This window comes from Hylobates moloch, unplaced genomic scaffold (genome assembly GCF_009828535.3).
Source record: "Hylobates moloch isolate HMO894 unplaced genomic scaffold, HMol_V3 SCAFFOLD_3, whole genome shotgun sequence".
Classification (NCBI taxonomy): Eukaryota; Metazoa; Chordata; class Mammalia; order Primates; family Hylobatidae; genus Hylobates; species Hylobates moloch.
This window is the reverse complement of record NW_026652278.1, coordinates 37,572,549-37,860,906: the sequence shown is the minus strand read 5'-3', so window position 1 is coordinate 37,860,906 and position 288,358 is coordinate 37,572,549. Positions and strand designations below refer to the sequence as shown.

Below are 288,358 nucleotides of genomic sequence, written 5' to 3'. Positions count from 1 at the left end.
TGCTGGAAATCAGGAGAATATCTACCAGTAGAGAGTTGTTGAATAAATTAAGATACATCTACACCGTAGACTCTTATGTGGCCATTAGAGTGGCCCCAGCGGACTTGGAGGGATTTCTATAAAGGATTGTTAAGAAAAGCAAGATGAAGAATCTGTTTAAAATTTCATTTCTAAAACAAACCCTTTATATGTGTGTGTTTGTATATGATTATAGGAGCATGGGAAAAATGGGAGGCTTCATATTAAGTTGTTAGTATGAACTCCTATTAGGACTGAAAGTGGAAGAAAAAAATCAAGCCAAAAAAACAAAATGTATTAAAAAGACTAATATGCTCACAGTTATATTATTAGATATATATGTATAAGAATATTGAAAAATGCAACTTTTAAGAAGCTGGCATTGGGTTTATGTCAGTTGGAACTGAAGCACACGGCCTGTTTGCAGCAGGAAATTGCCTGGTGGAGGATATTTTTCCTCATCTCTGAGTCACAGTGAGCCCCCAATGGGATCTCTGCTACCTCCTGTTTCTTTGCCTACCAAAACTCTGTTTCTTTGCCTAGGCAAATTACACTTTTGTTTCTACATTCACTTCTAGTTAAGTAATTTTACAGAAGGCAAATTATAATCCCCAATCTAACCATGTTTGCCACGGGGAAAACTTTATGCCCCCCTCAAATAATCCCAGTAAACTATGACTCAGCACAGTGTCTAGCAGACAGACCTCAGTGTGTTTGCTGAATGAACAAATGATGTGCTCCTTTAATATCCAACATGATTTCCCACAAAAAACTGGCACCTTTTTGGGTAGGAAAGAGGAAAAGCACTAGAGTTGGGGTTTGAATTGCCTCATCCAGCAAGCTCTGCTCAATTATTTTTTCCCCTTTAAATTATGCTCTATTAAAAGAGTAAAAAAGGCAGTTATAGGGTGGTATGAAGTATAATAAACATTATATATGTATCATAGAATAAGAAAAATGCTAGAAGCCTCTATACTATATTTAATAGCAGTTGTCACTAAGTAGTATAATTTAAAGGTCATTTTAATAGAATTTTTTTGTTTTACTGATTTGAACTTTTAACTTTTTTATAGCTGTTATGTTTGATGATGATAATGATTTTTTAAAAATTTCAGTTGTGTCTAAAATAGTACCTAGCCCATAGTAGACCTGCAATAAATATTTGTTGAATAAAGATGGATTTTTTTAAAGGAAAGCAGTACATATTCATTGTAGAAAATAGGCAAAAAATAAGCACAAGGGGAAAAAACCAATTTTGCTACTCAGCGATAACTCAATAGCGTTGTATAGAATTTTCCAGTTTTTTATATTTATTAAACATTCAAATGTAGTACATAGTATTTTTAAATGGGATTTTTGCAACCTCTTTCTCTCTCTTTTCTTATTCTCTTTCCCCATTTTTCTTTCTCCCTGACTCTTCTATTACAATTAATGGAGAAAAGTAACTGCCAGGTGGCTTAGAAATGTGTGTCAGCAGCAAAGTGGCTCCTCTTCCAGGAAGGAAACAGCTCCTGGGCCTGCAATATCACTTTGTGTGTTAATTTACTCAGCAGAGCTTTCCAGGCACCTGCACAAGGGATGTGGCCTTTAGGAGAGCAAGTTGGCATCCCTCTGTGTGGCACACAGCCTAAAACTGCAATTTTCTCTTGTAGGCATTTTCAGCTTTTTACTTTGTGATGAAGTTTTTAAACTTGACATCAGAGAAAGTCTCTCAGGAAAAGGTGACTGAGATGATGAAAAAGTTCTGCTCTCAGCCTTGGGAGGAGGTAAGTGACTAGGCACAGCAGCTCTAACAGCATGAGTGCCCTCTGTCCTCGCTGATGCAGAGGATGTGAGTCTGCTCTGAAACTCCTGCTGGTTTGAACAAGATCCAGCAAATGTGTTAGAGAAGACCAGATGGTGGACTCAGGAATGAATTTATCAGCATTCCTTGATAACTTGACATCCAGTGGCTTAAATAAGATCTTATTTTTTTTCTCACCTAATACAAAGTCTGGCAGTAGGCAGCTGCTGGCATGGGGTCAGCAGCTCTGCTCTATCTCAGCCATTGCTTCTTCAGCTCTGCTGTTGTGCTTGTTTCTTCATGGACACAAGATGGTGGACGTGGCTTCAGGCATCACAGCCATGTTCAGAAAGGTCAGAAAAGGGATATAACCAGATACATCTGTTCCTTTTTACAGGAAAGCAAAAGCTATCCCAGACTCAGCAGTCTTCCCCTTATATCTCAATGGCCAGATTGACTGGGAAAACCAGGTGCAGAATTTTGTGACCGGCTTAGAGCTTAGACCTATCATGAGCCACTGCCTCGAGCTGGGCACATTGTGGCCCACTCCCCTCCTTCAGTCCCCAAATCAGAGTTCTGTTAGCAAGAAAGCAGGCAATTTGCAGAGTCTGCCACAGATACGATTGTGGTAAAATCCTCTCCATTTCCCACGTCCAAGATATCTCCTACTTATTCATAAACATGAAGCACAATTTTTTTCTTATCAGAGGCACTGAGCCATTCAACATCCAGTACCACAAGCTGAAAATCCAGGGATGAGAGGTATGGAATCCACTCTGATTATAAAAGACATAGCTCAGAACGGCAGCTGTATTTAAGTTGACTGTTGCAAAAGTGAATGGTGTTTTCATTCTTAAGAAATACTATTAATTAAAAATAGATGCTTATCCCTGACTGCACTGACAAGGGGGAAGAAAGGCTGAGCAAGAGCCTGGAAGCTTGCCATTCTCTCCAGGTATTTTGTCTAGAACATGAAAGAAATGTGGTCAGGGCCTTCATCAAAAGTTGCTCAAATATGTCTCAGCACTTTACAAAATGCTTAGCGGTAGTTTTTTGCATCTGGCAGTGATCTGTGGAGGAAGATAAGCATGTTAGAGTGGAGGCAATTTGAGACCAGGCCTACTGAGGAAGGCTGCTGAGGAAGCAGATTTAGGCTGCTGAGGAAGCAGATTTAGGCTGCTCTTTGAAAAAAAATTACTTCTGGTTTAGATTAAAATTTCTCATCCTGGCTAACATGGTGAAACCCCATCTCTACTAAAAATACAAAAAAATTAGCCGGGCGTGGTGGCGGGCACCTGTAGTCCCAGCTGCTCGGGAGGCTGAGGCAGGAGAATGGCGTGAACCCGGGAGGCGGAGCTTGCAGTGAGCCGAGATTGTGCCACTGTACTCCAGCCTGGGCGACAGAGCAAGACTCCATCTCAAAAATTAAAATTAAAAAAAAAAAAAAGTTCTGTCAGGTTTCCTCTCTTATCCACATCTCATTTTTTACTTCATAAGATTATGTTAGGCTGGGAATGCTTATATTTAGACCTGTAATTCTGCTCAGGTAAGTCATGTGGGGAATTGTTCAGAGGACCTGGAAGTAAGCTAAGAAGGGCCTGCATTTGGGAGAATTCCTGAAGCATTTGGGGAAGGGGTTGCAGGGTTAGACCCCTGTCTTCACCCAGAGCCTAGAGCATTCAGGTGGATGTTATGACCCAGGGTTCACTTTCCCAAGCTGCATCGTCCACCCAGGTAGAAAGCATAGTTTTGTCAAGTACATTGTTAGAAGGTGACTTTCTTCTTTCCCTCCTAACTTCATCATGGACTGCTACTCCAATATGGCTTGTGTTTGGGAATGTTCCTCCTAAAAACCTTTGGTAGAGAGATAATTAACAATGTTTAAGCATGTACTATGTGTTGACGGTGTACATTTGCTTTCTGTGCTTTATGCGTATCCTTCCCCATGCTGCCTTCCCCTGCTTTGGCAAGGGAAATAAAATGCAAACCACGCCTGCTGATGCTCAGTCAGGTGCCTGAAGTCATTGGGTCTCTGAAGTGGAGAGACTAGGAGAGTGAGTGGAAGGGAGACTCCATGGTTGTCTTCTGGAAGCTTCATTAGAGGGCTAGTAGAATCTTTCAGCAGCCAGAACACAGCCAATTTTCTACTCTGAAAATCTGGTCATCCAAGATCTGGTCAGCCCAAGTGAACAATGTGATCAGATTCTGTGTGTACTGATGACCAGTTATATTTCAGTGCACTCTGGATCCTCGCATTCATCCTCATGAATATTTAGCCCTTCTAGGGAAAGGCATCCTATTCTTGAAGATCGTTAATGCCCCTTTATGTGGAGGGCAGAAAGAGGATATTCATGAAGGGAAGAGAACCTCGTCATGTTCCACTGCCCTGGGAATAGAAAGGAGAGAAGAGAGAGGGGAAGGTGGGAGAGAGAGGAGAGAGGAGAGTAGACTTCCCCTCCCAATTTGGAGAACACATAGCGATCCACCCACAGGCATGAGCATGATCAATTCTGGATTGATGCAGAAGGTGATGCCTTTTTGGCTTCTATATTTTTGGCTACTATCATAACCTTCAGGAGGCCAGACTGCATAGCCAATGTACAGCTTTCCAGAAGGAGGAGGGGAATAGGAGTATCAAAGAATTCAGGGAAATTAGGCCAAAATGGCATCTCCCAGCCCCCTACAAGGGATAGGCCAGCCTTCAAGGACCTACAGGGGCTCAGCACTTTCAAGTTGGACCTAAGTAGATTCTTGGGATTTTGTGTCCCATAGGCATCCTTCAATTGACAGGCCCAAGACTACTTCGATAGGGGAGGAGGTCTTTTCACAAAGGGAAAGCAGAATGCAGTGACTGAAAGGAAGGGGTAGGAACCTGGACAGGCAATGCCAACTGATGTCCACACCACGGTCTCAAGAGGATGTCACATGCAGAGGAATCAATCAAAGGATAATTTCCAGAACTGTGCTGAAAAGACAAGCTCCAAGCTGGGTCATTCTAAGAATTTCATCAGAGCAAGACAAGGCAGTCTAGTTATGGACTTACCCTTCCAGAAACTGGGGACAGGCAGGAACCAAGTGAGAAACAGACCCCAGCCAGCGGTTAGGATTTGCATATGGGTTAGGACCCACAGAAGGGAGAGAAATCTGGGAAAAGAGGGGTGTGGTTTAGGCATCCAGGAGATACTACATATAAAACATCTGGCATAGTTCCGGATGGTGCATGATGCATGCATAACAAATGTTCTCTCTCTGCCAAGGGTGTCCAGGAGGGAATGCCTATCTGAAGGGCTGAGGAATGGGGCAGCAAACAGAAGTCCAGGCTAGAGAGGTCCTGGCCTGTTGTCCTCACATTGGGGGCAGGAGAGTTTCAGAGCAGGCTGTGGGTATCTGGGTGTATATTCACAACAGCTAGGCTAGGTAAGGGCAAGGGATGGCAAGCAGCTCTTAATATTTTTAGTAGGGAGTAGGATGAGTAAACATAGGAAGGACTCAAGGAAACAACCACTTTGCATGACTCAGATGCAAAAAAAGACATTAAGACAGAAGATAGAAGGTGAGATGTTGGCAGTGCTAGCAGTCTTCAGCAAAATGCTACCTAAACTGTGTCCAGACCTGTGTTTCTCAAACTTTACTGTGCAATGAATCACCTGGGAATCATAGTGGAATGCAGACTCTGAATTGGTAGTTTTAGGGTGAGGACTAACCAGCTCCCACGTGATGCTGATGCTGCCAGTCCAGGGACTAAAGTGAGTGGTAAGGCTTTTTATGGCTGTGGGCCAAAGGCTCTGGTCAAGAGCATATAGAAAACTCAGATTAAACAAAGTCTAGGGGATGAACAGAGGTACTGAAATTTAGTGTTTCACAACCTACTATACCACAGGAACTACTTTTTTCCTGGAGGACCTATTATTATCTCATAGAAGCCTGTGCAGGAAAAGCTTCCTTAAGAGACCCTAAACTATAAAACCCTGCTCCCACTGAAGGAGTGCAGCACTACCCGCAAAGCCCTCTGGAAGAGGCCAACCTTCAGGTGCACCGGAGTTGGGGCTTTCCCCTCTCTTCATCAGGGCTAGCAGAGAAAAAGAGGGCCATAGAGAGGTGCCTATTGTACGAGTGTGATCTCTCCCTCGCTTCACTTCTAGATAAAAACATCTTACGCTGGAGTAAAGGAGAAGTACCTGAGTGAATACTGCTTTTCTGGTACCTACATTCTCTCCCTCCTTCTGCAAGGCTATCATTTCACAGCTGATTCCTGGGAGCACATCCATTTCATTGGCAAGGTAATTTGGGGACCTATTGGGCTGGGGGGAGGTTGGGGTTTGGTGGTAGTGACTGAAGCAGTTTGGGGCTTCAGAAAGAGGGGGGAGTCAGCCTAGTGTAGCTTTGGCTTGATGTCCTGTTCTGCCATTCTGCTTCAAACCCTGGCATTCTGTGTCAAGCCCTCCTGGGTCTGTTGGCCCACTGTGAGCATCCTCTCTAAGGACAGCTACTTGCATTTTCAGTTGCAACTTTCCACATAACAGTGACTTAATTCCTTACAAAACAAAACACAAAATGAGATATATTAAAGTAACAGCATTTCAGCAGCTACAGTGACTCTGTGTGCTGACTTCAGTAGCCCCCTGAAAGGCCCCTTCCGTAAGCTGGGAAAGTATGATCATGGTTTCATCATCCTTGTTGGTTATTACTTCAAGATTGACCAATCTGAAAGCTCTGTGTGAAGAAGGGGACTGAGTGGCTGTGAATGATGAGACCATTGTTTAGAAGCCAGGCTTAGCGTGAGTCCGGAAGAAGCAAACTCAATGCTGTGCTTTACCGTAGCGCCACCTGCAGGTATCCAGGAATAGAGAACCCAGCTGAGCGACTCATGCTGGACCAAAAATACCCGGAGCAGTGTGTCTCTACCTTTTTAAGCCCATGCTCACTAGTGGGGAAAACATTTTACCCCCTGTATTAAATATGGTGATTTCAAGCAAAACAAAGCATTGAGACAGAGGGCTGTGGCAGGACTGAGGATAACAGTGTCCTTACACTCTTGTCAGTGCTGATCTTGCTAATTCAAACTTAAATCTTTTCCTCGTTATAATATACCAGACTTCCTTTAATTCCAGCAGTTTTTTTGTTTGAAAGATTATACCTATGTCAAATTTAGGACTGACACACGAGGTAGTCATGATGTATGTGTGTGTGTATATACATTTCTTTTAAGAGACATGGTCTCACCCTGTCACCCAGGCTGGGGTGCAGTGGTATGATCACAGCTCACTGAAGCCTCAGACTCCTGGGATTAAGTGATCCTCCCCACCCAGGCTCCTAAATAGCTGAGACTACAGACATGTTCCACCATGCCCAACTAATTTTATTTTTTGGAGAGACAGGGTCTCACTATGTTGCCCAGGCTAGTCTCAAACTCCTGGCCTCAAGTGATCCTCCCTCCTCGGCCTCCCAAAGTGCTGAGATTACAGGCATTAGCCACTGTGCCTAGCCAGTGATTTATATTGCTTGAACTCTTCCAATGCATGATCCAATAATTCTAAGCCCTAGGTGATAATTCCTCTAACTCCTCCAACCACAAACAACAGACTTTCCCCACTGTTTGCAGATCCAGGGCAGCGACGCCGGCTGGACTTTGGGCTACATGCTGAACCTGACCAACATGATCCCAGCTGAGCAACCATTGTCCACACCTCTCTCCCACTCCACCTATGTCTTCCTCATGGTTCTATTCTCCCTGGTCCTTGTCACAGTGGCCATCATAGGCTTGCTTATCTTTCACAAGCCTTCGTATTTCTGGAAAGATATGGTATAGCAAGAGCAGCTGAAATATGCTGCCTGGAGTGAGGAAAAAAATCGTCCAGGGAGCATTTTCCTCCATCACAGTGTTCAAGGCCATCCTTCCCTGTTTGCCAGGGCCAGTCTTGACCAGTGTGAAGCTTCCTTGGCTTTTATTGAAGCCTTTCTTTTGGAGGTATTCAACATCCTCTGCCTCAAGGACTTCCGGCAGATACTGTCTCTTTCATGAGTTTTTCCCAGCTACCCCTTTCTCCTTTGTACTTTGTGCTTGTATAGGTTTTAAAGACCTGACACCTTTCATAATCTTTGCTTTATAAAAGAACAATATTGACTTTGTCTAGAAGAACTGAGAGTCTTGAGTCCTGTGATAGGAGGCTGAGCTGGCTGAAAGAAGAATCTCAGGAACTGGTTCAGTTGTACTCTTTAAGAACCCCTTTCTCTCTCCTGTTTGCCATCCATTAAGAAAGCCATACGATGCCTTTGGAGAAGGCAGACACACATTCCATTCCCAGCCTGCTCTGTGGGTAGGAGAATTTTCTACAGTAGGCAAATATGTGCTAAAGCCAAAGAGTTTTATAAGGAAATATATGTGCTCATGCAGTCAATACAGTTCTCAATCCCACCCAAAGCAGGGATGTCAATAAATCACATATTCCTAGGTGATACCCAAATGCTACAGAGTGGAACACTCAGACCTGAGATTTGCAAAAAGCAGATGTACATATATGCATTCAAACATCAGGGCTTACTATGTGGTAGGTGATATATACATGTCACAAAGAAAAATACAGTTACAACTCAGGGTCACAAAAAATGCATCTTCCAATGCATATTTTATTATAGTAAAACATACATAAATATAATTCACCATTTTAACATTTAATTCATATTAAATATGTACAAATCAGTGACATTTAGTACATTCACAGTGTTGTGCCATCATCACCACTATTTAGTTACAGAACATTTGCATCATCAAGAAATTGTCTAGAGACAAGACTATCCTGGGTAGGCAGAAACCATAGATCTTTGTGTTTACAGCTGTGGAAACCAACTGTACCATAAAGATAGTTCACTGAGTTTTAAAGCCAAGCCACATCTTATTTTTCCAAGGTTTAATTTAGTGAGAGGGCAGCATTAGTGTGGAGTGGCATGCTTTTGCCCTGTCATGGAATTTACACATCAGAATGTGCAGGATCCAAGTCTGAAAAGTGTTGCCACCGTCACACAACATGGGCTTTGCTTATTCCATGAAGCAGCAGGTATGGACTTTACCATGGAAACATGAAGAGACCCTGTACCCCATTCCTTAAGGATTGCTGCAAGAGTTACCTGTTGAGCAGATTGACTGGTGATGTTTCATTCTGACCTTGTCCCAAGCTCTCCATCTCTAGATCTGGGGACTGACTGTTGAGCTGATGGGGAAAGAAAAGCTCTCACACAAACCAGAAGCCAAATGTCCCCATATCTCTTGAATGATCAAGTCACTTTTGACAACATCCAGGTGAATATAAAAACTTAATAAAGCTGTGGAAAGGAACTCTTAATCTTCTTTTCTGCTACTTAGAGTTAAATTCACTAGATCTTGATTAGGAATCAAAATTCGAATTGGGACATGTTCAAATTCTTTCTAGTGGTAGTTGCCTATACTGTCATCGCTGCTGTTGGTTGAGCATTTGTGGTGTACCACGCTGTGTGCTCATTCATCTTCTCATTTAATCCTCACAACAATCCGAAGAAGGTAGGTATTACCATTCCCACTTCATAGAAACAGAAACTGAGGTTCAGAGAGGTTAAGTCATTTGCCCAAATGGCCGAGCCAAAGCCTGCCATGCACCTAACCATTATTTTCTTTCCCGAACATACCCAGCTGTCTCCTCATAACTTCCAAGCATGCACTTAAAACTCCACATGAATACAAGGTTCATGGGACATGGTATTCATAGAAAGGGAGGCAGAAAGCTGGTCTGTTCCTGATAGGCTTGTAATTTAATATCATTCTGTTCATGTGCTTTGGATGGAAGCACATGTGGCATATGATGCTAATCAGTGGTTCCCATATCCCTAGCTTCCTAATTTTAATGTTTGCTCACTGCATAGTAGATTGACATCAAATAGTGGCTGATGATGATGAAAATAAAGGTCAAATAAGTTGAGCCAATAACAGCCCCTTTTTTCCTCCTGTCTGCGTATACAAAGCACTGTCATGCACACAATCTATTCTGACCCTCACAACAACCCATAAGGGTGTAAGTAGTATTTCCATTTTACAAATGAGGGTCACACAAACTACTACATGGCAGAGCGGATACTCCAACTCATGTCTTCTGGTTGAAGCCTATTACTTTTTCTTTTCTAAACACTTTCCCTCAGCAACTTGGAATTAGACTTCACAAGTCTCCTTCAGAGAACACAAATCTTTTCTTATTCCATTCCTGTTTGGTTGCCTACGTCCAATCTCCCCCTCCCCAGAGATGCCAAAAAAAAATCCTTTAAGGTATTTGGGAGCCAAACTCCACTTGTTAAAATCTCAAATTATGGAGGCAATCAGCAGACACAACATAACCCCAATTCTTTTGGAGGGAAGGTTGGTTTAGAGGCAGATCCAGCAATCTGCTTTGGGCCACCCTAGGTGGGGTAGGTGAAATAAGATGGGTCACTGTTAACTAATTTTAATATTGGGTTGGCTATTGGTTATAACTGACTACCATTCTCTCCTGGATTTTCACCCAGGACTCAAAACTTGGTTCTGCTAACCCTGTTCCTTTATGAGGAACCTTTTAAAGATTCCTTTATAAGGTGGGAGTTTTTTTTCTATGAACCTATAGGAGAGAAAAAAGATCAGCAGAAGTCGTTGCTTTTTTTTTTTTTTTGAGACAGAGTCTCACTCCGTTGCCCAAGCTGGAGTGCAGTGGCGCTATCTCAGCTCACTGCAATCGCCGCCTCCTGGGTTCAAGCAATTCTCCTGCCTCAGCCTCCCGAGTAGCTGGGATTGCAGGTGCCCACCACCACGCCCGGCTAATTTTTGTATTTTTAGTAGAGACAGGGTTTCACCATGTTGGCCAGGCTGGTCTCAAACTCCCAATCTCAGGTGATCCACCTGCCTCAGGCTCCCAAAGTGCTGGGATTACAGGAGTGAGCCACCATGCCTGGCCATAAGTGGTTACTTCTGTAGACAAAAGAATAATGCTACTTAATCAGGCTTTCTGTGTGACAGAAAGAGAAAGAAAATATAAAAGTTTCAATTCATCCAATTCTTAATAAGAAATATATAAATAAAAGTTTTTAAGAGTACACTTCATTTTAATGTTGTATCAGTCAAGGTCCCTGCAAGAGATGGATGGTATGGTACACTCAAACTGGGTAACACAGGAGAGTTTTAAGAAAGCAACTAAATCCAAAATACTATCAAGGAATCAATATAAAAATTGTTAATATTTTTCTCATACTAAGTTTTCAAAATATTTTGTGTATATTACATTTACAGCACATCTTAATTAGGACTAGCCGTGTGTTCACCTCACGTGTGGCTTGTAGCTACCATATTGGACAGCACATGTCCAAAAAAATACACGTAAAGTTAAAGTTTAAAACACACAGGAACTAAGCCCTCATTGTCTTTCCCTTGGGAGGTAGTTTAAAGAGCTATAGATGCTGTAACATTCTTGCTATTATTTATTATACATGACATTATTCCTAAAAAAGCTTTTGAGATCCTAGGTTGTATTCCTCAGGTTTTGTTGCCTTCCCATGAAGATGTGAAGGCAGGGATGCCTGTTATTCAGTCCAAGATGCATGACAAGAGACCTTGGGAAAGTTTCATCTGGATTTAAAGATAATTCTTGATGCTTCCATTCCATACTCAAAATGTAAATTTGAATATTAAAATAAAGATGATTTTTTTTTTTGAGCTAGTCTTGCTCTGTTGCCCAGGCTGGAATGCAGTGGCATGATCATGGCTCACTGTAGCCTCGACCTCCCAGGCTCAAGCAAGGCTACAGGTGTGCACCTAAGTAGCTACGACTACAGGTGTGCACCACCATGTCTAGCTATTTTTTTTTTCTGTAGAGACAGGGTTTTCCTGTGTTGTCCAGGCTGGTCTCGAACTCCTGGCCTCAAGCAATCCTCCTGTCTTGGCCTCCCAAAGTGTTGAGATTATGGGTGTAAGCCACTGCACCTGGCCAAGATGAATATTTTAATAGCTCACAGAACAAAGTTTGCCACATAATGACAAAATTACTATTAAAATATATTCCCTTTATTGTCAGTTTAAAAGATGAACTGAGTTTCACCCAAACTGGTCTGGCCGCTCTCATTCAAATGCCAATAGTTGCTCTGATTCAAATTCCAACTGTTAGAACATGACAGTTGCTCATAACTAGCTTTGCTTACTAACCATGTTTCTTTCCATTTGTATTAGGTTCTTTACTTTTTATAACAGCCTCAAAGTTTCATGAATTGCTGCAATAAACATTGATTTTCATGTTTGTGAGTCTGCAAGCCAGCTGGGCAGCTCTACTTCAGGTAGTAAAAGGGTGGATCAGACCTATTCCATATACCTCTTGTTCTCCTTGTCCAGTGGTTTCTAGGGATATGTTCTCATGATGAACCCTGCAAAGGCTCGTGAAGGTGAGAGGAAACTAGGATGCCTCTTAAGGCCTTGGTCAGGATGGGGTCTCCTGTCACTTCCATCACAGGCTATTGTAAGTCATAAGAGGAAGCTCAATAAAATATAAACAAGTTAGAAAAACAGTGGGAGGAATGGCAAAGTCATATGGCCAAGGCCATGAGTGATTAATTTTAACACAGGAAAAAAGTGAAGCATTAAATGCAGTTATTTAATGTACAATGTCTTATTAACTGAAATATAAAATGTATTTACTGTAAAATATAATATGCTTATCTCACCAAAGAAATATTATCTTTTTTAAAAGTCATTACTTCTAAGATGTCATCAGTCTGCAACTTATTTCCATAGTCTTAATCAGGATGCTCTGGCAGCTCCCACATTAGCCTCGCATTCTAAACTGTTAGATTTCCTAGAAAACCATACATCTATTTATTTTTCTTATTTTATACGTTTAGGGCAATGTATAGCTAATTACCCAACTTTTTATTTGCATACAAATCTAATACAACTGAACATAATCAGTTTTATCACAGGTATAATGATTTTTCAATAGTGAGGAGAGAGGTGCCTCCATGAGCCTTCTCTTTAGAAAAGTGGCATTCCAGACTCTTCATTTGAGGTGAAGATTGCTATGTCTTTTGCATTGCTCTATTTTAGATAAATTAAGTTATAATTTGACACTATAATCAACGGACACCATGATTAGTGATGATGATCACCCTCATCAGCACTAGAGTTGACTTTTTGTTTTCATAACCCCTTTGCATGTATGTTGAATAGCAAAGTTCATCAGAGAACATGTATTAGTCAATGGTAAGTAAGATACCCTCATCTAAGAAATAACATCACCTCTTCTAATGCAGTTCTAAGAAGAGAGGGAAGAAAAAGTCTTGGGAGCTAGTCAGGGAATAATGTGTATTTGCAATTACCTAAACTGAACTCTACCATTACTCCTAACCCAGTTCCTCCTCCTGTGTTTTACATGATTAATGCCACCCCTGCCTCAACTAACCAAGATCAGCTTCTTCACTGGGACCTCCCCATTCTGCCTCTGCAATATTTTTCTTTTTTATTTCTCCTTCTAATATTACTGTTATTGCTCCAGTAAAGATCTGTAATATATTTCACCTGGACTGATACCAGGAATGGTGGTGTTGCTTCCAATCTGTTGCTGCTAGATTAATCTTTGCAAAGCACAGGCTTAATTTCATTGCTCCTCAGCTAAAACCACTGGTGGCTTTCCATTGCCTACAAAATAAAGTCAACCTCCCCAGCAGACATTCAAGGCTTTCAATGATCCATGGCTGTCAGCTGTCTCCAGGTTCACATCCCACTCCACTCCTCTGATGTTTCCTACACTACACTACACTACACTACACTACACAACACTACACTACACTACACTACACTACACTACACTGTACTACACTATAGCCAGGTAGAATGACTGTTCACCCAACACCACTCAGGTTGTCTTCTCAACTTCGAATACTCTTGCACCTTCAAAGCTCAGTTCAAATGCCCCTTCATTTGTGAAGCCTTCTCCAAATCTCCAAGTCAGAATGTCTCTTCCTTGTGCTACCGCAACCCTTTACCTGAGCCTCCATTAGTTTACTGAGACCATTCTGTTCAGTGTCTGGGTGAAGCTTCTTGGTGCAAAATATGTTACCTATTTCTTTCTGAAAAGTTGGATTCAGGGATATTTTAGTAGGACCTAAGGTAATAGTTCTAGCCAACCTCCCTGTCCACTGCCAGGCCAACTACAAACCCTTCTGTTGCTGGTGAGCTGGTCCACACCACTAGTTCTGCTTCATTCTATACATCTCTTGATGTAACCATCTTCTTCCTCCAGGTTTTAAGAACCAGCCCAACTCCTGGTTCCCTGATGAAGCTTTTATTCCTCTAGCTACATCGAACTTTTCCTTTTTGGAACATGCCTTTAGTTTCTGTGTAGTTTGCCATGCAGCACTTCATTGTACACATTATTAAAACAGAATTTTAACGATTAAAATGAACCTTAAAAGATCATGCATCTCAAAATTTAATGTACATACAAATTACCCAGGGATTTTGTTGAAATAAAAATTATTTAATTTTAATTAATATAAATAATTCAGTAGGTCTGGGGTGAAGCTTGAGGTTCTACATTTCCAACAAGCTGCCAGGTAAAGCCAATACATCTGTCCAGGAATCACACTTTGAGTATCAAAGGTCTAGATGACATTATCATTCCAAAGAGTTTCTTTTACAGGCTCTCAGATCAGTATTCATTCACTACCTGACTGCTGTCATTCACAGGCAGTCTGTTCCACAGTGGGCCAGCTAACGTGGCATTTACAAAGCTCACTCCTCTTATACAACAATCCAAGTGTTTCTTTTGTCAGTTGTCTGTGCCCCAGGAGATCCCTCTCTGCCTTGCCTTGCCCTCTGCCTTTGGGGACCAGCACCTCATACTCAGTGAAGGCCTGGAGTGCTTAAGAGGGATTTCTTCCAGCTCTCTTGCCCTGGCCTTCAGTGTATTAGGTGTATTACCTCCATGCTCTCAGTAGAGGCCCATAGGAAAGAGTAGGTAGGTTACGCCAGCTCACACACATCCTTTAAAAATGGCTTAGAAGTTTAGCTGGTTTCTTATTATTCCTGTCTATGGATGTTTCCTTCTCCTGTCACTCTACTAGGGATGAAACAGCTAATCATGTTCAAGAGTTAAATTTAGATTGGTTTTTAAAAACTATGATTGTATTAGTTCGTTTCCATGCTGCTGATAAAGACATATCTGACACTGGGAACAAAAAGGGTTTAATTGGACTTACAGTTCCACATGGCTGGGGAGGCCTCAAAATCAGGTGGGAGGCAAAAGGTACTTCTTACATGGTGGCATCAAGAGAAAAATGAGGAAGAAGCAAAAGCAGAAACTCTTGATAAACCCATCAGATCTTGTGGGACTTATTATTACGAGAATAGCACAGAAAAGACCAGCCTCCATGATTCAATTACCTCCCCCTGGGTCCCTCCCACAACATGTGGGAATTCTGGGAGATAAAATTCAAGTTGAGATTTGGGTGGGGACACAGCCAAACCATATCATTCCGCCCTGGGCTCCTCCAAATTTCATAATCCTCACATTTCAAAACCAATCATTCCTTCCCAACAGTTCCCCAAAGTCTTAACTCATTTCAGCAGTAACCCAAAAGTCCACAGTCCAAAGTCTCATGTGAGACAAGGCAAGTCCCTTCCACTTACAAGCATGTAAAAGCAAGTTAGTTACCTCCTAGATACAATGGGGGGTACAGGTATTGGGTAAATACAGCTGTTCCAAATGAGAGAAATTGGCCAAAATAAAGGGGTTACAGAGTCCATGCAAGTCTGAAATCCAGTGGGGCAGTCAAATTTTAAAGCTCCAAAATGATCTCCTTTGACTCCATGTCTCACATTCAGGTCACGCTGATAAAAGAGGTAGGTTCCCATGGTCTTGGGCAGCTCCGCCCCTGTGACTCTGCAGGGTACAGCCTCCCTCCTGGCTGCTTTCTCAGGCTGATGTTGAGTGTCTGTGGCTTTTCCAGGCACAAGATGCAAGTTGGTCGTTGATCTACCATTCTGGGGTCTACCATTCTAGGACTGTGGCCTTCTTCTCACAGCTCCACTAGGCAGTGCCCCAGTAGGGACTCTGTGTGGGGACTCTGCCCCACATTTCCCTTCCACACTGCCCTAGGAGAGGTTCTCTATGAGGGCTCTGCCCCTGCAGCAAACTTTTGCCTGGACATCCAGGTGTTTCCATATATCTTCTGAAATCTAGGCAGAGGTTCCCAAATCTCAATTCTTGACATCTGTGCACCCGCAGGCTCAACATCACATGGAAGCTGCCAATGCTTGGGGCCTCTACCCTCTGAAGCCACAGCCCAAGCTCTATGTTGGCTCCTTTCAGCCATGGCTGGAGCAGCTGGGACACAGGGCACCAAGTCCCTAGGCTGCACACAGCACAGAGACCCTGGGTCCAGCCCACAAAACCACTTTTTCCTCCTGGGCCTCTGGGCCTGTGATGGGAGGGGCTGTCATGAAGGTCTCTGACATGACCTGGAGACATTTTCCCCATGGTCTTGGGGATTAACATTAGGCTCCTTGCTGCTTATGCAAATTTCTGCAGCCAGCTTGAATTTCTCCTTAAAAAAAAAAAATGGGTTTTTCTTTTCTACTGCATCATCAGGCTGCAAATTTTCCAAACTTTTATGCTCTTGTTTCCCTTTTAAAACAGAATGTTTTTAACAGCACCCAAGTCACCTTTTGAATGCTTTGCTGCTTAGAAATTTATTCCACCAGTTACCCTAAATCATCTCTCTCAAGCTCAAAGTTCCACAAATCTCTAGGGCAGGGGTGAAATGCCGCCAGTCTCCTTGCTAACACATAACAAGAGTCACCTTTACTTCAGTTCCCAACAAGGTCTTCATCTCCATCTGAGACCACCTCAGCCTGGACCTTATTGTTCATATCACTATCAGTATTTTTGTCAATGCCATTCAACAAGTTTCTAGGAGGTTCCAAACTTTCCCACATTTTCCTGTCTTCTTCTGAGCCCTCCAGTTTATTTCAACACCCAGTTCCAAAGTTGCTTCCACATTTTTGGGTATCTTTTCAGCAATGTCCAACACTACGGTACTATTAGTCCGTTTTCATGCTGCTGATAAAGACATACTTGAGACTGGGAACAAAAAGAGGTTTAATTGGACTTACAGTTCCACCTGGCTGAGGAGGCCTCAGAATCATGGCAGGAGGTGAAAGGCATTTCTTACATGGCAGCAGCAAGAGAAAAATGAAGCAGCAGCAAAAGCAGAAACCCCTGATAAACCCATCAGATCTCATGAGACTCATTCACTATCACAAGAATAGCATGGGAAAGATCAGCCCCCTTGATTCAATTACCCCCCCCGGGTCCTGTGGGAATTCTGGAAGGTACAATTCAAGTTGAGATTTGGGTGGGGATACAGCCAAACCATATCAGTGATTTTGTACTTTAACCAGCTGAATGGAAGTACAATCTCTTGCCATATGCCACAATAATTATTTGCAAAATGAGTAAACATATCATAAGGAAATTATTTTTTACAAGGTTTGAAACCTGAAATGCAATCTATTATCATACATAACTAAAAATAGAGCCTCAATAAACAGAGTTCAGTTTTGAAAATGCAACATTTGTACTCCACATTGTCAGTTTTCTTAGGTATATTTATAAATACTCCTATAAAAAATGTAAAGAAACACATAATGTAGATTGATAATTTTATAACAACAAGTTGATTTTGACATCCAACTTATTAATTATGAAATGACTTTTGGCCTAGTAACAATGAAAAAGGGGGCAAATACAGATAAATGATAATTCTTAGAATGAACTACAGCACCAATTCTAAGTTTTTCTTGAAGGTAAATCATAATGTTCCCTTTCTCTTCGGGTCTGTAATCTATAGGCATACCATAATTGTAATCAATAGCTTAAAAATATGTCTCTCTGTCCTATTCTGTATCTGTATCTCTTGGATTTTTACCTTTGCAATAGTCAACTGAACCATCTTCTTGGAGTACTCATGAAGATGGAAGTCCATGTGGAGAATACGGGATGAATCCGCTCTGTCTCCTGCAGTGAAGTCTATTTGAAGGATGTATTTGGCCGTCTTCTGGACAGGCCATTCTAATAACAGAAACAAGTTATTTTAAAACTTATTGGAATATTCAAATATTAACCAAAGTAGAAAAATATAATACACATCCATGTGCCCATCACAGAACTTCACTGATTATCATCATTTAGCCAGTCTTGAAGAAGCAAGTGCTAATTACAATCACAAATGAAACAAGATTCAGACTTCATGAAGAGCACTGTGCTATAATAAAAGAAGAAATGAGCACATACATTCTTTTACTGACAGTCAAATGGTGAAGGTGGGCCGAATCATTATGTGATGCAACATGGCAAAAGCATACAGACAGTGCATCCAGAGGAAGGCACCTTACTGAATGACTAGAATGGAAGTAGGAGACGTTTTGCAGGCCTCCTTCATCCTGCAGGGAGAACCAGAACCACAGCAGCTCTATTTGCCTATTCCTCTTTAAATTACAAAGTTAAAATTTGGCAGTAGTAGAAAATCAATTGGTTATCTTATAGTCTCCTAGAATATTTCATTGACATTGAGAAGGTGGAAAATGCAAACAAATTATATGCTTTAAAATGTAATTTTTGCTTTTCACATATGCTTAAAGCCTAAAACCTCTTAATAAACTTCTTCTGAAATATACATTTGTGGGACAATTCTAGTATATTTTAAATGTAACTGTTTCATAGTGTTTATAGAGAACTCTATTTTTTTTCCAACTGCAATCCCTTCTTACCCAAATTTATAACATGCTATATTGTATGGACCTGTCAGTAGTGGGTCAGTTAAAAGGAAGAGGGTAGGAGGAATCCTGTCTTGGCTGTCATTTGCCTTATTTTTTCTTAGGCCAAGGCTTTTTAGGCTAACTAAATTTTTCCTTTAGGTTTCTCCACTTGATTGGAATACCTTTAAGTCATTTTAATCCTGTCTATAGTAGATGAAGAAATTAGGGAAGTAAGAAAAACTTGGTAATTTGAAACAAAAACTTGAATCTGATTTTAATAGAGTAGTTTAGTTCAATATGGAATATCCTTTTATATTGAAATTCATTCTTTCATGTAGTATACTTGTAACCCCAACCCCATATCTGGTACTGAGTGACAAGAGGGAAGAAAAAGGAAGGCTTTTGAGAAAAGGCCTTTTCACACGCTCTCTTTGGAATACTATAATATTCCTAACCCAACCCACCATCAGTAATAGAGAGGTTTTCTTAAGAGAAGCAAGGAATTTTTATTGACCAGCATTGTCTTTTATCTTGTACAATGGAAGACAGTGGGTTGGAGTTAGGGTGTAGAATTATAATTATGGAATAGAGCTATATTATCAGAAGGGAAATGAAAATTTCTGGTTTAACTGATACCAACTTCTAGCTACTGGGAACCTAGGTACAGATAAACTGATCAGTTTTGCAACCCCAAGCCATGAAGGAGAAGTGACAGTCATTTCAAGAGGTCCTGGCCAACCTCTGTAGAGGTTGTATTTAAACCCTGAATATGTGTGAATTCATGAAACACTTGTTTTCTAACATGTTTACATATCAATGGGAGTGATTAGGGATAGGGTTGAGAAAGATTATCCCATAGCTAAGTCAGTATTTACCTCTGACTTCTGCCTCTGCAATTATCGGTACCAAGATTCCTGTTAAGTGAAGAAGGGGAGGAAGATAGATATTAGTAGAAAAGTTATGGGAGAAAAACTGAGTAGTCTCTGAAGAAATACCAAAATAACCCATACTAGGTTCAGGCAGGAGTTAACATCTAACCAGGTATATATGGAATAATGTCATAGATAACTGGAGAAAATATACTGTAAATCGGGGAAAGGCACATAATGACTTTCTCTATACACCTCTTTGTGTCCCTTCAACCTTTTCTCTCTTCTGTGGCCTTATTTTCTATACCAGTTTTTCTATTCCAGCACTTCTCTTTTCCTGACTTTTCTTTTGATTTCTATACCTTTTTATATCCTTCCTTCTCTTGTTCTTTTTTTTTTTTTTTTTTTTTTTTGAGACGGAGTCTTTCTCTGTCCCCCAGGCTGGAGTGCAGTGGCGCGATCTCGGCTCACTGCAAGCTCCGCCTCCCGGGTTCACGCCATTCTCCTGCCTCAGCCTCCCGAGTAGCTGGGACTACAGGCGCCCGCCAACACGCCCGGCTAATTTTTTGTATTTTTTAGTAGAGACGGGGTTTCACCATGTTAGCCAGGATGGTCTCGATCTCCTGACCTCGTGATCCGCCCGCCTCGGCCTCCCAAAGTGCTGGGATTACAGGCTTGAGCCACCGCGCCCGGCCCCTTCTCTTGTTCTTTCCCTTTAGGGTGTCATGCTTTACTTTTCTCCTTGCCTTGCACTTCAATTTCTGAGGACAGTGATCTGCCATTGCTCTCACCTAAGTGGTACAGATTTGAAAACTACTGAATGATAGAAAAAAGGACTACTGGGTTGTGTATGTTAAAAATATTTTTTGTAGCACATCTATAAGGAATATTTTTAAGGCCCTTGTCTAAAAATCATGGCCTTTACATTTATGTTTCTGATTTTTTTTTTTTTTTTTTTGAGATGGAGTCTCTCGCTCTGTTACCCAGGCCGGAGTGCAGTGGTGCAGTCTTGGCTCACTGCAACTTCTGCTTCCCGGGTTCAAGTGACTCTCCTGCCTCAGCCTCCCAAGTAGCTGGGATTATGGGCGCCTGCCACCACGCCTAGCTAATTTTTGTATTTTTAGTAGAGACAGAGTTTTGCCATGTTAGCCAGGCTGGTCTCAAACTTCTGACCTCAGGTGATCCGCCCACCTTGGCCTTCCAAAGTGCTGGGATTAGAGATGTGAGCCACTGCGCCTGGCCTGTTTCTGATATTCTTTATGTTCAAGAATTAAACTATTTAAATGTAAGTTATATTTACTTCAATCCTAAGAAATAACTTAATGGGGTATTTTCAATTCATAGCAATCAGAAATAACCTCGGTTGTAAATTGAATCTATAGCGCAGCAAATATTGAGTGATAATTTTATACCAGTTTTGAATGTTTATACAAATGCCCTAATTTGAAAGAAGTTTGAGTGTTTCATTGAAATAAGATACCATTCCTTAGTGTAGAGAACAAAATGACTGACTTGTTTAAATACCAATCAGGATTTATGTTAACAGGAAGTGGGTGGTCCTGAAAAGATCTTGGTCTTTGTAAGAATGTTTCTTGGGGCCGTGCAAAATATTTATTATATAAATAACATATTTGGGCTGTTTCTTGTTCTTAGTTACTATAAATAAAGCTGCTATGAACATTCATATTAGATTTATGAGTGAACAAAAGTTTTCATTTCTCTGGGATAAATGCCCAAGAGTGAGACTGTTGGGTCATATGCTAAGTCTGTTTCTATTTTTATAAGGAACTGCTAAACTGTTTTGTAACATAAAAAACACTCCAACTTGAAATAGAGATAAAAAAGAATAGCTATCAGTTAGAATGAAAAAAGATAACTTTTAAAGACCTAGGATAAGATACTATCATTGACTACAAATTAGAACTGTGCTTCCTAGCAACAAGAACATAAAGGAAAGTTTCATTAAAAAACAAAACAAAACCGAACCTAAACAAAAATAACCCTCCAAGCCCCATAATATCACCTGAAAACAAGCCAACCGATTTCTGGCACTAACTTTTTTTTTTTTTTTTGAGACGGAGTCTTGCTCTATTGCCCAGGCTGGAGTGCAGTGGCGCAATCTCAGCTCACTGCAAGCTCCGCCTCCCGGGTTCACACCATTCTCCTGCCTCAGCCTCCCGAGTAGCTGGGACTACAGGTGCCCACCACCACACCCGGCTAATTTTTTATATTTTCAGTAGAGATGGAGTTTCACCGTGTTAGCCAGGATGGTCTCAATCTCCTGACCTCGTGATCTGCCCGCCTCGGCCACCGAAAGTGTTGGGATTACAGGTGTGAGCCACCATGCCTGGCCTCTGGCACTAACTCCTAAGAGGGATTTTCCCAAGGATTTATAAGAAACAGGAATATAATAGTTATTTTCAATGTCGAAGATGAATGCTTCCTCAGAATGGGAGAGCACAGATTGTGTGAGGGAAAGGAACTGTGTCAAGGCAATATGAAGTGCTGTGGGAAGTTGAGCTCTGTACACCCTTCCTGTATGGTATGTCCTGTGAGGCTAATGCCTAACAGTGCCTGGCATTGCTCAAGTGCTCCTTCTCCTGGGAAACAGAAAATTCAGAATTGTGTCTGTTCTAATTTGTATTAAATCAGTTCACAGTAGATAATCTCAGTGTATTGAAAATGTTATATATTTCATTTTTTTCTCAAAAAATCAAACCAAAGACAAACACAAACTATTTCTTATATTTAAACTAGTACTGTGTATTCTGAAATTAGTTTTATAGAGAAAAATGCCACTAGAGTGCAAAAACTTTTCAAAGATAGAGAAGATTGCAAGATTTTTTTCTATTGTCTCTATCAGTTTATAAATATACACACACATTATATGTGAAAGTCATAGAAGAGATTCTAGTACCATTTGATAAACCTTAATTCAGTTTCTGATATATTGGTAGAATAAATACAAGTTATTACTAAGAATCATAGCATTTTAGATTTTGAAGAGCATAGAGATTATCTATTTCAACATTTCCCAGTTTGGAGAACATTACTGTCCCATATCATAATGCTTGTTCTGTGGGGAAAAAAAGTGAGTTCTGTGCTTAAATAAGTTGGGGAAATGCTGGGCTAAATACAATTTAATAAATTTCTTCAGGATTTCTAATGCTTTTAATGAGTGAATGTTCATGGTCATAGTGGGCTGCATTTCCCAAACTTATTTGACTTAAAAAATACTTTTTATTCCTGTAAAATTAACAATATCTCATGAAACACTATGTTTTTAGAATACAGCATAAGAATAGCTAGCTGATCTGGTCCAACTCCTGTATGTTATAAATTAAATATCTGTGGCCTAAAAAAGTTATCACTTACTCTAGGTCACATACAATTAACAAGTGGCAGAGCTAAGATTTGAACCCAAATTTCCTGATTCCCAATCCTATGGATTTCCCCCACTACTCTGCTATTATTTAAAAAATATGTTTCATAATTTTTATAAAATATTCATTTAAAATCATGTTACTAATACCCATGAAAGTCTTTATTTGGAGGCCATTCTCTGGATTCTTCCATAGAATTATTGGTTGGGGGATTTGTATCTTCATCTGAACCCCAGACACCCATTCCAAGATTACTAGAAGAAAAATATCAATAAACAACAGAAGCTTAAAATTCAGTCAGAAACAGTCATAGGCTTTTAGAAATGTAAGTTGAACACAAAATAAGAAAAAGGCAAATCTATACACCATTCATATCTTGGGAATCTATAGATATGTTGCCATTTGTCGTAGCGGAAACAAGAATAATACATCATCAAGCACAATTTTAGAGAGTATTTTCCATTGTTAGGATATACTCATTATCTCCTGTGGCCAAGACAGCATAAAAATTATTAGGGGTTTAAAGAATAGGCACTATGAGGAAAGTTTAAAGGAAGAGATAGAGAGAAAGTGGGAAATAGGTTATGGGTACTGAAGTACTGAATTAACTAATGAGCCCTTATAAGTATTTTGGCTTCACCAAAATATAATCAAAACAGTATACAAGATAATAATGGCATTTTAATATCTTTAATAGTGGAGATTTAGTACTAATTTTGCTTACTATTCCTCCCTTCATTAGTGACTTTTCAAGAACTCTTGCTTCAATAGATGGTTATAAATTCCCTTTTTTTCTTGTTGTAGATAATGTACAAGTATCTCATGACTTTAAACATGTTTTTACTTCATCATTTATAAGATGCATATAATCAATCTGAAATTCTACAGAAAAAATTATGCATATTATAATTTTGTTTAAAAGGAATTTTAGCTGGATAGGGATTCCTGTACAGTCCTTTAGTACATAAGTAATGACTATTTGAGGTATAAATCTCAGAGCTAATAGCTAACACTTATTGAGCTTCTACCATATTTGGCACTGTGCTAAGAGCTTTACTTGTATTAACTCATTTAATTCTTACAACAACCTGTGAGGTATTATCTCCATATTATAGTTCAGAAAACTGCAGCACAAAAATCATAAAGTGGAAGCAGTGAAATTTAAACATAGGCTTTCTGGCTCCGCAGCCCATGTTCTTAGTTAATCCCAAGTAGCTGGGATTACAGGCGCCTGCCACCATGCCCGGCTAATTTTTGCATTTTTAGTAGAGACAGGGTTTCATCATGTTGGCCAGGCTAGTCTAGAACTGCTGACCTCAGGTGATCCACCCACCTCGGCCTCCCAAAATGCTGGGATTACAGGCATGAACCACTGCACCCAGCCCTAGTCTGAAATATCTTGATACTCACCCTCTACATGTTTGTGTTTGTGTGCCCCTAAAATTCATATGTTGAAGTCCTAATCCTCAAATGTGATGGTATTTGAATGTGGAGCCTTTGAGGAGTAATTAGGTCATGAGGGTGGAGCTCTCATGAATGGCAATAGTGCTCTTATAAGAAGAGACATAAAAGAGATGATCTCTTTCTTGGATATGTGAGGATACAGCAAGAAGGTGTCTGTCTGCAAACTAGAAAGAGAGCCTTCACCAGGAACTGAATGAGTTGGCACCTTGATCTTGAACTTCCCAGCTGTCAGAACTGTAAGGAATAAATTTCTGTTGTTTAAACTACCCAGTGTATGGTATTTTTGTTACAGCAGTCTTAACTAAGACAGCCAAAAAGTTATATTGTCTCTTTCCAAGGAGGCAATTGATTTTAAGTACAAAGCAGTGGCCAGCCCTGTTGTATTTAGTACATGAGTCAACATAAGTTCAGGAAAATTTTACTTAAGTCTAATCTATTCCTAATTCAAATTATTTCTGGCCAGTTTGAATAAATCCTCCCAGATAACTCTAGTTTTCTTTCCAATACTGACCTCTAAATTACTTGAGCAGGACCTGCCTTTTTCTGAGGACTACATTTAGTCTGAAATATCTTTTTTTGTTGTTTTTTGTTTTTTTGAGACAGAGTTTCACTCTTGTTGCCCAGGCTGGAGTGCAAATGGCACGATCTCGGCTCACTGCAAGCTCTGCCTCCCAGCTGCAAGCGATTCTCCTGCCTCAGCCTCCCAAGTAGCTGGGATTACAGGCGCCTGCCACCATGCCCGGCTAATTTTTGTATTTTTAGTAGAGACAGGGTTTCATCATGTTGGCCAGGCTAGTCTAGAACTGCTGACCTCAGGTGATCCACCCACCTCGGCCTCCCAAAATGCTGGGATTACAGGCATGAACCACTGCACCCAGCCCTAGTCTGAAATATCTTGATACTCACCCTCTACAAGCCTTTCCTCTTTCTGAGCTGTAGCTTACCTAGACACCTGAATTTCCTTTTCAGCTATCATTCATTGGAACCCAGACCTGATAGGTGTTTCTTAAAATTTTCAGGCAGTTTATTTTCATGTTAGCTCTACAGCCTCACAGAAAATCAAAATCATGTAAGCAGTAGTATGTAACCAATATTTGGGTCCTAGAAGTACCCAAGCGTATTTTAAATGTTCATGGGACCTTGCAATCATCAAATCCAAATTTTTCATTTTATAGATAAGAAAAGTGGGCCAGGTGTTGTGGCTAATGCCTGTAATCCCAGCACTTTGGGAAGTCGAGGTGGGCGGATCACCTGAGGTCAGGAGGTTGAGACCAGCCTGGCCAACATGGTGAAACCCTGTCTCTACTAAAAATACAAAAAAAAAAAAAAAATTGCCAGGCATGGTGGTGTGTGCCTGCAGTCCCAGCTACTTGGGAGGCAGAGGCAGGAGAATCACTTGAATCCAGGAGGTGGAGGTTGCAGTGAGCCAAAATCGTGCCACTATCCTCCAGCCTGGGTGACAGGGCGAGACTCCGTCTCAAAACGAAAAAAAAAAATGACTCCCAGAAAAGACAGATCACTTAAAGCTAGACAGTGGGAAAACAACAAAAGTAGTCATTTGTGGGTCCCCAAGACCAGTGTCATCCTTTTAAACTAGACGAACAAACGCTTAAAGCTCATATTTTCAATTCAGTCCAACAAATATTTATGAAGAACCAAAGTAGTATTTGATCTAAAACGGCTAGTCAAAGCTGGTCCATATTTACTATATTGAAATATAATTTCTGAAAACTGGCTGCAGTAGGCAGAATAATGCCCCTCCTCCCAGAAAGATATCTACATCTTAATCCCTGGCAGCTCTGAATATGTTACCTTATATGGCAAATGGGAATTGGCAGATGTGACTAAGATGGGAAGATTGCCTGGATTATCCAGGTGGGCCCAATCTAATTACGTAGGCTCTTAAAACTGGAGAACCTTTCTGGCTGTGGAGATGTGACTATGGGTGAAAGGTACACAGAGATGCAAAGTTGTTGACTTTGAAGATGAAGGAAGGGAGCCAATATCCACAAAGTGTGGGTGGCATCTAGAAGCTGCAAAAGGCAAGGAAGCAAATCCCATGTAGGGCCTCCAGGAAAGAATGCAGGCCTGCTGACACCTGATTTTGGCCCACTGAGACCCTCATTGGACTTCTAACCTATGGAACTGTAAGGTATTGTGTGTTTTTTAAGCCACTAAATTTGCGATAATTTGTAATAGCAGCAATGAAAAACCAACCCATTGGCACTGATCACAAACTCAAATTTCCAATTTCCTCTCTGGTCCAAGTATCAACCCAAAAAGTAGGGATGTAAAATAGAACTCTGATTCATGAGGGCAGTGAATCTAGAAGGTTCTCAGACGTGGGTACATGAAATGATCACTTTTTAATTTTGATGTAATTGCTCTTGGGTGGGACCAGATATCAGGTTAAAAAAAAAAAACGTCATGATATATTCTAATGTAGAATCAAGTTCAAAACTCTATTCTAGGAACAAAAGAAAATAAGCGTCTGAATTGCCTGTTGAGGGAATAACTTTGTTCTCTAATAGGTACCCAGGACTTTTTCTTTTTTTGAGAGACAGAGTCTCAGTCTGTCATCCAGGCTGGAGTACAGTGGCACCACCGTGGCTCACTGTACCCTCAACCTCCCAGGCTCAAGTGATCTTCTTGCCCCAACCTCCCAAGTAGCTTGGACCACAGGTACACACTACCACACCCAGCTAAATTTTTTTTTTGTAGAGGTGGGATCTTCCTATGTTGCCCAAGCTGGTCTTGAACTCCTGGGCTCAAGTGATCCTCCTGGCTCAGCCAAAGTGCTGGGATCACAGGTGAGAGCCACTGTGCCTGGCCAGTAGCTAAGATTTCTTAGAAGACAAACACCATATCCTTACACCCAAACTGGTACAGCTAGAAGTTTTATAGACAGCAGTCAGCACAGGTTGCCAAGATGAGCAAAGCTGTGTTTCATTAAAGCATTACAAGGGTTATCCTTCAGATTTTAGCCAAGGGACTATATACACAACTGCAGTCACCTGTGCCCCAGCAGTTCAATGACTTTGAGAGCTGGTGAAGCTAAATATCTCCTCTCTACATAATACATCAACCTGGGTGATTAGTACCAAGTGAGAAACCTCGGAATCAACCCATTCCTCCCCCCAACTCACTCACCTACATTTCTTTGCCATTATTTTAATAAGTCTCTCTTTAAAAATCTTCAACGGTTTTCCTCACCATCTCTTCTGCCACTGCCTTAAATTAGGCCTTAATTAATTTTTCCTTTAATTTCTGTAATTGTTCCTACAATAATCTCTGTGCCCCCAACCTATTTCCATTTTTTGATACTGTGAAACATGTATTTGGTCATAGTCCATTTCCTGACATACAACTCCCAAAACCCTTGGAATCTCCAGAGTGGTAAGAGTACCTTTTGTATACTACTGAGGTGACTGGTGATTGGGGCCCCTGATAGCCTCAGCATGGGGACTGGTCCTCAGAAAACCCAAGGCAGGATTAAAGTGTTGGGACTTTCAGCTCTATCCCCCAACCTTTGGGGAGGGGAGAAAGGCTGTAGGTTAATCTCTTCACCAATGGCCAGTGATTTAATCCATCATGCCTACCTAATGAAGCTTCCATAAAAATACAAAAGGCTTGGGTTTGGACAACTTCTGGATAGCTGAACACGTGGAGGTTCCTAAAAGGTGGCTTGCCTGGAAAGGGAATGGAAGCCTGGCTCCCCTTCCCGCGTACTTTGCCCTGTGCATCTCTTGTCTGGTTGTTCCTCTGTATCCTTTGCAATGTCCTTTTTAATGAATGGATAAACATAAGTGTTTCCCTGCATACTGTGAGGCACTCTAGGAAATTAATAGAATGACTTAGGAGGGGTTGTGGGAAATCTGATTTATAGCCTGTTGTCAGAAGTACAGACTGCAACCTGGGGCTTGTGATTGGCATCTGAAGTGGGGGACAGTTTTGTGAGACTAAGTCCTCAACCTATGGGATCTGATGCTATCTCCAGGTAGACAGTGTCAACAGAATTGAATTAGAGGACACCCAGATGGTGTCCACAGCAGAACTGCTTCATGTATGTGGGAAAATCCCCACACATCTGGTGTCAGAAGTGTTGAGTAGCTGTGTGAGAGCAGGGAAAACACCTTTTTTCCTACATGTAACCTATCTATTCGAATCTATCTTACTCTCTGGTGCCAGAGTGATCTAAGATACATAACTTATTATGTGACTTCTACATAAAATGCCTCTGTGACTACATTTTGCCTTTAGGCTGCAATTCAAATCTTCATAAGACAAGTCAGCTCCTTGAAGCTCTCACCCTTGCTATCTGCCCCTAGGTGAACCTATAATCTAGGCATTCTCACTACTTGTGAATCCCCCATGTGCCATGCCTTCACACCTCTGTGATCCAGCTGACACTGTTTTCTTTGCCTAGCCAACTCTTCCTTTACGTTTCTGCTCAGACATCAGAATACTGACTCCACTTCTCCATTAACCTTCTCTGAGTACCCATACTTTCACTATCTGAAATTGCCTTATTTGTTGAATGCCTTTCTCCAGCATCATCCACACATTCGTTGTTTCATCCCATCATCAAATGTGTTTTAGGTGCCCAAAATATTCCAGATACCGTTTAAACACTTAGAGATACCAAATCAATCAAAGTCCCTGCCCTCAAGAGGGACAGACCAAAAGCAAGTACACACATTTCTGATAGTAATAAGTGCTTTGAAGGAAATCAAGATCATACAATCAACAGTGACTAGAAGAGAGGAACAGCACTAAATAAGACAGTCATGGAAGGCTGGCCCTCTGAGAAGGTGACATTTGAACTGAGCCATGCAAAGATAAAGCATTCTAGGCAGAGGAAACAGCAAGTGCAAAATCCCATCATATAAGGCCTTGCAAGTCCACACAGATTTACAAGCTTCATGGCCTGGTCTGGGTTAACCTGAAATAATCAAAAGGATCAAAATCTAGTCGAGTTTATTCAAGTAAAAAGCTGGGAATAGCCATCTGGGAGACACAGACTCCAGAGAAATAGAGTTAGTGTTCCAAAGTTCAGAGTTAAATTATTGCATATATAGGCAGAAAACAAAGAAGTTTAGTAGGTTTATAACATTTTCTAGAAGGCTAGTTTATGAGTTTCTTTTCTGTATGGCTTGTTTTCTTTACAGTTGGTTTTCATTTCCTTTCCGATTTAAAAGAGGTATTTAACACTCCATCTTAACACAGTGTGATAGCCATGAAACCTTTGGGTGAGAAACTAAAAGGAAGTTAATCTATAATAAAAATCAACAGTAACAGGGAAGGGGTCTTTCCTGGAGCCCTTTAGTAACTTGTAACATTTTGTAAAACAATGTAAGCAAGCAGGAAGGTTAATCTATAATCACAGAAACAAAGATTACAGCTTCCCAGGTTACAGCTGCTTGTAATGTGACTCAGGCCCCATAATCACATTTCTTTAAGGCTCAAAATAGTTTGGAGTTCCAACAGCTTAGATTTTGAATTACTTATTTTCACACCTGTCTTATTCATTGCCGAATCCTCAGAGCTAAGCAGGGTGCCAGGACACAGTAGGTATTCCATAAATACTTGTGGAATGGATAAAGTGTCTATTTGCTGGTTTACTTACCTATCTCCTTGAGGGCAAGGGCTCCTTCTGACCTCTGTAAGTCTAGTGTTGAGCTGTATGCCTGGCACATAGAGGTGCTTAACAGAATTGCTAAGCAGCATATAAAAGATGTTGCTTGAGTACCATACAGCATATAAAAGATGTTGCATGAATACCATTATCTTCATTAGAGAAGATAAAATTAAGTGGAAAGTATTATTTAGGAATATGCCACTGAGTTTAGGCTAAAAGGAACTAAGATTTTTGAATTGTTCCAGTGTTGTTTAGTTTAATAAAGTAGAAAACTGACATCTAGGCATGTTATAAAAGCAATCTTCTCAGGGAAAAATTATATATTAGTATCTATAAATAGCAATCACAACCTTAGATGGATATTAAAGTTGACATGAGCTCAGAAAATGACTTATATGAATTCTAGTAAAAGATCCCCAGAGTTAATTTTCTGGTATTGTTAATTTTCAGATGCCATCTATTGGGAAGAACATTTCTTTACGTAGGGACTAAAAACAAGCACAAGTAAAAGGTTGCAAAGGGAAGAAGACTATAAGGAGAGAACATTTAATCAAGCAGCTCTTACAAGAAATTAGTAACCAATAAATTTTCCTTCCAGAATACCTGAATAAATACTGAGAAGGAAATCCCTAGCTTTCAGGCAAAATTCAGTTTCTGGTTTGATTTTATTTAGCTTATGAAACACTGAAAGACCATAATGCAAACAAAACGGGTGTGGTGTCAAAGAAACAAATATACATAAAACATTCATTCTTTTTATGAGCTATATAAAATATCCCAAAGACCTGTGATTTGAAAAGAAAGTGTTCCTTAGAGAAGTGGGGATTTTGTACATAACTGAGGTATGAGAAACATTTAGGGGTCATCTGGCAGAAATGACAGTCAAAGTGACAAGAGAATGGGAATAAAAGCAAAGCAAAAGAAAGAGTTTTATAAAACCTCCACAGTGAGAAAAATAGGAGACAACCAAAGTGATTGAGAGCTATCAGAAAAGAGGCGAACTTGGATAATTACTGTGTTAAAAATAAAAAAATTTAAGTATAGGTTGAGGATCCCTCATCCACAATGCTTAGGACCAGAAGTGTTTCAGATTTCAGATTTTTGTGGATTTTGGCATATTTGCACTATGCCAGTTGAGCATCCATAATCCCAAAATCTGAAATCTGAAATGCTCTAATGAGCATTTCCTTTGAGTGTCAGGTTGGTGCTCAAAAAGTTCCATATTTTGGAGGATTTCAATTTTTCAGATTTTTGGATTCGGCATTCTCAATCTGTATGTGTAGATGCCAGATGCTGCAAAGAAAAGGCTGCAGGATTTGGCTAGGTTGTTGGTGATTTCTGAGAAGGCAATTTCATTAAGTGGTGAAAACAAACCACACATTTAAGAAGAGAATGGGACAGTAAAGAAATGGAGGTGGTGATAACAGACAAGGTGTTTTCAAATGTTTGACAACAGGCACAACAAGAAAGTGGAATAATAGTTCATACAAGAGAATAAAAACCAACGGAATACTTCTAGGTGTGTTTGAAATCAAGAGGAAAGCGGCAAGGGAGATTTAAGATGCCAGAGGGGAAAGTGATAGGGACAGTGAGATCCCAGAGCTAAAAAGGAATCATATTCTGTAGAAATGAAAGATTTTTTTCTTTAAAAAAAAAAAAGAAACATTTTTCTAAGAATAAGGCAAAGACTAATAAAAAGGGAAACGGGGTAGTGATCTGTTCTTATAGTGATAATTAAATTCTATTGCCAATAATCATAAGCTTTATTGTAAAGAATCAATCTAAGTAGGATAATGGCAGAAAGCCACTCACGAATACAAAATGCAAATTATAAATAGGGAAATGCAAATTAAAAGCACAATGAGATATCCTTTCAAACCCACTAAAATAATAAATAGAAATGATAGACAATAACGAATATTGGCAAGGATGTAGAGAAATGGCTAAACTTACTTTGGAAAATAGTTGTGCAATTTGTTTAAAAGTTAAATATAAATTTACCATATGACCCAGAAATTTCACTCCTAGATATCAATCCATGAGAAATGAAAACATATATCCATACAAAGACCTCCATACGAATGTTCTTAGCAACCTTATTAACAGTAGCCAAAAATGGGAAACAACTGAAATGTCCACTGTGAACCCTGAATATCTGAGATAGGTCTCAGTTAATTTAGAAAGTGTATTTTGCCAAAGTTGAGGACACGTGCCTGTGAGACAGCCTCAGGAGGTCCTGATGACATGTGGCCAAGATGGAGCACAGTTTGGTTTTATACATTTTAGGGAGACATGAGACATAAATCAACATATATAAGATGAACACTGGTTTTGTCTGGAAAGGTGGGACAACTCGAAGCTGGGAGGGGGCTTCCAGGTCATAGATAGATAAGAGACAAATGGCTGCATTCTTTTGAGTTTCTGATTAGCCTCTCCAAAGGAGGCAATTAGATATGCATTTATCTCAGTGAGCAGAGGGGTGACTTTGAATACAATGGGAGGCCGGTTTGCCCTAAGCAGTCCAGGCTTGACTTTTCCCTTTAGCTTAGTGATTTTGGGGCCCTAAGATTAATTTTCCTTTCACACCACCTACTGATGAATAGGTAAACAAAATGTGGTATATCTATACAATGTACTATTATTTAGCAAAACCAGGAATGAACTACTGATATATGCTGTATATCATGGACAAACCTCAAAAACATTATGCTAAACGAAAGAAGCCAAACACAAGAGACCAATATTGTATGATTCCATTTATATGAAATGTCCACATGAGACAAATCTCTAGAGACAGAAACTACATTAATTGTTGCCTGGGGTGGGGGAATAGGAATGAACAGTTCATGAACATGAAGGATCTTACTAGGGAGATAGAAGTGTTTTAAAACTGATGTACACTAATAGATGCATAAATAGGTAAATTTAATAAAAATAATTGAATTGTATCCTTGAAGTGGGTGAATTATTGAATTATATGGTATGTTAAATACCTAACCAACAAACAAATGGAAACACATCCCACGCACATGGATGGGTAGATTCAATATTGTGAAAATGACCATACTGCCAAAAGCAATCTGTAAATTCAATGCATTCCCATCAAAATACCACTGTCATTCTTCACGGAACTAGAAAAAACAATCCTAAAATGCATATGGAACCAAAAAAGAGCCCACATAGTCAAAGCAAGACTAAGCAAAAAGAACAAATCTGGAGATATCACATTACCCGACTTCATACTATACTATAAGGCCATAGTCACCAAAACAGCATGGCACTGGTATGAAAACAGGCACATAGACCAATGGAATAAAATAGAGAACCCAGAAATAAAGCCAAACATTTACAGCCAACTGATCTTCCACAAAACAAACAAAAACATAAAGTGGGGAAAGGATACCCTATTCAACAAATTGTGCTGGGATAACTGGCAAGCCACATGTAGAAGAATGAAACTGGATCCTCATCTCTTACCTTATACAAAAATCAATTCAAGATGGATCAAAGACTTAAATCTAAGACCTAAAACCATAAAAATTCTAGAAGATAACATTGGAAAAACCCTTTTAGACATCGGCTTAGGCGAAGACTTCATGACCAAGAACCCAAAAGCAAACGTAACAAAGATAAATAGATGGGACTTAATTAAACTAAAAAGCTTCTGCACAGCAAAATAGTAATAATAATAATAATAATAATCAGCAGAGTAAACAGACAACCCACAGAGTGGGAGAAAATCTTTGCAAACTATGCATCCAGTGAAGGACTAATATCCAGAATCTACAGGAACTCAAACAAATTAGCAAGAAAAAAACAAACAGTCCCATCAAAAAGTGGGCTAAGGACATGAATAGACAATTCTCAAAATAAGATATACAAATGGCCAAAAACATATGAAAAAATGCTCAACATCACGGATTATCAGGGAAATGCAAATCAAAACCACAATGCGATACTACCTTACTCCTGCAAGAATAGCCATAATCAAAAAAATAAAAAAAAAATAGATGTTGGTGTGGATGTGGTGAAAAGGGAACACTTTTACACTGCTGGTGGGAATGTAAATTAGTACAACCACTATGGAAAACAGTGTGGAGACTCCTTAAAGAACTAAAAGTAGAACTACATTTGATCCAGCCATCCCACTACTGGGTATCTACCCAGAGGAAAAGAAGTCATTATACAAAAAAGATACTTACACACACTTGTTTATAGCAGCACAATTCACAATTGCAAAATCTGCAAAAATATGGACCCAGTACAAATGCCCATCAATCAACGAGTGGATAAAGAAAATGTGGTGTGTATACACACACACACACACACACACACACACACACACACTATGGAATACTACTCAGCCATAACAAGGAATGAAATAATGGCACTTGTAGCAACCTGGATGGAATTGGAGACCATTATTCTAAGTGAAGTAACTCAGGAATGGAAAACCAAATATCGTATGTTCTCACTCATAAGTGGGAGCTAAGCTATGAGGACACAAAGGCATAAGAATGATACAATGAACTTCGGGGACTTGGGGGAAAGGCTGGGAGAGGGGATGAGGGATAAAAGACTATACATTGGGTACAGTGTATACTGCTTGGGTGATGGGTGCACCAATATCTCAGAAATCACCACTAAAGAACTTTTGCATGTAACCAAACATCACCTGTTCCCCAAAAACTATTGAAATAAAAAATATTAAAATGAATAAATGTTATGTATAATTTGGTTTTTCCAGTAAATGACTAACTTTAAGAGAAATTCACAAATTGATTTTAAATGATTTAAATTTTTGTAACAAATTAGAATCCCTTATGCTTCATAAAACAATTAGTAAAACTAAGTAGAATCAAGTAATCTTTTCTGCATTTTAGTGTACCTGATTCTTTCGAGTAAATATAGAAGGCCTGAAGACAATTTCATTTTAGAGTTTAAGAATTCTTCAGAATTTGTTTGATCCAAATCCCTCCATGTACTGGGGTCACTTGTGACAAGAAAAAAGAAAACCTTGACCATGGTCACATGGTAAGTCGGTAGCAGAACTAGACAAAAACTCAGCTCTCCAGATTTCTAATCTAATACTTTTTTCATTATCCCATTCAACCTCCCACATTTTCAGAACAGAAACAGAAAAATTAGAAGGAGAAAAGTAACCCAAACTCAGGACTGTGTCTTTTTTGGATTCCTATAAATACTCTTGAGCTTTGTTTCAGGAGGCAGTTACTTGGAAACAGTTTGATCCTTTCAGGTCTCGCTGTTAAGACTTATTAGATAAGATCAGAGTAGTGTTTAGTCTAGGGCTCATTATTTCCCACTATTGAGACAAGGCCCTTCTGAATGCTACCCAGTATCCTGTGAATTATGAGGTTTTCCATAACCTCATAACGGCTGGTGGGAAAAATCACTATTGCCAGCCCTATGTGAGCTCCAACTACTGTTCCCTCTAACCTTCTAGAGTAGCTCTTTCTCCAGCCTCAGGTACTTTCCTGAAATGCTGGGAAACCTTCTGCATTCCAGGAAAGTACCTGAGGCTGGGGAAAGAGTACTCTAGAATACGCTCCCTTGGCAGTGCTCTCTTGTCCAGTGCTAGCTGCCTTGGTTTCCCAGGCATCTCAGTTCTGTCCCCTTAACTTGGCAGTGACTGGCTCCGTCATGATTCCCACTTTCTGCACCATGACCTGGAAACTCTCTCAAGGCAGCAAGCTGGGACATTTCTCAGAGATCACTGTCCTTCATTGCCTGATATCCAACTTCTTGGAAATTGTTGTTTCATATATTTTCTTCACTTTTTTTTGTTGTTGTTTCAGGTGGGAGGGTGAATCTGGTCCCTGTTACTTCCTCTTATCTGAAAGCAGAAGTCCCAGTGGTGTCATTTTTTTTTTTTTTTCCTACTCTGAAATCTTGGGTCTAACAACTCTCTCCTACTTTATGAATTGGCTAATAACAATTCCTTTTCTTTTAATAGCCTTTTCCTTTATCTGTTCTCATAATGAGAAGCACAATTAATACTTATAAACCTTTGGTAAGAGATACTTGGCAAAAATAAACAATTTAAGTATGATGACTACTGACAAAGACTCTCCTTGAGCAAAATTTAGTCAGGTTCCTTTGAGCCCATTTTCCACCAGGCCCGGTACTTGGGCCTTGTCCTCAAGAGCAAGAATCCTGTTAAGTCAGTTTTGTAAGAATCCCCATCCTCATACCTGACCTCCCTCAATATCTGATCAAATTCCTCATCCCCCATTGCCCCCCAGGTGTTGTCTGATCATCCTGGCCTGCCTTCAGCAAGAATCCTGTTAGGTCTGTTTAACCAGAATTCCCTCTTACCTTGATGTTTCCTCCTAGGAATTTTCCATCCACTGACCCCACTCTGTTCCTTGGTATAAATCCCCCCTTATTCTTGTTGTTTTCAGAACTGAGCACAGTTCTATAATCAAGTCCCTTTCTTTATTGCAATAGTTCCTGAGTAAAACCTATTTTTTACTGCTTTCTTTACTGTCTGCTCTGGTTTTAATACTACTATGTCCAATTTACATAAAAATCCTTTATCACATATTCCACACTTTGAAACTCTAGCACTATCAACACCTAAGCTGAAAATGGTCTCTTATCCCTTAAAATTAAGGTTGTGAAAGTATTAAACTAAACAATAAAAAAAAAATCCACCTTGTTGCCATTGGCCCGAATTCTATATACTCCAAATACAAACAACTGTAGTGATTATGTCCCATTTAAGATTCTCTGCATTCCCTTTCCGCATATTGAGAATTTATTCCTATAAAGGCAGTAAGCAGGGTCAATGAAAACTTTAATCATTGCACTTTGGAGCCAAAGGGGACCTCAGAAAATCAATTTCTAATTGCTGTCTTTGTGGAGGTCAAAAACTGAAGTCTTGAAATAATTTAACTGTCTTACTACTATATTACAGGAGACATGAGACTCAGTCATTATCCATCTTGAATTTTTAGTGATTTAAAATGTAGTATTATAGGCCGGGTGCGGTGGCTCACTCCTGCAATCCCAGCACTTTGGGAGGCCGAGGCAGGTGGATCACGAGGTCAGAATATCGAGACCACCCTGGCTAACACGGTGAAACCTTGTCTCTACTAAAAACACACACAAAAAATTAGCCGGGCGTGGTGGCGGGCACCTGTAGTTCCAGCTACTCAGGAGGCTGAGGCAGGAGAATGGCATGAACCCGGGAGGCGGAGCTTGCAGTGAGCCGAGATCGCACCATTACACTCCAGCCTGGGCGACAGTGCGAGACTCTGATTCAAAAAAAGAAAAAAGTAGTATTACAATTGAACTCAACACTTGAAAAATGGTAGAACCATCCACATGTATAGTAAAACTACTATTTCCTTTGACTTAAATCTGGAACTTTAAAATATCAGACTTTAAAAGTGCATTAACTTTTTAATCAGCTGCAACATACTGCATCTAGTAAAATTCCCTGCTTTTTCATATGAACTGCTAAGACAGATGCTTTCATATCTTGTCACTGCAATTTTTAGTTTTTTCATAAGGTCTAAGAATTATTTTCCTCTAGAGCGGGGTTTTAAAATTCTGCTCTCCAAAGTGTCCTTCTGCCCCTTAGCCTGTGGGTGGAAAGTGAAGGAAGGAGATGATGATGTCAAGTGGACTGAGTCTGGATCCTCAATCCCCTGCTTCAACCAACACAACTCCCCACTTACCATATCTGCTTTATATAACGGGCTTTGGAGCAAGATTTAATTGAAAGATTTCTCTTTTAAAGTTCAAAAACTACTGTTGTAATACCCATCTCACATTTTTATTTCTTCTGTTTTCATCATATTGCTGTCTTTCCCTCCTTTTGTTTCTCTGTCCCTTTTTCACTTTTCCTATTTGCAACTACATTTCCTTCTAGTTATTTTACTTTTTTAAAAGGATAAAGTTCAGTGTTATTTTCCTCTTTGTACAACCAATGGTTTTTAGAAAAAGAATACTGTATGAGTATATGAAGGACTAAAAACATTGCTAAGAGATTATTCATGGGCAATTCTGAAATTAACATTAAAACAACCAAGAGAATACCTTAATTCACTTTCCAAGTGCAGTATTGAAAAAAAATTTCTTGCCAGGTGTCGTGCCTCATGCCTGTAATCCCAGCACTTTGGGAGGCCGAGGTGGGCAGATCATCTGAGGTCAGGAGTTTGAGACCAGCCTGGTGAACATGGCAAAAACCCATCTCTACTAAAAATACAAAAATTAGCCAGGCATGGTGGTGGGCGCCTGTAATCCCAGCTACTCAGAAGGCTGAGGCAGGAGAATCACTTGAACTCAGGAGGCGGAGGTTGCAGTGGGCTGAGATCGCGCCACTGCACTCCAGCCTGAGTGACAAAGCAGGATTCTGTCTTAAAAAAACAAAACAACAACAAAACAAAAAACAAACTTTCTATTTTAAGACCTACCCATGATAACAATATACATTTGCAACTTTACCTTAACTTCATAATATCTTGTGGTGTATGTTAAATCAATAATTAATCCAAGCTCATTTAGTGCTTTTATTGTGCTAATCAAGTCTTTTGGTATAAACTTCTGGGTTGGAGTAAGTCTCTGTCTATGATGAAAAATGAAAAATGAGGTTACAAAATACAGATAAAATGTTAACATTAAACATAGAACAAGGAAGAGAAAAAACATAAGACAATAAAAAGAATTGGTGAAAATTTCATAGCATAAGAACATTGACAAGCTTTTAACTAACTAGAGCTGTACAAATTGCCTAAACATATTCACATCCTTTGCCTCACTGATTTCATGTCTTGGAAATTATCTTAAGGCAAATATCAGAAATACTGGGGAAAAGTAGTTTGGGCATAATGTTCACTGCAACATTATGTATAATAGAAACACATTGGAATATCATGTTACTGTTAAAAATCACATTTCTCAAAATTATTATTTTGAGACAGAGTCTTGCTCTGTCACCCAGGCTGGAGTGCAGTGGCACGATCTTGGCTCACTGCAAGCTCCGCCTCCTGGGTTCACGCCATTCTCCTGCCTCAGCCTCCCGAGTAGCTGGGACTACAGGTGCCCACCACCACACCTGGCTAGTTGATTATTTTTTTAAAATGAGGTCTCTCACTCTGTCACCTAGGATGGGGTGTAATGGTGCAATCATAGCTCACTGTATCCTTGAACTCTCGGGCTCAAGGGATCCTCCTTCCTCAGCCTCCCAAGTAGCTAGGACTACAGGTAGGCACTACCCTACCCAGGTATTAATTTTTGTGTGTGTGTGGAGACAGGGTCTTGCTATGTTGTTGCCAGGCTGGTCTTGAACTTCTGGCCTCAAGTGATCCTCCTACCTTGGCCTCCCAAAGTCCTTGGATTACAGGCATGAGCCACCATGCCTGGCCACAAAGACTATTTAATAAGGAAAAATCCTCAGAATGTTACATAAAGATCACATCGCAAAACTTTTACATATAGTGTTATTCTGATTTATTTTTGAAGGGGTAGGAAGAAGGAAAATCGTGTCTTAAAGAAAATATATCACTATTTTAAAAGTTGAATTTCAATTGTTTTTCTTCTATACTCATATATTTTCCATTTTTTTTCTATTTCCAACAGAAACTTTCTGTAAATGCTACTGTCATTACAGGATAAACTTCAAATCTACTGTGATTCTTTAAGGCCATATACACACAGACTTATCCATATATTGAGTCTTACCTTTCACCACAGATCCCACCTGGAAACACTCTCCAGTCAAGCAGCTCTCCTTAGAGTCCAACAAATATATTAAGTTCGTTCCTCTTTCTGTGTCTTGTACCTTTCCTTAGGCTCCTTGACCATCTAAATCAGGGTTTCTCAACTGGGCACTAATATTTGGGGTAAAAAATTGTGGGGCTGTCCTGTGCATTGTGGGACATTTAGCAGCATCCCTGGCCTCTGCATACTGAATGCCAGTAGAATCCCCTCCTCAAACCACTCCAAGTTATGACAATCAAACATGTCTCCAGATGTTGTCAAATGTCTCCTGGTGGACAAAATCACCCTGGCATGACTAACTCACTGAAACTAATGCTTTAAGTAATTAATGTAATATAGTCCAAGTACATAAGTCTGAGTGGTCCAGCTTGATCCATAGGGAGTGATGAACGGACTGCACAGTCTTTAAATGACCTTCTGCAATAATACTTCTTTCAGCCAAACTTCTGAGAAAAAGTTAGGAAGGACAATTCTAGATTCTACTCTCTCATAAGAATCTGATGTGCTGGTGTTTTATATTGCTTAAGAATGGATCCATACAAATTAGTTCTAACTCCTACTCTCACTTCAAGCCCTAATTCAAGTCCTATAGGAAACCTCCAGCCAACATAACCCATAGCCATCTCTCCCTTTTCTAAACCTACATGAAGTGGTTATTTGTTTGAATGATGAATTTTTTTCAATGTTTCTTGGCTATAGGTTCCAATAGAACTAGATTGCATGTACATATCTTTATAATTGAAATAATCTAGGTCAGAACATACATCATTTACTAAAATTTCCAAGCAGTATAATATACTCTGGTATCTTCAGAATATTATGAATTTTTAAAGCTCCTAAGGAATTGAAAATTAACTTGTCAGCTAATGTGGTAACTTATCTAACTATTCAAGTGAATAATGAGACAGAGGCATAAAATCTTAACTGCATTTTTCTTCATTTATTGAAAGCAATTTCAAACATAGGACTTCATTCTACTGCTCATCCCACTCTATAATCTGGCGATCAAAGCATTATTAACGCTGTAGTAATAACTTCCTATTACAGTGAACTGAAATGCCAGATATTCAACTCAATTTAGCATACATTTTACTTATTTCAAAAAGAATTTAAAGCCACTTAAAATACAAATAAAATTTAAGTAGTAAATAAAGAACATGTAAACATTAAAAAAATACAGATCATAAAGACCAGTCCGGATGTTAACTGAATTTCACATTCACCTCTCAGCGTCCAAGAAACAAAAGCAAAAAAATAAAAAATAAAAAAATTTAAAAAGGGAAATCATTTATATATCATACAATATTTAAATATCCAAAAGAAAGCATTTTTTACTACTGAATCCTAAAAGATACCATTCATATGACTGGGCATGACATTTAACATGACTGGCATGACTCACTGAAACTAATGCTTTAAGTAATTAATGTAATATAGTCCAAGTACGTAAGTCTGAGTGGTCCGGCTTGATCCATAGGGAGTGGTGAACAGACTGCAGAGTCTTTAAATGACCTTCTGCAATAATACTTCTTTCAGCCAAACTTTTGAGAAAAAGGAAGGACAATTCTAGATTCTACTCTCTCACAAGAATCTGATGTGCTGGTGTTTTATATTGCTTAAGAATTAATCCATACAAATTAGAGGCCCACAGATTCAAAGAGCAAACCCACAGTATCTAGCACTTGGTAAGCAGTCACTATTTTTTCTTAAAGCCAATTAGACAATAAGGCTGGCCATCTTACTGAGCAAGATAAGAAACTAGAACTCTTACCTAGATAGAAGAGTTCCATCTAGAATAGACTTGATAATAGAGAACTTTCATATATCACCAATTCTAACTGCCCCTTGAGGCCACTCCTAATTTGCAAAGTAAAAGTATGTTATCAGTGTACTGAAGATAATTATGCAGGAGTATGCACACAGTTCATTTAAAAGCTGTAAATGGTTAGATTCACATTGAAAGGAATCCAGGATAGTCTTATTTTGCACTTTTAAAAACATGTATTATATCTGCTATCTGTAGTGTTATTAAAATGCAGGTTTTCATCATTCTCAGCAAAGTAACACAAAAAGAGAAAACCAAACACGGCATGTTCTCACTCGTAAGTGAGAGTTGAACAATGAGAACACATGGACACAGGGAGGGGAACATCACACACCGGGGCCTGTGGGGGGGTGGGGGCTGGGGGAGGTGTAGCATTAGGAGAAATACCTAATGTAAATGACGAGTTGATGGGTGTAGCAAACTAATATGGCACATGTATACCTATGTAACAAACCTGCACATTGTGCACATGTATCCCAGAACTTAAAAACTATAATTTAAACAAAAGAGAAAAAAAATGCACGTTTTATAGAAACATCAGTTAGTTGAAGTATATATTAAGTTTATGTGACTTACAACTAGTTACTGTCTACTAAAACAAAGGTCAACGTAAGCTGTGCACAACAAAACATTAAATTTGACAGACCTTCCCACAAAATAGGTATACTATTGCTCTATAAATCTATAGATCAAGAAAACTGATCTGTAGATTGATTTACAGGTCACTAGTATGGCTACATCTGAATCTCACTTGCTTTTCATTAAGATAAAGTGAATTGAGAAGCAAGCAAAATAGTGTTTTACTGGGCAACATTGGTAAGTATCAGGGTCTAAAAATTAATCTGAGGAACATAAAAATTCCTCAGATTATTTTGCAACTATTCATAATATGAAAAGTCAGATTTATGCAGAGAATCAAGATCCAATTACAGAGCAACTTAATATAAAAGCTCTATAAGCCACACACTTTAAAAAATGTATCAAAAGCAGGTACTACCAAGAGTATACAGTTGCCAAAATTGGGGAGGTAAATACTTTGTTCAACTCCAAACCATTAACTGCTGACAGTATAAATTTCTTTAAGCCACATTGTTCTTGCCAGGAAAGAACCTGGGTTTAAGGAAAACTCAGCTGCTTGCTACTGATTTAAGCTGGAAGAATGAGCCAAACTAACATTCACTTCTGCAGCAGCCAGCAACCCTGTTCACACCTTTGTCTTAAGTTAGGTAAGGGGGCATCAACTACCCTTTAGGACACCTACAATCCTATGGTAAAATGTCAGCAATAAGCTGTGCCTTTTCTCTTTTGGGGTCTCAGAGTGGTCTTACTCTCAACCACTAAATGTAAAAGAATCCCTTTGAAAACCACCCCCCAACTTTTGAAAATGAATGCTGAACTGAATAGTATTTTTTTGGAGTGAGGTTTTGCTAAAGAATGAGCAATAATAAATTTAAGCTTCAATTACTTTTTGTCCTATTGCTATATAATTTTGAGTCAGTTCATTTTTTAAGTAACAAATATGAAAATCACAAAATTTTTATTGAAAGCTGTTTATGGCAGCATATACTAAAACCTAGATGCAAAGACGGTTCCTTTCTCATTTTGGAATCAGTATTTATTCTTTCCCACCACCCCCCATCCCCGCCCATCTTTCTCTCTCTTCTTGTGTGTTTGTTTTGCAGGAGAAAGCAGAGGGGGAAGTAGAGACCTTTCTTTTTTTAAGTTAATACAGTGAAACTCCACTTAAAATGGACTTCCTGGATTCCCTTCCAGAGATTGGTTCAAAAACTCTGTGATGGAGTTCAGGAATCTGCATTTTAAATAAACACTCCTAATAACTCTGATGCTGGTAGTCCAAGAACAACACTGAAAAGCAAGGTGCATGGATAAGTAGAGTAGTGTTTTGCCAGGTGGAACAGTCTATTCTAGGCAGAGAACAGAAGTAAAGGCATGATGGCATCAGTGTGCATCATGTGCCTGAGGAACAGGTGCTTAAGGTCCTTAACTTCGCTGGTCCTCAGTTTCTGCATCTGATAAAAGAAGAGCTGACCTACATTGTCTTTGAGGTCCTTCCCAAAGTTAATATTTGATCATCACCCAAAGTATACAGGAGTCATGGTTCACCATTCACAGATGATACTGTGCTAATTGCTACTCATTCATTCAACAAACAAATGAAGAAATTCAGTGTCAGCCCTCAGTTTTTAGTCTGGTGGAGAGAGAGACAGATAAGTAATTACTATACAGTGCCATACAGAAGGAATTAGTGTTGGCATCACAAAGAAAGTAATGCTTGAGCAGAAACTTTATGGGGAAAAGTTGACAGGATTCCAGCACGGAATGGCTCATGCAAAGAAAACTACATGCCATGCCCAGGATACAGTTAATGGTTTGGAATGGTTTTAGCACAGTGTGCATGCTGGAGAATGGCAGAAAAACAAAGTTTTGAAAGAAAGGAGCTAGTTCATATATGTCAGGCAGAGAGCTCAGAGTTTACTATATGGAGGAAGTGAAATCAGGGGATCAGGTCTGCACTTTAGGAACATAGTTCTGCTGATAATATAATGAAAGAAACAAGAAGGAGGTAACTGGGAGACAAGTCAGTCAGTGAATGTCAAGAGATGCTGGCTGCTAAAGCACAGCCATGAGGACAAAGACAGGCTCCAAAGAACAGCTATTCAGGCAGCAGAATTAACCTGCTGAATGTGTGTGGAATGACTTTAAAAAATGGAATTTCAGGATTGTTCTTAGTTTTCACTGGGATGACTGAACAGATACTGGCCTCATTCACGAAACAGGAAACACAGGGAATAAGTCTGGGGAGGGAAGGTTGGTTTTGAACTCTATACACTTCACGTACTTTGGGTACTGGGGTAAGGGTGTCACCGTCAGGAGCTCAGGTAAGAAGTCCAGGCTAAGGAGAGACTTGGGAGTCATTTCCCTAAACTGGTGGTTGAAGCTATGAGATTACTCATAGGGAACAATACAAACTGAAAAGAGAAAAAGATAAAGGACAAAACCCTAAAGAGCAACAACTGTGGGGAGCGGGACAGAGGAAAAGGTTTGTTTGTTTTTATGACAAACTTCAACATGTTTAGATGCCAAGGAGAAGAAAATGACTACAAAATCATAGAAAAGGTATTAGAGCAAGCTTGGCCAACCTGCAGCCCACAGGCTCCATGTGGCCCAGGACTGCTTTAAATGTGGCCCAACACAAATTTGTAAACTTTCTTAAAACATTTTGAGAGTTCTTTGCAATCTTTTGTTTTTTGAGCTCATCAGCTATCGTTAGTGTATTTTATGTGTGGCCCAAGACATTTCTTCTTCTTCCAATATGGCCCAGGGATGCCAAAAAATTGGATACCCCACATTAGAGCAAGATCCCAGAGGAACTGGTACTGCAAATTTAAAATGACCTAAGAGGTGGGAGAAGAATGGTAGAAACTGATGTTTGTGAAAACAATTAAACAAGGAAAGTTCAAGACTGGGAAATGGTCTACAGAGCTAAGTGCAGAAAAGAAGCCTAAAAAGCTATTTTGGGTTTGGCGATTACAAAGTCCTTGGTGGCATGATTAGGTGGTAGAAGCCAGAACTCTGTGGGTAGAAGAGTTAACAAGTAAGGGAAGGGAAAAGAAGATTACCTTTTTCTCTAAATGTGGCTGTAAAAAACTAGAGAGAGAAGAAATCTGAGAATAATCCCAGTGGATGGTTTTTCTTTTTGTTTTTGTTTTTGTTGGACAGGGCAGATAAAGCCAGGGGAGGGAGGTGGGGAAAGGGTATATTGAAGATAAAAAGGAAGGGTTAAATGATGAAACAAGGCCCCAGAAGAGACAGAATGAATGAGATCTAGGACATATATTGGATCATCTGTAGATAGAAAAAAAAAAAATAAATAAACCAAACGTACCTCTTCATCTGAGACAGGATATCTGCTGATGTTAAGTTGGCCTGTGGTCAGTGTCACAGTATTCATGTCTGAGAGTCTCTGTTTCCTCTGAAAAAGCAAAGCCAGCTGCTGAAAAGCACAAGGTCAAAAGCAGAGTAGAGGGTTTAAGGAACGATAAAAGTTAGAACAGCAGCTGTGGGTGAGAAAGAAGAATGGCTGAGCTACATTATGGACTGTGCCATATCATCATGGCAATAATCCGGTTACATGATTTTCACTAATACAATTACCTTTCTATATGAGGAGAGAAAGCAAATGGCTAGGCTAAACTAGAATAATAGGTATGCTGGACAAAAGTGGAAGAAACACAAAAGGCAAAGAAACTGTGGATACTGATGTGGGTAAATAATAAAATAAGGAGTGTGGGCTAGACAAGGAAGAAAGTCAATGTAGGTAGGTAGAGGCTGATGATGACTAAATAGTCATCAAGCGACAGCGTCTTCATGAGGTCAGGGATTAAGTATAATAGAATAAGGGAGAGGAAGAAATGAAAGAAACAGGAAGATGAGAAGATACTAGAGTTCATGATTGTTAATATGGAACAGTCTTAGATGTTACGGTCCTGCAGTCAGTCATGGCAGTAAGTTAAGGGAATATGGGGTGCTGGACCTGTGATGCACATGACTGCTTCAGTTCCCTCAGAACCTTGTAGCGATTGAGTATGAAAGAAAGACTGGCCAGGCACAGTGGCTCACGCCTGTAATCCCAGCACTTTGGGAGGCCGAGGCGGGTGGATCACCTGCAGTCCAGGAGTTCAAGACCAGCCTGGCCAACATGGTGAAACCCTGTCTCTCCTAAAAATACAAAAATTAGCTGGGCGTGGTGGTGCACGCCTCTAGTCCCAGCTACTCGGGAGGCTGAGGCAGGAGAATCGCTTGAACCTGGAAGGCAGAGGTTGCAGTAAGCTGAGATCACACCACTGCGCTCCAAACTGGGCTGACAGAGACTCCGTCTCAAAAGAAAAAAAAAAAAAAAGAAGACTAAGTTGGGTACTAAATTCCTTAATGAACATGAGTGACCAGGCAGCTGGTAAATACCAGTGAGGAGAGGGAAAAGGGCTCATTAGGGAAGGGTTTCTGGTAAGTTTTACAAGAGTGGAATGGAATGGCCTAGCAATGGCCATGAGGAGATGGCGAATACAGATACCACCTCTGGGCAGGGGGTGGGGGGTGCGGGCAGGCACGGCTTTTGCTGTGGTGAATTGCTGGGAAAGCAGTGTCTTCGGCAGAGAGCCAGGTACCCAATATCACAAGGAGGAATGTTTTGTGAACAAGAAGATATAAAGATACAGAGGGGTGAGAACATGCTGTGTTTGGTTTTTTGTCCTTGCGATAGTTTGCTGAGAATGATGGTTTCCAGCTTCATCCATGTCCCTATAAAGGACATGAACTCATCATTTTTTATGGCTGCATTGTATTCCATATGGGAATTGAAAAATGAGAACACTTGGACATAGGAAAGGGAACATCACACACCGGGGCCTGTTGTGGGGTGGGGGGAGGGGGGAGGGATAGCATTAGGAGATATACCTAATGTAAATGACGAGTTAATGGGTGCAGCACACCAACATGGCACATGTATACATATGTAACAAACCTGCACGTTGTGCACATGTACCCTAGAACTTAAAGTATAATAAAAATATATATGTAAAAATTAAAAAAAGAGATATAGAGGGGTTTACATATGGGGAGTCTAGAGAAAGAGTTTACAGTTTCCAGAAGAAGGCAGATAGTGAGACGATTAGCAGATGGAGAAGGTGTGGGAATGAGGCTGCGAGAAGGGATAAATTATTTGGGTGGTTACCAAGTATGACAGAGACTATAGGCAGGGTAGGATTTATGGTCTCAAATGAAACCCTGTGCCAAGCTGTCAGAGACACTGGGACTTTATTTTGCTTACTAAGGTTAAACACTAGTATTACTTTTGGTCACTATACTATTAAAAAATAAAGACAATTCTAAGGAACTTAGGCAATTAATATTAGAATAAACAGGTTAATAATGTTTATTCTCTATTAACGTGTACATTTAGAAAATAAAAGCAAAGCTTAAAAATGCATGGAAGGCTTACACAAGATGACCGTTGGTGCACAATGCCTGACACAGAACGCAAACACTGTGGAAAGCTTGAATGAGTGAAAGCATACAAACCACCACCGTGCGGCTCTCCACACTAGCAAGTTTCCGAAGTTCGTCCCAGCCGCTTTCCCTGAACAAGTTCCCAACCGCATCACGTTTAGTTTATCTCGTTATTTTAACTCTGAGACAGGCAATGGGAAAAAGAAAAACAATGAGGGCTGTACTCTGTTTATTAAGCGATGAATGACGACACATGGGTGACCGTGTCTGGCATGCCTTCAGACTTTAAACATAGTACATTAGCACGCTAACAGCAAGCTCTGGAAATAAAAGGAACCGCTTGCATATTTAGGGGGCTCTTTTGGAAGCCACAAAGGAATCACCTGAAGTCAAAGCTCCCCTCTTTTCCTAGCAAGGCAGGGCCGGCGGCAAAGAGAAAGTAGGTCCTGGGGCGCTGCAACCCGTGCAACTGGCCGCCTGGCGTCCCCTGGCCTCGCGCCTCCACGCCCACCGCGGGCGACCGCTCTTCCCACGGCGGCGCCCCCCAGCGTCCTCCCCGGGGACGCCCGCTCACCCGGGAGCTCTCGGCCGGTACTCACCCGCTGGGTATACTCTTCTTCACCATGACGAGAGAGGTGAGAGCCCCACGCCCCAGGCAACCCCGCTCTAGGGCCTCCTCCAGAACAGACCCCAGGGAACGCTACAACTCACACGCGCACGGGCAGAGGCGAGGGGCGGGGGTGATAGACCCGGGCGGCGAACAGACTTGGCGTACCGAAGATTCCCGAAGGCGCGTGCTCCGCTCCCCCTAGGCCCTGGTAAGCCAGGGACCGCAGCGCGCATGCTCCTGGGTCGCCGTGACTTGCAGCCCGCGGGCGCCGTGGGGCGGGCGCAGGGTGCGGTGGGGCCGTTGGTGACCGTCCTAGCCTGCGGTAGAGGGTGAGCCCTGCCTTCGCTGCCCAGACGTAAGAAAAGCGCACTGTCCGTCCAGGTGAATGTCGGGCTGCTGGTGAAGGTTTCTCTGATTCTTCCCTGTCAGACATTCCTGCACTTTTGTGGAGCTCTGCTCCATGGGCCGAACTAGCTGGGCTGGGATAACCGGAGCCGGTGCCGCGCGGGCCGCTGGGACTTGTAGTCCGGGGGCCTGGCCGACCCGTTCGTTGGCCAATTTGGGAATGAGTCGAATTGAAAATCACTCGAGAGCAGTGTTTGACTTGCATCAAATACGGGTCGGCATATTATTAATTCAGTGCCTACTGTGTGTGCTGAACACCTTGCCTTAGTCCTGGTCTTCACATTAGGATAAGCAGAAAGATGAACTTGCAAGGTAGAATGTAATGAACACAAATTCGCATTACGAACTACAAATGCTGTTGGAGATCAAGAGACAGAGTTAGAAAAAAACTTCCTGGAAGACGTGGAGTTTAAATCAGCCTTTGAAACACTGAATGCGATCCATTTGTGGGGAAGTTGTAAAAATTAAAGGATGGAGATGCCAGGGAGTATAAACGAGAACTCCATCCAGCTTTGGTTGACGGGTTATGTTAGAGAGTGGTCACTGCGGCTTGGATGGGGAAGTGGATGTGAGGGTTTTTTGGCTTCACTTTCAGAAAGGGCCTCCTGGTTGACTTTCTCTCTAATTGAGGCTATAAGTATAGACACAGAGATACATCTTCAGGTTTAAATAAAAAAAATTACAGTACTTAATTGTTTAGAGTTTCTGGACCTTCTGGCCAGGGGTTGCTTTAAGAATTAATACATTTTTGTAAGTCTTGTAATTCACTTTTGAGTAGCAAAACTACATCGCATGGTGTGTGTTAGATGTAAATTTTCAAAATATGATAGTTTTTGTAACCTGTTTCCACATTAGTTTTCATATACCAGAAGTCCCAAGATAGAGGAAGTGGGCCCAAATCTTTCTTGATCTACAGGAGCAGGACGTGATGACTTGGGAATTGGTCCTGAGAGCAGTGGGTGATTTAGTTTTGTTGCCTTTCAAAGACTTAAATAAATTCACAGATCAGAAAATCTTTTGTCATGCCATTTGTTCCTAGGTTTTAATTTTGGAAAACAAGATAACAGTTAAGTTAATTTTTAAACTTGCCAGTTAATGCAATACATGGAAGTCATAATGTTTTTTGTAGAACACTGTGAAATACTGCTATATTCCACTTAACTAAGTATTGTTAAGTTAAATTCTACTTCTTCCATATCCTAATAACAATGAAGGGTAGCTGGTGCCATATATTTAATAGATTATTTTTACAAAATGCTATTGTTGCCTTAATTACATCATAACTCTGAATGAGACCTTAATTCTGGACATAGCATCCTAATTCAAATTAAGTCTGGAAGGCATCATTTAAGAAACATTGCTGTAAGAGAGTTCAGAAAGGTGTCATCATACTATGTGACAATAGATGAACTGAGATAAAGATAAAATTGGATTTTGGTCTGAATTCAGATCTGCTAAGGAAGGAAAGTGCATTAATACATTTAGAAATATTTCTAACAAGAGCCAGGGGAAGATTAAAGGGAACCAATTTTCTGATTGGATCACAATTAAAGATAATGTTACTATATACTAGGATATGCATTGTGTAACCATTTCCACATGCTAGAGATTTTTCTGTGGTTTTATTTTGCTAGAACTCCTGAAACCAAATGGCATGTGATAGAAGTAACCAAGGTGATTGAAAATTGTGCCAAAAAGAAGTGTGCTGATTCAGGGATCCACATAGTCTTGTGCCTGCAGAATTGATTTAGAAATTTGTTTAGGCCAAGCGCAGTGGCTCATGCCTATAATTCCAGTGCTTTGGGAGACTGAGGCAGGAGGGTTGCTTGAGGCCAAGAGTTTGAGACCAGCCTGAGCAACATAGTGAGACCCTGTCTGTGCATAATAATAACAATAATAATAATTAGCCGATCCTTAGAGACACATGCCTGTAGTCCTAGCTACTCAAGAGGTGGAAGCAGGTGGATCGCTTGAGCCCAGGAGTTCGAGGCTGTAATAAGTGGTCATCATGCCACTGCACTTCAGCCTGGGTGAAAGAGTGAGACCCTGTCTCTAAAAAGCAAACAGATAAACAAAAACTTGTGTGGCATTCTAGTTTCTACAAATGTCTGGGGAATTGCATGAGCTTGCATTTAACTATCATGTTGAATGATACTCTTGTATTAGGCCATTCTTGCGTTGCAATAGAAGAATACTGGGTAATTTATAAAGAAAAGAGTTTTAATTGGCTCACAGTTCTGCAGGCTATATAAGCATGGCTCTAACATCTGCTTCTGGTGAGGGCATCAGGGAGCTTACAATCATGGTGGAAGGGAAGGGGAGCCAGCATGTCACATGGCAAAAGAGGAAGTAAAGGAGAGAGGGGGGAGGTCCTAGACAGACTCTTTTAAACAACTAGATCTCATGTGAACTAACTGAGCAAGAACGCACTCATCATGAAGGGGATGGTGCTAAACCAACCATGAGGGATCCACCCCCACAATCCAATCACTTCCCACCAGGCCCCATGTCCATTATTGAGAATCACATTTCAACATGAGATTTGGAGGAGACAAACATCCAAATCATATAATTCCACCCCTAGCCTCCCAAATCTCACATCCTTCTCACATTTCAAAATATAATCATGCCTTTGCAATAGTCCCCAAAGTCTTAATTCATTCCAGCCTTAACTCAAAAATCCCAAAGTCCAAAGTCTCATCTGAAATTCAAGGCCAAATTCCTTCCACCTCTACACCTGCAAAATAAAAAACAAGTTATTTACTTCTAAAATACAATGGCAGTGCAGGCATTGGGGAAACATTCCCATTCCAAAAGGGAGAAATTGGCCAAAAGAAAGGAGTAATAGGCCCCATGCAAGTTTGAAACCCAGCAGGCCAGGCATTAAATCTTAACGTTCCAACATAATCCTTGACTCTATGTCCTGCATCCAGAGCACACTGGTGCAAGGGGTGGGCTTCCAAGGTCTTGGGAAGCTTCACCTCTGTGGCTTTGCAGGGTGCAGCCCACATGGTGCCTGTCATAGGTTGAAGTTGAGTGCTTGCAGCTTTTCCAGGCAGGGGTGCAAGCTGCTGGTGAATCTACCTGGATTCTGGAGGGTGATGGCCTCCTTCCCACAGCTCCACTAGGCAGTGCCCCAGTGGAGACTCTGTGGGGGCTCCAACCCCACACTGTCCCTCAATATTACCATAGTAGAGTTTCTCTGTGAGGGCTCCACCCCTGTAGCAGTCTTCTGCCTGGGCACCCAGACTTCTTCATATGTCCTTTGATATCCAGGTGGAAGCTGCCAAGCCTCTTTCACACTTGCATTCTGAGCATCTGCAGACTTAACACCCTGTGGAAACCACCAAGGCTGACAGCTTGCACCGTCTGGAGCTGCAGCCCAAGCTGTACCTGGGCCTCTCTGAACCAAGGCTGGAGCCAGAGCAGCTTAGATACAGGGAGCAGTGTCTTGAGGCTGAACAGGGTGGTGAGGCCCTGGGTTTGCTCCCTGAAATCATTCATTCCTCCTGGGACTATGAGCCTGTAATTGCAGGGGCTATCTGAAAAACTTCTGAAATGCCTTTGAGGCCTTATTGCCATTGTTTTGGATAATAGCACTTGGCTCTCTTTCAGTCATGTTAATCTCTCTAGCAAGTGATTGCTCCACAGCCTGCTTAAATTCTTTCTCTACCACAGGGCCAGGCTGCAAATGTTTCAAACTTTTATGCTCTGCTTCCTTTTTAAATATAAATTCCAACTTTAAATTATTCCTTTGCTCCCACATCTGGTAATAGCCTGTTAGAAGCAGTCATGTCACTTTTTGAATGCTTTGATGTTTAGAAATTTCTTCTGCCAGATACCCTAAGTCATCACTCTTAAGTTCAAACTTCTACAGATTCCTGGGACATGGACACAGTGCAGCTAAGTTCTTTGCTAGGGCATAACAGGGGTGACCTTTACTCCAATTCCTAATAACTTTCTCATTTCCATTTGAGAACTCATCAGCCTGACCTTCACTGTCCATATCTCTATCCGCATTTTGGTCACAACCGTTTAGCCAGTCTCTAAGAAATTCCAAACTTTCCCTCATCTTCCTATCTTCTTCTGAGCCCTCCATACTCTTATAACCTCTGCCCCTTACCAAGTTCCAAAGCCATTCCACATCTTCAGGTATCTGTACAGAATGCTTCACATTTTGGCACCAACTTTCTGTGTTAGGTCATTTTTGTGTCACTATAAAGGAGTTCCTGAGACTGGGTAGTTTATAAAGAAAAAAAGTTTAATTGGCTCATATTTCTGCAGGCTGCACAAATATGGCTTCAGCATCTGCTTCTGGTGATGGCCTCAGGAAGCTTACAATTGTGGTGGAAGGAAAGGAAAGCTGGCATGCCATATTGTGAGACAGGGAGCAAGAGAGAGAAAAGCAAGATATCAGACTCTTTTAAACAATTAGATCTCATGTGAACTGAGCAAGAACTCACTCATCAACAAGGGTATGGTGCTAAGCCATCCATGAGGGATCCACCCCCACAATCTAATCACTTCCCACCAGGCCCCATCTCCAACATTGGGAATACATTTCAACATGAAATTTGGAGAGGGCAAACATTCAAACTATATCAACTCTGCTGCAAAGGTATTTGTGGAGCCAAAAAAGAATGTGGAAAGAGACGTAAATCTCATAGTGTCTTTTCAGCCTGCATTGACCAAAACTATTTTTATTAAATTTAATGTTTTCTATAATTTAGAAATATAATTTGAGATCAGTTAATTGCCTCTAATTTTGTTGTGTTACCATAAACAAGTTTTTAATTTTTTTATTGAATTGATGTTTTATTGGTTTTCATTGTGAAATTACAGAAGTTGGCTTCCATCCCAAAGACTATGAAAGAGAGGATGAGATGTTAGAAATTCTGGCCTTTATAATCATAGAAAAATAATGTGTTTGGTTTCATCTTTGACTTTAATTTCATTAATTACAAACATAAATTAAGAAACTACAGTAAAATCTATTGTACTAATACTAAAGAAGTATATATATATATATATATATATATATATATATAATTTTTTTTTTTTTTTTTTTTTTTTTTTGAGATGGAGTCTCACTCTGTCACCCAGGCTGGAGTGCAATGGCACAATCTCGGCTCACTGCAACCTCTGTCTCCCGGGTTCAAGCAATTCTCCCACCTCAGCCTCCCGGGTTCAAGCAATTCTCCCACCTCAGCCTCCTGAGTAGCTGGGATTACAGGCACACACCATCATGCCTGGCTAATTTTGGTATTTTTGTAGAGAGGGGGTTTCACCATGTTGGCCAGGCTGGTCTTAAACTCCTGACCGCAGGTGATCCTCCCACCTCAGCCTCCCAAAGTGCTGGGATTACAGGTGTGAGCCACCGTGCCCGGCCAGAAGTTTTTATGTTTTATCACATCTATTACCCTGTGGGCATCATTAATAGAAAGATAAATGCTTGCAAAACTACAAATTGGACTTTTGCATACTTTCATATACCAAGCCTAGCTAGGAAGAGATCTGAACAACCCCCACCTTTTTTTTTCCAGCTTTTCAAAGGTTCAAGTGATACATTTCTTTATGAATGTTAAACTTACAACATAAGCCCTAGGAAATTTCATTTCAGAAATCACCAAAGTGATAGACTCCAGGTCATCTGATACAAAAATAGTTAATCCTCAGTTTCCTTGCCTTTTAGACAAAGCTTTAACTGCAAGAATCATGAGTTAGCAATAACCTCAAAGAGAAGATAGGGTTTAAATGTTGGAGCCAATTTTCTATTTTTTTTTTTTTTTTGAGATGGAGTCTTGCTCTGTCGCCCAGGTTGGAGTGCAGTGGTGCAATCTCCGCTCACTGCAAGCTCTGTCTCCCGGGTTCACGCCATTCTCCTGCCTCAGCCTCCTGAGTAGCTGGGACTACAGGTGCCTGCCACCACGCCCGGCTAATTTTTTTGTATTTTTAGTAGAGACGGGGTTTCACCGTGTTAGCCAGGATGATCTCGATCTCCTGACCTCATGATCTGCCCGCCTCGGCCTCCCAAAGTGCTGGGATTACAGGCTTGAGTCACCGCGCTCAGCCTGTTGGAGCCAATTTTTTAACACAGAGAATTGAATTGCTGTAAGAAGGCAGAAGTCTGCACTGTCATTTTTCTTTACTTTTGCATGAGATTTCAACAGAGCAAGTGCAATATTCATCTAGATCTGTAATTTTATCCAAATTTTAAATGATTATTTATCTTATCTCTTATGTAGAATGATAAATGAACAGGTTAGGAACACTTCCAGGTCTGCAAAAAATGATTAGTAATTTCTACAATAACATTTTATTTGATAATTTATAATTTTGCTGTCTATAGTATGTGTGCCACGCTAATGCTTTGCCTAGTTGAGCAGACAACATTTACAAGTGTAGTCATCAATAAGCCAGGTATTGATTTTAAGTGCATTTTAGAAGTTCTTGCAGAATGGATCTCTTTTCTCACCATTTTATTCTTCTGTCTTACTTTTGTATGTTAGTAGGAAGAATCTTAAGTGTGTCGGTAGTCTTTTAAGATTCTTTAATTTCTTAAGTGCCTTTTTGTTTTACTGATTATACAAACAATTTAGCTTACTTAGACGTGATTATCTTCTGTTCCAAGTCTATTCATTATTTTTAACCACCTTCCAGATCTCTCACTTAAATGTCTTATAAATATTTATAAGCAGTATCTCCAACTTGAACTTGTTAATCCCATCTCAATTACCTTTCTAGTTTGACAGTACTTGAAATGAAGCTACCTCTCAGTTGATCAAGCCAAAAACCTGAAAGTCCTCCTGGACTCCTCCCTCACTTTGTCCTGCATATGTAATTGGTCACCAAATCCTGTGAATTCTACCTCTTAAATGAATCTTTCTGTACTTGCCTTCTCATATTTTTTTTTTTTTGAGATGGAGTCTTGCTCTGTTGCCCAGGCTGGAGTGCAGTGGCAGGATCTCAGCTCACTGCAGTCTCTGCTTCCCAGATTCAAGTGATTCTCGTGCCTCAGCCTCCTGAGTAGCTGGGACTACAGGTGTGTACCACCATGCCCAGCTAATTGTATTTTTAGTAGAGACAGTGGGGTTTCGCCATGTTGGCCAGGCTGATCTTGAACTCCTGACCTCAAGTGATCCTCTCACCTCGGCCTCCCAAAGTGTTGGGATTACAGGTGTGAGTCACCACACCTGGCCGTCATATCTATTTTTAAATTCAGATCCCTAGTATCTATTAATAGCCTTTTAATCAATTTCCCTGCCTCCATAGAATATCTATATTTAATCATTGCTTCTTGGCCTTTTGGCTAAGATCAAATGTATATTTAAGCAGATCCTTTTTTTCTTACTGTAAAGTTTTATACTTTTGGGGGGAAGGGAGTTCATACATATTTTAATTAAAATAATTAATTCCTTCGTATTTTGAAGTTTTTTTCTGGTACCCTTTTTGTGAAAGTGGTTTTTTTCTAGTACATTAGCATGTAGGGAACATACTGACTTTTACATATATTCTCTTGTATTCTGCCAATTCCAATTTTCTAATTATGTCTAAACTTTGTTTGTTTAGTCTTTTGGGTTTTTCATGTATAAAAACCTGTCATCTACCAACAATGATAATTTTGTTTTCCTCTTCTAAGAGTTACACCTCTTGCTTCCTTCTTTTGCACATCTTATTGCATTAACCAGGATTTCTATTAAATACTAAAGGTGATCAAATACAAATATGAAATAGTAAAAGTGATAGTATATTTGTTTTGTTTCTTGTTAAATTAAAACATTTAAAAAGCATACTTTTAACCTCAAGTATCACAATGGTCAGTTTTCTTATGATATGTCATTCTCAGTAATATTTCTTATTTATTTAGAAAGTTGAAATAAAAGGACCATCATGAAAAATATCTCAAAGAGAAGATATTTTTAAAAAGGTAAGGTATTAATGGAGTTTATAATATTTTGATTATTCCAAATAGCCCTGTTATAAATGGGGGATAATCCTGATAAATGTGATATATTTGTTTCTATATACAAATCATAAATTCATATGTTAAAAAAGAAACAATAGGAGAGTTTAGGGATGAATTGTATTCTTATTTGGTCTGTGGGTTATTTAATAAGATGAATTATTTATGTATGTATTTATTTAATCTCTTACTTCAATATCTATTTGTTTATACGTTCTCTCACCTAGCCAGCAAGCCATTCCCTGCTTTGCTAAAAAAGATGTTTGTCAGTGAGTTAAATATATATAGGAGCAATATTTACATGTCTGTTAGAGTAACTGCAATTAAGATTCATATTTTATCCCTACCTTCTAGATGGAAATGAGAACTTATGAAAAAGTATACAGGATTCTGGGAATGGTGGGCAAGATATTTGGGAACTAATAAGGGAGACCTCTATCAATTACTTGCCAGAATTGTTCCATCATACCTTAAGGGTTGCTATCCCCTGGTCAAGAGTAGAATTAGGTATTTTTTATTGTCTTGAGGTAGGTACTGAAGGTTGAATAAGATGTAAGGGAACGTCGTAGTCCATGGTGACCTTATTCAGTAGTTTTTAATAGTGGTACAAGAACAAATAGTAGATTTTGAAGTTTACAGACTGGGCTCTTTTTATGATGTTTTAACTGTGATCATGTCAATAGCCTGCTTTGGTTTTTGACACAAATTCATGTTTTTACTGTGATTCTAGAAAGCTTGAGCTTTCCAACTGCACATTAGTTTGGTTAGCATGTACAGTTGTTATTTCAGGAGTCTTTGCTATTATATTTTTTAGCATTAAAATTAAAAAGAAACTTATAACCATATCATTCTAAAAAGAGTTTAACATTGCTAGAATAGTTTACCTATAGAATATTGAGGTTTATAAAAACTGGAAAAGAAATGCTTATTTTAACATACTGAATTTTTGTTGATGATACAACATTCAACTAGAATTACCAGAAGTCAGCTAGAAATATGATTTTGATGCTTAGGAGAGTGAAGGCTGGAGACACAGATTTGGGAATCCTTGGGAATACATGCACCCTCCAAAGCTTTAGAATGTACCCCACATTTAGGATATAAACAGGTATGACCATTGAAGGATACAGAAATAAGTGGCCACAGAGGTAGAAGGGTAGAGGGCAAGGATATATAAAGTTTTTAAAAAATAAGATTGCTGAATGCTGCCACACGCTGCAGGGTAATAAATCAAGTAATAGCTAACACTAGTGTAGCATTGAATTTTCAAAGTATTTTCATATATGTCTGATCTCACTTGACCTTCTTAAAAGGTACATGAAGTAGGTAATACATGAACACTAAGAACTAACTCTTGGATTTTATCATTAAAAGGCCTTTTTTATATTCCAGAGAACAATTTCTTTTTGGAAATTTTTAATTTTTATGGATACACAGTAGATATATATATGTATGGGATACATGAGATATTTTTATACAGGCATACCATGTGTAATAATCACATCAGGGTAAATGGGTTATTCATTGCCTCAAGCATTTTTATCATTTCTTTGTGTTATAAACATTCCAATTGTACTCTTTCAGTTATTCTAAAATGTACTATAAATTATTGTTGACCATAGCCACCCTTTTGTGCTGTAAAATACTAGATCATATTCATTGCATTGTACCTATTAACCTTCCCCATTCCCTGGCCCCCACCCAATACCTTTCCCGGTCTCTGGAAACCATCATTATACTCTCTATTTCCATGAGTTCAATTGTTTTAATTTTCAGTTCTCACAAATGAATGAGAACATGCAAAGTTTTTCTTTCTGTGCCTGACTTATTTCACTTAACATGATGACCTCCAGTTCCATCCAAGATGTTGCAAGTGATAGGATCTCATTCTTTTTTATGGCAGAATAGTACTCCATTGCATATATATATATATATATATATATATATACCACATTTTCTTTATCCATTTATCTGTTAATGTGTTGCGGGAAGTCAGGAACCCCAAACGGAGGGACTGGCTGAAGCCATGGCAGAAGAACGTGGATTGTGAAGATTTTGTGGACATTTATTAGTTCCCCAAATTAATACTTTTGTAATTTCTTATGCCTGTGTTTACTGCAATCTCTAAACATAAATTGTAAAGATTTCATGGACACCTGTCACTTCCCCAATCAATACCCTTGTGATTTCCTATGCCTATCTTTACTTTAATCTCTTAATCCTGTCAGCTGAGGAGAATGTATATCACCTCAGGACCCTGTAATAATTGCATTAACTGCACAAATTGTACAGCATGTGTGTTTGAGCAATATGAAATGTGGGCCCCTTGAAAAAAGAACAGGATAACAGCAATTGTTCAGGGAATAAGAGAGATAACCTTAAACTCTGACTGCCGGTGAGCCAGGTGGAACAGAGCCATATTTCTCTTCTTTCAAAAGCAAATGAGATATATCGCTGAATTCTTTTTCTCAGCATGGAACATCCCTGAGAAGGAGAATGCGCACCTGGGGGTAGGTCTCTAAACTGGCCCCCCTGGGTATGGTCGTCTCTAATGGTCGAGACTGCAGAGGTGAGATAGAGAGATAGACTCCAGTCTCCCATAGTGCTCCCAGGCTTATTAGGAAGTGGAAATTCCCGCCTAATAAATTTTGGTCAGACGGGTTGATCTCTAAACCGGTGTTATCAATGACAGTGGTGCTGGAAACTTCATTAGCAATTTTAATTTCGCCTCGGTCCTGTGGTCCTGTGATCTCGCCCTGCCTCCACTTGCCTTGTAATATTCTATTACCTTGTAAAGTACTTGATGTCTGTGACCCACACCTATTCGCACACTCCCTCCCCTTTTGAAACTCCCTAATAAAAACTTGCTGGTTTTTGCGGCTTGTGGGGCATCACAGAACCTACCAACATGTGATGTCTCCCCTGGATGCCCAGCTTTAAAATTTCTCTCTTTTGTACTCTGTCCCTGTATTTCTCAAGCTGGCCAACACTTAGGAAAAATAGAAAAGAACCTACGTGAATATCGGGGCAGGTTCCCCGATACTGATGGACACTTAGGTTGCTTCCAAATCTTGGCTCTTGTGAATAGTCCTGCAACAAACATGGGAGTGCAGATATGTCTTCAGTATACTGATTTTCTTTCTTATGAGTATATACCCAGCAGTGGAATTGCTGGATCATATGGTAGCTATATCTTCAGTTTTTTGAGGAACCCCATGCTGTTCTCCATAGTGGCTATACTAATTTACATTCCCACCAACAGTGTATTAGGGTTGCCCTTTCTTAATGCTTTTGCCGGCATTCATTATTGTCTATCTTTTGGTTAAAAGCCATTTTAAGTGAGTGAGATGATGTCTCATTGTAGTTTTGATTTGCATTTCTCTAATGGTCAATGATGTTGAGCATCTTTTCATATACCTGTTTGCCATTTGTATGTCTTCTTTTGAGAAATATCTATGTAGATCTTTTGCCCATTTTTAAATCAGATTATTAGATATTTTCCTATTGAGTTGTTTGAGCTCCTTGTATATTTTGGTTATTAATCCCTTATCAGATACATAGTTTGCATATATTTTCTCCCATTCTAAGGGCTGTTTCTTTGTTGATTGTTTCCTTTACTTTGCAGAAGCTTTTTAACTTGATGTGATCCCATTTGTCCATTTTTTGCTTTGATTGCCTGTACTTTTAGGGTATTACTTAAGAAATCTTCGCCCAGATGAATGTCCTGGAGAGTTTCCCCAATTTTTCTTTTAGTAGTTTTTCAGATCTTAGATTTAAGTCTGTAATTCATTTTGATTTGATTTTTGTATATGGTGAGAGATAGGGGTCCAGTTTCATTCTTCTGCATATGGATATCCAGCTTTCCCAGCCCCATTTATTGAAGAGACTGTCTTTTCCCAATGTATATTTTTGGCACCTTGTTGAAAATGATTTCATTGTAGATGTATAGATTTATTTTTGGTTTCTTTATTCTGTTCCATTGATGTGTGTGTGTGTGTGTGTGTGTGTGTGTGTGTATTTTAATGCCAGTACCATGCTGTTTTGTTTAGTATAGCTCTGTAGCACAATTTGAAGTCAGTGGTACGGTTTGGCTTTTAGTATAGCTTTGTAGTACAATTTGAAGTCAGTGATAGGGTGTGGATGTGTCCCCATCCAAAATCTCATCTTGAATTATAATCCCCATAATCCCCATAATCCCCAAGTGTCAATGGGGGGACCAGGTGGAGGTAATTAGATCATGGGAGTGGTTTCCCTCATGCTGTTCTTGTTATAGTGGGTGAGTGAGTCTCACAAGATCTGATGGTTTTATACGTGTTTGGCATTTCCCCTGCTTGCACTCACTCTGTCCTGCTGCCCTGTGAAGAAGGTGCCTGCTTCTCCTTTGCCTTCTGCCATGATTGCAGGTTTCCTGAGGCCTCCCCAGCAATGCGGAACTGTGAGTCAATTAAACTTCTTTCCTTTATAAATTACCCGGTCTCGGGTATTTCTTCATAACAGCGTGAGAATGGACTAATACAGTCAGGTAATGCGATTTCTCGAGTCTTGTGTTTTCCTGCTCAGGATAGCTCTGGCTATTGAGTCTTTGTAGGTTCCCTATAAATTTTAGGATTACTTTTTCTATTTTTGTGAAGAACGTTCTTGATATTTTGATAGGGATTGGATTGAATATGTAGACTGCTTTGAATAGAATGGACATTTTAACAATATTGATTCTTCCAATCCATGAACATGAAATATCTTTCCATTTTTTGTGTATCCTCTTCAGTTTCTTGCATTTTATAGTTCTCATTGTGGACATCTTTTACTTATTTGATTAAGTTAATTCCTAGGTATTTAATTTGATTTGTAACTATTGTAAGTGGGATTATTTTCTAGATTTCTTTTTCAGATTGTTTGCTGTTGGCCTATAGAAATGCCACTGACTGTTGTATATCAATTTTGTATCCTGCAACTTTGCTGAATTTGTTCATCATTTCTAATTTTTTTTTGTGAATTCTTTATGTTTTTTTAAATACATAATTATATCATCTCCAAACAAGGATAACTTGAGCTCTTTCTTTCCAATTTGGATGCCCTTTATTTCTTTCGTCTGATTGCTCTAGCTAGGACTTTCAGTACATATTGAACAACAGTGATGATAGTAGGCATCCTTGTCTTGTTCCAGATCTTAAAGGACAGGCTTTCAGTTTTTCCCTGTTTGGTATAACATTAGCTGTGGGTCTGTCACATGTGGCTTTTAGTGTGTTGGGGTATGTTTCTTATATACCCAGTTTTTGAAGGTTTTTTTCATGAAGCGATGTTGAATTTTATCAAATGCTTTTTCAGCATCAATTGAAATAATCATATGGTTTTTGTCTCTCATTCTGTTGATATGATATATCATATTAATTGATTTATGTATGTTGAACCACCCTTGTATCCCTGTGATGAATCCCATTTGGTCACGATGAATGATCTCTTTAATATGATGTTGAATTCGGCTTGCTAGTATTTTGTTGAGGATTTTTGCATCAGTGTTCATCAGATACATTGGCCTGTAGTTTTCTTTTTTTGATGTTACTTTGTCTGGTTTTAGTATCAGGGCAATACTGCCCTTGTAGAATGAGTTTGGAAGTATTCCCTTGTCCTCTATTTTTTGGAACAGTTTGAGTAGGATTGATATTAGTTCTTCAAACATTTGCCAAAATTTGGCAGTGAAGCCATCAGGTCCCAGGCTTTTCTTTGCTTGGAGACTTTTTATTATGGCTTTGATCTTCTTACTTATTATTGGTCTATTCAAGTTTTGGATTTCTTCATGGTTCAATCTTGGTAGGTTGTATGTGTCTAGGAATTTATTCATTTCTTCTAGATTTTTAAATTTATTGGCATATAATTTCTCACAGTAGCCTCTAATGTATCCTTTGAATTTCTGCGGTATCAGCTATAATGTCTCCTTTTTCATCTCTGATTTTATTTATTTGGGCTTTATCTTAGTGAGTCTAGCTAATGATTTGTCAATTTTGTTTAACTTTTCAAAAAAACAACTTTTTGTTTTATTGGTGTTTTGTATTTTTTTATTTTAATGTGATTTATTTCCTGCTCTTGTTTTTACTGTTTCTTCTATGAATTTTGGATTTGATTTGCTCTTGCTTTTCTATTTCTTTAAGATGCATCATTAGGTTATTTGAATTTTTTTCTTTTTAAATTTTTTTTTGACGTAGACACATTGCTATAAACTTTCCTCTTAGTACTGCTTTTGCTGTATCCCATAGGTTTTGGTATGTTGTGTTTCAATTTTCATTTGTTTCAATGAATTTTCTTAATTTCTTCATTGAGCCACTGGTCATTCAGAGGCATATTGTGTAATTTCCATGTGTTTGTATAGTTTCCAAAGTTCCTCTTGTTATTGACTTTTGATTTTATTCCATTGTAATTAGAGAAGATACTTGATATGATTTCAAAGTTTTTGAATTTTTAAAGATGTATTTTGTGGCCTAACATATGGTCCATTCTCGAGAATGATCCATGTGGTGAAGAGAAGAATGTGTATTCTTCAGCTGTCAGATGAAACGTTCTATAAATATCTATTAGGTCCATTTGGCCTTTAGTGTAGAGAAGGTCTGATATTTTTTAGTTGATTTTCTGTCTGGATGATCTGTTCAGTGTTGAAAGTGGGCTGCTGAAGTCTCCAACTGTTGCTGTATTGGTTGTCTCTCTCTCTGTTTAGCTCTAATAATATTTGTTTTATATATCTGGGTGCTTCAGTGTTGGCAGCATATGTATTTACAATTGTTACATCCTCTTGATGAATTGATCCCTTTTATATCATGACCTTCTTTGTCTGTTTTTGTCTTGAAATTTATTTTATCTGATATAATTATAGCTATTCCTGCTCTTTTTTGGTTTCCATTTGCATGGAATATCTTTTTTCATCGTTTTCAGTGTTTATGTGTTTTTATAGGTGAAATGTGTTTCTTATGAGCAGCAGGTCATTGAGTCTTGATTTTTTTATCCATTCAGCAACTCTATGTCTTTTGATTAGAGAGTTTAGTCCATTTATGTTCAATGTTATTGTTGATAAGCAAGGACTTTACTATTGCCATTTTGTTGTTTGTTTTCTGGTTGTTCTGTCTTCCTTCCTTCCTTCTGTCCGTCTGTCCACCGTCTGTCTATCCATCTGATGTTTTTGGTGAAAGCGATTTTCTCTGGTGGTATGTTTTAACTCCTTACTTTATATTTTTTGTGTATCTGTGGTAGGTTTTTTGTTTGACGTTACCATGAGGCCTACAAATAACATCTCTCACAACCCGTTATTTCAAATTGATGACAACTTAACTCTTTTTTTTTTTATTATTATACTTTAGGTTTTAGGGTACATGTGCACAAGGTGCAGGTTTGTTATGTATGTATCCATGTGCCATGTTGTTTTGCTGCACCCATTAACTCGTCATTTAGCATTAGGTATATCTCCTAATGCTGTCCCTCCCCCCTCCCCCCACCCCACAACAGTCCCCGGAGTGTGATGTTCCCCTTCCTATGTCCATGAGTTCTCATTGTTCAATTCCCACCTATGAGTGAGAACATGCAGTGTTTGGTTTTTTGTCCTTGCGATAGTTTACTGAGAATGATGTTTTCCAGTTTCATCCATGTCCCTACAAAGGACATGAACTCATAATTTTTATGGCTGCATAGTATTCCATGGTGTATATGTGCCACATTTTCTTAATCCAGTCTATCGTTGTTGGACATTTGGGTTGGTTCCAAGTCTTTGCTATTGTGAATAGTGCCGCAATAAACATACGTGTGCATGTATCTTTATAGCAGCATGATTTATAGTCCTTTGGGTATATACCCAGTAATGGGATGGCTGGGTCAAATGGTATTTCTAGTTCTAGATCCCTGAGGAATCGCCACACTGACTTCCACAATGGTTGAACTAGTTTACAGTCCCACCAACAGTGTAAAAGTGTTCCTATTTCTCCACATCCTCTCCAGCACCTGTTGTTTCCTGACTTTTTAATGATGGCCATTCTAACTGGTGTGAGATGGTATCTCACTGTGGTTTTGATTTGCATTTCTCTGATGGCCGGTGATGATGAGCATTTTTGCATGTGTTTTTTGGCTGCATAAATGTCTTCTTTTGAGAAGTGTCTGTTCATGTCCTCTGCCCACTTTTTGATGGGGTTGTTTGTTTTTTTCTTGTAAATTTGTTTGAGTTCATTGTAGATTCTGGATATTAGCCCTTCGTCAGATGAGTAGGTTGCAAAAATTTTCTCCCATTCTGTAGGTTGCCTGTTCACTCTGATGGTAGTTTCTTTTGCTGTGCAGAAGCTCTTTAGTTTAATTAGATCCCATTTGTCAATTTTGGCTTTTGTTGCCATTGCTTTTGGTATTTTAGACATGAAGTCCTTGCCCACGCCTATGTCCTGAATGGTATTGCCTAGGTTTTCTTGTAGGATTTTAATGGTTTTAGGTTTAACAACTTAACTCTTATTGCAAAAACAAACTAACAAACAAGGAGGAAACTAATTAAAACTCTACACTTTATCCCCCCTGCTTTTTAACTTTTTGTTTCTATTTATATCTTCTTATACTGTCTGTATCTTAAAAAGTTATTGCAGTTATTATTTTTGAGACAGAGTCTTGCTCTGTCACCCAGGCTGGAGTGCAGTGGCATGGCCTTGGCTTACTGCAGCCTCCACCTCTGGGTTCAGATGATTTTCCTGCCTCAACCTCCCAAGTAGCTGGGTTACAGGTGCACACCACCACACCTGGCTAATTTTTGTATTTTTAAGTAGAGACAGGGTTTCACCGTATTGGCCAGGCTGATCTTGAACTCCTGACCTCAAGTGGTCCCCCCACCTCGGCCTCCCAAAGTGCTGGGATTACAGGTGCGAGCCACCATGCCTAGCCTAAAAGTTGTTGTGGTTATTATTTTTGTAGGTTCAACTTTCAGTATTCCCATTCAAGATATGAGTAGTTTACACACCACAATTATGGTGTTATAATATTCTGTATTCGTATACTTAATTACAAGAGAGTTTTGTACCTTTGGATGATTTCTTACTGCTCATTAATGTCCTTTTGTTTCAGATTGAAGAACTCCCTTTAACATTTCTTGCAGAACAGATTTGGTGTTGACAAAATCCCTCAGCTTTTGTTTGTCTTGGAAAGTCTCAATTTCTCCTTCATCTTTGATATTTTCACTGGATACAACTTTCTAGGATAAAAATTTTTTCCTTCAGCACGTTAAATAGATCATGTCACTTTGTTTTAGCCTGTAAGGTTTTCACTGAGAAATGTGCTGCCAGATATATTGGAGCTCCTATCTATGTTATTATTTTTCTTTTATCTTGCTGCTTTTAGGATTATTTCTTTATCTTTGACCTTTGGGAGTTTGATTATTAAATATCTTGAGGTAGTCTCATTGGGTTAAATATGCTCAATTTTCTAAAGCCTTCTTGTATTTGAATATTAACATCTTTCTCCAGGTTGGAAAGTGTTATTATTTTTTGAATAAACTTTCTACTTCAGTCTCTCTCTCTACCTCCTCTTTAAGGCCAATAACTCTTAGATGGGTCCTTTTGAGGCTTTTTTCTAGCTACCATAGGCATGCTTCATTATTTTTTATTCTTTTTTCTTTTGTCTCCTCTGACTGTGTATTTTCAAATAGCCTATCTTCAAGCTTACTGATTCTTTCTTCTGCTTGATCAGTTCTGATGTTGGGAGACTCTGATGCCTTCTTCATTTTTTTCAATTGATTTTTTTCAGTTCCAGAATTTCTGCTTTATTCTTTTTAATTAATTGTATCTCTTTGTTAGATTTGTCTCATAACATTCTGAATTCTTTCTCTGTCTTACCTTGGATTTCACTGAGCTTCTTCAAAACAATTACTTTGAATTCACTGTCTGGAAGGTCACATATCTCTGTTACTCCAGAATTGGTCACTGGTGCCTTATTTAGTTTATTTGGAGATGTCATGTTTTCCTGGATGGTCTTGAAGCTTGTGGTGTTCATCATTGTCGGGGCATTGAAGAGTTAGATATTTATTCTAATATTTTCAGTCTGGGCTTGTTTGTACCCAACTTTCTAGAGAAGGATTAGTAAGTATTCAAAGATAATTTTGAGTGTTGTGATCCAGTTATTTGGTCATGCAACCACAAATGCATTAAGGGGCACCCCAAGTCCAGTAATGTGCTGACTCTTGCAGACTTGTAGAGCTACTGCTTTGGTGGTCTTGGGAGAAGACCAAGGAGATGAGGGAGAATTCCCTGGATTACCAGGCAGAGTTTCTTGTTCTCTTCCCTTTTCCCCAGAGTGTCTTTCTCTTTCCATGCTGAGCTGCCTGGAGTTGGGGAAGGACTGATGTAGACACTCCCATGGCCACCACCACTGGGACTGTGCTGGGTCATACCTGAAGCCAGCATAGTGCTAGGTCTCACCCAAGGCCTGTTGGTGAGAGTCCTGAGAGTCTTGATGTTTATTCAAGCCCCAAGGGCTATTTAGTGAGCAAATGATGAATCCTGCCAGGACTAGGTCTTCCCCTTCGGTGAAGCAGGTTCCTTCCAGTGAAGCAGGTTCCCTTCTGGCCCAGGGTGGGTTTAGAAATGCCATTGAAGGGTGAGGGCCTGGGCTCAGGGGTTTTAGGAATTTGTTTGGTGCTTTATTTTACTGGGGCTGAACTGGTACCCAGGTTGCAAGACTAAGTCCTCTCTGCTTTTCCCTTTTCTTTCCTCAAGCAGAAGGGCTATCTGCTCATGGGCACCACTGCCTCAGGCCAGTGGTGACTATACCCTGACTACCACTGATGTTTATTCAAGGCCCAAGGGGTTTTTAGTCAGCAGTTGGTGAGTCCTACCAAGCCTGGTTCTCTCCCACCAGAGCTACAGGTTCCTTTCTGGCCCAGGATGGGTCTAGAAATGCCCTCCAAGACCTCAGGTCTGGAATCAGAGACTTCAGGAGTTTGTTTGATACACTTTATTTGACTGTGGCTGAGCTGGATACCCAAGTGTGTAGTCCGTTCTTGCACTGCCATAAAGATAGTACCCTTTAAAGGAAAGAGGTTTAATTGACTCACAGTTCCACATGGTTGGGAAGGCCTCAGGAAACTTAGAATCACAGTGGAAGGCGAAGGGGAAGCAAGGACCTTCTTTACATGGTGGCAGGAGAGAGAAATGCAAGCCGGGCAAATACCAGACGCTTGTAAAACCATCAGATCTTGTGAAAACTCACTCACTATCATGAGAACAGCATGGGGAAACCACCCCCATGACCCAATCACCTCCCACTCGGTCTCGCCCTCAACACCTGGGGATTACAATTCAAGATAAGATTTGGGTGGGAACACAAAGCCTAATCATATCACCAAGTTGCAAAACAAAGTCTGTTTTTTTTGAGAGGGAGTCTCACTCTGTCGCCCAAGCTGGAGTGCAGTGGCGCAATCTCGGCTCACTGCAAGCTCCGCCTCCCGGGTTCATGCCGTTCTCCTGCCTCAGCCTCTCCGAGTAGCTGGGACTACAGGCGCCCGCCACCACGCCCGGCTAATTTTTTTGTATTTTTAGTAGAGACAGGGTTTCACCGTGGTCTCGATCTCCTGACCTCGTGATCCGCCCGCCTCGGCCTCCCAAAGTGCTGGGATTACAAGCGTGAGCCACCGCGCCCGGCCAAAACAAAGTCATTTTTACTCTTCCTCTTCCTTTCCTCAAGCAGAAGGTGTCTCTCACTGTTGTCACCACAGGTGGAAATGTGCTGGGTCACACCTGAAGCCAGCACAATACTGGGTCTCGCCCAAGGTCGTGGTGACTACTGACTGGCTACCACTGATGTTTATTCAAGGCCCAAGGGTTCTTTAGTCAGCAGATGGTGAATTCTGCCAGGATTGCAACCTTTCCTTCAGGGAAATGGGTTCTCTTCTGGCCCGGTGTCGGTCTAAAAATATTATCTGGGAGATAGTGCCAGGAGTGGGGGCTTTAGGACTCTGCTTGGTGCTTTATTTTACTGTGGCTGAGCTGGTATCCAAGTTGCAAGATAAAGTACTCTTTGCTCTTCCCTCTTTTCCTGGAGCTGTAAGCTGTACTGCCTGAAGTTGGGGGAGGGATGATGCAAGCACTCCCTTGGCCGCCCCAGCTAGTGTCTCACTGGATCGTGTCACCCTGAGTCCACTGGCTGTGAGCCCTGCACAGTACCAGGACTTGCCCAGGAATTGTGGTCCTTGTGGGCTAGACTGCCTTTCAAATTTATTAGGACCCCAGACTGCTTTAGCCAATGGTGGTGGGGCTAGCTGGAAGTCAGGTTCTGACTGCTGGGATGGATAATTCCCCTCTGGCTAGGGCTTGTCTAAATGCTCCCTCTGTGGGCGCTGGCCAAATTCTGCCCTGTGTTGCTTTCCGCTATGTTAGGGGAGCAGTGAGTTCCAATGCAAAGTCCCCCAATCACTTTGCTCTCCCTCCCCCAAGTGCACAGATTCTCTCTTCCTGCCATGCTGCCTGGGGATGAGAGAGAGATGGTACAGGCAATTCAAGATCGTCTTTCCTACTCTCTTCAGCGCCTCTTTCCTTGACATGATGTTAAAACCAGGCACTATGATTGCTCACCTGATTTTTGGTTCTTGTGAAGGTGCTTCTTATGTGGATAGTTGTTCAATTTGTTGTTCCTGCAGTGCAGATGATTGCTGGAGGATTCTATCCAGCCATCTTGCTTTACCTCCTAAGAGACAGTAATTTCACCATATATAAAGAGCTCATACAAATTGATAAAAAGGTGAAATTTAAGAAAACAAGCAAAATCTGTGAATAGGCATTTTAAAGGAGATGATGTTCAAGGGGCTGATGAATATTTGAAAAGATGTTCGATAATGAGAACACATAGACACAGGGTGGGGCACGTCACACGCCGGGGCCTGTTGGAGGGTGGGGGGCTGGGGGAGGAATAGCATTAGGAGATATACCTAATGTAAATGACGAGTTGATGGGTGCAGCACACCAACATGGCACATGTATACCTATGTAACAAACCTGCATGTTGTGCACACGTACCCTAGAACTTAAAGTATAATAATAATAATAATAATAAAAGATGTTCAATGACAAAACAAGATGCAAGTTTAACCCTCCCTGCTATTTTTGCAGATGTCAGAAGAGATGGATAACATTACAGCTGAAGAAATTATAGACAAGCATCTCCAAAAAGGTTCTCAATAAGTATACCATAACTCTGATACTCTTCATTTTTATTTTTAAAAGATGTAAATGATTAATCCTGTGCCAGGGTTTCAGCTGGGAACACAAATTTCCTAAGGAATCAGTTTAAAGAGAAATTAAAGTTCCTAAATAAAACAAGATGGGCATAAGGAAATACATAGAAAAGTCAATGGATGTAATAAATCTGAATTTCATTTTCTTTTTGTCACTGCAAACATGGAGATTCCACTGGCGGTGAGACTGTTTTAGACCACAAAGATACATAGGTGCAGAACCTGCTTCCGCAAACTTCAAATCTCAGGGAGAAAAATACATAAATAATGGTTGAGCTCTGGTTCATTCACCAAGCAAATATTTATTGAGCATGTATTATATGCCATCTGCCATTCTAAGTTATGGGAATAGAGTATAAACAAAACCAACTAGTAATTTTTAAATTTTACCAAAGAATACTGTGGTGTTAAACATGAAGATTCTCATGACCTATAGTTAATTATTTAGCTTTATGCTTACCCTTTATTTCTACAAACTTCTATGTAACCTTTAAGCACTCAAAGGCAGGGAATTGAAAAAGTAAAAAGCAAGGCAAAGTGATCAATAGGTCCTCAATTTTTTACTGTGCCTAGGATTGCATGATCTTGCATGATCTCTTTCATTCCATCCAGCGAACGAGCAGAAAATAACACGTGGCTTGGAGTACACACGAGGGCTTGAGACTTTTTTCTTTTTTTTTAAGAAACAGAGTCTTGCTCTGTTACCTAAGGCTGGAGTGCAGTAGTGTGATCATAGCTCACTGCAGCCTCAGACTTCTGGGCTCAAGTGATGGTCCCACCTCAGCCTCTCAAGTAGCTGGGACTACAGGCATGTACGCTAATTTTTTTTTTTTTTTTTTTTTTTGAGATGGAGTTTTGCTCTTGTTGCTCAGACTGGAGTGCAATGGGGTGATCTCAGCTCACCGCAACCTCCACCTCCCGGGTTCAAGTGATTCTCCTGCCTCAGCCTCCCGAGTAGCTGGGATTGCAGGCATGTGCCACCACGCCCAGTTAATTTTATATTTTTAGTAGAGATGGGGTTTCTCCATGTTGGTCAGGCTGGTCTCGAACTCCTGACCTCAGGGGTTCTGCCTGCCTTGGCCTCCCAAAGTGCTGGGATTACAGGCGTGAGCCACTGTGCCCAGCCCCCCAATTTTTTTTTTTTTTTTGTGGAGACAGGGTCTTGCTATGTTGCCCAAGCTGGTTTCAAACTCCTGGCCTCAAGCAATCCTCCTGCCTCGGCCTCCCAAAATGCTGAGATTGTAGGCATAAGCCTTCTTTATATCCTATAAAACTTTCCTTTTCTCTAATAGCTGGAAAAAGTAGGGGTCAGAAGTGTTATAATGATTTTACAAAACTATTATAATTAAAATGGGTATCCAGAGACTTATTGCTCTTCTTTTTTAGATTCCTGTCTTTTCAGTTTAATAAAATTCAAGTAACCAGGCTTTGATATTTGTGTATTAGTATACTTCACAGAGATGTCTCACAGATTTTTAAAATCTGAGCTTTGTTTTTGTTTTGTTTTGTTTTGTTTTTGGCCAAAGAAGGGCTCTGGCCAGTAGCTGAGGAAGCAACAAAAGAAGGTGACAGAGACCTACTATGTGCCCACGATAATTAAAAATTTAAAAAAGAGGGCTGGGCATGGTGGCTCATGCCTGTAATCCCAGCACTTTGGGAGGCTGAGATGGGTGAATCACCTGAGGTCAAGAGTTTCAGACCAGCCTGGCCAACATGGCGAAACCCCACCTCTACTAAAAATACAAAAAAGAAAGTTAGCAGGGTGTGGTGGCACACGCCTGTAATCCCAGCTACTCGGGTGGCTGAGGCAGGAGAATCGCGTGAACCCGGGTGGGGGAGGTTGCAGTGAGCCAAGATGGTGCCACTGCACTCCAGCCTGGGTGACAAGAGCAAAACTCTGTCTCAAAAAAAAAAAAAAAAAAAATTTAAAAAAGAAGGTGACAGAGGATAGAAAAGTTGTCTCAAAGAAAAACAAAAATCAGTCCTGAATGGGTGAAAGTATTAATTCCAGATGGAAAAGCGGAAAGGACATCTATTGGTCTTAGATTCTAAGCTCTCATAAGACAATAACCTAGTTTTCATAATTGTCATGAGGCTTAGAAATGCATGTGGTTAAAGAATTTAATAAATACTTTTGCTGCTATTGTTTAATTGTAATGAAGTGTCATAAACTCTTTATTATGTTGGTTTCCTGGTAGATTTAGATGCAGAAGAAAATCAAAATGTAGTAAAGACGTTGAGAGGCAAAGTGAGAGAAAAGCTAAAAATTTCTAAGGTAATGCTTTTTAAAATTTCCTGTTTTCAAATTTACTATTTAAATGAGACATTTAGCACATTAAAGTTCTCTTTGTCAAAAGAGAGCCAAAATTCAGTGTTAATATAGCTCCTTAATTCCTAAAGGCTTCCTATATATATATTTGTTTTCCTTTTGTCTCATAACATCCTTATAATGTCAAACCTGAAGCCAAGAAGAGCTAGGTGATTTGGTCATAGTAATTATAAATGACATTTCAGTATGTCTGCTGATATTTCATGTATACATACCACACTTTTTAAAAGAAAAATATTGCAAAGTATTGATACTTATAAATTTTGGACAAAAGACTTATGAGCACAATTATGTCTATTTCTGTAAAGATTTATTTATGTTGTGTTTCAGATTAATAAAGGTGAAAAATCTTCAACTGAGCAGCTCATTGATAGCAAAATATATCAAAGGTCCAAGGTGAATAACTTTTCTCTTTTTTTACTTTTTAAAGCAGCTTTATGGAAGTATAGTTTACATAGCAAAACTTCACACATTTAAAGTGTATATGACTCAATGATTTCTAGTTAATTTACAGAACTGCTCAATCAATACCACAGTTTAATTTTTATCACCCAAAAATGATTCCTCTTTATCAGTGATTGCCCATTTGCAATCACTCTCTATTCTTACTTGGCATTACTTTTTATCCAAAAAAATTATAATAAAATATTGTTAAAAGATAAACTTAGGAACATTAAAATTTTAAAGAGTTTATTTGAACAGACAACAATTCATGAATTGAGGAGTGCCAGTGTGCAGATGGTTAGGGCTCCACCAAAGGGGCATGTGGGGAAAACTTTAAAACAGTGCATGTGGAAGCAAGGCAAAGAAAACATTGATTGGCTAGAATGGAGCAGTAGCCTTAAAGTTCCTAGTTAGAGATTGGTTGGCAGTTTCCGATTGGTAAAACTAAAGTTCCATTTTCCTTGGATAGGACCATTCACACTGAGTTGGGTTTTGGTTGGCTTACATAGGAACTCAGGGCCCTAGAGCTGCTTCAGTCTAACGGCCTCCCAATTAATTATTTTAACAATGTTATAGGTGATATCCAACTTACAGATTTTTAATATGTAATCAATATTTGAAAATTCAATGTGTAATCACATATTTGGAACTTGAAATGACAAAATAACTCATATTTTTAGAGAGTTATATTAGAGTACAAGCTAAGTAGCTGTAACAAAAAGATTCAAAGTAAAGTGTTTTCATTAAGATAGAAGTTTCCTTTTTCTCTAATGTAACAAATCAGCAATCGGGGCTGATAGGAGAGTTTTGCCATCTCCAATATGTGGTTTCCATCCGTAAGTCCAATGGCAAAGCTGTAGTTTTCCATTTGCTAGCAAAAGGGAAGTGGGGAAGAAAGAACCAAAGGATTTTAGGTTGATATTTTAGGGGACAAGACCGGCAAACTGCACATATCATTTCCACCAAATGAATGTGGAAGAAGTGCCCAGGTTCTACTATTAGAGATGGGAGAAAAGACTGTAATGAGCAACTAATAGTTTCTGCCACAAGCACCTAGAGTATTTAACTGCAAATTTTAAAATGCAAGGGTATTTTTTTTTTAGTTTATCTTTGGCTCCTCCACAGAGCCGCTCTTAGGTGCTTAATAAAAATTATTTTAATTAAATGTAAAGGTAAAAGCAGACTAAAAAGTGATGTGTATGTACATGTTATTCACTCAACACATGAATTAAAACATGCCTAAATTGGATTTAATTTCACTATGAATAGTAAAAACTATAAAGAGTTACAAAGTTTGTCAAGGTCAATCCATTAAGTATCAGGAAAAGGGGTTAAAAGGAAGAGAAATTGGCTTCTAAGAAACATGATCCCAGTTACCACATAGGGATATCTGCTCAGGAAGCAGAAGATTTTAGCAAGCGACTGTGAGATGTGCAGAGGTGATGGGGCGTAAAAGTATATACTGACAATTCATATAAGCAGCATTGTTACAAGGTGAATAACTTTTAAGTTAATATGATGGCTACAGTGTAGATAAAAACAATATAAAGATGAGCTTTTATCTTACAAGATAAAATCTTAATAATTTTATATTTTATAAAATTATATAGTTATATATAATTTTATATTTTACATGTTTTAAATTCTTTCATTCCTAGTAACTATGAGTTTTACTTTTTATTATAGAATTTATTCCTTTCCCAAGCCTTCCTTAAAACATTTCATTTTAATATATGTGTGTGAGAAAGAAGTGATTGATCAATTCAAAGAGTCAGACAAGAGTGGAAAATGAGAGCTTGTCAGCGGGTTTACAACTAAGACTATACCACTTTTCAGACTTTTAATTGCTTCTAACTCCATGAAAGATTGTGGGCTGAGGTGGCAGTTTGTGTGTGTGTGTGTGTGTGTGTGTGTGTGTGTGTGTGTGTGTGTGCGTGTGCCTGAACAGGACAGCACCAAAAACAAGGAGAGAAAAGAAATTTCCACTGGAGCCAGCATTTTGGTCAAACTCTTACCACCCAGACTAGAGTGAGGAGATAGTTTGGGAAGATGGAGAAGATTCTGGCTGTATATTCTGGCTTTTCTTGCAGTTACCAGAACATCAGAAACAAAACAAAAATAAAAACTCATGAACCAAACAGACTCAAAGCTAAATATACCTTGATATTGTTTGCCTTGGTGCTCCCTGTTTGCTAGTGAGATAACAATTATGTTTACCATATTACAGAAAACTATTTCCTTTACTTATAAGCAGAAAAAGTATTTATTTCAACACTAAATACTGGTTTATCATAGTTGTCTCCACAGACTGAAGTCTCATTGGATGAAAGTCTTTCATTTTTCATTCTGAGTGGTGAAGAAGGTTCAGCTTTGGGCAAGTCTTCAGAGCAGGTTGGATTTGTTTGCCTCCCTCCCACCATCTCACTCTCAGGAAAAAATGATTCTTTATTAAAAGTGCAGAATGAAATACTTGGACGGGAGATGAAGTTTTATTATTGTGCCTTCATCTTCTCTTTGAATTAAGAAGCTGTTCATAATAATAAAATCTAGCATTTATTGAGTACACTCTGAATGCCCAGTGATTACTAAGTTTTTAATGCGGATTGTAGCATTCAATCCTCATCTTAACCCTGTGAGGCAGGCATTATGCTTATCTTTACAAGTAACAAAAATCAGGCAAAGAGGGTTAAGCCTTGATACAGCTGGAAAGTCTAGGCTGTCAGCTCAAAAGCCTGTGTTTTCTTTTTTCTTTCTTTCTATTTTTTTTTTTGTTCCTATCCTTTCCAAGGGCCCTACATTGTTCTCTATAATCTCTGCTACTCCTCATGGTCTCCTCATTCTTCATTCCTCCTAATCCAATCCCAAGCCCTCCTTCTAGTCAGTCCCTCTCAGTCCCCCTCAAACTGTGTAGTCTTCCTGTTTCCCTGGGGTTGCCCTTTCCTCCAGTCCTACTTAGCCTCACTGGTCTTTCCCATTTCCTCCTGACTTGTCTCCCTATCTGCTCTTGTTCCTGGACACTTTATTCAATTCCTGTGCACCTTCCAGTCTCCCTACAGTTTTCTTGAGCCCCCTGCTACCCAGTACCTCCTATTCTCAGTAGTTCTACATAATGTCTTTTGACACCTCGGTCCCTCCAGATCCCTCAGGTCCCCCTGTCAAGTCCCTCTGGGACCCCCATTTGCCTTCCTACTTCCACCTCCCAGTCTCTTCCAGTCACCTTTCTTTGCATTCTGCTCCAGTCCTTTCATTCTCATTTTGTTATTGTTGTTTTTCGCACAATTAAAAAAAAAAACTCTTAAAATTTTGAACAAGTAAAACATACACAGTATAAAAACGTAATGCAGAAAGCCACAAGGAAGAAAATAAAAATCACCTGAAATCTCACTGCCCTAAGATAGTCACTATTATCATTTTTTCATACTTTTCTCTATGCTTAGCCCTGTACATGCACACACACAGTTTTTATTACTATTATACTTTAAGTTCTGGGATACATGTGCTGAACTTGCAGGTTTGTTACATAGGTATACACGTGCCATGGTGGTTTGATTGCACCCATCAACCCATCATCTACATTAGGTATTATCTTAATGCTATCCCTCCCCTTGCCCCCCACCCCCTGACAGGCCCTAGTGTGTGATGTTCCCCTCCCTGTGTCCGTGTGTTCTCATTGTTCAACTCCTACTTATGAGTGAGAACATGCGGTGTTTGGTTTTCTGTTCCTGTGTTAGTTTCCTGAGAATGATGGTTTCCAACTTCATCCATGTCCCTGCAAAGGACACGAACTCATCCTTTTTTATGTCTCCATAGTATTCCATGGTGTATATGTGCCACATTTTCTTTATCCAGTCTATCATTGATGGACATTTGGGTTGATTCCAAGTCTTTGCTATTGTGAACAGTGCTGCAGTAAACATACGTGTGCATGTGTCTTTATAGTAGCATGATTTATAATCCTTTGGGTATATACCCAGTAATGAGATTGCTTGGTCAAATGGTATTTCTAGTTCTAGATCCCTGAGGAATCGCCACACTGTCTTCCACAATGGTGGAAGACACTCCCACCAACAGTGTAAACGTGTTCCTATTTCTCCCCATCCTCTCCAGCATCTGTTGTTTCCTGACTTTTTAATGATCGCCATTCTAACTGGCTGAGATGGTATCTTATTGTGGCTTTGATTTGCATTTCTCTAATTACCAGTGATGGTGAGCTTTTTTTTCAAATGTTTTCTGGCTGCATAAATGTCTTCTTTTGAGAAGTGTCTGTTCATATCCTTCGCTCACTTTTTGATGGGGTTGTTTTTTTCTTGTATATTTGTTTAAGTTCTTTGTAGATTCTGGATATTAGCCCTTTGTCAGATGAGTAGATTGCAAAAATTTTTTCCCATTATGTAGGTTGCCTGTTCACTCTGGTGATAGTTTCTTTTGCTGTGTGGAAGCTCTTTAGTTTAATTAGATCCCATTTGTCAATTTTGGCTTTTGTTGCCATTGCTTTTGGTGTTTTAGTTATAAATCCTTTGCCCATGCCTATGTCCTGAATATTATTGCCTAGATTTTCTTCTAGGGTTTTTATGATTTTAGGTCTTAACATTTAAGTCTTTAATCCATCTTGAATTAATTTTTATATAAGGTGTAAGGAAGGGGTCCAGTTTCAGTTTTTGGCATATGGCTAACCAGTTTTCCCAACACCATTGATTAAATTGGGAATCTTTACTGCATTGCTTGTTTTTGTCAGGTTTATCAAAGATCAGATGGTTGTAGATGTGTAGCGTTATTTCTGAGGCCTCTATTCTGTTCCATTAGTCTATATATCTATTTTGGTACCAGTACCATGCTGCTTGGTTACTGTAGCCTTGTAGTATAGTTTGAAGTCAGGTAGCGTGATGCCTCCAGCTTTGTTCTTTTTGCTTAGTATTGTCTTGGTTATCCAGGCTCTTTTTTGGTTCCATATGAAATTTAAAGTATTTTTTTCTAATTCTGTGAAGAAAGTCAATGGTAGCTTGATGGGGATAGCACTGAATCTATAAATTGCTTTGGGCAATGTGGCCATTTTCACGATATTGATTCTTCCTATCCATGAGCATGGAATGTTCTTCCATTTGTTTGTGTCCTCTTTTATTTCATTGAGCAGTGGTTTGTAGTTCTCCTTGAAGAGGTCCTTCACATCCCTTATAAGTTGTATTCCTAGGTATTTTATTCTCTTTGTAGCAATTGTGAATGGGAGTTCACTCATGATTTGACTCTCTGTTTGTCTGTTATTGGTGTATAAGAATGCCTGTGATTTTTGCACATTGATTTTGTATCCTGAGACTTTCCTGAAGTTGCTTATCAGCTTAAGGAGGTTTTGGGCTGAGACGATGGGGTTTTCTAAATATGTAGTCATGTCATCTGCAAACAGAGACAATTTGACTTCCTCTCTTCCTATTTGAATGCCCTTTATTTCTTTCTCTTGCCTGATTTCCCTGGTCAGAACTTCCAATACTATGTTGAATAGGAGTGGTGAGAGAGGGCATCCTTGTCTTGTGCCAGTTTTCAAAGGGAATGCTTCCAGCTTCTGCCCATTCAGTTTGATATTGGCTGTGGGTTTGTCATGAATAGCTCTTATATATGTTCCATCAATACCTAGTTTATTGGGAGTTTTTAGCATGAAAGGGTGTTGAATTTTATCAAAGGTCCTTTCTGCATCTATTGAGATAGTCATGTGGTTTTTGTCGTTGGTTCTGTTTATGTGACGGATTATGTTTATTGATTTGCATATGTTGAATCAGCCTTGCTTCCTGGGATGAAGCCCACTGATCGTGGTGGATAAGCTTTTTGAGGTGGTGCTGGACTTGGTTTACCAGTATTTTATTGAGGATTTTTGCATCGATGTTCATCAGAGATATTGGCCTGAAATTTTCTTTTTTTGTTGTGTCTCTGACAGGTTTTTGTATCAGGATGATGCTGGCCTCATAAAATGAGTTAGCGAGGAGTCTCTCTTTTTCTATTGTTTGGAATGGTTTCAGAGGGAATGGTACCAGATTTTCTTTGTATCTCTGGTAGAATTCGGCTGTGAATCTGTCTGGTCCTGGGCTTTTTATGGTTGGTAGGCTATTAATTATTGCCTCAATTTCAGAACTTGTTATTGGTCTACTCAGGGATTTGACTTCTTCCTGGCTTAGTCTTGGGAGGGTGTATGTGTCCAGGAATTTATCCATTTCTTCTAGATTTCCTAGTTTATTTGTGTAGGGGTGTTAATAGTATTGTCTGATGGTGTTTGTATTTCTGTGGAATCAGTGGTGACATCCCCTTTATCATTTTTTATTGTGTCTATTTGATTCTCCTCTCTTTTCTTCTTTATTAGTCTGGCTAGTGGTCTATTTTGTTAATCTTTTCAAAAACCAGCTCCTGGATTCATTGATTTTTTTGAAGGGTTTTTTGTGTCTCTATCTCCTTCAGTTCTGCTCTGATCTTAGTTATTTCTTGTCTTCTGCTAGCTTTTGAATTTGTTTGCTCATTCTTCTCTAGTTCTTTTAATTGTGATGTTAGGGTGTTGATTTTAGATCTTTCCTACTTTTTCCTGTTGGCTTCTTGTGCTATAAATTTCCCTCTAAACACTGCTTTAACTGTGTCCCAGATATTCCGGTACATTGTGTCTTTGTTCTCTTTGGTTTCAAATAACTTATTTATTTCTGCCTTAATTTCGTTACTTACCCAGTAGTCATTCAGGAACAGGTTGTTCAGTTTCCATGTAGTTGTGCAGTTTTGAGTGAGTTTCTTAATCCTGAGTTCTAATTTGACTGCACTGTGATCTGAGAGACTGTTATGACTTCCATTCTTTTGCATTTGCTGAGGAGTGTTTTACTTCCAATTATGTGGTCAATTTTAGAATAAATGCGATGTGGTGCTGAGAAGAATGTATATTCTGTTGATTTGGGGTGAAGAGTTCTGTAGATGTCTGTTAGGTCCACTTGGTCCAGAGCTGAGTTCAAGTCCTGAATATCCTTGTTAATTGTCTGTCTCATTCATCTGTCTAATATTGACAGTGGGGTGTTAAAGTCTCCCACTATTATTGTGCAGGAGTCTAAGTCTCTTTGTAGGTCTCTAAGGACTTGCTTTATGAATCGGGGTGCCCCAGTGTTGGATGCATATATATATATGTATATATTTAGGATAGTTAGCTCTTCTTGTTGCATTGATCCTTTCCATTATGTAATGCCCTTCTTTGTCTTTTTTCATCTTTGTTGGTTTAAAGGCTGTTTTATCAGAGACTAGGATGGCAACCCCTGCTTTTTTTTGCTTTCCATTTGCTTGGCAAATCTTCCTCCATCCCTTTATTTTGAGCCTGTGTGTGTCTTTGCATGTGAGATGGGTCTCCTGAATATAGCACACCAATGGGTCTTGACTCGTTATCCGATTTGCCAGTCTGTATCTTTTAATTGGGGCATTGAGCTCATTTACATTTAAGGTTAATATTGTTATGTGTGAATTTGATCCTGTCATTATGATATCAGCTAGCTGGTTATTTTGCCCATTAGTTGATGCAATTTCTTCATAGTGTCAGTGGTCTTTACAATTTGGTATGTTTTTGCAGTGGCTGGCACTGGTTTTTCCTTTCCATATTTAGTGCTTTTTTCAGGAGCTCTTGTAAGTCAAGCCTGGTGGTGACAAAATCTCTCAGCATTTGCTTGTCTGTAAAGGATTTTATTTCTCCTTTGCTTATGAAGTTTAGTTTGGCTGAATATGAAATTCTGGGTTGAAAATTCTTTTCTTTAAGAACGTTGAATATTGGCCCCCACTCTTTTCTGGCTTGTAGGATTTCTGCATAGAGATCCACTGTTAGTCTGATGGGCTTCCCTTTGTGGGTAACTTGACCTTTCTCTCCGGCTGCCCTTAACATTTTTTCCTTCATTTCAACCTTGGTGAATCTGGCGATTATGTATCTTGGGGTTGCTCTTCTCGAGGAGTATCTTTGTGGTATTCTCTGTATTTCCTGAATTTGAATGTTGGCCTGTCTTGCTAAGTTGGGGAAGTTCTCTTGGATAATATCCTGAAGAGTGTTTTCCAACTTAGTTCCATTCTCCTCATCACTTTCAGGTACACCAATCAAATGTAGGTTTGGTCTTTTCACATAGTCCCATATTTCTTAGAGGCTTTGTTCATTTCTTTTCATTCTTTTTTCTCTAATCTTGTCTTCATGCTTTATTTCATTAAGTTGATCTTCAATCTCTGGTATCCTTTCTTCTGCTTGATCAATTCAGCTATTGGTACTTTTGTATGCTTCACGAAGTTCTTGTGCTGTGTTTTTCAGCTCCATCCGGTCATTTATGTTCTTCTTTAAACTGGTTGTTCTAGTTAGCAATTCCTCTAACTTTTTTTCAAGGTTCTTATCTTCCTTGCATTAGGTTAGAATATGCTCCTTTAGCTCAGAGGAGTTTGTTATTACCCACCTGCTGAAGCCTACTTCTGTCAATTCGTCAGACTTATTCTCTGTCCAGTTTTGTTCCCTTGGTGGTGAGGAGTTGTGATCCTTTGGAGGAAAAGAGGCATTCTGGTTTTTGAAATTTTCAGCCTTTTTCTGCTGTTTTTTGCGTGGATTTATCTACCTTTAGTCTTTGATGTTGGTGACCTTCGGATGGGGTTTCTGTGTAGACATCCTTTTTGTTGATGTTGATGCTATTCCTTTCTGTTTGTTAGTTTTCCTTGTAAGAGACTCTTCTGCTGCAGGTCTGCTGGAGTTTGTTGGAGGTCCACTCCAGACCCTGTTTGCCTGGGTATCACCAGCAGAGGCTACAGAACAGCAAAGATTGCTGCCTCTTCCTTCCTCTGGAAGCTTCGTCCTAGAGGGGCACCCACCAGATGCCAGCCAGAGCTCTCCTGTATGAGGTGTCTGTCGACCCGTGCTGGGAAGTGTCTCCCAATCAGGAGGCACAGGGGTCAGGGAACCACTTGAGGAGGGAGTCTGTCCCTTAGCAGAGCTCGAGCACTGTGCTGGGATATCTGCTGCTCTCTTCAGAGCTGGCAGGCAGGAACATTTAAGTCTGCTGAAGCTGTGCCCACAGCCGCCCCTTCCCCCAAGTGCTCTGTCCCAGGAGATGGGAGTTTTATCTATAAGCCCCTGACTGGGGCTACTGCCTTTCTTTCAGAGATGCCCTGCCCAGAGAGGAGGAGTCTAGAGAGGCAGTTTGGCTATAGCAGCTTTGCCAAGCTGCTGTGGGCTCTGCCCAGTTTGAACTTCCCCATGGCTTTGTTTACACTGTAAGGGGAAAACCCACCTACTCAAGCCTCAGTAATGGCGGGCGCCCCTTTCCCCACCAAGCTTGAGCGTCCCAGGTCGACTTCAGACTGCTGTGCTGGCAGTAAGAATTTCAAGCCAGTTGATCTTAGCTTGCGGGGCTCTGTTGGGGTGAGATCCACAAAGCTAGACCACATGGCTCCCTGGCTTCAGCCCCCTTTCCAGGGGAGTGAATGGTTCTGTCCTGTTGGAGTTCCAGGCACCACTGGGATATGAAAAAAAAAAACAAACAAAAAACAAACAAACAAAAAAACCTCCTGAAGCTAGCTCAGTGTCTGCCAAACAGCCACCCAGTTTTGTATTGAAACCCAGGGCCCTGGTGGCATAGGCCCCCAAGGGAATCTCCTGGTCTGCAGGTTGAGAAGACCATGGGAAAAGTATTCCTCATGGCACAGTCCCTCATGGCTTCCCTTTGCTAGAGGAGGGAGTTCCCCGACCCCTTATGCTTCCTGGGTGAGGCGATGCCCCACCCTGCTTCTGCTCATCCTCTGTAGGCTGCACCGACTGTCTAACCAGTCCCAGTGCGATCAGCCAGGTACCTCAGTTGGAAATGTAGACATCACCGGCCTTCTGCGTTAGTCTTGCTGGGAGCTGCAGACTGGAGCTATTCCTATTCCACCATCTTGCCAGCCACCAGAGTTTTTTGTTTGTTTTGTTTTGTTTTGTTTTGTTTCGAGATGAAGTCTTGGTTTGTCACCCAGGCTGGAGTGCAGTGGCACAACCTCAGCTCACTGCAACCTCTGTCTCCTGGCTTCAAGCGATTCTCCTGCCTCAGCCTCCCGAGTACCTAGGATTACAGGAGTGTGCCACCACACCTGGATAATTTTTGTATTTTTAGTAGAGATGGGGTTTCGCCATGTTGGCCAGGCTGGTCTCAAACTCCTGACCTCAGGTGATCCACCCACCTCGGCCTCCCAAAGTGTTGGGATTACAGGCATGAGCCACCACATCTGGCCACACAGTTTTATATAAACAGAATCACAGTAGTAAATGGCAATTCCATTTTTCCAGTTGCTCAGTTGAACCTTGGTCTCATCCTCAGATTTCCTTTTACTCACATGCTTGAAATCCAATTTCTCGCAAACCCTGTTGGTTCTGCCTTCAAAGTATTCCCAAATCGGACCCACTTTTCACCAGCCTCTTTGGTACTTCACTATAGCCTCTTGTCAGAATCACTGCCACTGTCTCCCTCTATATTCACTATTGTCCTTGTAGTCCATTTTCCATACCATACAGTCATCACAGTGACCCTGTTAAAATCTAAGACTGATTTTTTTTTTGCTTGCACTTTCTAATGGTTTCCTACCTCATTCACAATAAAAGTCCTTACAGGGGCCTTAAAAATCTACATGACCTGGTCCCCTTAACACCTCTCTGACTTTATTTTATTTTTCAATACTCTCCCCTCTGTCCTTAACACCAGCCACATTGGCTTCCTTCCTGTTTCTCATTTACAGCAAGCTCCTGCCTCAGGGCTTTTGTACCGAGGTGTCTGCCTAGAAAGCTCTTTCCTTTTCTGTAAGCTGCGTCCCCCACTAACTTTGGATTTCTGTTCAAATGACATATTATTAAAGATGCTATGCCTGACAACCCTATCTAAAATAGTACCCCCAACCTACCCAGCCCAGCATTCTCTATCCTCTTACCCTGCTTTATTTTCTTCAGAACACTTATTACCGCTTGACATGTATTTCTGTGTCTATTTGTTTATTTTCTTCCTGGAATATATTAGGCACACAATGAATATTTGAATGAATATTGATTAAATGGGTATCAAACTTTCCTATGCTCTTAATCAGTCATCTGACTTCCCAGCATCCCACAATTTGGGTTAAGATAGGCTTTTCTGGAAAAACAAAAGCAGGCCGTGTCTCTGATCCTCCCACCCAGCAGAGTATGCCAGGGCTAGGTGCTGTGGCTGTGGCCACTTTTCCTTCTTGTAGGGCAGGCATAAAGATATTAGGTCAGTAGGAGTAAAGAGTGGGGTAAATGGGCTTCTTGGGTATGAGGAAGTCAAGGTTTAGATGTGAGCTGTTTAGAGAAGTTGTTTGGAAAAGCTATCTGCCCTGCAGCTAGTGACTACTGTCCCCATCACAGAAAGGAGAATGCTACTCCTTTTGTAAGAGGCCGAGTTTGAGTGTGGCACCTTCCTGCTGGGAGAAAGGGGAGCCCTCGTTCCAGATATCTCATCTGGGCAACCCAGAGTGAGGCCTGGGGTTACTTTCAGAAGGTTCTGCTTGTCACACCACAGTTAACAAGGCATGTTCCTGTGAGAAGGGGCAGGGACACTACCCCTTTTTTACTGCCCAAAACTCACTTGTATCCATCTAGACTTTTATCTTCTGACCCCATTCACCCTATCACACAATAGCCAACAGCACACACATTGCTCTGCTGTGAGCTGCATAGTGAAGACCAAGAAAGTGATCTGGGATAGCAGCTGGACTCAGACTAAGTGAGGAACAGTTGAGCAGGTAGGACTTGTATTGGTCTAGATCACAGCTTTTCTCAAGCTAAAAATATAGGCAGATTGGGTAGGGCTCATTAAAAAAAAGACCCACAGAGTCATAACTGAGAGGCTAGAGTCCAAGATGAGAGCCCGACGTAGTCTACCATCTGGGCAGACCTTAGCTCTGAAGGCAGGTGGAAAGCCCTGGCCCACACAAGGGGTGTTATAAGGGAAGCTTGGTTATGAGAGCTCCAGTTGGAGCAAAGAGGCCTTTGTAGTCTATGACTGGAATCTTCAAAGACAGCCCCCATGTGGAGATCCCCCAAACCTTGCTCCTAGATGTTGGCATACTTTATTTGAATTCTGAAAAGGATATCACGAAGATTTCTGGATATAAAATATTATCCTGATTTCATGGCAGCGATATAGGAGGGAGGGTATGATGATATCATTTTATATGAACCTAGTTGATGTTTAATGACATTACTTATTTAACTTTGTCAGTATTGATCGAGGCCATGTAGGATTATTTAGTCAAAGAAATTCTGTGATTAACTTTTTAAATTTTATTATTTACCCTAAATGTGTGTTTTTGAGAATCGAGGGATTTTTGTCTGACTCACACACTGTCTCTGTTGTTCAGTATGTGTATATTTCAAATTAGACAGATAAAATCATCCAAAATAATGATTTTGCTTTCATGAATAGACTCATTAAATTTATGAGTATGATATATTCATTTTAATATTTAGTAATGTATCTGTTTCCACATCTATGTTCAAATTGTTTATAACCTTTATATATATCATATATCAGAATTTCACTGTAATCACTCTGCTAGACTTCTATGCTGAGTCTTTACTTCTCTTTCTTCTTTTTTTTTTCATGAATACCTTGTAGAAAAAATCATGCCTACTCTACAGCACTTTAGGTGGTACTGTTTTCTGAATGATGGGGAAAAAAAGGATTTAGGGTCACATGGTCTGATATCTTTGGACCCTGCCCTACACTGTATATTCTCAGTAGTTGAAATATTACAGTTCAGTATCTCTGAACATTTTCCATAGGGAAGAAAGGGCTATTTCAGCAGTCTTTCAGTGAAGAATTGCAAAGATGGGCTATAGAAAAATCATGTTATATAATACTAAACCTTAAATGAGTTCTAAATTCAGTGAAATTTCATTGTAACACAAGTTCGGCTAGAACTTGGTCTGTGGGTGGCAGGATCAGACGCACAGTTCACAGTAATGTTCCAGTACATTTCATTTATTTGCATATTAATCATTGGAGACAAGCATGTTAACTTATTTTTCTTTTTGGTATTCAGCAGAGAGCAGTAAACCATAGTTATCCCAAATGCTTTTCACTTGGTGTTGATTTACAAAGTGTTGCTGAGAGTGAAGATGAAGAGTTTATGAAAGAATTCATTTTGACAGATTTACTCAAAGTAAAAGCTGCTGACTATGAAGATGATCAAGAACAAATAAAAAAACAGAAGGCAAATATTTTTGTACCAAGTAGTTCTCCAGGTAACATTCTTTTCCAGTAAAATATTCAAGTCATTAATGAATTGTGTTATGGGATAATAGCTTTTCTGTATGCTGGATAAATAAAAAGTACTAATCTAAAATTATAGTAACTTTTCTATATTTGTTTTTTATGACTTCCCTGAATTAAGGGAACTGATTAAGAGAACTCATTCTTCATTTAAAAAATGTATATATATAGGCATATATATTTTTATATATATATATATATTTAGAGAGAGAGAAAGTGAGAGAGAGGCTTTCTGCTAGACTTTAGTAGTAGGGTGTAATTATAGTTATTTGTACTACTTATTTGGTCAATATCCATTTAATATTTTGGACTTTAAAGTAATATCTAAGTTTTATTGTTATTAAGTGGTCAACCAGCGCAAACTACCAAAAGATATGATGCCACGTATTTTAGAAGATGAAGGATTCTATATTCAGAGAAAGCCAGAAATATATAAAAAGACCTGCAACAAAATGGAAAATCGCCTGCTTAAACTAAAAGAGGCAAGTGCACCAGCTAACAAGTTAAAACACTGGCTACTATGTGACTTATTTATCAAAATACTGAATTACTATACTTAAATATTTTTAATAGGGAAAATGTTGGTTTGGAGAAAGTGGAGAAATAATGTCATTACCTACACCTATTAAACAGTCATGGAATTTCAGACTAAACGTAAGGAAGGAACCTTTAAATCCATTACTTAAGACCATATACAGGAAGGTAACCAACAACAATTTATTTGTAATTATGGTTAAAATTCTTGTAATATCAATTATAGCTGGTGGTTTTGTGGTATTGATTTATCCTTTAAAAATACTAAGTCTACTAATATAATGTCTAAATCATGATGAAATGTTAAATAGCCCTTAAAATTATAGTGCCAAGGAATATTGAATGATATGGGGAAATGCTCAAAATAAAATCTGAAGTGAAAAAAGCAGAATGCAAAATTATGTATGATGCTAATTTTACAAAAATAATGAATAAATTAATGATACTCAAGGTAACCACTGTTATAACTTCTACCACTGTACATTACTCTTGTCTATTAGTTTTACCTATTTTATATAAATGGAATAATAGAATAGGTACCCTATACTGTTGTATACAGCAATAGCTTGTTCATTTCTGTTGCTGTATAGAACTCCATAGTATGAAAAGTATATTTATTTATTAACCATTCTTTTATTGATGGATATAAGTTACATCCAGTTTTGACTATTACTAATAACACTGCCATGAAAATTTGCACATCTTCTGATAACTGTGTGTGTATGCATTTTCTGTTGGGTAAATATCTCAGAGTAGAAATGCTGGGTTATAGGTTTGTATATGTTTAGTTTTACTATATAGTGCCAAATGATTTTCTAAAGTGGTTGTACCAAACTATACACAAACTAAGAAGTGTGTGAGAGTTTCAGCTGCTTTATATTCCTGTCAACATTTGGTATTATCTATCTTTTAAATCATAGCCATTCTGGTGTACATAAGTTGTATTTCATTGAAGTTTTAATCTGCATTTCCCTAATGACTAATGAAACTGAACACCTTTTCATGTCTGTTGGTTATTAGGACAGCCTCTGTTATGAAAGCTTGGTTAAGACTTTTACCCATTTTTTTCTTATTGGATTGTCTGCTTTTTCTTGTTGATGTGTTGATTTCTGGATGTGAGCCCTCATATAATCTACTCTATGGCTAATCTTCTCACTGTCTGTATTAGTCCTTTCTCACATTGCTATAAAGAAATACCTGAGACTGGGTAATTTATAAATAAAAGAGGTGTAATTGGCTCATGATTCTACAGGCTGTACAGGAAGCATGATGCTGGCATCTGCTTGGCTTCTGGGGAGGCCTCAAGAAACTTCTGGGAGGCCTCAGGAAACTTGCAATCATGGTGGAGGGCAAAGAGGGAGCTGGCACTTCACAAGTCCAGAGTAGGAAGAAGAAAGAGAAGAGGGGAGGTGCCATCCACTTTTAAATGACTAGCTCTCATGAGAACTCTATCACTAGAACAACCCCAAGGGGATGGTGTTAAACCATTCATAAGGACCCACCCCCATGATCCAATCACTTTGCACCAAGCCCCACCTCCAACATTGGGGATTACAGCTCAACATGAGATTCGGGTGGACACAGATCCAAACCATATCACTCTCTTAATTGTGCTTTTTGATGGGATATTCTTAATTTTAATGTAGTATAATTTAATATTTTCTTTTTCTTTAGGGTTAGCACCTTTTATATCCTATTTAAGAAACTGTGCTTACTCTAGGTCCCAAAAGTATTCTTCTGTTTTTATTCTAAAAAGCTTATTGTTGTACCTTTCTCATTTAGAGTTACCACCCATCTGGAAAGTACTTACTAGGTATAGCGTTAGGTAGGGGGACATATTTCATTTTATCCACATGGATATCCAATTGACTTAGTACCATTTATTGAAAAAAATCAATAAACCTTTTCTCATTATAATTCATTGTCATCTTTGACATTAGTCAGCTGACCATCTATGTCTTTAAAAATAAAGGACTAGTCAATGGAAAGACATCCCATGTTCATGGGTTAGAAGACTTCATATTGTTAAAAATATCCATACTACCCAAAGTGATCTGCAGACTTAGAGCAATCCATTTCAAACTCTCAATGACATTTTTTTTACAGAAATGGAAAAAAATCCAATAATAAGGAACCACAAAGGACCTTCAAGGTAGAAGCTTTATATTCCTGACTTCAAAATATATTACAAAGCTACATTAATCAAAACAGGATGGTAATGGCATAAAGACAGACATATGGACCAGTGGAACAGAATGAAGAGCCCAGAAATAAACTCACGTATATACAGTCAAATGATCTTCAAGAGGGTGCCAAGACTACACAATGGGGAAAAGATAGTCTCTTCAGCAAATGGTGCTGGGAAGACTGGACATCCACATGCAAAAGAATGAAATCAGACCTTTATCTTACATCATACACAAACATCAACTCAAGATGGAGTAAAGACTTAAAAACAAGACCTGAAACTATAAAACTCCTAGATGAAAACATGGAGGAAAGCCTTTATAACATTGTTCTTGGCAGTGGTTTCCTGGATATGACACCAAAAGCATAGGCAGCAAAACAAAAATAGAGAAGCGAGACTACAACAAACTAAAATGCATCTGTTGCAGTAAAGGAAACAATCACCAGAGACAGAAGGCAACCTATGGAATGGGAGAAAATATTCGCAAACCATATATCTGATAAGAGATTGAAATCCAAAATATATAAGGAACTTATTCAACTCAGTAATGAATTAAAAAATGGGAAAAGGACTTGAATAGACATTTCTCCAAAAAAAACCAAAGATGCATACAAATGGCCAACAGACATATAAAATATGCCTAACATCACTAATTGTCAGAGAAATGCAAATCAAAACCACAATCAGATATCACCTCTTACCTGTTAGGATGGTCATTATTTAAAAAGAAAAATCCCCTGAAAATAACAAGTGTTGGCAACAATGTGGAGAAATTAGAACCCTTGTACACTGTTGGTGGGAATGTAAAATGGTGTGACCACTATGGAAAATGGTATGGAGTTCCTCTGCAAATTTAAAATAGAACTGTAATATGATCCAACAATCTCACTTCTGGGTTTTTATCCAGAAAAATTGAATTTAAGATTTTGAAGCGATATTTGCATTCCCATGTTCATTGCAGCATTACTCACAATAGCCAAGAGGTGGAAACAACCTAGCTGTTCATTGACAGTTGAATAAAGAAAACGTGGTGTATGTAGCCATAAATAATAAATCTTGTCATATGCTAAAACATGGATGAAGCTTGAAGATGTTATACTAAATGAAATAAGTCAATCACAGAAGAACAAATTCTGCATGATTCTGCTTATATGAGGTATCCAAAGTAGTTCAGCTTCATAGAAGCAGAAGGTAGAATGGTAGTTGCCAGGGGCTTGGGAGAGAGGGAAATAGGGAGTTGCTGTTTAAAGGGTATAGAGTTTCAGTCATGCAAGATGAAAAAGCCCTAGGGATCTATGGTATAATATTGTGCTTATAGTTAATAGTACTGTAAACTTAAACATTTGTTGAGGGTGGATCTCATGCTTTGTATTTTTTACCACAAAAAATAGGACCATTCAGATTTTATATTTTCTCTAATTTGTCTTCTACTTTTGCTTTTTAAAAAATTCTTTTTTCTCTTTGAATTTTAGTTTGCATATATTCTATTGACCTGTCTTGCCATTCACTTATATAATTTTCTGCCATACTTCATCTCCAGTTAAATCCACCCAATGAGTTCTTTCCCTTTCTTTATTTCTTTTATATGTTTAAAATGTCCCCTTCTTCACCTTAAGAAAAAGATTTGGTAGTGTTTATTTGCCCTTGTGTTCTTTCTAGTATAGGCTTAATTTCTAAATTTTAAATTTTTGCCATTTTCTTTCACCTAATTTCTGAGTTTAATTCTGATTTATGTTTTTAAATGTCATATAACTTCCATATAAATTCAGCTCACTCTGAAAACCACATTTCTATTTTGATCTGGTTTTGGATACCTTTCTGGTGTGCTTTGATTTCCTGTAGGCTGTTATTTTGCTATTTATTCTTTTTTCTTATAGAAACTTTGATGGATTTAATCTTGATCCTTTTCTACTGCTTATTTTTATATAAAATTATTTTTCCTAAACTTTTATAAAAAGGCTTAGTTCAAATAACTTTTCTATTTTCACAGACCTGTTGTTTTTGTGTAGCGTTAAAATATATTGTGGCTGGATTTCTGAAATGTCTTGGCTCTATTCCCTTCCCCAGATTTTTTTCTGGACCTCCTCTTTCCTTAATTCCTGTGGTCCCCAAACTTCTTCGTTTCGATTTCACTCCCAGTAGTTTCTATTCAGTGTGAAGCCTCATTCTGAAAATTCCTACGAACTAGATTCCTGCAGCTCCTTCAGTCCTTAACCCAACCATCCACAATTGGAGTAGACAAAACCTGTTTCAATTTTAGCCACTGTTTTTAAGTTGGCCTGTTGTACTCTCTGGTGCATTTCTGCTGGCTCTTTTGGACTCTCATCAGGTTTATCAGCTGTTCCACTGCTTCTCTCTGCTGTCTCCCACACAATCGCCAATGCTATTCAGACCTTCTGAATATTGATGATTTGTCTTCACTGACTTGTTTTTTGGGTTTCATGAGGCATATCTTGAGAACTACTTCTGTTATAAATCTTGTCCGTGGATTTTTGGTTTTGCTGTCTAGTTGCTATGCCTCTTTTAATATAGGAATTTGGGAAGATCTAAAACTGTACTGCCACCATATTTTCAGACCAGCCCATCTGCTGACTTCTTAATTTTACATATTTTCAATACATTTTTTGCTTGAAAGTGTTCATTTGACATTTAATTCTTCTGTAAATATTCTAATTTTCTTGAGATGTATTTAGTCTTTTCATGGGTTTTTGCTTCTATTTTTAATACAGCAATAATAGCTACTTTAAAGTTCATATCTGGTAACTCCGATATTTGGATCACTATGAATCTTTTTATTATCTATTTTTTCTCTTGGTTTTGCTTGTTTAGTCTTGCCTCTTATTATGACAGGTAACTTTAAAAATTGTATTCTACATTATTATATATGAAAAATTATAGAAGCCCTAGATGATGTTATCTTCCACCAGAAATGTTCCATCCTTTGCTTTGTTAAGTGTATTGAGTGAGGATGATCATCTTCATCCAACCAGGGACTTAACTGATTTAAAGACTGAATTACAGTTTTGTTAAGGCTCCGTCTGTATCTGTATTTTCTGTTTACCTAGTATTTTCTCTGCTTGACTGCAAACAGGGCAGGGTTTTTGTTTTGTTTTATTAGCTCGTTTTATAATTTATTGCTAACACCTATCCAAATGCCTAGCATGGAATGAATGCTTATACTATTTGTAATAGAACTCATCACCTCAGTCATTGTATGCTTTCAGGCTCCTAATATAATTTAGAAGATAAAGACTGACAGAAGAAGTTCACTGGCATAATCTTAGAAAATGTTATTCCATACAAGGTGCTTATCATACCATGAGAGACTAGCAATGTCTCTGCCCCATCCTAATTCACAGTGGAACACAGTTGTCAAGATTTTATAAATGGCACCACCATACCAAACATTACAATATCTTCATGTATTTTCCCAGTTGGCTTACTATAAAAGAATCTATCACCATTAAAATATAAAAACATAAAAGAATAAAAGAGGAGGGAAAAGCCCTGCTATTTATCTTATTCTTTGATATCATGTGGCATAGTTTCTAGACTTTATAGTGACAATGCATTTTATCTAAATTTTGCTCCAGATATAGCAGAGATATTTTGGTGTAATTACCTGAGATCATTGCTTTTAGGAGAGAGGCCTTTGAAACAACAACAATTTGTTGAATGAATAAATAAATGAACAAATGCATCATAAAAAGTAAATGCATAATTTACAATTATTGGAGAACTATTAACCACCATTCAGGTTAACCTTTGTAATAATCTAGAATCCCAAGTTGGAAACCATTGGGCTGAACAAGTAACTTTCTTTTAGTGCACCTGTTCTAGCTTCATCCAAGCACAATTACAGTATTTCATGGACTGCTATAATTTGGAAAAAATGTAAAGGCCATCTCACCAACTGTCAAAATTGAGTTTTAAAATTCATTCTTGCAGCTGCTGTGATTTGAATGTGTATCCTCTAAAATTCAGGCTTTTTCAATGTGATAGCATTAAGAGGTAGGACCTGTAAGAGGCGATTAGGCCATTAGGCCCCTCCGCCATTGTCAATGGGATTAAGTGCCCTTATAAAGGGGCTTTTGCCCTTCCACCATCTGCCATGTGAGGACACAGCATTCCTCCCTTCCAGCGGACACAGCAAAAAGGTCCACACTAGACTTGAGATGTAGTGTCTTAATCTTGGACTTCCTAGCCTCCAGAACTGAGAAATAAATTTCTGTTCTTTATAATTTACCTATATATATAGGTGTATATATATAATTTACCTCAGGTACTCTTATAGCAGAACAAATTGACTAAGACAGTAGCATCCTTAACAGATCATGTTCTAGATTTTGTGTCAGACAAATGCCTGTACCTGCCTTTCTCTTCTGTCTTCTTCACATTTTTCGTGTTGCCCAGCCAGGCTTGAAGGAAAAGCTGATTTACAGTCTCTCCCCAGAATAAATATAAGGGCAACCAAGGTAGATACAATAGTTGTATGCATATCAGAGTCCTGTCTTCGCTGCTGCCTCGGCCAGGTACTTTAACAGCTTGTTGTACCTCTACTATTCCAGGTACCCTATTTGTCTGCTATTTGCTGATTAGTCTTGTCTGACCATTTGACTATGACCTTCCCTCTGCTCCCATTTCTAGCACTCTTTTTATATATTTACAGAGATTTTTTTTATATGTCAACCAGCTTGGATGTTTTTGTGCTTTTATGTAGCCTTTGATTCATTGTTGCCCAAATCTTTATGCTTTTGGTGTAACACACTTACCTAGTTCTAGAAGCCTACTTAACCCACTTGGTCAAGTGCTGCTTTTAACCAATGTGTCAGGGAGTTTGCTACCTCTTAAAAGAATTCATTCTAATGTCAGACTTTTTTTTTTTTTTTTTTTTTGAGATGGAGTTTTGCTCTTTTTGCCCAGGCTGGAGTGCAATGGCACAGTCTCAGCTCACTGCAACCTCCGCCTCCCAGGTTCGAGTGCTTCTCCTGCCTCAGCCTCCCGAGTAGCTGGGATTACAGCTGCACACCACCACACCTGGCTAATTTTTGTATTTTTAGTAGAGATGGGGTTTTGCCATCTTGGCCAGGCTGGTCTCTAACTCTTGACCTCAGAAGATCTGCCCGCCCAGCCTCCCAAAGTGCTAGGATTACAGGCATGAGCCACCACACCCAGCGGACAGTTCTAACTGTTCTTTGTTTTCTGTTGTTGAAGTCTGTCTCCAGGTCACTTCTACTTATTTGACCTTCTTTGGCCATAGGGAACACATAAAGTACTTCATCTATGTGACAGTTCCTCAAATGTTTGAAGCCTACAGTCACTTCCACCTTTAGTTTTTGCTCTGCAGTCTAAATTGCCTCCTTTGGTTGTTGTTAGATATTCCACCACCTCATTTATCCTCCTCTAGCTTCTTAGCACTGTAGTCAGTAGGTGCTGAAGAGGACAGGACCAAGGGCAGAGGCTTGTGTCACTCCATTAGAAACCCAAAGCAACTGAGCAACACAGTTATTCAATCAGTGCTGGATCTGCTTAACAAGACAGGATTCTCTAGCTTAGGAACTTTAATTTTCAAAAGTTAATTTACAATTTAGTTGTTTTAAACTGAAAATGATTTTTCCTTGGTGTTTTCTTTCCTATTTAATGGCCGATTTACCAACTTATTACCAATTGTCTAAATCTCTCAGGTGAAATCAAGAGCAGGTTTCCCCTTTTATGGGTTGGCTCTTACGTAGAGAACAAAGACTTACCAGCCATAAACAAGCTTTATTGCTGTTTGTCTGCCTCCCTGAAACCCAGTAAGGAAGAAGGAAAGGTTCCTAACTCAGGAAAAAATAAGGAGGCAGAGATTGAGGCACCATAACAGATGGCTTTCAGTCCTTGAGGAGCACTGGGTCTGCCACACCAGGTTAGGGGTGAGACAACATTAGGTGTCGGCACAGACTGAAGCAATGGCACAGACTGAAGAGCATATCATATTACACCAGACTGATCCAGAGAGTGGGCTCAGTGTGCTCCTATTTGGGTTGATGCATTCATGGCTTTTATCAGAAGTGGCTAGGCATTGATTAATCAGGCTGCATATGCTAAGTAACTCAGCAACCCTTGTAAATTGCATTACTGAAAACCAATGATATTGAGCACATACATATTCAAACATGTGCATAAATTCAAAATAGTGGACTCAAAAAAATATATATATATATATATTTTGAGACAGAGTCTCACTCTGTCACCCAGGCTAGAGTACAGTGGTGTGATCTCAGCTCACCGCAACCTCTGCCTCCCAGGTTCTAGCGATTCTCCTGCCTCAGCCTCCTGAGTAGCTGGGATTACAGGCACCTACCACCACGCCCGGCTAATTTTTGTATTTTTAGTACAGATGGGGTTTTGCCATGTTGGCCAGACTGGTCTCGAACTCTTGACCTCAGGTGATCCACCTGCCTCGGCCTCCCAAAATGCTGGGATTACACAAGTATGAGCCACCACACTTGGCCTATTTCTTAATAAACTTGCTTTTACTTAAAAGAAAAAAAAAAAAAGGTGGTCAGGTGCGGTGGCTCACACTTGTAATCCCAGCACTTTGGGAGGCCGAGGCGGGCAGATCACGAGGTCAGGAGATCAAGACCATCCTGGCCAACATGGTGAAACATCATCTCTACTAAAAATACAAACATTAGCTGGGTGTAGTGGCACGTGCCTGTAGTCCCAGCTACTTGGAAGGCTGAGGCAGGAGAATCACTTGAACCCGGGAGGTGGAGGTTGCAGTGAGCCGAGATCGCACCACTGCACACTGCATTCCAGCCTGGTGACAGAGTGAGACTCCATCTCAAAAAAAAAAAAAAAAAAGATGGACTAAAACAGATGAATCATCTTCCATATGATCTAAGGCCTACGGACTTCAGAAATTTAAGGACAATCTGGTATCCAAATGGAGACAATCTCATGTACAAAAATAGGTGCTCTTCTTATAGGAATTGCTTAGAGGGTCCAGGCTCCTGAAGGTAATTTTCCAGAGGATCACCAGTGTATTCATTTATAAACAATGTTTTAATAAGTAATTCTCATTTAACTCTGGCCCACGGTTCTAAACACCATTTGTCATAGTGTTTCTGTAGGAAATTATTTTTGGTTTTATAACTTGAAAGTCCAACTTCCACTCCACCAGCACACAGTAGTGAGATAGATGACAATAGTTAATAGCAAGATGATTAAAATACTGTAATATAAATATATTTGATGAAATTAAGGGCCATAATCAATTTAAGGAAAAAGAATCAAATTATTATTTTTCGTTTTTCTATATCTCTTGATTTTCCTACAATTGAAATGTTACTTTTATAAGGAAAAGTTACTTATAATTTCAAAAGAAACTGAAAGTAACATTGTGCACTTATTTTTCTTTAAAAGGCAGTAAAATATGACCTGGGAAGTTCATTTATGAACAAAATGGAAGATCCAAGGGAAATATACCAATTAGACCTCAACATTGTGGGTTTGCAATTCAGCCATCATCATCTCTTCAATCAAGAACAAGTATTATGTGCTAGGCTTCTCCAACTTTATGAATGTTTTCAGGACAGGCAGCAACAGAATGTATCTCAGCTGCTTTATGAGAAGGTGAGAATGGCTTTCATTATAAAGCTAAACATTTAATATTGAAAGAGAAAAAATTTCTTGTGCAGAGCAAATTATCAGAACATTTTCTAAATATTTAAGTAAAACAATGGTTCAATTTCAGTTTCTCTGAAAAGAAACTGTAGGAATTGACTGGCTGGGGAGAAAGCTTTAAATATATCCTATGGGATATTTATTTACCACAAGTGGTTTACTAATCAATGATATTCTTTGTCCTATAACTCAAGAAGAGTATTTGAAATTATTATTACTGAAAAGAACCATGTGGCTGTTTTAAGTCTTGTAATAAAGTATTTTAATTAAAATATTAGAAATCTTGACTCTCATAACAAACCTGAAGAGTCTTGGTCTGAAGATGATTAATCCAGATAGTCATCTCATGACATCATGAGGGGTATATGAAGTCTGAAGAGAAATAGAAGGAGTACTCACTGATTACTTTTACAAACTTGTGCCTCATTTAAACTCTCTGCTAGGTTTCTGATATATGAGCATTTTGTTGACTAGTGTTCTCTTGGGAAAGGTATTTTGATAGTATGTCTCATTCAACTAATGAATACATTTGAAATCAAATCCCCTCTAAGCTATTTAATGAAACATTCAATCCTGATGGAGCCACAAAGCCATCTCAATAAACTGGACATGAACTAATTATGAACCTTCGTAAATATCTGTTATAGAATCTTCATAAATATCTGCTTTTTTTTTTTTTTTTCTTTTTGAGACGGAGTCTTGCTCTGTCCCCCAGGCTATAGTGCAGTGGTGCGATCTTGGCTCACTGCAGCCTCCGCCTCCCGAGTTCAAGCGATTCTCTTGCCTCAGCCTCCTGAGTAGCTGGGACTACAGGTGCCCACCACATGCACGGCTAATTTTTGTATTTTTAGTAGAGATGGGGGTTTTGCCATGTTGGCCGGGCTGTTCTTGAACTTCTGACCCCAGGTGATCTGCCTGCCTCGGCCTCCCAAAGTGCTGAGATTACAGGCATGAGCCACCATGCCTGGCTAATATCTGCTTTTTAAAATATAAGTTTAAAACCCACAAGACTTAATCCATTTTTGTTTTTTTTTGAGATAAGGTCTCATTCAGGCTGCAATACAGTGGCTCAATCATGGCTCACTGCAGCCTCAACCTCCCAGGCTCAAGCTATCCTCCCACTTCAGCCTCCTGAGTAGCTGGAACTACAGATGTGTACCACCACACCCAGCTAAAATTTTTTTCTTTTTCATGGAAACAGGCTTTTGCCATGTTGTCCAGGCTGCTCTTGAACTCCTGGGCTCAAGCGATTTGCCTGCCTTGGGCTCCTTAAATGTTGGGATTACAGGTGTGAGCCACCATGCCCAGCCAGGAGTTAATCCATTTGATTTGATAGAGCAATTGTGTGGGAGAACTTAATAGATGAACACCATGCATTAGCAATATCAGAATATTTCCTAAAATAAATATTGAATATTCTAACTTTTAGTAAAATATGGCCATTTTTTAAATGAATGAAGGAAACAACTCAGATTAAAATGCAGGTCATTTAAAAAGTGATTTGATCTACAGATTTCTGCTTTACAGAATTTTTTCCAACAATATTATAGAATCTTTAAAGTCTGATCTACCAATATCAATTTTAGTTTATTAGAGTACCATCTATTAAAGTATATATAGATTCTAGGTCTATTTTTCATGTATATGCATGGCTTTCTGCATAAAATGAAAACTTTTTGGGTTATTATTTGCAATATGTTTCAGTATTATTATTGTATTAGGAACCAAATGTAATTTCTTAGTGGATTTTTACTTTTTTTCAATTTATTCTGTTATGTGAATATAAACATTTTCTCGAACCTCCCACTAAATTGTAAAAAGAGAAATGTGGTTGGAAGTGTGCATAATCTTCTCTTCCGAGGTAGAGAAGAGCAGTGGGGAAGAGAAGAAAAGGCCAGGTGGTGCAGAGCATGTCCATTGGCCTCCCACCAAAAGATTAATTTCTTAAACATGGATAATTTAGTTCCTGGGTGTGAAATGTATGGCTTTGCCTGTTCCCAGTGTTTTCAAACCAATTCAGAGTAGTGGAAGAGTCATTGGCATTCAAGGTATTCTTAAACTGAAATATGCTCCTTTATATGAGTATGAATTCCACTTAAAGAACAAAGAGGGATGTTTCTGATAGTATGAGAGAGTAGAAAGGATGCTCAGCTATTGCAGACTTCTGCTCTTTTTCCCTCTAGCTTTAAAAAATTGTACAAGTCATACAGGAATACATTCTCACTGGAAAAGATTAATTGTAGAAGTGTCAAGATGTGAAAGCCCTACTTCATTCTCCACCTCATGGTTTGGACATCCTTTAGTTCTTTAAGTACATCCTTAAAGTTCTCTTCTCCCTGTATTTCTACATGTATGTATGCCATGATTGTTTTTAACGCAAATTGGATCTTACCATATGCATTATTTGGCAACTTGGTTTTTTTTAGATACAGCATCTTGTTATGTTGCCCAGGCTGGACGCAAACTCCTGGGCTCAAGCAGTCCTCCCACCTCAGCCTCCCAAGTAGGTGAGACTACAGGTGTGCACCACCATGCCCAGCTGGTTTTCTGAAATTAATATTCTATCTTGGAACTTTTTATGTAGGTCCATAAATAGGTTATTTTAAATATTAACACTCCATTCAAGGCACTTAGATTTCTTGTCATCTATTATTTTTTTTTCTTTTTCTTTTATTTTTTTATTATACTTTAGGGTTTTAGGGTACATGTGCACAATGTGCAGGTTTGTTACATATGTATCCATGTGCCATGTTGATTTCCTGCACCCATTAACTCATCATTTAGCATTAGGTGTATCTCCTAATGCTGTCCCTCCCCCCTCCCCCAACCCCACAACAGTCCCCGGAGTGTGATGTTCCCCTTCCTGTGTCCATGAGTTCTCATTGTTCAATTCCCACCTATGAGTGAGAACATGCGGTGTTTGGTTTTTTGTCCTTGCGATAGTTTACTGAGAATGATGTTTTCCAGTTTCATCCATGTCCCTACAAAGGACACGAACTCATCATTTTTTATGGCTGCATAGTATTCCATGGTGTATATGTGCCACATTTTCTTAATCCAGTCTATCGTTGTTGGACATTTGGGTTGGTTCCAACTCTTTGCTATTGTGAATAGTGCCGCAATAAACATACGTGTGCATGTGTCTTTATAGCAGCATGATTTATAGTCCTTTGGGTATATACCCAGTAATGGGATGGCTGGGTCAAATGGTATTTCTAGTTCGAGATCCCTGAGGAATCGCCACACTGACTTCCACAATGGTTGAACTAGTTTACAGTCCCACCAACAGTGTAAAAGTGTTCCTATTTCTCCACATCCTCTCCAGCACCTGTTGTTTCCTGATTTTTTAATGATGGCCATTCTAACTGGTGTGAGATGGTATCTCACTGTGGTTTTGATTTGCATTTCTCTGATGGCCAGTGATGATGAGCATTTCTTCATGTGTTTTTTGGCTGCATAAATGTCTTCTTTTGAGAAGTGTCTGTTCATGTCCTCTGCCCACTTTTTGATGGGGTTGTTTGTTTTTTTCTTGTAAATTTGTTTGAGTTCATTGTAGATTCTGGATATTAGCCCTTTGTCAGATGAGTAGGTTGCAAAAATTTTACCCCATTCTGTGGGTTGCCTGTTCACTCTGATGATAGTTTCTTTTGCTGTGCAGAAGCTCTTTAGTTTAATGAGATCCCATTTGTCGATTTTGGCTTTTGTTGCCATTGCTTTTGGTGTTTTAGACATGAAGTCCTTGCCCACGCCTATGTCCTGAATGGTATTGCCTAGGTTTTCTTGTAGGATTTTAATGGTTTTAGGTCTAACATATAAGTCTTTAATCCATCTTGAATTAATTTTTGTATAAGGTGTAAGGAAGGGATCCAGTTGCAGCTTTCTACATATGGCTAGCCAGTTTTCCCAGCACCATTTATTAAATAGGGAATCCTTTCCCCATTTCTTGTTTTTGTCAGGTTTGTCAAAGATCAGATAGTTGTAGCTATGCGGCATCATTTCTGAGGGCTCTGTTCTGTTCCATTGATCTATGTCTCTGTTGTGGTACCAGTACCATGCTGTTTTGGTTACTGTAGCCTTGTAGTATAGTTTAAAGTCAGGCAGCGTGATGCCTCCAGCTTTGTTCTTTTGGCTTAGGATTGACTTGGCGATGCGGGCTCTTTTTTGGTTCCATATGAACTTTAAAGTAGTTTTTTCCAATTCTGTGAAGAAAGTCATTGGTAGCTTGATGGGGATGGCATTGAATCTATAAATTACCTTGGGCAGTATGGCCATTTTCACGATATTGATTCTTCCAACCCATGAGCATGGAATGTTCTTCCATTTGTTTGTATCCTCTTTGATTTCATTGAGCAGTGGTTTGTAGTTCTCCTTGAAGAGGTCCTTCACATCCCTTGTAAGTTGGATTCCTAGGTATTTTATTCTCTTTGAAGCAATTGTGAATGGGAGTTCACTCATGATTTGGCTCTCTGTTTGTCTGCTATTGGTGTACAAGAATGCTTGTGATTTTTGTACATTAATTTTGTATCCTGAGACTTTGCTGAAGTTGCTAATCAGCTTAAGGAGATTTTGGGCTGAGACAATGGGGTTTTCTAGATATACAATCATGTCATCTGCAAACAGGGACAATTTGACTTCCTCTTTTCCTAGTTGAATACCCTTTATTTCCTTCTCCTGCCTGATTGCTCTGGCCAGAACTTCCAGCACTATGTTGAATAGGAGCGGTGAGAGAGGGCATCCCTGTCTTGTGCCAGTTTTCAGAGGGAATGCTTCCAGTTTTTGCCCATTCAGTATGATATTGGCTGTGGGTTTGTCATAGATAGCTCTTATTATTTTGAGATACGTCCCATCAATACCTAATTTATTGAGAGTTTTTAGCATGAAGGGTTGTTGAATTTTGTCAAAGGCCTTTTCTGCATCTATTGAGATAATCATGTGGTTTTTGTCTTTGGTTCTGTTTATATGCTGGATTACATTTATTGATTTGCATGTGTTGAACCAGCCGTGCATCCCAGGGATGAAGCCCACTTGATCATGGTGGATAAGCTTTTTGATGTGCTGCTGGATTCGGTTTGCCAGTATTTTATTGAGGATTTTTGCATCAATGTTCATCAAGGATATTGGTCTGAAATTCTCTTTTTTGGTTATGTCTCTGCCAGGTTTTGGTATCAGGACGATGCTGGCTTCATAAAATGTGTTAGGGAGGATTCCCTCTTTTTCTATCGATTGGAATAGTTTCAGAAGGAATGGTACCAGTTCCTCCTTGTACCTCTGGTAGAATTCAGCTGTGAATCCATCAGGTCCTGGACTCTTTTTGGTTGGTAAGCTATTGATTATTGCCACAATTTCAGAACCTGTTATTGGTCTATTCAGAGATTCAACTTCTTCCTGGTTTAGTCTTGGGAGGGTGTATTTGTCGAGGAATTTATCCATTTCTTCTAGATTTTCTAGTTTATTTGCATAGAGGTGTTTGTAGTATTCTCTGATGGTAGATTGTATTTCTGTGGGATCGGTGGTGATATCCCCTTTTTCGTTTTTTATTGCATCTATTTGATTCTTCTCTCTTTTCTTCTTTATTAGTCTTGCTAGCGGTCCATCAATTTTGTTGATCTTTTCAAAAAACCAGCTCCTGGATTCATTAATTTTTTGAAGGGTTTTTTGTGTCTCTATTTCCTTCAGTTCTGCTCTGATTTTAGTTATTTGTAGCCTTCTGCTAGCTTTTGAATGTGTTTGCTCTTGCTTTTCTAGTTCTTTTAATTGTGATGTTAGGGTGTCAATTTTGGATCTTTCCTGCTTTCTCTTGTGGGCATTTAGTGCTATAAATTTCCCTCTACACACTGCTTTGAATGTGTCCCAGAGATTCTGGTATGTTGTGTCTTTGTTCTCGTTGGTTTCAAAGAACATCTTTATTTCTGCCTTCATTTCATTATGTACCCAATAGTCATTCAGGAGCAGGTTGTTCAGTTTCCATGTAGTTGAGCGGTTTTGAGTGAGTTTCTTAATCCTGAGTTCTAGTTTGATTGCACTGTGGTCTGAGAGACAGTTTGTTATAATTTCTGTTCTTTTACATTTGCTGAGGAGAGCTTTACTTCCAACTATGTGGTCAATTTTGGAATAGGTGTGGTGTGGTGCTGAAAAAAAATGTATATTCTGTTGACTTGGGGTGGAGAGTTCTGTAGATGTCTATTAGGTCCACTTTATGTAGAGCTGAGTTCAATTCCTGGATATCCTTATTAACTTTCTGTCTCGTTGATCTGTCTAATGCTGACAGTGGGGTGTTAAAATCTCCCATTATTATTGTGTGGGAGTTTAAGTCCCTTTGTCGGTCACTCAGGACTTGCTTTATGAATCTGGGTGCTCCTGTGTTGGGTGCATATATATTTAGGATAGTTAGCTCTTCTTGTTGAATTGATCCCTTTACCATTATGTAATGGCCTTCTTTGTCTCTTTTGATCTTTGTTGGTTTAAAGTCTATTTTATCAGAGACTAGGATTGCAACCCCTGCCTTTTTTTGTTTTCCAGTTGCTTGATAGATCTTCCTCCATCCCTTTATTTTGAGCCTATGTGTGTCTCTGCACGTGAGATGGGTTTCCTGAATACAGCACACTGATGGGTCCTGACTCCTTATCCAGTTTGCCAGTCTGTGTCTTTTAATTGGAGCATTTAGCCCATTTACGTTTAACGTTAATATTGTTATGTGTGAATCTGATCCTGTCATTATGATGTTAGTTGGTTATTTTGCTCGTTAGTTGCTATTGTTTCTTCCTAGCCTCGCTGGTCTTTACAATTTGGCATGTTTTTGCAGTGGCTGGTACCGGTTGTTCCTTTCCATGTTTAGTGCTTCCTTCAGGAGCTCTTTTAGGGCAGGCCTGGTGGTGACAAAATCACTCAGCGTTTGCTTGTCTGTAAAGTATTTTATTTCTCCTTCACTTATGAAGCTTAGTTTGGCGGGATAGCAAATTCTGGGTTGAAAATTCTTTTCTTTAAGAATGTTGAATATCGGCCCCCACTCTCTTCTGGCTTGTAGAGTTTCTGCTGAGAGATCAGCTGTTAGTCTGATGGGCTTCCCTTTGTGGGTAACCCGACCTTTCTCTCTGGCTGCCCTTAACATTTTTTCCTTCATTTCAACTTTGGTGAATCTGACAATTATGTGTCTTGGAGTTGCCCTTCTCGAGGAGTATCTTTGTGGCGTTCTCTGTATTTCCTGAATCTGAATGCTGGCCTGCCTTGCTAGATTGGGGAAGTTCTCCTGGATAATATCTTGCAGAGTGTTTTCCAACTTGGTTCCATTCTCCCCATCATTTTCAGGTACACCAATCAGACGTAGGTTTGGTCTTTTCACATAGTCCCAAATTTCTTGGAGGCTTTGTTCATTTCTTTTTATTCTTTTTTCTCTAAACTTCCCTTCTCTCTTCATTTCATTCATTTCATCTTCCATCAGTGATACCCTTTCTTCCAGTTGATCGCATCTGCTACTGAGGCTTCTGCAATCTTCGCGTAGTTCTCGAAACTTGGCTTTCAGCTCCATCAGCTCCTTTAAGCCCTTCTCTCCATTGGTTATTCTAGTTATCCATTCTTCTAATATTTTTTCAAAGTTTTTAACTTCTTTGCTATTGTTTTGAATTTCCTCTCGTAGCTCAGAGTAGTTTGATCGTCTGAAGCCTTCTTCTCTCAACTCATCAAAGTCATCCTCCATCCAGCTTTGTTCCGTTGCTGGTGAGGAACTGCGTTCCTTTGGAGGAGGAGAGGTGCTCTGTTTTTTAGAGTTTCCAGTTTTTCTGCTCTGTTTTTTCCCCATCTTTGTGGTTTTATCTACTTTTTGTCTTTGATGATGGTGATGTACAGGTGAGTTTTTGGTGTGGATGTCCTTCTGTTTGTTAGTTTTCCTTCTACCAGACAGGACCCTCAGCTGCAGGTCTGTTGGAGTTTACTAGAGGTCCACTCCAGACACTGTTTGGCTGGGTGTCAGCAGCGGTGGCTGCAGAACAGCGGATTTTCGTGAGACCACAAATTCAGCTGTCTGATAGTTCGTCTGAAAGTTTTGTCTCAGAGGAGTACCCGGTTGAATGAGGTGTCAGTCTGTCCCTACTGGGGGGGTGCCTCCCAGTTAGGCTGCTCAGGGGTGAGGGACCCACTTTAGGAGGCAGTCTGTCCGTTCTCAGATCTCCAGCTGCGTGCTGGGAGAACCACTACTCTCTTCAAAGCTGTCAGTCAGACAGGGACCTTTAAGTCTGTGGAGGTTCTTGCTGAGTTTTTGTTTGTCTGTGCCCTGCCCCCAGAGGTGGAGCCTATAGAGGCAGGCAGGCCTCCTTGAGCTGTGGTGGGCTCCACCCAGTTCGAGCTTCCTGGCTGCTTTGTTTACCTAAGCAAGCCTGGGCAATGGCGGGCGCCCCTCCCCCAGCCTCGCTGCCGCCTTGTAGCTTGATCTCAGACTGCTGTGCTAGCAATCAGCGAGACTCCGTGGGCACAGGACCCTCCGAGCCAGGTGCGGGACACAATCTCCTAGTGTGCCGTTTTCCAGGCCCATTGGAAAAGCGCAGTATTGGGGTGGGACTGACCCGATATTCCAGGTGCCGTCTGTTTCCCCTTTCTTTGACTAGGAAAGGGAACTCCCTGACCCCTTGCGCTTCCCGAGTGAGGCAATGCCTCGCCCTGCTTCGGTTCGCGCACAGTGCGCTTCACCGACTGTCCTGCACCCACTGTTAGGCACTCCCTAGTGAGATGAAACCGGTACCTCAAGCAGAAATGCAGAAATCACCCGTCTTCGGTGTCGCTGGGGCTGGGAGCTGGAGACCGGAGCTGTTCCTATTCGGCCATCTTGGCTCCACCTGGTCATTTCTTTATGATTAGTAATGAAGCAGTGAATATCCTTGTACCTATATATTTGAACACATATATGAAAACTTCTATAGGATAGATCCATAGAAGTGAAGTTGCCTGGTCAAAGGTAAGGGTATATGCAGTTTAAATTTTATTAGAAAGTGATAAAATGCCTTTCCCAAATGTTTTTCCAATTTGAATTTCCACTGGCAAGGCAGGACAGATCCCACTTCCCAGAGCCTTCACCAATATTCAGTATTTTTCCCTAGCTTTATTTTTAATTAATTCACAAGTTAAAAAAAGAATATATATATTTTTCTAGATGTAAGTCCATAAAAGAAGTATGTCTTTTAAATATGTTTTGTATATTTTTGTCCTATTCTGTTACTTGCTTTTAAACTTTATTATATATTTTGGTAAACATTTTAAATTAAAAAAAATTCTTTTTTGAGAAAGGTCTCACTCTGTCCCCCGGAGTGCAATTATAACTCACTGCAGCCTCTAACTCCTGGGCTCAAGTGATGCTCTCACTCAGCCTCCCAAGTAGCTGGGACTACAGGTACATGGCACAACACCCAGGTCATTTAAAAAAATTTTTTAAGAAACAAGGTCTTGCTATATTGCCAGGCTGGCCTTGAAATCTTGCCCTCAGGCAATCCTCCTACCTCAGCTCCCTGAGTTGTTGGGATTACAGGTGTGAGCCACTGAGCTTGGCAAGCATTTTACATTTTTACGACGTCAAATCTGTTCATCTTTTCCCTTGTGAATTTTAGATTTTCTTGTTTGCTTCCTAAACTTCCTAAGACCTTCTCTACCCCAAGTTAATCAATTAGCATATTTTTGGTTGCAATTCATGGAAAACTTCTTCTCAGTTACTTCAGACAATAAGGAAAAGGCATTACCTCATATTGTCCAAGTTAGGGCAGCTCTAGGTTTGGTTAATTTGGTGTCTCGACGATATTATCAACAACCCTAGCCTTTTCTGTCCTTCTCTTTATCTTCAGCAAGTTGACTTGGGGTTAGCTCTACTTATGGAAGCTAACCAAGTGGCTGCTCCAGTTGAAGGCATGCTGGTCAGACACACAATATGCAGCGTAGTGTCTCACGTTGAGAGCCTTCTCCAATCTCTCTCCTGCCCTGCAGCAGATTTCCCCTAATATCTCATTGACTAGAATTATTTTGCATGATCATGCCTAAACCATTCGTTGGCAAGAATGAAATTGCTGCAAATAGCTGCACTAATCAGTTTACCTCAAAAACACATGGAAAATGATCGAACAATTGAACAAAATTGGTGTTCTGCCAGCGAAGAAAAATGATCCTTTAAGGGCAATGAGTAGTGTCTGACAGACCAAAATTATAAAGACTTCCTTTTATATATCCTTATGGTATATATTATATATGTATTTGTGTATGTGTATACATATGGATTTGTAAGTATATGTGTGTGTGTCAAAGGGCATGTGTGTATATAATTTCTAGCCTTTTCTATCTAGAGTTTATATCTGTGTCTCAGGTGAGACTGGGCTCCAACTCCACTCTTTCTCCCAAAAGAGCAGCCTAATATCCAAATACCATCATTTATTTCCCTATTGATTTAAAATACTAACTTTATCCTATACCAGCTGCACATACTTATTAATATATAGGTTTGCTTGAGGACTATCTGTTCCTCATGTGACATATTGGTCTGGTTCCATACTGTTTCATTACCATATTTAATTATTAAATTATATGTCATAGCACAAGTGCCTCCTCATTGTTGTTCTTTTCTAGAATGTTTTTGGATACCCCATAGATTTTATCTTCTATATGAACCTTAGAATTAGTTTGTCACCTTCTATTTTTAAAACCCTGTTACCATCTTTATTGTGATTGTGTTGTACTGTTACATTAATTTTGAAAGAAATTTGATCTCATAAAAATTGGGTTTCCTCTTCCAGGAATATAGTTTGTTTTCCTATGTTTAGGTCTTCTTGTATGTCTTCCAGTAAAAGTTTATATCAATTGACTCTAGTCTTGAAGTTCCTACAAATTACCTCCAACTGTGACAGACGTCTCCTTTATGTGTTTTAGGGCCTGGTTTCCTCCAATTCTATTGCTCTATGGATGTTACTGTGTTTTATACCTTCTGAAGTATATCTTGTTTTCTTGATTTTATTCTTCTTGTTTTCCTATGTTACGCACTTATCCATGGTTATCTATATATATATATAGATATGAATGTGATGATGGCAATGAATGTGGATAAAGACAGACATATATTTTTTCTGTAACTATGGGATTTTAGGTGAAAGATAAGATTGATGCCTGTGCTCAATATGCCTTCTTGATCTAGTGGCATTTCTTTATATCAATTGATGAATTGATTTTCTAGTAATGTTCAAGATACTAGATGTTATTAGATATTAAATTGATGTTTATTGCCTATATAGATATTGAGGCATTTCTCAGTTCCTCCCCAAAGTGCTTATATAAAATATATTGTGGAAGATAAGCCAATAATACACACAAAGTTATACATTTGTTCTGCTGCTACACACACCTTGACCTGCAGGTGAACTGGATCAGTGGTAACAGGCAGATAAAATATACCAAAGAGCTCTTTTTTTTGTTACAGCTGAAAGCACTGACAGATGCTACCAAATTGTCAAATGAAAATTCAGAAATAAACCAGCTGACCAGAAAATCTTTACAAGATAATTATTGGCAAATAAGGTAGGTTTTGAGCCATTCATGTTCATCAAGCATTCATTCAGTAACTTCTTTAGACAAAGTACTGCACTTGCTATGGAAGATAAAGAAAAGTACACAATCCTTTTTAGGCAATTACAGAAATGGTTTCAATCTTTTTTAAGACCCACGTTTGTGTAAAAATATTTCACAGGGGTGCCATGTGAAAATAGTTCTAGTTTTACATCCATTGATTTGTTTTAAAAAGATGAAGAACTATGAGTTCATGAGTACTTTGAAATTCACTTGGATTATATTGATCCAATATAATATTGGATATATATATTGTTAGTATATATTTGAGAATTAGTGCACATTTACACATGTGCAAGATATATTATTATTTCAGTCTAAAGACAATATTTCACAAGTAGTGAATATAAGGACCCCTGTAAAAAGCATGGTCTACAAGTTGGGAGCAATTGGCTTATAGACTGGAAAGCGAAGTTATGAAAGTGTGAAATAACTGGGAAAGTAATTCCAAGACAAAACATATTCATGTGTCACAGAATCTCTAAAAGCAGGAAAATTCACTGGAAGATATTCATAATCAGAAGACAGCCTTCATTCAGACTTCTGACATGAATTTATACAACTTATTTAACCTAAAATCTATCTCAGATTTAGAATTTAACTTAAAATAGTTCCAGATTGGCATTGGCACCAAACAACTGGCAAAACAAATACATATTTTTTCTGAAAGAGCACAATTTTAATCTTAGCTCAGAGATTATTCAAAGATATAACATTTTAAGGAGCATGAGCTTACAGTTTACAACCTCTTCTATCACACACACACAAAGACAGCATGAATAAGAGCCAGTAGAAATAATAGAAGGCTCATACAAGCAAAAGCTTAGGAAAATAGAATTATCAAATATAGAAAATAATATAACTTTTAAAAATATGATTTAAAAATAAAAGACAAGCTTGAAAATATGATCTACAAACAAGATATAGTAAATTACTGAGTACTTCTTGAGCTATTTTTATATAAGAAGAACCAAAGAGAATTTACAGAATTGAAAAATATAAAATGAAAATTAAAAAATTCAATGGAAGGAGTTTCTAGGAAGGTGGAAGAAGAAGCACTAGGAATTAATCTCCCCACCTAGACAACAGTTGTACTAGCAGAGAACCTGTCTGATGTAACTACTGTTGTCCCTCAGTATCTGCAAGGGATTGGTTCCAGAACCTCCTACACACACCAAAATTCATGGACGTTCAAGTCCCTTGTATAAAATGACATAGTATTTGCATATAACCTATGCACATCCTCTCATATACTTTAAATCGTTTCTAGATTACCCACTATAATGTAAATGCTATGTACATAGTTATTCTACTGTATTTGTTTATTCACATTATTTTTTACTCTTGTATTGTTATTTTTATTGGCTTTTTAAAAAATGTTTTAAATCTGAGATTGGTTAATCTGTAGATGCAGAACTCATGGATATGAAAAGCCTATATTTTGGAACTCTGGAGTCTATTGAAGGCTTGCAGCATCTAGAAGAAGGCTTGGGTGGTAAATTGGGGTTAATTTTGGTCAATGTCAGCTCTTAGCACAATAGCAGCTATCCCCCTACCCCTGCCCCTCAGCCCTATGGCAGGCAGCTGTGTACATGTTCCTGGAGTAACCCACACACATTTTTCAGGAGCCCAAGGTAAGCAAAAAGGACTTTATCCTACAGATATTGGGGACCTGTGCTCTGATCACTGCTTACTTCTAATCACAGAGGTGCAATGAGAGGGGGACCATTATTGTTGTACTTTTCCCCATTGTTGCAAGCCCCTCTATCTCTGGATAAAGTGACTTCCAGAGGATTTAAAAGGCTGATGCCCCTTCCCCTCCCCTTCATTGTTTCTTTTTCCTCTTTTGGGAGCCAGATATTAAAGACTGTGACATTTAAAAGCAACTGCATATACAGAGAAAATTAGAAAGTGACCACACATACCCAGGGAAAAGCATTGACTCAGAAAAGACTGGAGAGGACCTTATGTTTATACCTCAGCCTGATCCTGGGCACAGAGACAGCTGACAATGTGTTTTTTTTTTTTTTTTTTTGAGACAGAGTCTCACTCTGTCACCCAGGCTAGAGTGCAGTGACACAATCTCGGCTCACTGTGACCTCCACTTCCCAGGTTCAAGCAACTCTCCTGCCTCAGCCTCCTGAGTAGCTGGGACTACAGGTGCATGCCACCACGCCTGGCTAATTTTTGTATTTTTAGTAGAGATGGGGGTTCACCATGTTGGCCAGGCTGGTCTCCAACTCCTGACCTCAGGTGATCCACCTGCCTTGGCCTCCCAAAGTCCTGGGATTACAGGTGTGAGCCACCACACCTGGCCATGTTTTTTTTTTTAAATAACAATAATGAAAAACAGCAAGCCCTGGGAAAGGAGGACAATGTGATTTCTAGAGTTACCACATTATTAGATTCAAATATCCAGTTTTAAACAACAAAAAAAACACAAAGGTGTACAAAGAAACAGGAAAGTATGGCCAACTCAAAGAAAAAGAATATATCAACAGAAACTATGCCAAAAAAAAAAAAACCCTACTAGATAAAGACCTACTCGATGGCAGATCTACCAGATAAAGACTTGAAAACAACTGTCTTAAAGATGCTCAAAGAACTAAAGAAAGATGTCAAGAAAGTCAAGAAAACCATACGTTAAACCATGCATAAACAAAATAGGCCAGGCGCGTTGGCTCCAAGCCTGTAATCCCGGCACTTTGAGAGGCTGAGGTGAGCAGATTGCTTGAGGCCAGGAGTTCAAGACCAGCCTAGTTAAAATGGTGAAACCCCATCTGTACTAAAAATACAAAAATTAGCCAGGTGTCATGGTGTGCACCTGTAGTCCCAGCTACTCTGGAGGCTGAGGTGGGAGAATTGCTTGAGCCTGGGAGGCAGAGCTTGCAGTGAGCTGAGATTGTGCCACTGCACTCCAGCCTGGGTGACAGAGTGAGACTCTGTCTCAGTAAATAAATAAATAAATAAGTCTCAGTAAATAAATAAACAAACAAACCACATATAAACAAAATAGAAGTAACAATAGAAAGATAGAAAATTGAAAAAGAGAATGAAGCTGAAAAGTATAACTGAAATGAAAAAGTCACTAGAGAGATTCAAAGGCAGATTACAGCAGGCAGAAGAAAGAATTAGTGATCTTGTAGATAGGACAATGTAAATTGTTGAGTTTGAGCAACAGAAAGAAGAAAATATTGAAGAAACACAAACAGAGCCTAAGAGACCTGTGGAACACCATTAAGTGGACTGACATATTCAGTGGAGGAGATTCAAAAGGAGAAGATAGAGAGAAAGAAAAGAAATTAGGATAAAGGGTAAGAGGAATGAAATAACAAAGAGATAAACAGAAATTAATAATAAAACTATAATAGAGAAAATCAATACACTCAAATGTTGGATAAAAACTGATAAACTCTGGGAAAGCTGATCAAGTGGAAAAAGTGAAACAGCACAAATATACAATGTCAGGAAAGGAAAAGGAACATTACTATAGATGCTGTATATTTTAAATAACTTTATGCTAAAGAATGTAAAAATTTATATGGAAAAGACAAATCTACACAAAATACAACTAATCAAACATATTCAAGAAGTGAAAGACAAAGAAGAAAAAAAAACCTTAAGTAATTCAATAATTGTTAAAGAAATCAAACCATTAATTTGAAACCTTTCTGCAAAGAAAACTCCAGGCTCAGATGACTAGAGTACTTTCTAGAACGTTTAAAGCAGTGGGTCTCAAAGTATGGTCCCCAGACCAGCATCATCACCTTCACCTGAGAGTTTGTTAGAAATGCACATTATCAGGTCTACCACAGACCACTGAATCGGGAACTCTACAGGTAGGGCCTGGCAATCTGTGTTTAGCAAGCCCTCCAGGTGATTCTGATGCACAAAAAAGTTTAACAACCTCTTATTTAAAGATAACTACTATTCTTCACAAACTCTTTCAAATAAAAGAAAAAGAGGCTACATTTTCAGCTCATTTAATGAGGTTACAGTATCCTTGAAATTAAAACCTGGCAACCGTATCAAAATATTGCAACTGAATTTCACTCATGAACATAGATACTAATGTACTAAACAGAATTTTATCAAATAATACATTATAACCAAATTTGGATTATTCCAATTTGGAATAATCCAAGGAATGCAAGGATGATTTAACATTAGAAATTAATTTGTGTAACTTAACATACTAATACAATGTGTTAATTAGTGTAATTTAACATACTAATATAATGTGTTTGCAAAGTTATGAAACACAGAAGAAACTTTTTTAAAACAGCATGTTACTTCGATATTCTAAAAATATGATTATTAGCCTATCAGGCAAAGTACCTCTAAATTTGAAGCAATATTCTAATTGTTAACCTGAAAAAAGTGTAATAAATACATTATACAATTTCCAGAAAATCTGGAAATATATAGAGAATAGTGCATTTATTTTATTATTTTCTGATTAATAATTTGATCCATTGCTTTCACTTTAGAGGTACTTCATTCAAATAGGTGTCAGGAGGTTGAAGAAAAATTGAGCATAGGAAGACCCAGAACACTTAAGCAGTTTTCTTAAGTAAGTTGGAGAACCACAGTTAACACTGGGTTTGTCTGACTCCAAGTATCTTGCTATCCTTTCTACTGCATCACACTTCTTATGGCATTTACTCAAAATGACCACACTCCTTTAAGTATTCTTGTTTCACACTTCAGCTATGTGAGTGGATTGGGAGGTGATGGAGGCTTACAAAAAATGGTAATATTTACAATATACACCTGTTATCCTGAAGTACCCTGAACCTTGAAATCACACGGGGAAACAGACATTGAATGACTTATTACAAGTGTGATGAATACTTAAAAGGAAAAGCATGAAGAGATATAAGAAAATTTAATTTTGTTGTGGGGGTTTTCAAGCAAGGCTGTACTGAGGAAGTGATATAAACTGAGTTTTGAAATACATATTTTCTTTTTTTCTTTTTTTCGAGACAAGGTCTCCCTCTGTTGCCTGGCCTGGAGCGCAGTGGCACAATCACGGCTCACTGCAGTCTTAACCTTCTAGTCTCAAGTGGTCCTCCCACCTCAGTCTCCTGAGTAGCTGGGACTACAAGTGTGCACCATCATGCCTGGCTAGTTTTTGTAACTTTTGTAGTGACAGGGTTTCACCATGTTGCCCAGGCTGGTCTTCAACTTCTGGGGTCAAGTGATCCACCCCACCTTGGTCAATGAAATGCTGAGATTATAGCCATGCACCACCATGCTCGGCCTTGAAATGCGTGTTTTCTTTTTTTTTTTTTTTCAGTATTTCATTTTTTTATTATTATTATTATACTTTAGGTTTTAGGGTACATGTGCACAATGTGCAGGTTTGTTACATATGTATCCATGTGCCATGTTGGTGTGCTGCACCCATTAACTCATTTAGCATTAGGTATATCTCCTAATGCTGTCCCTCCCCCCTCCCCCCGCCCCACAACAGTCCCCGGAGTATGATGTTCCCCTTCCTATGTCCATGAGTTCTCATTGTTCAATTCCCACCTATGAGTGAGAACATGCAGTGTTTGGTTTTTTGTCTTTGCGATAGTTTACTGAGAATGATGTTTTCCAGTTTCATCCATGTCCCTACAAAGGACATGAACTCATCATTTTTTATGGCTGCATAGTATTCCATGGTGTATATGTGCCACATTTTCTTAATCCAGTCTATCGTTGTTGGACATTTGGGTTAGTTCCAAGTCTTTGCTATTGTGAATAGTGCCGCAATAAACATACGTGTGCATGTGTCTTTATAGCAGCATGATTTATAGTCCTTTGGGTATATACCCAGTAATGGGATGGCTGGGTCAAATGGTATTTCTAGTTCTAGATCCCTGAGGAATTGCCACACTGACTTCCACAATGGTTGAACTAGTTTACAGTCCCACCAACAGTGTAAAAGTGTTCCTATTTCTCCACATCCTCTCCAGCACCTGTCGTTTCCTGACTTTTTAATGATGGCCATTCTAACTGGTGTGAGATGGTATCTCACTGTGGTTTTGATTTGCATTTCTCTGATGGCCAGTGATGATGAGCATTTTTTCATGTGTTTTTAGGCTGCATAAATGTCTTCTTTTGAGAAGTGTCTGTTCATGTCCTTCGCCCACTTTTTGATGGGGTTGTTTGTTTTTTTCTTGTAAATTTGTTTGAGTTCATTGTAGATTCTGGATATTAGCCCTTTGTCAGATGGGTAGGTTGCAAAAATTTTCTCCCATTCTGTAGGTTGCCTGTTCACTCTGATGGTAGTTTCTTTTGCTGTGCAGAAGCTCTTTAGTTTAATTAGATCCCATTTGTCAATTTTGGCTTTTGCGGCCATTGCTTTTGGTGTTTTAGACATGAAGTCCTTGCCCACGCCTATGTCCTGAATGGTATTGCCTAGGTTTTCTTGTAGGATTTTAATGGTTTTAGGTCTAACATTTAAGTCTTTAATCCATCTTGAATTAATTTTTGTATAAGGTGTAAGGAAGGGATCCAGTTTCAGCTTTCTACATATGGCTAGCCAGTTTTCCCAGCACCCTTTATTAAACAGGGAATCCTTTCCCCATTTCTTGTTTTTGTCAGGTTTGTCAAAGATCAGATAGTTGTAGATATGTGGCATCATTTCTGAGGGCTCTGTTCTGTTCCATAGATCTATGTCTCTGTTGTGGTACCAGTACCATGCTGTTTTGGTTACTGTAGCCTTGTAGTATAGTTTGAAGTCAGGTAGCGTGATGCCTCCAGCTTTGTTCTTTTGGCTTAGGATTGACTTGGCGATGTGGGCTCTTTTTTGGTTCCATATGAACTTTAAAGTAGTTTTTTCCAATTCTGTGAAGAAAGTCATTAGTAGCTTGATGGGGATGGCATTGAATCTATAAATTACCTTGGGCAGTACGAATTCTACCAGAGGTACAAGGAGGAACTAGTACCATTCCTTCTGAAACTATTCCAATTGATAGAAAGAGAGGGAATCCTCCCGAACACATTTTATGAAGCCAGCATCGTCCTGATACCAAAGCCTGGCAGAGACATAACCAAAAAAGAGAATTTCAGACCAATATCCTTGATTAACATTGATGCAAAAATCCTCAATAAAATACTGGCAAACCAAATCCAGCAGCACATCAAAAAGCTTATACATCATGATCAAGTGGGCTTCATCCCTGGGATGCAAGGCTGGTTCAACATACGCAAATCAATAAATGTAATCCAGCATATAAATAGAACCAAAGACAAAAACCACATGATTATCTCAATAGATGCAGAAAAGGCCTTTGACAAAATTCAACAGCCCTTCATGCTAAAAACTCTCAATAAATTAGGTATTGATAGGACGTATCTCAAAATAATAAGAGCTATCTATGAAAAACCCACAGCCAATATCATACTGAATGGGCAAAAACTGGAAGCATTCCCTTTGAAAACGCACAAGACAGGGATGCCCTCTCTCACCACTCCTATTCAACATAGTGCTGGAAGTTCTGGCCAGAGCAATCAGGCAGGAGAAGGAAATAAAGGGTATTCAATTAAGAAAAGAGGAAGTCAAATTGTCCCTGTTTGCAGATGACATGATTGTATATCTAGAAAACCCCATTGTCTCAGCCCAAAATCTCCTTAAGCTGATTAGCAATTTCAGCAAAGTCTCAGGATACAACATCAATGTACAAAAATCACAAGCATTCTTGTACACCAATCACAGACAAACAGAGAGCCAAATCATGAGTGAACTCCCATTCACAATTGCTTCAAAGAGAATAAAATACCTAGGAATCCAACTTACGAGGGATGTGAAGGACCTCTTCAAGGAGAACTACAAACCACTCCTCAATGAAATAAAAGAGGATACAAACAAATGGAAGAATATTCCATGCTCATGGGTTGGAAGAATCAATATCGTGAAAATGAAATGCATATTTTCTATCTTCATGCACTTTAACTAAGTAAGAATCCCTCCCCAGCACTTCCGTAGAGTGACTCAAACTCCATGGTGCTAGGCTACCACCATCCTTTCCCATCAAGACCTCTTGAGATTTTGGCATCCTTAATCTAAGCCAATCCCTCACCAGTGGCTTTGGAACCATCCAAATAGAACTTAGATGGCAAAATAAAAGTTGTGGGAGCATCATTCTGCACCAGAGTATTGAAAGGGACATGCAGCAGCTGGTTTGCATCTTCTTTTTTGTAAATAGTGAAGTGCCAACCAGAAATTAACTAAATCCTGAATAGATGGCAAGCACAATTATCAAAACATAGAGACTTTCCACTCCCTTTCTTTTATTGCTCCTTTCTTCCACCATTGCCTTTCTCTCTTTGGTACTTCAGAATCTTGTAGGGTTCTAGCAGGGCTCAGTGGCTCACGCTTATAACCCCAGTGCTTTAGGAGGCTGAGGCAGGCAGATCACTTGAGGTCAGAAGTTTGAGACCAGCTTGCCCAACATGGTAAAACCCCATCTCTACTAAAATATAACAGTTAGCCAGGCATGGTGGCACATGCCTATGGTCCCAGCTACTTGGGAGTCTGAGGCAGGAGAATCACTTGAACCCAGGAGATGGAGGTTGCAGTGAGCTGAGATCATGCCATAGCACTTCAGCCTGGGCAACAGAGCGAGACTCTCTCAAAAAAGAAAAAAAAAATCTCGTAGAATTCTAGCTAGGCTATTTCCTTTCTCAGGAGCATTTGCATTTTAGCAGGGCACTTTTGAATAGTGAAAAGCCATTAAGTCATAAAGGAACACATTTCTAATGGAATTGCAGTGGGTAACATAAAATATAGTAAGATGGGGTTCAGATGTGTATAAAATGAAAAGAATAAGGTGGGGAGGGAGTTCAGAAGAGTTATTGCAATATGTTCTTCCATGCCACTTTTGGAGGCTTTTAGTTCTAATCCACTGACAAATTTTTGCTCTGCCATTTTTGTTGTAGTAATACAAAACAGATGTATGACTTAGAAAGGGGAAAGGACCTCTCCCTACTACGCAGTATATTACGAACTTGGAAACAGATTAAATCTCTTCGACATGGGCAAGGGTTTACAAGCACCCCAATAAAGTTACAGGTTCAGAGGTAAGTGGCTGCTCTATTTGCTCTTACTGGTCTCCTGAGGAACTGCTCATGAATAACTGGAAATTCACAGTGACTAGGAAGACATCCAGAAGCTAGGCAACTATTCCATGTAGTCAACAAAGAATTTGTGTCTTAAATATATAAACAGATATATATATGCATATGTATGTTGAATATATAAAGTGGAATTCTTACAACTTAAGAAAACCCAATTAAACATGGGGAAATGATTTGAACAGACACTTCACTCAAGAATGTATATGGATGGGAAATAAACACATGAAAAGATGCTCAATATTGTCATGTAATTCTCTATTGTCATGTCAGTAGAGAAATGCAAATTAAAACCACAATGAAACAGTGCTACACACCTATTAGAATGGCTAAAATCCAAAACTAAAGGAAAGAAAAGACAAGACATTAACAAATGCTGGAAAGGATGCTGAGCAATAGAAACTTATTCATTGCTGATGGGAATGCAAAATGGTACAGCCACTTTGGAAACAGTTTGGCACATTCTTATAAAGTTAAATGTGGAGCCAGCAATCATACTTTAGGTGAAACACATTTTAGATAACTTGATAAAATCATAAAACCATGTCTGATGGAGGAAATAATTCAAACCCAAACACTTAAGCTGTTTGTGAACTCACAGGGAAATAACTTTCTCCCCACAACCCATTGTCCTGGGTCTTTTGGTTTTCAAAAGTATAAAAGGTTAGTATAATTTCAGGCAAATAAGAAAAATGTTTATTTTGTTGATTTTTTTTTCCTGCTGCAGTATTTTTTTTTTTTTTTTAACAAAAGTGCTCTGGACAGTTTCTAAACCTAAACCCAGCATTGAACATTATCTTAGACTCCTAAATTAATGTAAATGTAATGACTTGCTTCTAATCCTTTAAACCAACCTGACACACCCATGCATCATGAATCCCTGAGCAATAAAGAGGAGACACAGATGTCGTAGGGTTACCCAGAACAATGGCTCTGGACCCATATTGCCTGCTCACCACTAACTCTTGTTGCCACTATTCTGAACTCCAGTCCCACCTGAGGCCCTTTGCATTTGTTCTTCCTGACATTCAACTTTTCTAGCTGACTTTGGCTTGAATTAGTCTCTCCAGACTGCCTCTCAGCACTGTCAGTCACCAGGTTGGCCCCAGCTGGGGTAGCCCCAGTGACCCTAAATTGGGGCATTTAGTTTAAGCAGTTAAAAGTATCATTCTGATCAATTGGAGAAGCTATCTGTTTGAAGATGTTCCTCGGAACTGTTTCCTGGCCAACTTTACCACTATTGACCTCACAACACACCTGGTCCTTGTGAGCCCTAACTGAATAAACTTGTAGCTAGGCTTCCTGGAAAGATAGTACTCATGATAAGAAGGCCTGGTACCTAGACACTGAGCTCAGGTTATCATTTCATCATGTATTTGGTTTGGGGCATGTTGAAGTTGATATGCCTTTGAGATATCTCTAAATAAGGCAATTGAGTGGGCAGCTAGGTGCATGGTCTGTGGCACAGTAAATAAGCATAATTGAAGCCATGGGTATGCGTGAAACTACCTAGGGAGAAGGCAAAGAATAAGATGAGGAGAGACCCCAAGCACTGAGTCTTGAGAAATTGCTTTGAATGGCTTGGTAGAGGAGGAGAAACCAGAGGAGGGACAGAGAAGCACCCGTTAGAGTATTTTGCCCCAGAGGCAAGGAAATGGGAGTATTTTAAGTAGGAGGAAGTGGTTAGCAGTTATTATCAGTTAAGTTCACTACTAAAAATGTTCACTGGATTTCCTGACATGGAGGTTATTGATAATCTCAGCTAGAGCAAGTTTTATAAAGTTACAGCAGCAGAAATGAGGTAACAGGAAGTTGAGGATATAGCCCTGTCTTCTCATTCAGGTGGCAAACTCTCCTTGTTAAATGTTAGCAACACTGCATTCAGCTTAGAGAGACTGGGTGGGTCAGTCGCTGCAGATGATAGATTGTATTGTCTTCTGCCCCTGAACCCAAACCACAGCACTGGCAAATAACACAGAGAATCCAGATTTCTTATATTGTCTTCACTTGTGTTCTCTGTTTGGCACTGCCTACCTGGAGAAGATTCAGATAACTGCCAAAGAAACTTAAAATGAGAAAGAAAGTGCAAGCTGTGCAAGCAGGAAATGCAACAACATTTGATAAAATAGCATCAGGACCTTCATCATTTTCCAGAGTCATTTGGCTCAGAATAGAAAGGAGGAAGCTATAGACCCTGCTTCAATAGTTTCCCTCAGAAGAAAATCTGGGTATAACACCTATTGTCTAAGTTACTCGTAACACTTATTCCCTAAATTATTATAGGTTGAAATCACTTAGGAAGTTCTAAAAACGACTGTTCTAATTTAATTAGTATGGGGTATGGTCTGGACATCATGAGTTTTAAAATGCTTCCCTGGTGATTTTAATATGTAACAAAGGTTAAAAGCCATTGTATTAAAGAACGGCAAGTTAAGTGATGTCATATTGATTGCCCTGAATCCGAAGAAAATAATAATAACATTTATTAAGTGTCTGTTTTACTCCAAGTCCTGGGCTGAGCACTTTACTTAAATTAGTGGATTTAATCCTCACAACAACCTAATTTTCAGATGAGAAAAGTGAGGCATAGAGTTCTTAAGTAATTTGCCCAGATTCTGTAGTGCCATTAATGGGGCTGGGTTTTCAGCCCAGGATACTACCATATAGATAATATCTGCACTTAGTCCCCTATATTCTATTTCAGAAGGCAAAAAGCATGTAATAGCTGTTAAACAGCTCTATTGAGATATAATTCACATACTATATGGTTCACGCATTCAAAGTCTCCAGTTCAATGGTTGTTAATAAATTCCCAGAATTGTGCAACAATCACCGCAATTTAATCTTAGGATGTTTTAGTCACCCCACAAAGAAACCATCTTCCCATTAGCGGTCACTCCTCACATGTGCAGACATAAGCTTTTCTTTCTTTTGGGTATATGAGTGGAATTGCTGGGTCATATGATAACTCTGTAGTTAACATTTTTGAGGAACTGCCAGACTGTTTTCCAAAACAGCTGCACCATTTTATATTCCCAACAGAGCATATAATATTTTACCGAAGGATTTCCTTCTTAAATGATTAAAATGGAAAACAAAACCTTATACTGAAAACAAGACATTTTTACACTATCAGAAAAACTTGACTCCTAGATCAATAATTTTCTGACACTGTTCAGATAACTGATATTTTATTAAACTACTAATAAAAGAGGAATAATAGTACTTACTACATAGGGTTGTGATAATTAAATCAGTCAATACGTGTAAAGTACTTACACTATTGCCTGGCACATACTTAGTAAGTACTATGTAAGGATTAGCTAGTAGTAGTAGTAATAGCAGTAGTAGTAGCAGCAGCAGTGGCAGTAGTGCTGATGCCATGAACTGTTTACTGTTTATGCATAAGCACCAACTATGATTTGCCACTTAATATCACCATGATCACCTGCCCTTATACCTGCTCAGGTTCTCACAGCTTAAAAAATATGAGAGAAAGAAAAATGAGAGGAAACAGGGTATGTGTCCTTGAATTTTTATCTCCCCATTCCCCTGTTACTTATTCTCACCAGAGGAAAGGTTTCTTGATGCCCTTAGAAAGGGCTGTAAACACTAATGTAAATTTACTGAGTAGAGAGAAATATCTGAAAGCCGAGAACAAGCTTATAAAGTTTTTAAAATATTTGTCAAATTGGTAATTTCCTTAGAATATAAAATTACTTGTAAGAGATTGGTTTTGTGTGTATGCATGTGTGTGTGTGTGTGTGTGTTTGTGTGTGTGTGTGTTGGCAAAAACTCGAACAACTCTCAAATACCTCCATTATTTCTGATTTCAATAATTCTGTTTATTATTAATTAGGATTAAAATGAATAAATGTGATGAACAAGAGCAAATCTCAGAAATGTCTGAAACTGAGAAGAAAAATGAAGGAAAAGAACTTAAGAATGGGAAAAAACAGGAGGTATTTATATTGCAAAATAACATTAAACTCAACTAGTTATAATATTTTATTTTTTGATAGAATGCGAAATCTTGGTATTTCTAAAAGTTATCCAACAAAATGACAAATACAAGAAATAAATGAATTTTAAGAATAAATGTCCTACACAGGGATGTACATGGTAAATTATATATTTATTTTTTGATTTCTAGAGCCTCTCATATCTAGCTTCAGACGAAACAGAAATTGAAAGAATAAAGCCAATTACCTTGAGGCCACAACTTTCTTTCACTGCAGAATTAACAAGCTTATCCAAGTGTCCATTGTAAGCATGTTTAAATAATTATTTCTTTATTATATATTGTCTATTAATTGGATTTTTTTAAATAATAAAGTGGGATTTCTTGGGTGAGTACCATATGCCAGGCACTCTAAGTTTTTAAAAACACATTTTCACATTTAATTGTCACCATAGCTCTATAGAGTTCCATATTATCCTCATCTTAAAGAAGGAATGTAGGCCGGGCGCGGTGGCTCACGCCTGTAATCCCAGCACTTTGGGAGGCCGAGGCGGGCGGATCACGAGGTCAGGAGATCGAGACCATCCTGGCTAACACGGTGAAACCCCGTCTCTACTAAAAATACAAAAAATTAGCCGGGCGAGGTAGCGGGCGCCTGTAGTCCCAGCTACGCGGGAGGCTGAGGCAGGAGAACGGCGTGAACCCCGGGCGGAGCCTGCAGTGAGCCGAGATCGCGCCACTGCACTCAAGCCTGGGTGAAAGAGCGAGACTCCTTCTCAAAAAAAAAAAAGAAGGAATGTAGCTTATAGAAGTTAAATTGCCCAGGTTCACACATCTATTACATGCCTGAGGTGGTACATAAACCAGTTTGGTGTTCTATAGAAACTGTGATATCTTCACTGCTAGGCTTCATGTATTGATAATTTGCGGGTTTCTTTTTTTTTTTTGCTATGGTAGTAATTTTTGTTCAGGTATAAATAGGTAAGATATAAAGGCACTGTAAAAAGTAATATGCCATTGCCTTTGCTTGTTAAAGGAACTCTGGCTCTCATAAAAACTATTTCACATCAAGAGGGCCCCCTAAACAATTTTCTTCTTTGACATTACAAACTTCTTTACTTCACAGTTGTGATTTCTTCCTTGAGCTATAATGTTTTCTCTCTATGCCTAGAACATTATGCAAAAACAGACATCATAGGTAACCCTATTTCTCCATCTACTAGGCCTATGGATCCCATCTCCCTTAAAGAGGATATGGCAACTTAGAGTACTAGGTCTAATTTTTCAACATCTCTATCCCATGGCACACTTGGTACCAGTCCATCTTTGAGTATTGGGAATGTGCATCATTTAGCAGTGTTGGAACATACTGGGTAATCAATAAATGTTTATATTTATGAAATGAATGAATGGATGATTACATTAACAACCAAAAGAGCAGCAGATACAAAGTCACAATTATCACCACCTACTTTCTGACCAGAGAAGTGCAGCAGTGGAGAAATCCTTTATTTGTTCTGTACCTTCTTCCAAAAAGGGCCTGAGATATTTTATTATGTAGGACACCCATATAAAAAGACTATCTAAACAAGGGGAAGAATACAGGAGCCATAAAATGGAAGTTGGAGGGAGAGAGAAGAAAGAGGAGGAAGAAGATATTTGTGCTGGAAAAACTAGACTAAAATTTAGTGGAAGTCAAGGCAAAAGGATATATGGTGTTTTATATCTTTGCAAAGCCATTGCCATCCAATAGCATTGCTGTCATCTATTTAACACACCCAATTGAATAAAAACTCATTCTCCAGAAAAGAATAATACGTCGATATAGAGGATAGAAGTGAAAAGAATACAGAGATTAGAGAAGAATTAAAAAGAGTTTACGGGTGAAGAGAAAGGCAAGATTTCCTGAAGATAATTATAACCCTGAATCAACAAATTTTTATAATCAATTCATGAACTCATTGTTAAAACTACTTTTAGAGGGCAACAGAAAGGGTAACTTTTACTTAGATATTTCTTGAAAGGTAATTGGGAATATGGTCAAAAGATGCCAACAGGGAGATAAGAATAGGTAATCTTTTGTCTCCTAACTCTTTGAGAAGGTTACAGAGTTGGACAGGTAATAGGGCAGGGACATACTGGGCTCATAGGGTGATTAGATTGGGGAGCAGAAGGGGATTTTATGTTTCAACTTAGGGTTTATCTTCCACCCAGCCTTCTCCCTTCTGAAAAAGAGGGTCAAGTCTTAAACATCATTAGGTCAGTTCTCTTGCAGCTAGGAAGATATTCAATAAATATCGGTTGAGTGAATTAAACAATGAATGAAAGACTCTAGGAGTTTTATATCAGTCAAGGGATCAACTTATGCCTCAACAAGTGTTTCCCCCAGGGAAGTAACCTGGCTTGCTCCTTTGATCTTTGGGTTCAGAGATAGAGTGGCTTCCCCACTGTCCTAGGGAAAAGGAGTACACAGCCTAAAGCTTAAGGTGATTTACAAAGACCTTTAAGAGGACACAGCAAGCCTGTTGCCTTAGAGCCACATCTTTAAAATTATTGACAACATGGTGTGTGGAGGGTTGTGTGTTTGTGTATATAGTCTATGTGTATGTCTTTTTAAAGTTAGGAAATATTTTTAAATTCTTGATTCAACCTCCCCTCCCCATTCCCAAGCCCCTCAGTTTTTTCCTCTCGTAAGACATCTGGTAGATATGTGCTGTAATCTCTTTAAATTGTAATTTAGTAAAATAATAGCTGAATGATTTATAGCACCTTGATTTTAGTTCTTCTGTTTTTGAATACATATTTTGAGTACATCTCTTTCATTAAAAACATTTGACTGGAAAGAAGAAATTTTTATCCACATGTAGACAAGTGTTATTTGATGTAAAGATAACATTTGTCCTCTGAAATTATCTTCTGTTTAACATGCTAATATACGTTTTGAAAGAACAATATGTTATGTCTATTGTACTTTTTAAGGGTGATTTAAAGGTTTGTTTAATTTTTAGGCATGAACAAAAAAGAAGAGCCAAAATTCAGAAGCTCAAATACTTTATTAAAATATTTTACAACAGTAAACAGGTTTCTTGTACTTCAGTATCTCCCCTACAGTTTGATTTTAAAGTCATGTTTCAGCAAATTTTCAATATTCAGTTAATATATTGGCCTGAAGTGATTTGTTTGGAGGTATGCCATTGTCATTTACTTTTGTATCTTATTTTATGCCATACATAATGTAAAATTTTTTGTTAGCTACAGTTATATGTGATAAGTAATTTCTTTGATGTTGAGATGGACTGATCTTTATGTGTAGATGATAAGATATTTATAAATGTATAATTCACCACTAGTCTTTTATGCTGTAAGTGCAAAGCTATTTGATTTGTAGTGTTCCAAATACTCGTCTCCTGCTAAAATTTCTGCACCCCTGGATGTGCAGCACTACTATTCATTTGCAATGAGGTGGAAAAGTGCTGTTTACAGTATAATGACTAGCATAGCTATTTTAAGTGTTGAATGATTTCTATCGTACGAACTTCCACCCCCTGACTTGATGGCTTCAGTCTCTTGCTGTATTTGTTCTTCCTCCATTTTTGGATTTTTAGATCCCTCTAAGGATCAGATGAAAGAACATACACACAAAAGACCCCCAGTCTCTGTGCAAAGATCCCACTGTAAGAACCCCCACACTAATGGAAGAAGAAAATAGGATGATGGAGAAAAATGAGAGACAACAAAGGAGTCTAGACAAGAAGTCCTGGTGGCCAATAACGGGGTTAAACTTAAAGCTGGACTTGAAAAAAAAGTTAGGAGGGAATAAAGATTTGTGTGTAGGAAGGGAGGCGCTTGAGGAGTAGGGAGAGAATTGTAGTTACAAATATAAATCAAAATTATTTTTACAATGTCGAGAATAATTTTGCTCTCTCCCTGATAGATGTTCTATTCATTATTCATGTATTCAGCTTTCCACTGTCTTACAATGTCCCTCTGTTGAAATTCCTACATTAAAAATATGCTGACTTTCCACACTGAATTCCTAATACAAAAAAAAAAAAAACCAAGAACTATACTTTCGTACTGTTGTCCCTAAAGTAAATTGTGATATAATAATCCAATCACTTGAAGTTTAAAATCTGCCTCCCCAAATAGGTAAATGTATATTTTGAGTCCTTTATCATCCTATCACTTAGCATATGAGCCTAACAAACTAAGAGGCAGGGAGGGAGAGGAATCTAGTTAGAGATAAATTCACCATTAGCAAATGCAAAAATTGCAAAATAAATCGATATGCCCTAGCCTAACAGACTTTAACCTACATTTTTAATTCTCTTTTTTTTTTCTGAGACGAAGTCTCGCCCTGTTGCCCAGGCTGGAGTGCAGTGGCGCGATCCCAGCCACCACAACCTCCACCTCCTGGGTTCAAGCAATTCTCCTTCCTCAGCCTCCCAGGCAGCTGGAATACAGATGCCCACCACCATGCCCAGCTAATTTTTGTATCTTTAGTAGAGACAGGGTTTCACCATGTTGGCCAGGCTGGTCTCGAACTCCTGACCTCAAGTCATCTGCCTGCCTCAGCCTCCCAAAATGCTGGGATTGCAGGCGTGAACCAACACGCCCCACTTTTAGTTCATTTCTTACTACTCCTCTTTATTCATTCATCACTTCAGCCAAACTGAGCTGTTTGTCTTTTCCCACACGTGCTTGTAATTTCGTACTTCTAAGCTTTTGTACATGTTAGCTGCTTCGTTTAAGAACGCCCATTTTCATTCTTACTACTTTCAAGATGCTCAATCTCATCTGCATCATGGTGTTGACAGTTGTCATCAGGGGACAAGACTGGCTCCTGGGAGCCCTCAACTGATAAAATTCTCTATCTCAGTACACTTACCTTGCTGTCCAGGGGCTGGCCTCCAGCCTGTAGTCCAAGAACCTGGGTTTGACAGTCCACTGAGAATGCATCCTACATACCCTAAGCAAATTCACAAGGCTGAAGTGTAAGTGCCAACTCAACATTTGAATATATTTATCAGTTCATGTTCTCTGAAAGTTAGCCAATTTACTCATTTACAATAAGAAACTTATTTCACAGAGCTACAACTCCTACAAACCTTTCTGCAGTAGGGATGCCTTTGTCAAAGGGACCAGTGTGGTGTCTTAAATTCTCTTTTACAAGGAAGTAAAACGAGATAACCAGAAAAAATATGTGCCTCTTTGACTTTCCTTTTTCTTTGCTTTCTTGGCTAAGTCGTCATCACTTTGATTGGCACATTCTTTCTTATCTTTCAAGGAGCAACTTTCCCCTCTGATTTCCTTCTTAGAGCACATATCACTGTTTTCCCAAGCACTGACAACACAGTATAGGTCAAAATAAGATTTTTTTATTGAAAAAAGTTTGCTTAGGCTGGGCGCGGTGGCTCACGCCTGTAATCCTAGCACTTTGGGAAGCCAAGGCAGGCGGATCACCGGAGGTCAGGAGTTCGAGTTCAGCCTTGCCAAAATGATGAAATCCCGTCTCTACTAAAAATACAAAAATTAGCCAGGTGTGATGGTGGGCACCTATAATCCCAGCTACTCGGGAGGCTGAGGCAGGAGAATCGCTTGAACCCGGGAGCAGAGGTCGCGCCACTACAATCCAGCCTGGGCAACACAGCAAGACTCCATCTCAAAAAAAAAAGAAAAGAAAAGAAAAGAAAAAAGTTTAGCTTATAGTTATGGCAGTAAACTTACATGGAATTGTAGTAAAAAACACACCATATAGAATTAGAAGACCTGGGTTTCATGCTCAGTGAACCTCTATGGGACTGTCTACTCAGCACCCCCTTTTCCTTTCTTCTGGAGCTTTTCCTCCCTCCCTGCTCCCATAGCTTGTTTAACTCATCCTTGAATTTCATGACCAATCACTACCTTTTTCCTAAGCAATTCAACCTGAGTCTCAACCACTTATAATAAAAACAAACATATTTTCATATAGAGTTTCCATTTCCTCACTTATAAATGAGAATAATATTTATTTCCTATAATTTTTATCAGATTTACATGAGATAAAGAATTTTTAAAGTGCTACTCAAAATTAAGTTACTATGACATTATGTTATATGTACCTCATCTATTTATTCTCAGAACTGTACTCATAATCCCTTGTATTCAATTCATTTTCTAAGAAGCCAGTAAAAGGCATTACACTTTCAAGGACATGACTGGCTGCTTTTCTCATAATCATGTGGATGAAATGCTATAGAGCAATACTTATTTTATATTCTGGTATTTTTAAAAAATTAATAAAGCATGTTGTTAAGGGTGCTTATTTTTTCCTTTTTCTATGTTGTGTTTTTAGTGAGCTATCAGCCATTTCTTTTATATTTAGGTTTATGAAAAAAGTAAAAGGACAAGCTTACTGGCAAAACTATATTTACCTTTACCTAACTACACAGAGCTGAAAGGCAAAACCGTTCTGCAATATGTAGAGTTTAGCTCTGATAAGCTGGTCATGCCTGCCGATGGAGAAGTAGGAAGCAGTGAGTTTATTAAAAATATTACATTCCCCCTATTTTCTTCCTGAGTACCATATTCCTAAGTGACCCTGGCTCACTCACATAAGTACAAAATCCTGTATTTACAATATTCTTTTTTTTTTTTTGAGACAGAGTCTCACCCAGGATGGAGTGCAGTGGCTCGATCTCAGCTCACTGCAACCTCCACCTCCCAGGTTCAGGCAATTCTCGTGCCTCCAGTAGCTGGGATTACAGACCCCTGCCACCACGCCCATCTAATTTTTGTATTTTTAGTAGAGACGGGGTTTAACCATTTTAACCAGGCTGATCTCAAACTCCTGATCTCAGGTGATCCACCCCACTCAGCCTCCCAAAGTGCTGGGATTACAGGTGTGAGCCACTGCGCCTGGCCCTGTGTTTACAGTATTCTGTTAAAAATGAATTAAATTATTTATTCAGATGTTAAACTAGATTGTTTAAAGCTTTATCTTGGGTCAGATTTTTGGGAAATTTCAAATGAGCAGTTAGCACCCATGCTTTTTGTAGGCCATCCAAGGCAAGGACAGATTGCTGTCTGGAAAGTGAGCTCTGCTTTTGAATGGGCTGGCTGCTCTGCCTCGACCTCTCCTTTAGTGAACCTACAGGTGATCGCAGACATATGGGTTTGTCTTTGAACTGTATAGGGAAGGGAAGAAGAAAATGAGGGAGGGAAGGAAAGAGGGAGGGACAGAGAAAAGGAGAGAAGAAAGAAGGGTTTTTTCTGTTAGTTGTTTTTCAATTGATTTTACTCCTCTTATACAGTTAAATGTAAGTTAGTACGTCTCTGAGAGCACTGTCATTCCTCTGCTTCTCCCCATTATTCCTTTCTTTCACCTTCCTAGGGGTTTTGAAACTACAAGTAGGGAAGTATGAACAAGTGAGCAAGGAGGAGAGAGGGGGAAAAAAAAGGCAGAGAAAGAGGGAAGAATGGAGTTTGCTTCGAGTCCAGATGAAGCAGAAAAATAAGCTTATAGAGACCCAGGAGAAAAGACTCAGGACTCAAAAAATTTAGGGAACACTGGGCACTCAGCAAAAGTTTTAAGAAGTATTGTTAAACTCTTTGGAGAAAAAGAACAGCTTGCTGGCCTCTTTTTCTGCTGCCAATGGTCCTTTCTTGCTGGAAGCCACTCCCACAGAGAATGGTTAAGAAGCCTCCAGGCATAAAAGGAAGAAAATCGTGATATTCATCTCTACATATTCATCTCAATCTTTACCTTCTCTTTTGTAGTCCTTGAAGGATCTTAGAGAGGAGATGAGGGAGAGCACTAAGCTAAGAGTGGGGTTAGGGCCGGGCGTGGTGGCTCACGCCTGTAATCCTAGCACTTTGGGAGGCCAAGGCAGGTGGATCACCTGAGGTCAGGAGTTCGAGACCAGCCTGGCCAACATGGTAAAACCCCATCTCTACTAAAAAATACAAAAAATTAGCCAGGCGTGGTGGTTGACACCTGTAATCCCAGCTACTTGGGAGCCTGAGGCAGAAGAATCATTTGAACCCAGGAGGTGGAGGTTGCAGGGACCCGAGATCACCCACTGTACTCCAGCCTGGGCAACAAGAGCGAAACTCTGTCTCAAAAAAAAAAAAAAAGTGGGGTTAGCACAGATCTTCCTTTGTGTTCCTAGAGTTCCACAAGTAAAACTCAGGAAAAAACCCACAATGTGCTTCAACTGCACTTAAAACAATTCATATGTTTTTAATGCCTTTTATAAATAGATGTGCCTTTTCTTCTTGAGGGAAATGGAACTGAAGAACTCTGTCTTTTGACATCAGGAAAACTTAGCTATTCTCTATCGTGGAGCTTAGATGAAAATGGTCTTCCTCTGATACCTATGTCACAGTCATTAAGATCTTCTTACTGCAGGTAATAAACTTTAATCTTTGAAAAATAATGCCAGGTCTCAGCAAAGCATCACACAAAACATATTATGTGTAAAAGAGAAAACTTGAGCAGCAATAGGAAGAGTTTAGTTTATTTGAATGTTGATTTATCTTTTATTTAAATCACTCTACTAAGGCAGTATGTGTATTTATATGTAAGAGAATGTGTCCCTTCAATGCTTGGAATTATAGCCACACAGATGATGAGAGAGGTATTCCCAGAGTCCCTCACTTGTAGGCAAAGGTCAAGACTCCCAGGGACTTTATTTCTGGGGCCTGTATATCTCCCAGTCATTCTGGATTAGCAAAGAATCATTTATGCATTATCAGCATCCTGGGAGTTCCCAGAAGAGTTGGGGCTAATTTTCAGATTAATTATTTGCGGGATTACTAGAAATAAGTACAGTAAATTCTATGAAAATTATGATAATGCTGGCTTCCATAATGTGCTATGTTTGAGAGAAATGGTAAATATAAAGGAAAAAGTTTATTTCATCATTTAAAATAAGGAACAATGATAACAAAAAGATATCCTCTCCCCTCCCCATCTTAACACATATTTTTAAAAATAAATGGAAATGAAAAGCTTCATACAATTTATGGCATTCTAGAAAGGGCAAAACTATGGAGACAGTAGAAAGATCAGTGGTTGCCAGAGGTTCCTGGGGGAGTTAAGAATGAATAGTTGGAGCACACGGGATTTTTAGAGTAGTGAAACTATTTTGCATAACATTATAATGGTGGATACATGTCATTATACAGTTGTCAAAACCCACAGAATTTACAAGACCAAGGGTGAACCCTAATGTAAACTATGGACTTTGAGTGACAATGATGTGTCAATGTATGTTCATGGATTGTAAAAAAAGGTACCACTCCAGCGAGGGATGTTGACAGCTGGGGAGGCTGTGCATGTTTAGGGGGGTGGGGTACATGGGAACTCTCTGTGCCTTTTGTTCAATTTTGCTGCAAGTCTAAAACTTCTCTAAAAAATTATCTTTTAAAAATGTTATAGTTTTGAAAATTGTTATATACATAACTGGATTAAATGGAAAATCAAAACTGAAATTAGAGACTGTTTAAAAAAGAACAAGGAGAACATTATATATAAAAACCAGTAGCATATGGCCAGAGTCATAGTAAGAGTTCATAAATGCTTTTCTTTGGTATGTAAGAAACTGAAAGAGAAAAAAACTAAATGGCAGTAGCACAAGGAGATCATTGGTATGGAGGAAACTGAGGTAGTGGGAGTAGTTTACTTACCAAGGAGTTTGACAATAAAAAATACGCTAAAAATAACAGAAGACAAAAGAATCAAGGTACAGATTTCTTAAAAATTGGGGCCATATTTATCTTCTTAAAAGAAGTGATTAAAAGTGATGAGCTTACAAAAGATTGAAATCAGTGGGGAAAAAGACCCAATATATTGGAAAGAGTATGAGGTCGTTCAGAGTCAGGAAGGTATCAAACCAGAACCCAAGTGAATAACTATGGTTCTGGAGAAGAGAAACTCTCTCTTCCTCAACTCAGGGAATGGGACAGTCATCACTATGAAAACAGAAATGGAACTTTGATGGATGTCCTTGTTTTGCTAAGTAAATGAGGTCATCTTCTTAGAGACCTGGAGAAGGTCATTTTAAGAGCAAATCTTACAGTTATTAAAGGTAATTCATTTTGGAGCCAGTGGAAAAGTTTTCAATACCTAGAACTATTATTTTGTTATATTTCTTAATATTTCTCTAGCATAGTCTCCACAGCAGCTATTCCTAATCTTTGCCTCCTGATAATATTGTTTGCATTTTTCTTGGAGTGAGATGTTTGTCCTCCTCACTCTGAGGCTAACTTTTATGCAGGTAATTTGGAACTCTCTTTTACAATTCTACGGATGCATTTATATCTTTTTCTTCCATTATCTTCAACTTGTCCATCTCCCTAGGCTGTTGGTCTTTTGTACCCAAAAGCCTTCTTTGTTTAACACAAACAAGCAAAAACTCAAGCACCTGATTAAATCCTGAAGCCCGTTTTGGCTAGATTTTTCCTGCCAGAGTTCTCCTATGTGTGGCCTACTGGTCTGCATACATTCCCTCCACTTTCTGTTCATCCATTCCCTTCCTAACCCTACCCACTTGTCACTGAAGGTTACCAGCAAGTGACCTTCAAGCCATATTCATTGGCTTGTCTCCGTTGTCTTACAATTCCTATTACTTGTAAACTCAAGCTTACAAAAGATTGAAAACAGTTATATGCAAGAGTGGGACAGATGACAGGTTTCAGCAGGAAGTAAATTGCAAAAGAGGTTTTCAAAGTCCAGGGCCCTCTCTAACTCAAACTGTACAATTAGAGGAAGTTACAGAACTTTCCCACAGTTCTGTTGCGGCAGCTCAAGGACTGGCTCTGAGCAGTAGGTTCTAAGAATTGGGATGGGTGCTCCAGAGGGCAGGACTGACTTGTGGAAGTCAGAGGATGAAGCCAAAGGAGAGCTGAAAGGCAGTTTTGTTACTCACTCATTCACTTACTCATTCATCAAACACCGACTGAACGGGAGATAAAGTAGTGAACCAAAAGAGAGTCTCAGAAAGTTTTAATGCTTTTTTTTTTTTTTAAGATGGAGCTTCGCTCTTGTTGCCCAGGCTGGAGTGCAATGGTGTGATCTCGGCTCACTGCAACCTCTGCCTCCCTGGTTCAAGCAATTCTCCTGCCTCAGCCTCCTGAGTAGCTGGGATTACAGGCACGCGCCACCAAGCTTGGCTAATTTTTTGTATTTTTAGTAGAGACAGGGTCTCTCCATGTTGGTCAGGCTGGTGTCAAACTGCTGACCTCAGGTGATCCGCCTGGCTCCACCTCCCAAAGTGCTGGGATTACAGGCGTGAGCCACCGCACCCAGCCAAGCTTTAGTGCTTTAATACCACATTAAACACACCTCTCCAGCTGGGTGCGGTGGCTCATGCCTGTAATCCCAGCACTTTGGGAGGCCAAGGTGGGCAGATCACCTGAAGTCAGGAGTTTGAGACCAGCCTGGCCAGCATGGTGGAACCCTGTCTCTACTAAAAATACAAAAATTAGCTGGGCATGGTGGCACGTGCCTGTAGTCCCAGCTACCCAGGAGGCTGAGGCAGGAGAATCATTTGAACCTGGGAAGCAGTGGTTGCAGCGAGCCAAGATCATGCCATTGCACTCTAGCCTGGCGACAGAGTGAGACTCTGTCTCAATAAACAAACAAACAAATCAGAAAACCAAAAACAAACAAAAAAAACCACCACACCTCTCTAACCTAAATGATCATTGTCTAGAGTTTTCATTTTTAAACATGAAACAGTTTTTCTTACACTCACTAGTTAATGAAATTTTTAACATAGTTCATTGACTTTTATGTTTACCTTATTTCTTATTTTCCATCCTTCATTCTTGATTTACTTTTCATGCTGAAAGCATGCTCCTTTAATGATTCTTTCAGTTAGTTTCTATGGATAGCAAAATTCTTTAGCCTTTCTAGATCTAAAAGTGTCTTTATTTTGTCCTCATTCTTAATAGTTTAGGTGAGTAGAAAATTTGAGGATGTTATTTATTTCCCTTTAGCACTTTGAAGCTGTTACAGTACTGCATTATCTTCTGGGATTTATCATTGCTATTTATTAAGTCTGCTATTGGTCTAAATGTTGGGCTTTTATAGGCTATCTTTTCTCTCTGATAATGTTGAAATATTTCACTTTAATTCAGAGACAGAAAGTGGAATAAAGGTTACCAGGGATGGGGAAGGGAGAAATGAGGAGTTACTGTTTAATGTGTACAGAGTTTCAGTTTGGGATGAAGAAAACATTCTGGAAATAGGTAATGATGATGGTTTTACAGTACCATGAGTATACTTAATACTACTGAATCATACACTTTAAAATGGTGGTAAATTTTATATTATGTATCTTTTACCTTAATAAAAAAGGAAAAAACTGCCATTTGAGCCATGAAAAAAATTTTGCTTTATCCTTAAAGTACTGAAACTTTACTATACTGTATATGTATGGATTTATCATATTCTTTTTCCTGCTTAGCAGAATAAATTTTATGTTTAAAGACTCACATCTTTCATCAATTACAGAAACTTCTCAGCCAATATTTCTTCAAATATTACTTCTTCACCATTCTCACTCTTCTCTCCTTCAGGATTTCTTATTGAATTTGTATTGGAGCCTCTCGGTCTGTTATTCATTTATTTATTTTTGAGACAGGATCTCACTCTGTCACTCAGGCTGGAATGTAGTGGTGCAATCATAGCAGCCTCAAACTCCAGGGCTCAACAACTCTCCTGCCTCAGCCTCCCGAGTAGCTGAGACTGTAGGCAGGTGCCACCATATCCAGCTAATTTTTTTCTTGCTTTCTTTGTTTTCTTTTTAAGAGGTGAGGAGGTCTTGCTATGTTGCCCAGGCTCATAAACTCTTGGGCTCAAGCGATCCTCTCACCTTGGCCTCACAAAGTGCTAGGATTACAGGCCTAAGCCACTGAGCCCAGCCAAGCCTCAGCCTATTAGCCACATCTCTTACCTATTATTTCATATTTTTATATTTTTATTTCATCTGCATCCTGGGTGAATTTCTGGGTACTGTTTTTTAGTTCCTTAATTCGTTATTCAACTTTGTACAGTATAAGGTTTATTTGATTTTCATGTCATAATTTTTACTTTTATTTTCTGCTGCCAAGTTTTCTGTTTGATTTTCTTTCATATCTTCATTTTCTTATTTCATTTTGGCATTTTGTTCCATTATTTCTTGCGTTTAAAAGTGAATTATTAGTTTTCATTTGTTTTTACATCTTAAGCATACTTCATTAAAATGTGTCTGGCAGGCTTTCATAAAATGAATTTCAACTAGAATTAATTTATGTTCTGATAGTTGATACTGTTGATTATTTTTCTGAGCATGGCTTATTTGCTCAGAAGTTTTGGTTAGCAGGGTCATTTTGAGTTGGAAAACTTTTGGGTGATTTTGATTTATAGGTTTCTGGGTTTTTGGTGGTTTTTTTTTTTTTTTTTCCCTCTCTCTCCTTCTATATCTACCCCTCCTTACCTAATGGTTCTGAATTTGACTTCATCTCCCCTCCTAAATCCAGAAGCAGGCCGTAAGCCTACTTACTGGGTAGGTTGGGAGATTGGGTTGTTATACTGGGTTGCTATTGGAGTCGTCACAGATCTAGGCATCTGGTGAGCTCTGAGCCTGGTTCAGTTCCTCATTATGAGGCAGTGTCTGTGTCCTTTTCCCTCTCTAGACTCATAGCTTTCTAAAAGCCATGGCCCCATGCAGTGATCAGTATTTTTTAAAGGTCTCTTTATTTAAGTAAAGTTCTCCCCAAATCTTTGGCTTAAAATGATAAGACTGGTGCTAGTTCCCTGTCTCAGGAACTCAGCCCACAACCACCATGGACTGCTCCTAGGCCTGAAGCCCAGCAAGCCCACAGTGCTATCCCCACTCGCCACTCTGCCTTTCTTTTCCATTTCTGGTTCACAGGAATGTTTATCTTAGCTCTCAGCACAGTTATATTTTTAACTGTTTTTTAACATCTTTATTGAGATATAATTCACAAACCATAAAATTCAGCCAATTAAAACATGCAATGCAATGATTTTAATATATTCACAGACTTGTACAGCCATCATTACAATCTGGAAATGGATGGTGGTGATGGTTGCACAACATCGTGAGTGTACTTAATGCCACTGAATTGTGTATTTTAAAATAAAGTGGCAAATGTTATGTATATTTTACCTCAATTTACAAACATGGTGGCTGTGGCCTTGCATTTGGGTGTATAAGCCAAGGTCTTGGGGCCTGCTAGAATTAAAGCTCGCCTCTTTCTTGGAGCCATGCTATCTTTTGTCGGAAACAAGATGTAAATGTCAAGGCTGCATTAGATAGACAACAATCAAAGAGTTTCCCATGCCTTTTATAAAGTACTGCTTCCAGCTCTCCATCACCAAAGTAGAAATCTTCAATCGAAAAGAAGAGGGAGGGAGGAGGAAGGAAGGAAGAAAGAAAGGAAGGGAGGGAGGGAGGGAAGGAGGGAGGGAAAAATCTTCAATCATTTGACTGGTTTTGACCCAAGGAACAGCACTGCTGTGAGCCATAGCCCACAGCTAAACGTGTATAGGAGCAGCTGGGGGAATCATTGTAGCAAGGCTCTGAGATTTTTATTACTTTCTCTGAGGCAGAAACCTAGGACTATGTTGAAATTCAATTACAACTTTCTTTGTTGTTTGTTGTTGTTGTTGTTGTTGTTGTTGTTGTTAAAGGATATAATGGGAAAAGTTTCTCTCTGATCTATTCGTTAAGATTTAAGCTTTACCTGAGGCTGTCTTCTAGGTGATCTGGGCTAAGACTGTTTCAAGAAGGAAAATTTATTACATGATGGTGTCAAGGGTGTCAGGTCCTAGCGATCTCTTACGACATAGATATCAAAACAGTTCAAAATGAGGGCAGACATGGGAAACAAAAGAAAAGAAGAATATGCAAACTCCACCTATTCATAATTTTCCTTACATCTTACCATACCACACATTGGCTTTTGCAGCAATAGCCTCAGAAGAATCATCAAAGAAATATGAACAAATGGGAAGGAGACAGTATAAAATGTGTGCTCATGTTTGGACTAAGACATTGTTGAATCCATGTCAGAACTGCATTTATGGAATCCCAATTTATAGACAGGAACCTTTCTGGACTACTTTATAGAAAGGATTGTAGAAATTTGGATCATAGTCCAAATTCCTCTAGTTACACATCGTAAGACAAATTCTCTATGAAGAGACAGATTAAATAGCTGGGATAATTGATGGCTCTAAAGAAATCCTTACTCATTAGGGTTGAATTCCTTTTGCACTTAGTCTATAGTTAAGGTCGCTAAGAATATATTATGAGTCTAGCCTATCTTTTACAGCTTTCCAGCTTTTAAGATTATCTCATGGCGGGGCACAGTGGCTCATGCCTGTAATCCCAGCACTTTGGGAGGCCGAGGCAGGAGGATCACAAGGTCAGGAGATTGAGACCATCCTGGCCAACATGGTGAAACCCCCTCTCTACTAAAAATACACAAGTTAGCCAGGGGTGGTAGCACATGCCTGTAGTCCCAGCTACTTGGGAGGCTGAGGCAGGAGAATTGCTTTGAACCTGGGAGGCAGAGGTTGCAGTGAGCCAGGATCGCACCACTGCACTCCAGCCTGGCGACTGGCTACAGAGTGAGACTCCGTCTAAAAAAAAAAAAAAAAAAAAAAAGATTATCTCATATGACCAAGGATGGTCCTCTGGCACATACTTACCCAGTTAATTGCATTACTTTCTATTATGTTTCCACTGTAAATATGTAGCCTAAATGTGGTTTTTATTTTCTGTGCTTTCTTAATTTTGCTTAAGTGAGTATTTTGATTAAATTTCAATATTGTGCATCCTGTGAAAAGAAAACATTTAATAAGTTACTATGCTTAGGGTTTACATAATACATCCCATAAGTACCATTCATTTAAGCATCTACAATATTTTAGCTGTTACATACAATATAGATGGCAAAGATGAATATTTACAGACTATTCTTAATAAGGTTATTGTCTCATAAACATTTATCAAAAAGCCATGACACAAGTTAGAGTGAAAACTAGGAGAGATATCACATCTCAACTTTCTATTCTATCCATAAATACAGAGGATGGGTAAATTTTATCTTCAAATACCCAGAATGGGTATGTTTTTACCCTATATAACAGTGTATTGTATATAATACATATATTGTATATTGTATGCAAGTTCACAAAATATTTTCTCTATGTTAGTATGTTAAGGAATGTAGATGCAAGAAGTGTTCCTGGAATTCCATGGCTCATTAATGAACAGAAGCTTTTTGAATGGGCAAATGAAGTCAGAATCGATCCAAATAATCCAGAATATTCTGATTTAATGGAATTTGTTATGGTAAGTTAAAGCAAATATCAATACTGTAAACATATTCTATTTCCTAAGCTCTACTTAGGAAAGTATAGTTTCCCCCATAGTTTGCTGTATATTTTTCTAGGCTCTAGGGGTTATGTAAAAGTAAATCCGAGGACAGAGACCATTTACAACCAGTGTACAATACTGTAAAGGCAATTAGAAACTCAGCAACTGAAATAATTCCTCCTTTAGGCCTGATGGATGGTCCTCTGCCACTACTTAGCAGCCACAGCACATCCAACAGTCTTTTATGCTAACATCTATTGTGCAGTTACCATGTGCCAGCCATAGTATTAGATACTGAAGATACCGAGATCATTTATAAACACACTCCTTCCTCAGACTCCATTATATGGTCACCTCTACTCTTCTTTATAGCCAACTGAACTGCTCTATGTACCTCACACATGCTTTCTTCATACCTTTATTCATGCCACTGCTCTGCCTAGAAGGGTATCCATAGCGGTTATCTTATTCACCCTGCAAGTCTAATAAATGCTTCCCTGGTAACCTCAGTTAGGCACCGCATCTTCTTTCCTTGCTTTCCTGTTAACCTTTCTTCTTCTTTTTAAAAAAATCAACTCTTATGACTCTAATTTCATTCTGCCTTTACTATAGGTTTTTTGTTTTTTGTTGTTATTGTTGTGTTTTTTTTAGATGGAACCTCGTTCTGTTGCCAGGCTGGAGTACAGTGGTGCGATCTTGGCTCACCACAACCTCCGCCTCCCAGGTTCAAGCGATTCTCTTGCCTCAGCCTCCCGTGTAGCTGGGATTACAGGCACGTGCCACTGAGCCCAGCTAATTTTTGTATTTTTAGTAGAGAGGGGGGTTTTACCATGTTGGCCAAGCTGGTCTTGAACTCCTGAACTCAGGTGATCCACCTGCCATGGCCTCCCAAAGTGCTGGGATTACAGGTGTGAGCCACTGCCCCCAGCCTACTGTAGATATTCATTCATATATTTTATTTTTCCTTGTGGAACTACAGCTAATAAATCTGTGTCTCTCTGATGGCAGCTAGCACTATTCCTTGCATGTACTATGCACTCACATTTGCATTTGTTGAATAAAACAACCCATAGATTAGATTGCTGCAAGTAAACTGCCTGGATTAGAGCTTCTCAGCTGCAGTGCAGAATTGATTATAGGTATACAGAAGTATTGATCCTCTCTCAACTCAGGACGACCAGATAGGAACAGTCTCATCTGCCCTATCAGTGTACAATACAAAATTCAGTGTTCAGTACAAATATTTTCGTTTTCTTTGTAAGTCATGACTGGGAAAAGGTTGGAAAGCCACAAAGGCTGGATTCTATTTTGTTTTGTTTTGTTTTGTTTTTTGTATGTTCTAGACTACAAATTCAGTTGTTCCATTTCCTACTTATATTGCCACTCAGATCTCATAGTTGAGGGGGAAAACGTCTTTTGAAGTAATTCCTGAATTAAAAAAAATTAATATTTTAAGTAAAGACTTTGTGTTTTTATGTTTTGCAGTACATGAGACTTAAGGGGCAGGATATTCCAAAGTATTTTCGTCTTGAACAGTTGCAAGATGAATTTAACTTTGTTTCTGAAGAGGAAATGGCAAAGAGTAAACGTTTCCAGCTATTGCAACTTAGAAATGCAGGTCAATTAGATAATTTCCTTCTACAGCAAATGCCCCTCCATGATAGAGAGATTCCAGATTTAGTCTTCCAGGTATTTGGTTTCTATTTGAATATGGCTTATTATATGATAAAGTTATCATTTTGCTGCTTTAACCCTATCTTAATTTATTTCTTTTTTTTTAAGCTAATAATCTGTAGACAGATTTCCTCCCTTCTCTTTAGGCATTAAAAATGTACGTATATCCCAACTTCCAGAAATTCTTCAGCTTGACTTTACAATTTAGTGTTGTCCAAACAGTCTATTCAGTATTCAGCAGCCAAAATCCTTTAGGCATATTCTAAATTTATGTAACTATTATATTTTTGTTGTCATAAAATGTATAACCAATTTAAAAGCGGCTTTGGGAGTAAGGGGGAGAGACACTACCACAATAAACTTAAACATTAATTATAAGGCCCATCTCAACATTAGAATCTTTAAAATATTTCTAAAAGAAAACAAAAGCTGGAATGCACAATAGGTTCTCACCAGCTGATGCCAGCCAGCTTTAGCACACTATCAAATAAGGCTAGCTTTTCATATTAGTTGCTTTAAGTTTGCTACTTGGTGAGATTTGGATATGGATCAAATATTAGATAATATTGGAGAATTGCTGGTGGTGCTTACAGCATTGTGGTTATGTAGAAGCACGTCCTTAGTCTTTGGAGATTCATGCTGAAGTATTTATCTAGAGATGCTTAAAGTGTCATCATGACTATAATTGAGAATATGTTAGCCAAAAATAAATAAAAACAGATAAATATGATAAAATATTAATTATTTAATCAATGGGGTAGAGATATGGATTTTAATATTTCTTTTTTCAGCCAGGTGCAGTGACTCATGCCTGTAATCTCGGCACTCTGGGGAGCCGAGGCAGAAGGATAGTTTGAGTCCAGGAGTTTGAGACCAACCTGGGCAAAATAGTGAGACCTCATCTCTACAAAAAAATAAACAAAATTAGCTGAGCATGGTGGAGCACACCTGTAGTGCCAGCTACTTGGAGGCTGAGGTGGGAGGATCACTTGAGGTCAAGGCTACAGTAAGCTGAGCTCCTGCCACTGCACTCCAGTCTGGGCAACAGAGTGAGACCCTGTCTTAAAAAAAAAAAAATTACACACACACCCACATACACATGTGTGTGTATATATATATTTCTACTTTTCTATATGTTTGAAAATTTGAAAAAATTTTAAACAAAAATAAATAGCATCTAATATACCAGTAAAAACCCACTAAAAATGTAATTTAACAAATATATCACTTGTAAGAGCAATAAAGACTGTAAGATACATAGGAATATATTTGACAAAAGTTATGCAAAAACTCAACAGATAACATTTTGAAATATTTTTGAATGATATACAAAAGAATCTGAGTAAATGTTCATTGATAGGAAGAGTCAACATTGTAAACTGCCAATTCTACCCATATTAAACTGTAAATATAGAAATGCAATTCCCAACCAAAGAAACAGAATAGACTTATTATGCATATGTGGAAATTTTATATTTGACAGCATTGTCATTACAAATTGTTGCAGGAAGTCAGGGACCCTGAACGGAGGGACTGGCTGAAGCCATGGCAGAAGAACATAAATTGTGAAGATTTCATGGACATTTATTAGTTCCCCAAATTAATACTTTTATAATTTCTTAGACCTATCTTTACTGCAATCTCTGAACATAAAATTGTGAAGATTTCATAGACACTTATCACTTCCCCAGTCAATATTCTTGTGATTTCCTATGCCTGTCTTTACTTTAATATCTTAATCCCATCATCTTCATAAGCTGAGGATGAATGTCACCCTAGGACCCTGTGATGATTGTGTTAACTGCACAAATTGTTTAAACAATATGAAATCTGGGCACCTTGAAAAAAGAACAGGATAACAGCAATGTTCAGGGAACAAGGGAGATAACCATTAGGTCTGGCTGCCTGAGAGCCAGGCGGAACAGAGCCATATTTCTCTTCTTTCAAAAGCAAATAGGAGAAATATCGCTGAATTCTTTTTCTCAGCAAGGAACAGCCCTGAGAAAGAGAATGTGTGCCTAGGGGTAGGCCTCTAAAATGGCTGCTCTAGGGACATCTGTCTTTTACGGTTGTTAATAAAGGATGAAATAAGCCCTGGTCTCCCTTAGTGCTCCCAGGCTTATTAGGACGAGGAAATTCCTGCCTAATAAATTTTGGTCAGAACGGTTGTCTGCTCTCAAACCCTGTCTCCTGATAAGATGTTATCAATGACAATGCGTGCCCAAAACTTCATTAGCAATTTTAATTTTGCCCCGGTCCTGTGATCTCGCCCTGCCTCCATTTGCCTTGTGATATTTTATTACCTTGTGAAGCATGTGATCTCTGTGACCCACACCCTCTTTGTACAATCCCTCCCCTTTTGAAAATCACTAATAAAAACTTGCTGGTTTTATGGCTTGGGGAGCATCACGGAACCTGCCGACATGTGATGTCTCCTCCGGATACCCAGCTTTAAAATTTCTCTCTTTTGTACTCTTTCCCTTTATTTCTCAGACTGGCCGACACTTAGGGAAATAGAAAAGAACCTATGTGAAATAACGTTGAATTATCGGGGGTGGGTTCCCCCAATAATTCAACGTGGGCTCTTTTCTATTTCCCTAAGAGTTGGCCGATCTAAGAAACAAAGGGAAAGAGTACAAAAGGGAGAAATTTTAAAGCTGGGCATCACGGAACCTGCTGACATGTGATGTCTCCCCCGAACACCCAACTTTAAAATTTCTCTCTTTTGTACTCTTTCCCTTTATTTCTCAGACTGGCCAACACTTAGGGAAATAGAAAAGAACCCACATTGAATTATCGGGGGTGGGTTCCCCTGATAACAAATCAGTTGGAAAAGAATGAAGGATGCATTAACTGGTTCTGGAATTGTTATTCATACATGTGGAAAGAAGTAAAATTAGATTCAGACATCAGAAAAGAAATAAATACCATGTGTAGTGAAGATTACTTGTGAAAAGCAAAACTTCAAATGGGCATTTCAATTTTGGAATACAAAGGTATTTCTTAAATAAGACACAAAAAGTATAAATTATAAAGAAGAAGATCAATTAGTTTTTCTTTGAGATGGAGTCTCACTTTGTCACACAGGCTGGAGTGCAATGGCACGATCTCAGCTCACTGCAACCTCCACCTCCTGGGCTCAAGTGATTCTCGTGCCTCAGCCTCCCTAGTAGTTGGAGCTATAGGTGTGTGCTGCCACGCCTGGCTAATTTTTGTATTTTTAGTAGAGACAGGGTTTTGTCATGTTGCCCAGACTGGTCTTGAACTCCTAACTTTAAGTGATCCGCCCACCTCGGCCTCCCACAGTGTTAGGATTACAGGCATGAGCCACAGTGCCTGGCCAGATTAATACATTTTATAACATTAAAATTAAAAACCTACAGATTAGAAAAGTTATTCCCAACATATATAAAATTAAAATATTAATATCCAGAGTATTGTGTTAACTCCTAAAACTTCATGCTTTAAAAGTAAATAAAGTGATATGAGGCCACGCATGGTGGCTCACACCTGTAATCCCAGCCCTTTGGGAGGCTGAGGTGGGCAGATCACAAGGTCAGGGGTTCAAGACCAGCCTGACCAACATGGTGAGACCCCGTCTCTACTAAAAATACAAAAATCAGCCAGGTGTGATGGCGCACACCTGTAATCCCAGCTACTTGGGAGGCTGAGACAGGAGAATCACTTGAACCCAGGAGGCGGAGGTTGCAGTGAACCGAGATCGTGCCACTGCACTCCAGCCTGGGCGACAGAGACTCCATCTCAAAAAAAAAATGTAAATAAAGTGATATGAAATGGCAATATAATATTTTCTTAAATAAAAGTTGTTACTTGCAAAAGAATTAATTTCAGGATTTCTTATGGATAATTAGAAGGACAAGTAACTTACCTTCAGATAATGGAGCATGTGTTGTTTCATGGCTGAAGATTCCAAAGTATTTACTTCATTATTTTTGTATAGTCTTTAATAGTATCTATAATATAAAATCATTTCCAAGTGCATTGGGGATATATAATACTGAAAATGCATAAATAACAAAAGCAAATTTACCTTATTTAGATGAAGCATCCTGACAATCTTATACTGACTATATATGTGATATTAAAATTATTGATTATAGTCAACATACATCGACTACTTAGTATATGCCAGGCACTTTACAGATATTGTTTCAATTAAGTCTCACAAACAATCTTGTGACAGAGGTATTATTATTATTATTATTATTGAAGAGGAAACTGGGGTCTGGAGCAGTTAATCAACTTTTCCAAACCACACAGTTAGTAAATGCCAGGGCCAACTTGAACCTAGGACTGTCTGCCTCCCATGCCCATGCTCTTAACCACTTATTTTGTTTTTAGTGATACAGGGCAAATGCATACATGAAGAATCTTTCCTTGATCCTCTTCACTTTTTTAAAAAATCATTTTCTCAGTCACAAATCTTGTTCTTAATCATTACTCTAATTTAAAAGATGAATGGACTTCAATCTAGACCCAAACAGAATATAGTTGGAAACCGGTTTTTAGCCTATCCTCAGTGGGAGAATCTAAAAGAAATGTTTTCTTCTGTCAGTCTCAGAATGTTTCCAGTGTCTTACACATGGACTGAAGTGACTAGTGATATTTATTGCAATGTGTCGTATGTGAACTCTTTGTTACATTCAAGAAGTGAAACTAACAATTCTGTATTTAGGAGTATGAAAGTCAGAAAGAGAAGGAGGTATCCATTTCAGATGTAAATTCTATTACAGCACAAAGGATTAATTCTGCCAATTTTCTGAAAAAGGTAACAACACAGTATTATCAATATATTTGCATTTGTTTTTGTGAAAACTGGTCTGCTAGATCCATGGTATTATAGTCCCTCCAGAGAGTCAGATGGACGAATCCACTCACTCATCACCTCTTTCAGATTACTGAGGAGTTTTCTGTTCTTTTCAGACCTCTTTTTGAGTTAGGTTACTTCATTGTCAGTGAACTCATTATTAAAGCACATCCCAACCTTTTCTGTTTAAACATAAATTTTAAAGACTTCCCATCTCTTCTTTGACTCTAAAAGTTCACCTTGAGAGATACCCCAGCATTTTGCCAGAACTTGTATTTACTGGTGCCTCATGATGTCAACTATAGCAATTCAGGAGATGAAGGGATGAAGGAGCTACCAGAGGCACACAGACAGTATTAGAAAAATAGATATGCTTTGAAACAAAGCCAAATAGTGAACATTTACAAAACACTCTAGCAGAGCCTTAACCAGGTTTGAGTGGAATCCTTCACTAGATTTCATGCCTGATTTCTATCGACCCCCATCACGCCACTAGACTTAGAAGCTTAGTGCAGGGGTGACATCTACAGATCCTTAGTGCCTAGCATAGTATCTTACACTTTGCTGATAAATGTTTGAGAAATTAATGAATTAAAGGATGGGAGTTGAGGTGGTTTCTACAACTCCTACAAAAGTAAACTCTTACCCACCTACGTCTTCTTTGCTGTAGAGCACCAGCGCAGCCTTGCAGGGTAATTTGAAAAGAAGCAAGGAAAGCTACGGAAAGATCTAAGAGATACATTCCAGATCCCTCATGGGGACAGATGAGAGGCAACCATGTATAGCTAGTAGAGCCCCAGGCAGGTGTCTGAAGACCTGTTCTTACTACCCTGTGTGTCACTGGCAAGTAACCAAATCACTGAGTCCCACTTTATTTTTTACAAAAACGGACAATATTAATGCTTGCTTTGCTTTACATCCAATGTGAGGGGCAAATGAGATCAAACTGCAAGTGTTCTTCTAGTTCATACACCATGACTGAGATGGAATGTGGACCGCTGTAGCTCTCCCAGGCATGACACAGCCCCCTTTATCACTGGCAGCTGTTTTTCCCACTCATCCCCGCCTCTCTTACTTCTTTTACTAGCTTGCTCTATGTTTTAAGTTAGGATGTGCTTTAATAGTGAGTTTGTGGTCTCGGGAAATAAAGAAGTGTTCTTGCTTATAAGAAAAGAGAACACATACCCTTCTTATCCTGTTTCTTCTTTTTTATGTAAGGAGAAGCCCAGGAGGGAGGGTAGCAGAGGGTTAGGAAGGATGTAAGAGAGCAAGTATCTGAGGATGCTTAAACATCATACAAGAATCCCAGAAAGGCACTTTCCAAACATTTTGTGTTTAGATTTTAACTCCTTGTGAAGACTTCTTTGCTATCTGAGGACAGTTTAAAACTACAGGTTTGAAAAATAAAATAAAATGAAACTACAGTTTTGGTAGTTTCATGGGATAATTACTATAATCAAAGATACTGGAAAAGTTTGCTTCTGGAGGCCTATTACGGCCGTAGGTACTTAAATCCTCCCATGAGAGGAACTCATGGAACTGTGAGTTATGTGCATTACATTTCCTGGTGTGTTACTGGAGTCAATGATGCCTGAGGCCAGGATTACAGCAGTACAGAATGAGGTCCCAGTAGTCTCAAATATTACTAAAGTTTTTTCTGAAACGTTTTCTCTAAGAGGGTACCACATCTCTTCAATCTGTCCATTTCATTAATTTATTCAACAAATATTTATTGAGCACCTATTATAATCCCTGAGCTCCTTGAGTATATATTCTATAAGTCAGATAATGGGAAACACATTATTAGTACGTTACAGAGTGAAAGGTGTTACGAAGAATAAAGTAGGAAGAGAGAACAGAAGTTCTGGGGTGGGGGTTGGGGTGAGTAGGGACACAATTTTAAATAGAAGTGGTCAAAGAATCCAGTAAGAAGGTAACACTTCTGCAAAAGACCTAAAGGAGACAAGGAAGCTAGCCATGGAAATTTAGGGAAAGAACATTCTAGGCTGATGGAACCCAGCGTAGAAAACTCGGTGTAGAAGCACACCTGGCCTGTGGGAGGAACAGCCAGGAGCTCAGCTTGCATCGTGCCAAGGGAAAGTGGGAGAAGAGAGAGAGTGGCCACCGGGCTCTTGTTCACCTTCAAGGGAAACAATTTGTTGTCCGTGTGGCAGGTTAATTTTTAGGAGTTAGTTATGTTTTTCCCATTCGTCTCTCACCACTCCATTTTCCTATCCGCTTCAAGAAGATAACTAGGGTCTAGATTACATTGTCTCCAGAATGATCTTTGACAGGACAGAAAGCAGAAAATTGCCTCCAGACATGCCTCTGCCTGGTTTCATATCTGAAAAACTAAAGACAGGGTAAGAGGAGAAAGGGAAGGATTTCCTCAGACTAAAAAGGAGATGTTCAGAGTCCTTGGAGGAACTAAGGTCTGTGGGTTCTCCAAGTAGGAAGAACTCAGGGAGATGGCTTCCTTCAAGCACTGACTTTCTTGCCAGGGTGCCAGAATGAGGTCTTAAAGTCAGAATAGGATTGACTCGAAGGAAATACAGAACTGGGATCACATTTCCTTGGGTTTGTAGATCAAGACTCATCCATTACTAGTGGCTATTGTAGAAGTGGATTCACAGGGCAATTGTCTCCTTTGGTGAAAACTAGTTCTGGCCACATACACTGTGAGTTAGATGAAAAAAATAAGAGAGCAAAGAGTTTAGGATGAGATGAACTGGATGTAGAAGGACAAAAAAAAGTGGAAATAAACTAGCTTTGGTGTGACAGTGTCAAAGTTGGAAATTAATAATGGCAGCAAACAGAAGAGTATTTTCACTTGTCTAATCTTCTACTCCATTCATTGCATGCAAAAATTAGGAATAAAATATACTGGCACCGGTAGCATTGTAAATACTTAACCTTAAAATATAAACAATACATTTTTTATTAAATTCTAAATTTTTTTTAGGTGAGAAAGTTGATAATGAAGAGAATTGTTAAAATTAGCAAATGTAACTTGTCAGATATTGTGACTGATTATGAAGAAATTGTATCTACAAGGTAATTGCTAAAGACTATTAAGTATGAAATATAAACCTTTAAGATAATATCTTTAAAATCCTCTAAGTTCTCTATTTTTATTTTAGTTAAGCCATATGTCAAAAGATCATAACATGAAATATAATGATTTAAAATATTTGGTCAATTTAAAGTTGCATTTTGGGATCTCTACATGATATATTTTCAATTATACAGTATTTGCGGTCAGTTTTTTGCCCTCTCCTTAGACAGGTTTTAGGGCAAGAAAGAAAAATAAAAGAAACACCTTTGTCCCAAATTAGTTTTGCCCTAAGATTTCCTGTCCTGAGACTGCTATGGGAAAAGTTGTTGCTGCTAGCACCATGCTAAGCCTATAATCATCCCTTTGCAAAACAGAGAATCCTCAGCTGTACAAAGGTACTGAGATCCACAGGCAGCAGTTGGGGGAGCATTTGCTGAAGTAACTCAATTCTCATACTGTCCTATCTGTGAACTAAGGGTAGGAACAGGGCTGTCTCTGGGAAAACTCCCTGGAGGCCACATGCAGCCTCTTGGAATGATCAGTAAGGTTTTAACGGGTTTAGGATGCTGAACTCTATTGTGTTTTACTTTTCAGTCCTTGAGGGGAAAATGAGTGTGACCATAAAACTATACTTCTATGGATTTGTGTTGCCCGGGTTGGCGGCATATATAACTAATTCTAGTTTCGGAGCCATGGATAAAATGTTAATATTTGGGCACTTTCAAGAGAATGATTCCTGAACAATGAAGAATCTTCCAAAAGATCATCATGTTTCATGGCTTTACTTCTCCATGTCCATGTCTCTGTTTGGACCATGTACCCAAAGGGCAAGGAGCAATCACAGTCTCTCTCAACATGAAGGAACATAGCATCTCTTCCTTCCTGTGCTAAGAAAAATATTTCTCCTTGAGTTTAAGACAATTCTGTCTCCCCTCCATAATGCAGAGAATATGGTTCAGAATAATGGTCTCATTTCAATTACTCAAAAGACTGATATCTTTTAAAACCAAGAAAATGTAAATGAGGCTAATGATTATTTTTTACTCTTTAGCCAATTGACAGATGCAGTTTGTAAGTTTGTTGAACCACGGAGAAAGTTAAAACCTCAGAGGAAAGAAAGGAAAAAAGTCACAGCACAGACGATCTCTGACGGAGATATTAAGATTCTTGTCCGAATAGTGAGGGCCTACAATATTCCTACCAGAAAAACAACAATTAATAGGTAAGGCAATATGCCCCAATTTTTAGAGTTGCAAAAGGTCTATTTTAAATGTGATAATTCTCCATGCTGTTCTATTTGTAAACCTTTGCACTTTGTTAATGCTCCATATACATAAAATGAATGAAAATTGAAATCTTCATTTGCATAGTCAAACCTACCGTCAATGCCATGTATTAAGAGTTTTCTGAGGTTCGAGATTCCCAGAGTAACTTTAACATGTATATTTTGAGGGTATTGGCTGCATGCTCACCTTCTCATACTGTATCAAGTAAATGCCTTTGTCTCTATTCCCTGTTGTGAAAATTCTGAAGCTTCTGCTGCCAACTGCCCTGTTCCATGCCACTGACTTTCTCAGTACTGGAAGCAGAAACCTGGAGAAAATGAGTGGGACACTAATTTTGTTTTGGGAAATGCCCCAGGAAAGCTGTGAAGCAAATGTGGAATGGTTTGTAAAATCAGAATTGCTACAGTTACACCCTGCTCTGGTTTAGACCTGTTATTTTTAGGTAACATCTACAAATTGTATGTGCCCCATTGGGTTTTATTTGTGTTTTGGGGACAGAGGATACATGGAGCCAGAGTGGACATCACCAGTGGGTGGGGAAAGTACAGCATCAAGAATATTAAGTGCCCACGTGTATTTAGTGTATCCTGGATATTTAGTGTCTCATATATTTAGTGTCAGTGTGATTTATATATTACTAACATTTAGTACCCAAATGCCTTAAGAATGTTAGGCATTCCCCTCTGTCTGTGTTCAATACATGTGCCCTACTTGCTTACATTTATGCCTACCACAGCTCATGAATTCTTCCTATGAAAAACAAATGCTTTGCTTACTGGCTACTAATCTATAGTTAACATCTCTTAAAAGTTTTGCCAATGCCTTACAAATTACAGCCTTGTTCATCTAAAAGAATTAAATATGCTCAAAACAAATGCATATGTCAAACGCTGTTTTGTGAAATAAAGACATACGAAATCACCACCATTTTCTATAAGCATCATGTTGTTAAAAAAAAAAAGAATATTGTAACACCAAAAAAGTAGGAGAGATATATTCTTAAAGTATAACTTGTCATATATATATAGAGAGTGTATATATATATATAGAGAGAGAGAGTGTATTATATATAGAGTATATATATAAAGAGAGTGTATATATAGTGTGTGTATATATAGTGTATATATAGAATGTGTACATCTGTACATATATACATAAACCAAAAATTGTAAACAAAATTGTAAACCAAAAATAGGAGGATATATTCTTAATATAATTGATATATAGAGAGAGTGTATAGTGTATATATATATATAGTACAGTCCAGCCCTACGGGGCTTAGCAGATGTTCTCCCCTTGTGCGGAGATGAGAGATCGTAAAAAATAAAGACACAAGACAAAGAGATAAAGAGAAAACAGCTGGGCCTGGGAGACCACTACCACCAAGATGTGGAGACCGGTAGTGGCCTCCAATGGCTGGGCGCACTGATATTTATTGCATACAAGAAAGGGGGCAGGGTAAGGAGGGTGAGTCATCCAAGTGATTGATAAGGTCAAGCAAGTCACCTGATCATGGGACAGGGGGCCCTTCCCTTTTAGGTAGCCAAAGCAGAGAGGGAAAGCAGCATACATCAGTGTTTTCTTCTCTGCACTTGTAAGAAAGATCAAAGACTTTAAGAGTTTCACTATTTCTTCTACCACTATCTTCTAAGAACTTCAAAGAGGAACCAGGAGTATGGGAGGAGCATGAAAGTGGAGAAGGAGCGTGAGCATTGAAGCACAGCGCCACAGGGAGGGACTTAGGCCTCAGGATGACTGCAGGCAGGCCTGGATAATATCCAGCCTTCCACAGGAAGCTGGTGGAGCAAAGTGTTCCCTGACTCCTCCAAGGAAAGGAGACTCCCTTTCGCAGTCTGCTAAGTAACAGGTGCCTTCCCAGACACTGGCATTACCTCTTGACCAAGGAGCCCTCAAGTGGCCCTTATGCGGGCATGACAGAGGGCTCACCTGTTGCCTTCTAGGTCACTTCTCACAATGTCCCTTCAGCACGTGACCCTATACCCGCCAGTTATTCCTTGGTTATATTAGTAATACAACAAAGAGTAATATTAAAAGCTAATGATTAATAATGTTTATACTAATGACTGATAATGTCCATGATCATCTCTATATCTAATCTGTGTTGTAACTATTCTTATTTTAACTATTTTCCTTATTACACTGCAACAGTTTGTGCCTTCAGTCTATTGCCTCGGCACCTGGGTAATCCTCCACCCACAATATATATTTTAATTGACATCCATCATGAATAACTTGCCTTTTCTTCCCCTTTTTCTGAATACCTGTGAATATTTTATCATAGACTAGATCTAATCCATAGTTCAATATTTAGGTGTTGCGCTTCCAGAGTAGTAATTGTCAAATGTTTAGCTGTAATCACACATGATAAGACAATTCAAAGCAAACTCAGTAAGAACCAGAGAAACTGACTTATTTATCTTCAGAAGCACAGGAAAAACCCACCCACTCCTACCAAAACTAATATTAAAACTAATTAAGGTGTATGTCTCTATATTGTTTTTCCTGAAGAGCCTTGGATATGCCTACTTGTTCGAAATCATCTATATCTTGCCTCAGACATAAAGAAACAATCAAATCAGTAGCCTCGGATGAGATCTTACATGAGATAAGTATTTAACACTTCTATAAAGTATAATATTGATTATGTTTGTTCTGAATTACAATTGACTCTTAATTCATCTCTCCATCTATATTTTCTCTGGCTTCCAGTTTATTTTCCATGACACAGTAAAGGTGGCCTTTATAAAATGTAATTCTAACCATTTCATTCCCTGCTCTCAGGGTCTATATGATAAGGTATAAGCTCCTTAAAATGGTTACAAAATCTTCAGGCATCTGGCCCATGCCTACAATCAGCCTCATCTCTCTCTATCCCATAGGCATATCATGCTACTCCTTGTTCAACGAGGCCTCTACTAGTTGTTTCCTTTGCCTGGAATGGCCTCGACACATATCCATGTTATTGTGAACTACGACTTAAAGTTTCAAAGCACATCCTCAAGCAATGTTTTCTCCATGATGCTCTCCTTATTGTCACCCCCAAAAGTTAATCATTCCTTTTCCTGAATAATTTTCATACCTTAAAGATATTTCTCTTATTTCTCACATTTCATTGCACTTGTTTACCTGTATATTTTCCCCTGATAGACTTTAAAATCCTTAAGAGAAAGTTCTGTTTGTCTTTAGATCCTAGAAAAGTACCTGATATAGAATAGACCCAGTAGATGTTTATTCAATAAATAAATAAATAATGGTGGTTTGAAAAACTAGAAAAATTAAGCCATACATTTGCCAAGTAATTTCCTAGACCTCTACCTTTATCGACTATATACAGTATTTCAAAATCTAGTCAATGTTTATTATGTTTTTCAGGATACTGTACATCCATTCGTGGAAGTTTCTTTCCAGCACACTGTATACCAAACCAATACAGCAAGTGGATCTCATCCATGCTGGAATGAAGAAATTAAAGTAGATTTTATGTAAGTTGGAGTTCATTTTTCCATAGCTCCTAAAAAAAAAGCGATAACAAAATTATTTTCTTGAGCCACTTATTGAAAATAATTATTGAAATAGGCTTTATTTAATTTAAGCTTTTAAATTATGAAATATTTCATGCACGTAAACTATATAATGTATATTGTATAGCATAATATATAATCTATATATATAAACAAAAATTATAAAGAAAAGTAATAAAATGAATATCTATGTATTTACCATCCAGCTTAAAAAAATATGGTATTACCAACACCTTAGAAGGCCTTTTGTGCCATTACCTAACAGCATCTTCTTTCTCCCCAGAGGTAATAACTATGAATTTGTGTTTATCATTCTTTCTCTCCTGTATGATTTTACTTCATAGGTATTCATCCCTAAGTATGTATTATTTACTTATGTATGTTTTCAACTTTATATAAATTGAGTTGTATTTGTGTATTCTTCTGTAATCTTGTTTCTTTAATCTTAATTATTTTGAAAGATTCATCCATGTTCATGCTTGTAGCTGTTTGCTGTGGTCTAAATGTGCTCACCAAAATTCATGTGTTGAAAACTTAACTCCCAATGTTGGGAAGTGAGGCCTAATGGGAGGTGTTTGAGGCCATGAGAGCTCCACCCTTATGAATAGATTAATGTCATTATAAAAAGGGGCTTGCAGTGTGAGTTCACTTTCTTCTGCTCTTCTGCCATGTGAGGATACAGCATTTGTCTCCTTTTTCCCTTCCATCTCCCACTATGTGAAGACATAGCAAGAAGGCCCTCACCAGACACCAGATGCTGACATCTTGATTTTGAACTTTGCAGCCTCCGTAATTGTAGGAAATAAATTTCTGTTCTTTATAAATTACCTAGTCTCAGATACTCTGTTATGGCAGCACAAAATGAACTAAGACATTGTTATTTATTTATTTTTACTTCTATATTGTATTCTGTTGTATAAAACTGCCATAATTTATTTATACTTTCTTCTGTTGATGAACATTTGTCTTTTTTCTAATTTTTGCCATTGCAAGCAATATTGCTTTGAACATTCTTGTACTTGTCTTCTGGAGCACATGTGCAAGAGTTTCTTTTTAAGACAGTGGGTGTCATACCTGTTTATGTATTCAAATCATCTAGACAGCTTTTTTTTTTTTTTAAATTAGGACAGGATCTCACTCTGTTGCCCAGGCTGAAGTGCAGTTGTATAATCATAGCTCACTGCCTCAAACTCCTGGGCTTAAGTGATTCTCCTGCCTTAGCCTCCCAAGTAGCTGAGACTATAGGAATGTACCACCACGCCCAGCTAATATTTTTAATTTTTATTTTTCTAGCACTGGGGTCTCACTATGTTGCCCAGGCTGGTGTCAAACTCCTGGGCTCAAATGAGCCTCCTACCTGGCCTCCCAAACTGCTGGGATTACAGGCATGAGCCACCACACCTGGCCTGCTTCTTAAAACACAGACTGGTAAGCCCACTTCTCTAGTTCCTAGTTCAGTAGGTCTGGGGTAGGGTCTGATAATTCCATCTTTAGCAAGTTCCCAGTGGTTCTAATGCTACTAGTCAGGTGACACTTTAAGAACCTGTTTTCTAGGATATGTGTTCAAAAATGGAATTGCTAGGTTGTAGCTGAAGTCAGCTTCAACTTTACTAGACAATGCCAAACTCTTTTCTAAAGTGATTATATCAATATACACTCCCAACAGCAGTATGTACAATTTCCGTTTGTGCCATGTCTTCATAATATTTTATGTTTTAAAAATTATTTTTCTCAATATGGTGGATCTAAAATTATATTCTCATTGTGGTTTAATTTATAATTTCTTTTTAAAGAGGCAGGTTTTTTTCAATTTTTTTAAATTAAGAGACTTTATTTTTAGAGCAATTTTAGGCTCACAAGAAAATTGGATGGGAAGTACAGAGTTCCCACAAACGCCCTCACCACAGCACACACACAGCCTCCCTCAGCATCAACATCTGCATTGTGTGATATTTGTTACAATCAATGAGCCAACATTGATACATCATTATCAACCATAGTCCATTAGGGTTCACTCTTGGTGTTGTACATTCTATAGGTTTTGACAAATGTACTGTGACATGTATCTACCATTATAGTATCACACAGAATGGTTTCACTCCCCTAAACATCCTGTGTGCTCTGTCTATTCATCCCTTCCTCCCCCTGGAACCTTGCCAACCACTGATCTTTTTACTGCCTTCACAGTTTTGCCTTTTAAGGAATGTCATTGTGTACATCAAGCTTCTCCAGAGAAACAGAAACAATAGGATGTAGACAGAGAGAAAGAGAGAGAGAGAGAGAGAGAAATTTATTTTAAGGAATTGGCTCACATGATTGTGGAGGCTGGCAAGTCCACAATGTGCAGGGTAGGATGGCAAGCTGGAGACTCGGGAAAGAGTTGCAGTTTAAGTCTGAAGGAAATCTGCTGGCAGAATTCCCTCTTCCACGGGGGATGTCAGTCTTTTGTCTATTAAGGCCTTCAACTGATTGGATAAGGCCCACCCTTATTATGGAGGGTGATCTGCTTTACTCAAAGTCGACTGGCTTAAACCGTACCTAAAAAATATCTTCAGAGGCCAGGCACGGTGGCTCACGTCTGTAATCCCAGCACTTTGGGAGGTCAAGGCGGGCGGATCACTTGAGGTCAAGAGTTTGAGACCAGCCTGGGCAAGATGGTGAGCCGTGCTGGTGGGTGCCTGTAATCCCAGCTACTTGGGAGGCTGAGGCAGGAGAATCGCTTGAACTCGGGAGGAGGAGGTTGCAGTGAACAGAAATTGCGCCACTGCACTCCAGCCTGGGCGACAGAGGGAGACTCCGTCTCAAAGAAAAAAACAAAAAACAAACAAAAAAACCTCCAGAGAAACATCTAGAATAATGTTTGACCAAATATCTACAAACTGTGGCTTAGCCCAGTTGACACATAAAATTAGCCATCATAGTCATATAGTTGGAATCATACAGTATGAAGCCATTTCAGATTGGCTTTCTCCCATGAAAAACATGCCTGTAAGTTTTCTCCATGTCTTTTTATAGCTTGATTTCTTACTTCTTTTTACCCCTGCATAATAGTCTATTATATGGATGTATCACAGTTTACTTATTTATCCGCATTGAGCTTCTTTCCATAGGTTCATTAGTCATTGGTATTTTCTTTTCTGTGAAATGCTCTTTCATTACTTTTGTCTATTTTTCTTTTTTTTTTTCTTTTTGGAAATTATTTTGTTTCTTCCATGATGATTTAGAGGGACTATATTCAAACCAGTACAAATATTTCATAAATAATATCTGACTGTTTTCTAACCAGTTGAGTAATTTGTTGCACAATAAGCCACCTCACATCTAAGCAAGAAATACATTAAATTTGACTAGTAAAGACATTATTTAATGAATTAGGACACAATTAAAATTTGCTTTAAATATTTGAGGGAGAGGACACCAAACTTCTTCTCAATGAAGAGAAACATTTTTACAGTCCAGAGGTCTTTTTTTTTTTTTTTTTTAACACTGATTATGCCATGACTTCGTTCCAGCATGAAGTCATGCTGGAAATAGGTTCCAGCAGCTCAGGCTCCTTCCCATTGGTTCTCACAAAGGGTGCTTCTCTGGGTGGAGCAGGCTGGTGCTTCAATTAAACCCAGGTACCTTTCTCTCTGGCTTCTTTTTCTGATCATTTTCCTTCACGTGTTTCGAGAAGCTATCTCAGCTCTTAAGAGTGCTTATGTGCTCAGTATGCACATTAATTCTCTTGGCAAGAATCTTGCCAAAGCTTCTTTGTTTACAACAATGCCAACAGCATGTTGGGTAACATTGTAGACTCTTCCAGTTTTGCTGTGGTAACACTTGTAGGCATTCCTTTTTGAACAATATCCATTCCCTTGATGTCTACAATATCACCTTTCTTATAGATACGCGTATACATGGCCAAAGGAACAACTCCATGTTTTCTAAAAGGCCTAGAGAACATACATCGGGTGCCTTTCTTCTTTTCCTTTGCGTTCGTCGTTTTGGCAAATTACTGGAAGATGGCTGCTCCAGCTGAAAGGATACTTTTCTCTATTTTTCTATTGTTTTGTCTGTCTTTATTTTTGTATTTATTTATTTATTTTTGAGGCGGAGTCTTGCTCTGTTGCCCAGGCTGGAGTGCAGTGGCGCAATCTGGGCTCACTGCAAGCTCTGCCTCCCAGGTTCGAACCATTCTCCTGCCTCAGCCTCCCGAGTAGCTGGGACTACAGGCACCCGCCACCATGCCCAGCTAGTTTTTTTGTATTTTTGGTAGAGATGGGGTTTCACCATGTTAGTCAGGATGGTATCAATCTCCTGACCTCATGATCTGCCCGCCTCGGCCTCCCAAAGTGCTGGGATTACAGGTGTGAGCCACCGTGCCCGGCCTGTCTTTATTTTTTTTAAAGCAGTTCTCTATATATTATGGATACCAGCCCTTTGTCAGTTATATGTGTTAAAACTGTCTTTCCCTAATGGCTTGACTTTTCATTTTCTTTATGATGTATTTTGATGAAAAGAAGTTTTAAATTGTACCAGTCCTTTCCTTTATGGTATGTCCTTTTAAAAAAATCTTCTTTAATAAATAGTGGTCTTCCTTTACTTTCCTTACTTTAGAACATATGTCAACTTGCGTTAAAATTTTAGACCATTGCATTTTCTGAAGAAATGAGTGGATATCTTTTTCAATAATATTCCTATATATAAAAGTATTTTTAATTAAAATAGTTAATAAATCAGATTTTTAAATCCAAAAAGAAATATACACCTATGTTTCTGCTTGCTACCAAGAAGGAACAAAACAGATATAGACTAGAATAATCCTTTATGTGGTGTTTAGGAACACACACATACACACACACACGACCCAGTAAAAGGGATCTAATTGCATTGCCACTTCCTTTAGTATTGCTATGCTTTACTGCTGGGTATAAATTTCTCTCATGAGCAGGTATGTGTAGCTATTAAACATCTAAACATTTTTTCAAATAATATGTTTCTTTTTATTTTGAAAGGTGGGAAAATTGACTTCTTATTCATACACATAGAGCAGGATTGTCTTATGGATTAGCCATCATTTTATTTTTTTATAATTTATTTTCTATAATTTCCTATGAATATTTTATATTTCATGTTTTCATAGTTTATATGATTTTATAGGATTTCTATGCTTTGTCCGAAGCCTATGTTAACATATATCCCCCACTAACAAAGGCTAAAGGAACTCAGAGGAACCGACATAATCACTTGCATATATGTGATGACATCTTGGAGGCTATATAAACATTCACATCCCAGCCACCCCTTCTGAAAGTGAAAGGCTTCAGATCCTAAACAGGATTTGCAAGGAAAGGGAGACCCTGTTTATGCCATTATTTCAACTTAGGGGTAGAGGAACTATAAGGAAGCACACCTTAGAATTTTGTTAGCTTAGATGCTATGGAACTTCTGCTATTAGCAGAAATCAAATTTGTTCTTCCGGATTCAACATAGTCTCAATTATATTTTCAGAGTCATTGGCCAGAGTTCCTAAACAGATATTCTTGTTATTTGGCTGCCCATCTGAATCTTGGTACCTCTCACTTTGCCTTGTTCTCTGACACTTGCTTTCTTGAACTATTTATTCTTTGTGTGTGAAGGAAATTATTGACTTAAAGGGAAATCTATTATATAATATCGTATAATATCAAGTTAAATAATTAACATATAAAATATATTTGTTTGAAAAGTTTGTAAATGTAAAATATGTGGTCATGTGTGTTTGCAAATATTTGGAATATTAATGTAGACATTAGAGTTAGAAGAAATATACTGTATTAAATAAATTTAGGAGAACATAAAACAATCAATAAGATACATAAACTTATAAGTGAACTAATGAGAAGACTTGGGAGTGTTTACAGCCTTGCAATTATAGCAGTGAAATAGGCCAAGAACAATGTGGAGTACAACCAAGTGGATCAGAGGCTTTGGATAAGGCAAAACCATCCAGCTACTACTTATTTTTGCCTCTGATACGAGACCCCAACTCCCCTCTTCTTGTGACATTTTAGTGAATAAAAACCACAAGCAAATGGATAGTCATAATAAATAATATTAATAAATAATAAATAATATTAAATAATTAGCTCCATGAGCCCTTTCTGGAGGAAGAATTATGGTAACATCTGAAGAACATTTTAATAGAATACAGAATGCAAAATACTGCAGAAGGACTTAAATGATGTCAGGAATATACTAAGTTAACAAGCCAAAAAATGTAAGGATGACAGTTGTCCTTTCTCCTGCTAGCGCAGTGTTGTAAATGAATATTGCCTCCCCCGCCCTTTCTTAGATTCTGGCAACATGAAAGGAAATCCTTGAGGAACAAAGTAGGGGAGTCAGCTAATTATTTTATCACTAGGAAATATAAGGAAACTTCCACTTAAAATTGTTCTCTAAACTCAACTAGCATTTTTCAATCATAATTGCTTGTAGGTTTCAGAAAGTTAGAGAAGCTGTTGAAGATCCTTTGAAATAGTGGTTGCTTCCTTAAGCAACAAGATTCAACAAGTAATGTCAGTGGCAGCTGTATAGTGAAAAGACCTGGTCTTCGGAGTTTGTCAGAACTGGGTCCAGCCAAGTGTGGTGGTACAACCTGTAGGCCCAGCTACTCGAGAGGCTGAGGTAGGAGGATCACTTGAGCCCAGGAGTTTAAGATCAGCCTGGGAAAGATAGACCCTGTCTCTAAAAAAAAAAAAATATATATATATATATGTATATATAAAGAAATAAACTAAATAAAAATATTAAAAAGAAGAAAAGCTATGTCCAGATCAAGCTCTGTCATTTGCTGGTGGCATTACCTTGAGTAAGTTATTTAACTTCTCTGAGCTTCAGTTTCTCTGTGTAAAGTAACCTATTGTATAGGATTGAGATTTCCATCACTGTTAAATGTTTAATGGAGATTCAGTGCACAAGCCAGAGCTGAGAGTGAAAGTTCATTGCTTATGATATACACTACCCTTTCAACTACCTCCAAAACGTACCTAATCAAGAATGCCATCAGCAGACAGCTTGCAAAATTAAATGCACTCCATTATCCCAGTTTCTGCTTGGAGAAAATTGACATGGGAAAGAGAATAAATTCTGTTATTTATGTATTTATTTATTTTGAGATGGAGTTCTGCTCTTGTTACCCAGGCTGGAGTGCAGTGGCGGTGGTCTCAACTCACTGCAACCTCTGCCTCCTGGGTTCAAGCGATTCTCCTGCCTCAGCCTCCTGAGTAGCTGGGATTACAACTGCCTGCCACCAGGCCTGGCTAAGTGTGTGTGTGTGTGTGTGTGTGTGTGTGTGTGTGTGTGTGTGTGTGTGTGTGTATTTTTAGTAGAGACAGGGTTTCGCCATGTTGGCCAGGCTTGCCCCGAACTACTGACCTCAGGTGATCCACCTGCCTCGGCCTCCCAAAGTGCTGGGATTATAGGCGTGAGCCACCGTGCCGGGCCATAAATTCTGTATTTAAAGTCATATCTGTTAACTGGGAATAAAAGAGCATTTTATCTCTTATGTGTCAACTAGCAGAAACTAGCAGAATTTAAGATAAGTTGAAAAATCTATACAATACTCCAAAGAATCTTTGCAATTGATAGGTATAGTGAAAGCCTTTCTGTTCGACACTTAAACATTTTTATTTTTCATCTTAAGAGACATGTAAATTACAAAGCACATGCTGGCTCTAATGAAAGGTAGCAGCCAGTCTTCAAAACATAAAGCTTTTACTTAGTTTATACTTCATAAAAGAAAACAACACAGGTAATTTTATAGTTCTTTATGAATAATGCTCTTAGGAAATAAGTTGATTTTGAGAAAATTAAGCATTTGAATATATTTTTCTTATTTGCAGCTCACCAGGACATGATTATAGCTTCTCAAGCTTATCTAAAATAAAAGATAATATATATATCAACATTTTTGATGAAATGATGACTGAAAAACATGAGGTAAAATAAAATAAAAGATAATATATATATCAACATTTTTGATGAAATGATGACTGAAAAACATGAGGTAAAGTAGAATAATTACAATAGCCAATGCTGAAATAATTCTAAGGTCAAACTCAATGAAGTCTAGTAACATGTAATATATGCTTTTAGATGCAATGTCTACATCCAACATTTTCTTGAAAGGATTTGAGGCAACTTGCAATAAAATCAGACGTATGACAAGTCAGTTCAAAAATAACAGAGATCATAAACCACATACAGGAGGAGGAGGAATAAATATATCAAGAACTTGGGAGAAGTAGGTTTCTGCAATTGAACATTACATTTGAATGTGAGCTTCCTGTAGCCAATACAGAAATATAAACAGAAATAGGTTACATATTTCTCATTATCTGATCAAAGAAAATATACCACTCCTACAAAAGAGATCAAATTATTCCTAAGGTTAAAATCCAGTTCTACTTAATCTAATTTCTAAAATTACTGACTGTCATCCTTATAGATGTGTAAAAGTTCCTAGCACAATGCCCAGCACCCTAGCAAGCTCCAAAATAAACGTTAGTTTCCTCCCTATTGAACTTGCTACTAAAAATATAAAGATGCATACCCATAGTATCTACTCTTTTAAGGTATGTAGATTAAATGCTTTAATAGAAACGTTTTCCAAATTCTATGGCAATGCTACTGAAGGAGCAATTAATTCTACCTGGAGGGACTGGGGATCCATGTCAGAGAAATTGAACAAGACCTTCAAGAGTAAGGTTCAGGAACGAGCCTTCTCTAAAAGCCACTGCAAATCATAATGGCTATGTTTTCTAGGAGATACAACACACATTCTTATTAAAGAAACTTTAAATCAACCATGATAAATGCTGAGGGTAAAATATTGAGCAATAGTTTGGTGATAGCTTTTCTCCAAGGAGTTAAACTGAGTAGCGTTCTGATGATCAAAACTGATAACGGGTAAAGCTTAGAAAACCCAAAAGAATGTCTAACAAATTTTCTCTCTCAAAGGTGAATTATCTCAAAGACAAATTTGATCAGAATTGAATAGCAGTTGATTAACAACTGAACCCTTGAAAGTGCTTTGCATTGTTATTAGAGTGAGATTGTTGTTATTGGAATGAGATCCACATGCTTTAGATATCAGACTTGTTTGTGACAATATTGGCATGCTCTTTAAAAAAAAGAAAGGGCCTTGCATTCTTGCCCTCCTCTCATGGACAAGGTTTTAGGGTAGGTATGGGCCAAAACATTCCATTGTCTTGTAAATGACTAGAGCGAGGCTGAGCCCCGAGATAGCCACGCAGTTGAAAGAAGGTTTTAAGTTATCACTGAACACTATTTTGTCTAGAAATGTTTCATTTTTCCTCTTTTTTTCTCTGTGCCCCTCCTGTATATTTTCTTCCTGCTATCAACTGTTTTCTTAATTCCCTCGGATCTCCCTTTCTTTAGTTATGTATTAGCAGAAAGCTGAAGACTTGGAACTCTCACAGACACATAGCCTATTTTTAACGCTCTGCATGAAAGAGATGGACTGAACTGCCTTTGGAACTGGCAGAGCAAGCCCCATGCATACTCCAGATTTAAAACCTAGGTTAACTGAAACTCTAACAAAAATCCCAGTGGCCACAGAAAGAGCTTAAACTAGCCCAAAACTCAGATACTGGTTTAAATACTTTTTTAAAAAAAATAGTTATTTTCAAGATTTTAAAATTTATTAGCATATAAATTTTCAGCATAGTCTCATAATTTTTGACTTGCCATTATCTCCTCTCCTCTGGTTTCTAACTTTATCCAACTATGTCTTTCAATTTTTAAAAAAATTATTTAATTTGGAAGATGTTTGCCTATTCTTTAAAAAACCAACTACTGAAATTGTTTTTACTTTTCACTTTTTTGTTTTTCTAATTCATTTATTTCCACTTGTATTTTAATTATTTTTTTCTTCCTATTCCCCCAGGACTATAATTTTTGTACTTACTTTGGCCAAATGTATTGAATGCCTAGTTTGTTTGATCTCTTGCCTTCTCATAAATAATGGAAACATTCTGAAACTATAAATTTATCTCTGTAAACATCTTAGACTATGTATTTTATATTTAGTGACTTATTTTTTATTTTATATATGTAACATATATTATATACATATAATTAATATATATATATATTACATTTTCTTACTTGGCCTAACAGTCTTCTAATATTGTCTTTGCATTTTCAAATGTTTGAAAGGTTTTGTGTAAACTTTTGATTTTAAATTTCAGTTTTATTACCTTGTGGAAATCATACTGTACATTTGAGCCTTCAGTCCCACGGTTCATTTAGTCAAGCCACTCTCCCAACTCCATGACTGCTAATTAACATACAAAGATGTTCATCCTGATGACACGATAAGGGACCCTATTGGGCAAGCTATATTGCTCACAAAGAAATTATCTTCCAGGACAAAGATGAAGGGGTTACTTTGATTTACAATGGGTTGAGAGACTAAATATACAGATATCTGAGTTTTATTTATATGAGTTATTTAAAGAGATGGTCCAATCATAGCAGTACCTCTTCCACCATTTAACCATCAGAGTGCCTGGCCCTGCTTCAACTTACACCAGGATATGCAGACTTACCACATACACATTATAGCTCCGGATATTAAGTCTTGTTTTTATCACTTGATATATACAGTTCTCATACTAATAGATTCCTTAAAGGTTGCTTCATATATAATTCATATTGTTGATCTTAAAATCTTTCATTGCTTCTCAGAGAGGATGCATAAGGAACCAATTTTACGTACTTTTATTTTTATTTGACTTTGAAGTTCAGGGGTACACATGCAAGTTTGTTATACTTGTGTCACGGGGGTTTGTTGTACAGATTATTTCATCACCCAGGTATTAAGCCTAGTATCCATTAGCTGTTTTTCCTGATCCTTTTCCACCTCCCACCCTCCACACTCCAATAGGCCCCAGTGTGTGTTATCCCTCTGTATGTGTCCATGTGTTCTCATCGTTTAGCTCCCACCTATAAGTGGGAGCATGTGGTATTTGGTTTTGTGTTCCTGTGTTAGTTTGCTAAGTATAATGGCCTCCAGCTCCATCCATGTAGGGAACTAATTCTAAAGTGAACTTTGATAGAGCTATAATCTATAGCCTCAGGCAAGGTAGACCTAAGAAGCCTCCAGCATCCCTGGGACTTAGGATGGAAAGATTAATGCAGTTGAGAGCACATCAGTCAGAATTCCAAGGACTTGATTGCTACAAAGCTACCTAAGTGTGCCTATTACCTTTTAGACTAGAGCAGCACAGTCCATCTTGCTCAGCTCTGTTGTTGCTGGTTAGCCTCTGGATTTAAAAGACCCTTCTCATATTCCCTGGTAAGTGGATGGGGTAACTTCTTAAGTACAGAAAGTTGGAAGGGCTCCTAATGTCCAAAGCAGTGGTTATGAACTAAAGGCAGGAATCAGGGTTTTGGCAGCTTTTTTCAAACTTCAGCTATTTTCTTTCACTTTCCCTAGATTCTCTGGCCTTTGGCTGATGAAATGAAAAATATAAGTGGCCAAAAGTGGAGTAGATTATAGGGTGCTGCCAATGGGAGGGGTGGTGGTGGTATCGAATGCCAATCCCTTTTATGCCTAACCCCTGCTTCTCCCTACTACAAATACTTTCTCTAATTTTGAAAATAGTGTTATTGAGGAATGATTAGCATACAATAATCTGCACATATTTAAAGTGTATAATTTGACAAGTTTTGATATATGTCTATACCAATGAAACCGTCATCACAATTAAGATAACAAACATATCCATTACCCTCAAAACTATCCTACTGCTCTGTTGGCATATCTACCTCCTGCCTGCAACCAGTGATTTGTGTTCTGTCACTATTGTTTCTATTTTCTAGGATTGTATAGAAAATGGAATCCTATGCTATGTGTCTTTTTTTTTTTTTTGGTTTTGCTACTTTTACTCAGAAAAATTATTTTCAGATTCATTCATGTTGTAGTTTTATCAAATAGTTCATTTCTTTTTATTATATAGCAGTATTCCATTGATAAACATGCATTTCATTGCTTGTTTATATATTCACCTTTGATGGACGTTTAGATTGTTTTCATTTTTTGACTATTATAAATAAAGCTGCTATGAACATTTGTGTAAAGTCTTTTTATAGACAAATGCTTTCATTTCTCTTAGTAAATAAAAATAGCTGGATATGATGGTAAATGAATATTTAAGAAACTGCTAAACTGTTTTCTGAAGTGATTGTACCACTTTTTATGCCCACCAGTAATGTAGGAGACTTCCAGTTCTTTCACTTTCTTACAAACACTTGGTCAAACTTTTAAACTTTAGCCACTCTAATAGTTGTGTGGTGGTTTCTCATTGTAGCTCTAATTTGCATTTCCTAATGACTAATGGTGATGGGCACCCTTCCATGTAAATATTTATTTGCCATTTATATATCTTCTTTGGTGAGGTGTCTGTTCAAGTCTTTTGTCTATTTTTAAAATTGGGTTATTTTCTTATTGAATTTTGGGAGTTCTTTGTATTCGTCTTTTGTCAGATACATGATTTGCAAATATTTTCTCCCAATATGTAGCTTATCTTTTTATTTTCTTAGCAGTGTGTTTTGAAGAGTGAGGTTTTTAATTTTGATGAAGTCAAATTTATCAACTTGCTTTTGATGTCATGTTTTTTAGCTCTGTATTTTGCAACTCTCTTTCTAGGTTCATACGTGTTAGATATATATTACATATTACATACATATTTCTTTTTGATGAATAGATTCCTGTATCAGTATAAAATATCTCTCTTTATTCCTGATTATATTTCTTGTTTTTAAATATGGTTTGTCTGTTATAAATATAGTGACTCGGCTTTCTTTTAATTAGTGTTTGTATAACATATCTTTTTATTTTCTTTTAAGCCGTGTCTTTATATTTAAAATGGGTTTACTCTAGACAGCATACAGTTGAGTCTTGCTTTTTAATCCACTCTGACAATCTCTGCCTTTGAATGTATGACCATTTACATTTTGTATAATTATTAACCTGGCTGTGTACCATCTTCCTATTTATCTTGTGCTTATCCCAACTATTCTTTATTCTTTTTTCCTGCCTTCTTTTGGATTGATGGGATACTTTTATGATTTCATTTTATTTCCACTATTGGCTTATTAGCTATAATTGTTTGTTTTCTTAACTGTTGCTCTCAGGTTTACAATATTCTCTTTAATTCACCACAGACTATCTGTACATAATATAGTACCACTTCACATATAGTGTAAGAGCAGGATACTATAATATAATGCCTCCATTTCCCCTTCCTTGCATTGTGCTAGTGTTGTCATACATTCTACTTTACAAAAGTCACAAACTCCACAACAGATAATTTTCTCTCAGACTATTACTTTTGCTTTAAATAGTTATCTTTCAAATAAATTAAAAAGCAAGAAAAACATATCTTTTCTATTTACCTTTTGATTTCTTTTTTTTTTTTTTTTTTTTTTGAGACGGAGTCTCGCTCTGTCGCCCAGGCTGGAGTACAGTGGCGCAATCTCGGCTCACTGCAAGCTCCGCCTCCCAGGTTCACGCCATTCTCCTGCCTCAGCCTCTCCGAGTAGCTGGGACCACAGGCGCCCGCCACTACGCCCGGCTAATTTTTTTTTTTTTTTGTATTTTTAGTAGAGACGGGGTTTCACCGTGGTCTCGATCTCCTGACCTTGTGATCCGCCCGCCTCGGCCTCCCAAAGTGCTGGGATTACAGGCGTGAGCCACCACCTCTGGCCTTGATTTCTTTTTTAAAAGAGAATGACTTTTTATATTTACCTGTGAGTTTATAAAACTATTCATCACATGATATTAAGTAATAAAAAATTATTTATTTTCATAGGATCACTGTCTCAAGAGCTGTAGTGGTCACTCATATATAAGAAAGGATTGGCTTGGATCCATTGTCTTCCCTTTTTCTGCTCTTCTGCAACAATCTGAGGTAAGAGAAAATGCTTCTTTGCTCATTCTAAGTTTTGACCTCTGGATAATAGAAACACTTTCTGTTGTCTTTGAATCAGACTCTGTGATTGGCAGGCTGGTAGGTCAGTTAAGATGATCCTGTATTAGAATGTTCTGGGCTTTTGAAGTGTTTGAAGATTTGAACTGTCTCTAGACAGTTCTGTAGAGTGTTCACTAACAAAGAATAGGATAGTATCTTGAGTGTTTACTAACAAAGAATAGGAAAACTAGTCTTAGGTCTTAAAACAACATTTATATTTGCATGTAAGAGTTCTATAAGATCAGATTCATGAAACATTCTGAATAATGGTGTTGTTTTGTAATCATGAGTACCAGGAGTTTCAGCTTGTCGACACTGTGTATTGACAATGGTAAGACCTATGATTTGCACCTAGTCTCTATGAGAGCCTCAGAGGGCTCTGCTGTTGGGTTATTATGTAGCAGGAAAATGCCTACATGATTAGCAAAGTAGAAAAGCCCCAGCCCAGACTCCACTGTTACTTCTTCACTGAGTGATGGTAGGCAAGGCACTTGACATCTCTGACGCCATGCCAGACACTGGAAATGTGAAAAGTCAGAAATGAATTTTCTACCTCAATGAGTTCACTGTCTATGGAATAAAACTAACATTTCAGTACAATGTGATAATGCTGTAGTGCTTTAATAGAGGTATGAGATAAGTACATGGGAACATACAGTAGGGAGTGCTTTACTCTTCCTGGTTTGCAAGTGGAAATGCTGGGGGAGTGGTTCAGAGAGTTTGGTAGATAAGAGGAGACTAAGGAGGAGAATCAAAGATCAAAGAAAACTTAACATAGGTGATAACTTTTGAATTAAGTCCTTAAAGATGAATTTCTCAAGAAAATAAGGGCTTGACAAATTGGTCAAGCAAATAAGGGCTTAATTTAGGTTGCCTTTTGCTACCCTGCTTTTCCATCATGGGTTTCTTCCTGCCTATGTGTCCTGACACCAAATTTCCAAGGAGATAACAGTGCTCTCAGATTTATTTTAGAGACAATCATTTAAAAAATATATACAAATCCTAGCTCCTTTGCTTGTCAAGGATTGTGAGCCTTGTTTATTAATTGCACAAAGTCACCACTGTACAGTGTCATAGTAGTACATAAATGGCTGCCATCATATACCAATTAAAGTGTTAATGAACTTTCTGTTCCTACTACCTGGCTGTCATGTTACCAACTAAAGCTATTGGTAAGGAAGTGGGAAAGAACGAATATCAGGTAGGCGAGTAGAGGTGCCTGCACAATGTGCAATCCCATGAAGTCATGACGGCACGTGTTGCAAAGACCGGCAATAGGAATAGACATTGTTGGAGGTACAGCTACAGGGCTTCCTATGTTTTTAAGTCCCTGTGGACACTGCTTAGTCTCAGGCCAGACTGCAGGATACAGTGGTAGGTAAGAGTGTGGACTTCAAAGGTGGACACATCTGGGTTGTAATCCTGGCTCCACTACTCATTACTTTTGTGATCTTGCACAAATACTTCAATTCTCCGACCCTCAGTTTCCTTATTTGTGAAATGGAGATAAGGGCAGTGTCTACTCCATTGAATGATATGATCTATATCAAGCACTTGGCACAGGGTCTTGCACATTAGTAAGCACTCAGTAACTATTAGCTATCATGTGTTTTTTTGAGACAGCATCTCACTGTGTTGCCCAGGCTGGAATGCAGTGAGACAATCATAGCTTATTGCAGCCTCAGCCTCCCAAGCCCAAGTGATCCTCCCACCTCAACCTCCTAAGTAGCTGGGACCACAGGTGTGCACCACCACTCCCAGCTAATATTTATTATTATTATTATTTACCTCTTACACACATGCACGCACACATACACACACATACACACACACACATACAATTTCCCCTACTGTGGACCTCAGGGTTGTCTTTCTTGCTGTTACATATTTTCTCTTTATAGACCCAATACAAAATGTAACATGATCTTTTAGCTTCTTCTCTGAGCCTGCATTAGATTTTCTAAGAGCTTTATGGCTGGTATCGTAACTTGCTTCTTTGTTTCATTCCTTTGTTACTCCTACCCTCTCTACATAGTACATATTAGGCAGGGACCCAAGGTGTTAAGGCTGCCTATGAACACATCACCACAGAGAACCTGCTCATTCTTGGGCAAGTACAAATGAGTAGAAACCCATTCACGCAAGCAAGCAAGCTTTCTGTGATGGAGTGGACTCCGCTGGGCCTTAATATTTGACTGATGTTTATTTTCATCATGCATAATCCATTATACTGATATACTCTTTCAGATTAGTGGAACATTTCAAGTAACTATTCCACCAGTTTTGCTTGGGTATACTTGGAGTAATACTTATGTATTTCCTAAAGAAGATTCCAATGAGAAGAATTTAAAAGAATGTACATTCTTAAATATTTTTGCTACCATTGAACCTCAAATATCATATGTCACCTGTAATCCAACACTAGATAAGGTAGGTTTTACATTGAATTTCTTTTATATATACCATCAAAGAAGTATAAACTATTTTAAAAACCAGTAATAATAATTTCAAAGATGGCAAAAATAAACATTGGTTCTTGACATTTTCCTGTGAGAACAATATAGTACAATGTTGAAATACTTTAAATTTTATTGTAGTTTTTAGGTCAAACAGACGTCTTGCAGAGAGCACAGATTTTTAAAAAGAATTGTAAGGCAATGTTTCCCAACCGAAGAATCATAACGACTGTTTTTAATGATGAAGGGATACAGTTCTTAGTCACAAGATATATCAAGGCATTAAATCCACCTCAGCAACTTCTGGATATATTTCTTCACAATTCTAATGCAACATTTGTAAGTTATAATTATTTTTAACATCTTCATTTTGATTAAAGGGAATCTGTGAAGAATCACTTTTACCTTTTGTGTATTTGGGTTCAATCTAGTGAGTCATCTGTCCTCAAAATATTTGTACTGTTTGTGAGTCATAAAGCTCCCTTAGCTGGACTCTTTAAGCTAAAATCAAAAGTTCTAATTTAGATTGCCTATTGCTACACTGCTTTTCCATCATGGGTTTCTTCCTGCCTGTGTGTCCTGACACCCAATATCCAAGGAGGTAATAGTGCTCTCAGATCTATTTCAAAGACTATCTTTATCTTTTAAAAAATACATATAAATCTGAGCTCCTTTGCTTGTCAAGGATTGTGAGTCTTGTTTATTAATTGCATGAAGTCACCAGTGTAGAGGAACATAATAGCACGTAAATGGCAGCTATTGAATATCAGTTAAAATGTTCATGAACTTTCTATGTTAACACATTATTTGCACCCCTTTCTCCCTTCCTAGATTAGTCTGAGTCTTTGTCTCCAGCACTATAGGGGAAAAATCCATAGTATAACTTACATTGTTTGAGAAAGCACATTGTACTACCCTAATATCTCCCTGCTGCAACAGCTTATAATAAAGTTATATTCACAAAAATAATTGTGATAGATTTTGAACCAAAAAACAAATAAAACCTTTGCTATTCTTCAATATCTTAAAATTTTTTAACAGTTGTACTTTAAAGTACATGTTTAATGTGGAAACATATTATTGTAATATTTAAAATTTTAGTAATAAATTACTAAATAAATAATTAGTAAATAAATAAATATAAATAAAATATAATGGTTACATGCACCCTGTGCAGTCAGTCCAACTTGGGCTCAGTTTCCCAGAGACTTCACATATTGCATTAGCCATGGAATCCAGGGCAAGTTATTTTATTACTCCAAGCTTATTTCCTCTTCTGTAATAGTAGAATAATAATAGTGTCTACTTTTATAGGCTTAGATTATATGCTAAATGAGACAGTGCATGTAAAGCATTGTGCTAAGCGATGGACATACAGTACACACTCAATAAATGTGAATATTATTCTAGGACCTCATTGCTCGATTTGTATCTTTGATTCCTTTTGTGCCTAATACACCGGATGAAAATGATGGTTCAGATATATGGATGACATCAGAGGTAATAAATTACATTTTATAATTAAAATGTATAGTATTTCTTTTAAGGAAACCTTTTAAAAATATTATGTATTTATGTATTACTTTGCCTTGTGGAATTTAAAAGTATTTGATAATTTTATACATCACCTTCAGCTCCATAGCAATCTATGGAAATAATTCATGAATACCAAAAATCTTTTCAACATTCTAAGTGGTAGCTCATGAATATTTTGACTCAACGGGAATTCCAGGAGTATAATATTATGCCATTCTCCAGAGAGCAGTATGACTTGTCACTATGGAGTTGGTCAGACTCTGAAGTCTTGTGCAAGTGCTGTCACTTCCCAAAAGCTTTCCCCCATCACCCCCCTCTGAGTGAAGAGCTCGTAGAACAATGCTCTTCCTTAGCACTTAAAGTCCTCTTTACTCTGATTGCCAAATAAAATACAGGCCCCATGCAATATTCAGGACAAACTTTTAGTAATAAATTACTTGTTGTTTATCTGAAATTAAAATCTAACTGGGCATCCTATAAGTTCTTTTCAAGTCTGGCAACCCTAAGCAGAGTATTTAGAGTATTTCTTCCATTTCAGCTTAAATCATGTTTGTGTCATAAACCATGAGTGTATGACTGATTCAGTTTCACAAGAAAAGAATTATTTTCTCTCACCTAACACACAGTCTTTGGAGTAAAACAACCAACCTTGGTTCAAATCCTAGTTCAAAGACTTAATAGATGTGTGACCTAAGATAAGTTAACTTATTTGGACCTCAATTTCCTTATCTATGTCATACAGGAGTTTTAAAAAGACTAAGTTTAGTAACATGCAAAGCATCTGGACCTCAGGAAAACTTAGTTCCCTACTGTCGTCCTCTCCCTACTCCTCTTATAAAATCCAGAACCTCCTTGGCCTGACAATGAAGACTATTATTATTCTGCCCTTAGCTCACCTGTTCACACTGTTCTTTCAGAAGGGCCTCCTTAACTATCCTCCCTAACCCCCATCCTTCACCATCAGGTTCAGCCAATGCACACTGATAGGGCCATATCAGTTGTTAAAACATTGCAATGCTTCCATACTGATCGGTAAATAGTCATTGCCATGAGCTCTCTAGCTCCCCAACCCTTACCCCCACCTCCCTGGCCCCCACAGCTCCTTCTCAGGAAGGGTATTGAACTGGAGAGTGCATGTCACATCTTTTTTTTTTTTTTTTTTTTAAATGGAGTCTCGCTCTGTCACCAGGCTGGAGTGCGGTGGCACGATCTCAACTCACTGCAAGCTCTAACTCCCTGGTTCAAGCAATTCTCCTGCCTCAGCCTCCTGAGTAGCTGGAATTATAGGCACACACCACCAGGCCCAGCTATTTTTTTTTTGTATTTTAGCAGAGATGGGGTTTCACCATGTTGGCCAGGATGGTCTCAATCTCCTGACCTCATGATCTGCCCACCTCAGCCTCCCAAAGTGCTGGGATTACAAGCATGAGCCACCGCGCCTGGCCACATGCCTTATTTAAATGATGTAGCCACTAGTCAGCAACAGATTGTTGCCATCTGAACATTTGGACCCAAGTCTTTGCTAGAGTTTTTTTTTTTTTCAACAAAATCCAGAAATGTAGAATTTTCTAAGAAAATGTTCTTTTTTTGACATTCTGGGAGCCAAACAAAACACACCTGTAGACTAGAACTAGGTCATAGACCACCAGTTGGCTACTTCTGCTATACTTTTTCTCCCCTGCTATATTGCTGTGCTTTACTGGGAACTCTCTATTTGATCTGTTACACCCTGCTCAGCTGTTCAGCTCTTTGAGTTGAAGACATTTCAGAGTCACTTTTCCTGATTAACATCCAACTCAGATTTCTTCCTTTCTTTGAGTTGACAGTACTATATTGGTACAGGAGAGAATGTAGCTCCACAGCCCAAAGGATCACTTCCTACAAACACTATATGATTCCCTATCAGATAAGGTTCCTCGAAATACCAGTCCATATGTCCCTGCTTGCCCAGGGCACTTTAATATTTGTCCTAAACAAAAACATCCCATTTTGGGTATAAATTGTCTGGTCACTCTATTCAATATCTACATTAAGTGTTCTATAATAAAGGTGGCCCCAATGCTCCAAGTCAATGTTCTCTTCCTCTAATGCCCTAGCAAAGCCGGAGCTGTCTGCTCTGCTGTCAACTTAGCAACTTGGTAAAAATAAATGGGTTTGGAACTGGAGTGAGTACAGGTGCTCCGCATCAGTTGGATGCTTGCATTACTCAATTTTCCCGCTCTTTTTTTTTTTTTTATTCCTATTGCTTTTGTCTTAGCGCTGCATCAGTTTGGCTATTGGAAACAAGGAGGAGCATGCCATCCTTCTCTGTAATTTCTTTCTGTATTTTGGAAAGAAGGCACTGGTCCTCTTGGGAACCTCAGTGTTAGAAGTAAGTGCTGGAGTTCATATTGAAATAATGTAAGCAAAAGGAAATCAGATTTCAGCTGCAAGTTTAGAAGACTTCAAACCCAGGTTTCCATCTCTTCACAAACTAATTTGGAATTTCATGGGCAAGCAATGATTAGTTAAGAGGATAATATTGGTTCATCAAAATTTCTACAATTTAAAGAGTGATTTCCTTTTGCTTTTCTCCCTTGTAAAAGAGTACTAAAAATAGTGCTACATCATAGGGTTACTGGGAATATTAAATGACTTAGTACATATTAAGGGACTGAGAGCAGCACCTGGACACAATAAAGGTGGTGGTGATGGTGGTGGTAATGTAGTAATAGTTATAGTGTAGTTGTGGCAGCTGTTATCCATCCTTACCACCATGATCATCATATGGTTTTTGTTTTTATTTTTGTTTTTTGAGATGGACTTTCGCTCCTGCTGCCCAGGCTGGAAGGCAATGGCGTGATCTCGCCTCACTGCAACCTCTGCCTCTCGGGTTCAAGTGATTTTTCTGCCTCAGCCTCCTGAGTAGCTGGGATTACAGGGGCCCACCATGCCCGGCTAATTTTTTGTATTTTTAGTAGAGATGGGGTTTCATCATGTTGGCCAGGCTGGTCTTGACTCCTGACCTCAGGTAATCCATCTGCCTTGGTCTCCCAAAGTGCTGGGATTACAGGCATGAGCCACTGTGCCCGGCCCATCATATGTTTCTAATAAGTGTATTTTAAGATCTGTAAAAAAAAAAACACTTCTCCTCATGCTCCATTGCTGGGGTTTTAATCTTATAAGAAGTGAGCCAGGAATTAATGTTTCCCTATCTGAAATGTTTACAGCTTAATTTATATGCTTCTACATTTGTACCACCAGAAAGCTATTATTTCTGAACTGTTTCTAGCCCTACCATGAGTATCTTACTAAGTGTCAGTATTTACAGTCTTGCCTTATGGATTTTGTCATGATGATTTATTTCCTTGTATTCTCTTGGCATCATTTATTATTTCATTGCCAAGCTTGTTAACTATTAATAGAAGTTCATTCCCTCTATATGATCTCCTGCCATAGTTGTAAGTGCCACTAGATGGCAGTAAACAGTCAACAATATTTTGGCAACTATTTGCGTTAGTACCTGTGGACCAACACTGCAGGAGCCCTGCACAGTTTCACCTCAGCCATGTGGTTAAGGTAAAGCCTCCTCTTTACTATAAAGACGATGAGCACAGAGACCAAGAGCAAGGGCTGTGAAGTCGAGGAGAGCAGGCTGCACAGCGTAGTTTTAAGAATATGGGTTTGGGGGACAGTCAGACACAGGTTTAAAATGCAGCAATTGCTGAGCATGGTGGCTCATGCCTATAATCCCAGCACTTTGGGAGGCTGAGGAGGGAGGATTGCTTGAGCTCAGGAGTTCAAGATCAGCCTGGATAACACAGGGAGCTCCCACCTCTATAAATAAATAAATAAGCCAGGCATAGCGACACATACCTGTGGTCCCACATACTTAGGAGACTGAGGAGGGAAGATTGCTTGAGCCTGGGAGATCGAGGCTGCAGTGAGCTATAATGGCACCACTGCACTCTAACCTGGGCAACAGAGCGAGACCCTGTCACACACACAGACAAAAAACCCAGCAATGCCACTAACTGTATGATCTCAGCCTTGTTTACTTCTCTGAGCCTCAGTTACCTCCTCATGAAACAGGAGTAATGCCACTCATGGGCTCTTTTGACAAGTCTCAACCTCTGATTCTTTATATGAAAGATGGGCACAATAATCAACCCTTCCTCCCAGAATTTGGAGTGAATGAAAGTGACAAAGTTAGTGTTATTCTTAGCATAGTATCTGATGCAAATAAATACTCAATGATTGTTAAATAGTCTCATTATTATTATTACCTAAAAATTTTTTTTCTTTGCTAGGATAGGCTTACACTAAAAAAGGTCTTATCTTTCAGAGTAAAATAATAACAACATAATAACTACTTTTTATTCCTCAGACTGGTTTTCTGCATACTTCCCTTTAGCTTCTAATTGCAAATCTTGTTCCCAAATTTAATTTAATGGCTTTTTAACTTTACTTGGTTTTGTCAGAGCCTTAAGCCAGTTTCCATTTCCTATCTCTGCCTGGTGTTCACCCTCAGTCTCCAAATATATTCTAACCAAAGCAGGGATAGTCCATATAGCATCTTGTATGAATTAGACAAAAGTGCCCTACCTCAAAACACTGCAGTACTATCTGTTGGGAAATCCTTGTAATGCACTGATTTGTTAAAACAACAGCTGTGTTGCCATCAGGGCACACTCTGCAGGACCATACATGACAGCACTGGCTCACAAGTTCTTTCATCTGAATCCTCATGCTAACCTTGGGCTGAGGATTTCTGGAGCTTTGGTTTTTTGTTTTTGTTTTTGTTTTTTTCATTTCAAAGAAAATGTAAAAGCCCTCAAAAAGGCTTTTATTTATTTTTGTTGTTTGTTTGTTATTGAGACAGGATCTTACTTTGTCACCCAAGCTATAGGGCAGTTGCATTATCACAGCTCATTGCAGCCTCAACTTCTCAGACTCAAGCGATCCTCCCACCTTAGCCTCCCAAGTAGCTGGGACTACAGGTGTGTGTGCCGCTGTGCCCAGCAAATTAAAAAAAATTTTTTTTGTGATAGATGCAGGGTTTCCTTATGCTGCCCAGGCTGGTCTCAAACTCCTGGGCTCAAGTGATCCTCCCACCTCAGCCTCCCAAAGAGCCGGGATTACAGGCATAAGCCACCACACTCCACTAAAAAAGGCTTTAGAAATCAGAATCATCACAGTATAATTTCCATATAAAAAATTATTCAAATCCACCAAAAATTACTTTCTTTTTTCTCATACAGGGGCATGTAGCTTATGTAGTAACTCAAGAAACTAATGAATATTTGCTTTGGAATCCATCAACTGGCCAATGTTATAAGCAGTTTGACCCGTTTTGTCCCTTAAAAAGTGTAGATTGTTTGTTTGATGATAGAAATGTAAGTATATGGGGGAAAAAAATCTTGAGTTATCTCCTCAAGAGTCACCCTGCCTATACACTAGAATCACCTGGGGAACTTTAAATATAGATAGTCTATCAGATTCCCTAGGGCATGGGGCGGGGCAATCTTTTATCCCTAAAGCTTCTCCAGGTGATTGTGTAGTGCCTTCAAGGATGAGAACCATTGAGGTAGTCTAATGATCATGAAACCCTAGAATCTCTTTATCTCCTGCCTCAGAACCCCACTGGGATTCTGCCACTTCATTGAGTAGTAAGACTGTAAAATTTTGCTCCTTCCTTATCAAGAATGGGCCTTGTGTTCCTATGGACCTACACTAATATTATGTTAATATTTTCATAGGTCTGGTTTAATATTCAACAAAATAATACACCAATGGCTGTATTTTTTGACTATTCAAAGGAAAGTTTCTGGAAGCAGTTGCTTCCAAAAAACATTCAAGGAACAAAAATACAAAGCATACAGGTAAATCATATTTTCCCAGGGGTGTCTGTATGAGAGTTACCATTGCTTCTAATCTTTACTAATTGTGACAGCTCTTATTATGTTTTATAGTTGGTTGGTTACTGAAATATTTGGCAATATTAATTAAAAAACTAGTTTTCTCTGCCATCCAGCTCAGGGGCTCTTTCCCCTACTTGCAGAAAAAATAAATTGAGAAGAAAGTGACATCTCAAATGCAAATTTAGATGCTAAAATAGAATTTAAATTTTTTTCATCATAAAACATAACATATAATGTTCAAGATGTGTAGTAAGTTCTTACTCTGACCTAGCCCTCCTGCGCCATATCTATGGTAAGGATCAAGTAGAAAAATTGACAAACAAGAAGCTTTCTGGACTCCCAACCATGACAGTTGTCTCATGGAATAGAAACAGGACAGAAACACTAGCAGTGAGTAGGCTGGAGCAGGGATGGCAGCAAGATCTGAAAATGCTTCATGAAAGCCAGAGAACCAGAGCAAGCATCACTTTTTAAAGACAGGGACTGTGGTGGGGCTACTTTACTTCCCTATTTTTGAAAGGAGATGGGAAGGAAAGCTGTAGACTCACTGTCTGGGGATCAGGGGACAGGAGACCAAGAAGTAACTCAATCACTACATGGCTTGGCTAATGAATCTGTGATGTACTCAGTATTACTTTGGGAAGGCACTAGAAATACCATGTCAACAGCTGTTTCTGGATTGAGGGCCAAGCTGTGGCAGGGTGTCGGCAATTGCCAAGTCCACAAATGAGGAGACAGGAGCCCAGAGGGAGGGAGGGAGAGAGAGAGAAAGGATAAGAGAGAGCAAAAGAACAACAGAAAAATTAGGCAAAAGACAATTCATAGAAGCAGTAACTTACATGCTAAACCTCACTCATAATCAAGGAAATATAATTTAAAACAATAAAACCATTGCTGGACATGGTGGCTTATGCCTGTAATCCCAACACTTGGGGCGGTCAAGCCATGAGGATTACTTGAGGCCAGGAGTTCGAGACCAGCCTGGGCAGCATAGCAAGACCCTGTCTGTAAAAATAAAAACAAAATAATTACCCGGGCATGGTGATGATGTGCAAGTGTAGTCCCAGCTACTCAGGACACTTAGGTGAGAGGACTGTTTGAGCCCAGGAGGTTGAGGTTACAGTGAGCTATGATCGCACCACTGCACTCCAGCCTAGGAGCCTACTGCAAGACCTTTTCTCTAAGATAAATAAACAACTAAAACAATAAAATTATTTCACATGCATAAAATTGGCAAAAAAAAATGTGTGATCGTACTAAGTGTTGGCAAAGAGGCAGAGAAGTGGTGGGAGCATACATTTCTGTAAATGCTTTGGAAAACAATATGTTGATCTGCCAATGCAAATTTCTCAGTGTATACCCCAGAGGAACATTCAGAGGGAGACAAGTACAACAACATTCATTAGAGAATTGCTTGAAATAACAAAAATTTGAAACAGTTCATCAACTGGAAATCAGTACATGAGTTGTGAAGTACTTATACAATGAAATCTTCTGTACAGCAGTAAAAGGTGAATGAACTGAGCCATTTACAGTTGTTCCCAATTTGACTGTCAGTGCATTACATCAGAATCTCTGAGGGTGGAACCCACATGCCAGGAGCTTTGAAGGCTCCCCAGTTGATGCCAACGTGCAGCCAAGGTTGAGAATCACTGGCCAAGAGTCATGCATATCTATATGAAAGAATATAAAAAATATAATGCTGAGCAAAATAAAAAGACATGAAATGACACATACAGTACAAAACCATTTATGTGGAGTTTGAAAGCTGTATATCGTTTATGTATACATAGATATGTGGTGATGTAGAAGAGCATTCATGGGAATGATAAATACCAAATTCAGATTAGAGGTTACTTTTGGGGAGAGAAAAAAAGGAATGAGATCAAGGAGCAGTATACAGAGTATTTCAAGTCTGTCTGTAGTATCTTACTTATTTTTTAAAAGTCTGAAACTAATATGGAAGAATGCAAAGATCAGATATAGCTAGGTGGTAGGTATGCTAGGTGGATGTTCATTACATTATTCTCTATGTTTGCCTGTATAGATTCAAGGCAATTCACACTATCAAAAAGAATGCATGGTGGCTGTGGGGGAAGAAATCAAAGAGGGCCCAAGTGTATAAAATGATGGATTTCTGGCTGGGTGAGGTGGCTCATGCCTGTAATCCCAGCACTTTGGGAGGCTGAGGCAGGTGGATCACTTGAGGTCTGGAGTTCGAGACCAGCCTGGCCAAGGTGATGAAATCCCGTCTCTACTGAAATTATAAAAAAAAGTAGCTGAATGTGGTGGTGCACACCTGTAATCCCAGTTACTCGGGAGGCTGAGGCAGGAGAATCACTTGAGCCCAGGGTGGCAGAGGTTGCAGTGAGCTGAAATTGCACCACTGCACTCCAGTCTGGGCAATAGAGTGAGACTCTGTCGAAAAAAAAAAAAAAGTGATGGGTTTCTTTCTCATTCAACGTCTCTTTCCCACTCTCAAAGAAGAAGTCACTGTCAGTAGTTTCTCATGCATCCTTCTAACATTCTCCATGCAGATGCAAGCATATATAGGTATTTTTATATTTCCTATTTGAAAAGTCATTTTAAGGAAGGGGAAATGTGCTTCTCTTTCTTGAGCAAGCCACATTTAAAGCCTCTACAGCCCATACCTTGCTTTGCCCATCCCAAAGCTGTGACCAAAGCATTGCTGCCTCCTAGGGGGAGAATAATCTATTTCGAGATGAGGCTCTTGTTTGTTTAATGTATAATCATTCTCTTGTTCACTCAGGTGATATTTATTGATTTCCCACTATGAGCCAGTGTTACGTTAGATGTAGATACTACAAGGAAAAAGACATATCTCAGTGTTCTTGGAACTTGGATTCTAGAGGAAGAAACAAAAGGGAGCAAGCAAGTGCAGTACAGAGCAATGAGTGCTGTTACAGAAGATATGATGGTGCTTTGGGGAGTGCACAGCAGGAGGCCTTGAGGGAGGGGAGTTGTAGGGGCTTCCGGGAAAGAATGATGAGAAGCATGAGTGAGGAAGGGTGAGCAGGAGCTGGCCTAGATAAAAGTCAGGAATGAGAATGGTCCCGACAGATAGCAGGAACAGCGAATGGGAAGACCTGTAGTGGCAAGGAGATATCTGTCCAGGAGCTGAGAGGCGAGGCTGGCCAATGCTGGGGTGGACAGTCCTGGTGAGAGTTTGGGCCTTTGTCCTCAGGGCAGACAGAAGCCAGCATCTCTAAGGCAAGGGCTGCTGTGATCTAAATTGTATTTGTAAAAGCTACACTGACTCAGGACCGAAACTAAAGCCTTCTGCCAAGTTGAATCTATAAATATAAAACTCATAGTTGTGTTTAACTTGTATCTCTACTTCTTTCCTGTGGGTTCATGGCCCTCCATCTTCTGCCTTGCCACATACATCCCAGAATAAACCACTATCTAGAGTGAACACTATTACACACAATTGTGAACACAAATTTGAATGTGCGTGAGGAGAATGTGGGTACTCAGAAGTGGTGTTAACAGGGAAATCCCCTTGAAGTTTTGAAGGACATGAGTGCCCAGGAAGAAAGAGGCCTTTGCCAGAAAAGGAAAGGATAAGCACACCATAAACTTCTCAAGTCAGCATAAACCAGGCCTCTTTTTCAGGCCTGAAGGTGGCCTAACTAATCCACAGGAGTTGCCCAGTGAGGAGTAGACAGCTGTTGGTGACAGTAATTAGGGAATTCTGTCCACCTGTCCTGTGTGAGATAGCTGCCAGCTCCTGCAAGATGACAGAAAGTCATCCTTCCCTTCCTCGGTATCTCCCGTCTCCTACCATGCTGTACTGTGGGGCTCCTCCCTGTGCCTGGGACCATCTCTAATCCAGTGCTCCTCCACCATGGCAGGCATCAGAGCCAGCAGAAGGGGAGCTTGTTAAAACACAGGTTGCTGGGCCTCACGCCTAGAGTTCCTGATTCAGTAGATCTCAGGTGAGGGCCAAGAATTTGTGTTTCCAACAAGTTCCCGGATGTGAGGTTGCCAGTCTGGAGGCCACACTTAGGAACCTAGAGGCCTATCAAATATTGCCTCCTTTTTACACAACCCTCATTCCACTCACGAGGGGGGAACATCTGTCCCTGTCCCTACAGCTGCCTCTTCCTCAGCTCAGGAATACCCAAAGTAAAAACTATCTAAACCCAGCCCCTCACTCTTGTCCATGTGAGCCCTGCAAGGAGTTGAGGGTTGGGTTGGCAAGGAACTTGAGAAGTCCTCTCCTCCCAGAAAATCCTGCCCAGGAAGGGAACTGGAAGAAACATGGAATAGCACTGTTCCAGGCAAAGGCTTGGAGACAGGGGAGGTTGAAATGGATTCTGTGTATGTGCATGTGCATGTGTGTGTGTGTGTGTGTGTGTGTAAATGCATACACACAAGCACAAAGAACTGGCTTCTTCCAGCTGAAAGAAACAAATAATCAAAGAAGGAAGATGATCAACCATGTTAGAATAATAATATCTGATGTTTGTTGAGCATTCCATATGTGCCAGGCTTTACATGTATTACTTTATTTTAAAATCTTCACAAAACCCTAGAGCAGTAGGCACTATTATTATCCCTTCTTAAAGACTCAGAACAGAGAGGTGAAGACTTCGCCAAGGTCACAGTGGAAGACACCAGTGCAGCTGCCAAAGATTATTTGGTAGAATCCATACAGTGTCAAATGCTTGTTTGAAAAATGAATTGGGGCGCCAGGTCTGTTTTACCCAGGAAAATATATCTTTTGTAAACCCATCCCCCATCCCCTATTCTCGTGAAGCAGTGTGAAGATAAAAGAAAATGCTGTGGTCTGCATGTTACCTATGGAATTGAGTGTTTTTGCCACAGAAGCCTGGTTTGTCTTCCTCCTCATTATAGCTGGCATTCCAGGAGTGACTGTGATGTCAACATGGTCTCTAGAATCTATTCTAACTTTTGGTTGTCTATTTCAGCCTGAAGAAATAATTTATTTTGAAACTGATAAAACCATGGTAGAAGATCTAAGGAATAGGTACCGTGTTTTCCCCTAATCTCTTGTTGGGTTACCTTTCAGTCTTCTGACCCACCCATTCAAAATACCTGCTAGATCAGCAACAGAAGCATGAAAAAGGAGTTTATAATATTTCCAGCTGGCCCAGTGGCTCACACCTATAATCCCAGTTCTCTGGGAAGCCAAGGTGGGAGGATCACTTGAGCCCAGGAGTTTGAGACCAGCCTGGGCAACACAGGGAGACTTCATCTCTACTAAAAAAAAAAAAAAAAAATAGCTGGGCATGATGGCATATACCTGTAATCTCAGTGACTAAGAGGGGGAGGATCGCTTGAGCCCAGGATTTTGAGGCTGCAATGAAGTATGATCATACAACACACCACTGCATTTCAGCCTGGGCAACAGAGTGAGGCCTTGCAAAAAAAAAAAAAAAAAAGTTCCAATGCACCACCTGGCTCTTCGTACATCCATGGAAAAGTGGCCCCTCTGCCATCCAGGGAATTCTTTGATAGGACAGACTAAGTTAACTCTGGAAACATTGTGGGCCACCACTGGAAAGTTCTCAACATAGATGCCTGTTGAGCCTATAGTGATAATGCAGTAGCCAACACTTCTTGAAAGGACATGAAGGTAAATGACCCGTGACTTGACATCTGGTAAAAACATCCCAGTTAGGCAGTAGAAACGGCAGTACTGCCACTGCTGGACACTCCCAGCCTCCCAAGCACCTACACGTAAGTGCCTGAGGAAGTCAGTCAGTCAAGCCCAAAGGGCCACAGGCTTTGCAGCAGGACTCGCTCCCAGGCCATGTGTGTCAGAGGCTTCTAGATCTGACTGCCTCCAGTGGCTCACACTCACATAGCAGGCTGTCATGGAAGCCACTACCAACCAAGCAACACAGAACATGGCCAGGCAATTTTACCACTCCTTTTCTCACTAGCACACATCTGCCCCCAGTCCCCCACCTGTCATTCTTACTCCTCATTTCCCAGTTCTTAACAAAAAAGGAAGAAATGCAATAGGGAAATGGTTCCCAACTGGTTTTCATTGGAATCACTTATAGAACTATTTAAAAATACAGGTGTCAGCGTCCCTGGATCAATGTCTGGCGGTGAAACATTTTGATAAGGCGCTACAGGTGATTCTGATGCATAGCCACTATTGAGACCCTCTACAAACTCCAAACTACTTAGTTGCACTATAAACTCAGCTAAGAAGAGACCTCCAGCACCTTCTTCTATAACATACACTGCAGTTAGAGAATCAATGCCACACAATCATCCTGCACAGAGAGGCTTTTCAGGAGAGCCCCATCAACCAACCCACACTGTGTCCCCTCTCTCTCCTCCCTGGCATATTCATCCCCAGGCACTGTTCTAGGGGCTGGATATATATAGGTAAAAATGCCTGCCCTTATGGAGTTTACATCCAAGTAGGGGGAAGCTGATCACCAAATTTACCTGTCCAATGCCTTGTTTCCTCCCAACTCTGCTTGCTAAATTAACTCATATAATAATCCCATCCCTGCTAACATCATCCCAGACCAGATGCCTGGATTTTCATAAGGGCGGTTTCTTGGAAACAAAATGTCCAAGTCAAGGGAGGGTCTTGAAGAGTAGGAATGTCAACCCAGTAATCGGATGGTAGGTGTTGTAAAATCACACCCAGTAGGCAGCTGCCTACACATGGGTAACTGGAAAAGAGATGTGCCTTGGAGAATTAATTGCTGGCTATCCCCATGAGGCTTCTTGTCTTCCCAAGCCAAGTAAGAGCCTGCCTCTCCGCAACTTCATTAATATGAGTGGTGGCAGACACCTCTAGCTATAGAGGTCTGGTTTCCTCCTAAGTCGAAAAAGTATCATTCTCATACTTGAATAAAAGTCACAGGCTGGGCACGGTGGCTTACACCTGTAATCCCAGCACTTTGGGAGGCCGAGGAGGGCAGATCACCTGAGGTCAGGAGTTTGAGACCAGCCTGGCCAACATGGTGAAACCCCATCTCTACTAAAAATACAAAAATTAGCCAGGTGTGGTGGCAGGTGCCTGTAATCCCAGCTACTTGGGAGGCTGAGGCAGGAGAATTGCTTGAACCCGGGAGGCGGAGGTTTCAGTGAGCCAAGAACTCGCCATTGCACTCCAGCCTGGGGGACAAGAGCAAGACTTTGTCTCAAAAAAAAAAAAAAAGTCACAAAACTCTTATTACATTTACTGAGTTATAACTTGTCATAAAATTACTTTTGGATTCTTACCTTAGGATCGAAAGGACTCTGAAGAGTAAAGTGATGGAATGGCGACCTAAACACCCAACACATTGGAATCGACAATGTACTTTTATTTTGCGACAAATCCTTCCTAAGCTGGAACTTGGCAAAGGAAGCTTTGTTTCATCTGAAGAAGATAATGAACTTGAAAGAATACTACAGTTTTATTGGGTTTGTACATGATTTAATGCATTAATGACGTTTGTTTTATGTATGTTGTTAATTGCTAAATAATAGCAGTCTTAAATATTTCTGAAATGCCTTTTATCTTGATCCTTAAAGATAGATGCTATAGCATTAAAATACACTTACTGAAGAATCAATATTGTTAAAATGTCCATACTACCCAAAGCAATCTACAGATTCAATGCAATCCCTATTAAAATACTAATGACATTCTCCACAGAAATAGAAAAAACAATCCGAAAATTTATGTGGAACCACAAAAGACCCAGAATAGTCAAAGCTATCCTAAGCAAAAAAACCACAAAACTACAGGAATCACATTACCTGACTTCAAATTACACTATAGAGCTTTAGTAACCAAAAGAGCATGGTACTGGCATTAAAACATAGACCAATGGAACAGAATAGAGAACCCAGAAACAAATCCACACACCTAAGTGAACTCATTTTCAGCAAAGACACCAAGAACATACATTGGGGAAACTACAGTCTCTTCAATAAATGATGCTGGGAAACTGGATATTCATATGCAGAAGAATGAAACTAGGCCCCCATATCTCACCTTATGCAAAATCAAATCAAGCTGGACTAAAGAGTTAATTTAAGGCCCCAAACTATGAAATTGCTACAGGAAAACATTGGGGAATGCCTCCAGGACATTGGTCTGTGCAAAAATGTCTTGAGTAATACCCCACAAGCACAGGCAACCAAAGAAAAAATGGACAAATGGGATCACATCAAGTTAAAAACCTTCGGCACAGCAAAGGAAGCAATCAACAAAGTGAAAAGACTGAGAGAAAATATTCGGAAACTACCAATCTGACAAGGGATTAATAACTAGAATATATAAGGGGCCCAAACAACTATAAGAAAAAAATATAATAATCTGATTTTTTAAATGGGCAAAAGACTTGAATAGACATTTTTCAAAAGAAGACATACAATTGACAGACAGGCATATGAAAAGGTGCTCAACATCATTGATCATCAGAGAAATGCAAATCAAAACTAAATGAGGTATCATCTCACCCCAATTAAAATGACTTTTATTCAAAAGACAATAAAAAATGCTGGAGAGGATGTGGAGAAAAGGAAACCTTTGTACACTGTTAGTGGGAATGTAAATTAGTACAACCACTATCGAGAATAGTTTAGAGGTTCCTCAAAAAACTAAAAATAGAGCTACCATAGGACCCAGCAATCCCACTGCTGGGTATATACCCAAAAGAAAGGACATCAGTATGTCGAAGACATGCCTGCACTCCGATGTTTGTTGCAGCACTGTTCACAAGAGCCAAGATTTGCAAGCAACCTAAGTGTCCATCAGTAGATGAACGGATAAGGAAAATGTGGTGGATATACACAATGGAGTACTGTTCAGCCATAGAAAGGATGAGATCCTGTCATTTGCATCAACATGGATGGAACTGGAGGTCATTATGTTAAGTGAAATTAGATAAGCACAGAAGGACAAACATCACATGTTCTCACTTATTTGTGGGATCTAAAAATCAAAACAATCGAACTCATGGAGATAGAGAGTAGAAGCTTACAAGAGGCTGGGAAGGGGAGTGGGAGTTCAGAGGGAGGTGGGGAATGGGTAATGGATACAAAAAATAGAAAGAATGAATAAGACTTAGTATTTGATAGCACAACAGGGTAACTATAGTCAATCATAATTTAATTGTACATTTAAAATAACTAAAAGAGCGTAATTGAGTTGTTTATAACACAAAAGATAAATGCTTGGAGGGATGGATAGCCCATTTTCCATGATGTGACTATTATGCATTGCATCATTGCATGCCCATATCAAAATATCTTCTCATGTACCCCATATATATATCTATATATGTACTATGTGCCCACAAAAATTAAAAATTTTAAAAAGTGCATTTACTTATAAACCAAGAAACTTCAAATGTGTTGAAGAATTATTACTAGGACCATATTGCATGGCATTAACTTGGAACAAGTTATATGTTTTATGATGTATAAATTACAGGTTTTGCAAAGAGATGTCCAAAAGGAAACCATTCTGCAACTAAAAAACTAACAAAAAAACTCTAGTAATAGATCAATTCCCTGTTATTGGTTCTGGGCAAGAGGACTCCAAGCAAGCTTCAATATCTTCTACATGCAAATTACAGTGGTCCCTTGGTATCATTAGATTTATCTCAGGACCCCCACAAATACCACAATCCAGAGATGTTCAAGCCCCTTATATAAAATGCCATAGTCTTTGCATATAATCTACATACAACCTCACAAAATAGTTAGGTATTATAAGTAATAATTATAAATAGTTACACTATATTGTTTTCTATTTATATTATTTTTTATTGTTGTTTTGTTTTTTTGCGACGAGGTCTCACTGTGTCACCCAGGCTGGAGTATAGTGGTGTGATCATAGTTCACTATAGCCTCAAACTCCTGTGCTCAAGCAATCCTCCTGCTTCAGCCTTCTGAATAGCTGGGGCTACAGGTACTTGCCACCATGCCTGGGTAATTTTTAAAATATTTTTGTAAAGATGGGGTTTTACTATATTGCCCAGACTGGTCTTGAGCTGCTGGGCTCAAATGATCCTCCAGCCTTAGCCTCCCAAAGTGCTGGGATTACAGGATGAGCCACTGTGCCCAGCCTGCTTTTTTTTTTTTTTTTTCTGGATATTTTCAATTTGTGGTTGGTTGAATCCTCAAATGTGAAACCCATGGATATGAAGGACCAACCATACTTCCAAATTTATGCATTTAGCCAGGCCACTGACATCTTTTTGGATGGTAAAAAGATATCTCAAACTCAGGAAGTCCATAAACAAACATGGTGGGCATCTAGTATATTGTTAGGGTCCTCCTTTCCTTCTCCTACTCTACCCCAAGCTCTGGGCATCCTTTCACCTCTTCTTCCCTATAAACTGGCCCAGTGGGTTTTTGAAAACCTCAGCCTCCCAAGAGTGAGACTCCTTCCCCTTACCATGCAATAGACTAGAGGGTGTCTGCCAGGGAACTCTCTGAGATGAAGTAAGGAATCTATTGGGAGTTGAGTACTTAGGTGGGGAGGGAGGGATCTACAGGCACTATTCACTCATGAATAGGGAAGAAGTTGTTTTTGCTTTGCTTTGCTTTATTTTAAAGCTTATAAACAGTAGAAATTTATTTCTCATGGTTCTGGAAGCTGGGAATTCCAAGATCAAAGTGTTAGCAGAAAAGGGGCTCTTGTATATATAATACACCTTCTTGCTGTTTCCTCATATGGTAAAAGAAGTAAGGCAGGTTTTTGCTTTGTTTTTAGTAGAATTAAGAGATAAACAGACAATAAAGCATAGTTAAATATAAGCCAAGGTTTAAAATGTGGAGTACCTATGTAAAATAATCAATTTAGTAATACATAGTCTACAATAAAACTGGACTAAACCCTGCAGCCCATGCTCCAATCCTAGTTTAACTACTCAGTAGCTTTGACCTAGGGCAAGTGACCGAATCTCTCTATACCCTCTACTCCATTAGAAAACAGGAATTTAAAAAAGAAGTTATCTATTTTATCATTGTCTTGAGGATTATGTGAGTTAATAATTACCATGGCACCCAACACCTAGTAAGTATTTAGTAAATGCTATCTATTTTTTTCTTCTATGTGCCAGGCATTATGCTGGGCACTGGAGTTATAGTAGTACACAGGACAGACACAGTCTTGTACATCTGCAGAGATTATGGGTTAGTTAGAGAGATACCAGAAAACAGGTAATTGCAATATATTTTATTAAATAACCTCAAGGAAGGACAGTGTGCTACACAACCACATGGGAAGAGCATGTGAACAGATTTAAGGATCAGGAAAATCCTCCTGAGCTAAGCAATTACAGTGTGAAAGAATGGTTGTCATCTATGTATTATTAAATAGGTAATTTTCCATGGGACCACGTTCCACAATCCTTTAATCCCATCACATAGTAGTCGCTTAGTAAACATAAACTGAATCGATGTTGAATAAATTGTTCTGAAATTCTCACTTAAATCCCCCATATGTAGAATCAAGTAATTTTCTCACCAGCAGTTTACTCTCTAGAAAGTTTGTGGAATGTTACATGTGCAGACTTTGGACTCAGACCTGGTTGTGCTCCTCTCTATCTGTAAAGTAAGGATTATAATAATACCTACCTCACAGGGTTGTTTGAGGATTAAATATGTGAAGCATTTAGCTGTACCTAGAACATAATTTAGCACCCACAGACAACTATTATAGTATTTTATGAGTACTATTTCTTTGAGGCTTTTGTGATCTTTTTGCGTATAGTAATTCCAGATTACCCAGTTGTAACGTGGGTTTATGTGCTGTTCTGTCTTTGATCCAGGTCACGGGATTTCCCATCCAGATGCCATACACTGATGTACAGTCAATTATTGATGCTGTCTATCAAACTGGAATTCACTCTGCTGAATTTCCCCAGACAGAATTTGCTTTAGCTGTATACATTCACCCATACCCAAACAACATATTATCTGTGTGGGTCTATTTGGCTTCCTTAGTTCAACATCAATGAAAAGGAAGCAGAGCAAAGTAAAAGATTGTACTATAGTCCTCTAGTACCAACAAAAACTTTTCTGGTACCTTGAGATTTTGCTGTTTATTCTCAAGTCCAGCTAAGTGCTGGGCCCAATTTTTGATTCACTTACAGAGCTGGGCACTATGGAGACTCGCACCCCTGAGCGAGTCTTTGAGGAGGAGTCTAGATGAGCTTCTTACCAGAGACCTCTCCAGGGAGGACCTTTAGATAGTCTGGCTTTCTTGGGTCACTGTCTGCAGTAGGTCTTATTCTGGGAAAGAAGCAATTTTGGCCTCTTCTCCTAAGACCAATGTTTCTCAAATTGTAGAATTCACACCACCTCCATTTGAATCATCTGGAGAGCCTTGTTGAAAATGCAGATTACTAGATCCTCCTCAAGACCGACTGAATCAGCACCTCTGGGAGTGAAGCTACAGACTCTGCATTATTTTCAACAAGCTCCCCAGATAATTCTGATGCACTGTTATGAGGGAGAGCCCAGCCTTATAGAATGTTGTCACTACTAAACTAAGGCTGGTACATTTGATGCTGGGTCTGATACAATTCCAGATGGAAGCTGCTCAAGTGGAAAACTAAGGTCATTGCCTCTCGTGGATAAAGTGTTATTTCACTGGTAAAGAAAAAAAAAAGAAAATCTACCATGTTGGGCTGATGTTGGCTTCTGGAAGCTTCTCAAAAGTTTGCACTTGGGATGCTACTGACATGAAATTCTTACAGCTCCAAGTATTTGGAAGGAACTCCCAGGAAACTCTAATCTAATTTCTCCCAATTCTGTGAGGGAGGAAATGGTCTTGACAAATCTCAGGACTCCTTTTTTCCTTAGTGAGCAGCCCTCAACTCTGCCTCTGGCACTTTTTGCTGCCTTTCTTTCTTAGTAGTGGTTTATCTAGATCCTAAGAGCCCCTCAAGAAAGACTGGACAGGGGTCTAAGTAGGAAGCACTATACTTTCTTCTAGTTGATTGTTTTGTCCTTCATTAAAAGAAATGTGTTTATATAATTTACTTACATATGACAAAATAACTTATGAAAAAGAAATAATCAAGGAATATGGATTTCCAAAGGTTGACCAGAGCAGTTTTGTATGAGGTAAAGATAAGAGAACATTCATCTCTCCCATTGCAGAACCACTGAGGTTTCTTGGTTCACTCCCACAAGCAGAGAGCAGAGACCCCAAATGTGTCTGCAGGGAATACCCAATCTGTATCTGTTTCCTAAATGTGCATGGGCTGGTGCCAGAAAAGGCCTCACTTATTTGTGGTGGTTAGTCTTGGACCAAGCTTGAGATTACCAGAAGAGGCAAAGTAGGGACAAGAGTGAAGGAATGTTTTTTTCTCCCAGGTTAAAACCTAACTGTATGTGTCTTGTGGCATGCATAAGAAAACTGATCAGAATTTTTAATTTTATTTGAATGTTTTGGTTTAAATTTAATGTGAAATTTTATTATTAAACAAGTCCCCCACTTTGATTGATTTAGCACAAAATGATGCTGATGGAAAGATGAGGATGCCAAAGACAGACTGAATTCATGCAACTCATTTCTGTACAGCTTTGAATATTTACATAGCTATTTTATTAGTTGTTCAGGGTTTTTAGAATTGATAGGCTGCTTAAGAGTAGGGTAGCAAGTGTTCATAGGAAAGCATGGAGGACCTTTCTATATTGTATCCTTTTTACATGAGTGTTACTTTTTCAATTAAATTTTTTCCTGAAAATCATGAAATTATCTGTAATGAATCTTTTTTTTATGAAAATGTTTGAAAAATACATGATTTTAACTGGAATGTATAATTGCAAAGTTCTTTATATCATTCCATAAATAATTACAGGGCATCCATTACATGCCAGATACTGTGTATTATCTATTTAATAATGTGCTGGAGCACAGTGGTGAAAAGACAAAGACTCTACCGGTGTGAGGCTTACATTTTTAAAGGTGAAACAAACCACAGCAAGTAAGTGAGAAGATTTCAGGGTTTGATGAGTGCTCTAAAGGAAAAAATAGGATGGGATGATAGAGAAGGACTTTGGTGGGGATGAAGGGTATAAGCAGAGCAGTCAGGGAAGGCCTAAGGAGATAACATTTAAGCTGATATTTTAAAAATGATTTAACATTAGAATTGCATTCAGTTGCATGTAACAGAAACCTAACCATAGTAGCTTAACCAAATAGGGATTATTTTTCACATATCTGCAAGTTCAGAGGAGGCAGTCCAAGTTTGGTGCAAGAGGCCTACTAACTTCATCCAATTTATTTGCCATCTCTAAAGAGACTTCTATTTTCTAGCCCAGTGGCTTTCAAATTTCAGCAGGTATAAAAATCACCTGAAGGGCTTGTTGAAACACAGATTGCTGGGCCCCACCCCTAGGGTTTCTGATTCAGTGGGTCTAGGGTGATGCCTGATAATTTGCACGTGTAAGTTCCCTTGTGATGCTGAGACGGCTGATCTGGGGACCACACTTTGAGAACCTCAGTTCTAGCTTCACAACCATTTTCATGGCTTAAAAATGCAGAAAAGGAAGAGGAAGACAGAGGATGCCAACTGGTTCCATTCTTTTAAGAAAGCTTGCCAAGAAGCCATGCCAGTAACTTCTACTTATATCCCTTTGGCCAGAACTGTATCACTCCTAGCCATAAGGGAGCCTGGGAGATCAAGAATTCTAAATGGACATATTGCTCTCCCAACTAAAGTCAGTATCCTATTGGTAAGGAAGGAGGAGAGGGTGGCTGTTGGGTAGGCAAATCACAGAGTCTGCCACAGATGAGAGGAAGCCAGTCATGCAAAGACCAGTGGCAAAAAGCATGTGAGGTAGAGGGAACTGCGACTGTGAAGTCCTTCGGTCCAAAAAGAGACTTGCCTGGGGAGGGGAGAGTAGTAGCACGTAAGTCTGGAGAGGTAGATAGGACCAGATCATGTAGGTCTTGGTAAAGAGTCTGGATCTTATTTACAGTGCAACAGGAAATCATTGAAAAGTTTTAAGCAACTGAATAAAATAATATTTTTCTTTTTTATGTTTGAAATTACTTTAAAAACTATTTTTTACAGATACTCATTATTTTATATAAGTGCATAAATGTCATCATGTTTTTTGAAATGCAGGTTCTTTTTTTTGCTTGGGTCTCTGTCCACTGCTCTCCTCTCCCCACCCACATTGTTCACTTCTTCTACCTTCTTACCAAACATGTTGCATGTATCCTTTCACTTCACCAACATTCTCAAATATTCATATGCCAACACACACACATACGCACATATATGCATCTGTTACTGTCTTAGAAAAATGAGATGACATGATGTATGTTTGTCTGCATATTGTTTTTTTCCTTCAAAAATAGTAAAACACCTCCAGGTGAACTATTCATGTTTCCTAAAGGATGCATAACATTCTACAGTGTGGGCAGCACCACTGCATACACCTAAGGAGGTTATGCACTACATGACTCAAAAGTTTATGTGCAAGGACCCCTAGAGTTGTGTAGTATGTAGAAACCTTGGTTGTAAATGTTATTTATTATAGCTTATTCAAACCATTCCCCTACTGATGGGAATTTTTTTTGGTCCATTTGGTTGACAGGTTGTTTATTTTTCCTATATCCTTGCCACTTTTGTGTCTATGAGTTCTATTACTGAAAGAGGAGTGTTGAAGTTGCCAACTGTAATTATAAGTTTCTCTCTCTTTTTTTTTGAGAAGGAGTCTCACTCTGCCACTCAGGTTGGAGTTCAGTGGCACAATCTCAACTCACTGCAACCTCCACCTCCCAGGTTTAAGCGATTTTCCTGCCTCAGCCTCCTGAGTAGCTGGCATTATAGGCACCTGCCACGATGCCTGGCTGATTTTTGTACTTTATGAAGTTTCACCATGTTGGCCAGGGAGTTTATTTCTTCTTTCAGTTTTGTTAGTTTTTGTTTAATGAATTTTAAGTTCTACTGTTAGATGGACACACATTTAGGATTTATGTCTCCTTAATGAATTAACTGTTTTATCATTACACAATGTCCCTCTTTAGTCTTAGTAATTTTCTTTGCTCTGAAGTCTGTTTTGTCTGATGTTAATGTAGCTACTCCAGCTTTCTTTTGATCAGGGTTTATGTGGTATACATATTTTCATTTTTTATTTTTAACATACCTATATAATTATATTTGAAATGAGTTTCTTGTAGACAGCATATACCTGAGTTATGGTATTTTTGTTTGTTTGTTTTGAGATGAAGTCTCACTCTGTCACCAGGCTGGAGTGCAGTGGTACAATTTCGGCTCACTGCAACCTCTGACTCCTGGGTTCAAGCAATTCTCCTGCCTCAGCCTCCCAAGTACCTGGGATTACAGGTGTGCACCACCATGCCCAGCTAATTTTTTGTATTTTTAGTAGGGATGGGGTTTCACCATGTTGCCCAGGATGGTCTTGATCTCCTGACCTCAGGATCTGGCCACCTCAGCCTCCCAAAGTGCTGGGATTACAGGCGTGAGCCACTGCGCCTGGCCTATGGTATTTTTTATACACTCTGATAATCTTTTTAATTGGTGTGTTTAGACAATTTACACTTAATGTAATTATTGGTATGTTTGGACTTACGTCTATCATTTCATTATTTGCATTTCATTTGCTCTGTTTCAGTTCCACTGTTTCCTCTTTCCTGCTTTCTCAGGTTATTTGAACATTTCTTAGTATTTCATTTTAATGTATCTATTATATTTTTGACTATATGTTTTTGTATATATTTTTTAAAGTTTTTCTAGGGATTATCCTAATACACATTTAACTTTTCACAGCCTACACAGAATCTACTTTTTACCACTTTTAAGTGGAATGTAGAAATCTTACCACATATTCTTTTGTTCTTCTGCCTTTATGGTATAATTGTCTAATATATTGTATTTGTTGAAGTATATGCTGAAAACACTAGAAGACAATGTTCACATTTTTGCTTTTAACCATAAAATGTATTTTAAAGAACTCAAGTGGAAAAGAATGTTTACCCAGACATTTATCACTCTGTTGTTCTTCCTTCATTCCTGATGTGCTAAGTTTCCTTCTGGTATTATTTCCCTTCGGTTTAAAAAATGTCCTTTAGCAATTCTTTTAGAGCAGGTTTACTGACAACAAATCTTTGTTTTCTTTCATCTGCAAATGTATTTAATTTCATTTCTGAATGATATTTTTGCAGCATATAGAATTCTGGGCCTGACAGTTCTTTTCTCTCAGGACTTAAAAAAAAATTTCAACCTTTATTTTAGATTAAGGGGGCATATGTGTAGGTTTGTTACATGGATATATTGAATGATGCTGAGGTTTGAGATATGAATGAGCCCATCACTCAGGTAGTGAGGATAGTAACCAACAGTTAGTTTTTCAATCCTTCCCCCCTTCTCTCCCTCCCTGCTCTAGTAGTACCCAGTGTCAATTGTTGCCATCTTTATGTCCATGAGTACCCAATGTTTTGCTCCTACTTGTGAGAATGTGATATTTGATTTTTTGTTCCTGCATTAATTCACTTAGGATAATGGTCTCCAGCTACAACCATGTTGCTGCAGAGGACATGATTTCCTTCTTTTTTGTGGCAACTCAGCATTTAAAAAATTTTGTTCTACTTCTCTCTGGTCTTCTTGGTTTCTGGTGAGAGACCCACCATGCGTTGAATATTTCATTATTCCCCTATAAATAATGTTTTGTTTCTGTTTGTTTTCAATTTTTCTTTTTCTCTAGTTTTTAGCAGGGTTTTGTGTGTGTGTTTTTGTTTTTGAGACACAGTCTTGCTCTGTCACCCAGGATGGAGTACAATGGCTTAATCTTGGCTCACTGCAACCTCCACCTCCTATGTTCCAGCAGTTCTCCTGCCTCAGCCTCCCAAGTATCTGGGATAACAGGTGCATCTCACCACGCCCAGCTAATTTTTGTATTTTTAGTAGAGATAGGGTTTCACCATGTTGTCCAGGCTAGTCTCAAACTCCTGGCCTCAAATGATCCACTCGCCTTGGCCTCCCAAAGTGCTGGGATTACAGGTGTGAGCGACTGTGCCCGGCCTAGTTTTTAGCAGTTTTATTATGTGTGTGGGTACAGATTTCTTTGGGTTTATCCTTGTTAGCATCACCTGAGTTTCTGAGTCTGTATGTTTTTGTCTTTTCTCAAATTAGAGGAATTTTCAGCCATTATTCTACCAAATATTTCTGTACCATATTCTTTCTCCTTTCCTTCAGAGACTCCAATGACATAAGCATTAGACCACTGGGTATTATCCCACAGGTCTCCAAGTCTCTGTTCATTTGTTTCCATCTTTTTTTCAGATTGTACTATTTCTATTGATCTACCTTGAAGTTCACTGACTACTCTGACATCTCCATTCTCCTAATGAGCCCATCCAATGAGTGTTTTTAAGTTTTGTTTTTTTCTATCTTTTTAGTTATAAATTTTCCATCTAATTCTTCTTTATGTATTCTGTTTATTTGCCGAAACTTCTTATCTTTCCATTCATTTCAAGAAAGTTTTCTCTTCTTGGAGCATTACTATAATAGCTATTTTAAAGTCTTGTCAAATAATTCTGTCATCTTAGTGTTAAGTGTCTGTTGATTGTCTTTCCCATGAGAATTGAGATTTGTTTTTGTTCTTCATAGGCTGAGTAATTTGGGTTGTATCCAGGGTAATTTGAATATGCCGTATGTTAGGAGATCTATGTCTTACTTAAATCTTTTGGAGAATGTTGATGTTTTTTGTTGTGCCAGGAATCAACCTGGTTGAGTTCAGGCTGCAAGTTCTGGCTAGCCTTTTGTGGGTTGTGGTTTCGATGTCAGGTCCATTTTCAAAGTCTTTCTGTGCTACTCAGATCTGTCACGTATGTGTGCTGCTTAGTGGCCAGCCAGTGCTCTGGGCAGTTCTGAGTTTTTAGTCTTTTCAGAGTGGATCTATGTATGCACAACTCAGAGGTAAGCCCAGTTGTTCATAAGCACTTTGTGGGATCATTTTCCAAAGCTGCTTCTCCCTCTCCACAGTCTCCCCAGTACTTTTCAGTTCCCTGGCCTCCCTTTTTCAGTTCTTCAGCCATAAAGCTGTGGTATTTAGTTACACCTCTTTGCCCACACTTCCCATTATTGTACCTCCATCCAAAGTAAGGCAGTGGGAAGACAAAGGAAAACAAACAACCACAGCTGTTCTGATCAGATAAGAGGCTTTCCTTTCCTAAGTTTTTAGCACTTGTTGGCCCCTGTTACCACTGTTGTGGCTACCACCAATCTGCTGAAGAATGCCTGGGGGCTACAGCAAGAGAGAGAGAAAAGAAAGAAAGAAAAAATAAATAAATGGGAATTGCCTCACTCTGATCATTAGGAGACTCCTTTGCTGTTCCTTATAACAAAGGGATTCTCCTAGGGCTCTCCCTTTCTGTGCCCTGGTGCCCATTTCTAGATTTCAGGCTTCCTGAATCCAGGCTGGGGGATCCTGGAGGAAGAAGGGGTAACTCACCACCAGTTTGGTGATATTTCAAATTAAGGTCTTCCTCCCCAGTTGCCTGCTACTATTTACTTTACATTGTCTTCCAATAGCTGCTCATGCAGTCTGTCCAGATTTTATAGTTACATTCAGTGGGAGAGACAGGGTGAAGCTGGTTTAATCCATTGTGTTAGGGTTCTCCAGAGAAACAGAACCAACAGAATGTGCATGTGCATATGTGTGTATTTACCTATCTATCTGCATATATATGTGTGTATATGTGTATATGCATATACACAGAGATACAGATATATAAACTAAGGAATTATATCTATATCTATAGTTATATATCTATATCTTACATGATCATAAAGGCTGAGGAGTCCCAAGATCTGCTGTCAGGAGCTGGAGACCAGGAGAGTTGATAGGTAGTTCCAGTCTGAAAACCGGCAGTCTCAAGATGCAAGAAGAGCTGATGTTTTCAGTTTGAGTCTGAAGGCCAGGAAAGACCTATGTCCCAGCTCAAATAAGTTGGGCAGCAGGAATTCTCTCTTCCTCAACAAAGGGTCAATCTGTTTATTCTATTCAGGCCTTAAGCTGATTGGATGAGGACCACTCACATTAGGGAGGGCAATCAACTTTACTTACTCTATAATTCAAATGTTAATTACATCCAAAAACACTCTCACAGACACACCCAGAATAATATTTGACCAAATATCTGGCACCCAATCTTGGCCCAATGAAGTTGACACATAAAATTAACTATCACATTTATCTTATCCAGAAATAGAATCTTATATAGCATTTTAAAATTTGGAATATATTTCATAAATTACAGATTACAAATATCTGTGATTACAAATACCTGGAATGAATTTTTTATAAAGTAGACTTAAAAACTATCCTTAACATTGTTCAACATGCTAAAACAGTTTGGAAATGTGATCTAGGAACTCTTGACTATCAAGCTCAGATGTGATTTACCTTTTTATGACCACTCCAACTACTAGGTGATGAATATTTTCAAGAAGGACAGGAGTAGTTGCAATAAGACCAGTTAAGAGACTACTGTACAAGTCCAACTGAGAGATGGTAGATATGAATAGTAGTTGCAATGAGTTGAATACTACAAATAGCAACAAATCAAGAATGGAGAACCAGAGCCCAGGGCTTTTGGCTCCCAGGCCTTTGCATCCAGTAGAATACGATGCTGCCATTAAAAGGAATCCTGGATGTCCTGTTATGGAATGTTTGCCAGAATATTCTGTATGACAAAATCTAGGTACACAACAGAGCATGTAACATACTACCATTTGTACACAAAATGAGTCAAGGAAGTTTCATATATATATATATATGCATGGTTATAAATACCTGGATATCCCTGGAAGGCTACAAAAGAAAAGAGTAATGGTGTCGCCTCTGGGAAAAACTGGGACCAGGGGAGGGAAAGAAACTTGCTAGTCACTGTATAGTCTTCTATGGCTTGAAATCTACCTTTTTCATGCATTCATTTAAAAAACTTAAATAAACAATTAAAAATCAGTACTTTTCCATTGCCTAAAGTTCTGTGAGTTACAGAAGCTTTCCAGAGAATCTGGTCCCACCTCATCTCTTGTCAAATCTACCTGTGCCTTATGCTGCAGTCACAATGGACTCTGCAGTTTCCCTATTCTGCCCTTTATATAGATGTTCTGCCTTTTTTACTTCCATTCTTTCATACCGTTGGTGATCAGTGCTTCTTTGACTTAGAATGTCTTTCCTATCTCCTCTTCACTCCAGACATACAGTGGCCTCTATTTTCATTCCAAACATGCCTTCACCTTAGAGTCTGCGTGTACCAATTCCCTCAGCCTGGAACGCTCAGCCACCTGATATGTACCTACTCTCTCACTTCCCTCAGGCCTTTGCATGCCTTACCTTATCATGAAACAAAGTCCACTCATGGTCACTTTTTTTTTTTTTTTTGAGACACAGTCTGGCTGTGTTGCCTATGCTGGAGTACAGTGGCGCGATCTTAGCTCACTGCAACCACCACCTCCTGGGCTCAAGCGATTCTTCTGCCTCAGCCTACCAAGTAGCTGGGATTATGGGCGCCCACCACCACACCCAGCTAATTTTTGTATTTTTAGTAGATAGGGGGTTTCACCATGTTGGCCAGGCTGTTCTCGAACTCTCGACCTTAGGTAATCTGTTGGCCTCAACCTCCCGAAGTGATGGGATTTCAGGTGTGAGCCACCACACCCAGCCCACCCATGGTCACTTTGTAGCCTTTTTTTCTGTTTATTTTTCTTCACATCACTTGTTACCATGTGATATGTTTTTTTTGTTGTTCATTATATCTCCCTAGTGGAATAAAAACTCTGTGAGAGCAGAGACTTTATTTAGGAGGTAAGTAAATACCTTAATTGTGTCCACCTTGCTCTAAAGGAATTAAATAAATCATAATAAGCTTGAACTTTGCATTTTAAGGATTTATTATCTAAGACAAACTATGGCAAAATATATGTGTAAAATGAACATTAATCCATAAAAGGAAATGGACACTGAAGTCTTCTCATCACAAGGCAAGTCCAGAAAACAATAATGATTTCTGAACAAATATATCCCAGTGAACAATATTTTCAAAGTAGAAACCATAAATACAGTCTACTTCTTATACTAATGACTATAGTCTGTGCCCCATTTTTCTGAAAGTGTTCTTAAATAGGCCCTGGACAGTTAAGTCATTTAGAAGCCAAATTATTATAAAGTTGTTTAATAGTCATGAAATGGAACCCAAGGAGGTAGACACTATTTAAATGCCATTAAAAATGGCATGAAGCTTTTAGCCTGATGTGTCTACCTTCACTCTAGAGGACCCTGCAACTGAGAGACAGGCCAGGGCAGCCTTCTCCCTGAACTATGTCGGGTTAGGCTGGGATCTGCCAACTTCAGCTTCTGAGTTTACCTTTTCTTGCCTTTGGCTCCTGCGGGCCTGCTCTCCTGGGTATAAGCATCGTCTATGGATAGGGTACGGCTCATATACATGTCTGCTGATGATCTTCAAATGGATGAAGATGCCACCCAGAATCACATAACATGTATTTATCACTTTGTAGTAGTTCTTTATCATGTAACTTTTTGGACAAAGGATTCAAAGTAAAAGGGGTGAAGTTTTAAAAATATTTACGTTTTACTATTAAGAGATTGATCTACAGTCTCAGAAAAGTGGGCAGTCTCACTGTCCTAGGGTTACCATCCACCTCTTTTGTGATAATCCACCAAAGAGGTTAAAATACAATTGATTAGGTTTCCTCTAATCACATTTCAGCCCCCATATCACTTCAATTGACGTCGGAGTGTTCTCACAGTTTTGCAGTTTCCTGATTTACCAGCACAGATGGTTAATTACATCCACCATGGGTTTGACAAGCAAGGTTACTAGAAGTAATCTTAAATGTCTTCATTCAAAGCTCTTGGGAATCCCTACAGCAACGAAAATAAGAAGGGGGAAGAGATTAATTAGATTTCTAGAAGAAAGGTGGAGTTTGAGGTGGAACTTAAAAAGAGAGCATAATTTCACAGAAAAAAAAAAACGCTTCAGGGGCTGCAGAAACAGCTAAAGCACATTTGAAGGGCCTGATGATCCACGGAGCAGCCCCTGGGATGGAAGGGGCTGGTGCAACGTGAAGTAAGGCAAACCGAATCCATGCTGTGAAGACTTTTAAACGCCAAACTGAGGCGTCGGAACTTTGCTCCGCGGGCATCGAGGAGCCATCGAAGGTTCTCAGCAGGTGAGTGGCCTAACTGGATTGGTCACTGCAGTGATCCACGTTACAGTTTCTCCGGCGCTCTCTGCCGACCTCAGCCCGCGATCAGGCCAGCTTCGCAGTAGGTGGCGGCTGAGCGCCCCGGCAATCGAAGCGCCAGGCCAGACCACGCCGCGCCGTCCGTGATGCTGACCCTGCCCAGGCGGGAGCCGCCGCGCCGCCGCCTGGCGCTGCACCTGGGCCCGGCCCGGCCGCCGATTGGACGGCTCGGGGCGACCCCGCTGTATCGCGAGACGAGATTGGCAGCGGCGGGGCCTCAAGTGCCCCCACGCTGGCTTTGTATGCGGAGCCGCCTGCCGGTCCTTTAACAATGGGCGGCGCGAGCGTCCAGGCGCTGGGCCCTAGCTGAGGCCGGCGCTTAGCGGCCGACTGTCCGCAGCATGAGCGGGGCCGGCGTCCGCCGCACGCCGGCGGGGCTGGGGCTGTGAGGGCCGCGGTTCCGGGTAAGGGAGCCAGCGTGGGGCCGGGCGGCCCGGCAGGCCTGGGGTAGGCGCGGGGCAGCGGACCCTCCCGGGGTGAGGCGCAGAGCCTGGCTTGCCCGGCCTTTTGTTCCCCTTTCTGAGGCCGCGCGGAACGTGCGTTTCTCTGGGCTCCCGGGAAGGAGCAGGCTCCCGACGTCTACGCGGAGACCCCCGGCCAGGCAGACGCTCACCCCCGGGCTTTGCCATGGGAGCGTTTCCCCTCAGCGGGGCTATGACCGTGTCACCTCTCCCCGCTCCTCCGGGAGGGCGGGAGAGCTCCAGCCCCGGACGCAGGGAGCCCCAGCCGGGCCTCCCCCAGCTCTTCCCGAGCTCGCACCTGGCTCCGCGCTTTGGCAACTCAGGGCCCGAGTGGATCCCCTTTTGCCCGACACACAGTTGGGCAGTGAGTCTCAGAGTCCTTCGGCTCTTCCTGCGGGGGCAGACCCGGCTTCGCGTGTGGCGTTGGGGGAAACGACTCGGGTCGGGCTGGGTTGAGGAAGAGTCAAGTGAAGATGAGCAGCCACACCGGGTGGACTGAGGTCACACCCCCCGGGGAGGGGGCGCAGCGGGTCGCCGGGGAGCCGGCAGTGACCGCGCCTGGGGTGTGTCTTACAGACTCCAGTTGCCGCGTCGGGCTGGGCGCGCCGCCGGGTCCCATGGAGCTGGAGGGGCAGTGGTGGCGAGGACAGCTGGCCGCCGACATTCACCAAGCGCTTCGCTACAAGGTAACTCCGAGGCCCAGCCTGCCGCCTTCTGTGTATCGCGCCAGTTGTTCTGAATCTCGGCTCTCTAGAAGGTCTAGTCAGGTTCTTTACTCACCATCTTCCGGGCCAGAAAAGGCGAGTTTGCTCATTTGCTCAAGGTTAATTAACTTCTTGGCTCCTTCTCTGAGATGTATCAAAAGAACCTGCAACTTGAATGAGGAGGGAGATGGTAGTTGGGCCAGGGAAGGTGGAAAGGGGCGTTCTGATTTCCAGGTGGGTCATGAATTTGATCTTGTGTTTTAAAAGATATATACACTGAATTTTTGTTGGGCAGAACAGCCCTCTTTGTTCGAGACTTGCCGTTGCATGCAGCCAGTTTAAGTCGCTTTTGTACATAAATTCCTCAGCCTTTCCGCTAACTTGCTGTGAGACTTGGGACAAGTGAAATTTCTGTTTCTTGATTTCCTCATCTGTAAAGTGAGGAATACTAAGAGTGTGCCTTATGATTCTGGCGATTGTGAAACTTTAGTATCGTACATGTGCTTAGAAACTGCTCTTGGTATATAGTAAGCACTAAGTGATAACTTCTTATCACTTATCCCTCAGGATTTGGGCTGTTCAAAAGCCCTAAAGTGGAGGGAGTTGGCTGCCCCTTCCTGCTGATATCAAAGGCAGAAAGTAGACTTAATAGATATTGGAAAAAAATACTTTTCCAACACAAAGCAAAGTCTGTGTATTGTTGCTATTAAGTAACGATTTTACTCTGCATGTGGCAAGGCAGATTAATGAGACATTTCTGCCTCTTCGATAACCAAAAGAGAGACCAGATCCAAAATGATCTCTAGCTTAACTCAGTTTCACCTTGGATAAAGAAAGCCATTTGTTAAATGTAGAAAATTGAGAAAGAAGCAAAACAGCTGACTCTTTCAATAAAAAGGATTCTGACTCTTGGGGTTGAGATCCTGGAATGATAATGAACTTTTGTCTTGAGTTTCTGACCAGGTCAAGTAGATTGGAAAACCTAATTCTGACTTAAATTGTTACCCTTTTCTAGGCCTGAGATTTCTAAATGCTACTTACTAATTGTGACATTCAGTCTCTTAGATTCACTAAAATACAGTTCAGCCTCCTAGGAGATGGTTTGTACCACATAAAAATTCTAACTAATGGGATCTCTGGAGTGTTAGTTAGGAAAGAGTTGCAGGTTCTTGGAAAATTGTCCAGATACACTTTTGATCTTTTTCTTTGGCAGATGTCATCTTTCAATGTGAAATGTTTTCTTTTTTAAAAAAATTAATATAGTTGCACATATTTCGAAAAGTGTTTTAAGTATCAGCCTTTTTATCCCTCTGGTATGTGGTGAAATTAATTAGTTGATATTAAGAATACTTTTTTTTTGAGTTGGAGTTTCACCTGACCTCAGGTGATCCACCTGCCTCAGCCTCCTAAAGTGCTGGGATTACAGGCATGAGCCACTGCGCCCAGCCAAGAGTACATTTTTTAATTGGCATGAAACTTAAAAGGTTTTTCTTGGTGATTTCCATAGTTTTCAATCATTTTATGTGTAGATCATTTTAATTCGTGAGTGATTATCTGAATTAATTTTGTCAGTTGAGGTTGGACATGGGTTGTTTTTTGTTTGTTTTTTCTCCTAGATTTAGATTTGTTGAAGGCTTTTGTGGATTAGTTTCTGGAGCATCCAAGGCATAAGACCCAACCTTATACTCACTCAAGTTGCTTATGAACTATCAGAGGACAAGGTAGCACAGGGTGTGAAGGAATGCCACTGAAAGTTTTATTGGGCCACCTATGGCCTACTGCCCTGGGTTGTCTTTATGTTTACGCATTATGCAAACCATGGTTCTTACTGGCAACACTTTATAAAAGAATTTACATTAATCTGTAAAACTTAAATTTGTGGAACTGGAGAGACCACTGTTTGTAATACACTGAAGGAAACTTAAAATGGACTTTTCTCCTAGAAAAGACGTGGTAATTCCAGGCTATTAATTGGTGATTCAGTTGGATAGTCATCTGTTTTTCTTCAACATGTTGATTATTTATGACATACATGATATGCCAGGTGTAGAGCAATAACAGTGAACGAGACATGATCCTTGCCTTCATAGTCTTACCTTATCTATAATTTAGAGCATCCACATTTAGGTCTTCCTTTGGGCAGTTGCCATTGAGATACTGCAGAAGGTATTCTATGTTGAGGCCCCAGGTTTGTGGAGAAATATTTGGTGTGACTAGCATTGTGTTTACTAGGGAAGAGTGAAAATGACAATGAATGGAAATCATGCCAACTATCCACTCCCTCAAAAAAACCCTACAAAGCAGCTGTCACCTTACACCCTTTTGTCTCCTTTCTTCTCATTATTTTGCTGTGTATAGTTAGTGTCATAGGCTGTTTGGGAAAGTGTTTTTAGGAGCCTTAATGAAAAATGGGAACAATTCTAGCTTTGTGAGAAACATTAAGAAAGTGAAGTCCATCAGTGTTTTCCAGGTGTTTCCCAGGGAGTCTTTAAGACCATGTTCAGGCCACTTTTTGGGAACACCTGCTCTGGTATTGCCTTTTTTTCCCCAACTCCCTAATCCCTGAGCTAAGTTAGATTTTCTTCCTAGGTGTTGCCATAATAACCTGTGATGACTATATTGTGTGATAATCTCTATATTTGATTCACCTGCTAGAGACAGGCTTGAGACTGTTTTTCCAGCTTTTGTGCCTAGGTTAGTATAGTGTCTGCTACATGGGAGATGCTCAATAAATGTCACATGATGGCAGCAAAGGTAAAGTTGCAACTCACATCATTGTAAAGATCCAAAGAAACAGTTAAGGAGCAAAGAAAAATCCTGGGAACTACATGAGAAATCGGCATCTTCCCTTTATGTGAAAAAAAATTTTTTTGGCCAGGCATGGTGGCTCACACCTGTAATCTCAACACTTTGGGAGGCTGAAGCAAGTGGATCACTCGAGTCCATGAGCTCGAGACCAGCCTGGGCAACATAGCAAGACCCTGTTGTACAGAAACTAACTGGGCGTGGCAGTGAGCGCCTGTAGTCCCAGCTACTCCAGAGGTTGAGGTGGTTGAATTGCTTGAGCCTGGGAGGTTGAGGGTGCAGTGAGCCAAGATGGCACCACTGTACTCCAGCCTGGGCTACAGAAGGAGACCCTGTCTCAAAAAACAACAATTGATGTATTCTTTGGCTACACTACTAAATTACATTGACTATTCATTTATCTTAGGTAGTATTAAGTTAGGTGAATATATAACTTCCCTTTTTCGTGTATTGTCAAATGTATCAACATAAAAGTTTTTTTCCCCAACTTTTAAGTTCAGGGGTACGTGTGCAGGATGTGCAGGTTTGTTACATAGGTAAATGTTTGCCATGGTGGCTTACTGCACAGATCATCCCATCACCTAGGTATTAATCCCAGCATCCACTAGCTGTTCTTCCTGATCCTCTTCCTCCTCCCACCCCCACCCTCCTACAGGCCCCAGTGTGTGTTGTTCCCCCCAACATGTGTCCATGAGTTCTCATCATTTAGCTCCCACTTATAAGTGAGAACATGTGGTATTTGGTTTTCTTTTCCTGCATTAGTTTGCTAAGCATAATGGCCTCCAGCTCCATCCATCTCTCTGCAAAGGACGTGATCTTGTTCCTTTTTATGGCTGCACCGTATTCCATGGTCTGTATGTACCACATTTTCTTTATCCAGTCTATCACTGATGGGCATTTAGGTTGATTCCATGTCTTTGTTCTTGTGAATAGTGCTTCAGTGAACATACACATGCATGTGTCTTTATAGTAGAATGATTTATATTCCTTTGGTTATATACCCAGTAATGGGATTGCTAGGTAAAAGGGTATTTCTGCCTCTAGGTCTTTGAGGAATCACCACACTGTCTTCCACAGTGGTTGAACTAATTTACACTCCCACCAACAGTGTAAAAGCATTCCTTTTTCTCCACAACCTTGCCAGCAGCTGTCATAACGTAAAACTTACCATTCTAACCATTTTTAACTGTACAGTTCAGTGACATGAGGTACATTTGCATTGTTGTCACCACTATCTATCTTTATAACTTTTTCATCTTCCCAAACTGAAACTTCATACCCATTGAACGATTACTCCCCAATTTCCCACCCTCTAGCTTCTGATAACCACTATTCTACTTTCTGTCCCTGTAAATAGGACTATTCTAGGTAACTCATTAAGTGGAATCATACAATAAATGTTCTTTCGTGACTTTTTTCATTTAGCATACTGTCTCTAAGGTTCATCCATGTAGCATATTATCAGAATTTTCTAAGGCTGAATAATATTCCATGTATATACCACATTTTGTTTATCCATTCATCTGCTGGTGGGCATTTGCATTGTTTCCACCTTTTTGTGACCTGTTTTGAACATGTGTGTACAAATCTCTCTTCAAGTCCCTGCTTTCAGTTCTTTTGAGTATGTGCCTAAGCGTGGAATTGCTGGATCATGTGGTAACTCTGTTTAATTTATTGAGGGATTGCCATACTGTTATCTGTAACAACTACATCATTTTACATTCCCACCAGTAATGCACAAGGATTCCAATTTCTCCACATTCAAGTTAACACTTGTGATTTTCTGGTTTTGTTTTGTTTTGTTTTTTGATAATAGCAATCCAACTAGGTGTGAAGTGCTGTTAGTGGTTTTGATTTGCATTTCCTAATAATTAGTGATGCTGAACAAACATCTTTTTCATGTTTTATGATATTTGTTGGGCATTTATGTGTATCTTCTTTGGAGAAATGTCTATTCAAATCCTTTGCCCATTTTTATAATCAGGTTTTTTTGTTGTTATCCAGTTGTATAAGTTATTTATATAATCTAGATGTTTACCCCTTATCAGATATGATTATAAATATTTTCATCCATTCTGCGGGTTGCCCTTTTGCTCTTTTGATAGCATCTTTTGTTAAACAAAAGTTTTTAATTTTGTTAAAGTCCTATTTCTCTTTTTGTTTTTTTTTGCAGGGCAGGGGAAGTTCTGCTTTTGGTATCATATCCCTGTTACTTCTTCTATTGTGATACCTGTTGGGTTTAGTATCAGTATTATGCTGATCTTATAAAATGAATTTGGAAGCTTTCCATCTTTCTTTATGCTCTGGAAATATTTTAAAAGTACAGAATTTTTCCAGTTTTTAAAAAACAAGTTGATATAATATAGTCCTGAGATGGAACAGTGATTTTAGGTGTATGAGAGGATGATGGGAAAGGGCAGATCATAAAACTGTTAAAAGGGAAACAAAATTAGAAGATACTAGAGGAAAGGTACTGGTTTCTACACTATTGCAAGTATAATACTGTATGCAGCATATCCACTTATCTATTACCTTCTAACCAAAAGTTTTGAGCATCTTGGAGAGGTGTAGGGGCGTGTGTGTGGTATGTGGTTGGTTTTTTTGTCAGGGATGTTTTCCTGAAAACACCTGGTAGGGAAAACAGGAGTCTCTTATTAAAAATCTTTGTAGGATGTATACATTCTAGAAAGCAAGAGACAAGAACATCTATAATTGTTCACATCAGAAGTGGTTAAGAGTAAGGAGGAAAATTTGGTTTTAAATGTCATTCATTATCCCTGCACTTAACTTTTTCATTTTTGTATTCCAGTCAAGAAAAGTATGTTTTAGGCACTTGAAATACTAATGTATTGGAAAAACAATGTTAAGTCATTGCATTGTGGGGATACGTCTACAGATAGGTCAGACTAAATGTTGTTCCTTTTGACTTAGGAGCTGAAGTTGCCCTCCTATAAAGGCCAGTCCCCTCAATTAAGTCTCAGACGGTATTTTGCTGACTTGATTGCCATTGTGAGCAATCGCTTCACACTCTGCCCTTCTGCCCGCCATCTTGCTGTCTATTTGCTGGACCTGTTTATGGACCGCTATGACATCTCTATCCAGCAGCTGCATTTAGTTGCGCTTTCCTGCCTGCTTCTAGCAAGTAAGTATGAATCTGATTTTCATGACTGGAAGTTTCTGATGTTTATATAATAAAATAAATTTATGTAGAACTCAGTGAAATATCATCAAATCCCATTCATTTCAGCTCACTAGTATCAAGAAGCTTCTGTTAAAAGTGCTTCTCAGTGTAATAATTCTTAACCAGACATTGAAAAATGGCTTTGGAGCCTGTTAAAAACATGTGCCTCAGCCGTACATCCTCGGCCACTCCAGATCTACTAAGACAAAATCTACATAATGGGTACTGGGTATTTTTTAACTTTTTGAAAAAGTTCCAAAGGTGATTTTGATTTACCTTTCCAATTGAGAACCATTGTTTTAAAGCAGTGGTTCTAAACCAGGAGCAGTTTTGTCCCACAGGGATCACTTGGCAACGTGTGCAGACGTTTTGGTTGTCACATCTGGTGATAAAGTGGGAGATGCTTTTTTAGCATCTAGTACATAGAGGCCTGGGATGCTGCTAAACATCTGGTAGTGTACAGGACAATTCCCCATAACAAAATTCTCTGTCCCAAAACATCAGTGGAGTTAAAGTTGAGAAACTGTCTTAAAAGTACCATATTCTTATATTAGAATACTTTCTACTGACTACATAATGAGTTGGCTTAATGAACTAAAAGTTAATGTGCAACTACTACAAATGTGAAAACTTTTGCTTATGCATTAGACCAACTATGTAGTAGGCTCCAAGATACAATCTGATACAACCATATTTGTTAGTACAGAATATACTGGTGGACCTTTTGGTCCCTCTTTCTCTTTACATCTTCCTATACCTCATTTCATTGCTTATTGGTACTCTCACTGAAGATAGGGCACGTAAAGGAACTGAAATTGTGTTTTTTTTTCTTTTAATAATGTGGAAGATTGTATTTGATATGGAAGTTGAATCAATAATAGTTTCTATATTCATATTATTACAATGAAACTTATAGTATGTAGATGTATTGATAACCTTCACTTTTAACTCCCACTTGAGGGATAAAGATTGTATTTGATATTGAAGTTAAATCAGTAATGTAGTTTCTGTATTATCCATGTCATTATAATAGAATCTTAAAGTAGTATGTAGATATACTGATAACCTTAACCTCTAACTCTCACTTGAGGTTTTGGGGTCAAATATGGCTGGGATGAAATAAGGAACATTCCCCCTATATCCATGCCACCAGAGTTCTTTAGCACTTCTGTGCTTGGCTGCTTATAAATCTAAAACCAAATGTAGTCCTATGTAGTATCATTTCTGGTACTAATCTCTTCTCAGATTTTATTTTCTGACCTTTATTCTTCCTTTGATCTGATGACCTCAACTACTTATTTTGTCCCCTGGAATGTCCTTTTGTAAGGTATTTCAGATCCGTTGTAGAACCAGGCTGAATGTAAATAAAACACAGCTGCAGCATGACTTCCCACTGCCTGTATGTTAAGGTGGAAACTGCTTAATGTAGTGTTTAGAATCTTTCATCTGGACCCAGCCACCTTTCCAGTCTCATCCCCGTGTACATTGAGCAAAATTCTTAGAATACCATTTACTTCCTGAATATCTACATTTCCCCTTTAATCTATTGTTCTCTAAAATTCAGACACTTCACTCATCCTTCATCCCCCCACCCAGGAGCCAGAGAGGTAATGCTTGTACATTTATAACTAACTTTTAATTTAGCTTCTAATTAAAGTTTCATGCTCATAAGTAATCATGTGTGTAATACTGTATGTGTTTAATCACTGGCTGTGAAGCCCTTTGGGGTTTAATAGTTTGTATAAGATTGGAAAAGCTCACACTTGACAGTTTAGATGTGTGAGTCCACAAATAAAATGGCTTTTTGTTATTGTACAGAATATTTATTATAGAATCAGTTTACAGTAGAGTGTCACTGGAAATCAGACATGCAAGTTAGATTATTTTAAAAACTTGGTATCATTAATGGAAAGTAACTGTGTGGCCATCACTGTCATTTTAACACTACCACCTGCTCTATGCCTGTGATTTTTAAAGTGTAGTGTGGGCCAAGTGGTAAGGTCATCTTTGTGTACCATCTTAGGTTGGTTGGAATGGAGTTTCAGTTGTTCTTATTTTTAAATTATATATTTCTATTAGTTTAAGGTCATGAACAATTTATTGAACTATTTGGATTAGTATCAGTGGTAAGATGTAGTTATTTGTGACTCTTTCCAGTAATTAGGCATTAGGATCTGTATTTGCTAGGGTTCAAATGTGAATTATCACCTATTACTGAAAGAACTGGATACCTCCCTCCTTTTTCTGCTAATGCCTCCTGATTTCCCTTTCCTTGAGGGAAGAATTGCTTTTACATTCTTCCTTTTGCACTGGAGAGTAGGAATGTATATGAGGTATTCTGCAGGATTTCTGCTCCTCCCAAGTAGCAAGTTGTTCAAAAGAGTTTGAACTATCAGCTCTACACCAGGGTCGGGAATTGAAGAGGTTGACCCTTAGCAGGCAGCAGTCTCTCTACCCTTGCCCCCCAACCCTAGTCTGTAACTTTACAGCAGAAGAGCTTAGGGTTCTTATAAACTGATAAACTATTTTCAGTGTCTGATTCCTGTTTTAAATTTGTGGAGTTCATTGTAATGGGAAGCTGTAGGTGGTTTGGCCAAAGATGGAGCATACCTTGTAAGTTCTAGAAGCAAATGCTTATGTCTACACTATTAGAAGAAGAAAGGGCCTACAGATTATCTCTGATTGGAGAGCTATGTGTAGTGTTTTGGAGCAATGACCATAGTGATGGATTCCCTGGGTTGGAATCTCATCAGCAATATGAACTTCAACAACCCTCGAATCTCAGGTTATTTCTTTATAAGATGGAAATAAAGACACCTTACAAAGTTGTTCTGGGATCAAGTGGGGGTAATATGTTTAAAAGCATGTAGGAAATGGAAACATTAAAAGATGAACATGGTAATTATTAATTCCCCCATAAGTTGCTCTGTTAACCTTTAGCCTGCCTCCTTTACCCTAAAGGTTTTGACCTATTTCAAACTGGACCCTAATTTGTCCAGGGAAGTTCTTCTATTCCAACTCTTTCACATGTATGCCCTGGCTTCCCTTGGCTTCTGTGACCAACATTACATTTATGGAGCATGTGGAAGTAATCTTGGAGATAAGATTTCTCATAATTTGCTCAAGATCTTACATAACTAAGAAATGATCTTGGAGTCAAGACAAAGTGAAAAGTGAGACAGAGGCTTTTAGTAGTAACAATCTGTAACAAGTGCTTGTTTCCCCTTGCCAACCAACACTGGGTTAGCAAAGCTTTTTACTGATCTGTGAAAATTTATATCTCACAGTTGGTTTAATTTACATCTCAATTTTTAATGAGCTCAGAATTTTTTTCTATGAATTACCTTTTTCTTTTCTTTGCCCATTTTTATATTAGATTCATTTTATAAATTTGTGATAATTCTTAGTGTATGTTAGGGATGACTTTTTTTCCCCCTACTTAGTAATAAAAAAATAGAATGTGGGTTGGCAGAGCACTTGGTGACATCTGATCCATGCCCTATTCAGTATATAAATCTTCTCTACCACATACCTACTATTCACTGCTGGCTTTGAAAATGTGTTGGTTTCCATGGCTGATATGAACATATCCTTTAAAGGAAAGACAACCCAGTGTTTTTGTTTCTGTGGCCTCTAATTCTTTATTTTCTGGGAAGCAGATATGAATTTCCTGTGCCCTTATTTCCTGTTTGGGGCCTTTATCAATATAATCACATGGCTTCTGGTATTTCCTTTCAATTGAAGAAACTGATCTTTGTGATCTGTGTGTGGTAATGTGGATAAGTAAACTTAAAATGAACATACGCATAACAGTCAGCACAACAAAAACTATAATAGGAATGCAGGTACTCAATTGATGTTATCACACTTTTTGAAATCTTTTAATATCCATGTATCTGAATATTTATTACTATACATAGTGAAAAAGTTCCAAAAAATTTGAACCCTGAATTAAAACCCCAAGTGTGGTTATTTATTCAGAATCAGATTATTCTTAACTTTGCAAGATCAATATGCAAAGTCTTTCACACTTGTAGTAGCCAAATATTTTATAAATATAAACATCCCATAGATGCTTAATAATACAGAAATCTGTCAGTTGTGGTCTAGAAGCGCAAATTTGGGAATTCAAACATAAATTTTCCTTTTGGCTTCCATTTTTGGTTTGATTTAACTTATCTGACCTTAAATGGATTGGCCAACCTCACTACCTTGGTTTTTGAGCAGTGAAATTGGTCGTATGCAATTTTTTCCCCAATGTTGAAGATTTCAAGGAGATAATATGAAACATTCTTGCTCCTTGAATTATGATGTATTAATTTCTTCAAAGGAACTTTAAGCATAATATAAATAAATTCATTAATTTCTACAGTATTCCTTTGAAGTATTCTGCCAGTATTGCTGTTGCTACACAAATGGCAGGGTGCTTGAAAGCTGTAATGATTCATCCAGAGACACAACTAAATTCCTAGGTCATTCACCTTGTGAAGAATTTCACTTTATACTAGGAACATTGGTTTCCTCTTCTTTTTTCAGGCAATATGCTAGATAACTATGTCATACACACCACTTTAGTGCTTTCAACTTTAAGTATTTGCTATTGGCAAAACTTGTTAAATTGATCTTTATGTGATTTTAATTAGGAAGGGCTATCTAGATTCAAGTCTGAATTACTTAAGTTTGGGATCAACTTCTACCTGCAGCAATACTTACAGTGGTTTAGATCTAAGGAAGTTCACCTCTCTGCCATCACTCCTGCTTCTTTGGGCTTAGATTCTTCACAACACATGAGCTTAGAATCTCCTGGCATAGGCATAATATGATGGTTTTAAACCTTAAATCTAAAATAGAACACAATAATAGGAGCTTTAGTTATAATTTCCTTTCTTCTGTGGACCACCATGGAACAGAGACCCAAAGAGGCTTGATGACAACTCTGGTTCTGTTGCTGCATCTGGAAAATCATAGTAGTACTTAATAGTTTGTAAATGTTCTCCAGCCATCAGTTCTAGAAATACTTTCTAAAATGAAGGCTTTATATATAGAGACAGTAAAATGCATGTTTGGAAAGTAAAGTGTAAGATGGTACATAATCTATAGAAACATTCTGGGGCTGGAAAGAGAATCTTATTCTTCAGCTGTGCATAGTTGAAACCTTATAGATGGGTATTTCCAGAAAAGAAATTAATCCCTTTGAATAATGTTCAGCCATCATATTGTCTTTACTCCTATTCTGCTTTCAGTAAGGGAATTTAAAAGCAGATATAAACTATCTCCCCCATGCCCCTTTTTTCTTTAACAGACTAGATTTTTGTTTTGAATTCAGAAGAAGTGGGGGATGGGGTTTTTTGTGGAATGATAGAGCTTGTGTTAAATGTTCACCCAGTTTTTCCCTCCAGTCTCTCTCTGGAATTGAGATTATGTTGATGCCAAGATGAAACAGTTGGAGCTTAACTATTTTTTATTTCAGATAAAGCTATGACATTAAATTGTTTAAACTATCTTCTACTCTTGGCTGGGCGCGGTGGCTCGCGCCTGTGATCCCAGCACTTTGGGAGGCCGAGGCAGGCGGATCACAAAGTCAGGAGATCAAGACCATCCTGGCTTAACATGGTGAAACCCCATCTCTACTAAAAATACAAAAAATTAGCCAGGCGTGGTGGCGGGCGCCTGTAGTCCCAGCTACTCGGGAGGCTGAGGCAGGAGAATGGCGTGAACCCGGGAGGCGGAGCTTGCAGTGAGCCGAGATCACGCCACTGCACTCCAGCCTGGGCAACAGAGCGAGGCGCCGTCTCAAAAAAAAAAAAAAAAAAACTATCTTCTACTCTAAAATCAAGTAATTTATTTTACCAGCTACCACCCACCTGCAAAAAAAATTTCCTGAAAATATTCAGCTGATGAGATTGAGTTATTTTTTTCACTGGCACATGACTATTTCCATTCTATACTAGAACACAGATCAAAATGTTTATGTATTTCAAGCATTTTTTCCTTTTAGGGGATTGGGGAAAGGTTGGGGATGGTGGCACTGGGAAAGAAAACACAGGGTTCTGGCACAATTGTATCTGTGTAAGGTAAGTACGTCTTTGGATCTAAATCCTGGCAATAAGACAACAAATCCCATTGTACTGACTAGACCTATAATGATCACTTGCTTAACATTTTCTCTCCCCTCCCATCCCCTTTTCTCATAAGGTAAATTTGAAGAAAAAGAAGATAGTGTGCCTAAGCTGGAGCAGCTCAACAGCCTGGGTTGTATGACTAATATGAATCTAGTATTAACAAAACAAAATTTGCTACATATGGAACTATTATTATTAGAAACCTTTCAGTGGAACCTCTGCCTTCCAACAGCCGCCCATTTCATTGAGTATTATCTCTCTGAAGCAGTACATGAAACAGATCTTCATGATGGCTGGCCAATGATTTGCTTGGAAAAGACTAAACTCTACATGGCCAAATATGCAGATTACTTCCTGGAAGTATCTTTGCAAGGTGGGTTGTTGTGAATACCAGTAAGTGACTTGTGCACTTGTGACTCGTGTATTCTGTTCCTTAAGTTCATTTTTGGTGTCTCCACAGATTATGCCTTTCTAAATTATGCACCTTCTTTAGTAGCTGCTGCATGTGTGGCTTCTTCGAGGATTATACTTCGTCTTTCTCCAACGTGGCCTACAAGACTACATCGTCTTACTGCCTACTCTTGGGATTTCTTAATGCAGTGTATTGAACGACTATTGATGTAAGCCTTTTTATTCTTGTGTTTGTACTTTCTCATTAACAGTTTTCTTCATGTATGAGGTGCCCTGAAAACAACTTCTGAAAGGCACAGAGTTCCTAGGTTGTTTGCTTTTGGCAGCAGTTACTTGCTGCCATGAGCAAGCCCATGTATGAGCAGAACTCTAGGGAAGGAGAGTCCCTTTTGGCCATTAACCAGTTAGAAGGTGTCATTGCTAGAATAATTCTGGGCACATGATAAGGAAAGGAGCTGCTTTTGTGTGTCTGTAAGTCAGTAACTCTGAGATCAGTCCAGGCCAGCCTTGCCCCATTCCTAACATCTTTGAATTTTGGGGGCCACCAGGATGTTACCAAAGTGGCAGCCACACTTACGTGCTTATTATGGACACATCTCCCAAACTGGAAATAATCCTCAAAGCTACCAGAAAGGTTCACATCAAGGGAAATAGCTTTAGAAGGACACAAGCAAGGTCTCACTGTTGTTGGAATTATGGTGCAGTGACTGCTACCTGGGTAGTGGTGGCAGGTGGTGGAAGAAGCTGTTGAGGAGTTGGGGATGGGGCATGATTTTCTTGCAAATTCTTCTCAAGTAATATTTTTAATAGTTTCCTTTCTCTCCATGTTTCAGCGCTCATGATAATGATGTGAAAGAAGCAAACAAACAGAGAGGGCAAGCAGGACCTCAGTCAGCGCAACTAAGTGTATTCCAGACAGCCTCTCAGCCATCACGGCCAGTTCACTTTCAGCAACCTCAGTATCTCCATCAGACACATCAGACCTCACTGCAGTATCGCCATCCTACGTCAGAACAACCAAGCTGTCAGCAGATTGTATCGACCACACACACCTCATCTTACACGCTACAGACATGTCCTGCTGGCTTCCAAACTAGTGTTCAGGGCCTTGGGCACATGCAGACTGGTGTTGGGATGTCACTGGCAATACCAGTAGAAGTTAAGCCCTGTCTGAGTGTTTCTTATAACCGGAGTTACCAGATAAATGAACATTACCCTTGTATTACTCCATGTTTTGAAAGGTGATTATGTGTGAAGCTGATAACTGACCCAGACTGCTTTGTGACATGAAGCTATGGGTATGTGTTTTGTAAACTTCTGTTCAAAAGGAAAGGGATCTAAGTGATATCAGAACTCTTCAGGTACCAGCACCGGGAAGACTGAATATCCCTTTTAATGCACGATGAATCCTGGGAGGACTAAGCAAATTAACAGTATGTCAAGTTCTGTTACAACAAATCCCTGTATGACAAAAATGTTCAAGTCCTGGCTGATGGTCCAAATATTTCAAAAATATTCAGTACAACAGAAAATTTGGACAGACTTCAATTTGCCATTTTGAGATTTGACCTGTGGTAGCATCTGGGCCCAATGTTGGCTTCTAAGTCAAAGACTAAATGTTTATCTTATCTGTGGACTTGCCAAACAGTCTTTTATGAAGGAAAGCTACAGTATTAATTTTTGAAAAGGTTTTTTTTATTCTGCAATTTTTTATTTTTGTTCTACACATGAATTTTTGACTAAGTTTAAACTCATGAAGTTATGCTATACCAATCTGTGCAGTAAAAAAAAAATTTTTAGATGATTCTATATAACTTCGTCTCACACTTAGTATAGGTATCTGGATTTATATACTACAATTAAGGGTGGAGAAGATCTTATTTTTTAAGTCATGGTCATAATTTTTCTTTTTTTCCCTAGGTGATCAACCTCAAATTTTTAGAATTCAAATACATTTAACTCAGGGAATTTGTACTACTTGGAAACACTTAACTGTAATGCAACATGCCTTGGGAATGTTATAGTGTGAACTACCTTTATAACATAGGTTAAAATATGCTTGCTAGGGTGTGTTTTCAAATGAGAACATAATATTATAGCTCAGAATGAAGTGGTAGTTCCTGTGATTCATAATACATATGTAGGTTTTGCATATCTCAGTGCAATCCGTGATTTATACCCAGAATTGACATTCTTAAAAAGTTATTTCAAGGGATGGCATAACTGTAAGAGGTCAGTGCTAGAATAAAGTCCTGTAGGTTTATTTTGGAAGGGACTGTGGCCAGGGTAGTTCTCAGGTTGTGCTAGAGCAGCACTTTGTTATGTGGAAGACAGGTTTTTTAAGCAACCTTTGAATCCAGCTCTAGTCAGTCTAAGCAGGCAAAGGTAACTGATGACTAAATTTCAGTAGCTACTTTGATTGGATTGACCCTACAACTTCCCTGGGACATTTCACTGTACCGGTATTAACTGCAAACAGCAATAATAGTCATTACAGCAAGGGCAGTTTGGGGGTAAAGCATTTTGGAGGAATAACCTTAAAAAGTTAAAAAGTCATTGTAATAACTGATAAACTGTATACAATGTGCTCCTTTCTGTGGGAGAAGAAAGATTTGGTGGAGGGAAGCTTTCTGGTTTAAAATTTAGTAAGGTGTGTCTTTTTGTGTTTTTTTTTTTTTTTAAGATAGCACTTGAATAGAAGGGAATCTGCATGGCAGATAGGTGACTGCCACAATATGCATTGAAGACAAACTTACTATAAAGATGTTGTGGGTATGCAGCAGGAGTCTCAGTAATCAAGCCAATGGCCTTTGTCAGGAAGGGAAGGGGCTCAACACAGTGATGGAGTGATCCAGATGGCTCCCGGGGATGGATGTGGGTGGGTAGCTTCTGTCAGCATGAATGCTTAGAGAAATATCCTTTCCTTAAAAAGAAAATAACTTTTATATTTAGAGTACATAGGGCATGATGTGGATTTATTAGTCTGGTAGATAAAATTAAAAACCACTCAGGTAAGAACACTCACTTATGGCAGTTTTTAAGCATGAAAATTGTTTTCTGAAAGTATCATCACTTTTCCTTTTTTAAAGAAGGCTGCTAATTGGATTTCGGTAGTTCTTACCTCAAGAAAACTTGAATTATTTGGGGGAAAGTAGGCTCAAAAGAGAATATATCTTTCACATTCACATTCAGAACCCAGCAACCTGGAGTCCAATTTTCAGTATTTTAACTACCTCAATAATGCTATGAATGTAAGATATTGGGATAGAGATCCCAACTTGAAACAACAGCCAGTGCCTGTGGTAACTTAATGTCTTGTCAAATACTTTTATTCATTGGTTTATATGCCATTCTTGTTATAGAAGAATATGCCTTTTAAAAAAGCTTATTAATAACACTTTCCCAATTTATATTTTAAAAAGCTAAAAAACACTGGATTAATAATCTTTTGGGAGGGTAGAATAAAATAATTGATTACTATTGCTGCATACCCGGGGTGGGATGGGGTGGTTGGAGAACCGGAACTATTTTTAAAACATTAGGTTTCAATATAAATACAACTCACAACTGCTAGCTTTGGGGGGTGGGGGAGCATTGTGTGGGTTTTGTTTAATTTATTGATTAGTCTTTAGGCTTTTTTTTTTTTTTTTTGAGAATACTTGGACCATCATTAAATGTGTACTGTGAAGAGATTAATATGTACGAAGGGCTTTACCAAAGTCCACTAAATAAACACTACTCAAGTACAGACTGCAAACCAAAATGTATCTGTGTTATGACATTAATTGCAAATAGCAAGTATGGTGCTAAAGTCTACACCAATGGAATTAGATGAGTGCTATGCACTTAATTTTAAAATAAAACTAGTTTTCAGTAAAATGGCTTTGGTATTTTTGTTTTAAATACAAACTCGTATATTTGCAGGTCTAGTGAACCATCTCATCATGTAATTCTGACTTGGAATCATGATTATATTTACTAAAAGCCATCAAGATGTAGAATATAGCCATTAGTGGCATAAAACATCTGTTCATTACGTATTCCATACTGAGCATTAAAGCCCACAAAGTATATTGGACACCACTGTTGCCTTTTGAGCTTAAAATCAGTTGTTAGTATGTTAGCAACTACAGATTCTAATTTATTCAACCATCATGCAAGCATCAGAAAATTTGAAGTCTGATCTCAAAAGTGGGGACACAGAAAAAGGTTAAAACTGTGAGAAGGAATATAGGGTCTATAGTGAGTGAGAATGGTCTGTTTACCTGAGTATAAATATCATTTGCTACTTAATTCAACTCAAACCTTAGCAGATGATGGAATTTGTTTTGAAAAGTAAAATTTAACAGGTTTGTACAAGCGGGTTAGGAATTTACACTGCCTTTTTAAAAAGCATTTTTGAAATTAGTCTCAAAAGTATCGTATCGTCACTTGTTCTGGCACAGTGCCAGGATTTAGCAGCCCTCAAGAGTTAATATGCCATATTCTTTAGGGCCGACTTTAAGAAAAAGAACAAGCATTCCAAACCAAGCCAGGTAGCTTTGCCTTGAGGTGATCTGAGCCCCATATGGCAAGTTTATAACCAACACTGCCTCTCAGGCACATGGTAAAAGCCTCCCTAGCCTCAAGCAGCTTACATCTAGTTTGATAAATACGACTAGCACACTTGAAGACAAGCATACTTGAAGCGATTAGGCTAGTAGAGGCCGGCACAGTGGCTCATGCCTGTAATCCCAGCATTTTGGGTGGCTGAGGCCAGCGGATCACTTGAGGCCAGGAGTTTGAAGCCAGCCTGGGCAACATGGTGAAACCCTGTTTCTACTAAAAATACAAAAACTAGCTGGGTGTAGTGGCATGTACCTGTAGTCCTAGCTACTCGGGAGACTGAGGCACAGGAATCACTCGAACTCAGGAGGTGGAGACTGCAATGAGCTGAGATCACACCACTGCACTCCAGCCTGGGCAACAGAGCTAGACTCTGCCACTAAATAAAATTAGGCTGGTGTAGTCTGGAACTCGGTTTAACATCGTGTTAGTTTAGGAATCACTCAACATTCATTTTTCAATCCCTTAGATTTTAAAGTAACAAGTACAGTCAGTTGACAGCATAAAGACCAGGCTCAGGGATCATATGGGAAGGACACCTGCTATCCTATCCTTGCCTGACTACCACTCTCTTTCCTCCCATAACACCCTCTGCCTCCAGGTAAGCATCACCACCCTGAATTTAGTTCTTAAGTCCATGAAGCCTTGACATGGTATGCAATTTATATGTAAATGATTTCCCCTGTTCTTAAAGTTTTGTCTACTCAAAGGGACCTGTAATTTAAAATGGTAAGAGTCACTGTCTTGTATCCATTTACTTGCTAGTTTCTTCCTACTAGAACCTTGTGTTAGGCCATTCTCGCATTGCTATAAATAAATACTCAGGACTGGGTAATTCATAAAGAAGAGAGGTTTAGCTGGCTCATGCTTTTGTAGGCTGTACAGGGAGCATGGAGCTGGCATCTGCTTGGCTTCTGGGAGGCCTCAAGAAACTTATGGCAGAAGGTAAGCAGAAGCAGGAATCTCACATGGTGGGACCAAGTGGGGGTAGGCAAAGGTGCCACACACTTTAACCAGATCTCACGTGAAGTGAACTCAACTATCACAAGGACAGCACCAAGCCATGAGAGATCCGCCCCCATGACATAAATACCTCCCACTAGGCCCCACCTCCAACATTGGGGATTACATTTCAACATGAGATTTGGGTGGGGACAAATATCTAAACTATGTCAAACACATCTTCCTTCTGTCTGCCAGGCTGGAGCGTAGTGTCGCCATTATGGCCCACTGCAGCCTCGACCTCCTGGGCTCAAAAAATTCTCCCACTTCAGCCTCCTGAGTAGCTAGGATCGTAGGCGCACACCACCACATGCCTGGCTAATTTTTACAATTTTTTGTAGAGGTGGGAGTTTGCCATGTTACCCAGGCTGTCCTTTTTTTTTTTTTTTAAGATTTTTAATTTTAGAACAGCTTAGATGTACAGAATTATTACTAAGATAGTACAGAGAGTCCCCATATATCCCACAGCCAGTCTCTCTTCTTAGTATATTGAGATGGTACATTTGTCACAATGAACCAGTACTGATGTACTATTACTAACAGAAATCCATGCTTTATTCAAATTTCCTTAGTTTTTCCCTAATATCCTTTTTCTCTCCCAGATTCCTATGCAGGATATCACATTACCTTTAGCACTCAGGTCTCAGGCAACTCTGGGTTGTGACAGTTACTCGGACTTTGTCTGTGATGACCTCGACAGTTCTGAAAATCCGTGGTTAGGTATTTCATAGAATGAACATGTTTCTTGAGAGCAGGGATTTTGTCTTACTCATCTTATGCCCCCGTGTGTGATAGGGATCTGATGTATGATAGCACATCATAGGCTCTTGGGATGTAGGTAACAAAAAACTGGCCAGCACAGTGGTGCACACTGCTAATGCCAGCACTTTTGGAGGCCAAGGTGGGTGGATCACTTGAGCTCAGGAGTTCATGACCAGCCTGGCCAACATGGCAAAACCCCATCTCTACAAAAAATAAAAAAACTAGCTGGGTGTGGTGGTGTGTGCCTGTAGTCTCAGCTACTTGTGGGGCTGAAGCAGGAGGATTGCTTCAGCCCAGGAGGTCGAGGCTGCAGTGAGCCATGTTTGTGCCACTATACTCCAGCATGGGTGACAAAGTGAGACCCTGTCTCAAAACAAAACAACAACAACAAAAAAACGCAGTCCAAAAGTAGGCAGTGACTAATAAACAAATGCTGCTTTGGGTTGATTTAAAAAGTAGAGTACTCTGATCATAGGAAGGCACAGTCCCATCAGATTCAGCACTGGTTATATCGTATCTACAAAAATCTTGTGAACTGAATTTTAAGTGGAATGGTGATAAACCCAAGTTTTGCCACAAGCTGGTGATGGGTCCAGGAATCATGTTATATGAGTAACAACTGAAGGAACTGGTGGTGTTTTCACCTGGGAAGCCTAAGGAAAGGTAAAATGCTTGTCTTCCCAGATGTGAGAAGTCCTATTACTGCAAAGGGCAGAATTAAGTCAGTGGTCCAAAGTTTCTCACATTCAATGAATAATAAGCCAGAATGTTACAAACAGAGCAGTGCTGCTCTGAGAGTTCCTGAGTTCCTAGTTAACAGAGGCCCCTGACATAGACCAGAAATGGGATGGAAGTAATCCTTGAACTTGGGTGTAAACATCTTCCAATTCTCAAGAGCTTCTGAAGCTCTAAAGAGTTTCTGGAGAGTTTCTAAAAGGCTTTATGGACCTGGGACTTCAGCTGGGTGTAGAAAGAAGGGAAAAGCTTCAGCTAGACTAGGGCAGTCATCACCCCTAGTGTTGGCACAAAGCAGACTGCACTAGCCTGGCTGAAGCCCTTCCCTTATATTCTCAGCTCAATTGCTGGACAGTGAGGGCAGACTCCTTGACAAGTTGTAGAGGAAATAAAGTTGAGTGAGTAGAATGAGGTTGGGTTATGGAGTTTTGAAAGCCAAAAGAGAATACAGACTTTGTGGGGTCAGAGATATCGCTGAGGATTTGTGATATGATACTGGTGATTTTAGGAAGAATGATGATTTTAGGAAGATTGGTTTTAGAAAGAATAATGATTTTAGAAAATGGTGGTTTTAGGAAGAATGATCTGACAGTATCAGGGTAGGTTAGTATGAGGAGATGGGAGTCAGAAAGCTTTCTGCAATGATGACAAATTGAGTAAGAGTGGTACATGGATATTTAATGGTACAAAGGTAAACACTAAGAAAGAAAATAAAATTGATAGAATTGAGGGATGGAATAAAGGAAAGGAAATATACTAATTCTGTTATTACTTATAAAAGTGAACTACAGATACTGAGATACTGGCTAAATAGAAAACAGAAATACCGATTATATAATCGGTATTACAAAGTTAAGTACAGAAACAAAAGCACTAAGCTTTCTAATTATTAAAAGAAGGAATAAAACAAAGCGAACTTTCCATATAGTAAAATATACTTTAAAGGTATAAATAGCAAAAGTATAACAAAATAATCTGACAGAACTAAGTCCAAACATATCAAATCAATAAATGAAAACAAACTCAACTATTAAGAGAAAAAGAACTTCAGACTGAATCACAAAGTGAAACTCAAATCTATGTTGTATGAGAGACAGGTCTAAAATAAAATGATTCAGAAAGGTTGAAGATCAACGAAAAAGTAAAGAGATACCAGAAAAACTCAAACAAAAAGCAAAGATCAAGATCTTAATAACAGACAAGGCTGAATTTTGGCCAAAATGTATTAAACCAGATTTTAAAAAGGGCACTTTATAATGCTAAAGGTTACAGTTCATGATAAGGATGAAGAGTTATTAATACTTCTGGATCAAATAACTGTAGCAATATTATGCAAAAACTATAAAGGTTTTATGGAGAAATAAAATAAAAGAAAAACATGGGGCTGGGCGCAGTGGCTCACGCCTGTAATCCCAGCACTTTGGGAGGCCGAGGCGGGCGAATCATGAGGTCAGGAGATGAGACCATCCTGGCTAACACGGTGAAACTCCGTCTCTACCAAAAATACAAAAAGTTAGCCGGGTGTGGTGGCAGGCGCCTATATTCCCAGCTACTCCAGAGGCTGAAGCAGGAGAAAGCTCCGGGAGGCGGACCTTGCAGTGAGCCGAGATGGCGCCACTGCACTCCAGCCTGGGTGACAGAGCAAGACTCCATCTCAAAAAAAAAAAAGATGGTAGGTAAGAAACTAATTTATTTCTCTAAGTCCATGGCAGATCAGTAACATTAAAAAAAAAAAAGCAAGAATATACAAAACCCTAACACGCCATTATGGTACATCTAATGGACACATATTAGATATTCTGAGAAGGAAATGGTACAGACCTAGAATAACAAAGATGGCAGAGCAAACAAAGGACACCGCCAGATGTACAGAGATAGCCTGTCACGCATGCCAACAGCAAAATTCTGTCTTCTAAAGAGTCCTTAGATAACTGAAATTGCTTTCTTTGTTGACCCATCTAGATGCCTGAGATCAGAATATCCTTACTGGCCTCTGCTAGCTACCGCTAATCTACAGCTTATCCAGGGAAAATAAAATTCATGGTTTCCAAACTGCAAAAACACTTCCACTTTTGCCTTCGTTAGATGAGGTCAATCCATTACTGGATTTCACTTTACACAACAGTATACTAATAACTGACTATATTTCTGTAAGTTTTCTTGGATAATATCAAACTCTAATGTCAGGTTTTACAAAACTTGACTATGTATTAATCCACCAAAAAACTGCATCAATTCCAAAAAGCAGAATTAATACAGAAGACATATTCTGATGAAAATGTGACTAAAAAGAAATGTGTAATAGGACCAAAGAACTCAAATAATCTTTAGGTCCAATAAGAATCAAAACTGAAATTTCAAAGTACCTAGAAAATCACTTGTAACAAAAATTCTACATATCATGAGCTCTGGGATAAAACTAAAGCAATGCTCAGAATAAAATTAACATCCAACTGAAAAAGTCTAAGAACAAGAAACCAAACAAAAGCAGGAGGAAAGAAGACAAAAGCAGTAAAAATGAATTATAAAAGAGAAAAAGAAAAAAACTAATACCTACCTACACATGCAATACAACTAAACAAGAGAAAATAAAATACGGTTTAAACATTGGGAAGGAGGAGGTAAAATTACAACTATTTGCAGAATCAATGTATACCTGGAAATGCAAGGTAATCAACTGAAAAACTATCACACGCAATAAGGAAATTTAGTAAATTGGCTGGCTACACAATTAAAATAGCTCTCATATATACAAACAAAAACCAGTTAGATTTAATGCAAGATATACTCAATTATAATGGCCACCAAAATAAGACAAAATGCCTAGCAATAAATATAAGACATGCACAAGATCTACATAAAGGAAACTCTAAAATACTTATGACACAAAAGAAAGTTGCACAAGGCATACCATATACTTTTATAGAAAATGTAAACTTTATAAAGATGTCAATTGTCCTTAATCTATAAATTTAACACAATCTAACAAGGTAATTTTTTTAAATTACCTAAATAAAGAATAATGAATATAGAAAAGCCCCATGACATATTAAAATATATCATGAATCTATAAAAAAATAAAACACAATGGTACTGGCAAATGAGTTGACAGACAACTCTGTGAAACAGAACAGAAATTCCCAAAATAAACATATTTAGAATTTATTATATAATAAAGGTGGTATCTTAAATTAGTAAAGGAAAATAAATATTATTCAATAAATTGAGTTAGGTCAACTGGGTAGCCACCTAGAGAAACAACTTGGATTCCACACCTCAAAAAATTTAAGTTTTAGGCTGGGCACAGTGGCTTATGCTTGTAATTCCAGCATTTTAGGAGGCTGAGGTGGGAGGATTGTTTGAGGCCAGGAGTTTGAGACCAGCCTGGGTGACATAGCAAGACCCTCATTTCTGTAAAAAATACAAAAATTAGCCAGGTGTAGTGGTACGTGTCTGTAGTTCTAGCTACTACGGAGGCTGAGGTGGGAGGATCACTTGAATCCAGGACTTCAAGACAAGCTTGAGCAACACAGTGAGATCCCATCCCTACAAAAAAATTTAAAAATTAGCCAAGCACGATGGTGCATGCCTGTAGTCCCAACTACTAGGGAGGCTGAGGTGGGAGGATTGCTTGAGCCCAGAAGTTGGAAATTACAGTGAGCTATGATCTCACTATTGCACTCCAGCCTGGGCAACAGAGTGAGACCTCATCTCTTAAAACAAAATTAAATAAACAAAACATTTAAATTATGACCAAAAAGAAACCATGGAAGAATTATTTTATAACCTCAAAGACAGAATGTGTAAGAATACAAATGCAGGCTGGGCATAGTGGCTGCCTGTAATCCCAGCACATTGGGAGGCCGAGGTGGGTGGATCACCTGAGATCAGGAGTTCGAGACCAGCTTGGCGAAACCCTGACTCTACCAAAAACACAAAAATTAGCCGGGTGTGGTGTCCTGTGCCTATAATCCCCGCTACTCAGAAGGCTGAGGCAGGAGAATCACTTGAACCCAGGAGGCAGAGGTTACAGTGAGCCAAGATCGAACCACTGCACTCCACACTCCAGCCTGGATGACAAAGTGAGACTCCATCTCAAAAAAAAAAAAGAATACAAATGCAATGAAATTTATATAAATTTTTCAAAATTTTCTACAAGGCAAAAATCATCATAATCAAAGTCAAAAGACAAATAACAACATAGGTCAAGTATTTGCAATTAATCTCCAGACAAAGGGATAATTTCCTTAACATATAAAGATGGAAAGATATGAACAAGCAGTTCCCTGAAAAAGAAATACAAATGTCTCTGAAGAAAAGATACTCAGCCTCATCTTAGAGTTTGATAACAGTGTCGGTGAGGGTGTAGGCATTATTCTACATTACTTATGAGCGTCTGATAGGTCGAATTCTATGAAAGGTAATTTGGCAATATATATCAAAGTTACAAAAGCAAAAATCTTTTGACCCAGAAATTCCACTTCTAGGAATGCGCTCTACAGGTAAGAGTTATATACATGTGAAATGGGATAGGTACAAATTATTTATTTCACCATTACTGATAAGAGCAAAGGTGAGAAACAACTTAAATGGTCATCCATAGGGACTCTGTTTTGCTATTATAATGGCATTAAAAGAACAAAATATTTCTCTATACTCATTGGTATGGATGATATCCAAGACATATCAGAGTACAGAGTATGCTACCATTACACCAGTGCTTACAGGATCACATGAGGTCTTTTTTTATTTATTAATTTTCACTGTTTGTTTCTGACTGGTCAACACAGAAAATTTGAAAAATGGGCCGGGTGCGGTGGCTCACATCTGTAATTCCAGCACTTTGGGAGGCCGAGGCGAGCAGATTGCCTGAGTCAGGAGTTGGATACCAGTCTGACCAAATGGTGAAACTCTGTCTCTAATAGAAAAAAATTAGCTGGACGTGGTGGCATGTGCCTGTAATCCCAGCTACTTGGGAGGCTGAGGCAGGGGAATTGTTTGAACCAGGGAGGTGGAGGTTGCAGTGAGCCGAGATTGTACCACTGCACTCCAGCCTGGGCACGGAGCAAGACTCCGCCTAAAAAAAGAAAGAAAGAAAGAAAATTTGAAAAACGAAAAACATAAAGCAAAAGGGCATAACTGGCCAGGCATGGTGGCTCATGCCTGTAATCCCAGCACTTTGGGAGGCCAAGGCAGGTAGATCACTTGAGCTCAGGAGTTCAAGACCAGTCTGATCAACATGGAGAAACTTCGTCTCTACCAAAATACAAAAAAAATTAGCCAGGCATGGTGGCACATGCCTATAGTCCTAGCTACTTGGGATCAAGAGGCTGAAGTGGCAGGATTGCTTGAGCTTGGGAGGCAGAGGTTGCAGTGAGCCGAAACTGCACCACTGCACTCCAGCCTGGGCTACAGAGTGAGACTCTCTCCCAAAAAAACAAAAAAAAGGGGGGCATAACTAATCATTTGCTTTGAGGATCTTTCCTGTACACACATATATTATTTCTACATGGACTGCATATTAAATATGTAATTTTGTATTATATTTTTTGTACTTCACAATATATCAGCAACAATATTTTTTCATGAAATTAAAATATATCCAAAGAATATTTTGGAAGGGTTGGCCATATAAATTATATGAATAGAATATATTTTAATCATTTTCTAATGTTTTGAAATGATTTAAATATGCTCTAATAAATATATATTTTTACCACACTTCTTCAACAACAGACATTATTATCAAACGATTTCATCTTTGTGAATATATCAGGTAAAAATATCTCATTTTTGTTTTTATTAGCATTTCTTAAATTCTCAATACAGATGACCATTTTTGCGTGAGTGTACTGACTACTTATACTTTTTCTATGAAATAGCTGTTCATTCCTTTAACAATTTTCCTTTGGTTGTTAGTTCTTGGTTTTAAAAAGCATTCCAAATAGTCAGAAATTAGCCCGTTAGCTATTTTACCTGTTACAAATATTTTTACCAGTTAACATTTTTTTACCCTTGCTTGTACTGTTGGGGGGACATGTTCCTATCAAAATATATCTTCCTTTTTCTTTTTTTCTTGAGACAGGGTCTCTCCCCTCACTCTGTCGCCCAGGCTGGAGTGCAGGAATATGACAAGATATATCTTTCTGTGTATTGAAATCTTGAATGACCCTCAGTACAATCTTTACGTTTTCTTCATATAGATCTTACACATTTCTTAAGTTTACTTCTGGGTATCTTACCCTTTAAAAATAATTACCGGCTGGACACGGTGGCTTATGCCTGTAATCCCACCACATTGGGAGGGTGAGGTGGGCAGATCACGAGGTCAGGAGTTCGAGACCAGCCTGACCAACATGGTGAAACCCGATCTCTACTAAAAATACAAAAATTAGCTGGGCGTGGTGGCGGTCGCCTGTAATCCCAGCTACTCAAGGCAGGAGAATCACTTGAACTCAGGAGGTGGAGGTTGCAGTGAGCTGAGATTGTGCCACTACACTCCAGCCTGGGTGACAGAGCGAGACTCCTTCTCAAAAAAAAAAAAAAAAAAAAAAAATTACCACAACTGTGAATGAAATTTGTTTTTCCACTGTATTTTATCTGGTTATTGTTTGCATACATAAAAAGATGATTTATGTTTTAGAACCATATTTTACTTCTAAGGTGTTTTTAAGTACACTAACAATACATGAATACATGCTTATATTTAAACATGTAGATGAGAATAAGCACAGAGCTGGACACAGTGGCTCATGCCTGTAATCCCAGCAATTTGGGAGGCTGAGGCGGGCGGATCACAAGGTCAGGAGATCGAGACCATTCTGGCTAACACAGTGAAACCCCATCTCTACTAAAAATACAAAAAATTAGCCGGGCATGGTGGCGGGCGGCTGTAGTCCCAGCTACTCGGGAGGCTGAGGCAGGAGAAAGGTGTGAACTCAGGAGGTGGAGGTTGCAGTGAGCCGAGACCACGCCACTGCACTCCAGCCTGGGCAACAGAGCAAGACTCGGTCTCAAAAAAAAAAAGAAATTACTGGGTCGCAGCCAGCAAATTAAACAGAAAAAAAAAAACAGAAACAAAAAAAAACCAACAACGACAAATAGAAACTGTAAGATTACACTGCTCTAGTAAGTACAAATATTGTTTTTACTAAACTTATTTCTAACTCTAGGTCAGAGTCCAAAAAGCTTGAAATACACTACTTAGTCCTGGGTTCTCAAATGGGATATATAAGAATCATCTGCATCTCAGGACCAAAAGATTCCAATTCAATAAATCTTGAATAAGAATCAAGAACCTATATTTTTAAAAGACACTACAGGTGATTCTGATGGAGAAAGTCTTGAGGCCTACTTGAAAAACTATGCTCCATATACATGCATGTCCTTCTCTAAAAGGTTCCCAAGATAGCGGGTGACAAACTTTTGCCATGGAAAGCCATCCCAGTACAGAAGTGCAGGACTGCTTGGCATGGGCCTACAGAATGCAGCCATGTTCTTATAATGGTCTGCAGATTATTCCTGTACCGACCTCCATTCCATTGAGTTACATCCATACTGGGTTACTGGGCTAGGGACATGTCCTGGAAGGGTAACAGCCATGGCTAAGGTCTGGGTCTTGTACACAGTTAAGAGTCATCAGAAGTGAGCTGGTATCAACATATGACCTCATATGACCTGAGTTCTCTTTGACCTTGATTATTAACACAATTGTTAATACCTTCATTCAATACACCACTAAACTACTGCATTTCAGGCACTGTGGTGGGCACTAGTGGAAATACAAAGATGACTGTCCCAGGAGTTTTCACACTCAGCCACCAACACTACCCCCTCTCCCAACACACAGAAGGCAATAAATAGCTCAGCAAAGGTTCTGTGTCTTTCCTTTTGGCAGAGGTACCTCATGGGTTTTAGATACCAGGGAGGGGGCCTGTCAGAGCCTGAGATAAGGGGACCATATCCTCCAATTTCACACCTTTCTTCCTTCACATACCTGAGGGAAACACTGTTCATGTCTTTCAAGGACTATGGCCTCTGTGGGTCTCATATCAAGGAATGGAAAAATAAAAGTTAAACTAGAATCCTAGAAACCATGCTCTCCAAGAAATAGTACTGAGAAATACATATTAAAAGGATTGTTAGGGTATGTGCTACCATATTAGCAACTGGTACATTTAGTAAGACTCACATTTTACAGATATTCCTTCTAGTAAGGTGCTAAGTGAAAGTAGTCTTTGATTACAGAGAGGCTGAAAGCCCTCCCTTATTCACAAGTCACTTCCTGGTAGCTTAATGGGTATGTTTAACTGATTCAAAGACAACTAATTTAATTTGATAATCTGAAAGGATGTCTGTCAAAGGGTCATCAAAGTTATTGCTGGGTAGTGAAAATGGATGATTTTTATTTTTGCCTTTGCAAATTTGTGTTTTCTAACTTTTCTTACAGTAATTATGGATTACTTTTACAATTGAGAAAATATATCTTTTTTAGGAAAAAAAGCTTCTTAGATCAAAAAGTAGACCGACTTCATTATATCTTAGAGCGGGTTCTAGATAAAAGCCTTAGTAGGTATTTGTGCAGATATTGTTTTTTTCAGTTTTAAAAAACCCAAAGGTTCAAGTATTACAAGACCTCATTCCAAGAGAAACTTCTAACTCTTGATACACAACAAAATTTGGGCCCTTTCTGGCTCAAGCAGAAAGGAGCCTACAAAGATGCAGGGAACCTACAAAAATGACCTGGTCTAAGGCCACTTCCTTGTAGACTCAAAAAAATTTGTCTGGCAGATAACCTTTTCACCTCTGTCCTCCTGTTCTATGAGGATCTCTCATGGCTGCATGAATTACGAGTCACACTCAGCATCAGTGCCTCTCCCTGCTATTGGTCTTGAAGAAGTGAGCTTTCTTTTGAAAATTCTAATTTATTGAGGTATAATTTACACACAATAAAATGCACATACTCAGTAACTTTTGACACCTACGGAACCACCACCACAACCAAGATACAGAACATTTCCATTACCCTAAAAGGATACTTTGTGCCCCTCCCACTCCATCCTCCCTGTATCCAAGCCCCTGGCCCCGGGCAACCACTGAGAGAAACACCCATGAGGTGAAGATTTATCAAGGTGGAATAAATCTGCCTTTCCTACAGTTTCAAACAAACAGAATTATACACGATGTTCTCTTTTGAGTGTGACTTCTTTCATTTGGCATACTGTTTTTAAAGTTCATCCATGTTGTTTGTTTTTAGTGCTGAGTACAGTACTACACTTGATCTTAGCCAAAAGGCCGAGAAGCGATAGTGCTGAGTACAGTACTATTTTGTTTGTACTCAGCAGTGAACGAAACCAAACTACATCATATTAGAAATTCATGATAAACATTATTTGGGCTCATTAGTTACTTCATTCACCCATACATATTTTCAATGATTCATTTTTCCCTCATTCCACAAATTCTGTTCTAGTATTGCCTTTTATGTATCAGGCAATGTGTCAGCCATTGGTTAAATGTAAGCTGCACAGTTGGTTCTGGGATCATGTATCTAATTTTGATCCTGGGAAAAAAGATTATTCTGTGTAATATTCAATAGTAGCCCTACTTATCTATGGGAATGTGAAAACTGTGTGGGGCAGTGTTAAACTTACATGGCTGGGCACCTAGTGTCTCAATGTTCTTTGCAGACTTCCTGCATAGTGTATTTTGTTCCATCATAAGAATGAGGTAAGATGGCGCAGCCAAGATAGTATGTCCATGTTCAAGACAGGAAGAGCTAAGAAACATCTGTCACTGTTATCAGAAAAGCAAAATCTTCCCAGAAGCCTCCGGCAGATTTCCTCTTATGATTCATCCACCAGAACTGGGTCACATAACCATCCACATCTGCAAGAAGGCCAATGAGGGTCTTGCAAAATGAAATGATGGTTATGACTGACACATATGAATCATGACTCACAGACTGAGGCTGGCAACTGTTATCCCAAGCAAAATTGAGGTTTCAATAACAAGAAAGATGGAATAAATACATACTGGGTAGGCAATATGTATGCTGTGTCTACCATGGCTTCTCATGATGATGTCTGCAGGGAGCCTCGGGATGACTCTTGCACAGACAGGGCAATGCGAGTCATAAAGTGGAGAATGGAAAAAGCATTCCACTAGATAAGTAAAATCTTCCCTAGCCCACACTAAATAAGATCTTTGGAGACTTCCAAAAATATCACACACAATTGGGACATTTACTTTTGTTAACAAATGGATTCATGCTCATAAAATCATAATTATGAACTTTCTCCCACTAATTATAAGACAAGACAGATAACATTTGCAGTCCCTGCCAAAAGGCACTCTCAAGCTCCAAAGCTTGAGTAAAGCACAATTTCTAATGGGAAGCCAGAGTCATATCATCTTCCTTGAGCCTTATTCCCCATCGTGCTCCCTCACCTCACATGTGTGACCCTAGAGACAAGGAAATTCAATCATGATTCTATTCTAGGTTCCAGGGGGCTAATAAATATTACCCTTTTCTTCTCCTCCCCAAAAAGGGAGAAAAGTCAGAGCAATGCACAGATAAAAATGGGAATAAGGCAGATGAAGATCAAAGTATCAACTTTAGAACTAATAAAAACTACCTCAAAGGGCATGCCTTAGATGTGTTATCTCAGTGGGTGACCTAATAGATACTTTACCACAGAATTCAGTATTCCCAACCAGACACAGGCAGGGCAGGACAACTATAGGCCTTCCCTACCAGAATAGGCTTACTGCAATAAACTTCCTGCATGTATGAGTGAACCAGACATGCCCTCCTCTGCCAATGTGAAGATCAGAAGGGGAGAGAAGCCAAACATGCCTATTTCCTTATCCTCAACTCACAGATCATATAGTCTCCCTCCTACCACGAGGAGGGGAAGTGGCTGAAAGTATTCCTCACTCCTCTTTCTCCCTGCGGACTGGAGTAGAAACTCATACCCTCTGTGGAAACAAGAGAAACTAACAGTTCCTCTAACACTTCTGTTTACAAATACCCTAAAACTGTTTGATCACTAAGTCTGGATTTTTTTTTTTTAAGGAATAAATAGGGCAACAATAAGAACACTAAATGTGAAGGTGACTCTGGAAAGTTCCTCTAAAAAGTAAGATCTCACAGCCCCTTCATTAGCTGAGTAGTAGAGATTTCATTCATGCTAACCTATATACATACAGAATATATTATTTGGATGAGGTAAAATGCTAGTTTGAATGACAGAGACAGTCTGCTATTTGGAGATTTCAAATGCAGGGAGATTTGGGGGAGGGGTGTTAGAGAAAGCCATTGCTAGAATCCTTCAATGGTACAGCATATAAGTTTATTTCAGGATTTGGGCTCCTTGTTTAAAGTGACCCTTTAGCTCAGGGCACTGGTCTTCAAATATGTTACAAATTGATTTTGTTTGACCAATCCAGCATGAATAGTTTATTTGCAGCACAGTGGAAAGAAGTTCATTGTTGTTATATATGATACTAGTCTACAGAACAGTGAATCTTAAATGCCAGTGTGCATTAATCAAAGAGCTAATTAATGCAGGCTCCTAACACCCTACCCCAACTTCATAAGGTAAGTCTGGGACAGTGCCTATGAATCTGCAATTTTTTTTTGTTTTTTTTTTTTTTTTTTTTTTTGAGACGGAGTCTCGCTCTGTCGCCCAGGCTGGAGTGCAGTGGCGCAATCTCGGCTCACTGCAAGCTCCGCCTCCCGGGTTCATGCCATTCTCCTGCCTCAGCCTCTCTGAGTAGCGAATCTGCATTTTTTAATAATCACCCTGGAAAATTCTGATTCAGATTTTGGGAGGTCTATATTTTAAGAACTACTGCTATAGAGATGAAGGTGAACTTTCATCAACTCCAAAACAGCTCTAGTTTCTTCTACTAGCAGCCAATCCACGCTCCTTTAACCTTCTTCGTCAAATATATTGTTAAATGCTATCTGACAAAAGAATGACTTCTTAATGAGCCTATTAGGTCAGTAGCTTTCTAACTGTGTGGTCCACTGGTAGAATATGAAGCAGCTTTCTCATTAATCGCCCCCCTACTTTTGGTGTGCACTGTTCTAATCAAAGAGATTTGAAGACAGTAGAGGTATTACAGAAGATTCAGTTTGCCTACCCTAGCATCCATTTCTCCTTTTTTCCTTCTAACAGAAGCTTGATTTGTCATGTGCCCTTCCCCCTCACATCAACATTGGAAGCTAAACCTGCCCTCAATTACAGGGAGAGGACTTAGAAGACTAAGAGTAGTTCATTTTCTTTGCCAGTGTTTGGTTCAGAAACTGGCACGAGGCCAGGTGCGTTAACTCATGCCTGTAATCCCAGCGTTTTGGGAAGCCAAGGTGAGAGTATCAATTGAGGCAAGCAGTTCAAGATCAGCCTGGTCAACATAGCAAGACCTTGTCTCTACACACACACAAAAATTTTTTAATTAGCCAGGCATAGTGGCTCATGCCAGTATTCCCAGCCACCTGCTTGAGCCCAGGAGTTTGAGATCACAGTGAGCCATAATCATGCCACTGCACTCCAGCCTGGGCAACCGAGCAAGACCTTGTCTCTAAAAGCAAAAAAGGAAATTGGCACATGTTTAGAATCTGGCCAACAGGACACACTGGGGAATTCTGCTGGGAGGATTCTAGAAGTTTTCTAACAATGGGAGCAAATGTTGCCAGCTCTGGATGTGATGCCTGGAACTGCTGCAGCTGTCTTGCTGCAGCTTGAGGTTGAAGTCATAATTACGTACTTTCACCCACCAATTGTAACATAAAATATGACAGAGAGTTGCAAAGAACCTGTGCCCTTGATGACATTACTGTGCCAGTAAATAAAGGCAACCAAGCCTCAAAGCCTACCCTATAGCTGGAGTTCCTGTCATCAATGAGTTAATTTTACTATTTAATCTTCTTGGAGTCTGGATTTGTTACTTGCTGCCAAAAGCATTGTAACTGATACAGACATCTTTGTATCATTTCCTGTGTTCTTCTCCAATATGGCCAGATATGTGTACATTTTATTGTGCCCTCCTCAAAATGCTATTTTTTGGATTTCTGAATATTCTCAGATGTTTTTACACACATGCATAAATACACACAGACACAGGCAGACACACACACACATACACAGATACCCCTCTTGACTTTTCTCAAGGTTAAGATGTTCATACTTCCCATGTCTTTTGAGATGTGTTATATTCGTGGCTCCTGTGCTACAGCTGCTAGCGCTCTTAAGGCTGTGAATGCTACTGAATCATGATTTTTGAAGCAAAAAATAAAATTTTAGCTAATTATACCTACCCACCTGGGTGCTGTAATTTATGAATGTCCTAAACCAATTAATACAAAGAAGCTGCACAACTTAGAAATTCAGCCATATGTATAGAGATAGTAAATATTCTTGTTATTCAAAGCATGCTGGTGGCACTCAAGTGAGAAACCCAATAAACCTTCACTATTACAGAAAACACACTGAGAAAGACAAACACCCTCTTCCTGCAATTTTACCACAGGTCTTTAAGTATCACATCTAAATCTGTATTTGAATTAGAGTTGGGTACAGTTATAAAATGAATGTCAGTAAGGGAATCATGTAGAATACTAACAAAAGACTGTTCCATTAGCCCATCTAAACAAGCTAAATAATCTCAACCCTGGTTATAAAAATTGCTTTTAAAATCACAGAGGTACTTTTTAGTTTGAAGATTGATTCTCAAAGGTCCAAGACTCAATTTTCTCAAAAGTAAGGCTTAGTTATTCATATTCAATGGATGTAATAGGCTTCAAGGAGGGACTGGCTTGTGCGTCAGTGTACAGTCTTCCATGACTTTAAAAGTACATGTACTTTTGTGCCCTTGCCCCAACTTGCAACAACTCTGCAGGGCCATCCCAGCTCCGGAGTGCCCTTGTAGGATCCCCTTACATCTTTATTGTGACTGCATCACAGCTCAACTAACTCCTTCTTTTGCCTAATTCTGCTTCCTTTACTCCCTCACTCATATTACACCCAAGAATCCTCCTCATTAAGCCACCTATAGCCAAATCACCGTCTCACAGTCTCTTTCACAGCAACCTCAACCTACAACACTTTTCCTTAATCCAGAGAGTTGGAGGCCTGCCCCGCCTCTCTTAAGTCAACCCCATTCCTCTAAATCTTCATGACAGCAGAATGGGGGTTGAGACTTTGACACACCATGTTTTATAGTTTCTGATTCTTATTGTATAACAAAATCCTTCTCTAGGCACTTTTGAAGATTGTGTGGAGGGCAGTGGAGGTGTCTTCACTGTCTGCTCCTTGTCCTTTGGTATATGGGAAGAATATTTTTAGGCTCTTCCCAAATAAAAAGAAGAAACTTTGCTGCAATGACCAGTTAGATCTACGGTTTGGTAAAATTCTACTTGGAAATTATGAATTGATTTATTTGCTTAGCATTTGTCTCTGCTCTTAACCAATTCAATGAGAATCCCTGAACTAATATTTACAAAAGGCTTTAGAACCAAGAATGTTTTGAATAGGCAATAAATACATATAGCAATATTCAAAAGGTAAAAAAAGTATATATACTTTTATATATACACACATACATACACACACTTTTTTAAACTAGTGATTATTTCAATACCAAAAGAAATAGTCAAATTGTTTTTGCTAAAATACTAGCAAACAATTATACACAATCTAATCTAATACTCATATTCAAAACCAATTACCAAGTATTAAATACAATCAATGTCTTAAATTTCCATCCCCACTACCTGGGTCCTAGTTACCATTATCTCAGGCTTGGATGACTGGTCTACTCTAATCTACTCTGCCCCTCTAATCCTTGCTCCAATTGTAGGCAAGGAGATCTTCTCAAAACTTGAATCTGGTCTCAAGTGTCATCTCCTCCCCCTTCTCTCCCCTCCGACCACAAGTTCTTTCCTATCACAAGTCCTTTGCATATATTAGCCCTTTTATCAGGGGCACACATTCCTTCCCTCTTCATTTGTTAACATTTATTCATGTCTTCAGATTTCTGCTTAAGCATCACTTTAGGGAGACTTCCCTGATCTAACAAAGTCAAATTCTCTTGTTACAGACTCTCATAGAAACTTGTGCTTCTTTGTAATACCTGTTATATTTGCATTTTTGTATTTGTGATTATCTGGCTACTGGTGATCTGTAAAATTAAACCATCAGCTTTATGGACAAGGGTTTACCTGCTTTTACTCACCATTTACAAGCCCTCTGTTGGAGTAGATACTCAATATGTATTCATTGGGTGAAAACATTGGCAAATGTTTTATCTCCTACAAAATAGCCCCCAAAGCAACATGAATTTCACCATCTTTTTTCCCTAGTTGTTTCCAGCGATCGAAAGAACCCCAATAACAAATCCTTGGCTAGAAGATTCTTTTTTAAAATATATGTTACACGAGGAAGATGGGGCTGGATCTTCTTAGCACCCACCCATTTTGGAAGAGGGTTGTAAAGCATAGATGACATAAAGGGATAGTGCCCAGAATGCAGATATTCTATTACTTGTAACCACAAGATACCAACACCAGGACCATTTCCTTCTCTTGACATGAAAATAACTTCATCAAATGAGGAATTACTCAACCTCTTGTCTGCACCCCTTCTCTGAAGTTAGTATCCTATCCATCATTTGAACCCTGGTAGATGTGAGAACCCTATTCAATCTACGCTCAAGTAAAGATATCAGCTCTTATAATTCCATTTTCTCCTTTTCATGGATGGGTTAAGTCTCTTTCCTAAGTTGTATTCTTCATGACACCAATCAAAGCATATGGGAGTAGGAGTTGGAGGGAGAGGGGGAAAAGTAGATTGTTCACAAATGTTAGGTTGAAAGAACTTGTTTAGTCTTAATGCCTTGAAAATTTCCAACAGTAGCAAAATCTTTTTCTGGGTAAAACCGTTTTCATTTTCACTTTCCATGGGCTTTAAAAAAAAATTTAAGCCTCTTGGGGCAGTTTTAAAAAATATTTCTATAAAAGTTTCTGGCCGGGCGTGGTGGCTCATACCTGTAATCCCAGCACTCTGGGAGGCTGAGGCGGGTGGATCACCTGAGGTCAGGAGTTCAAGACCAACCTGGGCAACATGGTAAAACCTCGTCTCTACTAAAAATACAAAAATCAGCTGGGCGCAATGGCACGTGCCTGTAATCCCAGCTACTTGGGAGGCTGAGACAGCAGAATCGTTTGAGCCCAGGAGGCGGAGGTTGCAGTGAGCCAAGATTGTGCCATTGCACTCTAGCCTGGGTGACAGAGCGAGACTCCATCTCAATAAAAAACAACTTTCTGCTAAGATAATTTGGAGGCCCTGAAGCAAGATTCTAGAGTGATATGCATGTATTTAACACTGTGTGAGAGGCTTGAAAATGTATGCCAAATTTTCAGTGTATGTTTGGGAGTGTATTTTTCTGAAGAAAGAGTCCAGGTCTTGCTTCAGATTCTCAGTCTCCAATACTTAGTATGCTGCCTGGCATGTAATAAATGCTTTATAAATACACAAATAAAAGGATGAAAGAATGAATGAAGGCAAACCTCTAAAGACATTCAAAAGAATGACCACAGAAGTAAATTATTTAATACCAGGAAACAATGGTGTCAGTGAAGCCCAAGGAAAAGAAGATTTCAAGAAGAAAGTGGATAAACTGTCACACTGGACTGAACAGAGGTCAAGTCAGATAGGGTCTGAGAAATATCCACTGGATTTAGAAATGAAGTGGTAGTTGGTGACCTTTCAAACTGGTAATTTCAGTTGAGATAAAATATTGCAGTTGGTTGAAGAATAAACAGAAAGTTCAAGGAAATAAACAGTGAGTAGACACAACTTTTTCATGAACACTTGTCTGAACAGAGAGGTATGAAACAGAAAAGAGAGGTGCAAATTGGTGTAGGATGGTTTTATTTTTTTCTTCTAAGATAGAAAAGATGTGAGAATGCCTAAATGCCAGTGGGAAGGAGCCATAGCTAAGTAAAACAAGAAAAATCCTAAAGAGTAGGAATGAATGGGAAGAGATCCAGAGGCTTGGACCAGAAGAGGATCACCTTTTCCACTGTGCAAGGAGGAAAGGACAAAAAAAAAGAACAAAAATGGGTTATCAATGAAGTAAGTTTGAAGGTTTGGTCGCACTGATTTGCTAAAGTTGCCATCTTATGTTTTCTGTTTCCTCTGAGAAAATGGGAGGTAAAATAATCTGCTGAGAACGAAAAGGTAGGAGATCTAGTGAGCACATAGGAAAGGGTCTAAGGTCAGCAGAAGTTTAAAACAGCTCCTGTGGAGAATGGGAAAGAGAAGAATTGCCAGGCAAAGTCATGAACATAAATGTCATACTATTAGTTTTCACCAATGTGTGATTTTTTTTTTTTTTTTTGAGACGGAGTCTCGCTCTGTCACCCAGGCTGGAGTGCAGTGGCGCGATCTCGGCTCACTGCTAGCTCCGCCTCCCGGGTTCACGCCATTCTCCTGCCTCAGCCTCTCCGAGTAGCTGGGACTACAGGCGCCCGCCACCACGCCCGGCTAATTTTTTGTATTTTTAGTAGAGACGGGGTTTCACCGTGGTCTCGATCTCCTGACCTCGTGATCCGCCCGCCTCAGCCTCCCAAAGTGCTGGGATTACAAGCGTGAGCCACCGCGCCCGGCCGTGATTTTTCTCTAAGAAGTCTTTCGAGCAGAAAGGGGTTTCTAAGAAAAATCCCTGCCACCAGAGGCTACCTTATCTCTTATAAGTGAGAATTAAGTCGAATGACTTAAATTCAAGTTCAAAATTGTGGTGGAAATACATTTATGTGAGTATCACATGCAGAAATTATGGTGAATCTGAAAATTATACGAAGTTATTGGTATTATTTTAAATATCTAGAAAATAAAAGTTTGCCTCTTTAAGGGACTAAGAATGGTGACAGGAAAGTTTTTTTGTACAGGGAAATGAAAAACACTGTCGAGGCTGGCGCAGTGGCTAACACCTGTAATCCCAGCACTTTGGGAGGCTGAGGCAGGCGGATCACCTGAAAACAGGAGTTCAAGACCAGCCTGGGCAATGTGGTGAAACTCCGTCCCTAATAAAAATACAAAAATTAGCCCAGTGTGGTGGTGCACGCCTGTGGCCCCAGCTATTCAGGAGGCTGAGGCAGGAGAATCACTTGAACGCAGGAGGCGGAGGTTGCCGTGAACCAAGATCGCACCATTGCACTCCAGCCTGGGCAACAGAGCCAGACTCTTCTCAAAAACAAACAAACAAACAAACAAACAAAACCATTGTCAAAACAAAGCCCTAAATTAATTACAGTCATCATGCACTACATAACAATGTTTCAGTCAACAATGAACAGTATATACACTGCTGGTCCCATAAGATTAAAATGGAGCTGCACTATATAGGTGTATTAAAAAACAAAAACAACTTTTATTTTGTATTTTTACTGTACATTTTCTATGTTTAGATATGTTTAGAAATGCAAATATTCACCATTGCGCTACAATTGCCTCCAGTATTTAGTATAGCAACATGCTGCACAGGGTTGTATACAGCTTAGGAGTAACAGGCTATACCATATAATCTAGGTGTGTAGTAGGCTACACCAGCTATGTGTGTGTAAACAAACATGATGGTGAATTCACCTAATGACACACTTCTCAGAACATATCACCACAGTCAAGTGATCCATGACAGTACTTAGAGAGTCCCACAGGTGACCTAATAACTGAAGCAATCAGCTCTCAAAAGCTTTACCCCGTCACTTCAAGTGACAATGTCAGCATCAACAAATCCAGAACAAAAGGAAGGACATCTAGAGAGAGAAATCCACAGCAAAGACTAGTTAGAGTGGTTTTCTCAAAACAGATAGAGATGGAAGGCGACAAGAGGGTGCATGTTCCTCAGCACCTCTCTCCAGGCCAGCTGAGCCAAGCCTCGGAGAGGGCAATGGAGGTCCTCAGCCCGTCAGCCATGACATACATATACATGACACAGTCACTCAGACTCACCTAAAATTAAAAACAACAAACAGAGGACTCTCTCATGCCTATTCTACCAATTTTCAGTCAGTTCTGTCTCTAATGTTCAGTAGGTCATCAGGCAAAGGTGACATCACACTCAATCCCCAAACTGATGCCTATGCTCTTTTGCTTTTCTTCTCCCTCTGTCTACAGACACCCAGAAGCAGCTGGTGACATTAAATACCTAATCACTATTACTTCCCTCTTTATCTGTTTTCTGGCTTGGCTGGAGACCTACCAAAAGGGTTAGTTGCACAGCCAAGGTTTAAGATGAGTGCTTTCAACACTCTCCACCTAGCCAAACCTATTCTGTCCTGAAAACAGTACAGCAGTCCAAGTGGGGAAGCAGAGAAGACAGCTGTTTTGAAACGCAGTCTAAATAAGTGGTTAAATGCACACTTTCTAAGGGCAAACTTCTAGGGTTTATATCCTACTACAGTAGACAGAAATTGAGCTTTACTTTCCTCAAGCACAAAATGGAGATAACAGTGCCATTGAGAATATTAAAAGAGACAATCCAGGTAAACTTAGAAAAGTATCTGGAATACAATGAGCACTCAGTGTATGTTAGCTATTATTACAATTTCTGACCTAGGGTTGTGTTTTACTGGGTAGGTCTAACAGAGGGAAAAGGGTGCAAGAGTGTAATGGTTGAAGTGATGGAAGCTGACTGGGAGAGAGAACAGCCAAGGGATTGGAGTTCTTGAAGCTGAAGTACAGATGCACTGGAAGTCATTCAGCTAAAAAGCTAGAAAAATGGGCAAAGAGCAGAAGAGTTTTTTAAGTTTTTAAGGGTGTAGCTGCTGACATAAATAATTATAAGATTCGGAGACTGGGTGGCTTCATGAAAAGGTAGAGGTCACTAAATTTGAGGTCAAGCAGTTGAGAGCCAGGATGTTGGTTTAGTTAACCACATGGAATTTGAAGTGACCATCATAAAGGTAGGACTTAGGGAGAAGAGGGTAACTATAAGCCAGGTGCCAAAGTCTTCAGTGGATGAAATGAAAGGAATGGGAATGGCAGGGACAGGAAGCTCAGAAAATAATAAAGTCATATTGTATAAGCACATCTAAAGAGGGATGCCAACTGCTCTCCCCAACTCCAACTGATGCTAGCTGGTGGGAAAAGACCACAGACCCCAGGCTGCTAAATATCTTGCAATGCTTAAGAGAGTATAATGACAGTACAGCAAACTGACCTATCCAAAATGTTACTACTGCTCCTGCTGAGAAGCACAGCCATCAAACTGTTTAGAGTGCCTTCTCAAAGAAGCCTGGCTATTCCACGTGTCATGGCATCTCTGAAGCCCTTTCGAAGGATCATTTGTGTCCTCTCTCTACCCCCACACATACGTCCACCACAGTATGGCTCATACTTCATGTATTTTTTTATTGATTGATTGATCGATTGGAGACAAGGTCTCACTCTGTCACCAGGCTGGAATGCAGTGGCATAATCACAGATCACTGAAGCCTTGACCTCCTAAGCTCAAGCGATCTTCCCACCTCAGCCTCCTGAATAGCCAGGACTACAGTTGCAAACCACCACACCTGGCTAATTTTTTTTTATTTTTTGTAGAGATGAGATCCCTATGTTGCCCACAGTGGTCCTGAACTCCTGGCCTCAAGCAATCCTCCTGTCTCAGCCTCACAAAGTGCTAGGATTATAGGCATGAGCCACCACACCCGGCTACATGTATACATTTAAATGTCACTCTCCCATAGGTACTTCCAGGGCTGAGGCAAGATGCAGTCATCTTTTCATGCCTATCTCTTAATGCTGTGTAAGCACTTCATAAATGTTATAAAAGAGTTCTCGGCCGGGCGTGGTGGCTCACGCCTGTAATCCCAGCACTTTGGGAGGCCGAGGCGGGCGGATCACGAGGTCAGGAGATCAAGACCACGGTGAAACCCCGTCTCTACTAAAAATACAAAAAAAAAAAAAAAAAAAGTTCTCACAGTCACCAAAGCAGGGAACAGAGCATGAAAAGAATACTCTCCTATGAAGATGGGTCATGAAGCATTTAAGCTTTGACTATAAAGAATGATTTTTTTCTGGCTGGGTGCAGTGGCTCATGCCTGTAATCCCAGCACTTCGGGAGGCCGGAGGGGGTGGATCACTTGAAGTCAGGAGTTCGAGACCAGCCTGGCCAACATGGTGAAACTGTCTCTACTGAAAAAATACAAAACTTATCTGGGTGTGGTGACGGGTGCCTGTAATCCCCTCTACCCAGGGGGCTGAGGCAGGAGAATTGCTTGAACCTGGGAGGCGGAGGGTACAGTGAGCAGAGACTGCGCCACTGCACTCCAGCCTGGGTGACAGAGTAAGACCAGGCCTCAAAAGAAAAGAAAAAAGAAAAGAAAAGATTTTCCAATAAAGATTAGAAAGGAGGTGGGATACTTTTTCACCAACTGGTAGGATAACATTTTTAAATACTCCTGATGAGAAGAAGTCATGGCTGACACCTAAAAGTAAAAACTCAGGATTTGGAGAATAAAGTTGTTAGTTAACTTGGAAAATCCTTTACCCAGTACACTAAACTAAAAACAACGACGTATTAAATTAGCAAAATTCCTTTGTATTCCTCATTCTCTAAAAACTTTTTTAAAATTTACTTACCCTAGAGTTTAAATGAGATGCTTATAAATTCATCTTTGCTGTAGGTAAGTAATGAGAGGGTTTTAAAATTTTGTTTCTGTTCCTCCTTTCAAGGGTCCCATGCCTTTCTGTTTTATTCTTTTTAGTCACTGAGATTATCTCCAAATGTCAAATTTTCAAATTAATCTATATTTGATATAAATTCTTGAACATGTAGAAAAAGTAGGGAAAACAAAGTGAGTATATCTTACGATTTCAGCCTAGATGAATTCACATTTTGTTGGGGTGGGGGGTTTACTGTTACTCATTTACAGGAAAACAGAAAGATGGAGAAAAACGTGTGAAAATAATAACAATTTTAAAGGAAAACAATTTTCAGGGTAGTACAAAGCAATCCTTAGGTACTTAAAAATTTATTGAAAGACATATTTGCTCCAAATTTAATGATATCACTTCTCCTTCAGTTTTTCAAACTTGAAATCTTTGATTAATAAGCGTAAACTTCTGTGAAAACATCATAAAATGAATTACTTTTTTGGATTCACAAAATAATTTATTGTAGGCCCTTGGCCTTATTCTCCTTTGGGTTTGGAGAACTCAGTAAAGTATACATTACAAAGTCTGTGAAAGGAAATAAGTACTAACAGAAGTGAATACTATTCCCTCCTCATTACTACACAGGCATAACTAAAGAATAAAAACTTTGTGTTTTCTGTAAAAAAGGACTCTGAGAAAAGGAAATTGATAGTGAAAATTCCAAGATGTTCATGGTTAATGTTCACTCAGTAATGAAGTGCTATCATGTGGTACAGAGTTTTATTTTAGTGGCAAGAATTTTTGTAATTATGTAAATGACTTTACTCCTATATTTGGTCTTTAAAAATTGAATATACAGGCATATATCCTTTACAGAATTATGTAAGTAAAATTATAGCCATAATCACATTTAACAATTGCAACGATTTTTAACATCTAGATTATGAATATAAAATAATTTCCTGTATCTCATGTTTAGTTAAAACACTGTGTTATTTGAGGGTAAAATTTTTTTTGTTAATTTTCCCAAATCCCTTCCTGATGATACCTCCACGCACTGGTTTTTCTGGCCACAGCACAAAACTCAGCTGATTATCTACAGAGAACAGTCTACAACTCTATAATTATTCCTGTGCCACCTTCCTGGTTCTAAATGAAAGTATAGACTATCAAACATCCATAATTATGGTTGGAATAATTTCTCCTGTTACATTATTCTTACACTTGCCCATCCCAAAACTTAAACACTTTTCTGCCCACTGACATAATTTCAATACATCTTTCAATTGTAGTTTATTTTTGTTTTTCATAACTCAGAAATATTCAATATTATTTGTATACTAGGAAAGATAGTATGCCTAATCACCTCCAGAATACTCACAAAAATTAAATAAGCTATCAAATCACATTTTTAAAACTTTCCTTACAATGAAGATTTCTAAAAATTAAATAATGTTCCTATACTTTGGCCAATTTAAAAATAAATCAGTTAGATTCTTTGTTGGAAAGTCTATACACCAGCATTTCAATTTTTACTATAACTCTTCAAGGAACAAAATATACCCCATACTTGATGACAATCAACAATAATGAGCAGAAGAAAAGATATTTGGAAAGAAAGACAGTTTACAACAGTGAACTTCTGAATGCAAAAAATTTCAGTGCAAAATATTTTTGCACTATTAATACTATTGCAGTCATGTGCTACATAATGACATTTCACTGATGGTCCCATAAAGTTGTAATATTTTTACTGTACCTTTTCTATGTCTAGACATGTTTACATATGCAAATACCATTGTGTTACAGCCACCTATGGTATACAGTATAGTAACATGCTATACAGGTTTGTAACCTAGGAGCAATATGCCATACCATACAGGTATGTAGTAGGCCATACCATGTAGATTTATGTAAGTACACACACAATAACAAAATCCCCCAACACATTTCTCAGAATGTATCCCTGTCATTAAGCGACGCATGACTGTGTATTTTATGTCTAATTCAAGTCAAACACAATTTTTTAATGTTGTATTTGTAATATGAAATGAAGACATGGCAGGGCACAGTGGCTCATGCCTGTAATCCTAGAACTTTGGGAGACTAAGGCAGGCAGATTGCTTGAGCCCAGAAGTTCAAGACCAGCCTGGGAAATACGGTAAGACCCTATCTCTACAAAAAAATTCAAAAATTAACTGGTGCGGTGGTGTGTGCCTGTAGTCCTAGCTACTTGGGAGGCTGAGGCGGGAGGATCACTTGGGCCTTGGAGGCAGAGTTTGCAGTGAGCCAAGATCGTGTCACTGCACTCCAGCATGAGCAACAGAGTGAGATTCTGTCTCAAACAAAGAAAAAAGAAATGAAGACTTGTTTACTTCATTGAGTAAATGTTTACTGAGCACTGTGTGCCAGGCATGTTCTCAACATGGGGGATTCACAGGTGATAAAGACAAACATGGTTTTGACTTTTCCATTATCATGAAGCCCAAATTTTTTAAAAATTTATTCTGCAGATGTGATCAAATGAAGTCTGTTTTATCTTGAATCATTTACATTCAAAAATACTTAATCCTGCAATAAAATGTTAAAAAGTCACAGATGTTACAGAGTCAGGGTTGAAAAAGAGCTCATTAATTCCAAGATGCACACTATTTTACATTTTGACATCTCTGAAATCATTCACATCTTACAATGTGATTAGACTAGACAGCAATGGAGATGGAGTTGGCACTGCCTACACTTGCATCAAAACTTCAGAAGTCAGAATGAGCCCTAGGGGCTGGGAAGAAAATCCCAGGTTCAATGGTAAAGGCACCATTTTAAGGATTTTTTTTGGTAGAGATGGGATATCACTATGTTGACTGACCAGGCTGGTCTCAAACTCCTGCCCTCAAGCAATCCTCCCATCTGGGCCTCCCAAAGTGGTGGGATTACAGGTGTGAAGCACCACACCCAGCCTTAAGGATTTTTGATGATTCAATATTCAATAAAATATAACAGTTCAAAGTTTTCATTTATTATAGGTGAGGAAAATGAAATTCAGAGTGGTCACACGACTTGCCCTAATTTACAAAGCTGGATAGGTAGAATAGAGTCCAGGTCTGTTTTCTACAGTTATTCACTCTTCTACCAGTGTTCAGTTATACGGAGGAAAAGGGGTGTCATACAAAACAAGTAGGTAAGAAGATGGCTCTAGTTTTGTAACCACGAGCAAGGAACTTAATCCGTCTTTGCCTCAGTTTCTCCATCTATTAAAACAGGGATTTAACAAACCTAACTCACAGTACTGCTCTAAGCATTAAATATGTCTAGCAATTATCACAAAGATTGGCATATGGTAAGTACTCCATAAATGTCAACTACTTGAGATCAAACTTTACATTTATTATACACTAAGTCAAGCCCACATATAGTTGTTTGTCTAAAGCACTTGAAAACTAAATAAACTGGTCAAATGTTTGAAGTGATAAATACAATGAAAATTTCCATCTTAACAATGTTTTGCCCAGGTAGTATGCCAAGAACCCAGTAGACCTACCTGCAAGAAACCATACAAAAAGCAAGATTCCAGGCTGGCATGACGATCAAATTACGTACTTCAATGCGTGTGAATGCATTTATAAGCACAATCTCAATACATAAACAAGGAACAAAATATTTAAAATGTATAAACAGATCATTTCTTTTTGCTTTCTTTAAAATACTATATCAGAATCACCTGAGGAACTTGATAACAATTTTTTTTAAAACTATTATAACTACGTATATTAAGCCTGGTTAAAACCACAAGTTTTAGTGGTTTAAGCCTTACTAGGTCAGGTCTTCTGATTTTGAGAGTTTAAGTGAAAATCTAAATTATAACACAGTATGTGGAGTAAACCTGCTCCAAATATTAGTTTCTACATTATTGTTTCTATAAAAATAGTAATCTTCTGTATTTTAATATCAACTCATCACATATTAAATATTTCAGTCAAATCAAAATTTCAGTTGAAATCTTCAATCTAAAAAATACACAGTTAAGCACTTAAAAAGTAATTTTAACCACTAGGAAATGTTAATGATTAACTCACATTTGTTTCTGTTTCACTCCATGACAAAGTCTATAGGACACCCTGCAGAGAGGAAAACTCACATTAATATACCCATAATTTTCAGAAGCTTCTGGTAATCAAAGCCTTATTATGAGGTGTCTTCATGTTACCACTGCGCAGTAGCAAACTTAAAATATTCTAAAGATTAATCTATTTTCTCATTTTTTTTTAATGCTTTTGTTAAAATCTCAACAAGTAGTAACATGTTATCTAAAGTTAAACCTTAATCACGTGACCCAATAGGTGAACTCTGCCTATTAATTCTAAAACTTTTAATAATAGTTTGCTTATGTTTGAGACTTAAAACAAAACAAAACAATAACATACTGCACTACGCCCATCCTATTTTCTAGGATCAGTCTATCTGGAGCAGGGCAGGCTGTGGTTGAGGGTGGTTGGGTCAGCAGGGAAGAGCCTTATGACCAGCTCTGAACGCCTCCACGGTGAGGAGCACCTCGAGTTAACCGACCAAGCACCGAAGGGTGGAACAGCTCAAGGTTGCATTTAGGAGACTCCAGCCTCGGCCGCCCGTGACTCCTCGACGAGCCCCACCTCTTTCGGTTCCAGCATCCGGCCCGCCCCTTCCTCCCAAGCTACCACAGTATCGCCCGCCGAGCTCCCGGGCTGCGGGAAGTGACGGAAACAAAAACTTGGTACACGAAGAAGGGTTGGGTCAGAAGTGAGGTCCCAGCCTGACAAGAAGGGCGACTTTTCTAAAAAAAACTTAGCGGCAAGTTAACGGGAAGCGCGGCGACACAGTTCCTAGGATTGTGGGGGGCACTCTGCCGCCAGGAAGTCTCATCCTTTGTCCTTTGAGAGGCCTCCTTGAAGCCGAAGGCTCTAAGTGCCCCTGGGCAACCCTTGACTCGATCTCCATTACGGGCCCTCACTGACGGCAGCCATAAGAGTTGCATCCGGATATATTGAATCGCCGCGGCCAGAGTCTCCCGGAAGTGACGCAACGCGGAGGGATCCGCGTTCGGCTGCGGGAGACCGAAAGGAAGTGGTTCCCGGAAGCGGCTGCAGCTGGGAAGCTGGTGACGGGGCGGGGGTAGAGTGGGAAGAGAGGTTGTGGGTCTTACAGCCAACCAATCCCAACACGTTTTACGTGTCAGGCAGGCATTGTGCTGAACACCTCATTGGCAAGCCATTTAATCCCTTCCTTACAATCCCAGCAGTCAGAAATGTATCACTTACATTTTATATATGGGGAAACTAAGGCTAAGAGAGGGCAAGTAAATTTGTCTGAGATCGTATAGCTGGTACTTGGTGGACGTGGGCTAACTCAGACACCGCGTTCTCCGTGGTGACTCCATTTTGTAAAACCAGAGCCGCTGGCGTGTGGTATCCTCCTAAGCCGCTTTAAGTTAGGCACTCTGTTGCCCAGAGAGGGGCCAACTTGTAGCCAGTATGCTCTTTATGGTGAACACAAGGCCCAGCTGTGTGCTTGGGCCTGCTTGGCTGAACCTCGGATTTCACTTAGTCTCTGACACCTTGCCTTTGCAGCGTTCTCCGTCTTTGCAGTGCTGGTTACCTGAGGAAACTGTCAATGATTGCTAGGCTCTGGGGAGCATTTTAGCTCTGATTAGGCCCTTTTAAATCCAGGACTAAGACAATTAGAGGCTTCTCACCATCACCAAATACTCTAGCTGGCCTAAACAGAGGGCCAAGGACCATAATCTCGGACTTTCCACCAGATCAAGTGTTTGTTTGGCTTCTGTTTCTTTAGAATATGACTGAAAACCAACCTATCGTTTGTTAAATCTTCTTTCTACATTAACCAGTACTCAAATAATAAAGTGGGAATAGCCACTAAGGCTGTGTTTTTGTAAAAACAAATTATGCCTAGAAAAACACAAGAAATACATCAAAATTAACAGTGATAGTGTTTGAATAGTGGGTGATTTTATTTTTTTCTCTCTGCTTTCTCTTTTGCATGTCTGCTATAATACCCTTTTAAAATAGAAAAATAAGCAAACTGGCTATGGTAAAAACATTTTTAATTGCCTGCCGTTATAATGACGGCAAAGGCATGTTGTCACATTTTGATAAATCACCGTCCTTGATACAAATCACAGAGAGAAATCCTGTTCGACTAGAAAAGCATTGGATTTTTGTGAGTCAGTGTATTCTCAAATTTTTCGATATTTTGTTTTGGTTCTATAATCCTCACAGGAAAGGTAAAAAAGCAAATTGATGTTTTTCACACACTTTCATATGAGAATATGCTACCACCAAAAGTCTTCCCTAAGACAAAGTTGCAGGGGTCAAGGCGTGTGGGGCGTGGGTACTTGAAATGCTGGAGAACAAATATAAAAAGCTGTTTTTATTCTGGCTGCTTTGGGGTACAGTTTTAAGCAATTTATTTCAGACTGCCAAAGAAAGCTTCATTCTTTATTCACATGCTCTACTTCCCACTATTGCTTATTAGTGACTTCTAAAGCAGTGACAAAACAAGAAAAAGAAGATAGAAAGGAAAAATGAGAAGGGATCACGGGAAGAAGAAAATGCAGAGGAACAAAGACAGATGGTGATATTGGGGTTGGGGTTACTTTTGAACTCCAGGGTAGCATGTAACAGCCTTCTTATCCAAGTCCTGGCACAGGCCTGGTTGCCTACTAAAAGGTAAATTAGCATCTGTGATGTTCCTGCTCACATACTCAGCACCCACAGTGATAACTCTTACTAAAAATTCATCTTGATGTTCATTCAAATTAGACATATATTTTAACAAAAATGGAGTGGTTGAACAACAAGAAATGTAAAGTAAAATCCCATCATTTTTCCTGTTTTTTTATCTTACCATGTCATTCATTCATCCTGTGGTTAGTAGCATAACTATGAACTGGAAGTTTTGCCTGCAGCATTATAAAGCAACAACTATGAAACGCCAAAGTGAGGTGCTGACAAGATGCATGTTTTCCGAAGAAATGTCTTTACATTAGTCTGGCTCTGATGAGAAGTTGTTATGGTGGGATTAAATGTGCAACAATTTTACTAGAGGAAACACCTGTGAGAGAGAATGGGAGGGAGCCAAGCGAGGCTGGGAGAGGCTGCAAGTCTGAAACTGAGTAAAGGACAGAGAGAGGGAAGGGTGGTGGAAGTTTCCTGGACTGCCAAACAGTGTAAGCAAGATTTAGAAAGGCTATTGGAAATCCTCAAGCCAAAATCACCTATCAGAGGAGTCCTTCTTTCAGGAACCAGCCTGCCTTATCATCTGTGCTGCTCTCGGTCACCGGCTGGAGCAGCCTGTGGGTGAAAATGTGGCCAGGGAATTCAGAGTGCAGCAAGCATCTGGAGCCCTTGATCAGTTTTGCTCCCTGTATTGGCAGCCACAGTCCAAGAACTGGTTTTGCCACTATTGGAAACTTTCACCAGTTTCATGGGTTAAAAGAAGATGTTGAAAGAGATGAGTTTATGAGGAGAAGTTTTGGGGAGAGCCATTGTTAGGCTTCCCCACTCACCTTCAAGTCTAGTGAAGGGGGCTTCAATAGCAATACTCAGAGAACTTGACATGCATTCCCTGGGTTTTGAGAGGTACAGTAGTATTGTGACTCACATCTGGGAAATCCCAGGGGTAGGAGAGATGGGCCAGTGAGAATTTTGGCATAGGAGTGAAGGAGAGTTGCTATGTTGGGATCTGTAGTCACTGCCGTAGTTTGTCAAGGCAAATGATGCCTGAGTGTTTCTCGTGCAGCAGATGTGGGCCACGTGATAAAAAAGAGAAAGTTGGCCTGAGACCTTTTTGACTCTTGTGTATGGAGAGAATCTGTATGGTATGGATTATTAGAGAAGCCATAGCTGTAGATGGAGCAATAGCTGGAGGAATAGAATGCATTTCCTATCTAGAGTGACCAACTTGTCCAGTGTGCCTTGGACTTTCCCTGCTTTAGTACCAAAATTCCCAAGTCCCAGGAATCCATGTTTGATCATTGTACGTGTCATAGGAGTTGCAGCGTCCAACAAACCTAAAAATCACCTGTGAGAGTGAGTCAAGTTTAAGTTTCAAGCAGGTCTAGAGTGTAAAACCAGCTTATGACCATGCCAAGATTAAAGTAGATTTTAGCAGAGGATAATTGGAAAATGACGCTGAAACAAAAACAATTTCACACTCTTTTTTTGGAGTGTATGTTAGTTTCTTGACACAGCCAAAATACCGTAGACTGAGTGGCTTACACACAGAGATTTATTTTCTCACCGTTCTGGAAGCTCAAAGTTCAAAACCAGGGTTTTGACCAACTTGCTTTCTGGTGAGGGGCATTATTCCTGGGTTGCAGATGGCTGCCTTCTCACAGTAGCCTCATATGGCCTTTCCTTGGTACATACTTGAGATGAAGAGGCATGGGAGAGAAAGAGAGAACTTTCTGGTGTATCTTCTTATAAGACACTAATTCTGTCAGATCAGGGACCCACCCTTATGACCTCATTTCATCTTAATTAGTTCCTTAGAGGCCCCATCTCCAGATATAGCCACAGTGGGGGTTAGGGCTTTAACATATGAATTTGAAGGGCACACAAACATTCAATCCATCACAGAGTGTGACTCTGCAACACAGAGATACCTTTTTTGGGTAGGGGGGTTTATGAGAACATTAGGTCTGTGTTTATGTCTCACACTCTTAAGGAGAAGTTATGCTATGGTGACTTTGCAGCCCTATATCTTTATGAACAAATGTAAACATGATGTCTGGAGATCGTTTGTGACACTTTTAGAGCTCTTTAGACATTACTTTAATCTTGTCAAGGAAAGTTGGATACCCAGAGAACCGTGTTATTTTTGTGTTCTGCAGAGCAGAGGATGTCACACACTAATGTTCACACTACTGAACTTATGAGGAAACCCACAACAGACTCTGTGTACATAGTGATCAGGACTTGGGCTAAGCCCTGGGGCTTGTACTTAGCTACAGTGACTTAGTAAACAGTGGAACTGTTCTGATAAGGGATATGGTACTGCTTCTATTTATGAAATTTGACTTTTTTAAAGTTAACATAGGATTGGTTAATAAGAGAATATATCCTCTTACATCTTTCTTACGAATATGAACTCAAGTAGTTGTAGGACTGCAGCTTAAAAGGCCAGTATGTTGGCTGGGCGCGGTGGCTCACGCTTGTAATCCCAGCACTTTGGGAGTCCAAGGCGGGTGGATCACGAGGTCAGGAGATCGAGACCACGGTGAAACCCTGTCTATACTAAAAATACAAAACAAATTAGCCGGGCGTGGTGGCGGGCGCCTGTAGTCCCAGCTACTCGGAGAGGCTGAGGCAGGAGAATGGCGTGAACCCGGGAGGCGGAGCTTGCAGTGAGCCGAGATTGCGCCACTGCACTCCAGCCTGGGCGACAGAGCGAGACTCCATCTCAAAAAAAAAAAAAAAAAAAAGGCCAGTATGTTAAGAATGAATTGCTGTTAAACAAAACAAAACAAAAAAAAGACAGACATAGATTTGAGCCTCCTTTAGCATCCATTTGATCCTTCCAGGAGGCATAGCTGTTTTTAATTCCTTAAGGGGTATAATAGTTGGCATTATGTTCAGCTATGAGGAAGTAATAGAAATTTCCAAAATAAGTTTATTTAAACATGACATAAATTAATTTTTTTCTTTTAAGAAGTCTAGATGAAATCAATTTAGAGTTCGTATGGTTATTCATGAGGTGAGGATTCCAGGCTCCTCCTATCTTGTTGCTCCACTCTCTGTGGTGTCCATTTTCCAAGGTAATTTCATGATCTAAGGTGGCTGTTAGAGCTGTAGCCATTCCAGTGAACAGTAAAGACTAAGAGATTCAAAGAAAAGCACAGTTGTTTCATTTAAGGATAGTTCCCAAATGTTACACACAGCCTCTGCAAGACATGTGGAAAAGGTAGTATTTTATTTTCTGGTAACCCAGTGCCTAGGTAAAAAATTAGTTTTTATTACTCTATAACAAGGGTCAGCAAATGATGGCCAATTGGTGAGTTGCCTGTTTTTATAAATAAAATGTTAATGGAACACAGCCATGCTCATTTTACCTGTCATCCATGTCTACATGTTCTTTTAAATGATTTTATTGACATAATTCACATTATACAATTCACCCACTTAAAGTGTAAAATTCAGTGGCTATTAGCATTCACAGAATTATGCATCTATCACAACAATCAATTCTAAAACATTTCCATTGTCCTGAAAAACCCCATGACCTTCAGGTATCTCTCCAATCCCCCGTATCTGCCACCCCAATCTTTCTGTCTCTATAGATTTGCCTACTTTGGACTTTTCATGTAAGTGGAATCATACAATAATATGGGTCTTTTGTGTCTAGCTTCTTTCACTTAGCATAATGTTTTCAAGATTCATCCATACTGTAGCATGTATCAGCACTCTATTTCTTTCTGTGGTCAAATATTCCATTATATGGATATACCACAGGGTGTTTATTCATTCATCAGTTAATGGACATTTGGGTTGTTTCTTCCTTTTAGCTATTGTGAATAATGCTTCTATAAACATTCATGTACACATTTTTTGTGGGCATATGTTTTCATTTCTCTTGGGTATATTCTTAGGAGTAAAATTACTGGGTCTTATGGTAAATGTATGTTTAACCATTTCAGAAACTACTAGAATATTTTCCAATGTGACTGCACCACTTTCCCATCTTCAGAGACATGTTTGTATCTGAATGCATATCTCCTAACATATGTTTTAAATAAATAAATAAGTAAATACATGCAGGGAAAAAAATAATAGCTCAGAAAGAGGGAGAATCCCATTGTTATTCTGGTTGTCCTTAAGATTTGCTCTATCCCTCTCCTATCTGAGGTTTGATTATTATGTGAGCGAATAAATCCACTTTTTGTGTGTGTGTGTGTGTGACAGAGTCTCACTCTGTCACTCAGGCTGGAGTGCAATGGCATGATCTTGGCTCCCTACAACCTCCTCCTCCCAGGTTCAAGCGATTCTCCTGCCTTAGCCTCCTGAGTAGCTGGGATTACAGGCACATGCCACCATGCCCAGCTAATTTTTGTATTTTTAGTAGAGATGGGGTTTCGTCATGTTGGCCAGGCTGGTCTTGAATTCCTGACCTTAGGTGATCTGCCCACCTTGGCCTCTCAAAGTGCTGGGATTACAGGCATGAGCCACCACTCCTGCCAATCCTCCTTTTTATTTGAGCTGTTTTGCATTGGGTCTCTGATACTTGCAAACAAAGGCAACTTGCAACTAATACAGAATGTGAACCTGCTAGAACAGTTGTACAGCCATGACATTATTCATTCTAAAAGGAGGTGGCTATTAGAAATAAACACTTGAAAAATACAACTTTCTATCAACTGTGATAGAAATCAGTAGTGACCACCAATATCAGTTTCCTCCTCTTATTTTTGGGCATGCAGCTAGACTATGTTTCCCAGATCCCCTTGTACTTAGATAGGATTATATGACTAGATGTCACCAGTGGAATGTGAGAAGTGATGGGTGTCATGACTGTAGTGGTTAAATATGGATATTGACTTCTTTTTCTACTTTCCTTTTCTGAAGGCCAGGTGTGGAGAATTCAGAGGACTCTGCCTCTTGGGGAAAGTGGAGCTACTAGATATTAAAAACTTAGGTCCCTGAATGACTGCATGGAGTAGAACCCTTTCATTATGTCTGTTAACCCATATTGGACGGGGACATGAAAAAGCAATAATCCTTTATTCTGTTAAAATACCAAAGTAAAACAAAAACAAAAAGAAAAACAGCAGGTAGCCTACTTTAGTACCTCAACGGCCTTAAAATATTCCCTTATGGATTTTGATGGGACTGGCTAATTTGGGCAAAAAATATGGCATAAAATATCAATCATCTGAATAAATGTGATTAAGATTTAACCAAGGTCATCATGAGAAATATTATAGTAGCATAGCTATTGGTGGTACCTATTCAGAGGATCACACACTAGTTTCCATATCCAGTTTGTGGAAGTCTTTGAAGCAATGTTTAAAGATGAGTTACCTAGAGATTTTGTGAACATAAAAATGTGGATGATCTAGAGGACAGAAGCAATTACCCTGATGAATATGTAAAAGTTGTCACTGTGAATGTCTATCACTGAAATCTCACATCATTTGTATTATTCAAATATGTGTCCAGTGAGGCAAAAGAACTCATGGTATTAATTTGAATGCCACATATTGGTTCTTTAGAAATCATTTCCCTCCTCCTTTAGAAATCACTTCCTCCTTCACCTAGGACAAACCACAGATAACTGTACAGGCTCTGTAAATGGTTCTAAGAAGTCTTCAATGACACCCCTAAGAACATATTTGGTTCCCTTCTGGTAGATTAAATGCTACCTAGCCTGAAGAAGGCCCACTGCGTACTAGTCTTTTTCTCCTACCATGAGTGACATACTGTAAAAGCATTAGGCATCCAGATGTTCTACTTCTCATTGCTTTTCTAAATGTTTTATTGAGATATACCTTCTACTATAAGATGACTAATTGTTAGGCATTATTTTTCAAGCAGCTATGCCAGTTATCAACTGATTGCCTCTCAGCCCCAAATTTACCTTTTTGCCTGATCAGTAAACATGGACCTGGGTCCTTGAAATATTTTTCCTTAGCCTGTGGGCATGATGTTAATCTTCTTAAGAAGTGGAGCTGGAGAGACATTGCAGGAGGAGGAAGTTTTCCTTCCTGGTCCTAGTGGCTTTTATTCTCTATTGCTTGGCCTCTATTCTCTATTGCTTTTATTTTCTATTGCTTGGCCTGTGTAGTTTTCTGCAGTATGAGGTAACTAAAGGAGGCAGATTTCTCTAGCGGCCACTGTGTCAATTTCTAGACTTGGGTGGCAGAGGCATAGCCAGGAGAATGGCATGAATTTGTGCCTTCCCAGGTCACTGCTCTCTTCGCCCACTCTTCAGACCCACAATATGTACATGCCTGGAGCCCTGCAAGCTGGCTGTGAGGAGCCCTGCAAGCAACCCTAACCCTAGCTCTAGTGAGTCAGCCACCCAAGCTTTGCCTATGCAGCTGTCCAGAGCTGCCCTTGTCCAAGCCACACACACAAGCACTAGTTCCCTGTAGCTCCCAGTTCCAGCAGCATCCACAGTGGTGCTCTGTCTTGTTCTGTGCACTTGACTTCCTGCCTAACATCCACCTACCAGTTTGAGCTTGCCTGTACCCTCCTGCTTACCCAACAACTAGGCATAAATACATCTTTACAACTTTGCATCTTCCAATTCATGAACATTGTATGTTTCTCCATTTATTTCATTGTTCTTTAGTGTCTTTTACTGAAGTATTATAGTTTTATCTACAAATATTTTACATATTGTTTAAACATCTATTCCTAGTATTTCATATTTTAATGCTATAATAAATGGCATCATCTTTAAGTTTTTAATTTTTAACTGGAGTGCAGCACATTTTTATATGTTGATTTTGTATATCCAGCAACTTTGCTAAACTTTCATATTAATTTTAATCATCTATATATAGGTTCTGTTTAATTTTCTATATCCTAAATCGTGTCATCTGTGAATTCTTCTTTTCTAATCTTTATGGTTTTATTTATTTTTCTTCCTTTATGTACCAGTGAAGACACAAAATATAATGTTGAATAGAAATGGTGTTAATGTCTGCCGGGCATGGTGGCTCACGCCTATAATCCCAGCACTTTGGGAGACCGAGGCGGGCGGATCCTGAGGTCAGGAGTTTGAAACCAGCCTGGCCAACATAGTGAAACCCTGTCTCTACTAAAAATACAAAAAAAAAATTTAGCCGGGTGTGGTGGCACGTGCCTGTAGTCCCAGCTACTTGGGAGGCTGAGGCAGGAGAATTGCTTGAATCCTTCTCTTTTCTCTTTCTTTTCTTTTCTTTCTTTTTTTCAGATAGGGTCTCACTTTGTTGCCCAGGCTGGAGTGCAGTGGTGCAATTGCTGCAGCCTCAAACTCTCAGACACAGATGATTCTCCCATCTCAGCTTCCTGAGTAGCTGGGACTACAGGTTGCATCACCACACTCAGCTAATTTTTTTTGTATTTTTTGTAGAGATGGGGTTTTGCCATGTTGCCCAGGCTGGCCTCAAACTCCTGGGCTCAAGCAATCTGCCCACCTCAGCCTCCCAAAGTGCTGGGGTTATAGGCTTAAGCCATGGCGCCCAGCCAGAAGTTTGGGATTTTTCAATCTGGGCCTGGGAAAGACAGATTAGTCTTTCTCAACTGGTAGAGAAATGAGGGTAGATGAGATCACATGAAAGACTTAGAAACAATAACATTCTTTACCATCAGGACAAAAAATTTTTTGCAGTGAGATAAAGCTGACATGTAAAGAGAAGCTGAGCTAGGAGATTGATGAGAAGGAATCTGAAAATTTTTATATCACTGTTTCTGGGATCTCCTGGGACCCAGTATTACGTGTACCCTTTCAGTAATTGTGTATTCAACCCTTCATTTCATTATGAAGAATATCATACCTTGATATTTTTTCAGTAAATTTATATTTTCAGCCTAGTTTGTTTGCAACCATAAGGAAGTCTCAATGCATACATGATTGTTGCAAAAAAAAAATACAAAAATTTATCAAGCAAAAAGCAGGATTTTCTCCTCTCCTTCTACCTTACTGTTCTCATTATAGTATTAACTACTCACAACAGTGTTCTTAATATTTTTTCCGTGTTCTTTCTATGTATATTACACATGTGAAATTATATATTTATAAACTACCTTCGTCACTGTTTCACTCAGCGTTATATTGCAGAATTCTGTGTCAAGATACAGAAAATACACTTTTATCTTTTTAGTAGATGTGTTGTATGGTTGTACCCCTATCTGTATAACTAATTTCCTATTGATAGATATTCAAAAGATGTTCCCAATTTAGTGATATTACAAAACAAAGACATAAAATTCTTTGCTTCTTTTTTTTTTTTTTTTTGAGGCTGAGTCTCGCTCTGCCGCCCAGGCTGGAGTGCAGTGGCGTGATCTCCGCTCACTGCGAGCTCCGCCTCCTGGGTTCACACCATTCTCCTGCCTCAGCCTCCCGAATAGCTGGGACTACAGGTGCCCGCCACCACGCCTGGCTAATTTTTTGTATTTTTAGTAGAGACGGGGTTTCACCGTGCTAGCCAGGATGGTCTCGATCTCTTGACCTCGTGATCCACCTGCCTCAGCCTCCCAAAGTGCTGGGATTACAGGTGTGAGCCACAGCGCCCGGCCTGCTTCATTTGTTAATTCAACAGAAACATATTGCCCATATTACGTGCCAGACAATTTTCTTGGCAAGTAATTTTTCAAGCTTCTATTGGTACAAAGAGGAAGAAATAAACAAGAAAACAAATACATGTGAACTAAATAATTTCATCTAGTGATAAGTTCTGTGAAGACAAAGAAAACAGGGAGATTTCATAAAAAGGGAAAGATGTGGGTGTAGAACTTCTTCAGAAGGGGGATCTGGGGAGGTAAGCAGTGGCTCACACCAATGGAGTCCCAGTGCTTGAGAAGCTAAGGGAGGAGGATCACTTGAGTGCAGGAGTTTGAGAACAACCTGGACAACATAGCAAGACTCTGTCTCTACAAAAAGTTAAAAATAAAAAAAATTAGCTGGAGATGGTGGCATGCTCCTCTAGTCCCAGATATTCAGGAGTTCAGGAGGCTGAGGTGGGAGAATTGTTTGAGGCCCGGCCCAGGAGATGGAGACTATAGTGAACCATGATCTTGCCACCCCAGCCTGAGCTACAGAAGGAAACCCTGTTTCTTAAAAAAAAAAAACAAAAACACAAAAACAAAAACTGGGAGACGGAGCTTGCAGTGAGCTGCGATTGCGCCACTGCACTCCAGCCTGGGCAACCCAGTGAGACTCTGTCTCAAAAAAAAAAAGGAGGAGGATCTGGGTCGTTTCTGCTGCAAGGTGGGTGATATTTGGCCTAAATCCTGAATGATACAAAGAAATGGGCCCTGTGTGATCAAGGCAGACGAACATGGAAAGCAAAGATCCTAAGGCGGTAACAACTTGGCAGTTTGGAGGAAAAGAGAGGTGGCCAGTGTATGTGTTAGACTTCTTGCAATCAGTGGAAACCAATATAACAGTTTAAGCAGGAAGATAATTTATTGAAAGATACTTGGCAGCTCACAGAATCTCTGGGATGGCAAAGAACCATCTTGGAGACTGGCCTACCAAGACAAATTCCCAAAAATCACACTGTAGAACTGGTCTAGAGGTGGGCAGTGTATCAGTTAGACTTCTCCTTGCAATCAATGGAAACCAATATAATGGTTTAAGCAGGAAGAGGATTTATTGAAAGATGCTTAGCAACTCACAGAATCTCTGGGATGGCAAAGAACCATCTCAGAGACTGGCCTACCAAGACAAATTCCCAAAATCACACTGTGGAACTGGTCTAGTGGGAACATCACTACTGTGCTTGCTGGTTATATATGCTATTGCTTGCACCAATAATGATACTGCTACTGCTGACTCTTAAATTTCCATGTATCTGCCACCTTACCCTCCACCCTTATTTACAACACTAGCTTCCAATTTAAAGTCTGCAGAAGTGACTCCCTCATGTAGATCCTATATGTGTTTGCACGTTTGTACTGATATTTTTAGACTAAATTCCAGAGGAACAGTTGAGTTTAAGGAGAAGCACGTTTACATATTTTTTTAAGACAGGGTCTCACTCTTGTTGTCCAGGCTAGAGTGCAGTGGTGCAGTCATGGCTCACTAGAGCTTCTACCTCCCAGGCTCAAGTGATCCTCCCACCTCAGCCTCCTGAGTAGTTGGAACTACAGGCATGCACCACTGTGCCCAGCTAATTTTTAATTTTTTGTAAAGGCAGGGTCTCCCTGTGTTGCCCAGGCTAATCTTGAACTCCTGGGCTCAAGCGATCCTCCTGACTTAGTCTGCCAAAGTGTTGGGGTTACCCAACACTTGTTATTACTTATTAACTCTAGATTTATGTTTCAGGGTAGGATTGCAGAGCTGCATATATTTGGACTTCATCCTGGCTCTGTGGCAGTAATTGTGCATCATTGGACAAATTAGTCTACTTCTCTGGGCTTCATTTACCTTGTGTATATAATATGGAAATGACTACCATGTTTCTGAGACTGCCAGTTGTCCCCCAGTATCCTCTTTCCTCTTCTATGCGCACAGAGCCCCAAATTTTATCTAGATCCATACCTATGCAGAATCAATACTAATTTACTCTTTTCCCTTAGTCGTAGCCAGCCATTAAAACCTGTTGAGCCAGTGTCAGCCATTTGTAAGAAAATCCCAGAGGTTAATAATGAAGCACTTTTTAAAAAATACTGCATCACAAACTTTCTTTATGGTACATGGGATGATACTGGATAGAAAAACAGATATCTGTGCCACTGAGTTAAAGTGATTGAACACCAATGTAAATGTGAAGACATTTTAGAAATACCTTAAATGATTTGTTTTGCTTACATATTTCTTTCTATATATACAAAAATGATATATAGTTGAGTACATGTCTAAGTAAATCAAAAAGGTATCTTTCAGTAAGCACACAATAAAAATCTTGATAAAAAGGCATGTCACAATTTAATTGTAAGCATTTTTTAAAATTCTTAGATTCAATTAAAAATAGTAAATGTACATATACACTATAGAATACTATGCAGCCATAAGAAAGAATGAAATTATGTTCTTTGCAGTAACATGGATACAGTTGGAGACCATTATCCTAAGCAAATTAATGTAGAAACAGAAAACCAAATACCACATTTTCACTTATATATGGAAGCTAAACATAAGGTATGTACACTGTTTTACTCAACATTTTGGGAAGTAACTGCCTCTGACTTCAACTCAAGAAAACACTTTTTTTGTTGCTAATGTAATCAGTTTTTGTAATGGTGTCAGCAAATAAAAGTATGCTTATTTAAAAAAAATAAGATGAGACATAAAGATGGGAACAATTGACACTGGGGACTACAGGAGTGGGAAGGGAAGGAGAGAGAAAAGGTTGAAAAACTACCTATTGGTTACTATGCTCACTATCTGAGTGATGGCTTCAATCATACCCCAAACCTCAGCATCACACAATACAACCATGAAACAAACCTGCAGGAGGATCACTTGAGGCCAGGAGTTCAAGGCCAGCCTGGGCAACATAGAGAGACCCCCATCTCTTAAAAAAAAAAAAAAAAAAGTAAGAAATTGGCAGGGCATGGTAACACATGACTGTTATCCCAGCTACTCAGGAGGTTAAGTCAGGAGGATTGCCTGATCCTAGGAGTTCCAGGCTGCAGCGAGCTGTGATCACGCCACTGTACTTCAGCCTGGATGAAAGAGTGAGAATCCATCTCTATTCCTTTTTAAAGCTGATATTATAGGAACAATGTTCTCTGACAAACGTGAAATAAAATTAAAAATTAATGCAAATAGTTAAAAATTAGTTGTGAAAACAAAAACTTACTTCCAAACAACTCAAGGTCCAACTAAGAAATCAAAAGATAGTGAAATCACTCCAGATAAACAACTGGTGCAGTGCAGCTAAAATGGAACTTAGAGGGAACCTGATAGGCTTTACATTTTAGAATACAATAAATAAAAAACAATAAATAAACCGAACACTTAATTCATGAAGTTAAAAATAAGATAGAATGAACTCAGATAATACAGAAAAAATAAGCATGAGAGTAGAATTTAATTATTTAGAAAACAAAATAACAGAAAAAGAGATAATACCTCCAAAAGTTTTTTTTTATTTTAGAATAATAATAAACAGACCAATATAAAGAGACAAAAAGAAGGAAAACATAAAGGATCAAAACAAGAAAAACAGCTATCGTAGAGACTTAAAAAGCCTTAGAAAGATAATTTGAACAGCCATATTCAATAAATTTGTAAAACCTAGATGAGATAGATTATTTTCTATGAATATATAAGTCACCAATAAAACTTAGAAAATCTGAGCAAATAAATAATCATTCAAAAACAATAATATTAAAATGTCTACCTTCTACAATAAAGATGTTATCTGTATATAGATTTATAGGCAGTCTTAACAAATGTTCAAGAAACAACTAAACCCTATCTTACACAAACTGCTAAAAGGTTATTAAAAAAATTTCTTTTAAAAGGAAACGTGGCCAGGCATGGTGGCTCACACTTGTAATCCCAGCACTTTGGTAGGCCAAGGCAGCCAGATCACTTGAGACCAGGAGTTTGAGACCAGCCTGGCCAACATGGTGAAACACCATCTCTACTAAAAATACAAAAATTAGCTGGGCGTGGTGGTGGGTGCCTGTAATCCCAGCTACTCAGGAGGCTGAGGCAAGAGAATCACTTGAACCTTGGAGGTGGAGGTTCCAGTGAGCCAAGATCGTGCCACTGCACACCCACTCCAACCTGAGTGACACAGCAAGACTCTGTCTCAAAAAAAAAAAAGAAGAGACATGACCTATTAATTTTTTGAGACCATATAAGAGCAAGGAAAAAAAATTATAGCCACATTTCACTTATGAACATGGATGTAAACACATTAAATATATCAGCAAGTTGAATCAAACAACATATTAAAAAATAGACTGTGACAACTTTACATCAGAAACACAACAGTGGTTCAACAACTAAAATTATATCATTGTAACTCACCATATTAAGGAATCAAATTTTAAAATGTGGCCATTTTAATGGTCAGTGGATAAGAAAAATCTGTTTGATGATATTTAAAATCTATTCATGATTCTTAAAAAACAACAACAAACAAAAACTTCTTAGCAAAATAGGAAAAGAAAGACACCTGTTAATGTCATGATTGACATAAATGCAAAACCCATAAACACATATTAATGGTTACATTTAGAAGCATTTTTATAAAAGTTAGGATGTTATATAGATGCATGGATATTTTCTATTACCATTACTACTCAAGATTACATTGGAGACCTTAAACATGTTCAGATTGGCTTCTTATTTTATTTTTTTGGCTGGAGTACAGTGGCGTGATCTCAGCTCACTGCAACCTCCACCTCCTAAGTTAAAGCAATTTTCCTGCCTCAGCCTCCCGAGTAGCTGAGACTACAGGCATGCACCGCCATGTGCGGCCAATTTTTTGTATTTTAGTAGAGATGGGGTTTCACCATATTCCCCAGGTTGGTCTCGAACTCCTGAACTCAGGCAACTCAGCCCACCTCAGCCTCTCAAAGTGCTGGGATTACAGGCGTGAGGCACCTCGCCCAGCCCAGATTGGCTTCTTTTATCAAGCAATATGTACTTAAGTTTGTTCCAGGTCTTGCGGCTTGATAGCTCATTTCCTTAAATGGCTAAATACTAAATAATATTTCACCGCATGGTTAGATATACTACAATTTGTTTATCCATTCACCTTTTGGAAGGACATCTTGGTGCTTCCAGTCTTTGGCAATTATGAACAAAGCTGTAATAAACATTCCTAGCAGATTTTATGTGAATGTAAATTTTCAACTCATTTGGGCAAATACCTACGAGTGCAATTCCTGAGCTCTATGGTAAGACTATATTTAACTTTGTAAGAAACTGCCAAACAGTATTCTAAAGTGGCTATATCACTGTGCGTTTCCACCAGTAATAAATGAGAGTTTGCATTGCTCCACATTCTCCCCGGTATTTGGTATTGTCAGTTTTTGGATTTGAGCCATTCTAATAGGCGTGTGGTGGTATCTTCTTGTTTTAATTTGCGTTTCCCTAATGACTTAAGGTGTTATTATGTCATTAGGTGTATGGTGTACGGTGTATGTGGTCTCATATGTTTATTTGCCATCTGTGTATTTCCTCTGGGGAGGTGTTTTTCAGATCTTTAGCTTATTTTTTAAATTGAGTTCTTAGTTTTCTTATTGTTGAGTTTTAAGACTTCTTTGTATATTTGAATACAAGTTCTTTGTCAGATATGTATTCTGCAAATATTTTCTACCAGTCTGTGGCTTGTCTTTTAATGTTCTTAACAGTGTATTTCACAGAGCAAAAGTTTTAACTTTAAGTGAAGTCCAGATTACCAATTTTTTCTTTCATGAATTGTGCTTTTGGTGTAATATCTAAAAAGTTATCACCAAACACAAGGTCACCTAGATTTTCTCTTATGTTATCTTCTAGAAGTTTTAGTTTTGCACTTTACATTTAGCTATATGATCTGTTTTGAATTATGAGTTGTGAAATGTGTGAAGTCAGGGTCTATATATATTGTTTTAACATGTGGATGGCCAGTTGTTCCAGGAGCAATTGTTGAGAAGACTAGCCTTTCTCCATTGAATCTCCTTTGCTCCTTTGCTTCTTTGTCAAAAGTCAGGTGAGTATATTTGTATGGATCTATTTCTAGGCTCCCTATTCTGTTCCATTGATCAATTTGTCTGTTCTTTTACCAATACTACACTTCCTTGATTACTATACATTTATGCTAAACCTTGAAGTCAGGTAGTGTTAATTCTTCCAGTTTATTCTGCCTTATCAGTATTGTGTTGGTTATTTTGGGTCTCTTGGCTGTCCATACAAATTTGAATTTGTTGATATCCACAAAATAGCTTGCTGGGCTTTTTATTTGAATTACATTGAATCTATAAAGTTGGGAAAACCTAATATCTTAATAATATTGAGCATTTTTATCCATGAACATAGTCTCTGCATTCATTTAAATCTTCTTTGATTTCTTTCATTGGAGTTTGTAGTTTTCCTCACATAGATATTGTATATATTTTGTTAGATTTATTCCTAAGTACTTCATTTCTTCATGCTAATAGTATTGTGTTATTTTTTCTTTTATTCCTATTTTAGGTTTGGGGTACATGTGCAGGTTTGTTATATAGGTAAACTGTGTCACAGGGATTTGGTGTACATATTATTTCATCATCCAGGTGATAAGCATAGTCCCCAATATGTAGTTTTTTGATTCTCTCCCTCTTCCCACCATCCGTCCTCAAGTAGGCCCCAGTGTCTGTTTTTCCCCTCTTTGTGTCCATGAATGTGAGCATGCAGTATTTGATTTTCTGTTCCTGGGTTAGTTTGCTTAAGATAATGGCCTCCAGCTCCATTCATGTTGCTGAAAAAGGCATGAGCTTGTTCTTTTTTATGGCTGCATAATATTCCATGGTCATACGTACTACATGTTCTTTATCCAAACTACTGTTGATGGGCATTTAGACTGATTCCGTGTATTTGCTGTTGTGAATAGTGCTGCATCAAACATAGACATGCACGTGTCTTTATAACATAATGATTTATATTCCTTTGGGCAATACCTAATAATGGGATCTATGAGTCAAATGGTAATTAAGTTTTTTGAGGAATCACCACACTGCTTTCCACAGGGATGAACTAATTTACATTCCCACCAGCAGTGTATAAGTGTTCCCTTTTTACCACAATCTCACCAGCATTTGTTATTTTTTGACTTTTTTATAATGGCAATTCTGACTGGTGTGAGATGGTATCTCATTGTAATTTTGATTTGCATTTCTCTAATGATTAGTGTTGTTATTTTTTCATATGCTTGTTAGACAAGTGTATGTCTGCTGTTGAAAAGTGTCTGTTCATGTCCTTTGCCCACTTTTTAATGGAGTTGGTTTTTCTTTTAAATTTAAGTTCCTTATAGATTCTGGATATTAGACCTTTGTCAGATGCATAGTATGCAAATATTTTCTCCCATTCTGTAGGTTGTCTGTTTACTCTGTTGATAGTTTCTTTGGCTGTGCAGAAGCTCTTTAGTTTAATTAGGTCCCATTTGTTAATTTGTGTTTCTGTTGTCATTGTTTTTGGCATCTTCATCATGAAATCTTTGCCAAGACCTACATCCAGAATAGTATTTCTTAGGTTATCTTCTGAGGTTTTTATAATTTTAGGTTTTACATTTAGTCTTTAATCCATCTTGAGTTGATTTTTGTGTATGGTGTAAGGAAGAGGTCCAGTTTCAATCTTCTGTAAATAGCTAGCCAGTTATCGCAGCACCATTTATTGAATAGAGAGTTCTTTCCCCATTGCTTATTTTTGTCAACTTTGTCAAAGATCAGATGGTTGTGGGGGTGCAGCATTATTTCTGGGTTCTCTATTCTGTTCCATTGGCCTATGTGTCTGTTTTTGTACCAGTACCATGCTGTTTTGGTTACTGTAGCCTTGTAGTGTTGTTTGAAGTTGGGTAGCATGATGCCTCCAGTTTTGTTTTTGTTTGTTTGTTTGTTGTTTTCTGTTTTTTTTTTTTTTTGCCTAGGATTGCTTTGGCTATTTGGGCTCCTTTTTGGTTCCATATGGATTTTAAAATAGTTTGTGCTAATTCTGTGAAGAATGTCATTGATAGATTAACAAGAATAGCACTGAATCTGTAAATTGCTTTGGGCAGTATGGCTATTTTAACAATATATTGATTCTTCTTACCCATGAGCATGGAATGTTTTTCCATTTGTTTGTGTCGTTTCTGATTTATTTGAGCAGCATTTTGAAATTCTCCTCGTAGAGATCTTGCACCTCTCAGTTAGCTATATTCCTAGGTATTTCATTCTTTTTTGTTGCTATTGTGAATGGGATTGCATTACTGATTTGGTTCTTAGCTTGAATATTTGTGATGTGTAAGAATGCTACTGATTATTGTACACTGATTTTGTATCCTGAAACTTTGAAGTTGTTTATTAGCTTATGGAGCTTTTGGGCAGAGACTATGGGAATTTTTAGGTATAGAATCACGTTGTCTGCAAACAGGAATAGTTTGATTTCCTCTTTTCCTAGCTGGATGCCTTTTATTTCTTTATCTTGCGTGATTACTCTGGCCAGGACTTCCAGTACTATGTTGAATAGGAGTGGTGAGAGAGGGCATCCTTGTTTTATTCTGGTTTGCAAGGGGAATGCTTCCAGCTTTTGCCCATTCAGTGTGATGTTGGCTGTGGTTTTGTAATAGATGGCTCTTATTCTTTTGAAGTATGTTCCTTCAATGCCTAGTTTGTTGAGGCTTTTTAACATGAAAATGTTAGCAGAAATGGGTCCTGATCCAGACTCCAAGAGATGGTTCTTGGATTTCATGCAAGAAGAATTCGGGGCAAGTCCATAAAGTAAAGTGAAAGCAAGTTTATTAAGAAAGTAAAGAAACAAAGAATGGCTACTCCACAGGCAGAGCAGTGCTTGAGCTGCTCACCTAAGGATACTTATTGTTACTTCTTGATTATATGCTAAACAAGGGATGGATTATTTATGAGTTTTCTGGGAACGGGGTGGGCAGTTCCGGGAACTGAGGATTCCTTTCCTTTTTAGACAATCTGGAGTAATTTCCTGATGTTGCCATTGCATTTGTAAACTGTCTTTGCACTAGTGGGAGTGTCTTTTAGCATGCTAATGCATTATTATTAGCATATATTGAGCAGTGAGGACTTCCAGAGGTCACTCTCATCACTATCTTTGTTTTGGTGGGTTTTAGCTAGCTTCTTTACTGCAACCTGTTTTATCAGCAAGGACTTAATGACCTTTATGTTGTGCCAACCTCCTGTCTCATCGTGTGACTTAGGATGCCTAACCTCCTGGGAATGCAGCCCAGTAGATTTCAGCCTTATTTTACCCATCCCCTTTTCAAGATGGAGTCACTCTGGTTTGAATGCCTCTGACAAAGGGATGTTGAATTTTATCAAAAGCCTATTCTGCACCTATTGAGATAATCATGTGGATTTTGTTTTTAGTTCTATTTATTTGATGAATCACATTTATTGATTTGCATGTGTTGTACCAATCTTGGATCACAGTGATAAAGCTGGTAGATTAGCTTTTGATGTGCTGCTGGTTTTGGTTTGCTAGTATTTTGTTGAGGATTTTTGCGTCTATGTTCATCAAGGATATTGGCCTGAAGTTTTCTTTTTTTGTTGTGTCTCTGCTAGGTTTTAGTATCAAGATGATGCTGTCATCATAGAATGAGTTAGGGAGGAGTTCCTCTTCAATTTTTGGGAATAGTTTCAATAGGAATGGTACCGGTTCCTCTTTACACATCTGCTAGAATCCGGCTATGAATCCATCTGGTCCTAGACATTTTTTTTGGTTGGCAGGCTTTTTATACTGATTCAATTTTGGAACTCATTATTGGTCTGTTCAGGGATTCAGTTTCTTCCTAGTTCAGTCTTGGGTGGTTGTATGCATCCAGGAATTTATCAGTTTCTTCTAGGTTTTCTAGTTTGTGTACGTAGAGTTGTTTGTAGGCGTCTCTGAAGGTTTTTTTATTTCTGTGGGAATGTCCCCTTCATCATTTCTGACTGTGTTTATTTGGATCTTCTCTCTTTTTTCTTTATTAGTCTAGATAGCAGTCTATCTATCTTATTATTTTTTTCAAAAAGCCAACTCCTGAATTTGTTGATCTTTTGTATGGTTTTTCGCATCTAAGTTTCCTTCAGTTCAGCTCTGATTTTGGTTGTTTCTTGTCTTCTGCTAGCTTTGGGGTTTGCTTGCTCTTGTTTCTCTAGTTCTTCTTATTTTGATGTTAGGTAGTTAATTTGAGCTCTTTCTAACTTTTTGATGTGGGTGTTTAGTGCTATAAACTTGCCTCTTAACACTGCCTTAGCTGTGTCTCAGAGATTTCTGTATGTTGTATCTCTGTTCTTATTTGTTTCAAAGAATTTCATTATTTCTGCTTTAATTTCATTATTTGCCCCAAAGTCATTCAGGAGCAGATTGTTTAATTTCTTCTCTTTTTCTTTCTTTCCTTTTTTTTTTTTTTCTTTTTTTAGCAAGAGGTTTCAGTTTTTACTTGTTTAAAGAGTGTAGGTGGTAGTTTTAACAAAAGACTTTGGGTAAAAGCAGCTAGCAATAAGATCATGGCTATCAAAGCAGTTTCTTTCAGAGAAAATGGCCATTCCTTTAAGTGCTACATGTTTTTGGAAGTTTCTTAGAGTGGTCTTAAGGTTGTTTAATTTCTATGTAACTGTGTGGTTTTGAGGGATTTTTTCAGTATTGATTTCTTTTTTTTTTTTTTTTTTTGAGACGGAGTCTTGCTCTGTCACCCAGGCTGGAGTGCAGTGGCCCGATCTCGGCTCACTGCAAGCTCCGCCTCCCGGGTTCACGCCATTCTCCTGCCTCAGCCTCTCTGAGTAGCTGGGACTACAGGCGCCCGCCACCACGCCCGGCTAATTTTTTTGTATTTCTAGTAGAGACTGGGTTTCACTATGTATGGTCTCGATCTCCTGACCTCGTGATCCGCCCGCCTCGGCCTCCCTAAGTGCTGGGATTACAAGCGTGAGCCACCGCGCCCGGCCTTCAGTATTGATTTCTATTTTTATTGTGCTGTGGTCCAAGAGTGTGGTTGGTATAAGTTAGTATTGTGTTATTAATTTCACATTTCAATTGTTCACTGATGGTATCTAGGAAAGCAATTGACTTTTGTAAATTAACATTGTATCCTGTAACCTTGCTGTAATCACTTACTAGTTCTAGCATTTTTTGGTCAATTATTTGAGATTTTATACATAGATAAATATGTTATCTGTAAGCAAAGAAAACTTTATTGCTTCCTTCTCAATCTGTATATTTTTTCTTTTCTTTCTTTGTCCTACTGAATTACCTAGGATTTTCAATATAATATTGAACAGAAGTGGTGAGAGGGAACAATTTTGCTTCATTCCTAATTTTAGTGAAAAGCATCTACTTTACCGTCATTAAGTATGATGTCAGCTATGGTATTTGTAGATGTGTAGATGTTCTTTTTTTTTGAGACAGAGTCTCGCTCTGTCACCCAGGCTGGAGTGCAATGGCGTGATCTCGGCTCACTGCAAGCTCCGCCTCCCGGGTTCACACCATTCTCCTGCCTCAGCCTCCTGAGTAGCTGGAACTACAGGTGGCCTCCACCACACCCAGCTAATTTTTTGTATTTTTGGTAGAGACGGGGTTTCACCGTGTTAGCCAGGATGGTCTTGATCTCCTGACCTTGTGATCCTCCCGCCTCGGCCTCCCAAAGTGCTGGGATTACAGGCATGAGCCATTGCACCCGGCCTGTAGATGTTCTTTATCAAGTTGAGAAGTTCCCTTCTATCCTAGTTTGCTGAGAGTTTTTATCATGAATAGGTATTGGATTTTGTCAGATGTTTTTTCTGCACCTATTGATAGGACTATATAATTTTTCTTTTTTAGCCTGTTGATTTGATGGATATAACAGTAATTGATTTTCAAATACTGAATCAGCCTTGCACAGTTTGTATAAATCCCACTTGGTCACGGTGTCTTTTCATCAATTATAGCAATTTTTAGCGGTTATTTCTTCAAATACTGCCTCTCCAGCATTTGTTTTTTCCTACTAGAATTCTGATTAGACAGGTGTTGAAATTCTCAGTCTTTCTTCTGTGTATTTTACATCCTTTTCATTATTTTCATCCCTTCGACTTTCAATGCTGCACTCAGGAAATGTTTCCAGATCTGTCTTTCACTTACTTTTCCATGTGCTTTTAATACTTAGTTTAATCCAGTTCCTGAGTTTTAATTTTCCATTACTATGTTTTTGTTTTTTGGAAATTCTACCTGGTACTTTGTTAACTTCTCTGGCCAATTTTGATAGACTCTTGGATTTTTACCTGAGGGAAATTTGCAATTTTTTTTTTTTTTTTTTTTTGAGACAGAGTCTGGCTGTGTCCCCCAGGCTGGAGTGCAGTGGCACCATCTCAGCTCACTGCAAGCTCTGCCTCCTGGGTTCATGCCATTCTCCTGCCTCAGCCTCCCAAGTAGCTGGGACTATAGGCGCCCACCACCATGCCCTGCTAATTTTTTTGTATTTTTAGTAGAGACAGGGTTTCACTATGTTGGCCAGGATGGTCTCGAACTCTTGACCTCGTGATCCACCCACCTCAGCCTCCCAAAGTGCTAGGATTACAGACTTGAGCCACTGTGCCCGGCCAAAATTTGCAATTTTTAACATAGATGATCAGACAAGATAGATTCAAACAGAAAGCACTAGTGCCACTGGGCTGAGGAGATAAACAAATAGAAATTGAGAGACAAAATATCAGAGCAGAGAAAATCAAGAAAAGTATATCCAAAACTTGCATGTCATCTTCCCTCAAGACATTAGCCAGTTGCTAAGCTTTACATGCACAAGATGAAAGTTCAAGAAATCCAGATAAAGAAGCATCTTTGAGGCTAAAGAGCTGAACAGGGATTTCAGCAGCTTTGGGGTGATAGGGACACAGAGGTTCAAGTTAAAAAGATGGGCAAAGGTGGAAAAACTATGTAAACACCACAGACTTTTAGAAGATACCACAGAAAGCCATATCCTAGGAGTAAGGGCAAAAAACAAAACAAAACAAAAAAACTGAATCATCTTTTACAAAGCCTAAAACCAGGCCTATATAGAATTAAGATAATCTGTCCCATCTGTCAGAAGAAAACTGACTTAGGAAGGAGAAAACATTATTTAAACCTTTTATAGTTTTAATACACAAGGTCTGACATTCAGTAAAAATGAGGCATGCTATAAGAAGGACCACATAACGAAAAAACAAATTTAAAACAGATGGTAGAAATATCCTCACAGTGATTCAGATATTGAAGTTAGCAGGCAGAGACTTTAAAATAATAATGATCCATGTTTAATTGTTGATCAAAAAGAAAAAAGAAAAAATGTTTCTAAAAACAATGATTAAGATAGTCAATAGAACAAAGGGAAAGACAGAATTTCAGCTAACACTTGGAATCTATTTAAAAGGTCAAATGGAAGTTTTAGAATTGAAAATAATCTATAACTAAAATTAAGAAGTAAGTTGATGTGTTTAATAGCAGATTTGACACATCGAAACAGGATATTTTAACTGGAAGACATATGACTAGAAATTATCAAGATTAAAGCACAGAGAAAAAAGGATGGAAAATACATAACAAAGACGAGAATATATAGAACATGGTGACATCTTCTGACTTGTGTATAAATCTCAGAATAGGAGGAGAGAGAATAGAATAGTAGCAGTATTTCAGAATATGTTGGCTGAGAATATTTTTATACTGGTGAAATATATCAAACCACAGATTTGAAAAGCTCTCTAAGAACCACAGGTAAGATAAATACAGACGATCACACTTGGGATCAGCATAGTCAAAGACAAGCAAATTGTAAAAGCAACCTGAGAAAAATGACATGTTTCTTTCAAATGGGCAATTGAGTGAGGGAAGCCAGATAAATGACTTTTCAATAGGATCAATGGAAGTCAGAAAACAATGGAGCAATATCTTTAAGTTGTTGAAACAAACTATCTATAAAGCTAGAATTCTACAACTGGCAAAAAAATTCTTCACAATTAAAAAAATTAAAAAGCAAAATAATTATATTTTCAGGCAAAAAAAGTTGAAAGAATGTATTGCCAGCAGATTTTCACTAAGGGAAATATTAAAGGGAGTTTTTCAAAGAGAAAAGAAACGGTCCCAGGTGGAAGTACAGAATAGAAAAAGAAATAAAGAGTGCTGGGAAGAGTAAATATGTGGGTATATTAGAGTGAATATTGACTTTATCAAATGACAAAAATAATGCCTTGGGCTTAAAATATTTATAAAATGAAATCTATGACAACAGTAGGACAAACTAGGGGGGTAAATGGATTTAAAATTTGTAAAGCTCTTTCATTTTTTGTGAAGAGATAAAATTACTAATTTCTTAAGGACTCTAACAAGTCAAGAATATATAATGTAAATACTAGGACTGCATAATAAACTAATAATGGGAAAATAAAATAAAAATACTTGAGTCATCCAAAAGAAGAAAATAATTAGTAAATTAACTAGTAAACTTTAAGATATGTCAGAGAAAAACATCAGAAGAATAAGATACAAAGAGAAAAAAGAAAATATTTAGAAAAGTTTAAGAGGCTAGGGAATAAAATGGAAAGGCATTGCATATTGTATAACATGTTTGTATTGGAGTCCCAGAAAAGGAGGAGCAAGAGAATGGTACAGAAATAATGTTTGAAGACATAATGGCTGAGATTTTCCCAAAACTGAAAAGTGATCTCCAGGCTTAGAGATTTCCACAGTGATTTCGCCTCCTGGTATTCTCCCCTCCTATATAGCTTTCTCCCACATTGCAGAGGGCTAATCTGTATAACCAATAAAAGAGTGCAGAAAGGATGGAGTGTGCTTTCCAAGGCCAGGCATAAAGGATATTTCACCTTCCATCTTGCCCTCTCAGATCACTTTCTCAGAGGAGCTAACTGCCATGTCATGAAGACATTCAGGTAGCCCAGTGGAGAGATCATGTGGCAGGAATTGAGGCCTATTGCCAAAAAACAGTACTAACTTGGCAGCCAATTGAGTAAGCTATGTTGGAAGCAGATCTTCCAGGCCCAGTCAAACTTTCAGATAACTGCATTCTTAGCTGTCTTCTGGTATTCAACCTTAAGAGAGACCCTGAGTCGCGCTCGCTTCGGCAGCACATATACTAAAACTTGGAACGATACAGAGAAGATTAGCATGGCCCCTGCGCAAGGATGACACGCAAATTGGTGAAGCGTTCCATATTTTTTTATGTGCTATTCAGTTGTGAACTGGTGGGCTGTATGTAACAGCTGACCAACATGTGAAGATACTGGTACTTGATAGCCTCTTAAGGAAAATTTGCTTCCAAATTTTAAGCTGGAAAGTCACTGGAATAACTTTTAAAAATAATTACAATACATGGCTTTTTAAAATTTCATTACGTATGTTAAGAATTGTGTACAAATTGAAATGTCTGTACTGATCCTCAACCAATAAAATCTCAATTATGAAAATAAAAAAAAGAGAGAGACCCTGAGTCACAGCCATGATCATTAAGCCACTCCCAGATTTTTCACCCTAAATAAACTGTAGGAGATAGTAACTGTGATTGTCTTATGCCACTAAGTCTGGACTAATTTGCATGCAGTGACAAATAACAAATACAGATTTTTGAGGCCTGGAGTTGGAGTGCTTCTGTAACAAAAACGTAAAATGTAATGGCTTTGGAACTAGGCAGTATATGGAACACAAAATGGTGAAAACCTTGAAGAGCCTTTAGGTGTTTGTTAGTAGAAACCTAATGGCATTTTAGGAGACCGCAGGTGAGGACTTAAAATGAAAGGGAGGTAAATTTTGCTGAATATTGGAGGAAAGGAAATCTTCCTTATGTAAAAACAAAGTTTAGCAAAATTAGTACCTGCAGTAACATGGAAAGTAGCAAACATACCAGATGAGCTATGTGATCTAGCTAAAAAGAATTTTCAGGCAAAGTATTGTATGCCTCATTGATTCTTCATTTTGCTTATAGTAAAATGTGAAAGGTGAGAATAAGCAAAAAACAACTATTTTTAAAAAGTTGAGTGAGGGAAGCCAGAAATCATTGGATTTGAACATTCTCAGCCTCTCCAAATGACACAGAATGTTGAAATTAACAAATGCCTTCCAGACAGAGGTCAAATTTAAGGCACTTTGAGAAAAACCTGGTCTAACAGATGAAACTGAGAGTGTGCCTGTAAAATCCTTTTAAAGATCTCAGAAGGATCCAAGGTGATGCTTTAGATACTTTTAATCAGATAATAAAGGTTATGTGACTCTTAGGTGTGCTGTCCCCAGCAGCATCAGTGGAAGCCCAGTGTAGAAAAGGGATCACTTCAATGAGATTTGTGGATGTGGCTTTTGCTTAGTAGAGTAAATCCAAGAACTTTCACGGAATATCCACAAAGTTTTAAAGATACTTATATTGGTGGAAACACCACTAGCTTGGACTTAATGGGCCAGAAATAGCAAAAAGGAAAATAAGTCCTTGGATTTGGAAACATTTATAGGCATGAAATAGGCCAAGAAAATCATGCAACCAAAACCAATGATAGTGTTTTCTGAAAAAGGAAGAATAACTCAAAGAAAAGAATCAAGTGCCCAGATAGTGGAACCAAGAGATATGGAGAATTGTTCCTGTGCAGGATTAGCAATGAATTCTGATCAAGGACTTTAAAAATTTGTCCAGGTGAATTTCAGAATTGCTGTGGACTGTGTGTTGTACTCATTCCCCCATCCTTTTAAACAGGGGCATCTATAACAGTTATCCTTTGCCTGTGCCACCATACTGTTTGACATGGGAGACACTAATAACTTGTCACTTTAGTTCACATGCCTTCAGATTGAAAGGAATAATACTTGAGCTTTTATGAAAGAACTACACCCAAGAAGAATTACCCATATGTGGACCCGACATAAAGTTTTGTACTTTGAGCTCGTGCTGTAATGGATTAAAACTTTTGAGGGTGACTATTTTTTCATATGAGAGGGACATGAATAATTGGGTTAGAGAAGGTGGAATGTGGTAGCTACCCACCAAGATGACCTTCAGTGATTTTTGTTTCTTGGTATTAAACTCTTGGGTAGTCCCCTCTCATTCCGAATACAGTTGGCCTCTGTAACTGATACTTCTGAGACAATATAATAAAAGACAATGTGGCTTCCATCTTGTGTTCTTTTAGATCACTTGCTTTGGTAGAAATCAACTGCCATGCTAGGAGTATACTCAACCAGCCGAATGGAGAAGTCCATGTGACATTGCATTGAGACCACCTGCTAATAGTCAGCACTGATTTGCCATGCATGTAATCAGACACCCTGGAAGTGGATCTTCAAACTTAGTCAAGCCTTTAAATGACTGCAGTCTTAGCAAGCATCTTGACTGCTATCTCATAGACTCTGTATCAGAAACACCTAGCTAAGCTGCTTCTAGGTCCCTCCAACATAAATGCTATGAGATAATAAATGTATTTTTATTTTTTTAAGAGACAGAGTATATGTTGCCCAGGCTGGCCTTGAACTCCTAGGCTCAGCAATCTTCCTGCCCCAGCCTCCTGAGCAGCTGGGTCTACAGGCATACATCACAGTGCCCAGCTTGATAATAAATGTTTATTGGTTTTACCTGCTAAGCTTTGAAGGTAATTTTTAAATGCAGCTATAGATAGCTAATAACATAATTTTTTCCCAAAACCAAGGGGGTTTTTCCCCGAAAAACAACACGAAGGATAAATATATGAAATGACATAAGAACCAAACTGCTAAAATCAAAGACAGGGAAATTTTTAAAAGCAAAATTCTGTTCATATAAAGATAAAAAACACATATTACCTTCAACAGAACAAAAATTGAATAGATAGCTGTGACTCCTCAACAGAGACAATGAAAGTCAGAGGCACCATAAAGTTATCTTCAATGTGGTACAAGAGAATAACTGCCAACCTAGAATTCCATAACAAACGAAACTATCTTTCAGTAATGAAGGTGAAATAAGTACATTTTCAAGAAAACAAAAACAAAAAGCTTTATCACCAGCAAACCCACACTAAAAGATCAAGTGTTTCCCCCTCACCCCGGCAAGCAGAAGAGAAAGGATCCCAGATGGAAGCTTGGAGTTGCAAGATATTAGGAAAGCATGTAGAAGTAAATCTGAATCAATTATGCAATTATGTCTATGTAAAGCAGTAATAACCGTCTATTGGGGCTTATGATAGAGAGAAAATTAAAATTTATGAACAATAGCACATAAACTAGGAAAGATGGGATTAAACTGAGTTAAAATATTCTCTTCGTTGACAAGAAAAAAGAAAAAGTACTGATATACATTAGACATTAATAAGCCATGGGTAAATAATATAAACTATAATAAAGCACTTAAAGACAAGTAAAGAATAGATTACTACAAAACTGATAAAAGGAATAATAAAATATCCAATCAATCCAAAAGAAGAAAAGGAGAAAAATGATTGTGGAAGAGGTAGAAAAAACAAAAAAATAGATAGTAGATTTAAGTTCACATATATCCCTACCTAATTATATTAAGTATAAATGACTGTATTGTCCAGCTAGGAGCAAACCATTTTCTTAGGAAGAGAAACTATGATCTGCTGTTTGTAAGAGACAAACTTTAATGAAAGAAAAGCTTAAAGATAAAAGGTCATGTCATGTAAACACTAACTTAAAGAGACCTGGTATAGATACATATCACTCTCAGATAAAGTAAAATTCAAGAAAAAAATGTCTGACTAGAAATACAGTCCTATTTCATAAAGATAAAACTAATTTATCAGGAAGATACAATAATTTTAAAATTATATGTGCATAAATAACATTGTCTCAAAACACATAAAGCAAAATAACAGAACAACAAGGAAAAAGAGACACATCAACAATCATACTGGGAGTTTTAAAGATACTTCTCTCAGTAAGTGAAAAAATAAACAGACAAAAAAATTTTGAAAACCAATGAAGATATAGGAGTAAAAACAATGATTTAAATGCACCTAAGAGACATGCACAGAACACTACACCCATTACCATGGAATACACATTCTTTTCAAGAGCACATAAAATATTTATAAATATTGACCATATCCAAGGCTATAAAACAAATCTCAATACAGTTCAAATAATTGAAATTGTGGAATACATGTTTCCTGATCACAAGGGAACTGAGTTTGAGATCAATACAAAAACAACACACAGAAGTAAACAGTAGAAGAGAAAAAGGAAAGAAACACCATGTGTTTAGAAATTAAACCATACATGTCAAAATAGCCCATGGATTAAAAAGAAATCACGACGGAAATTTAAAAATAGCTTGAATTCAATGTTAATTAAAATACTGAAAATCAAAAACTGTAGGATATAGCTAAAGTAGTGTTGGAGGGAAATTTATAACTTTGCATGCATAAGGAAGGAGAATGACTGAAATCAGTTAGAGATTCCTCTCAAGAAGCTAGGTACAGAGTAACAAATTAAACCAAAGGATATACAAAGAAGAAATAATATAAATAGCAGCAGTGAATAAAACAGAAAACAAATATTAAATATAGAAGATCAACTTGCCCAAAAGCTTGGTTCTTTAAAATGACTTAAAAAAAAAAAGAAAAGGAAAAATCTCTGGGATAATGATTTTGAAAGACAGAAAAATCACAAATAATATCAGCAATGTATAAGGGGATATCAAAACATATCCTACAGATGGGAAAATGATTAAATTGTATTGTCAGTAAATTTGCCATTTAAGAAAAACTAGACAAAATCTAGGAAAATATAACAATAAAATAGACACAAGAAGAAATAGCTGGTCCTGGGATGGAAGGTTTTTTTGTTTTTTTTTAAAAAAAAAAAAAAAAAAGAGACGAAACAGCCAGAATAAATGTACGCAAAATGTATTTGTAACTCAAGGATGTCACCGTTGACACACCATTGACACACACTTTGTTTTGAAGATTGCATTTTTTAAAAATCATCAAATATTACTTCATTTTTTACCTTTCATTTTAAATAAACTTTTATCCATTTTGGGGTAGTGCTTCAGTATTTTTAATGCGTTGTTTTTAGTTATTGCTTTAAAAATTTTATTTGAGTGATAGGCATGTTTAAAAATGTGTTTTGCATGCTGTTTTATATGTTTTTAAGTTATGTTTGAAATGTACTTAATATTTAGCTTTTCTATTTTAAAAATTTTATTCATCTTGGAAATTTTAAAGAAAATACCCATCTTCACTCATATTTCAATACTATATGAAATAAGACCCAACTCTTTCTATATTGTTATTTTGTCCTAGTTTTACAATCTCTAGTTTGCATGGTGTTGATTCTAGGAAAGGTGTTGAAAAAAAGTGTTCAAGTTTTGTAAATATTCCATTTATCTATTGTCAGCTTAAGTGCAGGAGTATATAAATTAGTTTAAGCTTACTGATTTTGTTGTTGAAATCTTCTATATCCTCACAAATTTTTTAATCTGCTTGCCCTATCAGTTTCTAAAAAAGGTGTATTAAAATCTTCCTCTATGACTGTAGATGTCTCAACTTTTTTCTTTTAATTGTTAGATTTTATTTTATAAATTCAATCTTATATTGTTAATTATAAGTTGAGGATCATGATACCTTATTCATTAATAGTTCCTTTTATTATTACTATGTAGTGACTATTTTCAATCCTTATTAAAGCTTTTGTCTTTAAATGATATTTTGGACGCATACTAATATTTTTAACCTATTGTAACTGAACCAGACCAATTGGGTTCAACTTTTATGTAACAAAGTTGTGAATTGCTTTTCAGTTGCTATGGACCTCCCAGGTTCAAAGTCATGTAACCTGAGCATGCCCAGATGAACCAAGTGTGCTACCACTGGTGGAACCTAAATGCTCAGACCAAGGAACAGGGACTAAATTAAGAAGCAGACACCACTGACATCATGACTCCCAGCAGCAACTCATTGCAAGATCCAATCGGATCACCCCTCATTATCCTATACTTAAAAAAACCCGACCCAGGCCGGGCGCTGGTGACTCATGCCTGTAATCTCAGCACTTTGGGAAGCCGCGGTGGGTGGATCGCTGGAACTCTGGAGTTCTAGACCAGCCTGGACAATGTGGCGAAACCCGGCTCTACAAAAAAATACAAAAATTAGCCGGGCGTGGTGGCATGCTCCTGTAATCCCAGCTACTTGGGAGTGGCACTTCAGCCTGGGCGCCAGAGCGAGACCCCGTCTGAAGAACAACAACAAAACAAAAAACAAAACAAAACAAAACAAAAATCTGGCCCAACCCCCAGCTTGGGGAAACAGGTTTGAGTGTTTCCTCCTCCCGTCTACTTGCCAGTCCAGTCACAATAACCCTTTCATGTTGCAAAAACCTGGTGCTTCCGTGTTTGGCTTTGTGTTGCACAGGCAAACTAGCCCGGTTTGGTTTGGTAACACCGTCTTCCATTAGTTTAATATTTTCTTGGTGTATCTACCTAAATTTTACTTTCAAACTTTATAGTGTTATTTTCTCTTGTAAGCAACACAGTGATGGAATTTGTTTTTGAGATATATTCTGAGGATCTATCTGTCTCAATATGTAAGCTTACTGTTAAAATGATTGATGAACTTATGTTTATCATAATATTTACATTTACATTTTCTGTTTACCATCTTTTATCACTGTGTCTTTATTTTTTTCTTCCTTAGATTGGATTGAAAAACAAAATGTATTGCCTTTTGATTCCTCTCTTGGCTTAGAAGCTATAGAATATATTTCTGTTCTTTTAACAGGAACCCTTAATATTTGATGTACATAACTACATATAAATTTTTCTAACAATGTCTGTAATTACTCAATTTTTATTTTATTATTTTATTTTTTTTTGAGACAGAGTCTCCCTCTGTTGCCCAGGCTGGAATACAGTGGCTTGATCTCGGCTCACTGCAACCTCTGCCTCCTGGGTTCAAGTGATTCTACTGCCTCAGCTTCCCGAGTAGCTGGGATTACAGGTGTGTGCCACCACACCTGGCTAATTTTTGTATTTTCAGTAGAGACGGGGTTTCACCATGTGGGCCAGGCTGGTTGAACTCCTAACCTCAAGTAATGTGCCCGCCTCGGCTTCCCTAAGTGCTGAGATTACAGGCATGAGCCACCACGCCCAGCTTGTGATTACCCAATATTTCTATCTTTCTTCTGAATACCACATGACTTTTATCCATTGAGCATCAAGACCAACTCCAAACCTTGTAATTGTTGCATAGCATTTTAGCTTCAACTTTTCTTGAAGATTAGAAAATGTTTTCTTGAAGAGTCTATTAATTGTCTCACATATTTTGTAAGTTTCAGAACTCAACATTTTTGCTATATTTTATACTTTTCCTCTTGATTTACTTACCTTCTGGCTGAAGTTCATTATTTAATATTCTTTGCAGAGAATATTTGGAGGTAAATTTACTTAATCTTTAAATGATGGCAAATATCTTTAAAATTGCCCTTATAACAATAGTTCAGCTAGGTATGAAATCCTATATACAGTCATCTTCTCTCACCACTTAAAAAAAATTATGATGTTGTCTTATAATATCTATGAGGTATTGAAAAATTCTGTTTTTAGTCTAATTCTTTTGTATTTGATCTGTCTTTTCTTGCTGGTGACTTCAAAAAGAATTCTCTTCACTTTTTTTATTTTTGTAATTTTACTATGGTGTGTCCAGGTATGTTTTTATTTATCCTACCCAGTGCTTGTAGCACATTTTCAAACGGGGATTCTTTTCTTTTTATGTTCTTTTTTTAATTTTTAATTTTTGTGGTTACATAGTACATGTATATATTTTGATACAGGCATGCAATTCATAATTACATCATGGAAATTGGGGTGTCCATCTCCTCAGCATTTTCCTTTGTGTTACAACCAATCCAATTATACTCTTTTAGTTATTTTAAAATGTACAGTTAAGTTGTTATTGACTATAGTCCTCCTGTTGTGCTATCAAATACTAGGTCTTCTTCATTCTTTCTCACAATTTTTTTTTGTACCCATTAACTATCCCCACCTCCCTGCCATTCCTGCCATCCCTGCCATCCACCCCAGAGGAATCTTGTGTTTTCTCCAATTCAGAAACATGCTTAGCCTTTATCTCTTCCAATACTGCTTTTCTTCCATTAACACACTTGCATGCACTCCTATAACAGGTGTATGTTGAAAACACTGAATCTATTCTCCATGTCTATTAAAAGCTCTTTCATGTGTTTCAATGTGTTTGTTTTTCCTTACTGCATTTCAGAGAAATTCCTCAGGGCTATTTTCACATTGATTCTCTTTATTATAACCACTGTAGGCTTTATTCCATCTGTTAACTTATAATATTTCAATGGCTATATTTTTTTATTTCCAAGATTTCTAATTATAATTCTAATACATTCTGTTAAAATATCACTCTACTTGTGCTTCATTTCTGCCTGCTTATTAATTCATTGCTTGCTGTTTTTAATAACATAATTTTTTCATTTACCTTTTTGTGAGACAGTTTAGTTTCTTCTGGAGTGAACTTACATTCTAAAGTTTGATTTATTGGCTACTTTCATAGCATTAGATTACTTTATGGGGTCTGGAGTTAAATTTGCAGAGTCAATTTGAGTAGGAAGTTTATCCTTTCTTCCTTCCTTTCTTCCTACCTTCCTCTCTCTTTCTTTCTTTCTCTTTCTTCTTTTCTTTCTTTCTTTTTTTTTTTTTTGTGACAGAGTCTCGCTCTGTTGCCCAGGTTGGAGTGCAGTGACGCCATCTCGGTTCACTGCAACCTCTGCCTCCAGGGTTCAAGCAATTCTCCATCTCAGCCTCCTGAGTAGCTGGGATTACAGGCGCCCGCCACCACGCCTGGCTAATTTTTTTGTATTTTTAGTAGAGACGAGGTTTCACCATCTTGGCTAGGCTGGTCTTGAATTCCTGACCTTGTGATCTGCCTGCCTCGGCCTCCCAAAGTGCTGGGATTACAGGCGTGAGCCACTCCACCCGGGCATTCTTTCTTTCTTTCTTTCTCTCTCTCACTCTTGCTCTTGCTGTCTGCTCACTCTTCCTCATTTAATTATTTTTAAGTTGTCTTTCTTAGCCTACCCCAGTCCCTCAGGGTGAAACAAGATTTTATATTACAGATGACAGGCCTCTGTTCTAGAGTAAATTGAGGCTAACAGTTCCCTAGAGAGCCAGCAGATAATTTTGTTTTGTTCCTGGTACTTCCTTTTTCTATTATTCTGAGATTTTCTTACACTTTCTCCTGACTTACACTTCCTATTATCTGATTTCTGAGTTTTACTCTTTCTTGATGTACTCCCTGAATTTTAGTGAAGCATTACCTTTTTGGGAAAAAGTGGTAAGTTTTAGAGCATTTCCCTTCCTAAAAATGTCTTGATTCTACTCTTATGTTTAATTGTTTAATTTGCCTCAGAATTTAAAGGTATTACTCCATTGTTGTCTAGTTATTTGTGTAATTGTTGAGAAATCTGATTTTATTTTTATTTACAATCTTTTGCATGTGACCTCTCTTTTCTCTCTGTGAGATTTTAGGCTCTTTATATCCTGATGTTCTAAAATCTATAGTGATGTATCTTAGCGTTGTCATTTTGGTGACATTCAGTGTGAAATTCAGTATGGAAAGTGATATTCTCCAGTTCTAGCGCATTTTATTGTATTTGTTTAATAATTTCTTCTCATTTCTCTTCATGGAAAAGAGGGGCTCCTATTACCTGGATGTTAGGTTTTACTTTTTTATGTTTTCTATTAGTTATAGTGAATAATGCTGCTATGAACACAGTATACAAATATCTCCTCAGGATTCTGTTGTTAATTCTTTTAGGTATATACTCAGAAGTGAAATTGCTGGATCATATGGTAATTCTATTTTTACTATTTGCATGAAATGTATTTTTCCATCTTTTCACATTCAACCTATTTGTGTCTTTGAATCTAAAGTGAGTCTTTTGTGGACAGCATTCAGTTGGATCATGTATTTTTATCTATTCTTCCAATTTCTGTCTTTTAATTAGAGAGTTTATTTATATTTAAAGTAATTACTGATAAGGAGGGACTTTGTTATGTCATTTTGCTTTGTTTTCTATATGACTCATAACTTTCTTGTCCCTCATTTACTGCCTTACAGTTTTCTCTTATCTTTAGTTGACTTTTTATAGTGAAATGTTTTAATTCCCTTCTCATTTCTTTTTGTGTGTATTCTATAATTATTTTTGTGGTTACCATGGGGATTATATTTAACATCTTAAAGTTATAACACTCTAATGTGAATTTATACCAGATTAACTTCCAATAGCATACAAAAAGTCTGCTCCTTTACAGCTCCATGTCCACCTCTTTTTATTATTGATGTCACAAAATTACATCTTTATATATTGTGCATCCTATAACATAAACTAGTCACTGGTTTTTAAAATTCATTAGTGTCTTAAATTATGTAGAAAATGAAATATGGATTTACAAACCAAAGTTATAAGAATACTAGCTTTTAGACCAATAATTGTTTTTTAATTTATTAGTCTCTTAAATCACATAGAAAACAAAAAGTGGAGTTATGCCGGGTGCGGTGACTCACACCTGTAATCCCAGCACTCTGGGAGGCCGAGGCGGGCGGATCAGAAGGTCAAGAGTTCAAGACCAGCCTGGCCAATATGGTGAAACTCCTTCTCTACTAAAAATACAAAAATTAGCCAGGTGTGGTGGTGGGCGCCTGTACTCCCAGCTACTTGGGAGGCTGAGGCAGGAGAATCTCTTGAAGCTGGGAGGCAGAGGTTGCAGTGAGCAGAGATCATGCCACTGTACTCCAGCCTGTGCGATAGAGCGAGACTCGGTCTCAAAAAAAAAAAAAAAAAAAAGTCAAATTACAAGTCACTGTTGGCCTGGTGTGGTGGCTCATGGCTGTAATCCCAGTATTTTAGGAGGCTGAGGCAGGCAGGTAGCTTGAGCCCAGGAATTTGGGACCTGCCTGGGCAACATGGCGAAACTCCCTCTCTATGAAAAATACAAAAAATTAGCCAGGCATGGTGGCACATGCCTGCGGTCCCAGCTACTCTGGAGGCTGAGGTGGAAGGATCACCTGAGCCTGAGGTCAAGGTTACAGTGAGCTGAGATCACACCACTGCACTCCAGCCTGGGCCACAGAGCGAGACCCTGGTCTTAAAAAACAAACCAACAAAAAACCAAGTTATTGTTACCATAAAACTAGTTTTAATAATTGCCCATATATTTATCTTCATTAAGAGCTTTATGTTTTCATATAACTTTGAGTTACTGTCTAGTGTCCTTTTATTTCAAACTGCAGGAACTCTCTTTAGCATTTCTTTCAGAGCAATTTTTGTTTTGTTTATTTCTTCCCTGTGATTGTGTCATACTTTCCTATATCTTTGTATGCCTTGTGATTTCTTTGTTGAAAGTTGGCCACTGGAATCTAATAATGTGGCAGCTGGTAGTCAGAGTCCTCCCCATTCCCACAGGGTTTGCTGTTTTTTGTTGTTTGAGTTTTGGTTGTTGTAGGCTGTACTCATGCCAAGCCAAGGATCAACCTAAGGTGTAAACCTAGGGTCTCCTCAGGTGTTTTCTGAGCCTGTGTCTTTTCCTGGGCATGTGCGGTGACTTTCTTACTTCCCCTGGATATGCAGTTGCCTTTGAATGTCCAATCTTTAATGCTTGGCTTCCAAAAGGGCAAAAAGGAAAATGAAGGAGAGGAAAAAGGCGCTGGCCCTTTAAGTCTCCTGGCAGTTGCTTCAGCCTGAGGGGGAAGGACTTGCCTGCCACCTTGGAGGAGGGGTTGGGTGGTGGTGGTGCAACAATGGCTGTCCACCTCTGTGCGGACACTCCTAGGATCAGAAGTAGCAACCAGCAGTCAGAACACAGATCCCCAGTATTTGGAGGATGAGTACTTGCTCCTTATTGCCACCCAAGCCCAGCAAACTGCAGGCAAGGGACTCCAGGAACAAGTGCACAGTTGCCTGGCTGGAGGCTACAGGGTGGGGGATGGTAGCTATTGCGGAGCTAAGAGCAGAAACTGCAATTTACCTTGCAAGCCTTCTATAGATGCCAGAGTTCCAAAATAGTTACATCAGACATATCCTGCCAGTACCACTTGTTGATAGATTCCTGCTGCTTCCTATGTTGCCATCTTCCCAGAATCCTCTCCTAAAAACCTTTCTTCTTAAGTCTTTTGGGTTTGGTTTTGTTTTTTTGGAGGGGAAGAAATTTTATCTGTACCCCATAAGTTTTATTAGTGATTTTTATTATTTTTATTATTTTTTTTAAAAATTAATCTTTCTGTGTCAGTAATTGTATAGGTCCAGTCCTCTTTTTTTTTTTTTTTTTTTTTTTTGAGATGGAGTCTTGTTCTGTCGCCCAGGCTGGAGTGCAGTGGCGCGATCTCGGCTCACTGCAAGCTCTGCCTCCCGGGTTCACGCCATTCTCCTGCCTCAGCCTCCCAAGTAGCTGGGACTACAGGCGCCCACCACCACGCCCAGCTAATTTTTTGTATTTTTAGTAGAGACGGGGTTTCACTGTGTTAGCCAGGATGGTCTCGATCTCCTGACCTCGTGATCCGCCCGCCTCGGCCTCCCAAAGTGCTGGGATTACAGGCGTGAGCCACCGCGCCCGGCCAGGTCCAGTCCTCTTAACTCCCTTTCCTGTTTATCTAGCAACTGTTTGAATTATTCTGTCAGACTTTAAGCTAGGAGCTGGATGTTGATAGTTTCTATTTTTCAGTTACTCATCTGTCTGAGGAGGTTGGGGAGATGGGTAAAAAAAAAGGGAGTGAGGTAATTTCTGTCTACATAGGGGCACTTTTCATTTAAATCTGTTGAATCTCTGCATTTTGTCCAGACGGTCAGTTCCTTTTGCCATATCTCTGCTTTCTTGTCTTTAAAGAACATCGGTCATCTTGGTGGCAGGATCAGTTAAAGTGAAGACCTATAACTTGTGGACATACATGAAATGTGGTCTTATATTTCATCTGTAAATATTTCAGCATGTGTCTCTAAATGATAAACTTTGAAGACATAACAACAAATATATTACATCTAAAAATTAACAAAACAATTTAATATAATCAAATATCCTGTTTTCAAATTTCCAATTGTCTCATACATGTCATAAATGTGTTTTTGTCTATTTGCTTGAATCAGAATCCAAGTAACTTCCACACATGATGATTGATTGATATATAATTTAAGTCTCTTTTAATCTATAGGTTTTCTCCTTCCTCTCTTTTTTCTGTGCAACTTTTTGTTTGGTTGAAAAAACAGGTCATTTGTCTTATACAGTTTCACAAAGTTCATAGTTGATTTTGCTCATTGTGTAGTTTAGTATGTTCCTCTGACCTCTGTAATTCCTGTGAATTGGTAATACTACAGGCACTCTTGTTTTCCCATAACGACTGGTTTTCTCCCATTTTTTTGTGATACTGACAGATGTCAAACATTTTTATATGCCAACCAAAAGTTACTCATCCTTCCTCCATGCTAGTCAGAACTACTATTTTGCTCAGTTGTCAATTTGCCCAGTCCCAGGGTATAAATCATGATTGGTTTGAGTCAATTACAACAATACTGTCTTTTTTTGCCATCAAGTTGTTCTAGAGATGAGTATGTGATTCCATGTTGGCAAATGAAATATAAGAAGTTCATTAGAAAAGGTTTTTCTCTCCAGTAAAATTTGAAAGAGTCTGAGAAGATCTTTTTTTTTTTTTTTTTTTTTTCTTTTTCTTACTTCTTCCTGCTTAGTATACTGCTGAGGGAGGATACAATGCCTGGTGCTGTGATAGCTACATGATCTCAATCTGATTCTTGTTCTGTATAAGTGATCTTTTTATCTCTGGAAACTTTTAGAAGTTCCGCTTTGTCTTTGATATTCTTCAATTTCATTACAATGTATCAGGGTTGGGTTTTTTTTCATTATGTCTGTTGCTGGACACCCCATGAACCATCAAACTTTTATTAAAAGTTTTCCTTAAAATGTAATGAGTCATAATAATCTACTTTTACAAGTTCTCAAATGTAATTTATTGGTATTAACATAGTCCATATGGCATTGATCTCACAGAAATCAAATTTATCTTTTAAACCACTTTAGACAAAAAAACAAATTAATCTCCACTAACAAAAAAGAAAAACTCTATACTTTTTTATTCTTTTAAAACTTTAAATAATGAAATGTTCTATGCATATACAAGAGAAATAAAGGAGTATATATAACACATATGTGTACCAGGTTTGTTCTTAAATGTAATTAACAAGTATTCCACTTAATTCTTTTTTCTTTTTCTAAGGACTTGAATTAACTGTACTATCTATTACCTTACCCTCAGGATGCAGAGAGTCTTAGGAAGAATTTGACGTGATTAGGGGTGGGGAGAGGTACCCTAAAATAGGCAAGACCAATATAGTTTATACAGTTCATTTTAATGTTCTTTATGGTTGAATATAGATAGTATCCATGAAAAGAACTAAGAAAGAGGGACTATATCTTTCATAAAAACTTAATAAAAATGTCTTGGTCATCTAAGAAGCGTGAATTGAGAGGAAACTGTCAGGGATGCCAACCTAAAGAAAAATCTTTCTCATCCTGTGTTACAGCGTCTGAAATCTCATCTTTAGAATTGCTTTGTTGGATCATGAAATCTTTTAAATATTCAAGAAAATTCCATTGAACTGATGGCCCTCCATGAGGAATCACGTCTTATTTATTGCTAGCAGCTTCTGGCACATAATAGGTATTCAAGAAAACGTCTGCTGAATAAATATTAAATAACAAAATTGAAAAGAACATTGAGAAGAATAATACTTAGAGATCAACTAACACTTGTATGATAGATTGCCACAAGTAATTAAGCCCTATCTTTGACCAAGATGTGTAACCACTTTATGCTGTATCACCCAGGCTCTTCGTATCCCTTTTTTTTTTTTTTTTCCCAATTCTGGTTGCACTTGATTATATTGTTGGGGGTAGAGAACCTGGGCTTGAGTTCATAGATCAGCAAAAAGAAGAGAGACATTTTTAGAGACTCTTACTATCCAAATTAATATCATTTAATCTTTTATTATCATAGTGCTTATGATGTACCAACTTATCTGTGTCTTAAAAGTATGTTTACATTGTTGTAAGAACAAATATAAGTTTGTTGGTATGATTTACAGGTGAGAATCCTTAGAGAGAAATGAATTTCCATTTATATGTTATTTTTAGGAGAAAATTTCACTGTCTTAAAGTGAGCTGCTTTATGACACGGTGTCCATGAATTGTACGTATGTATTTTTTTATCCTTCCACCTTGGCCTCCTGAATCGCTGGGATTATAGGCACAAGCCACTGCACCTGGCATCAGTTGTATATTGAAAAGCAGAAAGAGGTTTGTAATCAAGATGGAAACTTCATTACTGTCACCACCATCATCACTTTTATCATTTCCACTACACCCTTGGTGCAATGGCGTTGCGTACTCTCTTCAATCTATCAATATATAATGTGTTAGTTATACGTTGCAGAGCTCTGAGAAGCTCAGAGGTTAAATGCTGTCAGCTAGTAAGCAGTAGTAAGGTCTTCGGAGGGATTAACTGTTTAAAGCATTAATCTAGATGCCCTATCCCCACTAACTATCCTTCTTAAGTAAAAAAGTATTCCAGAATCCTTTCCTAAGCTATGATTTAGGCCTCTCCCCTTTGTATCTTTTTCTCTCTTTAATCATCTTTCCTTCCTTCTTGATTCACTCTCTCCTCTCCTCTCTCACCACCCCACTTCCGTTTTTTTTTTCTTGCTAACCAATGTGTTCAAAACCTGAAATGAGATCAAGAGAAATCTTTCAGGTTTTGAACATAGAGGTTAGCAAGAAAAAAAAGGTGATATGAATGGTGGAAGAGAAAGGGGAAGAGATAAGGTAAGTCTGACTAATACTTTAATTTATTTTAACTTTCTCCAATTCTTCTATAACATAAATGCAGGTTTGCAAGGTTTTGTAGGTGAATTTATATGTAGAAGTAAAAATAAAGTTATAATGTGAATACTGTGGGGAGGATGCAATATCTTAATCTGAAAAACAAAAACTACGTCAAAACACAGAACAAACAACTCTGTCCATTTTTCCAAACTAACATCGTTTTTTGTTATTAAAAGAAAAATCTTGTTCTTTCTCTTTCTGCTGTGATGTGTGCATGTCTGGCTTGCACGGAAATGACCTGAAGAGAGATGGGTGATGTGTGATGCGGAATAAAATCCACTTTGTAAACATGTTCTTCATTCCATAATGGCCAACCCCTTTGGTATTTACAGAAGATTTCTCCTTGTGTGTTTTACACAAGCATAATTATGACTAATGTGAATTTCCGCTAATTCGCCTTTTCTAGGTGGAATTGTGTAGCCCAATAGACACAATAATAAAGGCGGCTTCCTAAAGACAAAGTGAGGATTTCTCAGTGTGCTTTTTATTAAAGGATGGAGAAAATCTTGCATTTAGCTACAGGTTGACATTTTCAAATGCCTACTCTAAGACAATGAAAAATATGCATCATAGACATGTTTAAAAAAAATTTTAAAAATTATAAATGCCATACGTGCTACTTAAGAAAACACGGAACATAAAAAAAAAGTGAAAAATCCGATCGTTTCACTTTTATCAGTATATCCTTCTGTGCCAAGGTTTTTTGTTGTTGCTTGAACGTTTGCCGCCACTTATTCCCTCCCCACATTTTAAAAGGAAGATAATTTATGTAGAATTATGTAGAAAGTGAGGTATCAATTAGTAGGTTGGATTTATAAAGAACAGAAGAGGAGCCATACTGGCCTTTGGGGTA

The 288,358-nt window shown here is 38.9% G+C and overlaps 3 protein-coding genes and 1 non-coding gene across 22 annotated transcripts in view; all 4 read left to right on the top strand.

Annotated features, from left to right (window-relative positions):
- Positions 1–18,514, top strand: part of ENTPD1 (ectonucleoside triphosphate diphosphohydrolase 1) — a 115,573-nt gene extending 97,059 nt beyond the window's left edge. For 4 of the 6 annotated variants that reach the window (XM_058436162.1, XM_032135762.2, XM_058436160.1 and 1 more), the window contains 3 exons: positions 1,671–1,784; positions 5,944–6,081; positions 7,404–7,940. In XM_058436162.1, coding sequence (XP_058292145.1) covers positions 1,671–1,784; positions 5,944–6,081; positions 7,404–7,610 — 459 coding nt within the window. In that variant the 3' untranslated portion in view covers positions 7,611–7,940. Of the gene's footprint in view, positions 1–1,670; positions 1,785–5,943; positions 6,082–7,403; positions 7,941–17,775 lie in introns of those variants that run through there. The other 2 variants (XM_058436161.1, XR_009212745.1) reach the window with 2 other exon arrangements.
- A 29,881-nt stretch (positions 18,515–48,395) lies between these two features.
- CC2D2B (coiled-coil and C2 domain containing 2B) lies at positions 48,396–198,591 on the top strand. 11 transcript variants are annotated; one of them, XM_058436159.1, is made up of 36 exons: positions 48,396–48,537; positions 56,429–56,488; positions 69,631–69,691; positions 71,954–72,030; positions 72,415–72,480; positions 74,824–74,919; positions 85,582–85,780; positions 86,154–86,290; positions 86,382–86,510; positions 95,938–96,147; positions 107,636–107,733; positions 116,713–116,853; positions 120,767–120,869; positions 121,061–121,173; positions 123,877–124,054; positions 127,233–127,383; positions 129,110–129,257; positions 136,196–136,288; positions 137,082–137,220; positions 138,730–138,933; positions 143,615–143,707; positions 146,709–146,800; positions 147,853–148,023; positions 150,617–150,713; positions 151,481–151,590; positions 159,495–159,591; positions 165,492–165,590; positions 167,898–168,080; positions 168,248–168,445; positions 169,517–169,606; positions 171,900–172,013; positions 174,883–175,017; positions 175,381–175,503; positions 180,498–180,556; positions 182,790–182,967; positions 187,335–189,221. In XM_058436159.1, the coding sequence occupies exons 3-36, from the start codon at positions 69,631–69,633 to the stop codon at positions 187,521–187,523; spliced, it is 4,371 nt and encodes a 1,456-aa protein (XP_058292142.1). In that variant the 5' UTR covers positions 48,396–48,537; positions 56,429–56,488; the 3' UTR covers positions 187,524–189,221. The 11 variants fall into 11 exon arrangements, with proteins under 11 accessions (XP_058292142.1, XP_058292136.1, XP_058292134.1 ...); XM_058436153.1 differs by lacking the exons at positions 123,877–124,054; positions 127,233–127,383; positions 129,110–129,257; positions 187,335–189,221 and adding exons at positions 191,776–191,873; positions 198,557–198,591 and having other exon boundaries at positions 85,579–85,780; XM_058436151.1 differs by lacking the exons at positions 123,877–124,054; positions 127,233–127,383; positions 129,110–129,257 and having other exon boundaries at positions 74,836–74,919; positions 85,579–85,780.
- A 250-nt stretch (positions 198,592–198,841) lies between these two features.
- Positions 198,842–216,384, top strand: CCNJ (cyclin J). Of its 4 annotated transcripts, none has more exons than XM_032135748.2 (6): positions 198,842–199,225; positions 199,859–199,968; positions 205,723–205,933; positions 212,168–212,467; positions 212,591–212,714; positions 213,339–216,384. In XM_032135748.2, the coding sequence occupies exons 2-6, from the start codon at positions 199,900–199,902 to the stop codon at positions 213,748–213,750; spliced, it is 1,116 nt and encodes a 371-aa protein (XP_031991639.1). In that variant the 5' UTR covers positions 198,842–199,225; positions 199,859–199,899; the 3' UTR covers positions 213,751–216,384. The 4 variants fall into 4 exon arrangements, with proteins under 4 accessions (XP_031991639.1, XP_031991633.1, XP_031991626.1 ...); XM_032135742.2 differs by having other exon boundaries at positions 212,588–212,714; XM_032135735.2 differs by having other exon boundaries at positions 212,555–212,714.
- Positions 216,385–271,677: 55,293 nt separating this feature from the next.
- Positions 271,678–271,785, top strand: LOC116466098 (U6 spliceosomal RNA). The gene has a single exon (XR_004247355.1). It is a non-coding gene; the product is annotated as a U6 spliceosomal RNA (small nuclear RNA).
- Positions 271,786–288,358: the final 16,573 nt, after the last annotated feature.

Excerpts from the sequence above, each read along its gene's own strand:
- CC2D2B (XM_058436159.1), top strand. The coding sequence starts at position 69,631 with ATGTCAGAAGAGATGGATAACATTACAGCTGAAGAAATTATAGACAAG. Across the intron at positions 137,221-138,729 it reads ATTTAATGGAATTTGTTATG|TACATGAGACTTAAGGGGCA; the intron begins GTAAGTTAAAGC and ends TATGTTTTGCAG. Across the intron at positions 168,081-168,247 it reads GTAATCCAACACTAGATAAG|TTTTTAGGTCAAACAGACGT; the intron begins GTAGGTTTTACA and ends ATTTTATTGTAG.
- CCNJ (XM_032135735.2), top strand. The coding sequence starts at position 199,900 with ATGGAGCTGGAGGGGCAGTGGTGGCGAGGACAGCTGGCCGCCGACATT. Across the intron at positions 205,934-212,167 it reads TTCCTGCCTGCTTCTAGCAA|GTAAATTTGAAGAAAAAGAA; the intron begins GTAAGTATGAAT and ends TTTTCTCATAAG. Across the intron at positions 212,715-213,338 it reads TGTATTGAACGACTATTGAT|CGCTCATGATAATGATGTGA; the intron begins GTAAGCCTTTTT and ends TCCATGTTTCAG.